Source organism: Zootoca vivipara, chromosome 11 (assembly GCF_963506605.1).
Source record: "Zootoca vivipara chromosome 11, rZooViv1.1, whole genome shotgun sequence".
Lineage (NCBI taxonomy): Eukaryota > Metazoa > Chordata > Lepidosauria > Squamata > Lacertidae > Zootoca > Zootoca vivipara.
The window spans coordinates 13,375,876-13,617,956 of record NC_083286.1 but is presented as its reverse complement, the minus strand read 5'-3'; the positions used below and the strand labels follow the sequence as shown (position 1 = coordinate 13,617,956).

The 242,081-nt window shown below is 43.0% G+C and overlaps 2 protein-coding genes across 4 annotated transcripts; both read left to right on the top strand.

Moving 5' to 3' along the window:
• Positions 1-89,473: 89,473 nt before the first annotated feature.
• ADAMTS19 (ADAM metallopeptidase with thrombospondin type 1 motif 19) lies at positions 89,474-209,548 on the top strand. Of its 3 annotated transcripts, none has more exons than XM_035099895.2 (23): positions 89,474-90,003; positions 94,695-95,299; positions 116,130-116,271; positions 119,996-120,168; positions 120,914-120,997; positions 122,369-122,526; positions 131,757-131,800; positions 144,787-144,892; positions 153,748-153,888; positions 155,370-155,520; positions 157,724-157,825; positions 160,244-160,374; positions 162,712-162,884; positions 165,482-165,609; positions 166,832-166,952; positions 171,160-171,240; positions 185,969-186,126; positions 187,956-188,109; positions 189,252-189,387; positions 190,483-190,687; positions 191,750-191,902; positions 206,072-206,249; positions 207,558-209,548. In XM_035099895.2, exons 1-23 carry the CDS (start codon positions 89,919-89,921, stop codon positions 207,707-207,709), a joined length of 3,561 nt encoding a protein of 1,186 aa, XP_034955786.2. In that variant the 5' UTR covers positions 89,474-89,918; the 3' UTR covers positions 207,710-209,548. The 3 variants fall into 3 exon arrangements, with proteins under 3 accessions (XP_034955786.2, XP_034955785.2, XP_060136109.1); XM_035099894.2 differs by having other exon boundaries at positions 116,130-116,295; XM_060280126.1 differs by lacking the exon at positions 153,748-153,888 and having other exon boundaries at positions 116,130-116,295.
• An 83-nt stretch (positions 209,549-209,631) lies between these two features.
• MINAR2 (membrane integral NOTCH2 associated receptor 2) lies at positions 209,632-225,935 on the top strand. The gene is made up of 3 exons (XM_035099720.2): positions 209,632-210,879; positions 224,240-224,485; positions 225,756-225,935. The coding sequence occupies exons 1-3, from the start codon at positions 210,715-210,717 to the stop codon at positions 225,933-225,935; spliced, it is 591 nt and encodes a 196-aa protein (XP_034955611.1). The 5' UTR covers positions 209,632-210,714.
• The last annotated feature ends 16,146 nt before the right edge of the window (positions 225,936-242,081 follow it).

Below are 242,081 nucleotides of genomic sequence, written 5' to 3'. Positions count from 1 at the left end.
AGAAAGAAGTGATTCAAGCAAAACTTGATCGAAACCACCAAATTTCACGTACCTTGGTTTACGACTATAATCCGTTCTGGAGGTCAGTTCGTAAACCAAAAACAGGTTGTAACCCAAGGTGCCTTTCGGCAATGGGGCCTAAAAAAAAAAAAGTTGTTTGTAATCCCCCCCAAAATTGGTCATAATCCAAAATGGTCGTAAAGTAGGCTGTTCGCAAACCAAGGTACCACTGTATAAGTCATTTTAAAGCATTCCATGTATAAATCAGTTCCTTCTTCATCCCTAATCTGGATACAGAATGCAATGCACATGCCAGCTCCCAGCACAGTTGATAATCACCATCATCATCATCATCATCATCATCATCCACACGACGCTGGTGAGCTTCCTGGACGCTTGGACAATTTCTATATAGAGTGGCTTCTTTCAGATGCTAACTCTAATGTGACAGCAAAGGTAGCCAAGTTCTGTGCTAGAGCCATAAAAATCTGAGCCGACCTAGTTAGTAGTGCCCCAAAATTTCAGGACAGAGCCAAAGATGATCCATTGCTACCATTTCCTGTACCCCCCAAGTAGTGCTACCTTCTTTTATCTAATAATTTTTATAATGGTTAAAATGGTTTATATTTATTGCTTATATTTTAGATTGTATTTTGGATTGTTTTATGTATATATGTATATGCTGGTCGAGAACCGTAACAATACACTAAACTAAACTAATAATAATAATAATAATAATAATAATAATAATAATAATAATATATCCATCCATCCCTCCCCAGCCCCTCTGGGTTGCTACATCGTCCATGATGTGTAATGCAGGTAGGTGGGGGGAGGTTACAGATCTGTGTTTTATATCTTCTCTTAGTTCATATCATGTGATGAGTAGTAAAGACAACACTTCAGATTGGTTTCATTTAGGAAACGTCATTTAGGAAAAAATTCATTTAGGAAAGATCAGTTGTGCCGGAATGTGAATTTTGCAGACCCGTCCGGCAGTGTGAAATACTGCAGAAATTAGGACAAGGATTATTTCTGAGGGCGAGTGGACCAAAGGGTAAATTTAGACCTCGGTCACATTCCAAATCACTCTTGCAATTACTATATTACAATCCATTTCAATTCCCCACCCCCACCCCACTCTAATAGCCTATTAGTGAAACAAAATGAAAACAATTCCTTCCAGCAGCACCTTAAAGACCAACTAAGTTTTTTTATTTTGGTATGAGCTTTTGTGTGCCTATTAATGCCTATTAGTGACTTATCTTCCTTGGCTTGAAGCAGCTACCCTGGAGAAAGGCACGTTGCAAATTTCATAAATAAGAATAATAAATAACATGCCTTCAATCTCAAACCTAGAGAGCAAAACTCCAGCGGGTCATTTCCATTTCTTTAAAAAAGGAAGAAAAACAAACTGTTAGTGGCTGTGCGCAAAAATTGTTGCAAGACAATCCCATGGAAGCAAGGGCCTCTGAATTTCAGAAATTTGTTACCTATGTGGTTATTTGAACAATATGTTCATGCAGACATGACTCATTGGTGTGCTCCTGTTTCTTGACATTATAATATGAGAAGCAAGCCTAAGACTCTTATCTCTTGCTCCTTTACACATCTGCTGCTGGGTCTCATCTTTATGCTTTGTGCTGTTGGCCATCTAATATTTATTAACGGAAGCAAGGAAAAATTGCAAGATCTTTTACACATGTGCTGGTTGAAGTCTCGTCTTTTACACTTTCTGCAAGTTGGTCATCTAATTTTAATGAAGGGAAGTAGGGAAAGTTCACATTTCGGATTCTATTTCATTTTTCAACTTTAGTTCCCTCTTCATTGATCATTTATTTCCCCATATGTGAACATGTTCTTCTTTCAAAGGAGCATTTGCATTTGCTAATTATAAAATGTCAGATGCTGTGCTTGTCAGCTACTATATAGATATTTAAAGTTATAATTAGCATTGTTTCATAATGAGAATGTTATGTCGAAATGATTTATTTGTACTGTGTTCCATACATGTGAGTGATAATTTGTGAGAGTTAAGTTATTCCTTCTCTCCTGACCTCATGGTAGTTTCCTTAGTCTGCCCTGCACTGTGAGATAGAACAGTCCTTGCTTCTTCTGACCTGTTGCGGGAGACTTTCAGACTGTGGTAGGACTGGGACACTGTGTTCTACAGATATAAATCCATTTCTTTATTGCACTACTCATCTAGACACCATGGAATGGCCTGAATACATTTACTCTTCCAGAAATGTGTTTCCCATGCATGGTTACTTGTTGCATGCAACACATTGTAGCATGAAACTAGAATTTGAAATGAACCACTATTGCCCATCTTTAGGTCTGGAAAGTTATGGTTTGTTCTTTTTTAAAAATTGAATTGTTTCCTACTTTTTTTTTTAAGTATTCCAGACTCAACTTTCTATTCAAATCCTTCCTTCTCCATTTTTCCCCAATTCATGTAGGAAGAATTTTTTTTAAAAAATTGAATCCAAAACTTTGCTCTTCATCTTTTGCCTCACAAAATTCAAGAGAAAACAAGCAGTAACGCAGCTGTGAGAAAAGCGTCCACCTCCATCCCTTGTCATTTCCATATGGGTTTTGACAGGACCCAGAAATTGTGGCAGCTTTCGAGAAACCATGATTGCTTAAACCCAGGAGAGGCTGATCCACTAGGCCTCCCAAGGAGAATGTCAAGCATTTTCTTAAAAAAGAAGAATCTCCTCAAAATCTCAAAACCACACACTCTTTACTGTGCCACACACACTTCATACTTCTGTGTGAATTCAGAGAATGCCCTCTGGAATAGAGTTACAATTACAAGCCAGCTTCTTTCTTACTTACTACTATCATCGGATATAGATTGGGCTCCACCTTATCCTGCAGAGAACTAGTAGGCTTCTTACTGACTGCAGCACGATTAGCAAAAACTCAACAAGGGGACCTCTTGGAATAAGATGCTTCACCAGGAGAAAAAAATCCTGTTGAAAACCTTCTCCCATCATTTGTCCTGCTTGTACTTCATAATGAATATTATGTTTGCAGGCAGTAACATTTCTGCACAGGACTGAAAATCTACAGAATCCAGATGGTCTGATGTACAAGAATGTCCTACTGCTAGAGGAATGAGCCATATCATTTCATGTTAGAGCTGGAGCTCTGGACTGTGTTCATTCATACATGCCAGCCAAGGGACAAAATGAAGAACTGAACAGAAAGTACACAATGTATGTAACGTATGTGAAGTGATAGATTAGGTCATTCTTAGCACTGAAAACTTTCATATGGCCTTGACAGTCTCTTGGCTTACTGACATTCATCAATCCAAACCCAAGCATGGCAGCAGAATACAATCTGAAGCTACTTGCCTCACTCATCATTGTCCATTAAAAACCCCAAAGAGCAATCCTGTTTCTTTGTCATCCAGCTAGTGGAAAACTAATTCCAATGAAGGAATGAAATAGCAAGTATGCTGCTAAAGCATTTGTCAAGATGCAAATTTCCGATGAATTGAATAGTGACAAATTAACAATCAACTACTCTCAAAAAATGAAATAGTAAAACAGGCTACTAAAAGAAGCTGTGTCTGAGAACACAGGAAATCTCCACATCAAAATCAGTGTGTTTGGGAAGAGGAGGAGAGAGGAAAGAGTCTTGGGCACAACACTCATTTCTGGCTTCAGTATATAATAATTTATGAATATTGCACTAGAATCAGTTCAATTTCTGAGCAGCCCTTGGTTTAAGTGTTGGAATTATAGCAGTAAACATAATTTAGAAAATATATCTATTACAGTCGTACCTTGGTTGACAAATGCCTTGTGACTCAAATGTTTTGGCTCCAGAACGCCGCGAATCCAGAAGTGAGTGTTCCGGTTTGCAAACGTTCTTTGGAACCTGAACATCTGGTGCGGCTTCTGATTGGCTGCAGGAACTTCCTGCAGGCAATTGGAAGCTGCACCTTGGTTCCCGAATGTTTTGGAAGTAGAATGGACTTCTGGAACAGATTCCGTTCAGCTTCCGAGGTACGACTGTATTTTTATGTTTGAAAAAACAAGGCCCTCTGAAATATGATAAGGATGCTGGTGCTTTGATAAACCTCCAAGTAAAACTGACATTCAAAAGCTTTTGGAATGGAGTCTATTTTGCAACAGAGCTGGAGACCAAAGACTTAGACCCTGCAGAAGGATTTATATTTGGAATAAACATATTTCTATACACCTGGAGGCTTCCTCCATCTTTTTTAGCACGTGGTTTGGCTTCTCTTCTTCAAGCAATTAATTAGACTGAATAAAGGCATTGCATGCTCCATGGAAAAGACCATCAGAAACTCCTTTAGGATATTCAGTTTCTTGAGCAACGGCACCAAAGCGAGAATAAATAGTAGACTTTGGCCATCTAAGGGCAAACAACTAATCCAAGCATGCCTCTTCCTTCTTTTGCAGCCAAGATAGACATGGTTTGCTTTGTTTAAAAAGTTAAGCTAGCCAAACTTTAAAATGCTAGTCAAGATGGGCAAATTTAATTGCAAAGGCAATGAAGCTATGATGCTCTTTCCTGTTCCCAATTGAGCATGACCATGTGGAGGACAGGAGCTGATTGAAGAATGGAGCACCCTGCAAATGGCTACATTTATTTGGGAACTGGCAATGCCACTATAGGTTCATTCAGCCTGGAACTCCTTGGCCGAATCAGCGCTCAATTTGCTTGTGTGTGGACCTGCAATTTAAATTATGAAGCCAAGCACACATTGGGTATGTTTGTGCGTATCGGTGTGGCGAACAAGCTGTGATTTCTTCTGCATTGTTGCATCTGTCTTCATCCCATGGGTGCTAATGTGTAACTGGAACAGGAACACTATAGATGATGAAAAGTACTCTTTTCAGTGTATAACTTTTCACAGAAGGAGCAATATTTCTTAAACAATGACCACACATGTTGACTCTGTTATAATGGTATGCTGTTTTGGCAGTGCTGCCATTTTAAACAAAATTAAATGCAAATTAGTGGCTTTGTCTTAACTCTGGACGTTTGTATAACCTTAGGTAAGAATGGTGGTAATACAACAGGCCAAGAAAGATCGATTAGCAAAATCCAAGCCGTGAAGCCATCGGTGGCCCAACACCCTTCTGATATGTAAAGGTAAAGGGGCCCCTGACCATCAGGTCCAGTCGTGTCCAACTCTGGGGTTGTGGCGCTCATCTCGCTCTATAGGCTGAGGGAGCCGGCGTTTGTCCGCAGACAGCTTCCAGGTCATGTGGCCAGCATGACAAAGCTGCTTCTGGCGAACCAGAGCAGCGGATGGAAACGCCGTTTACCTTCCCGCCCTATTTATCTACTTACACTTTGATGTGCTTTCAAACTGTGTACGAAATCCAAATAACCTTGAACTAGATTTCAAGTAACAATTATTTAAAAGAAAAGCAGATAGTATAGATAACAGATGTAACATTCATCTTAAAAAGAGAAACCTTTTTTTCTACTTAAGATCTTGTTTTTAAACAAACACAAGCATTGATCTCTTTGCACAGACACATTACTGAAAAAGCAATTTCAATAGCACAGCTTGTTTCTGTAACTCCCAAGTCAGGGTGTTTACATCATCTGGGCTGACATAATCTCACCACAAGCACACATTACCTCCTAACTTTATCTCTGTTTCACCCCCTCTTCTTCCTTCAGTCCCAGTTAAGCACAGGGAAATGTCTGAAACACAAGGACGACAGAGGAAGCTCACAAAAGACAGATCCAGTCACTCTTGGTCATGAATCAGTGACTCCTAGATCAAGTAAACCTTAAAAATATTTTGGTGACTACTTTCTACTGCTGTCTCCCTTGAAGAAAGCTGAATTTTATTCTAAGAGGTGGTGATAGCTGGTGGTAAATTGGGCTTATTGCTACCACGAATTGATTTTATATTATGAAGGCTTCTCATCCCATCTGACCAGGTTTAATAAAATGTGGTTGAACTAGATGCCTAACCCACCCAACCCTGTAACAGCAATTTCTCACCTCTTCATCCAATATGCACCAACCATCAGCATAAACAGGAGATTTTGTACATTTTTTGCATGTACAATTTTGTAAACAATAAAAATAGGAAGAAATGCTTGCTTTGCCCTATAAGCTAGGGCTGCCATACGTCTGGATTTTCCTGGACATTACTGGGATTTCAAAAACGGAATTGTTGCTCAGAGGGATTTTCCAAAAGGCAGTGCTTTGTCCTGGATCTTAGGCAAGTCAACCAAAAATATTGCATAGTTATTTTGGTGTTTTTGTAAGAAAAAGCTTAACAATTTTGGGGTCTTTCTGAACTTTCAGGGTGTCATTTTTTTAAACATTTTTGAAATATGGCAACCCTATTGTAAGCAAGACTTTAAAACGGATTGGGCTAATATAACCATAAATGACTATTCTTTCCAATATCTCTGAGAAGTATTTTTCCCTTTTTTGTGCATCATTAGATGCGTTCTGGTATGTATGTGTGTGTGTGTGTGTGTGTGTGTGTGTGTATATATATATATATATATATATATATATATATATATATATATAGTTTTGTACACTATGCTTTCATATTCTCCAAGATTTCTGTGCATTTACTTGAAGGAATGGAGAATGAGCATGAACTGATAATGGAAGCTTGTTATTTCAACCAAACCCTTCTCTTCTTGAAGGTTATGTGTATCGGCCAAGAATATTTCATTTTTGTGGGGTTTTTTTTTTTTGGTAATATGTATATACAAAATTTAAGAGCATTTATTGATAATCAAGACATACACATTCCAACTACAGCAGATTTTTTCATGGTACTTCCAGTTCCTGCCAAGTTAACCTGCATTATTCTGTCAATACAAAACAAGATTCCCTTTAGCACATTTTCCTTAACATCAGACATTTTTGCGCAACTGCTTATTTAAATATTGTTGCAAGCTTGGGGCACCAGAGTCTGTGGGCGCGAGTTACCTGTAATTCCTGAAACTGGTAAAAGTAAGCATTACTTTCGATGAAAGATTTGACTAAAACTGTGCCAAACACTGCTGGATTAAGATTAGGATATTGGGGTTTCTAATTTGCAGGACCCAACCCATATAAATAAGAGACCAATAAGACTAGTTTAGGCAGGCCCGTCCTAGCCATAGAGGCTAGTGGCGCGGAGAACCACGGCGCCGGGTGCTGGAGGGCGCTGGAAGGGCGCCAAGTGAGTGCAGGGTTCCGGCGATCTGGCCAGGACTGCGCTCCTTCTCCGAGGACTCCGCGCTGCGCCTCCTTCTCGTTTCCCCAGCGCTGGGTTCTGCTCAGTTGAGCTTCGCCACCAGCGCGCGCACAGCACCCAAACAGCTCTTGCTGGTCCCACGGTGCGTGTGCAGGTGGCAAAGCTTGACTGAGCGGAACCCAGCGCTGGGGAAATGAGAAGGAGGCGCAGCGCGGAGTCCTCGAAGGTGGCCTCCCGCTGCTGCCGCAGTCCGCTTGGCACTCCCGGGCCGTTGGAGAGGCTCTGGAGGGGGGCGCTGGAGGGACCTAGCGCCAGGGCGCTGAATGGGCTTAAGACGGCCCTGAGTTTAGGGTCAAAACAGGCCACAACTTTATTGAATACAGATGAAAGAGATTTGGCTTGGGCATGGGGCAATCTAAATACTTCCAGCCTGCCTGCTGGAAGTGATGCATGGTTAATCCAGGCAGGGGTTTTTAAGATTTACATCAAATAGGGTGACCCCCCACAGGGACCACTGTCTGGGGGAGTGCCTTTGGCCCTGGCCCCGCCTGGGCACTTGGACATGCCCCCCCCGGATCCCTTTAAGGGGATATCCAAGCATTTGGAGGGGCAGGCAGAGACGACAACCTCCCCTCCATCCAAAACAAAGGATTGTCCCAATGCTTAACTGGGCTTTCTGGCTTTCTTCACAAGTCAGTGGTGGTCCTTGAAAGGGCCTGTGTTACCCTTTCTTTCTGTTCAAATCCCCTCTCTTCATGGATCTGCCCTCCTTAAGCTTATATCAGAATCTTTGGGGCTTTGTATTATTTTAATATGTCATGGCCAGAACTATCTACAGGAAATTGAGCCATCGACTATATGGCATGATTTTATCTACCAGTCCTTTTATGTACGCTCTCTCTCTCTCTCTCTCAATGTCATAAAACCCTAAATTCACAGTGCTGCAATATAAGATACTGTGTTCATATGAGAATGCAGACATCCTCTGTAATGCTTCATTAACTCCAGATGATATGGAGCAAAATAAAAGCAACCATGATTTGGCCAATAATGCATAATTTCTTATTTTTCCTTATTTCTTGGAAATGACATTGAAGCTTTCTATCTATATACATTTCTTCATAAAAAGTAGGTTCTTCTGATCCTGCTCCCGTTCAGCTCATATGATTCCACCACCACTCCTTTGTTAATGGGTTTAAGAAGAGTCCAAGCAAGATCAAATGAAGAGCAGTCTGAAGTGTTTTTCCTATCTTTCTAGACAAATTTTATTTAATCCAAAATATTTTAAGGACAGTGGTTGCTTCTAATGATATTCCCTATTCTAAAGATATGCACACACAGCTCAAAAGAGGGTAGGGAGGCCTTAATGAAGTCCACAAGCTCCTCCTCATTTTAGTCTTCTAAAAACAATACTTAGAGGACTGGTACAAAAAGATTGGACTGTGCCCTCTCTGCTCTCCAATGATGGGCAGACCAAAAGCAAAGGCTGGCAGAATGACAAATATGACTCTCCATGGCCTGGGCCACACACTATGGGTGCCCAGCATTGGCACACGGCTGCATTTCTCCGATGAAAATAGGGACATCTTATTCCATATCTGCTAATATTTCTCCGATGAACGGTGACTGTCCCTGGAAAACAGGGGGACTTGGAGGGTCCGGACTCTTTGTACCTTTGTACAGCTGGATACATTTCAGCTCTACAAATTCAGAGATTTCTGCAGACAGGAACACATCCATATATCTCTCTCACCATCCAAGAAAAGAAGAGGAGTTAACATAGTTCAAGGATACAGTGCAGCGGGTGGCGCTGTGGGTTAAACCACAGAGCCTAGGGCTTGCCGATCAGAAGGTTGGCGGTTCGAATCCCCGCAACGGGTGAGCTCCCGTTGCTCGGTACCTGCTCCTGCCAACCTAGAAGTTCGAAAGCACGTCAAAAGTGCAAGTAGATTAATAGGTACCGCTACAGCGGGAAGGTAAACAGCGTTTCCGTGTGTTGCTCTGGTTCACCAGAAGTGGCTTTGTCATGCTGGCCACATGACCTGGAAGCTATACGCCGGCTCCCTCGGCCAATAACGCGAGATGAGTGCCGCAACCCCAGAGTCGGTCACGACTGGACCTAATGGTCAGGGGTCCCTTTACCTTTTTTTACAGTGCAGCCAGGCCAAAACATCAAAAGAGGGCCCATAGAAAGATCAGTGAGGGGTGCAGACTGTGGCAGCCCTACACTTTAGAACCCCAAACTACTATTTTCAGCGCCAGCTAAAAACGTTTTTGTTTAGACAAGTCTACGCAGATATGGAGAATGTTGATTTGTATTTTAATATTTCATTCTTTCTTTCAGTTTCACACTAATTTTATTTTTATTTTTTGAATGTTTTAAATTGTTGTTTTCGGCTGTTTTTACCAACAATTTTACTGTTTTATTCTTTTGGAAAACAGCTCTGAGGTTTGTTTGTTTTTTACAATCAAGCAGTACTGTATATGCATTTGATGAAATAAATAAATAAATAACTGGTGATCTGATGCTCCCCCAAATTCTGAATGAACACATAATTTGCATCATGTATTAAGAGTACAGGATTTGTGTACAGGAAATCAATTCGCAGGAATTAAAGTATGCTTTTTCAGTTGAGATATATAGATGGTCTGTTTGGAACACTCCATAGCTAAAACAAGGGTGAAGAATTAATAACTCTTTCCTTCTACTGTGATAGCACATGCTCAGAGACTCCCACATTTTACAACAGACTATTTAATAGTGAACAGCTTATTTCACTTTGTGAGTTCTATTCTTGAAAAGCTCCCCCTTACAATTTATGTAAGTAGTGCAGAACTTGGTTCATAAGCTTGAAAACTAAAGAGCCACATAATGGTTTCCACATGATATTGCATAAACTTCTTTCATATGTTTTCGATTTAAAGGATTATAAAACAGAAAACAAAAAAAAATCAGTATATTTTCTTTTCAGAAACAGAAAATTTCAAAGGTTCTGGATGAGAATGAATTTGTGTTAATTAGATGTCCAACTCTTGGAAGTGATTTCTCTAAAACAGCCTCCCATTCTTTTATCTTTCTGACTTACAAGTTGTTTCCATTCTCTTGTCAGCACCGTTTTTATTTCCCAGGGCACTTTGGGGATATTATGTCAGCACTCCTTGACCTCATGGAGTGAAGCTGAAAATGCTGAATTAAGAGTGTTTTCATTTCAAAATATAACCTTCCCTACCAGGCAAGATCCTTTCGTGCATGGCAAGGTGACAGTGGTTCGAGTAATACAGCATCTGAATAATTTTGCAAATGTGTGAAATAGCAACAGATTGTGAATTATTTGCTCTCATCGGTGCACAAATAGAATTTCATTGCCTCTGAAACCAACAAGGGCTAGTTGTTTAAAGGCAACAAGACGCTAAAATTCTGGTGCTAAATGTTTCTCAGTGGAACACCAGTGGAAGATCCTGTTGTTGTTGTTTTTTACAAAAAAAGGTAAAGGACCCCTGGACGGTTAAGTCCAGTCAAAGGCAACTATGGAGTTGCAGCGCTCATCTCGCTTTCAGGCCAAGGGAGCCGGTGTTTGTCCACAGACAGCTTTCTGGGTCATGTGGCCAGCATGACTGAACTGCTTCTGGTGCAACAGGACACCGTGGCAGAAACCAGAGCACACAGAAACGCCGTTTACCTTCCCACCACAGCGGTACCTATTTATCTACTTGCACTGGCATGCTTTCAAACTGCTAGGTTGGCAGGAGCTGGGACAGAGCGACAGGAACTCACCCCGTTGCATGGATTCAAACTGCTGACCTTCCAATCGGCAAGACCAAGAGGCTCAGTGGTTTAGAACACAGCGCTATCCGCTCCCTGGAAGATCCTGTACAACTGACATGCTAGCATGGTTTGCGATGATGTGTTGATGCAGTAATTGGCATGTCTCATCCTACCACTGCTTGATGGCACAGTCTGTTAGACTGATCCTGTTGGACTGTTTCAACACCTGTATGTATTGTTTCCTGGTCACCTCGCTCCAATTTTCCTACGACGCAGCTTCAGTTCCTGTACTATGATTCTCTTCCTACTTATCTCCTAAACTCCATTCTCCCTCACGCTCCTCATTTTTATAGCTTGGGGTGTTTGGGTCCAGAGTATTTGAGTGGAGCAGGTATCAAGCATATCACTTCAACTGAAGCTGCACAACTCTGGTGTCAATCTGCAATTGCTTCATTTTCAGGCTAGGGTGAAATAGCATAGCATCACAAAATTCAGAGAAGTACAAATTCCACACAGAATAGCTGCATTTCAGATCACTTAATTTTTTCCAGGAAGTGCAGGTTGGATAGACTCGCATGAAAATGCAAAGTGAACTGAATTTCTCTTCCATCCCTAGCCTGAGCTGATTCGCACCTCCAACAAAAGAATTAATATTTTGTCATGGGGGAAAGGAAGGGGTGTGAATTAATAACATGTCTTATACCGCCCCCACCCTTTCCCTTTCCCTCTTTGATTCTCTGTGGGTTTCCTGTTGTTTAATTTTTAATTTAAAAGTGCCGGCAGGATGTTTGGCATTGTTTTGTAGAATCTGACATGCTTTCTCTCCTTTTTGTCTTTGCGTGTACACAAATGGTATGTGGTTGTGGTAAGTAAAGAGAGAATGGATTTATCAGGGGTGCAAAATTCATCAGGCCAAAGTATGCAAGCTGAATGCATACTTATGTTTAGTAGGCTATATCTTGTTGAATATATACATATCAACCTGTTACTCACAAGGAAATGAAAAAAACCACGGAAATAAATAATCGAACTGAGTTGCAACCTCAGTACAAGAGTTTGCCATTTTAATGCCCATTTTCTGAGGTTTAGAGCAGTCTTTCCTATCATCTACAAGGGTATTTCAGTGATAACAGCAGTAAAATCAGTTTCTTTTGGTTACATAATTTTTGCGTTCCTTTTAATGACAAAGCTACACTTTGCATTTATTCTATTGCTGGCGGGAACAAAGAAATCACTGCAAATACGGAGTTTTCTCAAGTATGTTGATTATAGTTATGCCACAATACTGGCCTCTCCAAAGTGGAACACTTGAATCTGTATTTTAAATATAATACCAATATTTTGTCTCCAAAAGCACTTTTTGACATTAAGTTCCCATTTACAGAACTTGGTAGTAGAACATTGATCATACTGGATCTCAGACTCTAACAAGTGTCAGTTGAAGAAGGGTTTTGTTAAAGTATGCAATGTGTTAACAGAGATGGTAGTAATAATGTATGAAGTGTAATATACACACGGCATGTTTTCCAGCTGTTTGGCTTCAGAGTCACTCTCAGTGCAGTGAAAGAAAGAAAAAGAGTGTTTGGATAATGTAGCTAAAAGTGAAGGAATCCATTGGTCACTCTTTTGGAACCAGTGTGGAGAACTCACTTAGGCACAGGCTGTCCTGAGTTCTGCAAACATAAACCAATGTGTGATATGTGTGAGCAATTCCTGGGACTGCATTTGAGGAATGCTGAAGAATCCCTGTGATTGTTATGTAGTACTGTAGAGAGCTATGTCCTAGAGCTGAGACACAAAGTTTCCTGACCTTTTCAAGTTTTCTCTTCTTCTTCTTCTTCTTCTTCTTCTTCTTCTTCTTCTTCTTCTTCTTCTTCTTCTTCTTCTTCTTCTTCTTTTTTAAAAAAATTATTATTATTTTTCAGATTAAACGTTTACAGTCACATATCGAACATAGATTAAAAAAAACAACGAGATTCCAAGGAATCTCCTGGACTTCCATCCTTCCCTTTGTGGGTCCTATTATTAATCATTTCCTCCTGCATCTTTTATAATGATCCAAATCTTTTACATCTTCATTGTATCCAGAATTCACCATTAAATTACAAGTGGTATTCCAATTCTACTAATGATTTTAACTGTTTATAATGGTCTTTAAGATAAGTTTAAAAAATTTCTCATTCCTTATTAAAATTATGGTCTTCCTGATTCTTTTGGTCGTTTTAGCCATTTTTGGCATAATCCATCAGTTTGATCTGCCATTCTTCTCTGGTAGGGACTTTATCTTCTTTCCATCTCTGGGCCAATAACATTCGCACAGCCGTGGTTGCATACATAAATAGTCTTTCCTGATCCCTTTGGATTTTGGCACCTAGAATTCCTAAATGGAAGGCTTTGGCATTGTGGTGGTGTTTTTTTTAGAAAAGATTATTTTAAACATTTTTTTTCAACTCATAATTATCATTTCCCAAAGTTCTTTTACTACTTTACATTTCCACCACATATGATAAAAGGTGCCTTTTCATGTTTTCTCATGCCGTCAGTTATTACTAATGCCAACAGAGACCAGCAACTTACTCAGTTATGGCCCATTATGAATGCTATGCATGCTTCTAATGCGGACTTCAAAAATAGAAATGCCATATATATAAAGGCTTTGTGTGGTTGTTGTTGTTTTTTAATCAAATATTACAGTACATTGACATATTTTTTATCTAAGAGGGGAAAGTAACTTGGGATTTCAGGGATGGAATCTGGGACATTAACTACATACAACATGTACTCAGTAGGGGCATTACTTGTGGGGGCTGAGGCTTTGTCAGCCCTCCCAATGTCTGCTCCTCCCCCATCTTGAGGGGGCAGAGGAGACCTGGTGGGATGTCACTCAGGCCATGTGGCATCTCTGGACGTGGTATGACCTGGGCTGACCAATGTGGCCTGGCACACAAATTTCACATCAGAAGGCACACACAGCCCTCGCAGTATTGGGCATGACTCTGAGCCTGTGCTTGTGACATCTTTATTGTTTGACTGCTGATCTAACAGCTCTTTAAAAAGGCTCAGCAACAGGAAGTTAGGCTCAGCAAAGGCTCAGTAACAGGAAGTTAGGAAGCGTAGTGGCTACGCAACAGGAAGTTAGGCTCAGCAACAGGAAGTTAGGAAGCGCAGTGGCTACGCAACAGGAAGTTAGGCTCAGCAACAGGAAGTTAGGAAGCGTAGTGGCTACAGCCACTTCAGGGTGAGACAATCTGGTTCAGATTGCAGTATGGTGATGGTGACAACCAGCTGAAAGTGTGAATTGGCATATAAATGATGTAACAAGACTTTTACACTGTTTGTGCTTCGTGGTGAAAGCATTTGGGGTTTGCATCAGGCAGCAAAATGTGTTGGACCAGCACTGCAAGTAAACACCAAGGTTTGCATACTTCCAGTAGCTGCCAATGAGACTCATCAGAAAAAAAAATCAGGTTAGCTGGAGTTGGAAGAGGAAAAAGGAACTACCCTGAGGGTAGAACTCATACAACGTGTACAAAGTCTGGAACAGTAGCTTGCTTTCCCAGTTCAAATAAATAATAGGTAGGCTTTGGCTAGAGGGATATCTGAGAGAAGGACCTAAGTAAACACTGGCAAAACTACTGGGATAAAAGGAGTTCACATTCCAGATTTTACATTCCAGAATGTGGTTCAGATCTCTGCTGTAGGTTGAGCTGGTGAAGACCCTAGTAAACAATGGGACCCAGCAGTTACTTTTACTAAGTTCAATGAAAATGATGAGCTCTGCCTTGATACTGGTCATGGACTGTAATACTGTAAAATGACTATACTGATGAGCTCTGAATGGGACAACTTAGCATGTTTGATGGCGAACCACCTAACAGTGTAAAACAAACTGCAGCCAATTGCATGCAATAAAACCTCATTCCGAGCGAATATGCTGCAGCTTTAGGGTCAAACTAGATGAGCAGGATAACTGTGCATAGGTATGTGTAAGAACATGTTTGCTGCCTTCCATATATAAAGCAGGGGGGGTGGTCTATTACCTACACAAAAGAGGAGGGAGCACATTGAAGGGGAAAGAAACCTGACCCCATTTCCTATCTTACCACCAGTAAGATATGGTGATATTTCCCTCCTTGCAGCAACCCTCACGGAAATCTTCTCTGTCTACACCAGTTAGTCTAAGGGGGAAAGCTCTCATTTCCATCAATGAGAACTTTGTGTTTAGGGCTAACAGTAGTACTTGGGGGAGGATTATGGGGCGGGGGCAGGGAGTGGAATTGAAGCTCTGGAGCGAAGAGTTAAACTTCACCTTCCTGTGTGCTGCTGTTGATGAAATTTGCTCCCTGTGTCCATTGTTTCTAATGGCGCCACCTCTAGTTTTGAACCGGACACATAGCAATTAACACTTAATGGTATCTGATAGAAGACTTACCATAAATTTAATATTTTACATAAACTTCATTCACGTAACCAGTTCTTTTTTTGGTTTTGAAAGCAATCTTCAAAGTCACGGGTCAGCTTTTGAAACCCAAATGGGAAAGGTGAAATGCAAGGTCAGATTTCAACATAGACAATTTTGCTTTCTGAAAATTAGAAAATTATTCAGACAGCAGAATTTTGCAGGGGGGGGGGTGGGAAGAGAAACCATGCTTATGTTCTAAAGCGAACGAAGAATGAGGTGGAACTTAGTTACATGTGCCTGGGATCTGTTTTATTATTTTCCTAACAGTGTGTGTCTATGTGCTGGGACAGCTTGCCAACCTTATAGCTCTTTATTTTCCAGCTACATTGAATTTGAAATGGAAGGCTGGAGAGCTGGAACAGCCGTGATGACATCACCATGTAACAATAATGTGAAATAATGTGTACCAAAGCACATAAATAAGGAGGCAACGAGTTTTAGTCTCCATTCTCCACTATAAACTTTGAAGCTAACGAGGCTCTCGGTGGTTTGACAAGGGGACATTTATTTACTGTTTGCCTTAGAAAAAAACAAACCCTGGAGTTTTATCTGAATTTGAATCTTTAACGGAGAGGGAAAGAATTATGCATTAAAACGGGGTCAGTGACCATACGAACAACAGAGCGAAAACATCTGTTCGGGAGGCGAACTCCATATGGGCCATTGTCAGTGGGGGAGTCAGCTTAGGGCCCATGATTCAATAATTGGCCATGGATGCTTAGTAAAAACTTGTCAATGTGCCGGGAAACAATGATTTATCAATGACTGGGGTGCTAGCTGTGTGTGTGGACTAGACAAGGCTGTCTAGGCCACACCAGAGAAGAGAAGTGTTTCAAAGGGCCTTTCTAAAGCAGCGCCCTGGTAATCCGGGGTTTAGGTGCCACTGTAAATCCCTTTTTTGCTTATTGGTTCCCCACATCCTGCAAATTCCTGGTAGCCTCTGTTTTGGTAGTAGAAAACATCCAGCAGGGAAGCCCTGTATTCTTGCCTTGCTGCTAAAGCCCAAGGATGATAGAAAACAGCTTCACTCCTCTTGTTCTTTCAGCTAAAGAGCTTGGGCTATGTCTGGGTTTTGGAAAGTTAGCCTGCTTTATTCACTTCCCCATGCCAAAGGCAATAGTAAGAGAAAAAGCAAACGCTTTAAAATTGAAATTTGCAATGCCCAGGTTGTATACACATGATTCATTCAAAGCACTTTTACAACATACATCTTCCCCCGTTGAGTCCTGGGAACTGTAGTTTTGGGAACTGTAGCTCTGTGAGGGGTAAATGACGGTTCACAGGATTCTTTGGGGAGGAGTGATGAATGGTGAGTTTGCAGCCCCAGTCTCTCTCCTGGTTCACTCAAGATTAATGGTGTTCCAAGTAAAAGATCTCTTACTCTCCTAGGTATGCAGAACGTTTTTTGGGACTGAAAGTGGAATCTAACAGGGGCCATCTCTGCATACCCTCCACCAAGATGAAAATAGGGACATTTCTCACTCCACCCCCCAACTGACCCTCCTTGCCTCCCCATTTTTTGGTCCTTCCCCTTTTTGCCACCACTATATCAATGGGACACAGCACACACACCCTTCACCATCCTGAGAAAACCCCTTTTTATTTTTTTTATTGAGTTTATTTACAATGCACACACACACTCTTGTAAAACTGCACAATCAAAAGAAAAACAATAAAAAACACAAAGGAATACAAATAATCCATAGTAACGTACAAATACTTATACAAAACAGATAGTGAGTGATATATATATATATATACTATCCTGAGAAAAACCATTGATCCCAATTTTATTTTGGCGCTGTGGTCTAAACCACTGAGCCTCTTGGGCTTGCCGATCAGAAGGTTGGCAGTTCGAATCCCCATGACGGGGTGAGCTCCCATTGCTTGGTCTCAGCTCCTGTCAACCTAGCAGTTCGAAAGCACACCAAAAAGTGCAAGTAGATAAATAGGTACCACTGCGGCGGGAAGGTAGACAGCGTTTCTGTGTGCTGCTCTGGTTTTGGTGTTCCGTTGCACCAGAAGCAGCTTAGTCATGCTGGCCACATGACCCGGAAAAACTGTTTGTGGACAAACACTGGCTCCCTCGGCCTGTAGAGTGAGATGAGCGCCGCAACCCCAGAATCATCTGCAACTGGGCTTAACCGTCAGGGGTCATTTACCCTTACCTTTAGATTTACAAAAAGAAGAAGAAAACCCCCCAATAAATAAATTTTAGAAATGGGCGAGATTAGACGTGGACACACAAAGCATTCTTTTAAAAAAAGCAAGACTCATTGCACACCACCCTGCTCCCCCTTTCTTCCTGTCCCTGGTGGCCCTGCCCTCCGCCTGCCCCTAAGAGCTGGCGCATCATGTGGGGTTTGGTCTCAGCAGCGGCAGCCTTTCCTCCTCCTTGCCTGCTCTCCAGCAGCTGCTACGAGCTGCTCACAGGAAGTAGCCGGCAGCAGCGGCTATGGAGAGGCCACGAAGAAGAAACGGGGTGCTCCCTCACAGCCCGCCACTGCCGCAGTCTCTCAGGACAAGTGCCCTCTCACCCAACCTCCTTGAGCTTGGCAGTGGTACCACTGGTGGGGAAAATTGGGCCATTCTGGAATCAAATCAGAAGCCGGGATGGCTTTCATAATTCCAGGACTGTCCCTGGGAAATGGGGACACTTGGAGGGTACCAGAGGCCAAATTGGGCGGCCATTTTCTTTGTGCTGTTGTGCTAGTGAGCGTTTTGAGGAGCCAGTGAGAAACGTGTATCCAAATGAGGGTTCAGTAATTGATTAATTTCTGAGAGGATTCCCGCATGGTGGTTTTTTTTTAAAAAAAACAACTTCTTTCTCCTTCTCCAACTTCCAAACAGGACGGTGCTCCACTGTAAATTCTCACAGGCATTTGCAGCCTATACCCTCCTGACCTGCTTACAATTTTGCCCACACCTTGTGTGCCATTTTGACTACTCAGCAGGCCTGCTGAGATGAATGCTCTCCCCTGCTCAGTTTCAGGATTCTGTGTGAAAATTTGTGGAGTATTTTTTTTTAAAAAAAGACTTTCAACGGGCTTTGATGAGTGTTTGGCGGTACATATCTCCTAGTGTTAGTGTATCACACCATTGCAATAAGTTATATTCAAGAATCTGTTATGAAAACCACTCAAATCCATCAGATAAATACTGTTCAGTTCTCTAAACAACCATGTGAATAAGAACATGTGGTGTTGAGATAATGCACCGCCTGCAACAACTATAAGTCCTATCAGTATGAAAAATGTCACCAGTCATTTATAGTAATAGTAGATTTATTGTTAAACTTCTTCCCCCCCCCCACATTATAGATTTATATTAAAAGTTCACGAAGACTTGGCTTTAGGATGCAGATAACATTTGCAAACCATGTTCAGCTGTTAATTTAGCACTGTGGTTTTGTGTTCATGAATATACTAACAGCTGGTGTTCAGTATTTAATATGCCTGATCCAAATGTCCCCTGAAATCAGTGGGAGCCTTTCTGTGATTTCACAGATCAAGCCCTCTGGGCCTATCCAAGCAATGTTGCACAGAGTCTTTCACAGGAAGGGTAAGCAGCCGGCAGACTTATCACGATAAGATAGAAAAGGTATATTTAAGGAAGAACTCAGACCCTTCAAGTGTCACTATTTTCCAGGGATGTCTCTGATTTAGAGAAGCCACCTCAGTTTCTGATTTGGTCCCCAGAGTGCCTGGGGCAACCCAGTAAGATGTGTGGGGTATAATAAAAAATTATCATTATGGAATGGGGCGTCCCTGTCTGGAGGATGGATGGCGGCTAACAGATTGAGGTTGAATACTGACAAGACAGAAGTACTGTTTTGGGGGACAGGGAGCGGGCGGGTGTGGGGGACTCCCTGGTCCTGCATGGGATAACTGTGCCCTTGAAGGACCAGGTGCGCAGCCTGGGAGTCATTTTGGACTCACAGCTGTCCATGGAGGCACCGGTTAATTCTGTGTCCAGGGCGGCTGTCTACCAGCTCCATCTGGTACACAGGCTGAGACCCTACCTGCCCGCAGACTGTCTCACCAGAGTGGTGCATGCTCTAGTTATCTCCCGCTTGGACTACTGCAATGCGCTGTACGTGGGGCTACCTTTGAAGGTGACCCGGAAACTATAGTTAATCCAGAATGCGGCAGCTAGACTGGTGACTGAGAGCAGCCACCGAGACCACATAAGACCGGTCCTAAGAGACCTACATTGGCTCCCAGTACGTTTCCGAGCACAATTCAAAGTGTTGGTGATGACCTTTAAAGCCCTAAACGGCCCTGGTCCTATATACCTGAAGGAGCGTCTCCACCCCCATTGAGATCCAGCACTGAGGGCCTTCTGGCGGTTCCCTCACTGCAAGAAGCAAAGCTACAGGGAACCAGGCAGAGGGCCTTTTCGGTAGTGGTGCCTGCCCTGTGGAACGTCCTTCCATCAGAGGTCAAGGAGATAAACAACTACCTGACATTTAGAAAACACCTAAAGGCATCCCTGTTTAGGGAAGTTTTAAATCTGTGATATTTTAATGTATTTTGGTATTTGTTGGAAGCCGCCCAGAGTGGTGGGGGAAACCCAGCCAGATGGGTGGGGTATAAATAAATAAATAAATAAATAAATAGATAGATAAATAATAATATTTTCATCGAATAAATGTTGTAGGGTATGAGAACTTACGCCCGCCCCCGCCCCCCAAATGTGAATATATTGGGCCTTTGGGTCTCCTACTGCAAAAAAAAAAAAAAAATTAGGAAAAGGACTGATTTGTATGATTTCATTCTTTAAGCTGTGTAGGTATAGCATAACATAAGACATCATTGTTATTGGATACGTTTTCTGAAAGTATATCCAGAAACCTTTCCGCTACTGAGATTCTGTCAGTTTCAGGAACAACAATGCAAAGTGAAGGCATGCACAATTATTTTTGATGCGGCCGGGGTGGGGGTGGGGTGTCATAATATCACAATGTGTAAGGCAGGCAATGTGAAAAACCTCTCAAAGTGCTCTGTGAACTTTTGAAACACATTTTGCATGTGTGCTGATGGAGTATGTGACTTTCTTTTTTAAGCATACCTAGAAATAGTAGCTGGTGGTACTGGCAGTAACTGCCAAAAATGCAAATTCCGTTTTCAGAGATGTAATTCCTACATGGAGCTCAGAAACCGGGATAGAGAAGTGGGAATGTTTACAAAATGTTACTGAGTGCAGTATTCCTTTTCAGGGTTCCAGATTTCCTTTTCATGGTTCCATTTTTTCCAGGGTTCCATGCCCCCTTCTATGATATTCCATTCCATTCAGTGGGCATTCAGTGCCCACTGAGCATGCTCAGTCCTCACCGGACAGTTTTTTTGCCCCTCACTTTTAGCATTTCTTTTTCTAAAGACTTTAAAATCTGTTTTGGACCAGGATAACTATCTCCCAGTGGTCGGGTTTTTATCTATCATTGTTGGGGATAGGAAATAAGCTCCTTAAAAGTGTTCAATAATACAGCACATTGTAGAAGAGTCGTTGAATTTTGTGTTAACTGCCATCTACTACAATTTGCAAGCATGCATGTTCCCAGATGCCCAGTCCAGTGCATTTTATTAACATTAGTATCCATTGTTTGGTGAGAATATTGGTCTGCCAAGACTGGGAATGCTAAATTATAGAGCAACATAATACTTTGGAAGATTTTAAGGACAAGAATTAAGTTTGAAATGTTCCTATTCAGTACCAACTGCCTTTTTGATAGAATGCTACGTACTGATTTGAGAACAGTGAGTGTATATTGTCTCTGGGTTAGAATTTGTGAGAAATGTTCCAAGCCCCCCCTTTTTTTTACTAAGTTCTATGAAAATTTCTCATGTAAGTTTGTGAAATATCTATTTGGCTGCCATCAGAAAATGTCAGTGTCACCTTGCACTGTCCAACATCTTATGCAATTACTGAACTGGAGCCGAGGTATGGCTCGGGGGGAAATCAGTGAAGCAGTTTTTGGCTGACATCTTTATGCAAGTGCCTTTGAACCTGGTTCCTTTCGATAACCACGAAGTGCAAATAAATTTATAAGAAGAGAAGAAGAAGAGTTTGGATTTGATATCCCGCTTTATCACTACCCAAAGGAGTCTCAAAGCGGCTAACAATCTCCTTTCCCCTCCTTCCCCACAACAGACACCCTGTGAGGTGGGTGGGGCTGAGAGACTTCAAAGAAGTGTGACTAGCCCAAAGTCACTCAGCAGCTGCATGTGGAGGAGCGGAGACACGAACCCGGTTCCCCCGATTACGAGTCTACTGCTCTTAACCACTACACCACACTGGCACACATAACATCTCAACAGGGCAATAATAGAATCATCGAGTTGGAAGAGACCACAAGGGCCATCCAGTCCAACCCCCTGCCAAGCAGGAAACACCATCAAAGCATTCTTGACATATGGCTGTCAAGGACAATGTTCTTGCATATATTGAAAAATATGTTGGGCTTTTTGTTTGACCAATTTGCACTTTACCAGTGTCTCCTCGGAGGCATTCCTCATCTCAAAATGGCACCTCCTTCTGGCCAGCATTAGAAAAAGTCAACACCAGCCTTCTGCAGCATCTCCAGGGGCAGGGACCACCCCACCAACCCTGCCTAACACAGGGATAGCTTGGCTGAACTCCATAAGACCCCGACTTTTGGCAATGACTTGCCTCCTTTCATCCTTCCCTTCCTGCTCTAGACCGTCTTTCTTTTGGTTGTTCTGTGTGATTTCTCTGTAACTGCTCCCTCTCTGTGTCTTCTCTCTGCCACATTATCAGAGACCTGGGGGGCAGGGAGACATTTAGCAACTGAGTGGGGCAGGAAGAAGAAATGCTCAGGGCAGTCTGCACCCATGCCATGCGGTCAGTGGACTAGGGGGGGGACTAGGCTAAATCCTTAAATGGTCTCCTTCCCAAAGCCCAGGAAGCCTCTGCCCAGCTTAGCAAGGGAGGTGCAATGTTATGATGGGTCCAAGAACCCTCCTGCCATCTTCCCAAAGGAAGGAGGCAGGAGGGCTCTAGTGGTTGCTGGAGGCCTGGCACCTCCTTCCCAAAGCCCGGGAAGCTTCTGCCTGGCTTAGGGAGGGAGGCACAATGCTCATGCGCGCAATACCCCCCATTACATCTCCCTTGCAAGCTGACGCCTCTAGCCCTAACTGTTCCCTTATTAAAAATTTCAACGCGTGCCACAGATCTGCATCTACCCTCCTGAGCAAATCCAAACTGCACATTGCCGGTTTCAGCAATTCAATCCATGCCTGCAATCGACAGAATGGCAAGTCTCCGTCAGAATGATCTGCACCCCTCAGTGGAAAGGGTGGGCTTGTCAGATCAGTGAGCTGCAGATTTGTAGCCTCTCTGGGTCTATCTAAGAGGCACATGGCTTGCCTGGGGCCTGAAAACAGAGGTGCAACCTCATCACCAGGAAAGTTAAGGAGCGAGTGGGGGCCATGGGGTTTCCTGGGCACAAAGTTACACTGACCTTCATCTTGTATGCCAGCTGTCATGGCATTATGAATGGTTGCCCCAGAAATGGCTGTGTATGTGGTATTTTGGAATCACGTGCTAGTATCACTGCATGTGTGATCTGCTGAGGTTGGTTGTGTTGGAGACCAAGCTCACTGGTTATGTAATCATTGTCAGTACCCCATATCTACTTGGCAGTCGGCACTTTGCACCTCTTTCTGCTACTTATTTGCTTGCCTTTATGGGCATTGCCCTATGGCCTAGGGCCATCTGCAATCACCTCACCTCCATTCTGTTGCATTTCACCAGCAGAATTTGCTTATAAATGTCAGCTAATTATATTTATCCAGCTGATAGTTCTGATCAGCATACCCTCCAACATTTCTCTGGTGAAAATAGGGATGTCCCCATTCCATAATGATAATTTTTACTATTTATACCCCACACATCTGACTGGGTTGCCCCAGCCACTCTGGGCGGCTTCCAACATATATAAAAACATAATTGAACATTAAGAAAACTTCCCTATACAGGATTGCCTTCAGACGGCTCGGGGGTTGGATAACTCCACACCCTCCAACATTTCTCTGATGAAAATAGGGACATCCTAAGGAAAATGGGACATTCCAGCATCAAATCAGAAACTGGGACGGCTTCTCTAAATCCCTGGAAAATAGGGACACTTGGAGGGTCTGGATCAGTCAACATTCCAATGGGAGTCTCCTTGTTTGCACCCTTTTGTATATTGCACTGTATTCAAGCCTGCAGGGGAGAGGAGAAAATGCAGCCCCCGTGTACCTCCACTTCTACATTCTACAATGGGCAATAGTAAGACTGGCATTGCTTTGGCTTCTTAATTGTGCTGTAATATATTCTGCTTGTAAACCTGTTTGTTCCTCTCTCTCTGTCTCATTCCATCTGCTCCTTGCCCCATCACATCCACATAAATCCTGGTCCTAGGGATGCGGGTGGCGCTGTGGTCTAAACCACTGAGCCTCTTGGGCCTGCTGATCAGAAGGTTGGCAGTTCGAATCCCCACAATGGGGTGAGTTCCTGTTGCTGTGTCCCAGCTCCTGCCTACCTAGCAGTTCGAAAGCAAGTAGAAGTGCAAGTAGATAAATTGGTACTGCTGTGGCAGGAAGGTAAATGGCATTTCTGTGCACTCTGGTTTCCGCCATGGTGTCCCGTTGCGCCAGAAGTGGTTTATTCATGCTGGCCACATGACCCGGAAAGCTGTCTGTGGACAAATGCTGGCTCCCTCGGCCTGAAAGCGAGATGAGTGCCGCAATCGCCTTTGACTGGACTTAACCGCCCATGGGTCCTGGACCCTAACCTTTTACCTAAACCCTGATCCTCTCACTAGTACAGACCCTAGCCTGCAAGCGACTCCGTTTCTAGACTAAGTCTCTTGCTCAAGTTCAAGTTTATTACAGCCATAGGCCCATATCTACGTAACAATACAGCATTCATCATACAACTAACAAAACAATTTGATGTATTTAAAGGAGCAAACAAATTAAATAAAATTGAGATTAAGATTAATTCAATTAAAACAGCCAAATAGTCTCTTGCTCTGAATATGCTGTAACGTTCCATTTCACTCAGGCCTAAATCCTGCCAAAACTCACACCACCTCCCTGCATGCTTGGCTGGCTATAGCCAATATTGACACAAAGCTGTTCCCTGAAAAAAGGTTGCATTTTATCATTTCCTGGCTAATGGCCGCCTCTGTGCTTTCCACTCCGTCCCCAAGATCTTTGAGATAGGAAATGCTCTGTAGAAATGCTGGAGGCTAATGAAGGTGTTATGTACTGAGCTGAATCATAGAACAATAGGATCCAGAATCAGCAGTCTGATTGGTCCTCAGGAGCCACCCAATCCAACTCCAGGTGGAAGTGAATCCGCAACCTGATTGGCCTGCAGGAGCAGCCAATCATGTGGCTGGCAGAAGTGAATCTGCAACCTGATTGGCCTGCAGGAGCAGCCAATCAGGCTGCTGGCAGAAGTCAATCCACAAACTGATTGGCCCACAGGTGTAGCCCTGAAGTAGCCAATCACGCAAAGCCCATTGTGTAAATAATGTATATAAGCAGATGGTTTTTGGGGAAAGGGCATTATTCTCTTCTTCTCCTTGATGACTACGAGCTGAATAAAGAGCATGAAATTCACTCTCGACTCCGAGTATATTTCAGAAGGTCACCATCTCAAGAATGTAGGTGAGAAACTATTTCCAACACCAAACCGCTTTAGCAGTTTGCTCAGAGGTGCATACCAAGTGGACCACTGTTCCATTTGGGGAATTGGTTCCCAATTCCATACGAAAATCCATGTAGAGATATTGGGTTCTCCATTCCTCTTAACAGGAACCTCAAGCAAGTTAGCAGCCAAATAAATAAAATATAAAGTATGTGATTAATGGCTATCCCTTCAATAAACACAAGCTGACAGATTGGCTTCAAACATGTGTGTAGTTTGTTGGCAAACGCCTGCTGTCCATTTAGTTTTTAAGAGTATAATTAAAGGGCATATTGTAAATAACTTTTATAATACTAGTAGTATGGGTCATGCTAGTATCCCCCTCCCCACACACCAGCAGCTTCATTTAAACTAAAAAATGTAAAATAAAAATCAAACTATTTCACAAATTTCCGTCTTTGCCAAAAAATGTATCTTAAAATGTGTTAACCATTTGACTGTATGCTTTACTGTGAATTGCTGTCTGTCTTTGGTTAAGAGCCGGGTCACTGGAGCCAAAATGTTGAAAGAACACAATTTATTATTTTGGTTTTATTTAGTGAAATATTCATTTTTAGGAAGCGGGAGGTGGGAGCGTTAAAGGGAACTGTGGGGAGGAGTCTTCAGAGCGGGCACAGCAGAATGGACAGTCAATGCCCTGTAAGCAATGCCGTGCAATCAGGAAATAACAGATATTAAATTCAAAGCAGCCATTCGTGCCTTCAGACTCTCCAAGAATGCTAGTACAAATCCAGCTGGCATTTCAGGTAGGTTCTCCAGCCACATCTGCCTGATGCATTTGGCCAAGCCAGCTCTCTCTCTCTCTCTCTCTCTCTCTCTCTCTCTCTCTCTCTCTCTCTTAAAAACACACACACACAAACCCCAAATGCTTAGAAAAGTACCATTCATTTATTTTAGGATTTGAAAGAAGAGATGATCTACCACGTGGCAACAGTTCCCTGAATCCACTCCTTCCCCCAAAGTTTTGCAGCTGAGAGCCATGGCTGTCATGCTTCATATTAATTGCTGGATGTACAACCATATTTCCATTACAGGTTTGCAATCTCTTCATTGTCTGGGGAGTTGGGGTGGGGAAATGGCAAGCTACTGTGCTGACTTTCTGAGATGAAGAGCTTTTCCTGGAGAGTTCAGGCATTCGCTACCACTTTGGTCCAACACCCTTAGGCCTCCCACTATAGGGCAAGTACTTTATATTATTATCAGTCATGGGGGGGGGGGGCTAGAAAACAGGCTGTATTTTTGAGAGGCACAGATAATGTCCTCATCTGTGGATTTATGCTGCTTAAGTCTGTGTCCCTCTTTCCCCACTCTTTATTATTTGCCCGTGGCATATTTTTGCATCAATTTCTTCTTCAGGTTTTGCATGCTCAACAAAAGCCAGGGGATAAGTGTTGGGGAGGATAAATGTTGTTGTTGTTGTTGTTGTTGTATTCTTAACACATCCTTAGGAAAGAGTAGGTCAGAGGCTCCCTACCCACAACATCAATTTTGTCATGTTGGCACCTGGGTCTGTCCCAATGAGAAATTGCAATGAGAGCTATTCTTTTATAGCCTTTTTATAGTGTTTTCTAGGTCAGTATAGATCCAGCATTTTGCAGCATTAGCTTCAGGTTTGGTAAAATCTATCAAACCATACCCATAGGAAGGAAGAAAATAAGTTCCATAGTCATTTGTCAGATTGGTTGTGTGTTGATGAACTATTCAGTGTTTAAAAGTTTTTAAATTTTATTTGTAAGTGACAGAACACAAGGCAATCTCTAGGAAACACATAATCAGATAAAAATCGTGACAGATTATGTCAATCAAAATTACGCATCTGAAACTATTTCAGACTATCTGAAGCTGTAGGAAATGAAATAGATGGATAACAAAACTAATTCACTGGCTGAACTACTGGCAGGGACAGACTACTCTTTATGCTAGGCTGTATCCAGATATTTGATTTTGGAACCTTGGATACACTGTATTCCTAAACAATACTCCACACTTTCTTACTGTAGCTTTACATAAGTGTATTCTGTTCTTCTAGAAATATACATCAGTACAAAAGCTGTAACAATGGCTAGAAAATGCTTTCCTGTAGCTCATTAGAGCTATGCTGTCACAATCACATTTTTTTTTTACACTGCCACCAAACTCAAGACTAGCTGTCTCCACTGAAACCATTTTAACCAGAGAGGTAAGCATCTCTCCCTTAGGACATCTTGGAGTCATAGGTAAAACAGGCATAGGTCTCTGCACACCTTTGTCATTTCCAACTGTATCTTCATTTTGCCATAATAATGTCAAACGATTTTCAGAAGACGGAATACTCTTCGTCAGAGCAAGATCTAAATAACCCAAAAGCAAAGAGGAAAGACATTACTAAGCAGATATTTTCTCTCTCCCTCCCCCATGGGAGTGAGATTGTATTAAGTGACCGGATCCCAGGCATTTTTGCCCACCCTGCAGCTTGAGAAACTGAGAGGAACCAAGAATGAGAGATTTGCCCTCCACACCACCACTACTGTGGCTCCCCTTCTAAAACAGAGGTAGCAGCAAAGATCTGGAAAGAAGAGCGAGCTGGAGATGAACCAGTTACACTTGGATAGAATAATTCCCGTGCAGTGTGAAATTGTTGATCTTTTAGCAAACATGCATAACTTATCCTTACGGTTAGTCCATCTCGCCAACTAAAGCTGGGCACCAGCGTTGCCCAAATGGTGTGATGTTTTGCTCGACTTCTGGCAGCTCTGCCTTTCACAACGGAATTGTTCCCCTGGGAATGTCAAAATTACTGTGCTGGACAAGCTGGTGAAGGAAGAAGGGAGGAAACGGTTACTACTTCCCCAGCCTGTTCACTTGCTGGGGTGGAATTCCTGGTCACCTATGGCGACCAAGTGAGTAATTAAAGAGGTGGTTGTACAAAAGTTGTTGTAATATAACCATGCTGCTTCTGTGTGTTTTAAATTTCCTGGGTCCCCGGAGACTCTTACTTTGAGCAGTGCCAGATTACTGCTGCTCTGCATAGTATTCAGCCAGACACTTTGTAGGATTCTGTAGAATTAAGAGGACTATCTGAACTTGCGCTTTCTCTCTCTCTCTGACCACTACTTTATGCCTTTGTCTGTGCAGGCAGAACAGGGGAGGTGGTGTATGGTTCAAAATGGTTCGTGCCCCCAGAACATAGTTCAACTAAGGTTTCCTATATCCTTTAATCCAGCGCAACTACAGATGTTGCATGAGGTCATTTGGAGTGAGACGGAGATCTAAGGTATCAGCAAAATGCTGTACAGGAACAGCGTGGGCTGGAAATGCTCAAGTAGGGAATACAGAGCAAGCCCTGTCCATCAGGGAGGTGACCGAGACTAACTCAGGACAGGCAACAGTTGTTTGACGAAAGGAGACGCGGAACAAATGGTTGACTGGCAAAAAGAAAAGGGGGGGAAGTGGACAAATACCCTCGCACTTTTGATGCTAAAGTAATGACTGCATTAGAAAGCAACTTGATCAAATAAAACAAGAAGAATGTTATGAAGCTATAACTGTCTTCCTTTGGGCCTGTGCAACATCAAGAACACCACCAGCTCTCAATAAAGGAGTAATAAACAAATACAAGGGTGTATGGAAGGAACAATCCAAAAAAAGGCAGGTCCAAGATAGCAAAGCTTTTATTCTTCTGTACAAGCTGTACTAATGCAGAAGTATATCCCATAAGAGAGTATGCAATTAATTATGTAGCGCATTGATCTAATCTTTGAAAGGATTAGAATGAGGATTTGAGGAGATCCTTCAGTACTGGAACGTGGCGAATGTACCGTGGTTCAAAGCCCACGGCTGAGTAATGGTATCATCTCCATTTAATTGCTGAAGAAGGAAAAAGAGAAAATGAACCCATTTAGGATGGTTTTCACATGTTAATGTTGCTGCCATATGGAAAGCATGAAAACATACAAGCAAACAAAAATCATGAAGCTGCATGGAGTCAAGCATGCATGATTGTACGGCAATTTATGTACAGTGGTACCTTGGTTCTCAAACTTAGTCCGTTCTGGAAGTCCATTCCAAAACCAAAGCGTTCCAAAACTGAGGCGTGCTTTCCCATAGAAAGTAATGCAAAATGGATTAATCCGTCCCAGACTTTTAAAAACAACCCCCAGCAATTTAACATGAATTTTACTATCTAATGAGACCATTGATTCACAAAATGAAAGCAATAATCAATGTACTGTACTATAAAATAAATAAGATAGTACTGTAGATGATAAAAAAGAAAATTAGTTTTATTTTCTTACCTGCACTGATGATCGTCATTGTTTATCCATTTCAGCGGACACAGTCAATCAATCAATCAGTAGCTGAACTGGGTTCCACACAGTCACAAAAACAAATTAACCGAAAAAGCCTCAAAAACAAAAATGCAAAATATAAATAGCAAAAACAAAAGCGCCAAACATAATACGTTCTGGAAGTCCGTTTCACTTCTGAAATGTTCGAAAACCAAGGCGCAGCTTCTGATTGGTGCAGCCACCCCGGAAACAATAGCTGACAGCTGCATCAGACATTCGGCTTCCAAAAAACGTTCAAAAACCAGAACACTTAGTTCCGGGTTTTCGGCGTTTTTAGTACCAAGGCATTTGAGAACCAAGGTACCACTGTAGTACTCTTGTGCTTATTTCTATCTGGAAGTACCAGTAGTGATGGGATGAATTTGGCTACAATAATAAAAGCTCCCTCCGTTTTGAAATTCACACCTGTACTGACATCAGGCAGGTGTCTTCGCCGTATTCCTTTTGGTGCCTGCCAAATATATTTTTGTTTGGACGAGCCTACCCAGACCTGCACAATGCAGACATGTGTTTTTAGTTTATTGGTGGTGTTAATTTTTTAAATATTTTAAATAGTTGTTTATAACTGTTTTGTAAGCAATGCTCTTAGTGGTGTGAAAATTTTATTATGTGGGCCTACAAATATAATAACAATAACAATAGCAATAACAATTTATTATTTGTACCCCGCCCATCCGGCTGGGTTTCCCCAGCCACTCTGGGCGGCTTCCAACAAAGATTAAAATACATTAAAATGTCACACATTAAAAACTTCCCTAAACAGGGCTGCCTTCAGATGTTTTCTAAATGTCTGGTAGTTGTTTATCTCTTTCACCTCTGATGGGAGGGCATTCCACAGGGCGGGCGCCACTACCGAGAAGCCCCTCTGCCTGGTTCCCTGTAGCTTTGCTTCTCGCAGTGAGGGAACCGCCAGAAGGCCCTCGGCGCTGGAACTCAGTGGCAGAATGATGGGGGTGGAGACGCTCCTTCAGGTATACTGGACCGAAGCTGTTAAGGGCTTTAAAGGTCAGAACCAACACTTTGAATTGTGCTTAGAAACGTACTGGGAGCCAATGTAGGTCTTTCAGGACCGGTGTTATATGGTCTCGGCGGCCTCTCCCAGTCACCAGTCTAGCTGCCGCATTCTGGATTAGTTGTAGTTTCCGGGTCACCTTCAAAGGTAGCCCCACTTAGAGCGCATTGCAGTAGTCCAAGCGGGAGATAACTAGAGCATGCACCACTCTGGCGAGGCAGTCTGTGGGCAGGTAGAGTCTCAGCCTGCATACCAGATGGAGCTGGTAGACAGCTGCCCTGGATACAGAATTGACCTGAGCCTCCATGGACAGCTGGGAGTCTAAAATGACTCCCAGGCTGCGCACCTGGTCTTTCAGGGGCACAGTTACCCCATTCAGGACCAGGGAGTCCTCCACACCCGCCTGCCCCCTGTCCCCCCAAAACAGTACTTCTGTCTTGTCAGGATTCAGCCTCTATCCATTAGCCACCATCCATCCTCCAACCGCCTCCAGGCACTCACACAGGGCCTTCACCACCTTCACTGTTTCTGATTTGAAAGAGAGGTAGAGCTGGGTATCATCCGCATATTGATGAACACCCAGCCTAAACCCCCAAGTGAGGGCCCAGGGGTCTTAACACTCATCCCCCACCACCACTTTCTGGACATGGCCCAGGAGGAAGGAGCAGAATCACTGTATAACAGTGCCCCCAGCTCCCAGCTCCTCTAGACGGTCCAGAAGGATGTTATGGTCAATTGTATAAAAGGCCGCTGAGAGATCCAGCAGAATTAGGAAACAGCTCTCACCTTTGTCCCTAGCCCACTGCAGATCATCAACCAGTGCAACCAAGGAAGTTTCAATCCCATGATGAGGCTTGAATCATGATGGGAAGGGATCCAAATGTTCCACATCCTCCAGGCGTGCCTGGAGTTGTTCAGCAACCATCTGCTCAATCACCTTGCCCAAGAATGAAAGATTTGAGACTGTACGATAGTTGGCCACATTGGCTGGGTCTAAATATGTTTTTTTAAGAAGCGGTTTAATGACCGCCTCTTTCATCGGGTCTGGGAATGCTGCCTCACATAGGGAAGCATTCACCACCCCACAGATCCTATCGCTCAGCCCTTCCTGGCTTGCTTTTATTAGCCAGGATGAGCAAGGATCAAGCAGACAAGTGGTTGGTTTCATGCGTCCAAGCAGCCTCGGGGTTAACGGATTGAAATTGATTCTATGCAGCTTGACCAGACAGAGCTCCAGCACTCTCCTGCCCCAGCCCTGCTTCCACGATGGTGTCTACCTCCTTCTGAATCTGAGCGACTTCATCTGCAAAAAAACTTTGCGAAATCATTGCAGGAGATCTTGGGGTCTTTACAAGGCCTCCATGGTAAAGGTGGTTCCGTTAAATTGCGAACCACCTGAAAGAGTCTCCTGCTACTATTTTCTGCAGGTGCAATAGAGGCGGTGAAGAAAGTATTTTTTGCCATCGCCATCACCATTTGGTAGGCTCGGCGTTGAGCTCTAGCCTGTGTCCAGTCAGATTCAGAGTGAGTTTTCCACCACTGGCGCTCTAGCCGTCTCAGAGATTATTTCATCATCCTCAGCTCCGGAGAAAACCATCGGGCTGTCCGGGCTCTATGCAACCGGAGAGGGTGATTCGGAGCCAGACAGTCAATAGCCCTGGTTAACTCCATATTCCAACGGGTCATTCCAATGGTCCGAGGCCTCAGTGTCCGAGGCCTCAGTGTCAGGAGTCCTTTATAGCTGTGAGTGTGAGGGCCTGGGCCCCGCCCCCTGGGCCAGCTGGAAAAGGCCTTGGAAGGGAGCAGGCCCTGCAGTCCTCACCACAGCCCAATGGTCCCGATGGTACAAACAAGCTAGAATTTTTTTCTGCCAGCTGCCAGAAGACAGCATGATGGAGTTTACTTCATACCTGGGTCTGTGTGTTTGGGTAGAAAATACCCAAATACCCAAAAAGTATTTTCTATAGTTAAGTTTTTTACCTCTATCTTCAGTATAATTTATTTTCTTTTATTGCTATTGCTAGTTGCTGATGCAAATAAAGATTCTTCTGTTTCTGACTTGATGATTGCTAGGGTCCCTTTTCATATTAACATCACTGTGCCCTTAGGACAAGCAATGGGAAGAAGTGGTGGTATGCTCTGAACCCACATGGTTCCTCTTTACTTAGACATTACCAGTACTGTGTGTGGGATCTAGCCACAGCGACACAGTTTCCATGCCAGTTTGGTAACACAATCACAGTAAAAACCACCCCTTTAGAAACCAAAATGGGAAACCCAATTTCTGGATCAAATGTGTGCTGTCACACCATGAAAATTAAGATACCATTTGGATATAAAAATGTGGCCATAAAATATGGGATCTCAAAAGGAATAGGGAAGGAGAAAGCAGGGAAAGAGTGGGATTCCTTTGAGATATATTTAAAAAATAAGGTAGAAAAAGCGAATCTTATGGCAGATTTATGAAGGGCGAGGAAATTAATGAAAAAAGAGGAATTGGAAATAAGCATGCATCAATCAAGAATGGAAGGAATCAATATATAGGAATGGCTGGAAGTAGGAGAGGGTGGGAGGGCAGGGATAGAGGACTCTAACCTTAAGAAAAGGATAATAGGGGAAATTCGGGTATGAAAGAGAGAATGAATGTAAGAGTTTGTAAATAATTTTAACAATTTAATTTATGGTTATGTTTATGTTCTTTATGATTTAATTTATGATTACAATTATGTTCATAATGATTCTTATTCTTATTCTTGGTATATGTATGATTTTGTTTTGTTTATCTGTTTTTGTTCTTTTTGAAGTTTTGTTACTGTTTGTTATGATTTGAACTTTTTCATTTACTTTTTGGTGTGATTGTGTGTGTATTTTTAATTTGCAAATCAATAAAGTTTATTTTTTTAAAAAAAAAGAAAAAGAAAGAAAATTAAGATACCATTTAATGCAGTTTCTGGTAAGCTACCTGTGCACACTCTGAACAGTCTCAGCCTCTTTCCAGTTGTTAAGAAAGCATGTCATTTGTTTGGGGCAGGCATTGTCTTTAAAGCACTGCAGCTGGCAAGTTTGATACGAAGACTATTAATGTGAGGAATACACAGATAAGCCATGGAACACCAAGCCCCTTCCTTACAATTAGTACTTAACTCAATTTCTTTGGCCTTGATGCTGCCAAGCAAAACATAAAACCTATTTATTTAGCGTGCTTGGCTTAGTCCTTTGGCGAAAGTCTCTTGCAGCAAAGCAAAAGTGCACAATTAAATGCACATCATACTAATGTGATCCACTAGAAGGGATATTCTTCATGGGAGCCACGTTCTTTCTTTCTCTCAATGACATGTATACATTTCTTTCACTAAGCACTGCACTAAAATTATATGTGGAGTAGGATGCAAACCCTAATTTAAATTAAGATATGTTGAAGAACGTGCTCACTAGATGTTTAATATAGTGGGGGGGGGGGAATAACCCAAATACCTGTATTATATTGTTACTGACCTGACTATAATCCTAAGAAAATAAATTCTCTTTTCCCCTTGGAATACTTTACTTCTTTGAAAAGCAGGCAGGATTAAAGCTGTCTGCTAAAATAAATAGTTGTTGCTTTGATGACCCCAGAATGTGAAAGATACAAAAGGAAATGAAGGCTGCAATCCTATGCACGCATACTTGGGAAGTTGCCCCACTGAAATCAATGGTGCTTAATTTTGAGTAAACATGCATTAGATTGGACTGGGAACAGGAAGGTATTTCCAGTACATTTCAATTTCACAAGTCTTCATCCATGGCTTGTATGAGCCTATCATATAAAGCTCAGCCCAAGAACAGTTCATAGTTTATTTTGAGCAGATGACACACTGAGCCAAACCATGGCTTAGCTTATGGCAGCACCGATGCAGGAAGACCAGAGCAGGAGTAAAGCAGCTGTGATCTCCCCTCCAGAATGTGCATACTCATGCAGTCATGCTAAGACATAGTTTGGTGTGATGTTTTGTGCAAATCAGCTCATTGTGGTCAATGGTTAAGGAGATTACTAATTGATCACATGCTTCCATTGGCTGTGAATTTGTTTTCCTTGTTTCTCAAAGAAATACTCTGCCGATTGTTAACCCTGGGTAATTTTCTATAAAATGCATGCTTAAAGGGTTTGAAGATTTACCTTGATGCCTCCATGCACAGAGTGCTGTTAGCAAAGTAAGATTGTGACAAAATGTTGGTGGCACATATCCCCTCATGCAATTTTAGTCTATCCCAACACCCCACGGTATTCACAAGTGTCTTCAGTTCCTTAGTAAGCTACTGACAGCAGCGGTTGCATGGCAAACCCTCCCGAGATGTTAAGGAATAAAGATACATGAGACCAGTATTTTAGGTTAATGGGCTAAGAAGGCCACAACTTTATTGGTTGCAGAATGTGAGTGGTATTGGCTTAGGCATTGGAAACTAACTGACTATATCTGACTCCTGCCCGTCTGCAGGAAGTCTTAGAAGGGTTAATCACCGGTAGGGGGAGCCTTGCTGATGCACATCAACTAGGAACCCCCAGGGTCACCGCTAGGGGTCGTGCCATGGCCCTAGCCCCCCCATCTGGGGCTTCGGACAGAGACCACGCCCCTCAGATTCCTTTAACGGAATACCCTTGAATTAGGAGGGGTAGGTGATGGCCACTACCTCCCCTCACCTCCAACTGAGTACTCCAATGCCTAACCACCAAACCTTACAAAGTTGTGACAGTTTGCTACGAGGTAAGTGAAAAACCAAATGGCTGGTGCCAATTTGCAAAGTGGGAAAAATTCCTACCGGCCCCTTCAATAGGTGACCAACTGCGGTCCATAGCAAGGTCAAGAGATAAAGAGCCTAACCTTAGGGAGGGAGGGAGGGAGAACTGCGCGAGCAGGAAGCAAAAGGGGGCAAGTCCTCAACCATGGAGAATTTACATAGCACAAGCCACGCCCCTGGACTGACCACATTGGTCGGTCCAAGGGATGATGGTGCCGGGGTTATCCTGCCCCGTGCGCGTGGGTCGGGCTTGTGCCCAGCCCACAACGTCACCTCCCCGGGAACAGAAAATGGCTTTTTAGGGCAAAAGGACCATATGATAAGAGTGTGATCTTAGACCTCTATTTAAAAGGTATTAACATCTAAAATTAGAAAGCAGAGTGCATAATTTGTGAACCATGTGTGTACTCTTCCATGAATCCTCAGAATCCCAGCTCTCACTTGTTTGTGGCTAATTTCTCACAGGTGTGTTTGCATACGCGCTGGCCTAGGTTTATGATGTGAATCTCGGTCTAGGAGAAATTTCCAAACCCTGCTTCAGTGCATTAAAAGAAGTGTTGCAGAGAAACTTGCCAGCTGCTGCTAAGTACAAAATCTTACAGTAGTCTTTATCATATAGATGTTCAAGATGTGGACAAAATCTACATCACAAACATGATCTAATCAGGCCGAACGCTGATCTCTGGCGGGTCTGAGCATGATTTTCTGGTTAATTTATAGACTCAGCATGGTAACACTGCAGGCGTTTGTGACGGGTCAAGAAATGGCAATTGCATTCACCAAAGATTGCTTGCAGGAATCATTATAATGAGCAAGGGGAGAGAACTTCATACATCTGTATATATTAACTAGTTCAACCTTTGCCAACCTGGTGGCCTGCAGATGTTTTGGACAGCGGTTGGCTGGGGAGGTGCACCACCACAAACCTGGCTTCCAGGGATGGTGTGGGAGCTGGGGAGGTTGGTGGTGAGGTTGAAGTTCTTGAGACACACCAGTAAGAGTGCTGGGTTGGCTCAGTCCCTGCACCTGAACAACCTCAACCTCATCTCTCTCCTCTCCCACCCCTGCTCTGCACTGGGGGGCCAGATCCACAGCACCACCCCTGCCCTGCTGGGTGGGGCTGTAGTAAAAAACACCTGGCGGGCAGCAGGTTGGCAGAGTCTGCCGTAGTTTAAATCAAGTGATAAAGGATTCCTGTGGTCCAGATTGGTTAGGTGCCCTTGTCTGTTTGTGTTTCTGCTGAGGCATTGCTATGTCTGGAAATCCCTGAAATGATTTCGGAATGGAGATGTCCACCCAGCCAGATCTATCAGATCTGTGAAGGAAAAAACGGGGGTGGCAACTGGCCACGGCACAGATTTAATATAGCAATCCTGTAGGAAATTCATTCCAATATAGGCACTCTAAAAGCAGTCCTCATTATAAATTATATTTATAATTAAGCAAGCGAAGACTGAACCTCTGGGAACAAAATAGCATTTGCTAATAAATTATCTTTTACATCATTTTATAAACACTACTTAAATCTAGCAGGTCAATCATAGCAACTCTTGGCTGTTTTTCTTACAAGCCACATTTCTGCTCATGGGATTTTATTTTGTCCTTTTTGGTGAGAATTCGCTCTGCAGTTTTCCGGAAACAGAACTAAGGAGGATCCGAAGAATACATTTCTCCCGATTCCTTTGCATAGTTCTGTCTCTTGCAGGCTACAGCTGACAATGAATCACACACACAATCCTGGTTGGATCCAGACACATTTAGGTTCCAGGTATCCTTCTGTATGCTTAGCCTGCGAATGAGATTATGTCTACCCTTTTATGCTGTTAGCTATGTTGGCTTCCAGAATGGTACCCCCAGGTGGCATGGTGAAACTACAAATCAAATGCAAGCGTTTGACCATCCCTTTTAATGAACTACAAGGATAAACATGGATTGGCCAAAACTGGAGAGGGCATCAGAGTATGGTCACCCCACTGCTTTTGTTCTCTTGCATGACACCAACATGGTGCGGTGATCAGCGTATTTTTTGGCCAAATTACGTTGCAAAAACTAAGGTGTGCAGTAGATTTGATGGCACATTTACATCCACCAGCAAATACTTTTTTGGGATTTCAAGGTTCTGAAAATTGAGGTGTGCACAGACATAACGTTTTACAAGGACAGGATGAAACAATACGGACAGAATAATTCCCACACACGGGAAGAACAAGGATATAGTTTGAGTGCCTCACATTTAATGTGACAATATGAATAGAAGTTATAAATATTGCAGCTGTTGTATAAGGGATTATGATGTTGACTGGAATGCAGTTGAAACCAATAAGATTTTGGAACGCAGAAATAAAGAAAACCATAAGTTCTAGCATATGGGGGGCCCACCTTATCTAAATTATATAATTCAGTATTCAAATGATTGATATTAGTAATTGTATTTTAAATTGGCTTTGTTATAATGAGGCTATCATTGGAATATAATTGGAAAATTCATAAAAATTATTTTAAAAACATGAAAATTGAGGTGCACATTAGATTCGATGGTGCTTTAGACTCAAGTACAGTAGTACCTCTACTTACGAATAACTCTACTTATGAATGTTTCTACTTACGAATGGAGCTCCGTCCGCCATCTTGGATGCGATTTAGATAGGATTTTTTTTCTACTTACGAATTTTTTCTCCCAATGCATTCCTATGGGATTCAACTTACACTTTTTTTCTACTTACAAATGTGCGTTTGGAACGCATTAATTTCGTAAGTAGAGGTACCACTGTAAATACAGTACATACTCTGACTAAGGCTGGAGAGACCTCACACAGCCATGAAGCTCACAGAGCGATCTTGGGCCATTCACACTAACGTAGCCTGGCCTACCCCACAGGGTTGTTGCGAGGATACAACGCAGAGTGGGGGGGGTGTCGCTCTGTACGCCATCTGGACCTCCCTGGAGGAAATGTGAGCTCTAAATGTGATCAGTAAATGAACTTCTGGCATGGCAGTTAAAGGTTCAATCATGCCATGTTTTTGCCAGTGTTGTCAGGCAGTGATGGGAAAGCTTCATCTGTTTAATTTCTGCCTATCACACTCCTTGTTAAAGGCGCAGGGGGAATTTCCAGGAAAAGGTGATAACCCCAAAGCCAGCTTCAAAAGGCACTTAAAAACAAAACAAAACTGCAGCAGACTCGGCATATCAGAGGAAACAACTGTTAGCATACACTTTGTCCATCGTTTTACTTTGCATGTATTTCCAATGGCCTATAGGTCTTGGCTCTTGCCCTAGTTTTTCTTCAATAGTATCTGCAAAATGGTAATTCTGATCTGGGGCAGGAGAGTTTCTCTCTGATCCCTAGCCAAAAAAGACAAATAAGCTTAAACATGTTGTCAGACTTATCACATAGCATGTACGGCTGCAGGGCAGATTACAGACTGATTAGAGCAATACTAGGTGAGACTGAAGAGAAACTGTAGGCGCATCAACAAAAACTGTTTCTAAAAAGTCTCCACTGCTCTCCTCAAGATTTATTCGTAAGGATTTGCAGACAACTCACTCCACAATGGATGAGTTACCTTCGACCATTAGCAAAGAGTAATATACCGTAACAATTCACTGAGCCGATGAATGAATCACTTTGAGAATTTATGTCAGGTCTAATTTGTACATGGGGGGTGGGGGGGGACTTGTATCAAACACAACTCAGTCGGTAGAGCATGACATGCCCTCTAATATTTCTCCAATGAAAATAGGGACGTCCCGTTCCATAATGATAAATTTACAATTTATACCCCACACATCTTACTGGGTTGCCCCAGCCACTCTGGGCAGCTTCCAACATATATAAAGAAATAAAGAAACACATTAAACATTAAGAAAACTTCCACATACAGGATTGCCTTCAGATGGCTCAGGGGGCCGGATAACTCCATACCCTCCAACATTTCTCCAAGGAAAATCCTAAGGAAAAGTGGGACATTCTGGGATCAAATCAGAAACTGAGACTGCTTCTCTAAATCAGGGACGTCCCTGGAAATTAGGGACACTTGGAGAATCTGGCATGCGACTCTTAATCTCATGGTTGTGGGTTCCAGCCCTCGTGGTCCCTTCCAACTCTACAATTCTTTGATTCTATGACCACATTCAATTTGAGCCTATCCACCACATTTCTCAGTGTTTGCAGATGCACGCAGCTTCTCCTCAACCCACTACAAATATTTGCGACCTCCACACACAGCAGATATGATTGGTGCACAAATGTTAGTCGGAAAAAAACCAGTTGCATCCTCCAGTTCAGCAAGGGGCAAACCGTTAGTGAACTAAATCTGCCACCATCCCTGACTGTCGGCCCTGCCGACTGAGCTGTAATTCGGCAACATCTGGAAGGCCAAAGGTTAGCTATCTCTGTTCTAATGAAACCATTTCTCCTGGCTGCAAGAGAAAACAGAGCAAGGGGAAGGAACTCGGAGTGAAGTGGACGCAGGGAGACGAAGCCATCGCTCTGCATGTTGCCAACAACAATTTAAGGTTGTTGTTTTTTTAATCAATGTAAATAAAACAGTTGGTTGTTTTCTTTAGGAAAAAAAGCCCTGACTTGAAAATAAAATGGAAGACTCCAGATATGATGCACTGCTCTTGGCATGGTTCAGCTTCTAAACGTCTCCAGCTCAGGACAGACTGATTAAAGCTCTATCTGTACTCCTTGTGGTGGAATCGAACCCCGGCCAAACCAATGTGGTTGGCCTTGGCTCCCAAAGCACACAGACGAGACAGGGTTCGGGTGAATCTGGCTCTGAAATGCCACTTAAGTTACATAAACACAATTCTTAAAATTAAAACCTTTTTATTCATATGGCTTTCAACTGCTCTTAGCATCGGAGCGGATTATTGGCCTGATTATGTAGGTGGCTCTGTGTGTAAATAAAGTGATTCTTGTCACTTTGCAAGTTTTAGGCATATATTATGGGCAAATTGTTTTTGCAGCATTTGAGCGGTAGCCATGTTTTGGCCAAAGAACTCATTGCCCCCCACAGTTTGGCTAGTTGCTCTCAACAGTTTTGTATATGCTTACTCCTGTACCAGGCTGTCATACCCTCCAACATTTCTTCGATGAAAATAGGGATGTCCCATTCCATAATGATAATTTTACTATTTATATCCCACACATCTGACTGGGTTGCCCCAGCCATTCTGGGTAGCTTCCAACATATCTATATATATTAAAATGTAGGCATTGCATGCGCAGAGGTCACAGCCTTTCTCCGTATCCGCTGAACCGTAATGTAACAAATTTGGCCACAACGTTCCATGCCCATCAGTGAGGGATCTGGCATAATTTTTTTTCCCCAAAAAGAAAACCTTTCATACCTAAAATAAGGATTAAACACAAAAAGTGGCACCCAAATTAGACGTCACCAGCAGAAGCTCTGAAGACTCCAGCAGCATCCAATAGAAAGGCAGATTGCCCACTGCTGCCTCGAAAGCTGCGCCACCAGATGACACCACAAAATTCCACAGCAACCAACTGAAACAGGCCTTTTGCAGCAACAAGGCCCAACATTGCCAAGTGGAGGTAGGGGCCTGCCTGGGGGTGGGGGTGGGGGGCGAATAGGGGGCAGGGATAGGTAATGGGTCAGAACAGGGTGGGGGGAGACACAGGAATGAAACCTGCCCTCTCCACAGTATCTCGCCTCGGCTTTGCAAACTAGGTAGAGTGGATTTAGGGACCTGCCTGGGTGGGGGATGGGGGGGGTGAATAGGCCACAGCATAGAATCAACTTAATATGGGCCTTTTACAGTGCCGTGCCTTTGGGTAGAATAAATGTTATTTCATATAACACACGTGGGTAGGGGAGTCAGGGTTGGGACAGGGCATAATTTTACAGAACACGCGCATTGGGGAAATGATTGTGTGCAAAATGAACGGGTTACAGGGATAATTGGGGGGGGGTGGATGGAGGAGAGGGGGAAATCATAGGGATAAGCCAGGGGTTGGGGGAAGAGGGGGCATAATAGGTCATGGATCAGGACAGAGTTGGGGGATTCACAGGGATGAGGGAGGGGGATGAGGGGGCAATCACAGGGATACATCATGGATCAGCACAGGGTAGGGGAAATCACACAAATAACCCACAGCAACGCGTGGCATGGCCAGCTAGTACTGTATAAAAACACAATAAAACATTAAACATTAAAAAGCACCTTCCCTATACAGGATTGCCTTCAGATGGCTCAGAGGTTGGATAATTCCATACCCTCCAGCATTTCTCCATTGAAAATAGGGACATCCCAAGGAAAAGCAGGACATTCCAGGATGAATTCAGAAACTGGGACAGCTCTCTAAATTAGGGATGAGCCTGGAAAATAGGGACGCTTGGAGGGTCTGGGCTGTATGATTTACTTTGCATGAATAACTCAGATGTTATTGCTATGCCAGCAGCTAAATGCTAATGCACTTGTTCTCTGACACAGTATCTGGAAAGAGCATATTTAAATAAGGACTGCTCAAGTGTAGTATAGGGTCATTAATTTCTTGCATAATACTCTTTTCTTGAATTTAACCACTCCGCTGCTCTGGTTTGCCAGAAGCTGCTTTGTCATGCTGGCCACATGACCTGGAAGCTGTACGCTGGCTCCCTCCGCCAATAAAGCGAGATGAGCACCGCAACCCCAGAATCGGTCACGACTGGACCTAATGGTCAGGGGTCCTTTTACCTTTACCTTTTTAACAGCCAAGAGTGCCAACTTGAATAAAATATTGGGGGAGCCCAGGTAAGCCCAGCCCCACATACTTGATCACAAGTCAGTGTTTCTACACCATTTGAATGGCAATGCCCATCAACTGGGGGTTGCCCCCTCAAATATTTTATGGGGGTGGGGGGCAAAGGGACCTCGACCTCTAGGAGTTGGCTTCTATGGTAACAGCAGAAAAATAAATTAATTACATGGGGCTGAATTAGATGAAGTGTAGTGCGCTCTTGATTCAACATTCCAGCTACCTCATAGCCAATGTTAGTTGAGTATGATTTTGAAAAAACCCAACTTTTTAAAAGTTTGACATTTCACTTCATATTAATCCCTGGTTACCCTCAATGACCACCCTCTACTGACTTTTATCAGGGAGCAGGAAAAAGGAAGAATGAAAACACAGCAAACTAAAGTCATAGAATTCAACAAATGCAACTCAAGACGACGCTTCAAAGCTATCCTCTCATTTAACAATGGATACTAATAACTTGGCGGGGGCGGGGAGACTGTTTCCGTGCATACATGTAAATCTGCCACTGATTTTGGTTGTCCTTTCTTGCACCTTTTACAGTTCTACAATATTCATTTCAAGGTGGGGCAACTAGAACTCTCTATAGCATTCTAAACACAGTTGCACCATCGCGTTGCATAACATAATGCCATTATAACAACAAAAAGCCCCCCCATACAATTTCTAGTAAATCTTAGCACAGAATTTGCTTTCTCTCCTCCCCCCCCGTTTCACACTGAGTTGATGTTCTCTGATTTAACCAACATGATCCCAAGAACTGACAAATGAACATAAGAAGTGGACTAGAATAGCCAAACAGTGTTGGGGAGTGTGACCTTGGTTTGTGTTCTTCTCTATCTGTTTCTTTCATGTGCTCAGATATTTTCCCTGAAGAGATTTGGTGGGAGTGGAAAGCAAAAACAGTCAACTCTTATCTACAGTCAACTCTTATCTACAGTCAACTATCTGAAGAAGTGTGCATGCACACGAAAGCTCATACCAATGCATAGCTGCCAAGTTTTCCCTTTTCTCGCGAGGAAGCCTATTCAGCATAAGGGAAAATCCCTTTAAAAAAGGGATAACTTGGCAGCTATGTACCAATGACAAACTTAGTTGGGACTCTAAGGTGCTACTGGGAGGAATTTTTCTATTTTTATTTTGAGTCAACTCTTAAGGCGCTGCTGCTTTATTCATTTCATTTACTTCCGAGTATTTATACCCTGCCTATTAACTGAAATCCTCAAAATGGCTTACAGTATTTGTAAAAACCCAATAAAACAGGCAATGAGACAATCACCACTGCAGCTGGGCATGGGCGTATATAGGTTAGGCCAGGCACCCCCAAACTTTGGCCCTCCAGATGTTTTGGACTACAATTCCCATCTTCCCTGACTACTGGTCCTGTTAGCTAGGGATCATGGGAGTTGTAGGCCAAAACATCTGGAGGGCCGCAGTTTGGGGATGCCTGGGTTAGGCTATTGTTCTCTGATGTTCCAACAAATGCCGTCTCCTGCCTAGAACTGACTGCTGAAGCAGCCAGATGTTAGTCCCACACAGGCCAGGACTTACTCACTGGGTAGCTGCTGCTGCTATCTCTTGCAGCCCCTAGCTCTGGTGGCAGATGTAGGAGATGTTGGGAGAGCGAAGATGTTACATGCCACGATATCCTTTTTAGAGGACAGTGAATATTCTTCCCACAAACGTTAAAATAAATTGCATGGATTTTTCAATGCATATTTTTTCTTGCCTATAAGATAACCAGAATTTGCCCTCTCCCTGACCTTTCTGACAAAATTCTCACCACCGCTCTAGTCACTCCTTATCTTGCCGGTTGCAGTTACCTCTTTTATAATGTTCATAAATCTTTGTTATCTTAATTTGAAAGGCTCCAGAGGGATGTGCCCAGCTATTTTCCTTCTAGTTAATATGGCCAGATCGGCACGATCTTACAGAACATTCTCTAACTTTCTTGCATATCAGCCTTCCAATCCACCTCTAAATGGCCCTTCTGGCTTTAAAAATGTTCCGTAGATTTCATCCAGTTCACTGCTTTCAACTTATCTCCACTAAGTCATCAGTGCACCTGCTAACTTGGCTCTCCCAGCTTCCTTCTCTCCTGCTGCCATTATCTCAATCTTCCTCCGTCCTTTCATCCACATGGAACACCTCTTAACTGGCCCCCAGGGAATGAGCAGCTTACCATTTCTCCCAACACAGAGCCCCTAATTGGCAGACAAACAAGGAAGTGCTGCCACTGGCTTTAAGGGGCGAACACAATAGATTGCAATTTCATTCAAATCCCTTGCAGTCAACTGAGACTCTACATTAGGGCTAATGTTGAGTTGAAATTGATTTAGCCAGCAGGTCATGTGCAACAGCTGTGCTGAAAACAATATGGAAATTGTTTAGGTGCCACTGATAACTACAGCTGTGAAGCTCAAGTTGCACTAAAGCTGGAAAATTTGACAAAAGGAAAGGACTTCACTGCTGACCAGGCGAGCTCCTATCATCTATACAAGGTATGGCCAATCTAGAGCTTTCAGAGGTCTGTTTTGTCCTGTTTAAAAGTAGAAGGTTTACTCATAATTCAAATAAAACGGGGAAGATTATACTGGTGGAGACCCATAGGCATCTTCCTTTGTTTTATTTTAATATTTTTATCGATTTGGTTTTTTAACAAATGCCCTGAAAATCTAGCAAAAAGGAAGAAAACAAAGAATAAAAAATATAGCTCATAAAGTTTCACAGTCTGGAAGGAAAAAAGTACAAAGATACAGCACAGCTCCAAAGGGATAATAAAGCCTTAGCCTATACCAGGCACGTCCAACTCCCAAGCGAGTGTGATCTACTCACAGGATAAAAAGATTGGCTGTAATTGTCATTGCCAGGAGTTGTTGAGCTTTTTTGGGGGGGGAAGGGTTGGCAAAAGTTGTTGATTGTGATCAACCTGTTGGACATGTCTGGTTCCCTTTGCAGATAGTGGGCAGTTTATTTTGTGCATATTTCTGTACGATAAACCAGCCTCGTATAACCACCATGCTTCTGTCTAATTAATGCATGAAGGGGTTAATGTCATAGAATAAGATGTCCTGCCAGGTTTTGCCTACATCATTTCCCCTCAGCTTGACAGGAAATTGGTAACCAAGCTTTAGTCTACATGTGATGAAAAGTGATGAGCTATGAGTTGCTCCCTCCAGCCACATGGCTTTAACCAGCATCCCCCCCCCCGCCTTTTTAAAACAAGAATGGAGTCTGAAACCAGCATTTTCCTATATCAACAGTTTACCATTTTGTAACCAAGCTATGACTTACTGCAACTTTCCTGACTGTTGTGTGGAAAAGCACATGAACCTGACCTTTGGAGAGCTTATAAGTAAACCATTTTATAAATTACCAAACACATGGCCTTCTTCTATGTTAGAGGAAGTGGGAAACATTGGAAGGAGATTTTAAAGTGAAACACAGTACTTTGGAATTGACTGGAAAGGGCATATGTTATAGGGTCTACAGCAGGGGTCAGCAAACTTTTTCAGCAGGGGGCCGGTCCACTGTCCCTCAGACCTTATGTGGGGGGTGGACTATATTTTTTTTAAAAATATGAATGAAATTCTATGCCCCACAAATAGCCCAGAGATGCATTTTAAATATAAGGACACATTCCACTCATGTAAAAACACCAGGCAGGCCCCACAAATAATCCAGAGATGCATTTTAAATAAAAGGACACGTTCTACTCATGTAAAAACATGCTGATTCCCGGACCGTCCGTGGGCCGGATTTAGAAGGCGACTGGGCCGCATCCGGCCCCCGGGCCTTAGTTTGGGGACCCCTGGTCTACAGCCTATATATTGACACATTGCTGAATGTTTTTCTATGTTAAATCTCTGCTGGGGTTCTCTCAACAGAGTACTTGCCCCAAACTTAAGTCTTGGCAGCCAAGGATTTTGAACAATAAGTTTCAGTAAGGTGGAGCTCTTACTATTAGGGTAGATTAAAAACAACAACAACTCCATGAAAAGTCTTAGGTTTTTAAAGCAGAATGTAAATGAAATTTTGAATGTTGAACTCAGTTTTAATTAATGTCTCTTTAAAAAAGAACACTGATTAAAATGAATTTTGGAGGTAATGCAAACGATCATAGTAGGTTTATACGTATAGGGTTTTTGTGTGTGGAAAAAATAAATCATGAACATCCATTAAGCAGATTGAGATAAAGGCTACTCTTGAATTTACACTCACCCTGTTCTCCTGGCACAGATTGCCACCATGGTAAATCGCTTCCGAGTGGGAGCGGGTTGCGGTCTCGCCGCCAGACCTACCCCCACCTCAGCGCTGGGGTGGGACTGCGTCCTGCCGCGTCATGCTGAGGGGGCCTGGTCCGCCCCACCACGCAGTGAGTGGCCAATCGGGCGGCTCGGGGGCGTGGCCAGGGCAATTAAACCCCGGCGTGATGCTGAATCGCCCCTTTCAGCCTCGCGCCGTGGATCTAGCAGCTTCAGACTCCTCACATCCACCCACATGGCGCCAGCCTGTATCAGGATCTCCGGAATAGCACTGCATGGGCTACCCTGTTAGAAGAACTGACTACCCTGTCTGAGGAAATAGGAGTCTCACTAGCAGCTGAGAAGACTGAGGGCCCTACCACAACACTGACGTACTTGGGCATCCAACTGGATACGGTCCCCCAAACATCTCGCTTGCCAGTTGAGAAACTATCAGTCCTTAAGGCTGTCATTTCCCAATTACTTCCCCTTAGAAAGGTAACACCTAGACAGATTCAATCCTTGTTGGGGCACTTGAATTTTGCCTGCCAGGTGGTCGCCCCTGGACATCCATTTTGTTTACACTTGGCTAGGTCCTTGCTTTCCTCATTCCAACTGCCGCAACACCAAATGCGAAGGAATGGGAGTCCTTATGATCCTACCAAAAACACCTTCTAGTAAATGTACTATAGTTCTTTATTCCACCACAGAATTGCTAATAAAAATTTGCCCCTTAGAATGCCACCTGCCAAACAGTAGCAGGGTTATAGTCACTCAGTGTACAGGCATGGAGGTCGACAAATATTTATTCCAACCCTAATTTTTACATTGTTAAAGTTAAAGTTCAGTATATGCAAGACTAAATGTTATCAGATTGAAATGGATCTAGATAATCAGTGCTTAGCGTGTACAGAATGGCAGGCATAGCCTAAGTGATAATATACTCGTTTTTGTAGGCTGACAAAACTAAGGAAGCAAAAATAATTATGTAGTGTCAGTGGCGGAGGAACCCTCTCCAGCACCTGGGGCGGCGCAGCCCATAAGGACTGTGCATGTGTGGCATTCTGGGCGTGCGCACTCCGTACGGGCTGCTGCTCTCACGCGGTGACTGTACGGGCATCCTGAGCTTGTTTGGACGTTCTAGCAGGGGAGCGCAGCTATCGTATACCCTTGAGCGAAGAACGGCACACTCCTTCTATCTGGGATGGTCATCCTCTTCCACCGAGTGCGCAGCTTCGGGAGGGACGCACATGGAGCGGTGAGGGAGGAAGGCGACACCTGCCTAGCCAGCCCGATCAGCCGAATCAACCCTGGCGATCAATGGGGTGACAGATGTCGCAGCCAGATCGCCCTCACATCCGACATCCTGTAGGGAGTGTGCATGTGCGGCAGCCCATACAGACTGCATTTGCGGTGACCATACGGGATGCCGCACATGCGCAGTTGTTACGGGCTGCCGCTCTTGTGGGCTGTCCATACGGCCACCATGCGCAAAAGTGGCAGCCCGTATGGACGCCGTGCCCTCGGCCGCTCTACAGCTGGGGGGAGGCAGGGACCATCTTGTCACCCCTCCCAGAGTGGCACCCGGGGCGGCCCGCTCCCTCCATCCCCCTTCCTACACCACTGTGGGGTGTATGTAATGTGCCTGAGCAAAGATCTTAGGTTATGTTCCTGGATTGTATACATGGTCTATTAGATGAAAACCAATATACTTTCATTGTTATAGCAGCCAGGTGTATACCAGTAAAATATATGAATTTCAGGTGGGAAAACCTATTTGAAGCCTCCTTGAAAGGACCACTCATTTCCACGCCCCAACTAATTACTGGGGTGCCATTAACTTTCTTGTCTATGTATTCTTTGGCTGGGGTCACATGCAACAGAGGTTTCGTACAATAATATACATACATGAACGAAGAATAAACGTTTACAATTTCAAATAAGCACTTTAAATGGATTCATTGAGGTTTCAGGAAATAGCCTGGTGAAACAGATTTAAAAAATTGATGGTGGTGCTGGTGTAATCACAACAACTTTGTAATCTAACATTCTCATATAATTGAAATGGTTTATAATCCTCATCTGAACTGGTGGGGTTGGGGTGGTGGGGAGGGAATCCCCAGAACAACAAAACGAAACAGGTCCTGTGGATCTGCCCTGATTGATCCCTCAGCTTGGTCTTGTGAATGTGCCCGATCTCATGCCTCAATTTAGCAGTCATGCAAAATGTGATGGCACCAACATGACTAGTGTGACGCTAGTGTACTTAATTTTATCCACTGTGACAAATAGGTAACGGATTATGTCCATTTACCAGCACCAAATCAGGACTTTGTGTGTGCTCATGTATTATATTAAATCTGGAATTGCAAGAAGTAATTCTCATTACAGTGGTACCTCGGTTCACGATGTTAATCCATTCCAGAAGTCCGTTCTTTTAAACCGAAACCGTTCTTAAACCGAGGCCTGCTTTTCCTAATGAGGCCTCCCGCCACCAGTGCCCTTCCACCATTCGGCTTCCGTTCATAGACCGAGGTAAAGTTCTCAAACCAAGACACTCTTTCCAGTTTTGCGGAGATTGTGAACCAAATCGTTCTTAAACCGGACTGTTCTTAAACCAAGGTACCACTGTATTTGTAAACTCTCTAGCTCTATTATTTTTCTGTGCATGGTTTTAATAACATTTTTTTGTAAACTCTTCACCTATGTTGTTTTGTGTTTTTAACAACACAATCCCTGCTGTTATTAACATCAGTGTAGAAACTCTCGTACGATTCGATTTAAAGTTGCATCGTAAATGCCTAATTTGAAGCCTTAAAGATGCGACAGTTCAGGAAAGTCTGCTTATGAAACACCCAGGTTATTCATCAAGATAAAAAAAAAACCAACCCCCATCATATATCATTTAAAAAAAGAACAGCTAGTAGAAAGTAATGGTGAGGAGGAAAAACAGAAAACAGGGACACGTCTGGAATATTTCAAAGACTTAGCAAGTGACAGATGAGTGCTGTAGTAGTAAGAAAGAGTCATGGAAGGTGGTGTTTTTTTTTTAATGGGAATGGAAGTCCTGTATATCTAGAGGACAAACTTCAAATACATTTTGGATGACAGCTTTAGTAATTGGCTCTACTCTTGTGCATTGTTCAATTTCCTTTAAAGTACAGCAAGGTCACATTAACCTATAACTCTTGCGTCAGACACTACTGCATGCAACAAAGCTTAGTGTTCCACGATTGCTTGCGTCCAGCTTATTCTCTCTGTATGTCCAGCCCTTAATGAATATTCTTGAAAGTGTGTCTTTCTAATTTCAATAGACCTTACAGAGAGGCTCCCTTAAGTTTTAGAGATGCCTGAGGAATTGATTCTCTGCAAATTCAGAAATGAAACTGACCTGATCCACTCCTCCCAGGCAGATCAGAGAGAAGCTGTTTGCTAACAACCAAATTGCCGTTCACTTCTCAGCTTTTTTTTTTTAAGTATCAAAATCTGTTTTAATATGTGTATTTTGACAGGAAATGTTGCATCTTGGTGGAGTCTGGCGTTTCCTATTGCTTTCCCAGCTTGTCGGCATCCATATCAAATTGTGGTGGCATCCAGTTTAGTGGTGGAATATGCGTTCGTTGAGGAGTAAAGGTGGTGAGGGCAGGGAAGTTGAGCCTAAAACGGGGGTGGGCTCTTGTTTGGAAGCATGGTTTCTTCTGGAAAGGGTGGGATGTTTGAAACTGTGGAATGAGTGACTGTGTCAGTTAGCCACCAATAAGGCTTCCTGAACTTCAGCCAAGTGGCCCCAAAATTTACTGTATATTATATTATATTCATTTATTATTCAATAATTTTTAATACCACCTTTCAAGAATAAAAATCTTTCCAAGGTTGATGTAAGATGCAACATACTACAACAGATGTAAAAAACACACGCACCACAATTCCATATTATTAAAACTAGGACCCAGTACCAAAACTTAGCATTTAGGGCAGGGGTTGTTTAAGTGATGGCTCCTGCTTTTCATGCCTCCTGTGATTCTTTCCCACCCTGCCCCAAGGGACCACAGAAGGTTACAATGTATTTTCAACCCAGTTTTTGTTGACAACATCTCGGTTAAATAGAGTAGAATTTTAAGATAGGTTGGAAATTTAAAGCTGCTGTTATAAATGCAAAACATATTCAGTCAAGATTTTTCAAAGCAACAGCACACACGCAGCTATACTCTTTAAAACCTTACAAAGAAATGCAAAATTCAATTGATCACTAACCTGAAACATGTAATATGAAAAGATTAAGAGTGTGTGCTCTGCAAATGGATCTGATTTTGCTTTCTAGAGATGCTTGATTATAAGAGTCTAGAATATAAATGGCTATGAAAGTTCACATGGGGGACGGGTGGGTCTGAGAAAAGTACTTTGGTGACTGTATGCCAGAAAGTTCAAGTTGGCGGTTTTGAAGTCAGATGCAGAGAGAAAGCTGTGAGTTGGCTGAAAGTGAAGAGCTTTAGGGATTCGGGACCTCTCTCTGAGGATTTTATGTGTGCTCTGTGTCACAAATCACAATGCCCCTTTGCGTCCATGATGCTTTGCTAGTGTATCTGTAAGGAAAGCAAAGGTTCCCAATATTTAATAATACCCCATCCATCTGGCTGGATTTCCCCAGCCACTCTGGGTGGCTCCCAACAGAATATTAACAACAACAACAACGCTTTAAAACTTCAAACATTAAAAAACTTCCCTTCAGGTGTCTTCTAAAAGTCAGATAGTTGTTTATTTCCTTGACATCTGATGGGAGGGCGTTCCACAAGGCGGGCACCACTACCCGCCTTGGTTCCCTGTAACCTCACTTCTCGCAGTGAGGGAACCGCCAGAAGGCCCTCGGAGCTGGACCTCAGAGTCCGGGCTGAACAAATGTAATGTCTCCATTGCATTCATATTCTCTATCTGTCTATCTGTTTTGCCTTTAGCTCTTGCACCTTCTGAACAAAGCCAGAGAGAGACTTACCTGCCATACAGATTCCTTTTTTTCCAATTTTAATATTTACTTCTCACACACTTCTTCCAAAGGCCGCAGAATGGCACAGTTGAGGATTATCCCATTTTATAAGTACAACAGCCCTGTGATGGAGGCTGAGATGGTAAGCTGTCCAAAGACACCTGCTGAACCCAGGTTTCCCCACCTCAAGTACAGCACTGTTTACATTGTACCAGACTGGCTCTCATTTATCTGTAAAGCGGCCATGATCTCTCTGATTTTGGTTTCTTTTTGTACATATGTCATTATTATTATTATTATTATTATTATTATTATTATTATTATTTTATAAATATTTTTATTGATTTTCTAAAAAGTGAACATAGAAAAAATACAGAAGAAAAAAGAAAAACATTTATAAACATTAAAAGAAAATAATAGTAAAAATAAAATACATCCAAACTTATTCACATTTAGGGAATCATATTCTTATACATTAACAATATAGTGCCCCTTGACTAAATTTTGGTTCCCTTTACACAATTGACTTCCTCCTTCCCCCCCTTCCATGTTTCTATTTATAACTAATATGGCACTCTCTAATTCATTTCTTGATTCTTCATTCTAATTCACTCATTACCAATACTATTCCAGTCCTATTTTTAAACGCAAACATAAGATAATTAAAAATCTTTTTAGCATCTGAAATCTATAATATCTATGTAACATACAATCATTTCCCTCCCTTACTTCACTTCTCGCCTCTTCAGCCTCTTGTACTTCCCCCTCCCTTATTATCCTTCTTTAACCTTATAATTCTTCTCCAAATACACCTTAAACTTCTTCCAGTCTTCTTCCACCATCTCCTCTCTCCGGTCTCGGAGTCTCCCAGTAAGTTCAGACAGTTCCATGAACTTTATGGTACATATTTCATTATTGACATGTGAAGGGATGCAGGTGGCGCTGTGGTCCAAAACACTGAGCCTCTTGTGCTTGCTGATCAGAAGGTTGGTGGTTTGAATCCCTGCAACCAGGTGAGCTCCCATGGCTCTGTCCCAGCTCCTGCTGACCTAGCAGTTCGAAAGCATGCCAGTGCAAGTAGATAAATAGGTACCACTGTGGTGGGAAGGTAAACGGCTTTTCCGTGCACTCTGGTTTCCGCCATGGTGTCCTGTTGCACCAGAAGTGGTTCAGTCTTGCTGGCCACATGACCCGGAAAGCTGTCTGTGGACAAACGCCGGCTCCCTCGGCCTGAAAGTGAGATGAGCGCCCCATCCCCAGGGTCGCCTTTGACTGGACTTAACTGTCCAGGGGTCCTTTACCTTTTTATCTTTAATGCTCCCCCATCATAAATGCAAGACAGCACATTGACATGCTGCCATCTGTTGAGGTCATTCCCCTAATCTACTGACTTGAACCTCCCATTTCAATTGCTCTTTTAACCGTTTTAATTGTTCTGTTGTCTTAATGGGCTTGTTTAATTGTACATTTTTATTGTGAACCAACCATAATTGTGCGTAACTATACTTTTTATGATCAGTTTCATATTGGTAAACCGCTTAGAAGCCACTCTGGCAATTAAGCATTATTTAAACAAAATTAATCGTAGATTCTATACATTCAAACATATTTAGAAGTGGTACAGAGAACGTGAGTGATATGCAGATATAATAAATAAATGTCTCAGTTATTCCTTGAATTTTACAGGCTAACAAAAAAAGCAAGTGATTGGCAGGTACACATGTAGCAAAAACTTGAAGCACAGCAGTAAATCGCCCAGCAAAGGGTAGAATAACTACCTCCTTCCCATTGGAAAGAGCAAATGCAGATGCAATTACTTTGCGCCTGTGATCGTGATGGGAACAGAAATATGCAGACCAGCAAATGCAAAACATTTGCTAACAGCATCAGATGCTACATTATAAATTATCTAGACTTTCTATAATCTATGGCTTGGAGGCAATTAAATGAGGCAGACAAACATTTGGCCATAGTATTCCGATCCAAGGCTGTGCGTGCACATGTTTTTACTTTCTGTGACTGTGAATAGAGAAAATTAAATTAAAATTAAATTAGATCTGACAGTAGCCTCATTTTGTTGGGAATAGAATCTCCAGCAGGGTCTGTGTGGTCCAGAAAGAAGAGATTTTAAGCATTTTCCAGAATTCCCTAATCCTGATTAGATGCTGCATGTCCTTAAAATTACTTCCACTTCCTGGAACTTCTTGGGGATCCTGTTTTATTTCCTTTCATATGTGTTGCTCTTTGAAAGGATACAGCATAACAAAAACAAAAGCAGTATCATGGATTTCTGTATTTTAATATTTTGTTGGAAGCCACCCAGAGTGGCTGGGAGAACCCGGCCAGATGGGCGGGGTATAAATAATAAATTATTATTATTATTATTATTATTATTATTATTATTATTAGTGGTCAGTGCAGCCAATCAGAAATATGCCTCACAGCTCACTCCCCCCCCCCCAATTGATACATAACACGGCGATAAAGGGAGGCTTTTAATGTTTAATCAATTATTTTATTTTATTTTATTTTTCTGTTGGAAGCTGCCCAGAGTGGCTGGGGAAACCCGGCCAGATGGGCGGGGTATAAATGATAAATTATTATTGTTGTTGTTGTTGTTGTTGTTGTTGTTGTTGTTGTTGTAATAATAAAAAGGTAAAGGACCCCTGGATGGTTAAATCCAGTCAAAGGTGCTCATCTCGCTTTCAAAGGGTATTCTGTTAAAGGAATCCAGGGACTCAATGGTTTGGTCAACCCTGAGAGGGGTTGTGCCCATGCCTGAGTCCAGGGGGACATCTGGGTGGTGGACATAGCATGTCCCCGGCTTTCCGCCATTCTAGGTGTTCACCCTAGGCTGACCTATGGTAGTGCCCTGGGTCAGCGCTACCTGCAACGGTGCAGGGAGCTAGTTGAACCAGAGCCTATGCAACCACTCACCTGTAATCAATAAATTTGTGGCCTGAATTCTGCCAAAAACCAAACCAAAATTTGAGTCTTGTCTGAATTTATTTATGGGGGAGGTTTGAAGGTCTAAACCAGTGTTTCCCAACCAGTGTGCCTCCAGATGTTTTGGGACTACAACTCCCATCATTCCTGACCACTGGTCTTGCTAGCTAGGGATGATGGGAGTTGTAGTCCCAAAACATCTGGAGGCACACTGGTTGGGAAACACTGGTCTAAACACACAACTTTTTATCTACTTCCACTGACATGCTTTCGAACTGCTAGGTCAGCAGGAGCTGGGACAGAGCAACGGGAGCTCACCCCATTGCGGGGATTCGAACCGCCAACCTTCTGATCGGCAAGCCCAAGAGGCTCAGTGGTATAGACCACAGCGCCACCCACGTCGCTGGGGGAGCATTACATAACATTGGTGGCACCAATGAAAAAGCCCTCTTCTGTGTTACCACAAGCCAATAATCATTTCGTGGAAAGATGTTAACTTGTAGTTCCTGAAACCACTATCCAGGCCTATCTGGACTTATAGTGAGAAAAGCCACTCAGTATAGAAAGAAGGAATGGGACTTCGATGATATTTAAGGCTACCTGGCAACATTCCTCGAATTTTCCCTTACCTTCCCATACCCAGATTCTTCAGAGATGAAAAAGAAGCAACCATTGCCTACCAGCTGAAACCAGATACCTGTGCAATTATCATTTGACAGGGTAAATCTGAGGTGTGCACAATTTCTTAAATGGAAATGGCATCCTCCCCCTAATATACCACTTACGAAGTGCCACTGAATCACGGAGGCAAAAGAAACCCTAGAAAAGGTGCTCAATTTCTTCAGTTTAATCTGATCAGTGAGCTGGGTCTTTTTGGTGCGGAGCTTTTTACCACTCGACCAAAGTGATATGAGAGCTGAGCTTAGCATTCAGAATTGCCGATGCTACTATTTAAAACCACATCAAGGTTGCTAGGTGCCGAATGCAAATGAGAAGAAAGAAAGAAAAATAGGTCATGCTTATGCACATTAGGGGGAAAAAGGAAAGCAGGAGGAGAATCAGTCAGGACTGGCAACATGGGTCGCCTAATGAAAACATTTTCCTTTGTGTACCCTTCCCTGGTCACCTTGATCCTTAGGAGAGAGGTTCTTGGTAGCACCATATTCCCTTGAGGGTTATCCAAAGTCTGCTAAGAACAGGGTCTTTAGTGTGGTGACGCCTGCCTTTTGAAATGTGCTTCCAATGAACATCAGACAGGCATCCACCCTATGGCATTTAGGCACCCGCTTAAATCTGATCTGTGATGTATTTTGGATCTGTCAGGGGTGACAACTTGAATAAAATATTTTGGGGCCCAGGTAAGCCCCGCCCTGCATAACTGACCACAAGACGCACTGCACACCCCCCATTTGAATTATTGTTAATTTTATGCTGTCTGCTGCCACAATATTTACCTTACCATTAGTGATTGCGATAGTACTCCCACCTCTTTTTCAATTATTTTACACTGTTTTTACTTTTTAACCGCCACCTTTTTCTTTCTCCGTGGTGTCCTCTGCCAACCGCCTCCTGTACCTCAGTGAAGATCCAACTATGAATTGCAATTTTAAATTTCCCATAGTGCCCCAACCTTTAAGGCTCCCATAATCTCGCAAGGCAGCACTTAAGCCAGAAACTCCAGGGTATTGTGGGAAATTTAACATGTCATCTTTGCCTGCTGTCCGGCAAGGGAAGTGCAGGCAGACAGCTGGCCAGTGGACCCTGTTTGGATACTGGGGTTTTGGCAGCTGGCTGAGGATGTTGGGTGGTGATGCCGGCCCCGAAATGGAGGCAAGGAATGCAGTGCAATATCATGTAATGGAGCAGAACCAAAATTCATTGGCATGAAAGTGGTGCTGAAGAACAAAAGAATGTGTAATGGGACGGAGAGAGAAAATATTAAGAGCATAGAAGGCAGCATAATACTGATCCCTGAGGAATTCTTGCAGAAAGTGGAGCAGATGAAGAACTATTGAAATAAGCCTTAAAGGATTGATGGTATGACTGAAACCATGGCAATGGTATACCTGGAAAAACTAGGAGAACTAAAGAAAGGAGGAGGGGAGAGAAAGTGGTTAACTGTATCAAAGGGTAATGAAAGATTCAAAAGAAGTAGAACAGAGTTGACTGTACTACTCTTAGGTTTTTCTGCAAGATTAAGATGGATGAAAACATTGGTCACGGAAGCCTCTGTTGCATGAAAAGAGTGAAAAGCAGTTTGGAAGTGATCGAGAAGAGGGCTGGTAGAAAAGGGGGTGTGTGGAGCTGAAGATTTGTTTTTAAGAAAAGGAGTTGCAGGGGCAGACTTAAAGGAAGAAGGTAAAGAAATGTTGTGCCCTTCATATAAGAGCAGACGCTTTGAGAGAACAAGTGCATACTTGAATATTCTCGCCCAAAATCTCACTGCAAATAGAAAATCAGCATATCAGAGAGCCTTCCACAGGCAGGGGATTTGTGGCATGGAAGAACATTGAAAGACATGGTTCCCTCACTCAGAAATGCTGCTGGACAGTGACCACTCCAATATCTCATTTATTAAAAATAAATCTTTCCATAAAGGGAATTTGCATTAACTCACTCACACAATCTGTTACAAAGGATGGAAATACCACATAAGTTTTATAGCAATTGCATATTTGCTGTGATTTCAGAAAACCCAGAATCATAAAGTCTGGAAGTTGCATTCCAGGTCATCATGTGTCCAGCCACCTGCACTATGGCAGGATTCCTTTGACTTAAATTATTTCTGACACTGTTGATCTAGCCTCTCCCCAAAAGCCTCCAGAGAACTTCCTAGACAACTTGTTCTATTGCTCAGCTGTTCTTACAGTTTTTCCTAATATTCAGTCACAATTCAGGCTGCTATTCTTGAGTTTTCCTCAGTGGCAATGGAGAACAGCTGCTCCCTCCCTCTTTTTTTTAAGTATTCAAGTTTTGTTTATTTTATTAATTCAAAACTGCTAGCGTTTTCCTCCTTTGGCTGAAACACGTAGCTGCCATCAAAACAGAACCCACATGTTCTGTTCTCTTCCTTTTCTCTGCCAGGTTTAGTTTGACTCACCTTTTGTCATCCTGACGTCACAACACAGTGCACTCTCCCACCAGCGCCAGCCAATAAGGTGAGGAGGAATAGTGAGTGGTGTTGTGATGTCAGAACATGACAAAGATGTAAGTAAAACAGAATGTAGGAAAGGAAAGGATGGAGACATTCTGCTTCCTCCCTTTTTTTTTGGTGACAGCTGTGGTACTTTGCATAACATTTATGAGCTCTGACATCCAATTCCGTGAAGAGGACCATTAGGAAAAACACATTAACAACGTATTCATATGATGGCTGACTCATGAAGGGAAGGCTTTTTTTCCAGGATAGACTCTTGGGCCTTTTTGGCTAAGATCAAGTGTGATGATATTTCTGCAGTCACAGAATCCCAGTATTATGAATGGCTCAACCGCACACATAAGAAGTACATTATTTCTGCCATGAAATATGGAATTCTCATGTAGCTGTTATGTGCAACATTACAGGATTAATGTAAAGGGTCCACCTGTCCTTTTCAGAGGTATAGTGGTTTCTGGGGTTGTGCGGGGTTGAAGACCTGTTACTATTTCTGCTGCAGGGACCCATGTCTATAGGGAAGTTTTTAACGTTTGATGTTTTATTGTGCTTTTAATAATCTGTTGGGAGCCACCCAGAGGAGCTGGGGAAACCCAGCCAGATGGGCAGGGTATGTATGTATGTATGTATGTATGTATGTATGTATGTATAAATAAATAAATAAATAATTATAGTGCCCTAAAGCCACCCAAATAACACGAAAGACGAACTTTTTAGCTACTGAGAAGTCTACTCATCATTTGTGCTAATTGCAGCCAATCAGTGAAAAGAAGTGAGTCTGCCACTGAGGACTGGCTCATGGGATCACTCTGGAAAAAATGGGCAAAACGAAGACAGGAATTGTTGTACTGTATGCTCCCAAGCCGAGCATTTAGGAACGCTGAAAAAACAAGGTTCTTCACTTTCCAAGAAAATTGTGTGCAAGTTTCGCTATCTATCGTGGAACTTCAAGGAAAACACAACCTGAGTGGCTCCACAAGGACATACTAGAGAACTTAGTACGTGTGTGTGTGCGCGCGCGCGCTGCTGGAACTCACAATGAACACATCCTTCCTTCTCTTATAATGGCAATGGCGCCCACCTGAGAGGTGCCGGAACCACGTTCCAGCTGACAACACACCAAATCACTTGCAATGCCCATGCACTTGCACAGAAAATAGATTTGCTGAAAGACAACAACCCGCGATCTGCACTGAGCATTGCAATGCATCCCCAATTATTCTTGTGTATTTATAAGATTATTATACAATCTTAGGTTGTATAGTCTAATAAGGGGGTGTGGCTGTCAGGGCAGATGGCTGTGACAATGATGAAGGCACCTTGCACTTCTGAATTTGCCACTATCCTGTTGGCCGTTGCCCAGTGTTCACTATCTACATTAGAAATAGATACTTAGTCCATTCCTTATGGCTACCCAAGACAGTGGTCCTCACCTTTAGTAGGTATTCTGGACAAATTTTCCACAATAAGACACACTATTCTTCTCCCCCACCTCACTACTTCCTTAAATGTGTTCCCTGGAAGTACCAAAAAGCAAAACAAATGGGAATAAGGTATGTTTAGTATGTATAGCAGGGGGCATTGCTCTTGAGCAGGCATCCCCAAACTGCGGTCCTCCAGATGTTTTGGCCTACAACTCCCATGATCCCTAGCTAACAGGACCAGTGGTCGGGGAAGATGGGAATTGTAGTCCAAAACATATGGAGGGCCGAAGTTTGGGGATGCCTGCTCTTGAGGCTGCACAAGTGGCTGAGCAAGCAGATACATTTTAGTTATAAACAAAGACATGCAGAACCCAACTGCGCTTTTAGCTGGCCATTATGTCTCACATGGAAGCCTATTATAGTTAAGAATTCCACAAAGAGTCAACTGATGGGCAAACTACACATTACACAAGGTAGCTGTTATTTGATCAGAACAACAGAGGGCGCTTCCAGATGACCCATTCTGATTTGTTAGAAAGGAGATTGGACTACATGCGACTGGATGCCATCTAAACAGAGTGATAGCTTGTGACCCCCCAGATACAGCTTCAGTAATTGGATTGGGAAGTTTACCCACAGAGTAAACCTGAAGGATGAGTCTGACCTCCCAGAGTGCAGGTTGAAAGACCCAGCCTTCCCGGGGATTCCCTTGTCCACAGGGCCGTCTTAAGCATATCGGGCGCCATGGTGCGATGATCACTCCGGCGCCCCCCCGCCCCGTTTCTCACCACAGCTGTCTGGCGGGCACAGCCGCGCGGCGCCCCCTGGCGCCCTACGCCCCCAGGCTTGCCTTAGAGCCGGCCCTGCTTGTCCAAATGTGTCCTCCAAAACCCGTATAACACCTGTCCCAGCCCGTTTGTGTAAATGTTTATAGATTGTATATGAGTTTTCTTCATCTGGAATAGGGCTGTGTGCAAACTCCTAGAATTTGGTGAGTTGTGTCCTGCTTTCCCAGTAACCAGTAGTAGTAGGAACCAGTAGAATGCACACAGGTTCCATACTTTAAAATCTCCCTGCATGTGTAAGTTATCATGTCAAGGACAGGAATCCTAACTTAGACTTTTCTTTGATTTGCATGCTTTCTATGAGCATCAGTACATTTCCGATGGAATATTTCTGAATGTGTATACCTGGGTGCTTAGTATTTCTGACTGTGCAGCTCTATCCAATCAAGATTGCTCATTGTCTGGGTTGGTATAATTCAGAATTCATTTTGGCTTTGTGACAATGGTATTAGACCTTCCCTGCTGTTAGGAGAGTCTATGGCTGGGACATAGCTGATACAAGGCAGAGATGATTTCCAGTGCAATTTGGATTTCTGGCACAAATGACTCTTTGCCATAAATGTATGTTTTCCATCCAAAATCCTTCACCACGTGCCCTAATCTTCTTGAAATTTTGCCCAATATATTATGAGCTCAAGCTACTATTTCTTTCCTTTGAACAAGCCAATAATATAAATGCAAGAGCAAATGGTAGGAACCTCAATGGAAAACACATATCTGTTTCACTTGTATTATTAGTTGCCAGGTGGGAATAAACAGATTTTTGCCTATTTGAAGAGCTCATTAGCTTTTTGGAAGAAAAAACGCTAAAGCAAATAGAAACTTTTTAACTCTGAAAATCTTCTGAGGCTTGAAAGCAGAGGTTTCATTTAATACTTTTCTGAGAGCCTCAACTAACCTTGGCTAGGACAAAGCACTGTGAGATGTTCTTCAACCCACACAGGCTTAGATGCTTACTGTTATTTTGAAGTGTATCCATCAGGGTCTGTGTCCAAGCTACAGAAGGGTGTTGGTTTGGAAAGCAAACACATGAAATTCAACTTGATGAACTCTCTATTAGATCATTCCAGTCCCCTGTGCTTCCTTGCCGTTTTCTATTGTCCACCAAGTAAATCTGACAACTGAAGTGCCTTCCTCGGTCAAGTTCTTGCCCACATTTCAGTCTGGAAATGCAATAACAGAGTGGTGTATGTTGCTAGCAAAATGCCCATCATTATGGGGAGAAGTGAAGAGCCATAGCCCATATTTTGCAGGAATTGGGGGGGGGGGACAACAGTGTGTGCAGGAGCAGATTTTGCCCTAACACAACAATTCTCCATCTGCATTTATCTACTTTTCCCCCATCCCATACGCACATGAAACAAAAGAAGGATCTTTTTTATGATTTTGAGACATAATACATATATTTATTTCTATACCTATGGAGATACCATTCTGCTTAAATTCTTGGTACAGTATTAAAGAAATCGAGAATGAACTGCATTCACAGGCTCAAGCAGTTAAGTTTAAAGGCAAAGATTTTCTCTCTAAATATAGCACATGCAAGCTTGGAAGTGCTGTTGAATTCATTCAAATTTCCAGACATGTAAACATTGCAGCCATATGCATTATGTAGACATATATAAAAAACCTGATGGCAGTACAGTATGACAGAAATCCCACTTGCAAATTACTTTAAAAGGTCATTAACAATGATTGCCGGCATAAGCTAAATTTACAGCTGGGTCCCGTGCTTGTTTACTCAAAGGTAATGGGACTTACTCCCAAGTACCGTAAGTTTGCATAATATTGCAACCTAAAGAAAACTTTAAAAGCTGTGGGTGAAAATTGTAATATTCTCCAGTTTTGTTATAGAGAGAACACATTAATTGGACCATATTGATTTTTAGCATATCCCCTCTTTTTGAATAGGAAAATGTGTTAATAGCATTTGTGACACTGTGCAGGAAATATTCCTGCAGCAGTAACCTTAAGCACACAAACTAGGAAATAAACCACATTGAATCCAGTGGGATGTTAGTCTGAGTAAACATGATTTGGATCACGTTGCGGGCAATTTCACTTGCTAATAGGTGCACAACTTAGAATCTTAAGTTTGCAACTGCTTTCTGTGTGTTGTTATATTCATTGGTGCTCTAGAGACATTCTCTATACCAGGCACATCCAACAGATAGATCATGATCTACCGGTAGATCAGTGGACGTCTGTGGTAGATCACTGGTAGATCAGTGGCTCCCCCCAAAGAAGCTGAACAACTTTGGCTCCCCTAAAAAAAAAGCTCAGCATTTTGGCCCTTCACCCCTCCCTCCCCAAATGGGCCTTCCCTTCTCCCTAAAAGAAGCTCAACAAGTTTGACCTGAACCTAGTAGATCACTGCCAGTCTTTAACTCTGTGAGTAGATCGCAGTCTCTTGGGAGTTGGCCACCCCTGTCTATACTAGCACTGTGCAGCAGATATTTTTCTCTCTTAGTTGTGTACGTGAAAGTTCTCTAATAGTCTATGACTTTTGAGGAAGAATGCTAGTGTTGGGAGATGGAGCACCTGGAATGTTCCTGTAGTTGCTGCGAAACTGGATGCAGATTTATTTATTTTTACACCGGGGAGTTGAATTCCATCAGGAAAACACGGTTCAGAACTGGCTAGGAAGTCTTCCCAAGGATTCACTCATTCGATGGTTATGAGGGCTGGCTTCAGGACTGGAGGGGTCTTGTGCAAAGTACACTCTAATGGGCTCATATCATTTGGGTCCAGAGTAGGGTTGCCGTATTTCAAGAAGTAAAAATCCGGACACAAAAAGTTGTTGAGTGTTTTTTTTTGGAAGTTTCAAAAACCTGGACATTTTGCTGACATCCTGAAATTCCATCGTTTATTTATCCCAGAGTGCTGCTGACACTGCATCACACTGGGGCATTGTGGGAAATTAAAATGGTTGCCCTGGTTTTTTTAAAAAAAGATATTCAAGAATGCTAAAAATATCCTTAATCCCACATATCACAACAGCACTGAGATGTTTAAAGGTTGTTTTTAAAGGAAATGTGCAGAAATGCAATGCTCTGATTTCCAGTGATCTTTCTGTCTTGAAACGTTGTTTTTTTTTGGGGGGGGGGTTAATTATTAAGTTACAGAATTTTGAAACAAAATAAAATAACAGAGAATGTAAACTGCACCCATTCCAGAGAGAAAAAGAGTAATACACAATCAAGGGTGGAATGTCTATAACTCTCCACTTACATCAGTTCTCAGTTCATCAGATATGTTTTAAAAATTAGAGTTACAAAAGTCAATGTTGAGTATAGTCATCTTTAACTGGAGTACTCTTTATGACCCTCCCTTGAAGCTAATCTCCACTCCTACCCTCCATAGTCATTAATCATAACCCTGTGATCACTGTGTGTATCCAGAGGGAATGTCATTCCTTCGTGGAAAACATAGCTTAATATTTCTCATATAAACAAAGCCAGATTGTGTTTGATTATTCCGTTGTGGCATCTTTGCACTCATAGTTATAGTAACAAATTTGCGTTGAATTTGGACCTTTTTATATGCATTCTATATTTTGCCATTGGAATGACATCTACACAAAGCGTATCTAAAAATAAGTTTAAATAAAATTACTGGAGTTCTGTATCCTCTCTTTCTGTCTCTCAGAACTGCTACAGAATGCAGCTAACGTTAATATAGTTGTCCACTGTGGTAATGTTTGCCGATCCAGTATTATTTAGGCTTTAAGCACATTTCTAGAATACATGAGTTCCCAGACTAGGTCATTTGTTTCTCAGTGATATATATGTCCTCAATGTAATGAGGCAAGAGTCTATTGCAGTGGTACCTTGGTTATAGAGCAGCTTAGTTTATGAACAACTTGGAAATAGAACGCTGCAAACCTGGAAGTAGGTGTTCTGGTTTGTGAACTTTGCCTTGGAAGCGGAACACGTTTCCTTTCGAGTGTGTTCTGTTTGTAAATTAAGCTTTTGCTGCTAATCAGAGGTTTCCTGTTGAGTCTGTCGGCTGTTGAGTCCCGCGCACCCATGCAACACAGAGGTGATATTTGGAGCTTTTGTTTTTGCTATTTTTTTGCGTTTAGGTTTGTGTGGCTTTTTCGTTTTTTTGACTGTGACTTCTTCGTTTTACGGGACTGACTTGTGACTGTGGCTTGTTACTCCGTTTTTGTGGCTGTGGCTTGTGACTTCGTTTTTGTGACTTGTTTTTGTGACTGTGTGGAACCCAGTTCAACTACTGATTGATTGATTGATTGTGTGTGTGACTGTGGAAATGGATAAAAGCCCCCACCCCTTCAAATAATGCCCATCATCAGTTCACATAAGAAAAAAAATAATTTTGAATTTTATCATCTACAATACTGTTGTATTTATTTAATAGTACAGTACATTGATTATTGCATTCATTTTATGGATCAATGGTCTCATTAGATAGTAAAATTAATGTTAAATGGCTGTTTTAGGGGTTGTTTTTAAAAGACTGGAACGGATTAATCCATTTTGCATTACTTTCTATGGGCAGCAATTTTAGATGGCTTCGGAGCGTAGTGGTTGTGGAGCTTCTCTTGAAGCGTGTCCCACGGCATTGCCTGGACTGCTAGAGGCGCGACCAACGCTCGGGCCATCTCAAACACCTTGGGTCCACAGAGGCTGAGGAAGAGGTCTCGCTTACGTTCTTCTGACCCTGCTGTCAGCTCGTTTGCCTGGAGGTAGCAGTCGAACCGAGAGAGGTATGAGTCCCATGATTCAGAAGGTGGGGCAAACGGCGGTAGAGGCATGAATGAAGCCATGGTTCCGATGCCGACGTGGAGGGCGATGGATGGACACAGTGCTCTAGCCAAAACGGTTCTGTTCAGTGATTCAGCTCAGTGATTCTGCTCAGTGAGTGTCCAAATCTGGCTGTGCTCTGATGTCCATTGATCCCATCCTAGTCGCCAGTGTTAAATAAGCACCCAGTTATTTAAAAGACTATGTTCGTCGGACATGTAACGCTGCCTGATAAATAGAACGTGTGTAAAAATGAAACCAATATGCTTATGTGCCTAACTGAAACCAATACAAGTATTGCTGTATGTAATGGAACCACTATGACTGTAACTAATGCCTTATCTCGGTGGGGAGGGGTGTTATGTATTGAAGTTCTCACCCTGGCCAGCAGGGGTATAGTGTATAGCATAGCTGCCAAGTTATCCCTTTTTTAAAGGGATTTTCCCTTATGCTGAATAGGCTTCCTCGCGAGAAAAGGGAAAACTTGGCAGCTATGGTGTATAGAGTTTTCACTCAGGTCCACATCAGTTAATCTACTCATGTAAAAACACCAGGCAGGCCCCACAAATAACCCAGAGATGTATTTTAAATAAAAGGACACATTCTACTCATGTAGAAACACGCTGATTCCCAGACCGTCTGTGGGCCGGATTGAGAAGGCGATTTGGCCGGATCCGGCCCCCGGGCTTTAGTTTGCCTACCCATGCATTAGATGCTTAGACACTGGGAAAGGATTTGAAAATGAAGAGGCAGTTAAATGTCAGTTTCATTGTATTGCGGCGGGGGGGGGGGGGGGGAGAAACAATCCCTCTGCTGGAATGGTTCTTTTGAATCTGGGATACAGCAGTAACGTATAATTTAATGTAATATGTCAGAGCAAGAGAAAATGTGATGTATGAGACTATATTCATGGTTTCCTTAGCCTGATGTGTGAGATCAGATGCTTGCTTTAGTTCAAATATTTTCCTTTATGTATTAGACAATCTTAGCAGCCAAATATCCGACGGTTCAAAAGGTTTCCTTGATGCACACCACGAAAGAGGGCATGGCCCAGTATTCTTGCGACAGGAGCTGCTCACTGGTTTATGTGAAAGTAGTGGGTGATTTTCATTTCACAGCAGACAGATGTTTGCATCATAAAACCACCAACTCAGCTGGCAGTGATTGATACCCATGTTGGCTAGGTCGCTGCAGAAATGCCGGAGAAAGAATGGATAAGTTTCCTGTACTCGATCCTTGATAGGATTTTTTCTCTGCGTCACATCTGACATGTGTTAGCCTCTGTGCTCATGCTATACCTGTTGCAACGGTAAAAGGCCTAGAGCCCTTTGAAGTCAATGGTAGCCTTGCCATCGATTTCAAAGGCGTTTGGACCTCCGGCCCTCAAGTACCCATCAAAAGGAAGTATATTCATGAAAACTTTTTCTTAGGCGAAAATTGAGTTGCTATCTTTTCAGACACACCAACAGTGCTGGCTGCCCTGTCCTTTCCCCCCATCTGGGTTTTATCTAGGCCAGGCTTCAAATGCAACAGTTTACGAAGCCCAAAAACAATGCTACACATTGAGCTTTTGTGTCCTTTCTGGCCGAAATCCAGTAATTTGTTATGGTAATTGATTGAAAGGAAGAATGGGCAGCTCTTGCAAACACCCTTCTCTCCCCCCCCCCATTAAAGCTGTCCAGCTGGATTGTTCCTGGTATCTCACAGCTGGAATCCTCTGTTCAAACTTTTCAAATCAAAAAATGCAAACCTCTCTCCTCCTCGGAAACTACCAAATATATTGCATACACGGCTGCCGTTGAGAGTTTACATGGATACTGTTTCACCAGTTTACCTAAATGTGATAAATGTCAGGATTAATTACAATCAAGATAGAAAAGAAAGCGCCAGGGAAATATTTCTGAAAAGCAGAATGGCTTTAATAAGGAAAAAAATGAATGCGGGTCTTTCTCTGAGGGAAAATAATATCGCTTTTAATTTAAACAAGCAGTAATTTTGAAAATAACAAGGTTATGATTTTCTCCTTTCAGGCAATAGGCTCTGAAAGGAACTTTCAGGAGTATGTGAAATGCAGGAATTTTCACCTTTGGAGAATATTTCAGTTACTGGCATAAGTTTGAGGAGGGGCAAACTTGAGTGCAAACTGAACATGGTGGTTGTATACTGATTTACCGAAGGAATTTTAGCTTTAAAAGAGCCAGAAGCTTTCAGCTGAAAACCTAAAATACATATTTTATTGATTACTATTTCTTGTTTCATTGTATGAAGTGCTCTACAAATTCTGCTCTTTCCTCTAAATAGCCACGTAGGTCATTCTCTCACAGCCTAAGGCCATTAACTGAGCTTCATGACTGACTGGGGATTTTGTATCATGGTTTCTCAACATTAAAGCCCCACCTTATCCACTTGAGGAACTGGGAGCAGTCTGTGCCTCTATAAAGATAATAAATCACTTTGTGTGGTTAAGCTGCTTGAGGAAGAAGAGAAGTCCTCACCACTTAAAATGTATTAAAGGCCTTCAGATGTAGATTTTTTTGGTGAGTAATCTTTAGCCATGTGCTCCTTGAATTGGCTTCTTCTTTTGCATCTCCTGTTCTCTGCTTGCCTTTGTGTTCCCTTCATTTGGACTAGGCTTCCATTTTCTAAACAAATGGTGTTTTCCAATCACTATTAATAATAATACCACCCTTCATCCAAAGATTCCAGAGTGGGTTACAATAATAATAATAATAATAATAATAATAATAATAATAATAATAATAATACAAAATGAGAACCCAAAATACATAACAAAAACTAAAAACAAACCATAACAAAAACTAAAAACTAACCGCTAGCCATTCTCCCATAAACACATTTAAAAGACCATACATTGTTTAATCAGACAAAGTCCTGGTTATAGAAAAACCTTTTCGCCTGGAGCCTAATAGTCTCCTTGACTCTGCTCATTAACCATGCTGGCATCCTTTCCTGATGTGTGCTATATAGTGCAGCTGAGCTTTGATCATTCTGGTTTTGAACAATACCTAAGTGTTCTGGAGAGATTTGACCCTCATCACTTTCTGTTTCAACTTCCTTTTTAACAGTCCCCTAAGTTTGGGGGATAGGGACCCAGGTGGCGCTGTGGTTAAACCACTGAGCCTAGGGCTTGCTGATCAGAAGGTCGGCGGTTCGAATCCCTGTGACGGGGTGAGCTCCCGTTGCTTGGTCCCAGCTCCTGCCAACCTAGCAGTTCGAAAGCACGTCAAAATGCAAGTAGATAAATAGGAACCGCTATAGCGGGAAGGTAAACGGCGTTTCCATGTGCCGCTCTGGTTTGCCAGAAGCGGCTTTGTCATGCTGGCCACATGACCTGGAAGCTATACGCCGGCTCCCTCGGCCAATAATGCGAGATGAACGCGCAACCCCAGAGTCGGTCACGACTGGACCTAATGGTCAGGGGTCCCTTTACCTTTAAGTTTGGGGGAGATTTTGAAGTTAAATGTGATTGTGTTGGCCTTTCTTGGCAATTGCCCACTTACACATATGTTGAATTTAATAGCAGTATGTTCCTTGTTTCTAACTGGTTCAGCCACACTTACATCTCACAGCAGGTATAGGCACCACTTAAGATTAAGTATGATGGGTCACCAACCCCCTGCTTGGTTTCATGACCACAGTCCTTTAGGAACTTTCTCCTTGTCATTAATATAATAGGCATATATCCAGTCTATGTAAAGATAACTGAAGTCATATTACTACAGCACTTCCTCCTTTGGCTATCTCATTGATTTCATTCTCCATCTCAAAGTCACCTTAGCCTAGGCATTTTGGGCATGGGCACAACTGTACAGCCCCAGCACTCAATTACTCTTTGGACCTTGTATCACCACTCTCGGAGGAGCACGCAGTTGGTTTAAAAGTTGCTTTGTCACATTTTTATTTTTAAATGCCAACAGTCTTGTTCCATCCTGGTCCAAGGGAATACTTCACAAATGAACAGACTTGGCTTGTTCCACAGTGAACAAATCCAAATTCCTTCTCCTGATGCCAGCATCTCAACCATGCATTGAGACTACTCAGCTATGCCTACAGGGAAAGTCAGCTTAAACTACAGTGGTACATTGGAAGTCGAACGCAATCCGTTCCGGAAGTCTGTTCAATTTCCAAAACATTTGGAAACCAAAGCGCGGCTTCCAACTGGCTGCAGGAAGCTCCAAACAGGCAAGGCACCATGCAGTGTGTATGCCCACCTGTGTCACAAATGATTGGATCACCCACTGCCAGGATCTTCCTGCCCCCTGGAAGAGCATCATCAGCACAAGAGGATAACTGCTCATCCCCCAAGTAATGGGTCCCTTCTGAGGCAGCTCTTCCTTCCTCCTCAGACAACTTCCTCCTCTGCAACCCCTTCGACAATGGGGGAGCAGGACACAGCTGTGACATCCTCAAATCCACCATCCTCTCTGCTTCTCCAGGTCAGCCCCCTGGCTTCAAGGGAATGAACTCTTTTCCCGAAGGCCACAAGCACCTTGCACCAAGCACTCCCTCTGCACACATAACTTTTTTCCAGTCGACAAACAGTTACAGATGTGCAGGATAGCCCCCACACCTCTGCTGGCTTTCTACCTGCATACTTTTTATTATTATTTATTGGGTTAGTTTCCTTGGGAGCTTGAGATTTGTTAGGTCACCAAATCCTTTGTCTCTTGCTGTATGTTAGGGCTGTGCTGAATGTGCACATTTTCGGTTAGAGAACAGCTTTCAGTGGGGTCAAAATGCCTCCCACTTGCTTTCCCTTGCTCGTGGCCTTTGCCAGTGTTCAATCCCTGTTTCACTACCTGGCAATTCCTTTGGTCTTCTTAGTTAGTTAGTTACTGATTTCAGTGGGACCAGGGAACCCCATCTTCAGCCAAGGTTTCTATCTTAATTTCCAACCAGTGACATATTTGCTTATTTGTTAATACTTCTTTTTATTTGAATGATGTGCTTTCAGTGACTGGAGTTAATGCTTAATGACATCACCGGGGCCCACCCCCTTTGACATCATTGAAGCCCATGCCCTATTACATTACTAGGGGCCGCCTTAGTTCTCAGATTTGGGCCCCAAAGTTTCAGGGTCTGGGTTGCTCCTCACCAGGCAAACCCTTGCTATTAACCATACTCGGTTATACCATTCTTCCTTAGTAATCCCCTCAAAATACTTCTAATTCTTTGTAATAATCATATTATGTTAACCGATTACTTGGTCTCTACTTCTTCCTCAGGACCATCCCGTTTTCCCAGACGTGCTTCAGTTGCTATTGGTGACACTGCTTTACAATCTGGTTAATTTCTGTAAATACCATTTCACAAAATTTTGACCCTGGCTGGCACTCCAACGAAAGGTGGAAGTACATACCTTTATACTTTTTGCATTGCCAGAACTGGGATAAAACATTTTTCTTTATGTAGGGCGGTTTTATTGAGGTATAGTGCCAAGAGTCTTCATAGACAATAGAGGTGTAACCACCCTGTGTTTCCTTGGATAAGAGCATGTCTGTTGTATTCTATACATGTAACCAAATCTCTTTTTTTTTTAAATGTTTTTTATTTATTTCATTTTTGCTAATTTTTCAGGTGTCTGATACCACCTATATATCATTTTGAAAATATTTTCTCGCAAATTGTAGCACGCGGTAAATTTTATATCTTTTTTCCATAGCCTTTCCCACTGGTCTACAAATATATTGTGGCCCAGATCTTGTGCCCATTTTATCATGGATGGCTTAGTTTGTTCTTCCTTTAACTCCCATTCCAGCAATAAATCGTAAGTACGTGAAATCAGTTTTTTATCATTTTCTATCAATTCTTTTTCAAATTTAGACTTCTCTTTTGCAATTCCCAATTTTTTGTCTTCTATGAATTTCTGATTAACTTGAAAATATTGCAGCCAACTCGTAAAGTATTTTTTGGTCTCCTCGTAGCTTTTTAATCTAAATCCATTTTGTATAACCTCCAATAAGTCATGGTAGGTGGCAATCTTTTCTTCCATATTTAATTTTTTAACCGTAATCACATTTATTAAGGATGTCCACAAGGGTATCTTAGGTTCTAATATACTTTTATATTTTGCCCAAATTAAATACAATGATTTCCTAATTAAATGATTTAAAAAGCCCCTGTGCGCTTTAACTTTCCCATAAATCAAATATGAGTGCCAGCCGAATCTATTTTCTACTCCCTCAAGGTCTAGAATCTCTGGTTTTTCTAAAGTTATCCATTCTTTCAGCCAGACGAGTCCAGCTGCTGCATGGTATAGTTCCAAATTAGGGAGTGAAAATCCCCCCCTCTCTTTTTTATCTGTTAGCAGCTGGTATTTAATTCTTGGCTTTTTGTTATTCCATACAAATTTCGTTAAGTCTCTCCTCCACTCGTCAAAGCATTTTATTCCTCCCAAAATTGGTATTGTTTGGAACAAATACATCAATTTCGGGAGTATATTCATTTTCACTACAGATATTCTGCCCCAGAGGGAGAGTTTCAATTTACTCCATTGTTCCATCCCTTTTTTAATTTCACTCCATGTTTTTTTATAATTGTTTTCATATAAATTTAGACTTTTTGCCGTCATCCAAATACCTAAGTACTTGACTTTCTTTTTAAGTTCTAATCCTGTTATCTGTTTCAACTCTTCTCTTTCTTTTTTGTCCATATTTTTAGTTAATAATGTTGTTTTTTTATAATTTATTTTAAGTCCTGCCACCTTCCCATATTCCTTTATGATTTCTATTACTTTTGGGATGCTTTCTTTTGGATCTTGAGTTGTCACCACTATATCGTCCGCGAAGGCACGAACTTTATATTCTCTTTTCCCTATCTTTATTCCTTTTATTCCATTTTCACTTCTAATTTTATTCAGCAACACCTCCAATACCAGAATGTACAACAATGGGGAGAGTGGACAGCCTTGCCTTGTACCTTTCTCTATCCCAAAATTATCTGTAACACCTCCATTTATTATTAATCTTGCCCTCTGTTGTTGATAAACTGCTCCTATGGCCTTCTGCATTTTCTCTTGTATCCCAATTTGACTTATTTGCTTTTTAAGGAATTCCCAGGAGACATTATCAAATGCCTTTTCGGCATCAAGCATTAGTAATGCTGCTTTTTTATCGATCTTAAATTCCAAATATTCTAATATATCTATTATATTTCTAGTATTATTAAATATCTGCCTCCCTGGCAGAAATCCTGTTTGGTCGGGGTGTATTATTTCTTTAAGTATATGTTTTAATCTCTGAGCTATTACCCCCGCAAATAACTTATAGTCACTGTTCAAAAGGGATATGGGTCTATAATTTGCCATTAGTTCTTGATCCTCCTCTCCTTTTGGGAGCAGTGTAATATAGGCCTCCTTCCATGTTTCTGGTATTGCGCCTTTTTCTAAGGCTTGATTCATTATTTCTTTTAGGGGATTCAGGAGTATGTTTTCCATTTTTTTATAATATTCCATGGGGAGTCCGTCCGTCCCTGGCGATTTCCCTGTTTTGCTTTTTCTCATTACTTCTTTTATCTCTTCTATTGTGATTGGTTTCTCTATTTCCTTAGCTTTTTCCTTAATATTAATATTCAAATGATGTTTCTCTAAGTATCTATTTATATCCTCTCCATTATCTTCATTTTTCTTATATAATTTTTCATAATATTTCACAAATTTTTTCATTATTGTCTGAGGATTATCTATTATTTTCTCCCCTTCTCTTATTCTATTTATGGTTTTTTTACTTTCCTTCTTCTTTAATTGCCAGGCTAGATATTTACTTGGTTTGTTTGCGAACTCAAAGTTGTTTTGTTTCCACATTTTATATTTCCAATCAATCTCTTGTTCTATTTTATTTTTATATTCTGCTTTCAATAGTCCAATTTCCCTTTTTAATTTCCCACTTTTAGGGTTTTTATTCAGGTTTTTCTCTTTTTTCTCTAGCTCTTCTAATATTTTCTTTTTCTCTTTCTCCCTTTTATTTTTCAACATGGCGTTCTGCTTAATAAAATAACCTCTAATTACCGCTTTGCTGGTGTCCCATATAACTTTCGTATCGACATTCCCATCATTGTTTAATTTAAAAAATTCTCTTAATGTTTCTTTAGCTCCTTCTATTATCTGCTCATCGAAAAGTAGTGAGTCGTTTAGTTTCCATCTTTTCATACCTGTTTTCCACTCAGTTCCCAGACATAAAAATATTGAGTTATGGTCAGATAAAGTTCTAGTTTGTATTTTAATTTCTTGTACTCTTCTCATCATTTCTGCCGATACCCATATAGCATCAATCCTACTTGCCATATTTTTCGAGTTAGAGAAATACGTATAATCTTCTTCCATTTCATTTTTAAATCTCCAAGCGTCTATCATATCCATATTTTTTACCAAATTGAAAAATGTTTGTGGTAGTCTCCCCTTTTTACTTTCTCTCCCTTTTCCTGTTTTATCTTTTTTTGGATCACACACTCCGTTTAGGTCCCCCATAAGAATCATTTTCCCTTCAACATATTCCATCATTTTAGCCTCAACTCTCCTAAAAAATTCTGTTTTCTTATCATTTGGCGCATATATCCCCATTATATGTATTATTTCCCCTAAATGCTTTATTTTTATCATTACCATTCTGCCTTCTCGGTCTGCATATAGTAGTTCCGGCTCCAGTTCTTCTCTTGCATAAATTACTACACCCCTCTTTTTTTTCCCATCGGCTGCTATAAATTCCTTTCCTAATTTGGGGTCTATTAATAGTCTTTCATGTTCTTTCTTAATATGGGTTTCTTGCAAACAGATGATGTCTAATTTTTGTTTAATCAATACCTGTCTAATTTTATTCCTTTTCTTTTTTCCATTTAAACCATTCACATTCCACGTGATTAATTTAAGATTCATTTTATTTATTTCAATACACGATACCTTTGACAAAAAGAAACGAAAAAAAAAAACTAGAAAAAGGGAAAAATTTGAATATTATAAAAAATAGCTTTCTCTTATGTTTATTTATCTTCCCATTTTATTCAAAGGGTCTTCAGCTGTCCTAATCACTATCTGAATCTATATTCTCCTCTATCTCATTTTGGGCTTCTTTCTCTACTTGATCTTTATCTCCTCCTAACTGCGATTTATATCTTCGGTAAAAAATATCTGCGTCTTCAGGTGTCCCAAACCTTCTTTTCCTCCCCTTATAGGTGAAGGTAAGCCCTTCAGGATATTCCCATTTAAAATGTATAGATTTAGCTTTTAACGCCTTTGTCAAGAAATGGTATTTATCCCTTTTTTTTAAAATGCGTGGTGGTATCTCTTTCAACACAAATACACTTTCTCCATCAATTTTTAGATTATCTCCCCTTCCCTTTCTCAACATTTTACTTTTTAATTTGGTTGTATGGAGTGTTATTATACAATCCCCTGGCCAATTATTTTCTTTGGCCTTCTTTGAGTTTACTCTGAACAATGTCTCTATCTCTTCCATCACTTCCTCTTCTCCCATTTGTAACCACTCCGCTATTCCTTTAACTATTTTCGACTGTAAATTCTCTTCTGACGATTCTGGGACCCCCCTCAACCTGAGAGTACGTTCCTTAGCCTGCATTTGTAGCAGAGCCATCGCATCCCAAGTGGCTTCTTGTTTAATTTTAAATTCATCTCTTTCTTTTTTGGCTTGTTCACACTCTTTTTTACATTCTTTAATTTCTTTATAGGCCTTTTTGAGCAATTCCTCCATCTGTATTAATTTTTCCTTGTTTTCCTGTGCTGCCTTACTCACTTCTTTACTCTCTTCATCTATCTCCTTAACCTGTTCCTTTAATTCTTTTATTGATTTTGTGTTTTCCTCTACTTTACCGTTCATTTTATCCAATTTTTCATCTAATCCTTTCATTTTGTCGTTCACCTCCATTTTCATTGCTCCAAAGTCTTTTCTCATTTCCAAAATATCCCCCTTCAAGCTCAGGATCAGTTCTCTCATGTCCATCTCTATATCGGCTCCTGAACCCCTTCTTGGTTGTTGGTTCAATAAGATGTTTGAATTGGCTTTTTTCCCTGCCATCCTCCCAGAAAAAAAAAGAGAGTTCTTTTTCCAATCCTCAATTTGGCCACCGGGAGCGATTCTCTCTCAGGTCAAATAGTCCTATTGTTAAACTATTACCGCTGGTTCAGAGTTCTCTTCAGTTCTTTATTTTTTCTTTGCTGTTCTGCTGTTGTCCTCTGGTGTCGCTGTTTCCTCTCCCTTTGTTCCTTTTCCTCCACTTATTCCTTCTTTAGCGATGTCTTTCTTAATTAGTGTTTCCTCTAATTTAGCAGTCACCACCCCTTTCGGTCCCACGCTACTCCATCTTTGTCTCAGGTATCGCTTTTTATTTTAAGTCATTGAATTTAAAATCTCATTTTTGCAAGTCTCAAGATATTGTCCTGGAATGGGTAAGTCTTTTTTTTCTCTCCACCCTTTCCGCGTTCTCTTTACTGGGTTATTTTCACGGGGTTTTTCGCACTCCAGCTGCTGTTTCCTCTCCTTTCCTTCCCCCTTTCCCCTCCTTTTTCAAACAAAGGCAACAACAAAGTCCTTTTTCAACTCTCCCTTTGCAGGTTTTTTCCTAATATAGCTCTTCTTCATGTAACCGAAACCTTTCACTTTTTGCGGTTTACATGTAACCAAATCTCAGAGGGTTCCAGTGGAAAAGTAGAATTGATTGGAAAACAGACAGTTAAGTCAGGAATTTGGGAATATTGAAAGACACTGAAATCAAATTGTTTTTATTTTGGCCTCAAACTCTGCAGGAATTAGGTCCGTATTTAGCTATAAAAATACCATGCAATTCTAAAAGAAAACGGTTCCATCAATTTCTACAGTAGCAGAAAAGGTAACCTGATCTGAGTCAGAAACAAAACAGGGGGTGAGCTAGGTAGGCATTTAAGCTTATACAAATGTTTTTGTCAGGTTTTTGGCATAGTTTTATTTTTCTTACAATCTAAAGTTGTATAGCTATTTATTTATTTATTATTTTAAAAGCCCTGTTGCAGATACTGAAGCAGTTCTTTAAGAAGGAATAGTTTAATATGAAACATCTGTTAAGATTATCAGATTGCAGGAAACTATTGCTTTGACTTGTAATTTGGGGTGCTATTTTACTTATATTTAAACTTATACACTACTTTACCACTCCCTTAAAATAGTTTACTTTTTTTTAAAAAATATTTTATTGGTTTTATATCAAATGCAAAAAGACAAAAGAATACAAAAAATTAAGAAAGAAAAAGGGAAAAAAGAAAAACCAAAAAATACCAAATACTTATTCACATTTGAGCAAACATAACAACAAACTTTAGTTTACTTAACAATATATTGCTCAAGTAAAATTTCTTCACTCTATTGACCTCCTCCTTCCCCCCTTCCACGTTTCTATTTATAACCAATTTAGCACTCTCTTATTCTTAAATCCATTCTTCTTCTAAATTACTCATTATAAATATTATTCTTGATCCAATTTTACCATAGATTTCCAATATTTCAAAATATCATTTGGATCTAGAAATCATAATACCTATTTTACATTTAATCTTATTTCATCCTTCATATATCTAAATGCTTCTTCAACCTCCTTATACTTCCACTTCCTTTATTGTCCATTTTTAACCTTATATTTCTTCTCCAAATAAATCTTAAATTTCTTCCAATCTTCTTCCACCGACTCCTCTCCCCGGTCTCGGATTCTCCCAGTCAGTTCAGACAGTTCCATGAATTCTATCAGCTTCATCTGCCAGTCGTCCACTGTAGGTATATCTTCGGATTTCCAGTTCCTTGCTAATACAATCTTAGCTGCTGCTGTGGCATACAGAAAAAAAGTAACATCTTTCTTTGGCAATTCTTTCCTTGTGATTCCAAGTAAAAAGGCTTCTGGTTTCTTAACAAACGTGTTTTTGAACACTTTCTTCAACTCATTATAAATCTTATCCCAGAAGCTCTTTACTCGGGGACAAGTCCACCACATTGAAAGGTCCCTTCCGATTCTTTACATTTCCAGCATGTATTATCCTTTTTGTGATATATCCTCGCCAGTTTCACTGGCGTAAGATACCATCTATACATCATCTTATACAAATTTTCTTTTAACACATTGTTGTTGTTGTTGTTTAGTCATTTAGTCGTGTCCGACTCTTCGTGACCCCATGGACCATAGCACGCCAGGCACTCCTGTCTTGCACTGCCTCCCGCAGTTTGGTCAAACTCATGTTCGTAGCTTCGAGAACACTGTCCAACCATCTCGTCCTCTGTCGTCCCCTTCTCCTAGTGCCCTCAATCTTTCCCAACATCAGGGTCTTTTCCAAGGATTCTTCTCTTCTCATGAGGTGGCCAAAGTATTGTAGCCTCAGCTTCATGATCTGTCCTTCCAGTGAGCACTCAGGGCTGATTTCCTTAAGAATGGATAGGTTTGATCTTCTTGCAGTCCATGGGACTCTCAAGAGTCTCCTCCAGCACCATAATTCAAAAGCATCAATTCTTCGGCGATCAACCTTCTTTATGGTCCAGCTCTCACTTCCATACATCGCTACTGGGAAAACCATAGCTTTAACTATACGGACCTTTGTCGGCAAGGTGATGTCTCTGCTTTTTAAGACGCTGTCTAGGTTTGTCATTGCTTTTCTCCCAAGAAGCAGGCGTCTTTTAATTTCGTGACTGCTGTCACCATCTGCAGTGATCAAGGAACCCACATGAAAGTAAAACCTCTCACTGCCTCCATTTCTTCCCCTTCTATTTGCCAGGAGGTGATGGGACCAGTGGCCATGATCTTGGTTTTTTTGATGTTGAGCTTCAGACCATATTTTGCGCTCTCCTCTTTCACCCTCATTAAAAGGTTCTTTAATTCCTCCTCACTTTCTGCCATCAATGTTGTGTCATCTGCATATCTGAGGTTGTTGATATTTCTTCCGGCAATCTTAATTCCGGCTTGGGATTCATCTAGTCCAGCCTTTCGCATGATGAATTCTGCATATGTTAAATAAGCAGGGAGACAATATACAACCTTATCGTACTCTTTAACACATTACAGGCAGTAAACTTCATATTACTTTTCCATAACCTTTCCCAATCTTCCATCATAATATTGTGTCTTAAATCTTTTGCCCACTCAATCATTACTGATTTTGTTTGTTCATCTTTAGTGTGCCACTCCAACAATAAATTACACATTCTTGAGAGATTTTTAAGTTTTGGCTCTATCAATTCTGTTTCCAGTTTTGATTTTTCGCTTTGAAAACCAATTTTCTTATCCATTTTATACATTTCATTTATCTGATAATATTGTAACCAATCACTCAATTGATTTTTCAACTGATCATATGATTTTATCTTGATCTGATCATTTTCTTCTATCAATATATCCTTATATGTCAACCACTTGGCCTCCATATTCAACTTTTTATTTACTTTTGCCTCTAGAGGTGAAATCCACCTGGGTGTTTTCCTTTCTAAAAGATCTTTGTATCTGGCCCAAACATTAAACAGTGATTTCCTTATAATATGGCATTTAAAACCTCTATGAACTTTGACCTTATCATACCATAAATAAGCATGCCAATCCTTAAAATAGTTTACAATCAAGAATAAAAACACCTAAAATCAGTTAAATACAATCCATGCTGTTCAAACAAATAGAATTAAACTGATTGTTGTTGTTATTTAGTCTTTTAGTCGTGTCCAACTCTTCGTGACCCCATGGACCAGAGCACGCTAGGCACTCCTGTCTTCCACTGCCTCCCGCAGTTTGATCAGACTCATGTTGGTAGCTTCGAGAACACTATCCAACCATCTCGTGCTCTGTTGTCCCCTACTCCTTGTGCCCTCAATCTTTCCCAACATCAGGGTCTTTTCCAGGGAGTCTTCTCTTCTCATAAGGTGGCCAAAGTATTGGAGCCTCAGCTTCAGGATCTGTCCTTCCAGTGAGCATTAAACTGATAACAGGGATCAAAACAAACAAATAAGGAATCCCCAAAGACCTGATGTCAGAAGAAAGTGTTCACTTTTTATCATTTGTTTTTGTTAACAATTTATATCTTACTATATAATAAAAATGTTACTATATAATAAAAATGTAAGTGTGTCACCATGCAGCTCCCATTGGGGGAGTTGGAATCACTCTCCAGGAACTGGGATTTGTATGAAGTCAGAGTGGAGTAAAGGAGCATAAGAGAAAGAAGTCTGCACAATGGCCTTGGGATGGGAGCTGGAATGGAAGGACACAGAGATCAGAAAGTGGTGGGAGAGGTCTGAACAGATTGGGAAGGGAGGGTTGTTGTTCTTGTGTTGTTGTTTTTTAAAAGCAAAACCTCTAACAATGAGAAATAGCAGAGATGGGTACAGCACAGAAGCTAACACCAATAAGATGCCACAACAGTTCCATTCCCAACTCTCTTCTTGCTGCATTGAAACCTTGTTTTAAAACACCACTTTCTCCCTCAGTCTCCTCCTCCACCTGCTCTAGTCAAACCTCTATATAAAAGCTCATACCAATGACAAACTTAGTTGGTCTCTAAGGTGCTGATGGAAGGATTTTTTTGTTTTGTTTCGACTACGTCAGACCAACACAGCTACCTACCTGTAACTAGAACTCTATAATCCTGTTTGTGCCTCCATCCCTGCTTGCTCTACTTAAATGTCTGCTATTGTTTAACACCACCATGTTGCTGTCAATGTTCCTCCACACATACTTCCTCCAATCGAAATTGGAGGTTTGGTAACAGAGCAGAGGAACTCGCTCAGATGTTAGTCTCATCAATGATAGCAGCATGTCATGTCTACAAAAGAAGTGCTGTAAGTTAAGACACACTCGCCAATATTACTGGAGAGCCCTAGGTCACTGTCCCGCCCCATTCAAGAGAGGTGAAAATTTCAACTCAGTCTGCAGCCAATCATGGCATACCACCAGGAGGAAGCAAGACCCAACAAGAGAATACAAAACCCAAGAAGACTTGGAAATGACTTTGTCTTCTCAGCTCCCCTAACTACCTGCTCTGCCTCAGGACTCCACAGTGTTTTGCATGGATTGGGCCTGAAACGGTCAATTTTTAAAATATGGTGGAAGCTGGCTATCATTCTGATAGGGCAAGTAGTTCAGCCCACTATTGCCAACAGTCCCATATGCAACATCCAAGGTCATAAGGTCCAGGAGTAGGTTGTGCAGTCCAAGCCAGGTAAGAGGTCAAGTTCTAAAAGCAGCAGCTGAAGTTCAGATGGGACAGGATCAAGGAGATGAATTCAGGGCAGGCGAGAAATAAAGTTCCAAAATTGTGAGAGTCAGCCAGGAAGTGTCTTCTCCAGGTTCCTCCAGGAGGAATCTGAAGTTGGGACCTTACTCAGCATGGATGAACAGGGATTGATCATTGAGAACAGCTATTTGTTTTATTTCCACCCCACCTAAAAAGCACATCCTGACAATGCAGCTTGCATTTTTTTTAAAGCAAAGCAATTGAATAAAACTTTAATAAGTACAGAATATGAGAACTGACTACTCATTGGGAAAAGGGCTAGTTTTGAAACCTAGGTGGTTTGAAGAACAGAATTGTGTGTGTGCAAGGCTTTGTGGTGGAACGAAACATATCTACCACACTTCAGAATGTATGTTTTTCTTTACTCATAAAAACTTAATATAAGCCACCAGTGGAAAATATTTTTACTACTCTAGGTATTATTGGTCCAGGATATTGTGCATTTGTTAGACTGGTTATGGAACTCGTGCCTCACTTGCTTAGTTTTCACATTATATTTCAGGTGGTGGAAAAGAAAGGATAATGCATTCTTCCCCACATCCCAAAATGTGGAGATTTTGAAGAAAATATGCAGAAATGATGGCTCTTTATAGGAGCAGTTTGAGAAAACCAGTGCTTATGTTCCTTTAGGGGAATCATTCTGATTTGTGATTATACTACTTAGCTTGCAACACTTTCCATCTTCAAGAGCCCTTTGCTAACATTAACTAATTAATCTAGAGCACTAATGCCTGTTAGCACCCTGTTAATTGACGCTTCCTAACTTTGGATCTACATAATTACAGTTTACTCTTGTCAACCTGGGCCTTTCTAGCTGATGCTCAATCTTTCATCTAATTGAAGTCTATCTTCTGTGCCTTCATTCTTACCTAGCTCCATGTAGCCAGAGGGCAGAGATTTTAAGGCAGAAACAGGAACTTCTTGATGTGGAGCCAACAAACCAAATTGTTTCCATTTTGCCCCAAGTTGAAAAATGCTACCAGAGACTTAGGCTGTGCACACCCGCTTGATTATTCGGCAACCGGTGTGCTCTCACTGCTGGTTTGAAAAGCACCGTTTGGAGAATAGACAATCTATATCTATCCTGTTTTTTTCTTATGCATTTTGATCTGTTTCCCCCCCAAACAAGCTTTGATCCGAATTGCGGTGGGGTGGGGAGGAATGCCCTAGCTACATTTTAAGCCACTACGGTCAGACCTTGGTTCTTAAATGCCTTTGTACTCATACATTTTGGCTTCCAAACGCCGCAAACCCAGAAGTAAGTGTTCCGGTTTGTGAACATTTTTTGGAAGCCGAATGTCTGATGCGGCTTCCGCTTGACTGCAGGATACTCCTGCAGCCAATTAGAAGCCGTGCTGTGGTTTTCGAATGGTTTCGGGAGTCGAACGGACTCCCGGAACGGCTTAAGTTTGAGAACCAAGGTAATGTATACAGCTTTAGAAATAATTTATAGAAATGCGCAGCTTAGTTAGTTAAAGCATGGTGCTGATAATGCCAAGGTCAGAGGTTTGATCGCCGTACAGCTGCATATTGCTGCATTACAGGGAATTGGACTCGATGATCCAAGGTGTCTCTTCCAACTTTTTGGTTCTATCGTACCTCTTCCTCCTCTTTGCAGAGTGATGGCAAAATCCTATGGCATGCAATGTAACAGCACTTTAAGTTGGCTTACTGTACGACTCCATTTAATTAAAGATGCCCTTACTCCAGTCGCTAATTTTGGGCTTCTCCTTATATTACTTCTTAGTGAAGATACGCACATGGAAAAGACACACTAAACATCATCTGAAGCATTTCCCTTCCCAATACAGAAGTGTTTGGGGGAGGAGGGCAGAATCAGCTCATTTGCAAGACTCCGCAAAGGAGAAGTGAGGCAAATACTTCACCTGTGTACCGTTTGTATTCAATGTGACCTATGTTTTGAACTCAGGTGCGTGTACATGAGTACAGCAGTAATTTAATACAAAGTTTGGACAATTGAAAGGTGGTGCAATTGGTTCAACAAAGGAAGCTGCCTAAAAATAATACAAGGCATTTATATTTTCTTTGATCAGACAGACATTTATTAACTGCTAGCAGGAATATTTTTATTTTAGTGACATGTTTTAATTTTATAGAAAATGTTTTAAGATCATTTATCAAACTTGTTTTGTCAGTGCTGGCAGAAATACTAACCTCAGGCAGGTTTCTACAGTTAGAACGTTTTATTTCAACCTTCTCACCTGCCCTCCTCAGGGTAGTTCTTACTGGGGAAGTTAATTTCACTCTTGCAATTATACCATTTCCCATTAAATAGCTACACCGATTATGCACTTGATAATTTATGCTTTTGAGCTGAAGAACAATAACCATCTTGGAAGCAAGAATCGAGCCCCTCAGTCAGGATTTCATTTATTTAACAAGATTTATACAATGCTTTGCTTAACAACAACAACAACAACAACAACAACAACAACAGCACCCAACCCTCTAAGAGGTTTGTATAAAACGATATAAAATAGTCATATGAAAATAGCGATAAAATCAAACAACAGTAACAAAAAATAGAAAATACAGCAGTATTAAAACAAACAAAGAGGGAACAGACTGAGAGGAGAATGTGTCAGAAGCTGAAGAGGCAACAGGGTATAGTGAGCAGGAAGAGGCTGTGGCAGAGAGCACTCCAGACTCAAAGTCAGGAGAGGAGGGGGGCCAGGAGACAGAGATGAGGCAGGCTGCTGAGGAATCTAGGGAGTCTTCCCCTCCTGCTACGACCAGTTCCCGTCCCCCCTGGTCTCCCAGAACATACAGAGAAATAAACAGGGTGGAGCAATGATAGACAAGACAATGGAGACTTAGGTTGCTGTGGAAGGACCTGGAAGGAGAGCCTTAGAGAGCAGTGGGAAAGGGGGAGACCTTCTATCCTGCAACTGTTTCATTGGGGCAAGACCTAATGGGAAGGGTTGCTGTGACCACTATGACCGAGCTGTTTTGATTCTTTGAATAACGAGTTAATTTCATGGACACCAGTGGGTTTTTTTGTTTTTTTTTACTGCTGACCTACTCCTGGCTCTGGCTCCTGAGACAGAGCCTTTCCGATGCTAGCTACAGAATGACTTACCCATGTGGTCAATTGGATGGAGTCCTTTGCCTCCTGTAAATATTAATTGGTAGTTTTCTACGCAACAGCCACCTTTCAAAAACCAGATTCTGGGCTTTGTTAGGGGGATGAACTAACCGCTCTACTCAATTAACGAGTTAAAATAAGGAGAAGCATGTTAATAGCTAGTGAGAGGGACAATCCAAGAATTCAGCTGAGACCTCTTGTGCAAAAACTTGTAACTTTTTAATGGGAATAACTTTTGGCTCACTGATGTGAACGGAGTCAAAGGTCCACCATTCACAGATATTTGACTATACAGTAGGAGGCTGGAGGTATCATAAAAGAAACAGTACTCCCAATTCAAGGGAACAAAAGTAGTGTGCTGTCAGTGTGTGTGCATGCCCCCCCCCTTTTAACTCACATCTACCACCCACAAAGATCTAGATTAACTTCACAGTATGACTTTGGGAAATGGCTTATAGGTTATTTACAAAGAGAAAATCCCACTGTGTTATTTAAACTTCATTGCACAAGCCTCAGAGCCTTGTAATAGGGTCACACTACCGTGAGGTTTAACACTGCATATTTACAGTTGCAGGACCATGAAACAGAAATGCAACCACTTTAGAAATGAAGCATTAAGCTCATGATAGTTTTGACAGCCACTGTACCTTCCCCCACAGGTTTTTAGGAGTCCACTGCTGAATTTAGCTATAACTGTCTGATTTGCTCTAAAGCAAGTTCCACTAAAGAAAACTTCTTGAAGTGGTCTTGAATGCATACACTTTGTATAAGCCTCTACTTTGAGCATGTTAGTAGCAGTATAGTATTACAGTCTAAACTGAGTTAGCTGGCAATGAGATTAACTGTTCAGATCGACGGAAAGAGAGCGCACATTTCTATAGAATGAAGAAACAATTCTACTTTCAAAAGGATAACAAATGCTTTCTATTTACATTTGCCCAAATTCTTAAAAAGCATGCAGTTCAACTTGAATTTTGCATGGCTTATTTATTCCCAAGGTTTTCTAGGAACCAGAAGGCATGCACTTCTGTTTCTAATCTGAGCAGACATATGATATGTTGTCCTAAAGTAGCAAGAATAATTCAAACAGGCAAAATTTCTTCTATTGATCTGGCATACTTTCGCTATATTTTGACACTGTGAAACCAATATATCTTAATGCTAACTAACTCTCAAGGGGCATACAACATATGCTCAAGTAATTAACAACAAAAGTACTGTAGTCAGTGGGGATGGAAAAAATAATAATTTTAAAAACGGAATCTCATGTAAACAGATGATACTAGATCCAAATTGTGCTTATTCATACTCATTCATATTCATACAAAAACAAGATATTGAGATGTATAAAGTTAGTCTTGTTGGTATTACTATGGGCATTATTAAAGACTGTTGCTGTTTTTTGATGGAATTCAGTTGTATACTGGCAAATTCAGGTTGCGCGTTTAGACATTTAAACCTCCCCCTATAAATAAATTCAGAGAAGACTCAAATTTTGGTTTGGTTTTTGGCAGAATTGAGACCACAACTTTATTGATTACAGCAAGTGAGTGGTTGCATAGCTTCTGGTTCGAATAGCTCCCTGCACCGTTGCAGGAAGCGCTGACCCAGGGCACCAGCATAGGTCAGCCTAGGGTGAACACCCAGGTAGGCGGAAAGCCGGGGACATGCTGTGTCCACCACCCAGATGTCCCCCTGGACTCAGGCATGGGCACAACCCCTCTCAGGTTGACCAAATCATTGAGTCCCTGGATTCCTTTAACTGAATACCCTTCACATAGGGATGGCGAGAGCGTTCCCCCATCCCTGTCACCTGACCCAGAGCCTATCCGCAACCTTGCAAGTTGCTACGCAGCAGGCGAAACCCAAGTGGCACCAGCCAATCAGCCAAGTGGGAAAAATTCCTGCCGTGCCCCTGTCCCAACGACAGATGACACACGACTGCATAGCAAGGTCAAGCGTGCAAGCCCTAAAAGTAGGGAGAGTTGGGCGGGTGTTCCGATGCACACACCAAAAGAGGAAGCTCTGAGTCACATGCAGGGGCATATTCATACTTATTCATACTGGCTGTGCCAAAAAGATACTGAGATGTATGAAGTTAGGCTTGTTGGTATTACTATGGGTGCTATTACAGACTGTTGCTGTTTTTGGATGGAATTCAGTTGTATACTGGCAAATTCAGGTTGTGCAATTAAAGTTCATCTGGAGCTGTTGTGCAACAATCTTGCTGGGCTTTTTCTGACAAGCAAAGTGACAGTAAAGTGTGGGATAACATTTGCTCGATGCAATGTTGTCTAACCTCTCAGGAAGAAGATTTGTGAGTTCACAAATGCCCGTCAATAATCTCTTTAGCATTTAGTTTACACAGCATCGAGTAACTTCCTGCAGGACATGAGTGAATATATCAAAAAGCAGGGTGTAACGCAGGTACATTAGCTGCACTTGCAAAGGCACCTTGAGATGTTGAAAGCAAGGGAGGCCTTAATCAATCCTCTGTACATGCAAAATGAATGCACACAAGTACAGGTGGGAGGTTGTTTTTTTAGAGAGGGATTGAGTGGGAGCTCTTGCTGGACGCAGGTTGAAATGAAGTTTCAAAGGGAAAAAGAAACAATAGCAAGAGTCTCTGCTTTTGCTGTGTATATCGTGTTTATGAATGTCACCAGAGTTTGTCATGACTCAGGACACTGTTTTCCTCCTTCCCCCAGCTTTTACAAATACAAAGCTGTGCTATCTTGCTATTTCTTTTGAGACAAATACTTTTGAGACAAAACCCAGCAATAATGTTGCAGTTTTGATGGGCCTGTTAAGTACCAGTAAGCAAGACCCTTCCCGTCCTATCACTGTTTTGATTTAAAATTACTAGACATTGTATATAAATAAAATGCACCCACAATCTAAATATTTTTTTAAAAAAAATATGTATAGAATGTGGGGAATTCTCATTCCCTGTCACTGATCAGAGCAAAAAACCAACAACAACCCATTGTGACTCACCACCTCTCTGAATTCATTTTTTAATTAGAGTGACAACTGTCAGCATCCCTATCGGCCAGTGGGATGCTATGGTCAGCTTCTTTGTTAAAAACTAATGAAGTCAGTGGGAGCCCTGTTTAATAACATCCATTCCTCAAAAGAAAACTTAGATTAATTCCTTTGTATTTTTATACCTGCTGTTAAAACAATAAAATAGGAAACATGAAATGAAATTTAATTCACGAAAACGTGGCGGCGTTTCAGTTGAAAAACACACACATTACTGTCTGGAACATCCTTCTCACATTCTGATCTGGAGGTTTACCTATTCTCAGTAGAAACCCTATTAGTAGCTCTAAAGCCATGAATAAGACAAACCTTGATGGATCTGTGAGCTACTTTGCACAGGCCTGTTCACCTTTGTGAAGATTTGCCTCAACATATGACTTGCTTGTGCAAAAAGTAACAATTTAAATGGAAGGCATTCTTCAGTTATGCCCGACCTCAATTTAGAAGGCTCTTCTGGGATATCTCTGTATGGTTTCTTTCTTGTATGCATTCCCATTACCAGCTGTTTTTTTGGGCGGGCTGATTTTATGATTTTATAAAGCAGAGCCAAGCGTTCTTTTCGGAGAATACTTTTGTCTTGGAGCCAGGGGCTGAGGGAATGAAAGGTTTCATGTAACTGTGCCCCTTTCACTGTTTTTGCAGGAACTGTTTTGCAGCACGGTTTTGCCTGTTCCTGTGGGGTGGGATTAGCATTCAGCACAACTCACACTGCCCACGGCCGCTTGGTTCTTGTGAGGGCCTCCCTCTAAAGGCTTAGGGCTGGTTTTTTAAAAGCAAACCCTATAGCCTGCTGCCAGGTGTATGGCTATAGGGTTGCAGCCTTAGGAAGAAAAGTGGAGGAGACAAAGTGTCACTTCCCAGTCTTATTAAGACTATGCATATTATCAAAGGGTTGCCATATTTCAAAAACTTTGCTTTTTTGGGCCAAAGTTGTTGAAGGAAATTCGCCAAAAACTAAACTTCCGACATGGGTTGCCATGCGTCCGGATTTTCCTAGACCTTTCAACGATTTCCACCTGGACACTGTATCTGCTTGCCTTATTCCAGACATACGGCAGCCCTATATCATTATCATTGTCTTAGTTGCAAGGACTTTCCTTGCAGTTGCCCTTTAAAAATTATTATTATTATTATAAAGGTGATGATATTTAATTATGTCTGGGGAAATGCATTAAGGTATCCCCCCCCACTTAATGAATATTGTTTAGAGCTATTATGCTTGATATAACACATCCTTGCTGTGTATTTTAAGTGGTTCTTGAACATGGAGATCAGAGGCTGAGCCTCAAGCAACATTTTACATCTTGGTGCCTAAACATGTATTTTTTAAAAAATATTCTTATTACTTTAATTAGGAGCAAGGTTGGGTATTTATTTGTCAACCCTTTTTAATACCTTTTATGATATATTTTTGTAATAATAAATTACTAGCCATCTAAACTAGCCATCCATGTCTCCCTTTGAAAGTGCAATAACTGCCTTTAATATAGAAATCAGTTAAACAGAACAAGGTTGTGTGTGTGCGTGTTTTAAATCTGATCTAGATATCACCAGCCACTTAATCATTTCTAGACTCAGGGAGGCCGAGTCATATATGGTTTCCACAAAGAGTCAAAATACACCCTGGACAAGACAAGTTTATATATATATATATATATATATATATATATATATATATATATATATATATATAAACAGTGCTTCCTCTCTGTATGTATAGCCATAAAAATGTATTGTAGTAGAATGTAAAGGGATTCTTTACATCAAGGTGGTGGAGCACAATTTTATGCATGCTTTATAGGAAGCAGGCCCCACTTTGTTTAATGGAAGATACTCCCCATGTAAACATATATATGTACTTCATTAGCATGAACCAAAGTTTATTCGTATACATTTGCATGCAGGTGTAGGCCCTATTCATGTGACCTATGTGTGCACTGCAAAGGAGAACAGATCACTTGACCAGGTCCAGTCATGCACAAATGCATATGTATAGGTTTATGTAAAAAATGGACCTAGTGTAAAAAGGTAAAGGTAAAGGACCCCTGGATGGTGAAGTCCAGTCAAATTCAACTATGGGGTGTGGTGCTCATCTCGCTTTCAGGCAGACAGCTTTTCTGGGTTGTGTGGTCAGCAGGACTGAATGCAACAGAACACCATGATGGAAGCCAGAGCACATGGAAATGCTGTTTACCTTCCCACCGCAGCGGTAGGTACCCATTTATCTACTTGCACCAGCGTGCTTTCGAACTGCAAGGCTAGCAGAAGCTGGGACAGAGCTGGGAGCTCACCCTGTTGCATGGATTCGAACTGGTGACCTTCCGATCAGCAAGCCCAAGAGGCTCAGCAAGCCTGAGAAGATCAGCAAACCCAAGAGGCTCCCTTTTTTCTGTATCCCCCTCTCCACCCCCTTGAGAGAATACTGCATGCATGCAAGCATTGTTGATAAGGAACAGGAGCTGTGGACGCAACAGAGGTTTTTTTGGGGGGGGGGCTTTGCCACACCATCCTAGCACGCACACATGTGTATCAGCGCCAGGGTGCCAAGGTTGCTGCTCCGCTTCTCCGGGTGGCAGGCATGCGAAGCCTCCTGCATCCAATCATCCCGTTATCTTGGTTCCTTCCAAGGGAAAGGGGGGAGAATCATGAGATGCTTTTGCCCCCGCGCTTTGACTTCTGCAGCAGTTACGAAAAACACATACGTCCCTGTGGAGATGGAAGTACCGAATCGGTGGCGCATGCCCTTCTGGCTTGCACTCTGTTTTAAAGACTTGAGGAATGAGATTATCACCCCTCTTTTATTGTCCATTCCGGGTCACCCAGCCACTGCCACAGTGTCCTTTCTCTTGGCACATCAAGATGAGCAGGTGACAGCAAAGGTTGCAAGGTTTTTAGCTGGGGCAATCAGAATAAGATCCACTATTTGACTATTGATTCAAAACCGTAAAATGTATTTTATATCAGGGGTGGCCAACTTCCAAGAGACTGCGATCTACTCACAGAGTTAAAAACTGGCAGTGATCTACACCCTTTTTGGGGGTTCAGGTCAAAGTTGTTAAGTTGTTGTTTTTTAGGAAGGAAAGCCCTGTTTTGGGGGGGTTCAAGTAAACGTTGTTGAGCTTCTTTAGGGAAGAGGAAAGTGACATTGAGCCTTCTTTTAGGAAGGAAAGCCCTGTCTGGTGGTTCAGGTCGTTTTAGGGGTGCAGGGCAAAGATGTTGAGCTTTTTTTAGGGGAGCCAAAGTTTTTTAGCTTCTTTGGGGGGAGCCACTGATCTACCGGTGATCTACCGCAGACGTCCAGTGATCTACTGGTAGATCACGATCTACCTGTTGGACATGCCTGTTTTATATGATTGACTTTTTATTTCTGTTCTTTGTACTGTACAGTATGTCATATTGTTGTTTTATTGCTATGGCCAATGGCGCAAATAAGGATTCATTCATTCATTCATTCTGCAGCAGTGTCCACTAAACGCCCCCCCCTACTTTCTTTGGCGGGACCCACCGCAGACCTACCTGCCCCGCGGTCCGCGAACGCACGTGCGCGAAAGAGGCGGGGCCGGCATGCAAATCGGAGCGCCGCCCGTAGCCAATCGGCGGCAGGCGAGCGCCCGGAGTTCGGGGGAGCCCGCGCGTCGGTTTCAGTCCTCCGCCCACTTGCCACCCAGGGAGAGCTCTCTCCGCGGCTCGCCGGAGGTGCGGATCGGGCCGGGGGTGGGCGGGCGCGCGCGGGACCGGGCGCGCGCTTTGTGCGGGCGTGTGCGGTGACACCACCTCTCCGCTGCTGCCGCTGCCGCTCGGGCTCCTTTTCTTTTTTGCCGCCTTTCTGCAAAGCAGGTCACCCCCAGCGCCTCCTCCTGGGAACCGGAGCGCGCTGCTGCTGCTGCTGCTGCTCCGCTTTAGCCGCCGCGGAGCTGCTGCTGCTGCTGCTAAGCCCGCGCTCTCTCTCTCATTTTCCCTCCGGCTTGGCCAGCTCCACGTCGGGGCGCGAAGAAGCCCTCGGAGGCGATCGGCGGCCAAGCGCTCTCCAAAAACGAAACAAAACGAAAAGAAAAACACCCGCCACCGGGAGACGAGGGAGGTGATCCGGTCACTTCTCCTCCGTGGATGGAGGAGAGACGAGGGATGCGACTGAGCCGTCTTTGTTGCCTCTTTTATCAGCTGTGCTTCCTGTCAAATGGGATCGCTTCAGGTAATTTCAGCATTTTCTCTCTCTCTCTTCTAGGGTTGCCATATTTCAAAAAGTTAAACAAAAACAAAGCAGGACTCCCCGAAAGTTGTGGAGCTTTTTTAGGAAGACCCCAAAATATTGAGGCAAAAAAATGTGGCTTGCCTAAGATCCAGGACAAACCCCCGCGTTTCGGACCCCCCCCCCCGTAATTTTTGAAATCCCGGTAGTGGCCGGGGAAATCCGAACATATGCCAGCCCTACTCTCTCCCCACCCCCCAGCCCAGCACGCCTTCTCAATTTTCTTCTTTTCAAATCTTGTCTGTTTAATAAACGGACACACTTATTCTTTCCAGAGGTGTCCAAATGCTGGACTGGGCGGAGAAAGGGACAGGGAGCCGTGGGGCACGAAGTAGGTGTGTGGATAGATTTGCCAGCTCTGCTAGATAAAAGATCTGGATTTGAGGATCCTGGGCGAGCGCAAACTTCTGCACAGGAAGATTCTCGTGTTGCACCAATATCTCTGTGAGTTATCGGGCTCCAGGTTGCCTGGAATGCCTTGGCCCGTCCCCTCACCAAATGCACAGCGCCAGGTGTGGATGTGAAGAATACAGCACTCTGCACATGTTCAGAGTCGGACAGCTCTCCAGTCAGCCATGCAAACGCTTTCTCATTGTTGGCAGTATAAGACTGAAAGTTAAGCCGCCACTCAAATTAAGTGCTTCCTTTACTAGCATGTATGAAACAGGAGGGAATTCATTCTCTGCCTTCTTTGCAGAGATGCACTCTCTGATACACACCCTAAGACAGTATCTTGGTTTGGCATAGTTTACGAGAATGTGTCCTCCTACAAACGTTTTTCCAAAATGTGTCTTATATAACATTCAAACTGTGAGCTTTCATTCCCTAGGAGGGATCTATGTGTTCTCATTACCTAGAAGGAGATCTGTGAAGTTTAGGTCTCTAGACACTGTGCTGCAAAAGAACACATTAAAAAGTAGAAACGATATATATGTTCGTGGTTTATACCATATACTGTATTTTCACACAATGCATGCAACATACAGTATTTGGCAATTGCAACTGGCCAAGTTAATTCCTATCTCTTCCTCTGTCCCAATGCCTCCTTAACTCTCTCTGGGTTCAAAAGGCAGAACACATATTCCCCTGAGACAAGAGCACGCTTTATTGTCTTTCTCTCATATGGATCAACTCCAAGCATTAATGGTCAACATTTAATAAATTGAGTTACTTCTGTAGCATTGTTTCCTTTGATGAACAAGACTAGGTAGTCAGTTGCAAGGAAACTCTGTTTCTCTGTACAGTACATTGCCTGCTTCACCTAAGCTAACTGCAGAATGCTTCACAGCTATTTCCTGTGCAGCGAGGTCTGTTGTTTTGTAAGGCTTTTGCATGAGTAGAAGAACATGCCAGATAGCACTTTCCTTATTGTGTGTAAAAAAATATCCATATTGTAGAGGAGCCCGGGGGCGGACTGCTGAGCGTTGAATCTGGCTTGTTCCTGTATAGTAATTTTGCTGTACTCCGGACTTCTAGAATACGGCACATGCCACTATGTGAAATGTGAGAAGACTTGACGAATCGCGTTCTGCACCTCTTTGTACGGTGTCCAGTTTGTATTCTGTTTCTGTAAGATGTGAATAATAACCATGTGTTAACACCTGAAATGCAATAGTGTCAGAAGTGATGGAGGGGGGCTGTGGAATACATGTGGAAGTTTCCCAGTTCAACCCCTAACATCTCCAGGTAGGGCTGAGAGAGGCTCATACCGATTCCCAGTGTCATTCTTACGATGTAATGGTTAGTATTATAAGCGGGGCCAGCGACAAAATGTCTCTTGAGACCGATGTATGCCAACAACAACAATGCCCGCAACAAAATGTTGTGATATATAGTCGTACCTTTGATCTTGAACGCCTTGGTTCCTGAACATATTGGCTCCCAAACAATCAAAACCTGGAAGTGAGTGTTCCGGTTTTCAAACGATTTTGGGAAGCCGAACGTTTGATGGGGCTTCCATGGCTTCTGACTGGCTGCAGGAGCTTCCTGCAGCCAATCAGAAGCTGCGCTTTGGTTTTTGAACGTTTTGGAAGTTGAATGGACTTCCGGAACGGATTCCATTTGACTTCCAAGGTACGGCTGAATTTCCAACCCACCGGGATCCATCCCTGGGAAAGAACTTTTTCCTCTCCCTTCAACCACAGTCTCCATCCTACTTCCAGTTTCTGTTTTTCCTCCAACAGTAGAAAAGCCCTGGAAGATGCAGATCCGTCTGAAGGTTTTTTCTTTCTTTCATTTTTTTTAAAGAAAGAACTTTTTTTAAATTGACATTTTCTTTTAAGCTACAAATGTATATACTTCTGCACATCCCCCAGGTATTAAATTACCACAACTTTCTTTTCAGGTGGCCCAGTTCCAAACCGTACTGATAGCACTTAACCACCCAGGTTCATAATTAGAGGAAATTATTATCATCGTGCTGCAGACGGGGAGAAGTGACTGAGAGAAGGTGGCCTGCCTGAGGCCACCTAGTGAGTTTGTGAGAGAAGCAAAATCAGACACTACTCCACACCCCCTTGAAATATTAAACAGAACTATTAAAATGGATAATATATCACCCCTATTTAATGCCTTATAATTTGAAAAGAAGCTTTGGGTTATATTTAGTTTAAAAATGATGCAGTTTATACTTCGAGAGGAAGTATATACAACATGGGGCTCTTCTATTCATTCTGTCAGTGCAAGCATTTAACTTGCCTGATGGAATGATCTCCCCTCTCTTCCCCCTGCTTGATCTGGGGGTTCTCAAGACCCCCCCCCCAGATTGGGGGGAGGAAAGGAGGGAAAGTCCACTCTGCTAGCAGGACCCGTGCTGGCTTCTGCTAGCGCACCTACTTAGTTGAATCTGGTCCTTTATTTTTTAAAACATGCAACAGTCTTCAACACAGGTATGAATTTAAGCATTTTCACCCTTCTTTAACATAGGTGATATATCATCTCGGATCTTGCACAGCCTAGCACAGGGAGAGAAAAAACACAGCATTCAAATCCAACTCTATTTGTGTCACTGTTTTGGCCAAGGATGGAGAACCTTTGGTCCTCCAGATGTTGTAAGACTCCAGCTTGTTGTATGAATTACCATGCATTTGTAAAAACTTGGTCATCTAGTGTGGCAGCACCTTCACTTTAAAACTCTCTGCCTGTTGTATTCTTTTTGGTGCTTGCTAAAAACTTTTAACGTTTAGACGAGCCTAAACAGATGCTTAGAAAGTTGTGGATTTCAATCGGTTTTAGTATTTTTACTTTTTGTACGGTTTTAATGATTGCTGTAGTTTTTTCTCGATTTTATTGTTTTGCTTTTTTGTAAACCACTTTGAGGTTTGTTTGCAAAAACACTAATAATAATGATGATGATAATTTATTTGTACCCCACCCATCTGACTGGGTTGCCCCAGCCACTCTGGACAGCTTCCAGCATATATAAACTCCCATCATTCTGGACCATTATGTCATTATGTTGACTGGGGTTGATGGGAAGTCCGCTTACCTTATTTGGTGGCCAGCGTTGCAGCCGGGCCCTTTATCACCTGGCCGAGGGCTGGAGACTGGTGCACTCCTTGCCGTTGCCTCCCCATGCTGTTGGCACTGGGCAGGGTGCTGCTCAAGGAGCGGGCTTCACTAACCATTCACCACCGTTGAGGGGCGTGTCCACAGGGAATTTAAACTCCAATGCAGCCGTCCTCTTGCATCCTTCACATTGGGTAAGCCCTTGTTTAGATGGAGGGGAGGTTGTAGCCTCCGCCTGCCCCTCCTCATTAAGGGTATCCTGCTAAAGGTATCTGGGTGTGTGGATTCTGTCCAATGCCCGGACGTGGGCCAGGGACATGCCACACCCCAACGGGGACCCCTTGGGGTGCTCCTATTTGATGTAAGTCTTAGGGTTCACCCTATCAGTGGTTTACCCTTAGTTGGACTCCCAGCAGACGGGTGGGAGTCGAGATATAGTCTGGCTTCACCCAATGCCTAAGCCAAACTGCTCACATCTGTAACCAATAAAGGTAAAGGTAAAGGGACCATTAGGTCCAGTCGTGACCGACTCTGGGGTTGCGCACTAATCTCGCATTATTGGCCAAGGGAGCCGGTGTATAGCTTCCAGGTCATGTGGCCAGCATGACAAAGCCACTTCTGGCGAACCAGAGCAGCACACGGAAATGCCGTTTACCTTCCCGCTGTAGTGGTTCCTATTTATCTACTTGCATTTTGATGTGCTTTCGAACTGCTAGGTTGGCAGGAGCTGGGACCAAGCAACGGGAGCTCACCCCATCACAGGGATTTGAACCACTGACCTTCTGATCAGCAAGCCCTAGGCTCAGTGGTTTAGCCCACAGCACCACCTGGGTCCCTTGTAACCAATAAAGTTGTGGCCTATTTGAATCCATAAACCCAAATCTGCTTGTTTGTGTGTTTTATTTATCCACCAGGGGAACGTGGGTCACGGGGCCTTGGTATGCAATTGGAGACTAATAGAATATGGATAGCTAGCTCTTCCCCACCCCAAGTGTAGTTGAAGCATTGAAATGAAACTGACATATCTTAAGTCTGGCTCCAGTATTGATCTATCATTTGTGACAACTGTTAAAGTTAGGGAGCGGTTCCGGCATTAAACCTCAGCCTATCTTTCCCCCCCTGTGCAGGTCTGCAACCTTTGGGAGACTCCGAGGAGTGGGAGATTGTCTACCCGGCACTATGGAGCAGGGGCCAGCAGGAACCCAATGGAGGCAGCGGTGCAGGAGGCAGCTGCAGCACTGATGGAAACTGTGGGAACAATAGCAGCAATCTTAGTGCAACCTCTGCATCCACTCAGGTGGTGGGCAGCTCTCGCGAGGTCCGCTCAGTTCCTTCCTCATCTGACAGGCAGCTGCAGCCAGTAGGGGAGACCTCAGAGGACGAGGTCTCCGAGGATGAATATGAGTCTCAGGAGTTCTATCACTGGTCTCCTCTTCCTCAGGGATCTAACGCTACTTCTCAGCTGCCCCCTCCCTCGCCTCTGTCGCCTTCTTCAGAGGACGGGGACGAGGTGCTGCTGAGAATACCAGCTTTTGCTCAGGAGCTCTACCTGCTGCTCAAGAGGGACAGCCGCTTCCTGGCTCCAGGCTTTGCAGTGGAAGAACGACTGATGAGTGAGAGGAGGAGTCTCCCGAACTCTGCCCAGACCCAGACAGAGAGATCGTGTTACTACAGCGGGTCTGTGCTCCATTACCCAGGCTCCTTTGCTTCCTTCAGCACTTGTGGTGGTTTGGTAAGGCTTGTAATCGTAGCATTCTCCCATTCCTGTATGTTTTTTGGGGTGCTTTCTTTCACCACCTCTTGTATTTTCTCTTTCTTTTGGGAAAAGGTTACTCTTTGTGCTGTCCTTTACTCATCCCCATGGTTTTACCTGGCTTGCCAGGTAAGGGTTACCCTGTAACCCATCTGTAGTCAGTGCTCCTCTGGGGGCGAAGTCAAACCGCTCCATTAACAGCACCGAAGCGGCCTCCCCACGGCGCAAGCCTGGGCAAAGTGAATGGAAGTCCTGGGCTGCCCAGATGAGAAGACCTACTTCTTGGCCTCGCTGATGTGGTCCAAAGGAAAGCAGAGCAATACGTTTGGCACCAGATTGGCTGCAGAAGTTGCCAGGAGGAGACATACAAGATGCCGCCTGTCAGGGTTTTTGCGACTACTCTTGAGTAACGACCCTCCACATGCTTGTCTTTCAGGAACTTTTATTGGTGCACATAATTTACAGTGAATTGAGCTGCTGGTTTCATGTCTCATCAGTCCGATTCAGAATCCGGCACTGCCCCTTTTCGCGACCTTGACCAACATAAGAGTCGCGGGACAGCTAACCTCCTCCCCTTTCTCCTCCTCCTTAATTCTGGTATCGGGGGGGGGGGAGGTCTCCGACCCTTCTGAGTCCCCTCCTCTCTTTCCCCCTCCCTCTCTTCCTGCCTGAGGAGCAGTGGCTCTTGGATGTTGGCAGAGCTCTGGCACTCCCTCTCCGTCTCCTGACTTTCCCCTTCTGACCCTTCCCTTTCATTACTGCTGGGAGATGGGCTGCTCCTGATGAGAGGGGGCTGTTCCCTATAAGCCCTCCCCCTTACACTGCCCAACCACCTTAGGGACTCCACTCCGGATTTGTGTAGTGTTTACTCCTTAGCCCTTTCTTCTACCGAATATATCCCACAAAGCAGCAGCAGAGGTTTAGGATCAGAGTTTTCCTTCTCTTAGAAGGGCGACCCCGTCTGCCCCTCATTTCTCTCTACAGCCTTCTTGACCGTTGGACCCCTTAGACTTGTCTGCTCAATCTGCTGGAGCCTGTCTTTGCATACAGGGGAAGTCTCTAACTCACTTAGAGTTTAAGACTATCAGCTACCCTTACCTGATTTAGCTGGCCAGCCAAAGATTGTTTTCCAGAGTGTGGCTGTTGCCGCATCCTGATAGCAGGTGAGAGCTGAATGCAGGGTGGGGGGTCCAAAGATAGACAAACTACCCCAGAAGGATCACAACACGTCCCCCACCAGAGCTACTACCCCTCCCCTAACACCTCATACACCCCATTGTTGGACTGCAACTCCAACATTGGCCATTAACCCGGAGGGCTGCTAATCTCCTTGCAGCTGTTTTGGATAAGGTGAATGAAGGAGCATACAAGCCTAAGACTCATGAACATTACACTAAACTATGGCTTAGTGTTGTGTTTGAACCAGGGCAATGAGTGGCCTGGCGTTTCTCTGATCACATTCATGCATAAATTGTTCATTTGTTTAAAATAATTTATAGACAAAGTCGCCTTGTTGTAAAACAAGGTGAGTTACAGAATAAAACGTATACAATAAAATAACGATAACAAATGCAAACGTATATCCAAAGTCAAGTAGAGCTGGTGCTAAGGATCAGGGCCCAAAAATGTGCTAATATTCTGCTCGGTATACAATAACACTCATTGTGGATCACCTAATTTTTAATTTGCCTAGGGTAGCAAACAACCCCCACCCCAGTAACAGAGGCTGCTGTAGCAACATGTAGGGACGATTTGGGCAGTGTTTATTTTCATTTTTTCTGAAGCTTTGCCAGAATCTTGGTTTATCGCGAACTCTTGTTAAACAAACCCATGGTTTGTTAAACGTTCCCCATGTTGAAGTTGGCTTGTTTTGTTTGGCATTTGTGATATGATCCCTGGTCCAAACAACCAAGCTGAGATGAAGGGAACAAGCTCAGGGAGGAGGAGAGGGGAAGGGGGAGCATGCAAGCTCAAGGCTTTGCTTCAGCTCATTACAGCTCATGCACAGAGTTGTAAACCATGGCTTGGCTTTATGTGCAGGTGAGGCCATTGATGCCTTTGCTTGGACCCTGCTGGACTTGAAACAATCTTTGAATGTATCAACAGTTCCCTGAAGACTGCAGTTAACTACTGGTAGAAGTTCAGCAGATTTTATCCTGGATTGTACCAGCTAGAAATCGGAATTAGACCCAGCGACAACCGCAATGGTTTCTGCAATGAACAGAAGTCCCAGGATATTTCAGGGTGGGTGGAGAGAGTACGGGCAGCTGGGATGATGTAAAATCCTGGAATGATTTAAAGCAAAGCAATTATTCTTTTCCTTTAGCCTTTTATTAATGCGCATGCCTGTGCGGAACCATATAGAAGAAGGACAGGGGTGTTGTTGACAGTGGCCCTGAGGCTGCAGAGAGCCAGTGGCATCTCAAATGAGCATATCCTGCTCTTTGTGGTTGGCTGGCTGTAATCTGTGGAACAGCGCTACAGCTATGAAGACATCGTTGGCTTCCATTCCAAAATCTGATTTCAACCGAAGAACATTGAAAATAGCTTGCCAGCTTTTTTTTTTTTTTGGTGAGGACTAGAGTTAGTTTAGTTTACTGCTGTTAAAACTTGCGGATTTGCCAGGTTGGATAGCATTTTAAAGTGAAATTGGGTGAAAAAGTTGAGGTTTAAGCAGCAGTTCAGTTTGCTTGGTTAGACTCAAACTGTTGGGTTTGGGGAAAATGGCATTTAACTGATACTGAAAAGTAGTTGCTTAAACTAAAGTGTAGGTTTTAAGAATTTGCATGTTGGGTGTCTCAATTTTTCCGGTGTTTTGGTACAATGCGGACTATGGATGAATAGTCAAAACCAAATACTTTTTTTGTACAGCGTATTGTTCCTTGTTCTGATAGGTGTCAACATACTTACATGTGTTTATATAGTGGGGATCTAGGGAATTTTTGCTACTTATATTTTTCCTTTTCTCTCCCCAAGTCCACCAACAAGGTATACACACACATATATATGGTAAAATTGGCCCAGCCAAAGGCAGATGGTTCTGTTTGCTTACAATTGCATATTACACTGTCTATCCTATAGGTGAATCATCACATGCTAATAGCCTATAGCTTGTTTAAGCGCTTGATTCTTCTTTTCAAAACAGCACAAGCAGACTCTAATTTTCACTTGGACTATATTAGGCAGCTTTTTCTACACAATTATATATCTTTTTTTTTTTTTGCTGCTGATGGTATTGTATGGGAGATTGTCCTGATCTACAGGATGAGTTGCTATAGTCACAGCTTGCCTGCCATATGGTGATAGCTGTTGTTTGATTTGAAAACTTGATCTCACTTTGCTCACTTCAAGCCTTTGTCTTTCCCTCCTATAAACTCCTAAACATCTTCCTGGTAAGGGTGGGAATGGGAACATGCAGATCAAGCAAATGTAAGCGACATTTATTTATCGAAAACAGGGTCCCCAAACTAAGGCCCGGGGGCCGGATGCGGCCCAATCGCCTTCTAAATCCGGCCCGGGAATCAGCATGTTTTTACATGAGTAGAATGTGTCCTTTTATTTAAAATGCATCTCTGGGTTATTTGTGGGGCATAGGAATTCGTTCATTCCCCCCCCCCCAAAAAAAATAGTCCGGCCCCCCACAAGGTCTGAGGCCCCCTGCTGAAAAAGTTTGCTGACCCCTGATCTAAAATGTCAGAAAGTACCAGTTTGAGTATACATTTTCTCTAGATATTGATCATAAAATAGTGTGCTATTTTATGTGCAAAAAACCTGATGGGACTGAAAACTGGACTTTAAAAAAGAGCTTTATCCACTGAAATGGTAAACATTGACCATGACCAATCTGAGTCAGTCATGTATCTAGAAGTTTATGCTCATTTTTATACACACATTTTCTTTCTTATTCCCTCCCCAACATCAATGGAAATCCTTCCCAATTCAAGATTAGTTGTTTTTAATTGCAAATTGCTTCATCTTAGAAGAATAAATTATGGCATGGCATTTCGACAAACTTGTGTGGTATTTTGGGTTTTTAAACAAATTACAAGGAGAAAGTTTGTTCATAAGGGCATGAAGCTGATTGGGGATAATCTTTCTCACTGAAAGGTCAGAGAGTTCAAAAGGCTTTTCTTTGTTTATCTTAATTTATCGCTTGTTTGAATTGTGGATAGATATGTTCAAACAGGCACTATCAGATTTACCATCAGCAGAAATGGTCTAGGTGGGAGGACATCAATGGAAATGTCAAATGGAAATGAAACAGATTTGGTTTATCACATAACTCAGGGGACAGCTCTGAAGGTATGATGTGATGGAGACCTGAACTTCAACTACTGGTTAATATGAATCTTAAGAGCTGAATGGATTTAATGCAGGTACTGCCAGCACTACTGACAAATATGCAAATGCAATTGCACCAAGACAATTTTCCACCAATGGCACCAATGTTTATTTCTTTATTATGAGTATATAGCAACAGCATTTAATTGTGCTGGTACAAGAACTGGTCAGAATGTACAGATCATGTGCAAAGGTTTACAATAAAAAGACCAATGGGGTAAAGGGAGGGGAGGGTGGAGACACAAGACTGGAATAGAGAAATACTGGGTTTCCCCCCCCCCCCAACTATTTTGCAAACTACATGGAGAGAATGATATATAGAAATGCTTGGCATAATAAAAATCCATTCAGTAGTTTCTAAGAAGAACCCAAAGCTCCATGGAAGAGTAGTGATAAAAGTTCTTGGTTCAATTATTGGCACCTTTAACAAAAATAATCTGGGCTGATAATGATTTCTGCTTGAGGCTTTGGGGAATTAGTTCCAGGTAGATGGGCTCTAGTGATCTTACTTGTTAGAAAGCAGGTCCTTGTGTCTTCATGTGCTCATGGATACAGGAGCGTGGAGGTGGTTTAGGAGAAATGTATCTGTGAAACAAGAAAGATCGAGTAAGGGTTCAGAGAGAACTAAGAGAGAACTGAAGCTAGACCACTGACTTTTGGCCAGACTTATCTAGTACCTTTCTAGACCTATTAAGCCCACAGAATAAAGAGACAGCAGAGTAGCTTTGAGTTTCAAATAGGCAACAATTCAATTGATCCTTTAAGTTTAGGGGATCTTCAGTTGTCACATAGTCTAACAGAGGCATCCCCAAACTTCGGCCCTCCAGATGTTTTGTACTACATTTCCAATCTTCCCCGACCACTGGTCCTGTTAGTTAGTTGTAGGCCAAAACATCTGGAGGGCCGCAGTTTGGGGGTGCCTGGCCTAACATAATCACCTCCCTCCTCCTCCTATGGATGCCCTATCATGTAGAAGAGCTTTCCTTCTCAAACTTTTTTTTCTGGGTGAACCTCATTAGTTTGGGACCATTGGATGAACTTTTTCCTGCTCATGGTCTTCACAAGTGCCAATATGAGCCTGTCTATATCACCTCCCCACAAGGCCTCACAATAAGGTGAATTCCAGGTGGAAGACCTGCCCTTGTCTCCTCTAGCCTCATGGCCTTGAAAGGGACAGGTCTGATGAGGTTTCCCTTCATTTTAGCACGTGACTCAGGGAGCTCATTTTTCTTCTCCTGAACTTCCACTGTACAAAGCCAACCTATCGTGCACTGACAGCCACCCAGCAGCCAAACTCACAATCAGGTCAGTGTGGTGCTGATGAAAAACAAAAAAACACAGAACCCTTCTAGCCATGTAGCCAGCAGGGAAGGAAGCTAGATCCACAATATGTCCTGGGCAGACCGGGCAGTTGCTGAGGCCAAAGGAAGGAAAGTAGAGACTTTGGGAAAGGACCGAAGTCTTCACCCCTTCTGCACTCAACTGCATGCAGCCAGTCTGGTCTCGCGGACTGGGAGTGGCAGAAATCACCGGCAGTCTATTGCTACCGTTGTTCAACTTCTATGAAGAGTTCCTTAGGGAAGGGGAAGCCCTCAAAGGAGTCGTGGTCTGTTTGGTTCAAGACCACAGGGAGTGTAAGGATGTCTTTTCCATGCTGTATAGCTTCTCCCATCATAAGGGCCACCTTACTGTAAAAGCAAGGCTCTCTGGTTTCCGTTTGGAATAATACAGTCCATAATTACTGGCTGCAACCAGACAGCCTTAATCTGCTTCCTGGTAAATCTAACATTGGAGGTCAGAAGACTGTTTCACTCTAATTTTAGGATTAACTGGTGTTTTGGACTGGACTCCTGTAAGCAAGAATAACTATGCAGGTTTAATACGTTGGGCTGATCCACACAAGCAGTTAGTAGGGCATTCTCCAAATCATAGCCTTTCCCTCCCTCAATCTGGATTTTCTCATAGCAGGGCTCTTTACAGTATCCCTGGTATGAGAGAATCTGGATGTGGATAGCCAAGCAAATGGAGGCACAGAAAGCTATAAAAGATAGTATGGATTAACCCCAAGTGTAACATCTTAGTGACTGTTATGTTTTTGTAAGCTAGTTCAACAAACGCTTGCAAGAAAGGCTGTGTTCCAGGTTTATAACATAGCAAGCATATTCATCCCATACTAGCTTGTACAGTTTTTATCTGGAAGCTGCACGATAAGCTAGACTAAAATCCTTTACCCAGTAAATGCTATTAAATGCTTCTCATAGAGTTGTGTTATAACCACCACCACCTTCCCTGAAAAGTGGCCACTCTGCTGGTTATACAGTCACTGTACCTGGGCAGGCAGTTTATATCAAGAAGTCCTTTTTTTTGCAGCTTCTAGGAATAGATAGCTGCTTGTTCTCCAAAGCTCAAATGTGCAGATGGCTCTGCTTGAGTTGAATCGTATTGGTGTCCCCAGCACAGCAACAGCGTAATAAGGGAGGAAAGACCTCTATATCCTGGTTTCTGCACAAACATTTTGTAGTTCATATCCATAATCTGAAGAAGTCTAGATGGTGAGTCTGGAAAAATTCCACTGACAAATCTGAGAAGATGTTTAGAATCATTAAAGTGGGCAGCCAGTTCACTCTCTGAATCATTAAAGTGGGTAGCCAACTCACTAATCGTAACCAGATTATGCCTGAATTGAGGTGGAATAATTGCTCTGCTAAATCTCTGTGAAAATAGCAGTTTGCTCTTTTTTGCTTTTGCTAGCTTGATCTCCAAGTAACCAAGATGTTCTACAAAGCATCATTCCTTAATGGATATGGAATGTGAACTATTACATGAAAAACCATTTAAAATCTAAAATTAGTTTTTTTAAATCATGCCAGGTTACTTGGAACCCATTCTTTGCTTTGCTGTTTAATTAAATAACATTACAATTCTGCATACACTTACTTGGGAGTAAGCCCCAGTGCACTCAATAAGACCTACTTCTGAGTATGATACATGGGATTGTACTTTAAGTACTAAATTAATTCCTTTATTTGAATGCTTTACAGGCTATCCAAAACATTCCCATGAATTGTATTAAAGGTTAAGGTAAAGGGACCCCTGACCATTAGGTCCAGTCATGACCGACTCTGGGGTTGCGGCACTCATCTCGCATTATTGGCTGAGGGAGCCGGCGTATAGCTTCCAGGTCATGTGGTCAGCATGACAAAGCCACTTCTGGCAAACCAGAGCAGCACATGGAAACGCCGTTTACCTTCCCGCCAGAGTGGTACCTATTTATCTACTTGCACTTTGACGTGCTTTCGAACTGCTAGGTTGGCAGGAGCTGGGACCAAGCAACGGGAGCTCACCCCTTCACAGGGATTCGAACCGCCGACCTTCTGATCAGCAAGCCCTAGGCTCAGTGGTTTAACCACAGCGCCACCTGGGTCCTAATTAAAGGTTAGAAATGCCATTCATACACGCACATCCAAGAAGTGGCACATGCACTAGTCAGTTCTTCAGACTGTTTCTCTGTTTTGAGGCTCCTATGCATCAAACCATCTTTGAATTTTAGCACTTTAATGCCTACTAAAATATTGTTCAAAAGCAATTTGCACTGATTTTGAATATTCAGCTGGAAGAAAACCTATTACAGAGTAAAGAAGTGAAAAATCCAATTGTATATTCCATATATAACTTAGCTGTCTTGTGAAATAGATGGGGAAGCCTGCTGTTTCTTAAGTTTATAGAAATGCTGGTGGAGAGGAAAGAACTTGAATATTGTTTCCCAAAATAGTATATTCATATATATGAAGGATACTGTTTCTCTTTCACAGCCTTTAAGTTGCAGATGCCACATCCCTTTCATGTTAGTTGACTTAGAAAGTTTTTGTGTGTGGGTGGGTATATGCTGTGTATTATACAATGTTTTTCTTGGGTCCACCGATACAAAGGTCAAAAATTATTTTCTGAATGAGTTTTATATCCAGAAATGTAGAAATGTGCCCCAAGCCAACGCTAAGTGACTTCATTTTTTGAATGTGACTATCTTCCAACAATTGCATGTGCTTATTTAATTACCTCAGCTGTGCTACCTTGGACTCTCACCAGATCTTCAAAGCAGAGCTGGGTCAACTCAGGCCAGCACTAGTTGGATGGGGCACCTCATGGAAGAAGCCAGGTATTGCAGCTGTAGTTACTCAGCAAATGACACTCTTTGAGAACCGTTGCGCAGCTTCAGCGGCAGAATGCAAAACTACATGTGCTGCCTACATCTAATATTTAAAATGGCTATTCACCCTTCATTCCACAAGCTTGTCCTTAAGACTGAGAGCAATTGGCTTCTACTTACATTGCCATGATGTAACATGTGCACTGTTTATGAAAAATTGCCAGTCCAGCTGGCTTTCTGAAGATAAAAAGAATGCTGTGACAATCACTCTGAAACTGAAGGGGAAGAGTCTTTTCCTTTCTTTCTGTATCTATTTTATTGTTATTTCGATTAGTTTTCAAAACTTGATTGTGTATATCCTATGTTTTTTAATTGTTACCAAACGTCAGGGAAAATAATGTAAAGTTGTCATTGCTCTAGTTATTAGGCTAAATAATTTCTGTATTTAAATGCTCATGAGCACATTTGTTTGACAAGCCTATCTTAAGACCATCTATTGATCTGTTCCTATCAATCTGAAGTTGAGATGGCTAGATCTAAATTCTGAAAGGGTTGCAGTACCTTACAAATAATGCTTCCTCGTGCTGCCAGCGAGGCTGAAAGCCCATTGTAGGGAATGGGTTTCAAATGAATTATTTTTGCTTCAGCCGGAACACATCCCATTCATAGAATCATAGAGTTGGAAGAGACCACAAGTGCCATCCAGTCCAACCCCCTGCCAAGCAGGAAACACCATCAAAGCATTCCTGACAGAAGACTGTCAAGCCTCCGCTTAAAGACCTCCAAAGAAGGAGACTCCACCACACTCCTTGGTAGCAAATTCCACTGCTGAACAGCTCTTACCGTCAGGAAGCTCCTCCTAATGTCTAGGTGGAATCTTCTCTCTTGCAGTTTGAATCCATTGCTCCGTGTCTGCTTCTCTGGAGCAGCAGAAAACAACCTTTCTCCCTCCTCTATATGGCATCCTTTTATATATTTGAACATGGCTATCATATTACCCTTTAACCTTCTTTTCTCCAGGCTAAACATACCCAGCTTTCTAAGCCGTTCCTCATAAGGCATTGTTTCCAGGCCTTTGACCATTTTGGTTGCCCTCTTCTGGACACGTTCCAGCTTGTCAGTATCCTTCTTGAACTGTGGTGCCCAGAACTGGACACAGTACTCCAGGTGAGGTCTGACCAGAGCAGAATACAGTGGTGCTATTACTTCCCTAGATCTAGATGCTATACTCCTATTGATGCAGCCCAGAATTGCATTGGCTTTTTTAGCTGCTGCATCACACTGTTGACTCATGTCAAGTTTGTGGTCTACCAAGACTCCTGTGAATGGAGCTGCCTCCCTGGGAGCGCCTCTCATGAATGGGCGTGTTTACTTCTGTTAATGCATTTCACTGAGACCTTAGCAAAGATTAAGCAGTGACAGGAACCTCAGTGATGTGCTGTTTCTCTGTCAGCCCTGCATGCAAGAGCAAATGGGCCGACAGCTGTAGCATTCTGTTTACATTGAAAGTTTGGCAATACAGTGGAACCTCAGTTGTCAAACATAATCCGTTCCGGAAGACCGTTCGACTTCCGAATCGTTCGACAACCGAGGCGCAATGGGCGGTTTGCAATTTCAATGACGAAAATGGAGAAATGCGCCTCGGAAGCCGTTCAACTTCCAAAGCACGTTAAAAAATAGTAGCATTCACTTCAGGGTTTTTGGCATTCGAGTTCCGAATTGTTTGGCTTCCAAGACGCTCGAAAACCGAGGTTCTACTGTAAAATGTCTTTGAATTTTAAAAATCAGTTTAAGAAGGTGGCATTCACCTAAAAAATCCCATCAGCAGAAGTCCTGTGCAAAAACTTCCATTTGTACAATGTGCCCCCCCCCCCGCTCGCTCCTTGAAATTGAGTTTGGGGGTTGGGGGGTTGGAGGTGGTTATTGCAATGACTCCCAGAACAACACTATTTGGGTGTTAGAACAATAAAAATATTTCTAAAAAGATCCTTCATTGTCAAGGAGCATAACATTATAGTTTTGTTCATGCAATATTGCAGAATTTATATCCGATTAAATATCGGGCAATTATGGAATGAAGGATTTCTATTAGGTTTTTTTCTACGCACATGCAAGTGTGCTAAGCAGTATCACTTGCTTGAAGATTAATAGCCCAGAACTTTCCAGAAACAAGAGCTGGCAGTTATCGGGCAGAACTGTGATTTTCTATAAGATGGAAAATAAATGTCTGTGCTCAAAGTTGGGTAAATATTCATAGTTCGCATAACAATAAAATATACAAGACCAATTTTGTCATTTATAATGCTTGATAGTTAAAGTGAGATTTTTTTTGCCTCCGATTTGTTATTTCATCCAATGCATTCAGGTTTAAGAGGTTTTGAGTGTATACTGTAGAGCTGAGTGTATAGAATTATCACAATCTAAATGATTCCGATAAATTCCAGTCTAATTACAAAATCAGATGGTGTCTTCACGAGAAAAAATAATGCAAGGCCCATAAGGGCATACATCTAAGGGAGAAAATATTAAATGTCAATTTTGCAAAATAGACATGCAGTTCTGTTTAATACCAAAGCTCCAGCTTGTTGGAATAAATGTTGTGTATTTTTGGTTTGAAGTAAGAGTTCATGGATTTCTGCATCATAAATCAAGGAGCAAGGGCATGATATATTTACTGTATCATGCTTTTTTGAATATATATTGGCTACAGCAGATTTTGGCTTTCAACTATGAAAACAGCAGTTTAATATATTACATCTTTAAAACTATTTTCCACCATCATAATATCATATATATTCTGATTTGAAACATGAAAAGAAATACTATTCATAATAATTAATGTGCATAAAACAAATTGCTTGTTGCAACTGGCATAAAATTCAAAATCACTGTTGAGATATATAATCAGCTCTTTTATATGAGTGTTAAATTACACTACTGTTCAAGAGGTGGTGGGGGCTTGCTTCTAGGCATAGGCACTTGAAATGTTTTGCATGTGTTTGTATGGATGCGTAACTTACGGTTGGGAGTTACAGTTCCCTGCAGAAGTGACTTTCATTTAGGAATCTGGCAATATGCAACATTGGTGTTAGAAATGCTTTTGCAGGTCCAGGTGTTGTTCTTCCCAGTCCCCAACCCAGGTAAATAAAAGACCACTAAGACAGGTTGGGATCAAAACAGGCCACAACTTTATTGAATACAGGTGAAAGAGGTGTGGCTTGGGCATGGGGCAAATGAAAATACTTCTGGCCCGCCAACCGGAAGTGATGCGTGGTCAATCCAGGTGGGAGTTCCTAAGACTTACATCAAACAGGGTGACCCCTGCAGGGACCGCTGTCTGGGGGTCCTGGCCCCGTGGACATGACCACTCCCCCTTTAACGGGATACCCTAGTGTTTGGAGGGGCTGAGGCTAAATGCCACTTCATCATTACATTGTCCCTTATGCATTCATTATTGGGGTGGTGGGGAACACATGGCACGCTGAGATACATCTCTGTAATATTTGAATGGTCAGGTGTGAGCATGTTCTTATGAAATATTTGTATAGGGAATGCAAGATGGGTGGCTGAGTAGTGAATTGAAGGTTCCCAGGATGTGGTTTTTGTTTCCTCCTTTCCCCTACCCATTTCTGCACTTTTCATTCTGAGATCTGGCAGCTGAATGTATGAAAAAGAGCTCCATTGTGTGAGATGCAACATCTAGTGACATGAAAGCTCTGTCGATGGTGTTATATGCGGTGCTATTTTTCTAGAAAAAGAGGTGCTGGAACTCACCACGCCCTTGTTCTCAAAGAACAGCGGCGTCTTTCAAGCGTGGCGTCAGGAGTGGAACTTGGTGGGCAGAAGTTGGTTTGGGGTCAGCTTCCAGATGAATGTTTTTTGAATTCTCACCGAGAAAACTGAAAAAAATATTGGGTTTTTGTTTTCTTTAGCCTCTGCCCACACAAAACATTAAAAACAGGTTCTGGGCCAAGCATCTGTAGACGTAACTAATAAGTTTAAACACTCTGACACAAGGTACTTTACATGCATTGTTTGTTTGTTTGCTCCATCATTCCTAATGAGATGGTATTGACCCCCAAGGCTACATGGGTAAAAACATTACATCTTCACTAAATTAAGGTGGGAGGCCCCTGAAATACACATGGCAATTCAAACCTCATCAAAGTTGAGGACTACCTAGAACATGGAATTGTAGAAAACAGACACAAACACGTTACACATTTTTTTCAGTCCTGTAGGAGCATATTTCATTGATGAAGGCTTGAGATATGCAGTAAATATAATAATTATTATTTTAGTCTTTATTTAGAAGGAGCTACTAAATGAGAACAGTCTTTCACAAAACATGGCTCCAGAATTTTAAAACGTTAGCTTGTGATTAAGCTGTTTGAATACAAGTTGAAATTACCATATATACACTTGTAAGTTTGTTGGTAATGTTGCATGAGATCAGTTTATTACAAATTGCTTAAAATGCCAATTATAGTGAAAAACCTCTGTGATCTCAGATCTTTTGAGAACAGATCCCATAGGAAGAGGAAACTGATGTAGTTTTTCCACTGAATGAATATAAGAGACTTCATTTCTTGCTTGTATGAAGTACCTTGAGTTTTAAGAGATCTACATATAGGGAGAAAAAACACATTTCTTTTGTGAATATTTACAAGATACCATTTCAAGTTCGTTCTTTATACAGTGGCACCTCTGGTTACGAACTTAATTTGTCTGGGAGGTCCGTTCTTAACCTGAAACCGTTCTTAACCTGAGGTATCACTTTAACTAATCGGGCCTCCCGCACCACCGGCGCGCAATTTCTGTTCTCATCCTGAAGTAAAGTTCTTAACCTGAGGTACTACTTCCAGGTTAGTGGAGTCTGTAACCCGAAGTGTTTGTAACGTGAGGTACCACTGTATTCCGTTTAGGTCTATAATTTCATTTTGTCCTTCATAGTCCTTTTATGCCTATAAAATAATAATACACCCCTTGCTTGTCAAAATGACCTCAAAACAGTCTATGAGTACAAAAATTGACAATGAAGCATTCACTTATGAAGCTTTATAAAGGCTTGAAAAACACTGAGTTGAACTGTTAATCAATGTATGAACATTGTATTCCATGTAACTGCTATGCAGAATTTATTGCTTCAGCATATTGAGATTAATTAATAGCCTTCTTCTGCACCCTGCCTGAAGAAATTAGATTGGTGCTGAGCAAGTTAAAAATCATTTATTTGGTCTGTCTTAATTATTCTTTCACAAGGATATAGTGCAGTGATTGTGGTGGAAAGGCTCACAATCACACCCTGTGCTTCAGTCTTCCCATTTGATCAACGTCACCTTCAGTGTCCATAGCATAATTCATATATATTCAACTATAGATATTTGATGATGCAGGAGGCTCACCTACCTGCAATTTATCCAGTTCATCACAGGCTGACAGGTGATTCTAGAGGGTAGCCAGCCTGGACCGTTATAGTAAAAAGCAACAGTGAGTCTTGTGGCAGTTTTAACAGATTTATTGTGGTATAAGCTTTCCTTATCCAGAATCCAGTTTTCTGCATCTGTTTAAGTAGGATCTAGTTTTTCAACCCTTGTACTTGCTAATAAATCTCTTGGTTTTTAAAGATGCCACAAGGTTCTTTCGGGTTTTTCATCTTCCTAGGGCAGTCACGTTCTCCTCTGCAATGCATGTACAGTACTTTTTTTAAATGCACGTCCAGATTAACTGTATCGCTTTCTGAAACTTCGAAAATGGTGCTCCTGGTAATTGTATCTTCCAAATCCTCCCTAAGTGAATCCTGTGTTGTCACTACATTGAATTCTGTTGCCTCAGACTGGAACACACCCAGATGCACACCTCAGGAGTAAAAGAGAAAGAAAAGCAGTATATAAATCTGTCATGCTTTCTGCAGGCTAGAATGCTATATATGGGGTAACAATTGTTTCTGAATGTCATTTTGCAGGGCAAAGCCAAGTTCTTAACTATGAAGTTTAGCTTACGTCATATTTAATTATTTCCGTGTAGCCTCCAGTACTTGGGAATGATACACAGGATGCGGTAGTAATTATTACCTCAATGTGATATATGGTCCAAATGTGCTACGCTCTTTTTTTTTGTATATGACTTATCAGGGGCTTGCATAGATCCGAGATGAGCTTTGGGATTCTGCATGCTGGGTTTCTTCCAGTCTCTCAACATGGTTTTGTTAACACAAATTTTCAATGGCACCCCTGAGTAATTGCTGGCAAGAAAGTATACAGCCGAGCCTACTTAAAAATAAACTGTTTAAGAAATAGTCCTGTGAAAAGAATAACATTTTCTGCAAATGAGCTTTAACTTACATTAAATTAAAGTTAAGCTTTCTTGAAAAGAATGGATGATTTCAAAGGAGTTAGCTGTAAAAAGAAAGAATTGACACAGAATAAAAGCACAGTGCAGAAAATTACTAAACTTTCTAGGGTCTAAATCAGGGGTCAGCAAACTTTTTCAGCAGGGGGCCGGTCCACTGTCCCTCAGACCTTGGGGGGGGGCGGACTATATTTTGAAAAAAATATATGAACAAATTCCTATGCCCCACAAATAACCCAGAGATGCATTTTAAATAAAAGGACACATTCTACTCATGTAAAAACACCAGGCAGGCCCCACAAATAACCCAGAGATGCATTTTAAATAAAAGGACACATTCTACTCATGTAAAAGCATGCTGATTCCCGGACCATTCGCGGGCCGGATTTAGAAAGTGATTGGGCCGCATCCGGCCCCCGGGCCTTAGCTTGGGGGACTCCTGGTCTAAATAAAAGTATAGCATGCATAGTTTAAATAGGGCTTGTTGTGAGCATCAAATGCAGCTTTAGTCAAAAATCTCTAACATGGTTCTCAATATGCAAGTTGTTTCAGTGGTTCATCTGTGCTGAAGGTGTCAGTGGGATTCCTTGACTCCTGGGTTAAAAAATCCTAGTGTCCTTCAAGCTTCCCCTGCAAGCCATTAATTCTAACATAGTCTTCATTGTATCATTGACTTCATTGCAAGAATTATAAGAATATTTTGAACAAAGCAATTTCAAGTGGATCATACCTTCTTCAGGAGCCTTTTGCTACTCTGTTCCCTTTCTATCTCCCATTTTGCCTCCGCCTTTCCTGATTCTGACTTTGCTTCTTCTAAGGTTTGTTTCCAAGCCCGCATATTGAAACTGGTTTGTAAATGGATCCAATGTGTCAACAGTTCTGATCATTAAGATGTTTCTCTTCCTTAATTTATAACTAGTATCTTGTAAAGTTACAGGTAGGTAGCCGTGTTGCTCTGACGTAGTCGAAACAAAATTGAAAAATTCCTTCCAGCAGCACCTTAGAGACCAACTAAGTTTGTCATTGGTATGAGCTTTGATGTGCATGCACACTTCTTCAGATACACTGAAACAGAAGTCACCAGATCCTTATGTATAGTCAGAGGGTGGGGGTGGGGGTATTACTCAGAAGGGTGGTGGGAATGGGTGATTGGCTGATAGGTGTGGTGAAGCTGTTGACGACTGCAATTGGTCTTACAGGAAAAAGCAAGGGGTGAGATGGCTAAAGATAGCTTTATCATGTATAATGAGATAAGAATCCAATGTCATTATTCAGACCTGGTCTCTCCATGGTTTTAAGCTTGGTAATAAGTTGCACTTCAGCAACTTCTCTTTCCAGTCTATTTCTGAAATTCTACTTTGAGATCTTGTATAGAATGTCCTGGGAGATTGAAGTGTTCTCCTACTGGTTTCTCTGACTTGTGATTCCTGTATCTTGTAAACTTTGACTTGACCTTGCATTTGGCACTGCCTAGCAAAGTGCTCAGCCCAGCCCAGCTTCATGCAGCCTCACAGTTTAGGGGAATCAGAACAATAAAACAATGAGATAAAACAATAAATTAAAACAAGAAAACGAAGCACTAAAAGGAGTTAAGAAGTAAAACAGAAGAGGGGATAAAAAAGTGCTAAGGGTTGGTTATATAGCAGAAACTTGCCTTAGCGCTCAAAACCCTGCTTCAAGCATTCGGCAGCCATCTTTCCTAATCTTAACATTGTTGTCACAAACGTCACGTGATAGCTGTTTGAGGCAGGGGTTATAATGTGAAGAGTGGATCTTCCTGTGGATTTCCCCCATTGCAGGGAGAATTTCTGTGCCCTCATCTGCTGTTGCAAGGAATGTTTTGTGGCATTGAGAATCTCCATGAGATGAATTAGTCCACATGCTCAGCTGGTTTACACAGTCAGCCATCACACTGAGCAACTGTACGCAGAAGGCCTTTCAAGTAACAGCATGTGTTCTTTGTATCGCATAGTGAACTTGTTCAGCACGGACTTGGGATGGATCTGCGTCTCTGGAAACTTGTGTTGTGCAACTAGCTGAAAAATCCCCCAGTACTTTTTAAGGAGGGAGTTAACATGGATGAGAGACAGGACGTTTTCTTCATCCAACAAATTTAGAAAAGCCATCAGCAGGTGGACAGAGAACTTTAAGAAAAATATGTTGTGCAGATCCAGCACAGCAAGTATGTCAGGAAGTACAGTTAATCAAAGACAGAGATTACTGGCTACCATTTGGGTATCATTTCTCTATCTGTCCAAAAATGAAGATAGTTGATGACAGAGGGCTGTACTCAGAACAGAATGATTGACTCTTTTATTTATCTAATCGTAGCTGGCCGCGTCTTGACTATTTCATCGGTGTGCTTGGTTTTTCTGCATGCTGTTTGTCTCGTGGGTATTCTGTTTGATCATGATCTCATGATACACAGACCACTTTTGATAACCGCTGCCAACTTTGTGGGCAGAGACAAAAAAGTAAAAACAGGGACAAAAATATGGATGGCAAATGTGCCACAAAACTTTACAGATCTTTTAAAAAGAGAGTACAGTCGTACCTTGGTTGTCGAACGGAATCCGTTCTGGAAGTCCGTTCGACTTCCAAAAACGTTCTACAACCAAGGCACAGCTTCCGATTGGCTGCAGGAGCTTCCTGCACACAATTGGAAGCTGCGTAAGCCATGTCAGATGTTCTGCTTCCAAAGAACGTTCGCAAACTGGAACACTCACTTCTGGGTTTGCGGCATTCGGGAGCCAAACCGTTCGACCCCCAATGTGTTCGGCTTCCAAGGTACAACTGTATGTGAAAAGTAAAACCCACACAGGACTCTTTAAGAGTGGGCTATGTTATCTCAGTTACAATTAACACGTCATATAATTTCTAATACCCCAGAATTCACTAGTTATGGTTGAATTGAAAAACTGTAATTTGGGAGGTGTTCCCTTTTCTCCCATATATGTTAGAAAATCTGTATGTATATGCTTATACAATGACAGCAAAGTAGCTTACTTCTTTTTGAAAGATTATGATAGTAATGTAGCCATCTCACACACACATAGAAGGGGTTCACAAAAGGGTGCAGGACCCACATGGAAGCCATTTCAAACACTTCCACAGCATAACAAACCCAACTAGCTGCTGTACACCTGGGCTAGGGTGGAAATGAAATTCAGGTCAGGATTTTGACTTTGATGCAAGATTGGACCCAGTACCTGTCATTCTGGAGTTTGGAAGTCTATACACATTTGGTGCAAGCTGCCACTGTGGCGCATGATGTGATTTAAGGCCCATCAAGTGGTCGTCAACAAATGGCCTGTCTTGTATAAACACACACACAGCCTCTCTCTTATCTCCAATGACAACTCATTAGATGGTGTAACTCATGAGAAAATACTTCAAAGTATGATTCTATAAACCTGTTTCTTATCTTCATTGATATATTGCCAGATGTTGTGTTTCACTAAAGCAATAAAAAGTTACTTTTCTTTGTCCGTTAATGAGATTCTTGTAAAAACACAGAGGCATGCTCCTGATATAAAATGAGCAGTCTCCTTTTAAGTTTGTTGTTGTTTATCTTCTTTTTTTAAAAAAGTACTCAGTGCTTTACAATTACATCATTCACCCTCTCAATGACCCCATGAGGTAGCTTAGGCCTAACCTACAGTGGTTTGTACAAGGCCACCCAGTGAGCTTAACAACTGAGCAGTGGCTTGGATGTGACAATCCCACCCCATCCCTATTTGTTCAGAACTAAGTCTATTGAGTTCAGTGGAACGTACTCCTAGGCAAGTCTCTATAGGATCACAGGTACTGAATCTGTATGTGATCAGTATGCCGATGACACTCAACTCTACTTCTTGGTAATACCTGAATCAGGTGAGGCCGTGTGAGTCTTGGGCCACTGCCTGTGGTTGGTGATGGGATGGAGGAGGGTCAATAAACTGAAGCTGAATCTTGGTGAGACAGAATAGTTCCCAACTTCAGGAAACTGGAAGGTTAGATATGTAGCTTAGGAGTACTCTTAGATCTGATACTGTCACTGGAGACACAGGTATCCTAAGTCCTTTTTTCTAGCTTTGACTGGTATGCCAGCTACAGACATTCCTGGACAAGGTTAGCTGAACCACAGTGGTGCTATCTAGACTACTGCAGTGCACTCTATGTGGGGCTGGTCTTGAGATTGGTTTGGAGATTGCAGCTGGCACAGGATGCTGTGGAATGATGTTTCCCTGGACAGGTATATCAGCATATTGTACTGGTGCTGAAACCTCTGCCCTGGCTGCCAGTACACTACCAACATAAGATTAAGATATTACTTTTAGTGTACAAAGCCATAAACTGTCTAGGACAAGGTTACATTGCTGCTGCCATGAGTGTTGGAAGGAAGACCGCTCCCTGCTATCATATCTCCTATCGGTCTCATCTTTTCCAAGCTAAACATACCCAGCTCCCTCAGTTGTTCCTCATAAGGCTTGATTTCCAGATCCTTGATCATCTTGGTTACCCTCCTCTCCACAAGTCCCAGCTTGTCAATATCCTTATTCAATTGTGGTGCCCAGAACGGGACACAATATTCCAGGTGTGGTCTGACAAAGGCAGAATAGAGTGGTACTGTTACTTCTGCATCACACTGTTGACTCATGTTACTTCTATTACTGCTGCAACATAATGTTGACTCATGCTAAGCTTGTAGTCTACTAAGAACCCTAGGTCCTTTCCAATTGTGCTACTGGCAAGCTAGGTGTCCCCATCTCCAATCTGTTAATGTCACCTTGAATCCAGATTCTGTCTTCAGTGGTATTGGCTATCCTTCCCAGTTTGGTGTCATCTGAAAATTTGATGAGCATCCCCTCAGTTCCTTCGTCCAAGTTGTTTATAAATACATCGAACAACAACAGGCCAAAGACAGAACCTTGTGGCACTCCACTTGCCGCTTCCCCCCCCCCCCCAGGATGAAGAAGAACCATTAATGAGCATTCTTTGGGTTCGGTCACTTCAACCATCTGGAAAAGCCCTCCAGATGGTTTCTATGATTGTTTGTTTGTATGCAGACTAAAGCAGATTAATGTCATCGGTACTTTAAAACACTGTTCCCTCTGTAATCAGGCAGGCACCCACAATCCTGATATTTTGCTGCTTGCTGAAATTTATGTTTCTCCCCCTTTTATGTCCCCCCCTTTTTTTTACAGAAATTAATTCGATTGAATGTAGGTAATTCTGTATTTTATCATGCTGTAATTTTATGATGTTTCAATTGTACATTGCCATACATCTATAAATAATACAAATAAACTCTGCCTGCTCCACACCCGTCAGCATCTGCTCCCTGAGGTGGTTGCCTCATTCTGCCCAGTGATAGGACTGGCCTAGATTTGGATTCCCAGCATGTGTACTTGCAGCAGAAAAAGCTTGCAATGTGTTTCCCCAAGACAGAGATGATTTCCATGTAGAAGGAATAATAATATTTGAAGCAGCCTTTAGGTGTGTTTTTCCCGACCAGAAGTATTTTATTAATAACTATCCTTCATTTTAATAAACAAAGACATAAATGATAACGTGGAATGTTGTAAGACGAGTGTATAGATTGTGCTGAACATATTTAAACGACCTCTTGGGTCCTCTAAAGCAAGTTTTGAGAAATCTAAATATTTCACTGTGCATCTGCTGCTGGCACATAGCCACCCACCCACATTAAGTCAAAGTAAATGACATTTATTTTAGCGTTTGGAAAGAAAGAGGCTAACGGAACAGGATTTGGCACCTAAGTTGCGCTGCTGGAACTGCCTCCAAAATACCATGGTTTGGAATTATTGTACTGATGTAGCTTACAGCTCACCATCACAAGGATTTTTCTGGCTGTTTCAGGAAGTGTTAAAGCATTAAGGGTCTATTTGAAATTTATTTTGTATATGTGGCATGATGAAGCCTCGTTAAATAACACACCATATCTGTTGCTTTTGTTTCCCCCTGCAGATGGGTTTTTTGCAGCTGAATGACGACTTCATATTTATTGAACCACTCAATCACACTTTGGCTGTGACAGGTCACGCACATCGGGTCTACAGGCGTAAAAGGTCCATACCTGAAAAAGCCACTGAAAAGCCTGCTTCTCATAGTCAGTACTGTGGTGTTATTACTGGTAATGTAATCCCTGTTAACCTATTTAATGCAGTAGGCACATACTGTAGAAACCAATATCTTTTTCTTAATCTCTAGTCACTACTCTGGTTAAAAAAAAGAAAAGGTAAAGGACCCCTGACAGTTAAGTCCAGTCGCGATCAACTCTAGGGTTGTGGCGCTCATCTCGCTTTACTGGCCGAGGGAGCCGGCATTTGTCCGCATACAGTTTTTCCGGGTCATGTGGCCAGCATGAGTAAGCCGCTTCTGGCGAACCAGAGCAGTGCACGGAGACACCGTTTACCTTCCCGCTGGAGCGGTACCTATTTATCTACTCGCACTTTGATGTGCTTTCGAACTGCTAGGTTGGCTGGAGCTGGGACCGAGCAATGGGAGCTCACCCCATCGCTGGGATTCGAACTGCCAACCTTCCAATCGGCAAGCCCAAGGCTCAGTGGTTTAGACCACAGTGCCACCCACGTCCCTACTACTCTGGTTACCTGAGTACTCCTATTTTAAATGACAAATAGCCCTATTCCATGGTTGTTAAGTTGTAGAAAGCGTCATTGATTTCAGTGGTCTATCGTTTGGATTGTCCCATTAAACACAATATTACTTGGAGTTTCACTGAAATTAGTGAGACTTGCTTCCAAGTACATGGAGCCTCAGTCTCTGTTTAAAATCAGTGGACAGAAACTCCTTTACTTGGAAATAAATTTAACTGAAGACAGTTTCCAAGTAAATGTGTTTAGAATTGGTATGCCAGGATTCTAACAGGACAAGTCACAAATCAACCTGCCAACTCACTTTTTGGATAGGATCACACTCTTCTGCAATGAAAACTGATTCCCTTTTTGTCTCTGTTCTGATCTGTGTCTTCTTCATTGTGGTTCTCAAATGTTGTGCTTAAGATAAACTGCTCTAGAGCCAAGCTCACTGCATCAAAATACAGTTCTTGCAAAACTGATAGTGCCTTGAGGGTTTTCAGTTTGTTTCCAGGTTAATTAAGCTTATTTTGTTAATTAGTTTAGGGCTTGTTATTTAGCTGTTAATCCACTTCCTTGAATTAGACTGGATTAAACATCTGCATATATTTGAATTTGCACATGACAAGGAACTTTAGTGTTTCCCATTCATACCAGTAGGCATTCCATTTTGTATTGTCCCTTCCTTCAAATTTGTTGATACTGTTATGCCACTTAAGTACTGACAGGGCTTTGTCTCTTTATTTTATTTTTTAAAATCCTCGCCCAGGGAGTGTGCAAAAACACACAGTCAGGCAATTGTAAGTTTGTGCAATTTTTGAGTTGTTGTGCACATTTGAGGGATCAAAAGAGTATGGCTCACTCTTGCACTTACTAACACACCGGAAAAGAAACTGGAGCAATTGCAAATTTTCAGCATAAAATTCATCCCCCTTCAACATATCTTGCATAGAATTTTTTTAAAATGCTTCTCTGATTTTCTAGTTTTGTGCAATACTGCAAGATCAAAAGGTAAAATATGTCTCAGAAGAGGAGCATACCAGAAACAGTTATGAGCATACCTGCCAAGTCCGGCATAGACTTGGTGTCGCTATGGGCACCAAAAATGGCCGACGACACCGGAAGTCACGTCTACGCACTTCCGGACATGCGTAGACACGGCTTTCGAAGCCGGCACCTGCCATTTTCAGTGCCCGTAGATGGGCAAATCAGAAAAAAATGGCCGCCGGCAGGAAAATGTAAGGGAGAATAATGGGAGACGAAGAGATACAGGGGACCTCCGGGAAACGGTATGAAAAAACGGGGGTTTCCTGGGGAAAACGGGGTACTTGGCAGCTATGGTTATGAGATTAGCGGGGAAAGAAATGAAAGCATTGAGGAAATTGTGGGCATGGAAAGGGAAGTACGGTAGCAGAAGTGACACTTAATCTACCCATCCAAAAACACCCCCACCCAAATAATCTGTGACCCTTAGTGGAGCAGTTTGGATCCCGATCCCACCCCAATCTGTCTGTGGAACCTCACCTTTAGCAGTTTAAAAACATTTATTTTACCCTTTCATTCTTTTGCCCAAAGCAAATTAATAATAATAATAATAATAATAATAATAATAATAATAATATATTATTTGTACCCCGCCCATCTGGCTGAGTCTCCCCAGCTTCCATCTTTCCATGTGTTTAGCTCGTAATAACATCGTTAGGAGCTATCATTGTTTTTGGTTATTTTGTGTGTGTGTTTTAAGGACTCCCACACACAGACCCTTTTTTGTTTTCTTCCTCATCTGTGCGGTCTGTCCTGCAGTTCCTCCGAAGGCATTGGTTGCATTTAGGAGGCTCTTCAGCATTCTAGGATTCCTACTGAGAGACCAAAGGGAAGTAGTGCAATTTTAAACAGAAAATGTTGCTGGAACCAGTCATCTCTTGAAATGGAAGAAGGCTATTAAATGTGACAGTTGTATACATAATGGCCTTTTTGTTGTAAATTAAAAAATAAAATTAAAACCCAGCGCAAAGTACTCAGAAACACCAGCATTAATAGACTTGCAGAAGGGATGGAGTGAAAGTATTTTCACTAACATTTTATCATATAGGGATATTTCCTCTAGTTTTTAAGCATCCCCCCCCCCCCCCGCAAGCAAGCTTAACTACTGAACTGTGATTCTTTTATATCAGCAAGTTGAAGGCGGGAAGGGGGGAGATGCCATATTGTTTTATTAGCATTCTCCATCCCTATCCTGAACAGTTTTTAAGTTATTCTCCATAAATGTTTCTTGCCAGTTTCTAGGAAAGCAATTTTGATTATTTTATTGCATTTCATGACTAAGAAAAATAAAGCTGAGATTGGAAATACTTACTATTCCTATTTTGGAATTGAAATTATAATTTAGTGTGTACTTGCAACACGAGAATCCGCCTCCCATGTTTTTCATTTAACTTCATAGGTGCCGTAGAAATACATTTTAGGGAGCTGTGATTGATTCACAGAGCTGAAGTTGAATTAATGATAAAAAAATATACGTGCAGCTTCTGAATTTTGAGCTTGTGGACGCATGTTGCCTCTAAATCTGCAGTATGTTCCTGCTTTTACAGCAAAAAAATATTAAGTGAACTATATGTGGCTCATTAGTCTTAGTTCAGGGGAATCTGCTATAGAGCAGTTAGCAGCATTAAAAACCAGGGAAATGTGAAGCAGCATAAACCCATCAAATGCTCTGCAACTTGTGTTAAGCAATTAATTGATTGTTGAGGCCAGCCGGTCATCTGTTGGACACATGAGCATGACTAGAATGAGCAGACATGCCAGTTGCTCTAAAACAGGCTTCCTCAAACTCGGCCCTCCAGCTGTTTTCAGACTACAATTCCCATCATCCCTGACCACTGGTCCTGCTAGCTAGGGACCATGGCAGTTGTAGGCCAAAAACATCTGGAGGGCTGAGTTTGAGGAAGCCTGCTCTAAAAGTTTACAGCAGGAAGTATAACGTTATATTCATTGGCATTGTATAATCCATGGTTGGTAAATATTTCATTTATAAGTTGATAAGAGGTTTGAACAAAAGCCATAAAACATGTATCCAGTGAAACATTTTTTTGCTAAAAATGGCTAGGATGTCATCATGGAGCATATATTGGATGCAGAAGAACCCCAGCATATCCAGACGGAGCCCTCGTCCATTGGCATAACTCAGTATAAAGCATCTTTATGCGATCATTTGTTTACCACTTGTTTCTGTTGCAGAAAAAAGGATACCCAAGAACCAAAAAGGAACAGAAAGCGGACGAGGAAAAAGATATTCCTATAAATTACCTCAAGAATATAATGTGGAGACTGTAGTTGTTGCAGATCCGGCTATGATTTCCTATCACGGCGCAGATGCAGCTAGACGATTTATCCTAACAATTCTAAATATGGTAGGGAATGTTGAGACTTTCTGTAAAGATGATACGCTGGGTGATCACCAACTAAGTCATACCCATTGCAAACTATGAATGTAAGTTAATGGATGCCATTTATCCCAGCTGGTCTACTCTACTGCCAATTTAAATTAGCTAGAAGTTCAGTAAACGCAGAACATAGCTTAATTGTAATAAGTCATTAGGATTGGAAGGTGGGGTTCTAGTGTGGGTCAGAGTCTTGATTAGTACTCTTATGAAGGCACAGGATTTGACCCAACTTAAGCTCTCATCTCCAGTGCAGACTCAACTTTTTTGGCCCTTTTTGTTAGGCTTCCATAGATGTCTTGTGAGACATAGCAGTGTCACTTTTCCCCCCAGCCTAGCATTATTACATTAGTACACTATGATATTCCTTGAACATTCAGTGAAAAAATATTAAGGAGTCAACAGTATGTTCCACTCTCACTTATATAACATTCTCTGTGTGCTTGGATGTGAACATGAGTTTCTAATTCCATCAAGGAAAGTTGATCTCTGTGTGCAAATGAAGATGAGCTCTCTGCCCCCCCCCCCAAAAAAAACAGATGATGAAGTTGTTCTGAACATGGAGTTGATGTTTGTGTATTGCCCAGACTCAATTGCTATATGAAATTGTTGTATAATTGTTGTATAAAACACTCGGAACTCATCAGACCGCCAAAGTAGATTTGTGATTTTAATTTTACAATTCTGAAATAGTATTTTAATCCATTTGTTTTAGGTGTTCAATCTTTTCCAACACAAGAGCCTTGGGATTCAAGTGAACCTTCGAGTGACTAAGCTTGTTTTGCTTCATGAGACTCCAGTAAGAAAGTACTGCATTTACCTTTTCCATGCATTCTTATAATTATTATTTAGAATAGACATCTGTACAGATAAAGGACATGCACTCTTAAATTATAAGGTTGGGTGGAAATGATAAGGGAGGACACAGTTTGGTGAAGCTTTCTCAAGCAGTGAAAAACACCTCTCCACTTTTAGTGGAGGTGCTCAAAAGGGAAGGGGGCAGCTCCTTCTAGCCGTTCTGTCTGGTGACACACTAAATTATCCCCTGCTTAGCAGCAGGGAGTTGTGCCTTGTGCCTAGTTATTGGTACTTACTACAAATTATGTTTGGAAACCACCATTCATAGAATCATAGAATTGTGGTTGGAACCCTGTGGTTGGAACTCTGTGCAATGCAGGAGTCTCATGCTCTACCTACAGAGCTATGTGTGCCATCAATCACGAGCACAAAGCTTTCACCTGAGTAGGGTTCCTCGGCTATTTCAATGTCATGAGCGGCTTCAAATGCACAGTGGGGATTGGTAAAGTAATGTGAGGAAGAGAGTGAGGTGTTCCTTTGTTGGAACAAACACAATTTCAGCATGGCTGTACAAAACAACATGAGTATATTATTTTTAGGTTAATGTTAAGCAAAGATGCAATTACGGTAGATCCATACCTGCCAAGTTCCTGCCGGAAAAAGAAGGGATTGGACTGGAAGTAGCAGACCGGAAGTAGTGCTGCCGCCATTTTGGAACTGGGCGGAGCATGCTCAGAAGCGACTTTTGATGCTGCTCTGCCCAGTTCCAAAATGGCCGGAAGTCGCGCTGCAGCCATTTTGGAACTGGGCAGAGCAGCATCAAAAGTCGCTTCTGAGCATGCTCTGCCCAGTTCCAAAATGGCCGCCGCGCCAGAAAACGTTTCTGCGCATGTCCAGAGACTCCAGACATGCGCAGAAGGAGCGTCCCCCAGCCGGTAAGTAAACCGGCAAAAAACAAAAAAATGTTTCCCGGGGAATAAGGGAGACTTGGCAGCTATGGTAGATCTCTGAAGCTGTTTGAAGGTGTATAGAACATTTTGTGTATGTGTCTTTTAAGTTACAAATATGTAATTCAGCTCAAACAGCTCTGTAAACAGTATGATTCTATTTATCCAAATTCCCTGACGCAAACAAAAATATTTAGAGAATCTAAAGTTTAGATGAGTCAGACTTTTAATTATGCATGTTTGTAGTCAACTGGAAGGGGAAACATTATGGTGGTTATGATGAAATATTCGAATATTTATTGAACGACAAAATTCTCTGTTATATGTTTTTAGAAGTCTTTTAAAAAAACATACACACCCTTTTGCTTTAAAATGCCATGTAGATACATATGTTACAGCAAATGAAAAAACATTACACCTTTTAGGCTGACATGTATATTGGACATCATGGTGAAAAAATGCTGGAGAGTTTCTGCAAATGGCAACATGAAGAATTTGGTAAGAAAAATGACATCCATTTAGAGATGTCAACAAGCTGGAGTGAAGATGTGTCACCGGTAGACGCAGCCATATTAATCACGAGGTAAGTTGCAAGTTTTTATTCCTTTTGTTAATGGCTGTGAATCTCATGCAGCATTTTGAGTTGATCGGTGATGGAAATCCCCAAAATGAAGCAAACAGGGGGGATAAAGAAAGGCATCAGATTCAGGAATGAAAGGGGGCGGGAAACACCTCAAAAGATAAACAGAAGACCACTTATTGCCCACAGTGTTTAGTGTTACCCTTTCTCAGGTGTGACGGAGAACTAAAACGTATTCTACACTATCCCATTTTTGTTTTGCTTTAAAAGAAAGAACTGACTTAGATATTTAGATGCCTGCAGTAGTTGTAGTAGTAGTTATATGGTCTCTGACTGTTTATGTGACGAGCATTAAAAGGAAAAAAGGCTTGCAGAATCAGGAAGGAACATCTCAAAGGACAGAGCAGAAGCATTCCAGCATTCCTAACATAAGTGTTTGGTGCAGGGCCTCCTGGCAGGAAACTGTGGCCATTCTTTTGCACCCGACTTCTTAATTCAGGGGTAGGCAACCTAAGGCCCGGGTGCCGGATGTAGCCCAATCGCCTTCTCAATCCGGCCCATGGACGGTTCAGGAATCAACATGTTTTTACATGAGTAGAATGTGTCCTTTTATTTAAAATGCATCTCTGGGGTATTTGTGGGGCCTGCCTGGTGTTTTTAAATGAGTAGAATGTGTGCTTTTTTTTTAAAAAAAAATGCATCTCTGGGTTATTTGTGGGCCATAGGAATTCGTTCTTTTTTCTGAGGGACGGTGGACCGGCCCACGGCTGAAAAAGGTTACTGACCCCTGTCTTAATTCAATCACCATCGCTCTTTCCCGCACTTGAGGGGAATCAATTCCCCCCACTTATCTTTCTTCTCTGCACAGCCAGTTAACTGGTTCCGGATGACAATTTGTTTTGGGGCCATTTGATTTACTTACATTATACACCAGGGGTGGGGAACCCAAGGCCATCCAAATGTTATTGGGTCCCACCTCCCACCAGCCAGCATGTTCAGTGGTCAAGGATAACATGAGTCAGCAACATCTGGTAGGTCTTAAGTTCCCCATCTCTTTTGTACAAAGATCTGAGGATGAACTATTTTGACTTCAGCCTATTTGAACTTTCAATGCGGTGTGTCTCAAAGTTCATTTGAACTCTTCACTTTGGCAGCAATTTCTGCCAGCCTCTCTCATTCCCATGGTAGTGAAAGAAGAGTAGCATATGGCAATGAAACTATGATATGCACAGGTTCTTGATTCATGTTGGCTTGCTTGCTGTGGGCATGAAATGCTGTGGTAAATTAATAGAGAATCTCAGAATTCATATTTTAAAAAACCCTGTTTAAATAAGTGTTCTTACAAGGAGCTCCATAGTGTTCAAAATGGTATTGTAGTATGGTATGCTTATTCCCTCCTAGTTTTTATATCATTCATTATTATTTGATATACAGATTGCTGTGTCTTTAAAGACTGCGTAATTACCATTATGGGCACGCTGGGATAATGCAATGTGCTCTTAGGATCCTTACTGCTAAGAAATGTTTTATGATAAAGAATAGAGCATAGACAAGCAATTCTTCCGCCACCACTGGCTAAGTGGAGAAATTAGCCATCAGGCATAAAAACTGCAGAAGAAACTAATAAGGTCCATGCTGTTTGGAAAGAATGTTGCTTGGGCAGTTGACCACCCCCCAGAAATCTGATGCCTGTAAGGACTTAATCTCCATGAATCCCTCACAGAAAGGAAGCAGTAGTGGCACTGGTTTTGTTGATGCAAGTATCACAGCTGGCATTTTGTTGTTGTTGTTTAGTCGTGTCCGACTCTTCGTGACCCCATGGACCAGAGCATGCCAGGCACTCCTGTCTTCCACTGCCTACCACAATTTGGTCAGACTCATGTTGGTAGCTTCGAGAACACTGTCCAACCATCTCGTCCTCTTGTCGTCCCCTTCTCCTTGTGCCCTCAATCTTTCCCAGCATCAGTCAGGGTCTTTTCCAGGGAGTCTTCTCTTCTCGTGAGGTGGCCAAAGTATTGGAGCCTCAGCTTAGGACTCTCAGTATGCCAGGCAAATTGCTGGAAAGAAAAATATGTGTGCACTGACCCCATTTGTCCTTCTCCCTCCACTTGGTCCAGGTACTCAGTGGGCACTCAGACTGAGTAGAATGAGCAAGGCAGATGGGGATACAGTGGTACCTCGGGTTACAGACGCTTCAGGTTACAGACTCCGCTAACCCAGAAATAGTACCTCGGGTTGCGAACTTTGCCCCAGGGTGAGAACGGAAATAACACAGTGGCAGCGGGAGGTCCCATTAGCTAAAGTGGTACCTCAGGTTAAGAACAGTTTCAGGTTAAAAATAGACCTCCAGAACGAATTAAGTTCTTAACCCGAGGTACCACTGTATAAGAAATGCATGCAGGCATCTTATTTCCTGTAAGTTTGCTCTGTTGAATGCATATATAAATGCCCATACATATACTCAGGGCAGTCTCGAGCAGGTTGCGCGCCCTGGTGCTGAGGGGCGGAGATTGCGCCCCCACCCTTGCAGGGCGCAGCATGGCTTCCGCGCGGCTTTGCTGCGCAGCGCCCAGCCTACCAGCCTGGCACCCTGGCACCCCGCGCCACCGGGACTCTACCTAGAGCCGGCCCTGCATATACTTGCCTATACATATAGTTCTTCCCTATAGGAAACCCTCAACCTGTTGTATGGCTCAAAAAGAAATACTGGTATCTCAGTCCCAAATATATCAGCTGAACTCAGGAATCCATGCTTAGATTTTTAATTAGCGAGCTGTTATGGGTTCCAAGACTTCTCCTTAAGTTCTTCATTTGAGGGTAGCTCAACTTAGCAGGTTACTCGAGACACCTATTTGGGCTAGAACACTGGATTTTTCTGTAGGAGGAAATACATTGACAGGAACCCTTGAACATTAAAAATAATAAAGTCTGGAGATGGTTCTAAGTAGAGCTACCCAAAGATGCAAACCTTTTGGTAGAAAGTATGGGGAATATATATTTAAAGCCCTAGTCACCGTGTCCTAAATACTCAAAAATAAATAAATAACACTAGACACTTCCACATATGGCAATGGTATGCTCTCCAGATAACCATACAGATAAGCTCTCATTCTATTTCATGGCAGCAAAGCAGAGCTCACAAGTAATGATGATGTTAATAGTGAAGAAAGAATAAAGAAAGCCTAATACCATTGCAGCCTTGAGGTTGTAAACCTAACCCCCTAACTAGGAAGTAAGTCCAACGAAGAAGCATGCATATGATGTTCTGTGAATCAATGGTTTTATGAAGCATGGAAGTTTCTCATCCTTCAGAAGCCCTCACATAAAATTAAAGGAAAAAAGGGCCATTTTAAACACGAATATCTCCTTCTATCCTGGACTCTTTGCCTAACTGACATAGAAATGAACTTTTCTTTTGTATTTATATATGGAACCTTCATTTTAAATCTAGAGTTATGACACATCGTATCTGGGCTGAGCAGAAAGATGTAGTTCTGGAAGATTTAATATTAAGTACACGTGAGATTTTCCTGTACCATCCTTCCCTGCCATATTTCATTGTCATTTGCTATGGATCTGACCCTTTCCATACCTGCCTCTTTTATATGTTTCTTTGAAGAGATTCCTGTATAATAGCAGGCTTTATATGGAGCAGCTGACGATTTAGGCTTTGCACTGCCCTAAGGACCTCTTCTACCTCTGTATTTAATAGGTTTTAGTTTATGAGTAAAGTATAATTTATGGAAATGACAGACTAGCAGTTGCCCATTCTTGCTTCAGATTCTTTTCTGCCATTAGTCACCTCATTTAAGCTTCAGAAAACTGCCGTAAATCTATTAAAAGTTAGTTTTTGCTCCCACTTGAAGGACTATTCTCCCCTCTATAAGCTTGGTAAATCATTTGCAAATTATGCTTGCTTGACCTGATAATAGAAGATACCAAAGTATCCCTTATTGTGACTTCCACATGGAATATGCAGTACAGTTCTAGACAAATCTTTCTTCTTTGGCGGTCACTCGTAGCTGAGTAAGATTGTCTTCCATAAACAGTAACACGGTTTTAACAGTGGGTCCGTAAGTGACTGTGGAGGCCAATTCTGGATCCACACGCCCTTCCACAGTGGGGACATAGGTTTCCGAGTGGGAGTTGCCGACGGTGTGGTTTTGCCAAGCGTGTCTTCCTCTTAGCACGTTTCTCCCTTTCATCCTGAGTTGAGTGTCTTCAAAGTCCATGACACCTTTGGTAAAGGTTGTTATCCAATTGGAGTGCTCGCAGGCCAGTGTTCCCCAGTTGTTGGTGTTTATACTACATTTTTAAAGATTTGCCTTGAGACAGTCTTTGAACCTCTTTTGTGGACCACCGGCATAACGCTTTCCATTTTTAAGTTCAGAATAGAGTAGTTGCTTTGGAAGACGATAATCAGGCATCTGCACAACATGACCAGTCCAACGAAGTTGATGTTGAAGAATCATCGCTTCAACACTGGTGATCTTTGCTTCTTCCAGTACACTGGCATTAGTTCGCCTTCCTTCCTAGGTGATGTGTAAAAAAAATTTGGAGGCACCGTTGGGGGGTTAGAGATCCCTAGTTGGTTACTCAATGAGATGGGAGTACAGAATACAGTTCCGCAGCGCTCTTTGTAAGTTGAAGTCTTCGGTTGTCGAAGCGCCCATTCTGCGCATGTGCAAAGCGCGATTTTGCATTTCTGCGCATGCGCCGACCACGCACGCCGCTTCTGCGCAGGCATAGAATGCACACGCGGCGAAAAGACTTCCGGGTTTGTCGACTTTGGAAGTTGAAACCTTTGGAAGTTGAGTCGTTCGGATGTCGAGGTACCACTGTAACATGTTATTTCAGCTTACCTTTACAGACTTCCCCAACCTGGTGACCTTCAGGGGTTTTGGACTACAACTTGCATCATCCCTGACTATTGGCCATGCTTCCTGGGGTTGGTGGAAGTTGAGGAAGGCTCATTTATTATCACAATGCTGAACTGCGAGCATGTGTGTTGATACTTGTGCTGAGTGATGACAGTTGTTTCAGAGCTCGATTCAGTCCTCAAGCCCTATAGGCTTGCAAAGAAAAAGGGAAAGAAAAAGAAAGCATTTGGAGCATAAAGATCCACTCACAGGAAGACAATAAAATCTGAAAGCTCAGATGTTACTTCAATGCTGAGCTTGGCTTACTCCCATCTTTAATTTCAGGGACTGGGAACAACTGATAGAACCGATCTCTTTTGGAAGGAGAGGGAGAGGGGAAATGCTTCAGATTGTAGGCCGGCTTCCTTCTTCACAGACACATTTACTGATAAGAAAATCACCCGGCCTGCCATGAAGAGCCATTGCTTGTAAGCTTCCCACAAAAGGCGGGAGGCTAGAAATTGAGGGGCTGGCATTGGGGGGAAGAAGGGAAGAAGATTTTGGATGAGAGGAGCTCTGTGAAACTGAGTGGGGAAACAGAGGGGAGGGAATCTAGAAGAGAAGAAGAAGAGTTTGGATTTGATATCCCGCTTTATCACTACCCGAAGGAGTCTCAAAGTGGCTAACAATCTCCTTTCCCCTCCTCCCCCACAACAGACACCCTGTGAGGTGGGTGGGGCTGAGAGACTTCAGAGAAGTGTGACTAGCCCAAGATCACCCAGCAGCTGCATGTGGAGGAGCGGAGACGCGAACCCGGTCCCCCAGATTACAAGTCTACCGCTCTTAACCACTACACCACACTGAATCTAACGTTAATCAAGTTTGAGGGGAAACAGGACACAGACTGTAAGGCAAATCTGGCCATATACCGCATATAAGACGACTGGGCGTATAAGACGACCCCCAACTTTTCCAGTTTGGGATATACCCACCGTATAAGAAATACGACCCGGCGTATAAGACAACCCCTGACTTTTGAGAAGATTCTTCTGGGTTAAAAAAAATATGTACTGGGAATATACAGTAAATAATGTGCATGCCTTTATATACCTCTTGCAGGAACATACTTATGAATGGTTTCATTTACATCTTTAAATTAAATGTGCATTTAAATGTGTTTTTTAGCCTTTCCAGTACATTTTGTACCATTGGCCCACTAAGATTTTGCTAATTAATAATAAAGTGCTAATTAATAATAAAGTCACTTAAATAATTTGAAAAACGATTGCTAGAGCAACGCTGCAACCCATGCTGTAGATTCAGTTGCTACATGATGATCCTCCTGCAACTTCCCTATGTAGAAATGAGGACACAAATAAATAATGAATTGTTTATAGGTGTATCTGGAGTATCATAAACTTTTACTGGGCAGCCTAGTCTCCAAGGAATACAGTTCTTATTCTTGGAAATTAGGGAATGTTTTACATTTGTCTCATTGCACAGGATGCAATTGTACTTCACTGTTGCCAAGACTAAAGAGTTCTATTTCCCCAAACTCTCATAATTAAACTTTTGGAAATTTGCTTCAACCAGGATAGAAATCAGCTGAATGAAAGCATCTCAGCCCACATATACTCTTCTTATTAGGCTGTGCATATACAAATCTCGATTTTATTTTTGACAAAGTACAACTTCCATGCTATTGTGCCTTTTTATATTTAACATTTGTTCTCCTCTTTCTCATTCTTTAAACAGATATTAACCTTAAGAGCAGTTATGCAACTGCGTTCATAACACCCACAGGCTTTCCCCCCTCCAGATTCACAAACATTAAACCCTATGTCTAACTGCTAATATGTTTGCATCGGCCTTAACACATAATCCATCTCTTGTACTGCAAATACTGGCATATTGTAATCCAGTATAGCTAACTTGCAGCCTATGCGATTCAACTTGTGTACATTCAGCTTTACATTTTTGGCAGATTTTTTAAAAAGAAAAGAAATGTGTTTGTGAAAAAAAGACTTTGTCAATCTTAATATTGAACCCAATGTGCTTTGACTATGGTGGAATCTACACACATATAAAATAAGTTGTGAAAATGCTTTTTTTAAAAAAGTTTGGAAAAATATATTGAATTGGCCATAGCTCACCATTGCCATCTAGTGTCACATTTGTATAATGCACTTTACAACACACTTGAAACATTTTATTTGCAGCAGTATAGCTGAGTCCTATTTGCAATTTTGGCTGTAGGTGCTATTCCTGGAATGTAAGGTAAAGGTAAAGGGACCCCTGACCATTAGGTCCAGTCGTGACCGACTCTGGGGTTGCGCGCTCATCTCGTGTTATTGGCCCAGGGAGCCGGCCAATAGCTTCCAGGTCATGTGGCCAGCATGACAAAGCCACTTCTGGCAAACCAGAGCAGCACATGGAAACGCCGTTTACCTTCCCGCTGTAGTGGTTCCTATTTATCTACTTGCATTTTGACGTGCTTTCGAACTGCTAGGTGGGCAGGAGCTGGGACCAAGCACCGGGAGCTCACCCCGCCACAGGGTTCTGATCAGCAAGCCCTAGGCTCAGTGGTTTAAGCACAGCGCCACCTGGGTCCCAATTCCTGGAATGTAACCCCAGCATAAATTGAGAGTCATCTGAATGTTGAGATTTAGCACAGGTGTTAGAAACAGGGAACCCTTTCATATTTAATTGTATACTTTCTTTTCATAACCTCTTTTTTATTATTGCAGAACAGTGTTTCTCCAACTTGGGTCTTCAGCTGATTTTGGACTACAACTCCCATCATCTCTAGCTAGCAAGACCTGTGGTCAGAGATGATGGAAATTGTAGTCTGAAAACAGCTGGAGACCCAAGTTTGGGAAACACTGTTGTAGAGTCATGTTGTTTGGGGCTTAAATGCAAGAAGATGATCCCATTAGGGAGAATACTCCAGTCTGAAATATTTCTGTGACTGTAATCTTTTAAAAATGAATGATAAACTAAGTGACCTGAAAACAGCACAGTTGGACTGGGGATAGGGGCAACTTACACCCCCCTGTGGTGTCTTCCCTAATTCCCCTGCTTGAGTATACCAGGGTTCTCAACACATCAAGGAAACAATGGAAAGTAGATCTCTTTCCCCTCCTGTCCCCGGAGATGGGGTAAGGAAGTGCTGCTTTATTTATTGCACTTGTACCCAACTAGGGTAGCAGCAATAATTACATTGCTTAGTGTCTTAAATTACGGTAATTGTGTGGCAATGTCCCTCCTTCCCCGTGAAATAAAGACACAAGACACAAGAATTAAGTTATAATTGGGTGGTTAAGGCCACAACTTTATTGATTACGGATGTTGAGCGGTATTGGCTTAGGCGTTGGAACCTATCAGACTATATCCGACTCCAACCCGTGTGTTGAAGTCCGTGAGAAGTTAACCACCAGTAATGAGTCCAGTGATGTACATCTACCGGAACCTGATGACGTAACCTGCCCCTCCTTCATCTTATTGTTATGCAAATTTCCAACGCCTAACCGCCAAACCAAAGTTGTGACGAATTGCTATGAGGTAGGTGAAAAATCCATCTCGGCTAGCCCAAGTGGGAAAAATCCTACCCGGCGAAAAGAGGCAGAGTTCCCGCCTGCAGGGAGCTTTAAACTGCTGAGCCCCACCCCCAGCCAACCTTATTGGTCGGCCCGGGGGTGACGTAGGCGGGAACCTTCCATCGCACAGGGGCTGAGATCGCAGGCCCTACGCAATGGTTCAGTCGGGAAGCCCACAACCCCACCTCCGTTGCAGGCGCGGAAATGGCTTTCTCTCAGTACCATTTCTGACACTTGGAACAGTGTTAGGGCTCATCTATATTTTCACTTGCAAAAATCTGATTTTCCCCACTGAATTGAAACTTGGTTGAGCAACCGGGGATGGCTAATGTCACATTGCAGATCATTTAGACCTTGCAAAACTGGTTTTTTTTTTTTGGTGGAAAGGTTAAATCCAGCTTAAATTGGACACACTGGCTTGCACATTAATGCTGAGAACAGTGCATGCATGAACAGCGCTGATCTCAGTATAAGTACCCATGTATATAAGTACTCTTTAGGCTTAGTTTCAGTAGGGGATGAAAAATCTGACAAATATGTGAATTTCAGATGATTAAGGAAGATAACTAATCAACCTGATGCCACATACACTTTAAATGGGAAATAAATTGTAGATTTAAGGTTGAAGTGTCAATTGATAATTTCAGGATTTCCTTCACATGCTCTTTTTTGAAATAGAGGAGCCTTGTCATTTATTAAGCTGTTAAAATTTGCATAGATGAGCACCTGACAGCACAATTTTCTTAAGGCTTTGTCTTCTTTTCCCTCCCAATTTTAGGAAGGATTTCTGTGTACATAAAGATGAACCGTGTGATACTGTTGGTAAGTGAAACAAACAAACAAACAAACAAACAAACAAATAACAACAATGCCTTTAAAATACAGGGAGATGTGGAAGCTTGATTATAATATGTGGGGATGAATGCTTATAGGCAGTTAAAATGCAAAAGCCCATCATAATGATGACGTGTTTTGTACTCTAGCAAGTTGACCAAGGCTAAGCATTTTGACATTGGTGCAACTTAATTATATACTGCTCCATTGTTTTCAGTGACTAGTTGGGACTAACCTAGGGTATCGTCACTCATTGCTTAGCTCACATGTTCTGATGAATTGGGGTGGATTGATTTAAATCAAGAAAAGTTGCACATTAAATCATTGATTTAAATCAAGTTCCACATTTTGAAATAGATATTTTCATTGATATGCATATTCAGAACCTTAGACGAAACTGCATTAGTTTAGACCTTTATCTTCATATTATTATTATTTTCATTTCAATCAAAAAGGGTTCTCAATTCAATGTCCAAAGAATAACTACAGTTATTAAGCATTATGTATTTGGAATGTGTTTTTCCCCCAGTCGATCTGTAGGATATATAATATGTGATAAAAGATATGGTGCCTTTTAATGCACTTGATGTAAGTTATTACTTGTGTTCCATAAATTCAGAACAAGACCTTGATTTTAGGAAGCACTAGAGGTGACAAACAGAAAAAAATCATTAAGGGTACCAGTTTTGGGTGAATTAAAGCTACATACTGGTCTTCATACAGAAACATATTCGTGGAATCCTAGAACTGTCAATTTCAGGAGGTCTTAATGACATTGCCTGGGTTCGAAACAAGAGTGCAGTTGGCGCTGTGCAGCCAAAGGGGTTTTGCCAATATTAATCACATGGCAGCTTCTTATGCCACATGGCAAATGCCCTGAAACTGAGGAGAGTTTCAAAAGGAGTCTGTTATATGGCATGTGGGTCTACTTGTCAAAGTGGGGAAGGAAACTGGGCATATCTTAACGGTCCTCTGGATCACAACCATTTAGTCCATTCATGTACATTGAAGGAAGATTTCTGCACGCTTTGGGAAGGGCAGTAATGAAAGTATCCAACAAGTCATGTTAAAAGTTTGGTTGGGAGTTGGTTGCAGTTTCGTTGGACTTCTTGATCTTGTCCATGGGTAGGCAGACTAAGGCCAAATGGCCTTCTAAGTCCGGCCGTGGACGGTCCAGGAATCAGCGTGTTTTTACATGAGTAGAATGTGTGCTTTTATTTAAAATGCATCCCTGGGTTATTTGTGGGGCATAGGAATTCGTTCTCTCTCCCCCCCCCCCCCCGCAAAAATATAATCCGGCCCCCCACAAGGTCTGAGGGACAGTGGACCGGCCCCCTGCTGAAAAAGTTTGCTGACCCCTGACCTTGTCTGTACTGTATTTTTTTTTAAAAAAAAGAATGAGCAATGCTCTCCATTGCATTGATATACTTTTAAGTATAAATGATGACTATGTCAACGGTGATATGAATGTTATTATTTTGAAAGCAAGAATTGCAAGAAGAAAGATTACAAAATGCTAATCTAAATTGTTAACATAAAGTATATTGGGGCATAATCTGGTATCACAACTGCTGTAGTCCCATTGGTTTAAGATTACGGTTACTTCAGATCAGTACCTGTGATTTTCCTTTTCTGAGAATGTGACAGATCAATAGTTAAAAGTGGAAGGTTGAACTTGGAATTTAAATAGATCACTTGTAAGGATTAGACAGAAGGCAAACAAGCACGAAGTAACAAATCTTCTCCCAGTGTATTTATAGGGCAACTGAGATAGGACATTCCAGGAATTTTTAACATGTTGTAAATTGCGGTGCTAGTTAGAAAGTTAAATGAAAAATGCTGAAGTAATATCAAGAGAACAATTTATGGCTGTTAAAAGTTTACAAAAATTGAAGCATGATATGCAATCTTATCCACAGGAAGGAGTAAGCATTAATATTAACCTGAATGTACTCAAATGTTTCACTAAGAAGTTGTCTAAGTCTCTTTGATGTCAATAAGTGTGTTCATGAAAGTAGCTTGCACATCTAAAATGTTAGTTAGGAAAGGCTTATACATATTTCTTTCCAAGAAAATCCCATTGAGAGCTAGGCATGTGATTAACTTCTCATTGGAACCAATAATCTTTAAAAGTGCTTTGGTTTGCTTGGGTTGTGTCTATATTGTGCTAACTTACTAGGCTGGTAGACCAATATATATCCATTTCACTTCCCCTCAGACAGCTTATTATATATGTTCCTAAACAGGCAAGGTAATAGTTTCCTCCAATTTAGGTGCAATTGGAATGTACCTAAAATCTGGCCACATTGGCACATCATGGTATGCCATAAACCAGGCATCCCCAAACTTCGGCCCTCCAGATGTTTTGGACTACAATTCCCATCATCCCTGACCACTGGTCCTGTTAGCTAGGGATCATGGGAATTGTAGGCCAAAACATCTGGAGGGCCGCAGTTTGGGGATGTCTGCCATAAACCATAGTTTATGTGCATGAGCATATTGCATCTGGTCTGATTCTTCCCACTTCTCCCTGCTTGTACTAGAAGGAAGCAAACCACAGGCTTTGCATTATGTCAGTACGATGTATCATTTGTTTTGCTTCCAACAAACCATGATCTGTAGCCAAGGCTTACTGAGTATAGTTCGTTGGAGCAAAACAAACCACAGTTCCTGGTTTGGATGCAGCAAATTGGAACCGCACTGTGAGGAAATAGCTCCCATCCTACTGGCAATGTGTGTGTGCAAGGTATTTCTAGTATCAGCTAATATTATACAATACTAAAAATGACATCATAGTAGAGCCTAGTCACAGAATAGAAGGAAGAGATATCGGAAGAGAAAATACTGTATTTTTCTGTGTATAAGACAATTTTTTCCCTTAATTTTTTGAGCAAATAAATGAGTGGGGGGGGTCATCTTATACACGGTTTTTGGTGGGGCGATCAACAACTTCGAGGGTAATCAACAACTCTGGCAACCCAAAAATATTGGTTTCTTAATTTTGGGTTAAAAGAAGTAGGGGTCGTTTTATACATGGGGGCGTCATGTACATGGGAAAATACGATAGTTCCTATTAATATACCATTGTTTATGGTAGCCAAAAGTGTTATGTAGGTGAATTAATATAAGCAAAAAAACTTGAACTAAAGAAGATCATTCATGCGAAATCACCTGCTCACCCAAAACATTGCTCTAAATTCATTTGCCAGTGAAACTATTCTGATGAATTAATGACAAACATTTGATGCTGCATTCCTGCTCTAACTATTTACTGGGCTAAGCCTCAGTAAACAATGGGTTAAAAAGGTAAAGGTAAAGGACCCCTGACAATTAAGTCCAGCCGCGAACGATTCTGGGGTTGCGGCACTCATCTCGCTTTACTGGCCGAGGGAGGCGACGTTTTTGTCCACAGACAGTTTTTCCGAGTCATGTGGCCAGCATGACTAAGCCACTTCTGGTGAAACCAGAGCAGCGCACGGAAACGCCATTTACCTTCCCGCTGGAGCAGTACCTATTTATCTACTTGCACTTTGACGTGCTTTTGAACTGCTAGGTTGGCAGAAGCTGGTACCAAATAACGGGAGCTCACCCCGTCGCGGGGATTCGAACTGCCGACCTTCCTATCGACAAGCCCTAGGCTCAGTGGTTTAGACCACAGCGCCACCCGCGTCCCCTAAACAATGGGACTTACTGCCAAGCAGACAGGTTGCACTCTCAGTGAATTTATTAGACTTGCCACTCATATGCTACTGTGCAGGACAGTTTATTTACAAGTCTTGGCTCTAGGAATTATAAAATAGGATGTTTTGCACTGAACAAATTAAATATACTGGACTGGTGGTTAGACACATTTTTCCAGGGTTTTTATAGACTCGGATACATTGTTCCAATATGTGCAGTGAGGTGGGTAAAATAATTTATTGTGTCTCACTCCAGACTTGAGATTTAGCCTGGCTTCATATAAGATGAAAAAATGGAGGTACACTCTTCAGACTCACGTATGAATTAAGAAGCAGCATCATATAAATTGTGAATTGCGGTATTTGTGACTGTCTCAGAGAGGAGACACACATAGGACTTGATTCTGGAGTTTATGTCCTAGTAAATTCCTGTCCTTCCCTTTTGTTTGTTTATTTATTTCTAAGATCTGACACATCACAAGCTAAGCACAGGTATTCATGGTGAATAATGATAAACAGCGGCTGCATTCTCAGCATGTTTTAATTTCTCTTCATAGTGGCTACTCTATCTAGATGCTGAGCTAAACTCTCCCTCGATATGTGAGTGATGCTAAATACCATTATAAACCAGGATGTGATGGCTGTAGCCATTCTATATTGCGAAACTCCCCTGTGCTGAGAAGAGCGCAAGCTTTTCAAAATCAGTTCCAATAAAACAAATACATCTATGTATTCAGAATAATTTGTCCTTTACTCGGTAAAGGAGTCTCTGGCTTCTGTTATAGGTGCATCAAAATCCATGCCATCGTGACTTGAACTGGATAATGTGCTTGTGATGTGTTCTTTGACTCAGCCCATCCCCTGGAAAAAACTGTAGTCAAAGGAACTATATTTTTGGTAGTGGGAAAGAAAAAACTGAGAGAACACAGAGCAATACTGGCACGTAAGCCAGTTCTAAAGCACGCTCTTAGAAGAGCAAATCAGTGTTCACAAAATGGTTGCGAGCTCTTTCCAGCTGGAGCATTTAAGCACCACAAATGACCATCGTTTGTGCTCCTCTCCTTTTTAAGTGAAATGGCCAAATTGCCTTTACTATTGCTCCAAAAACCTAACCGAGCGTGTGAGAGAACATGAATACATATTCCTGGATCTTATTACCTAGAAGGATAGGCAATGGAAAAGGGCACAGACTGTCACTCTGAAAAACAAAACTTGCCATTATTTCTAGTTGCCATGTGTTGTTGTAAAATAAATGTCTAAAGAAGTCTTCTGCTTCCCCCATACCTGCCAAGTTCGGGACGTAAAGATCCGGGATCGGCAGCGCGCGCATGACCGGAAGTTGCGTGACGCAACTTCCGGTGGCGCTTCGCCCTTCTATGGGCACCAGAAAATGGCGGCGCCAGTGCCAGAAGTTGCTTCCGCGCATGACCGGAAACACGTAAAGCGACTTCCGGAGTGTTTGCTAGATGGAGTGTTTGTTGGTCTGACTCAGCATAAGGCAGTTTCCTGTGTTCCTATGGAAGACTAGACAGGAAGGCGTGTTTAGGCCCAGGCTAATTCCTAAGGGTGCTCTTAAGGGCTGGTTCTCAAGTGACAGAAGAATCCTGGGAATGCAGGTTACAAATAGAGGTGTTGCATGTCACCATATCCAAGCTTCCATTAAGCTGAAATTTGCGTATTTTTGTGTAAAAACAAGCACACTTTAGATGATGTCCAACTCTGAGGACCTTCCCTGCCAGAAGTAAAGCTATAGGGAACCAGGCAGAGGGCCTTCTCGACAGTGGGGCCCACCCTGTGAAACACCCTCCCATCAGATGTCAAGGAGATAAAGAACTACACAACTTTTATAAGACATCTGAAGGGAGCCTTGTATTGGGAAGTTTTGTATGTTTGGTTTTATATTTGTTGCAAGCCGCCTAGAGTGGCTGGGATGGCCCAGCCAGATGGGTGGGGTATAAATAATAAATTTATTATTATTATTATTATTATTATTATTATTATTATTATTATTATTATTACTTGTAGCCCATATGTTTTGGAGGCACTAAGTGAAGACTGTTCCCTGACATTTTCAATTCACATTGGCTTTATTCACATCATTAAACAAAAAATAAGAAGCTGCCGTAGATATGTAGACTGGGGCTGCCATCTAGGAATTGCTAGACTGCAAACCCAGCCAGCATAGCCAGTCATCAGGGATATCTGGAAGGTATTTAGATACAAGTTTTTTTTACTAGCCGCATATTTTATATCAGGATAGAATAGCATTTTCAGTGGTGACACTTTGATTGTGCAACTTTCTCCCAAATGTAGTTAGATTGGCCTCTTCTCTAATGTTTTTTAGATAAGACAGTTGAGACATTTTTTTCCTGCTAAACTTTTAAGTGTTTTTTTTTAAAATCTTGCTAGGGATTGTTTCTTTGTTCTCCAATTTTTGCCTGGAGGACCGTGTTTTAGGGGCAGAAGATGGTGTCTATACATACATACGGTATATAACTTTGCCAGTGTAGTTTAATTCTCCCTCCGATTCCAGTGCTTGGCTGTTCGTCCTTAGGATTATTCTACATTAAAGTGTTGCTATTTTTATTTATTCATAGGGATCTATATACTGCTTGATATTTCAAAGCTCTCTTATCTCTTCATTGTTGTATGTATGTTACAGGTAGGTAACTGTGTTGGTCTGAGTCGAAACAAAATTTAAAAAAAATTAAGTTTTTATTTTGGTATGAGCTTTCGTGTGCATGCATAAAAACCTAGTTGGTCTTTAAGGTGCTACTGAAGGAATTTTTTTATTTTGTTGTATGTATGGTCACTGATACATCTTTTAAGTGACAAATGAGTCGTCAGTGGTCCCCAGCCCCAGGCAGCAGTCTTCTACAGAGCCCTTTCAAAAGTACCACATATTATTTATACTTTTTAAGCGACAACAGCGCAGAAAGCTTTTTATCTCTCCCTCCTTTCCTCTTTCACTAATGGGAAACACTTGATGTGCTGAAAGAAAATGAATATTAGTTTCTTAGAAATAGAGCTGCAAGTCAAAGTTAATTTCCCCCAAGTCGTGCTCCGAAGTATGTGTGTTTGAAAAACACTTGTATATAGTCAAAGAAAATAGAAACACATGACCATAATATAGATCATATTTGCTATTTCAGTGGCTTAACGTACTGCAAACAACTGAAGCCTTATGCTGTGCTCAACATAATAAAATTCACATTCAAAGACATTGTAAGGACGCAAAACACGCAAAAGATTATTTTTCTTGCAAAGTAAATGTGATAAATTCTAGTAACCTTTGTAAGTACTGCTTTTCAGTATTGATGCATGTAATTTTAAGGAGTGTGAATTTTACTTTAAACATATCATATAATAGCTTTATATAGCTCGGTGGGAGGACTATGTACACCACCTCGAGCTCCTTGGAGGAATAAATAAAATAAATTGAGGGGTTTTTTTGACAAATAAAAATGCTTTCAGACTTCGTGAAATCAACCCTTCACTCAGTATGGATGTCATTAGGCACAATTTAATGCCATCTAAACATTTTGCCTATCAAATGACTGATTGGTTAGTCCTGAAGAACTTCCTGCAGTGGCATAGCAGCATGTGTTTTGGCATAAAAGTCTCACCTCCCACCTCCACACAGTTGCGGGCCCAGGCTCAGTGAGCCCAAGGCCACCAGGGCTGGGGCACGTGAAGCAGTAAAATGATATGACAACATTTCAGGATCAAAATGGCCACATCTTTATTGATTACAGATGTAAGCAGGGGTTTGGCATAGGTAATGGGCGATGGCACTGTGGTCTAAACCACTGAGCCTAGGGCTTGCCAATCAGAAGGTCGGCAGTTCGAATCCCCACGATGGGGTGAGCTCCCATTGGTCAGTCCTTGTTCCTACCAACCTAGCAGTTCCTACCAACCTAGCAGTTCCCGCTCTGGCGGGAAAGTAAATGGCGTTTCCGTGCGCTGCTCTGATTTGCCAGAAGCGGCTTAGTCTTGCTGGCCACATGACCCGGAAAAACTGTCGGCGGACAAACGCCGTCTCCCTAGGCCAGTAAAGAGAGATGAGCACCGCAACCCCAGAGTTGTCTGCAACTGGACCTAACAGTCAGGGGTCCCTTTACCTTTACCTTTACTGGGCGTTTGTATCCTGCATCGGCCAGGGTCAATCCTGGGTTAAGGATCTTCCCATGAAACGCATCAAAGAGAGGAATCCCTCCAGGATGCCATTTGGGGAGTTCTGTGGCCTGGTCGACCCCGTCTGGCGATTCAGGCAGAAGCCTTCCTCCTAGCTCCTCCCCACCCTTGTTTTAGACCAGGCATGGCCAAACTTTGTCCTCCAGCTTTTTTGGAACTACAGTTCCAATCATCCCTGATTACTGGTCCTGTTAGCTAGGGATGATGGGAGTTGTAGTCCCAAAACAGCTGGAGAGCCAAGTTTGGCCATGCCTGTTTTAGACTAAGGAACAAACCCAATGCCTTTTTTCCCCACCAGCAAGTTGTGACAGTTGCTATGAGGTAGGCAAAAAACAAACAAACCCCAGACTGGCCCAATTTGTCTGCAGGCAAGTTCCTCCCGGCCCCCTATTATTATTATTATTATTATTATTATTATTATTATTATTATTATTATTATTTGAATTTATATTTATATTATTTATTGAATTTAATTAATTCCACAGCAAGGTCATGCACATGCATTTAAGTTTTAAGGTTTTTAGTAGATTTTGTCAGGAATGTGAAGCAATTTTTCACTTTAAAAAACCCCCCAAACTAAACAGAACGTAGTATAAATGTAGGCACTGACAAAAAATAATAATTAGAGCATATCTGTGAGGTTGTTCTCGGCCATTGTATTATCAGGCTATAATACATGGTCTGATGACTACTTTTGATTATGAAAGTACTTTACAAACCTAAGTCATGGGCTTGTATATGATTCTACATTTATTCTTGTGATTAGATCCAATTCTCAGGTTTCGTTGCTTATTGGTGAATTTTTTCTTCATGCATTAAAGTTGCAATCTTATGCATTCCGTTTGCTTTGAGAGTTACAGTGGTACTGTGGTTCTCAAACGCCTTGGTACTCAAACAACTTGGAACCCAAACACTGCAAACCCGGAAGTAAGTGTTCAGTTTTGTGAACCTTTTTCAGAAGTCGAACGTGCTCCGTTTTGAGTGCCACACTTCCGTTTTGAGTGTTATGCTGAGGCCTCTGTGTGTTTTTGCTATTCATTTTGTGTTTTTGTTTTGCTTTTGTGACTGTGTGGAACCCAGTTCAGCTACTGATTGATTGTGTGACTGCAGTACAGTACATTGTTTTTTTGCTTTCATTTTATGGATCAATGGTCTCATTGGATAGTAAAGTTCATGTTAAATTGCTGTTTTAGGGGTTGTTTTTAAAAATCTGGAACGGATTAAATCCATTTTGCATTGCTTTCTATGGGAAAGCACGCCTTGGTTTGGGAACGCTTTGGTTTTAGAACAGACTTCCGGAACGGATTAAGTTTGAGAACCAAGATACCACTGTCCTTCTGAGTAAACTTGAATAAGATCCAGTTCATATCTTTAGCTGGAGGCTTAGCCATTACAGAAGATCAGTTGTTCAGCTCCACACACCCCCATCATGGATTTAACCTTGAAACCATTCCAGCTGTGCTAATAAGCCACAGGAAGAAGTAGAGGACACACACACACACACACACAAACACACACACACACCCCTTTCTCTTACCTAATGTTGGAATGACTAAGCCCAGCTGAAGCCAGTTTCTCTTTCTTAACACATGAAATTAATAACGAAGGACAAGACTTGAAACTAGTTCACACCTGGTAGTTGACTGATTTGCATTCAGTAGCTACTGTTTGATGTGGCTTTCAAGCACAAGGTCAGCTATGTTTAATAAGAAATGAAATAATAAAGAACACTGATTTTATATGTTTTGCTTGCAACATGCTTCCAGATAAGTCCTATCTTCCAAAACAGTGAGTAAGGAAATTTTAAATATGGGAAACATCCCGCAGATTTTATCCTAACATGAAATGTTTGGCATCTAATAATAAGCAGTGATCTTATGCAGTGGCAGAATGAAGAGTTTCTGGTCTACACAAATATATAGGTGAGTGCACTTGGTCAAAAATGGAATTGAAAAAAACCAGACACAAAAAAATTCTAAACTAATTAAAAAATATGGCTCAGATAGAAAATAAAATAGGAGGACTTGCAGTCTCACTTTCCAAAGTGAATGCAACTTTATGTCATAGCTGCCAAGTTTTCCCTTTTCTCGCGAGGAAGCCTATTCAGCATAAGGGAATTTCCCTTAAAAAAAGGGAGAACTTGGCAGCTATGCTTTATGTTATAGTGAAGGGAATGGCTGCAAAAGTGCCCCTTGTCATGCTATGATGAGTTATCTTGCTGCTAAGAGAATATGGAAACCACAACAGAGCCTGAAAATATTGTCTCTTGGGTGGCTGTGCTTTAAGTATAGATTTTTTGTAAGGATGTGTGTTTAGCTGATCATTGATATGTTATATCATTTATATATCAATTGTTAGATTTTGTGTTTTGTGCATTATGAATTTCTAAAACATGTTCTGAGTGTCTTGTTAGCCACCTCTGGCATTTTATTAGAAAAGGTGGGGTGTAAAGTGGTTTGAATCGGCAGGGAATCTCTAGCCATCCAGATGTTGTTGAGCTGCAGTACCAGGTCCCCTAACACTCTTTTGAACAAACAAACAGCCTTGCATCTCGGGTGGGAATAGTTTTGAGATATATATCTCATTAGTGTACCCTAAGTTCAAAGGAAAACTTTCTAAAGTAAAATTGATTTTTCCTCTTTATTGCTAGGAACTTTTTCAAAAAATGTTTTCACTGAGAATACAGCTTAGTAAGTTTCCTATTGTATTTCCTCCAGAATGCCTCTACAGGGACGCGGGTGGCGCTGTGGGTTAAACCACAGAGCCTAGGGTTTGCCAATTGGAAGGTTGGCGGTTCAAATCCCCACGATGGGGTGAGCACCCGTTGTTCGGTTCCAGCTCCTGCCCACCTAGCAGTTCAAAAGCACGTCAAGTACAAGTAGATAAACAGGTACCGCTCCAGCGGGAAGGTAAACGGCATTTCCGTGCGCTGCTCTGGTTTGCCAGAAGCGGCTTAGTCATGCTGGCCACATGACCCGGAAGCTGTCTGCGGACAAACACCGGCTCCCTCGGCCTATAGAGTGAGATGAGCGTGCAACCCCAGAGTTGTCCGCGACTGGACCTAATGGTCAGGGGTACCTTTACCTTATGCCTCTACAAGAAGGCACAATTGTTAACTGCTCTGAAAGGTTGTTGTTGTTTAGTCGTGTCCGACTCTTCGTGACCCCATGGACCAGAGCACGCCAGGCACTCCTGTCTTGCACTGCCTCCCGCAGTTTGGTCAAACTCATGTTTGTAGCTTCGAGAACACTGTCCAACCATCTCGTCCTCTGTCGCCCCCTTCTCCTAGTGCCCTCAATCTTTCCCAACCTCAGGGTCTTTTCCAGGGAGTCTTCTCTTCTCATGAGGTGGCCAAAGTATTGGAGCCTTAGCTTCACGATCTGTCCTTCCAGTGAGCACTCAGGGCTGATTTCCTTAAGAATGGAAATAAAAACCACAAATGTAAAAAAGTGTACATGTGGGTTTTTTAAAGGTTTTTTTTTTTTGTCAGTATATCATCTGACCATACTCAGGGCTACTGTGCTTGAGACAGAACAATGGAGGCATTGTAGGAGAGGTTCCTCTGTGTGCTGATAGACATACTAAAACATTTGGACCATGTTACGAATGGTTTTTCCTGCTCATTTTAAATGAGGTGCTAACTTGGGAGAGCAATGTAAGACCTTTGCCCCTCTTACTCCAGCTTCCTACTCAGTGCTGTGTGTGATACACATGATGGAAAAGGAAAAGGAAAAGCTGAGCACAGCCAGGGAATCCTCCATTCTCCTAAACTTTTAATACCGCTAATAATTTTGTTGCAACCAGAATGTGGCCGGCTTGTGTAGCACATTGCTTTTTCGGGAGGGGGGGGGGGACCCTTAAACTCAGTTCAGCTGAAACAGTTTAGGAATTGAGCAATCTGTTTCTTACCTTATGGAAGCATTAGAGATGTATGTGTGTGTGTTAGAACCTCTGCTGCTTTGCATTCCTTTCCCCTACTTTTTGCCTAATTTAGCTTCCCAGTGGATGACAGAAAGTTATACTGAGGAGATATTGGTTCATTCAGCGATGAAGCTGAGTCATCTTTCACCTGTCACTAATCTCACTGTAACTTACCTACCAGGGTTGCTATAAAGCAGGCATGGCCAAACTTGGTCCTCCAGATGTTTTGGGACCACAATTCCCATCATCCCTGATCACTGGTCCTGTTAGCTAGGGATGATGGGAGTTGTAGTCCCAAAACATATGGAGGGCCAAGTTTGGCCATGCCTGCTATAAGGGTTGCTTCTTTGTGTGCCTCCTCAAGAGGTCTGGAGGGTGTTAACACGAGAACAGGGCCTTCCCTGCAGTGGCTCCCCATCTATGCAACACTCTGCCCAGAGAGGTTTGCCTGGCACCTTCATTATACACCTTTAGGCGCCAGGCAAAAATGTTCCTTTTTAACCAGGCCTTTGGTTGATTTGATTGACATCCTATGCCCTTTTAAAATGTTTTTTTTAGGGGTGGGGGTGGGGGGGTTATTGAGTTGTTTTTATTTTGATTCTGTATTTTTTGGTTTTAGATTTTGATTTTGTTCTGTGAACTACCTTAAGACCTCTGGGTATAAGGCGGTATATACATTCAATTAATAATAAATAAATAAATAATAATAAAAGATTGGGAGGTCATAGGCAAAACTATACAGTCTCCTTGGGGGAAGACCTCTGTGGTGGCTCCTGGCTATGAAATGAGGTCCCCATAGAGGGTTACCTGATGCTAATAATAATAATAATAATAATAAATTTATTATTTCTACCCCGCCCGTCTGGCTGGGTTTCCCCAGTCTGGGCGGCTTTCAATGGAACATTAAAAACAGAATAAAACTTCAGACCTTAAAATCTTCTTTATGTCATCTGGGTACTTTTGAGTGGGAAAGATCAGATTCAGTACATCAGGTCATTCATTGCACACATTACAGCTGTCCTTTTGTAGCATGTTGCCTTTTGTAAAAGCCACGACATCATGTTTGCAGGTTTGCAACATACTGGAAAACAGTATTATTCTCATATAGCACGTGTGAAACACTGTAAGTGAATAAAAATAAGAAGTGTAGTGATTACTTGTGATCCTTGTATTTTCTAGGTATAGCGTATCTGAATGGGATGTGCAGTGAAAAGCGGAAATGTATTATTGCAGAGGATAATGGCTTGAATCTCGCCTTTACTATTGCCCATGAGATGGGTCACAAGTAAGTAGATAAAACAAGCATTATTCAACTTTATGTTGGCATTCCAAGTTAACACTGTTAGTCTGAAAAAGGAGATTTGGTATTCATGTGTACATTTAAATAAATTTACCATTCTTCCCTATATTTGATTTTGTTCTGTGAACTGCCCTGAAACCTCCGGGTATAGGGTGATATATTATTATTAATAATAATAACACCATGGCTGATTTTCTTTTGATTTTTTAAAAAAATCTAATTATCATAGAATTGTAGAGTTGGAAGGGACCCAAGGGTCATCTAGTCCAACCCCCTGCAATGCAGGAACCTCAACTAGATCATAGATGACAGATGACCATCCAACCTCTGCTTAATAACCTTGAAGGAAGGAGAATCCACTACATATGAAAGTACTTGGCTGGTGTTGGATATATTCAGTAAATAGTTTTGAGATGATTTGGGTTCAACAACTGGAATTAAACAAGTAAATAAACGGAAGGCAAGTGAAATTTCAGTTGACATGTGATTTGGGAATGTTTGAAGTATTTAGCTGCTGGTTAGGAGAGCGAAAAAAGCAATCAATTTAATTGTAAAGCAGACAATATTTTTGAATTTCTGGAACTGGAAGCTACACTTAGGTGTTTTCTAGGCATATGTGAAATTTCCAAACCCACATGCACCTAGTTTAGGGGGACAAAGGGGGATGCTCACATTGGCTCATCTAGTGCAGGTATGGCCAAACTTGGCTCTCCAGCTGTTTTGGGACTACAGTTCCCATCATCCCTGACCACTGGTCCTGTTAGCTAGAGATGATGGGAGATGTAGTCCCAAAACAGCTGGAGGGCCAAGTTTGGCCATGCCTGATCTAGTGGGTTGCCAGAAAAGGTGCTTAACCCCCAGCCAAAGATTTTCATCTACAATTGCCTCCTCATCATTCTCCCTCCAACTCCTATTGTCAAATAACCTTTTAAGGCATTGGTTTTCAAATTACATTCTTGAGATACATCAACGGGCTTCTGAAGAAGATTGCTCTGGTGAAAGCCAAATTACAAGATCTCTCTCTCTCTCTCTCTCTCTCTCTCTCTCTCTCTCTCTCTCTCTCTCTCTCTGTGTGTGTGTGTGTGTGTGTGTGTGAGAGAGAGAGAGAGAGAGAGAGAGAGAGAGAGAGAGAGAATGTCGGGCTGTCAATGAAGGCTTACCAAAGGGTTTGCGTGATGAGGCTACCAGAAATCCCCCTTAAATAACTCACAACACACACATTATTTTAGGTTTGGGTTTTTGACATTATTTTGGCCACAACTTTATTTAAATACAATTTAATTTTGAGTGTTGGCTTAGGCTTTTGGTTAATCCATCTGTTCCCTTATTGGGTCAGGACCATTTCCATCTGTCCCGCTTGGGACAGGACCAGCTCCGACTTCCCTATGCATATAGGGAAGTCAAGTAAACACCCCATGGGAGAGGAGGTAGCTGTGCCCAGGCATTCCCCCCCTCAACCAGGAATGTCCCCCAAGGCTCGTGCTCTATAATGGCCCCTCAGCCCCGCCTATGGCGGGGATGAATTGACTAGAGCCCCAGGATTCTTTAACGGAATACTTCTATGAGGAGCAATATTAAGTGGGGGGGGGTAGGCATCTCGAAGCCATACCCCTCCTCCAACCAAATTTATTAACCAAAGCCTAACCGCCAACCTAACAAGTTGTGACAATTTGCTAAGCAGTAGGCAAAAACCAAGTGGCAACAGCCAATCAGCCAAATGGCAAAATTCCTACTGGGCCCCTTCAACAGGCGACCCCATGAAAGGCAATGTCCGGCTAAAACCTTCAGAAACAGCGGCGGGTCGGAGGGAGATTCAAACACTTGCAAGAGTGAGGCAAAACCGAAAGACTCTGAATATATAAAGGGGGCCAACCTGCCAATCAAATGTTGTGACATGCAACAACAACCACACCCCCTATCTATCATTCAGCTCTGGCTTAGCCCAACCCCCACCCAAACCCTCAGGAATTTCTTCCTAGCCCTTCCGCAATCCTCATGATCTCTTATTAGATAACGAGCTTTGTCTGGTCCCGACTGTTTCTTTTGTCTGAGATTCTACATGTGTGCATGCTGCGTCCAACACCCACCCTTTGCTCTGTGGATAGTTGCAGCTGATGACACTTGTATCTGTGCTCTCTAGTCAGCAAGCATGCAGTTGTGTGCTATTGGCTATGGCACCCCAACTTCTTCATAGCCATGAATTGCTCCACTCCTACTAGACAGGGTTTCAGGATTTGGCCTGCGAAACCTTTTGTTTTAGAACAATGCCAATCGGCCGGTGTCACTCTGATGATTCTACACTGTCTGCCCATTTCCCTGCTTGCGTGCCGAGGTACCAAGACTTCCCACCAAATAATTTCACACATCACACGGAAATTAAGTTTTGGTTTTTGGCATTAATTTTGGCCACAACTTTATTTAAATACAACTGAATGTGAGTGGTTGCTTAGGCATTGGTTCCCATGCCATCAGTCCCCCGCCTGGGACAGATCTGACTCCCCAGCGAACTGGGGATGTCAGGATAGGTAAGCACCCTCTGAGAGAGGCTGGGGCAAGGCACCACGCCCTATGACCTCTCCCCCAGGTGCTCCCCAAGGCTCATGCACGGTCCTAGCCCCTTGCGGGGGTACGGACAAACATGTTGAGCCCCAGGATTCCTTTAACGGAATACCCCTAAAGGCAGCAGCAATTTTGAGGGGCAGGCCCAGCGAAATCCTTACCCTTCCACCATCCAATTCGAACCAATGCCTAACCGCCAACCTTACAAGTTGTGACAGTTTGCTATGTAGTAGGCAGAATCCACCTGGCACCAGCCAATCAGCCAGATGGCAAAATTCCTACTAGGCCCCCGAATACGAACGGCCCCGTGACAGGCACAGCAATGTCAAGCACAGCAAAAAAAACCTAAATATAGGGAGGGAGGGAGGGAGGGAGATCTGTTTGCAAGCACCCAAAAGCGAAAGCGCAACCTGCTTGCACCCTTTTAAAGGCTGTGGCTGTCAATCAAAATTAGCAACATAACATTCTCCCCAGCAACAATCCCCCAGTGGCCATCCCAACTGACCTGCCCCTACTGACCAGGGAAGGCCTTGTTAACCCTTCCGCAACCCATGCTCTCCTTAAGGGGAGAACCTGCTTTGTGATCAGCATCTTTGAAATACAGTACAAAGCATGCCAATGGCATTCCTTTCAGGCTATCATTGTTACATTCACCCACCCACAACAGACTATGGAAGCAACTGCCCCCATCCCCAGCAAACACACACCTCATTCTTTCTTTCAGATACTGTTGTGCACTCTGCCTTTCTACTGTCTCCAGAAGTCCTGTTATTATACTAACTTTGGGGCGGGTAGGGGATCGCATTAGCTTTATAGCCGTTATTATTGCCCAAGCATTTTGAGAGCAGTGAGTGTTACAGAATCGAAAGTGGAGCACCAGCAAATAAAACAGAGCAATAAGGCGACAGACCAGCCAAACCACAATTCACCCAACAACCCTAAAAGTGTACATTGGAGATGGATAAGCGGTAACGCTCCAGATTTATAGATTTATTTTTATTCACAGATATCCTGCGCAAGTGAACACCAACTTTCCTCAAGCTTAGGAAAGATATTTGAGATGAAAATTTAGTATCCAAGAGAGAATTAGAAGAGAAGTAGGGCAAAGATGGAAAAGAGATTAATAAGAGGAATATTCTTGCTATTGCAATTCAGCTTTAAATCATGATAAGAGATTTCCCCTAATATGTTTGTTTGTTTATTCATACACTGCCCTTCCTCTGGGGATCACAGGTCCCGAAGGCAGAGCTCCTCTGTGCTGGAAAGCCTGCTTCTGCTGCCAATGGATTGCAGGATTGCACCCCAGAGCAATGAATTGTTTATCTAAAGACCTGAATTGCTGCAATGACCAAGAACAGAAAAGCATCCACAGTTGGATGTTCTTACAGATACCTTCTTTTTCGGTCATCACTCGTAGCCGAGTAAGATTGTCTTCCATGAATATGGTCTTAAAGGTGTGTCCGTAAGTGACTGCGGAGGCCAATTCTGGATACTCGTGCCATCGGAATAGAGCCTCACTGCAAACTGTGCATTGATCAGTGTGCACTGATCTCCACACATAGAATAAATTAATGCACAGGCGTCTTCCAAAAACCCATCCAGAATTGACAGATACTTGCAGTGCAACTCTGTGCATGTCTACTCAGATAACAGCCCCACTGTGTTCATGTGAGATACAGATTGGTCCGTTGAATGTGGTAACCTCAGTGAAAACAACATTCATGTGCTAGAGCTGCTTGGCCAGGAATGGAACAATAAGAGCCCTTTAGTTATACCGTTAGTTAGCTGTTTGGGATCAGATGAAAATTCCAAACTGGCTTTTAAAGTCATCCTTACAGAGAGTGCATTGCAATAGTCAATCCATGATATTACTGAGGAATAAATATTGGCCCAGGTGTAAACAAAACAACAACAAGGTGTAAATGGGAGAAAAATGTACCCTTAGCTATTGCAATCGCAACCTAGTCATTCAGGAACATTGCTAGAACCCAACAGCATACTCACCTGGCACACCTGATTCTACAAGGGACCCTGACCCCATCTAGAACCAATATAGAGTTCTGAACTAAACAACAACAACAACAACAACAACAACAACAACAACAACAACAACAACATATTTATATCCTGCCCATCTAACTGGGTTTCCCCAGCCACTCTGAATAAAAGTACATTGTAAATACATATAACACAGACAATTACCTTTTGGAATTATGTAAATGGGGGCCGCGTGCTCCTTGTACAGTTTCTCCATAATTTTTTAGTGAGTCATGTAGGCCTCTCCAGCCTGCCCCAAATATTCACACATTTGATTCTGACAAATGACACAATGGCATACAAGACAACTGGGATTCACTAGTATTTTCCACTTTCATTGACCTTTTGAACAGATGTTTTTAACTTTGGGGTAGTTTAAGTCTTCTCCATTAAACAACTAAGCTGCTGCTTATAATAAGATTCTGGCTCTTCAGCTTCTGCTTTCCTTTCTGTTAAATTTAATTGGTACTTTTTGCAAGCAATATTATTTGGCAGTAAATAGGTCTTCTATAGCTGCACGGCAAGGTTTCTGTGTTTTGGTATCTATGTGAAAGTGCAGACCATTCTTATGCATGTCTGCCCAAAATAAATCCCCATTGATTTCAGTGGACCTGACTCACAGGCCTGTATGTGTAAAATTGTGGTCTTAATTTTTGTTTTGGTGATGATCCACTTTATTGAGTGCAAAATGTATCAGAAAGGCAAGCAGCAATCCAACAGTTGTCATCAATATCATACCATAATTTCTTCACACACAAATGTACTACTATTACACTAGTGCAGGCATCCCCAAACTGCAGCCCTCCAGATGTTTTGGCTTACAACTCCCATGATCCCTAGCTAAGAGGGCCAGTGGTCAGGGATGATGGGAATTGTAGTCCAAAACATCTGGAGGGCCGAAGTTTGGGGATGCCTGGGCTAGTGGGAATCACTGTCTTGAGTTTGTCAGGAAGAACTCTTACGACAATTCGAAAAACGCTTACTTGCAAATGTGGATTAAAAGTCCTATTTTGGCACCACCATGCAATAGGGGGTTTGGGGTTTTTGTTTCCACTATCACTCCCTAGGAAACCCTCAGAGCCTCAGAATGGTTCCTTACTCCATTTTGAATCCATAAAGTATAGTTACTTTTTAAACGTATGCTGTTATTATGATGGTTGATGTTGTCAAATAAAAACTTGCCTCTTGTTGTCTGGCAGCATGGCTTGATTGAAGTTAGTAGGGATAGAAGTTAGTAGGGATAGAAAATGGGACCCAGGTGGCTCTGTGGGTTAAACCACTGAGCCTAGGGCTTGCTGATCAGAAGGTCAGCGGTTCGAATCCCTGTGGCGGGGTGAGCTCCCGTTGCTCGGTCCCAGCTCCTGCCAACCTAGCAGTTTGAAAGCACATCAAAATGCAAGTAGATAAATAGGAACCGCTACAGCGGGAAGGTAAACGGCGTTTCCGTGTGCTGCTCTGGTTCGCCAGAAGTGGCTTTGTCATGCTGGCCACATGATCTGGAAGCTGTACGCTGGCTCCCTCGGCCAATAACGCGACCTAATGGTCAGGGGTCCCTTTACCTTTAGGGATAGAAAATACTGTAGTATCTGCTGGGAGTAAAGGAACAGACTGCAAAACACAGAGAGACAAACAAAACCTAGGCTACAGTCTCGATGCAACCAGTCATTAATATACCTGTATCATCACAGAAATAATAAATTTGTTGTGCAAGATTTCGTTCGGCTTCCATTTTGCCTGGATTATTGGCTGACAGGAGTGTGTTAGTTGAGCTGTCAGTTCAGGATGTTTTAAAGTAAGGATGGCTGGCAAGAAAAGCTCTTTGACAGATGGAAACTGCTTTGCACTGCAGGAGGGAAAGTGCAGAATTCACATACTTTGGATTTAGGCCAGATGGCTACAATTGTTGGTGTGAGGTGGAGGAGAGAGAGAGAGAAGGATTTGCATTACGGTGTAGTCTTAGTAGCTACGGTGCTTCCCTAAAATTAGTTTATCTGATTTGTGCAACTTGAGAAACCCAGAACATACAATCCTTATTTGCAGCCTTAGCTGTGCTGTTAATCTAGTTGGTTTTTCAACCTCACATCTCTCCGATCTTCCTTCTTTCTCTCCACCAAACAGTTATAAGGAGTCAGCCTTCAGAAGTGGTATTTCTGAATCTTTCAAGCTTTGAAATGGTGAATATTAGGATGGATAGACAGTTGTTTATTTAATAAGTGTGTGTGTGTGGAGCGAATAACATATATTTTATCAATGCTTCCCTGAGGAAAAGATGCTTGTTAGAGTCATTGAGCATTAAATGCATTGTGTGAGAGGGAATTATTGTGTTTATTATGTATTTTGTGGTTTTTAAATTGTCATTTTATGTTGTGAACTGCCCTGAGATGGATATATACAAATTTAATAAAACAAACAAACAAATAAATAAATCATTTCACTTCCATATCACTTTCATTTAAAAAACAAACAAAAAACCTGAAAGTGGTTTACAACCTACATTAAAATGTCAAATCCAGAATAAAACATTACAAAAGAAAGTCAGGTATAAGTTATACACTCAAAACAACATAATTAGCAAGAAACTCAAATATGTCTTAAAGATTTCAAAATAAAACATTACAAAGTAGGTCACTACAGAATGCAAATTTAACACAGCAAAGTTAAAAATAAATACCTTATGAATATAAAATGCATATTTAAAACAGTGTATTGGCAAGAGAGTAAAGTATTATCATAAGCATAGAACATATATCTGCTGTTGTTGCTGCCAGTCCTGCCAATGGTGGTTCATGGAGGGCGATGGCTGTGGAGCCTCAGGCTGATGACCTTGGTTTGCACTTGGTAAGAAGACCCAGCCAATTTGGTCTTGGGCCTCTTCAGCAGCCTCAGTTTTTGTAGCTGGAGTCAGTCAGGTGGGGAAAGGCTTGCAAGGCAGGGAGCAACATTAGCAGTTGTGAAATTTATTCGGATCTCAAAGACGTCTATAAAATTTGAGCAGCCTAACTTCTGAGCAGACCTGCAACCAACAGTCTTGTTGAGCTTGCTTCATGAAGGCTGCAATCCTAACCACATATCGGGTCCTCCCTCCACGTGTTGCGGTGTGACCTGGCAACCAGAACCTGTGTTGTGGGTGGGAATGTTTGGATGGCCACAACACCCTATTGGAGGTCCCTCGATGCTGGGTGCAATTAGACCAATGGAACGCCAACAAAAATTGTATCGAGGGACCTCTATTTAAGCTGATGCACGTGTTCCTGAGCTTCATCTTTTGGGCCAGTGCATCAGAAAACCCTCCTAGCTCTCCCTATATTTAGGGCTTGCACACATGACCTTGCTATGCCGTCGTGTGTCGTCTGTCATTGGAACAGGGGCACGGCAGGAATTTTCCCCACTTGGCTGATTGGCTGGTGCCATTTAGGTTTCGCCTGCCGTGTAGCAAATCGTCACAACTTGTAAGGTTGCGGATAGGCTCTGGTTCAGGTGATAGGGGTGGCGGAGCGGTCTGTCCATCCCTATGTGATGGGTATTCCGTTAAAGGAATCCAGGGACTCATTGGTTGGTCAACCCTGAGAGGGGTTGTGCCCTGAGCCGGAGTCCAGGGAGACATCTGGCTGGTGGACTGGCTTGACCCCGCTTTCCACTGTGCCGGGTGTTTCACCCAAGGTTGTGTGTGTGCCCTGGGTCAGTGCTACCTGCAACGGTGCAGGGAGCTAGTCGAACCAGAGCCTATGCAACCACTCACTTGATTGTAATCAATAAAGTTGTGGCCTAAATTCTGTAAAAAACTAAACCAAAAATTTGAGTCTTGTCTGAATTTATTTGGGGATGGTTAAAGGGTCTACACACACAACTGAAGTCCTGTTCAATTTAGTGAGCTTCCCATGGGGATTGCAGTCTTAACTAGCAGCAAGTTTCATGAAACTTGGTGGGACTAACTTTTGAGTAAGATGTACTAAACTTCTGAATAACTTTGAACAACTAGCGTGTTGCCACCAGTGTGTGTGTGTGTGTGTGTGAGAGAGAGAGAGAGAGAGAGAGAGAGACACACAGAGAGAGATTAAATATGGATTATAAGTCATATTGGTTTTTAAAGAGAAATATTATGTACATATGAATATCGCTTACTGGGAAGTATGTCTATTTCGAAAGTGGGGTGAAAGCTACTGCCTTTCTATGAGCAGTTTAAAAACTATTTATATATTTCCCTCTTAAAATAAGCTCTACTTTCAATACTTTCACATTTTTAGCATGGGAATAAATCATGACAATGACCACCCATCTTGTGCAGATGGTCTCCATATCATGTCTGGAGAATGGATCAAAGGGCAGAATCTTGGAGATGTTTCATGGTCCCGGTGCAGCAGGGAAGATCTGGAAAGATTTCTCAGGTAATTCATTCAAGAAGTGGAATTGCTTAATGTCAGCTTTTACATCTATTCATTTATTTTCTTTGATGGCTATAAATTTCAGACATGTCAAGTTTTCAGCACCCTGTAGCAGCTTCTGTGTCATGTTCAAAAGGTACTGTTGAACAGTTTTAAAAGTGTGGTATCTCAACTTTCAGTATTATTGGAATTATCCAGCAATAGAACATGAGAGTTAATTGAAGGAAGAGGGTAGAAATAATTTTAAAAGGTTTGTTCACCTATGTTTGGAGCAAGAGGAAGAAGCCTTGTGGTCTCTTCCAACTCTATGATTCTATGATTCTATGATACTAAGCATGTAGGAGGTCCCTTGTGTGGAGAAGATGGAGAAATGCTGTTGGGTGACAGGGAGAAGGTGGAACTGTTCAACACCTACTTTTCACAGGTTGGATCGCCACCTGTCAGGCATGATGTGGTTGAGATTGCAGGGATTTGGACTAAATGACCCTAGGAGTGCCTTCCAACTCTACAATTCTATGATTTTACAATAAAGGTTCTTATGTTCAAGATGGGACGCGGGTGGCGCTGTGGTCTAAACCACTGGGCCTCTTGGGCTTGCCAATCAGAAGGTTGGTGGTTCGAATCCCTGTGACGGGGTGAGCTCCCGTCACTCTGTCCCAGCTCCTGCCAACCTAGCAGTTCGAAAGCACACCAGAGCAAGTAGATAAATAGATACTGCTGCGGTGGGAAGTTAAATAGTGTTTCCATGTGCTCTGGCTTCTGTCACAGTGTCCCGTTGCTCCAGAAGCGGTTTAGTCATGCTGGCCACATGACCCGGAAAGCTGTTTGTGGACAAATGCTGGCTCCCTCGGCCTGAAGGTGAAACGAGCACTGCAACCCCAGAGTCGCCTTTGACTGGACTTAACCGTCTGGGGATCCTTTACCTTTACCTTATGTTCAAAGACACATCTGTTCAAAATGGGGCAGAGCAATTGCATTCAGTGTTCATTTTTGGAATATTAGAGAGCAAGCTATTGGTCTAATCCAGCAAAGAAGGCCCACAAAATACTGTTCATGAATTCTCTGGCAGGAGTCTGGATCCAACAATGAGGCCTGCCCATGTGTTTGGGTTGGATTAGGGACTGTGCAAAAAAAAAAAAAAGGAATTAAATGCAGGTGTGCACCTGGCTTAATTTATGTATCTTTACAAGGGAAATTTCTTCCATTAGATTTTGTTTGTTTCATTTTTACCCCCGCCCCCCAATTTCTATTGAATAACTGGTTAATTTGAAACAAGATGTGAATCATGCAAGGTCACAATTTGTTAGTTCAACCTTTACACTAATTTAAAACCTCAGCATTTCACTGAATGAAACAAAACGGTTCTCTAAGCGTTCACTTTAAGATGTATAATCCCTTCTTTGTAGTGTGTGCATGTTTTATGTCAGTACAATAACCAGCCTCTATTACTATTCACCAACTTCTAAACCTCTTTATACTGCCAGGTCAAAGGCCAGTAACTGTTTGCTACAGACAAATCCCCAGAGCCTTAACTCTGTGATTATTCCTTCAAAACTGCCAGGGATGACCTACACTGCTGATGAACAGTGTCAAATTCTCTTTGGACCAACGGCCTCTTTCTGCCAAGAAATGCAGGTAACAATGATGGCACATTTTAATTTATCCACCAACTAGTACATCCATTGTTTTGGCTTTTTGTGTTCCATAACAATGAGGGATTGAAAAATAAGAAATATAGGGTGTTTCCAAAATGTTTACTCTTACTAGCTACCCAAAGCCACCTCAAATTGTTCCCATCCTGCTTTGCATTTGTCAGTATATAAAGGTCAGGTGTTTTGTGGCAAGAAGATTGCTGTATATTCCTAAGGTGAAGCAGATTTGACACTTTCCTTCACCCCCTTCCAAATTCTGCTGTTTTTTTTAGAAAAACAAGGGTGCTATAACTGAGCAAGAATTTCTGTCACTGAGGAGAAAAAAATCCTGGTTTTTGGATAAGACCCAGAGTGAGATTGTAGAGGAAATATATTAAGAGCTTTATCCAATATCACAGTCGATTTTACAGGCAACGTCAGGACAGAAGGATAAAGTTAGAAGGATCAAAATACACAGAAAGAGCAATAATAAGTACCTGGACATCTCTAGCAGTTATCTCTGAATATAAACCTATCTGCATATATTGCTTAAGATATACGGAAGCAGTGAGTATTGATATATTCCTGGCTGGCCGGCCCCAAAAGCATATTCGGGGCAAACGGTAACCCACACAAGAGTTTGCCCTTCAGCTATTCGTTGGGCTGCAGCTACCTCAAATTTTGAAATCAGTGAAGAAATAGATTTCAGCTGATTTTTTGTCAGCGAGAGTGAATGAGGCCAACCTATTTCTTGATTTGAGGAGAAAGAACTTGGCTGATGTTCCAGCCAATTAAGTGTGACCCATGAGGACCTCATCCATCTCTAGCTCTTAAGCCTAAACTCGGATTTCCAGGAGCTATTTGAGTTACCAGAATGCTAGCTAATTACCATAACCATGCCTGAACCCTTGGGATGAGTGGAATTAGGATGGCAGAAGATGGATAGAGAAACCAATGCATTTTTTTAAATTTACATGAGCTCGTTGGGAATTCCTTCCTCATTTTGAATTGTGATCTACAGCAACCATGACTTGAGTGCACTGGAAACAGATTTTATTCTGTGACCAAAGAATAGTTTTTATTTATATCCATGCTTGGCAGGGTTTGATCACATTCTGTTTATTGCCTTTAAAAGCAGCCACTTCCTTGTGAAATAGACAAAGCACTTTTGGCCAGGCAGGCGCATTATATTCATTATTCTGTGAACTGCCCTGGGACCCCTGGGTATAGGGCCAGTATATAAATAATAATAATAATAATAATAATAATAATAATAAATAAATAAATAAATAATAATGTAACCAATGAGAGCAGCAAAATAACCACACTGTACAATGGTGATGAGAGAAAATAAGGCTCTTTTTGGGGAGCCCCGTATACTATACCATGCTGATCCTATCCAGTGCCATTTCCACCCTCATACAAACAGTGCTCTCCCGCCTAACAAAGGAAAGCCATAATTTCACTGAGGGAAAGGCGGGGGGGGAGGGGGGGAAACCCCCAACAAGTACCAATTGGGTTGAGATCCTTTCCGGCCCTGTCAACCAGCGACCCCAAATTGCTCAGTGAAGGCTCTAACCTGAGGGCAGGAGGGCAGGAGCTCTAGGGGAGGCAGCCTAATATAGGCATCCCCTCCCCTCTTCAGCAAGGGCTCATGGGGGAAATCTGCCCCCCATGAGCCCATCACACAGAGTGGATACTGGGCAAAACCTTGCCCAGGATTTCGCTGCAATCTATGGGCCACAGCAGGGACGCAGGTGGCGCTGTGGGTTAAACCACAGAGCCTAGGGCTTGCTGATCAGAAGGTCGGCGGTTTGAATCCCTGTGACGGGGTGAGCTCCCGTTGCTCGGTCCCAGCTCCTGCCAACCTAGCAGTTCGAAAGCACGTTAAAGTGCAAGTAGATAAATAGGTACCGCTACATTGGGAAGGTAAACGGCGTTTCCGTGCACTGCTCTGGTTCGCCAGAAGCAGCTTTGTCATGCTGGCCACATGACCTGGAAGCTGTACGCCGGCTCCCTCGGCCAATAATGCGAGATGAGCGCACAACCCCAGAGTCGGTCACGACTGGACCTAATGGTCAGGGGTCCCTTTACCTTTACCTTTATGGGCCACAGCAGTGTCGGGCAAAGGCATCCCGTGCTTATTGGGCAGGGAACGGGACTTAAATACTAACCTTTACATTCTTAGTGTCTGTTTTCCTCCCCAGCATGTTATTTGCACTGGATTATGGTGCAAGGTGGAAGGGGAGAAGGAATGCAAAACTAAGCTGGACCCACCAATGGATGGAACTGATTGTGACACTGGAAAGGTACTTTGCAACCTTACTCTAAGGAAGTCACATTTGTGTATCAGCTGTTTGGTTTGTTGTTTTGCAGTTTTTTTTCTTGACCTTAATTCTGGAGTGTAAAACCCACCAATTGGATTCTGAAGCAAAAAAAAAATGCTTTCTTTGCTTTTAAATGACGTGCAAATGGCAGAGTGGGCATCATCTTTGAAGAGAATTTCATTTCTGTATAGATAGTGGCTGTTTAAATAGTACTTACCAACGGCAGGTTTGAAAGGTGCTTGAATAAATCTGAAGCCCAATTAATTGAGTCAACCTTTAGTTGATTAAAAAGTTTTTAAGTTTCATTTTCTCTAACAAATCAATTGATTTAAATATTGAAGCCATCACTGATATACAATGGGACTCTATTATCTTTCCCAGTAATTCTTTGGCCTATGATGAAATGTGTAAGACGAGAACTTCAGGATCACACATTTATTAGGCTGTAAGAAATAGGTTGTCTTTCCCCCCCTGTGCATGCAATGTATTACTCTTTCTGTATTCCTGACCCAATTTCAAGTCCTTCTGCATGTGTATTATGCATGGCAATTTCATACAACTATATTTTATAATAGAATAAAAATACTTCTTTATGGTCACGCTGCAGGATAAAAACTGGCACCTCATTTTCTCATTCCATTATGAAGCACATCCAGTACTTGAAACCGAGATCCCTTTTTCAGAAGGAAAATGCAACTGAATGAAATAAATAGTATTGCGCGAAATCCAAAACTATTAAAATCAATGGGAAAGTCGTTGGTCACATTTATCTGACAAACTGGCTCCCTTATTTCTGGGTTACTGTAATCCGTTCAGTTGCTTCTGGTCCCAAAGCCTCACCCCAGAATATTATAAATCCTTGTAACGTATCTGTCTGATGGATTTTGCACTTGTATGTCTTTTAATACAAAGATGTTAAAAAACTTACGTTCCCAAATGCTTCTCAAGTGCCTATTAAGAATTCCCAAAGCACCGTATTATTCGTCCGGAATTATTGTCCTGGTTTATTGTAACAGTAGCATAAAAATAACTCTTTAATGGGAAATATTCATGAGTCTTGCACAAGCTGTGCATGCTTTTGACTATGTGCAGTCATAAGAAAATCCATATATATTTTCAGTGGGAACGAAAGGTCAGGCAGGCACATAGATTTAAATTGAAGCAATTGCAAGTAAGGTGTCTGCTTTTTCTCTGTGCTTGTCCAAGCTGGAGTGACCGAGATTGCTAAGTATACCTACTTTGGTCAGTGTAACCCCCACTCCTGGGCAATGTGCTTGGTTTCTGCCCAAACTCACTTTCCTTGCAGAGGCTTAAAATGGCTGCAATTAGGTAGCTAGGCAAGTTGACAGGGCCCAATGGCAGAGGAAGCCTTCCTGGCAACACCAGAGGCCAACAGGAAGGTGTGTTCCTGTCATGCAATGTGTTACGGCATTCCCATATATATTGCAGCCATGATGTCCCCACAATGTATTACATCGGGCATCCCAAAACTGCGGCCCTCCAGATGTTGCCTACAACTCCCATGATCCCTAGCTAACGGGACCAGTGGTCGGGGAAGATGGGAATTGTAGTCCAAAACATCTGGAGGGCCGAAGTTTGGGGATGCCTGTATTACATGGACCTCAACTTCTAAGATAACCAGGTCAAGTTAGGCTAAGCCCTACCTACATATTATGTAACTCCTTCTAAAATGCTGCATTTCTAAATATAGTATTTTAGATTGTGCTTCTGGAAAATATTTTTGTACATTTATTTTCACAAATATACACATTTCTGTGTGCACTTTCCCATTACCATGAAACCTTTGTATGGACCCCCTCCCCCCAAAAAAACCAACTACACAAATTCAGTGTGGATTTGAAAAACAGCTGTATTTGGGTTTGCATATTGGTTTGGGAAATGCGAACTCAGTTGGTTTGTAGTAAAATGTGAACTGTAGAAATTTCTCCCCCAACTCTCATTGTCCTATTACTACTTGATTAACAGGAAGCACAGTCCTTCTACACCAATGGGGGGAAACGAGGCTTCCAAAAAGAAAATGTGAAAGTCCCTTTGAGTACTGAATGCCCAGTCTTCAGGAATATGGTAGCTTTGTCAATAGGCATGAATTGTTACAGGATTTATCCAAATGAGGTAGAAGGGGAGTGAGGTGTGCATTATGTATTCCAATGTTAGCCTTGCACTCCCGTCAAAAATTTCCTTTTTGGTTCTGGTTTTCCTTCTAAGTAGTGAGCTGAGACTACAGAGAGCTGTTGCATGTATATGCCGACAGGTGCTGGATCAGAGCTAAAATTGTTACCCTTTCGATGTGGCATATTGTTTGAACAGAATTATTGCAATGAATTATTGCTAATGTGCCCCACATACATACATTAATCTGAAAATTGACTTTTTAAATAGTGGTGCAAGGCTGGAGAATGTACCAGTAGGACATCATTCGCTGGACGCATGGAGGGCGAATGGAGCGCATGGACCACTTGCAGCAGAACCTGCAACACTGGAGTCAGCAGCCGACAGCGTAGATGCTCAGGGTAGATAACAACAGCTGTAGCTTATATTTTTTTGCCCTTGCAATATTGTTTACTAATACAGCTGTACCAACCTGGTTGTGCACAGATGCACTACATCTTGGCAAGTCTTCTTTATTTGTCGAAACTATTTCTAGCCTCTCCTTCATCACAAGTCATCCCAGGTTAGGATACAATAAGCAGTTAAAAGCCATAACACGGGGCTTACGGTTACAAAGAGTCTTCTAAGTGTGTTCAGCAGAATGTGCTTAGAAGTCCTTTTTTACTTCCATGCTAAATGCATGAATGTTGGAGGTCGAGGGGCTGCACCCAGGGGACATTGAGGTGGGGGACAGCTTGTTCCCCCCCAGACCCCAACACAAATCAGGCTGAACTAATTAACGTGGTTAATGAATGAAACCAAACCCTGTCTATTTAGCCCTATCCCTTCAATTCTCCAATTGTAATTCTGTGTCTTGTTCACAACAGAGTACAGTGGTACCTCTACTTACGAATTTAATGTGTTCCGAACGCACATTTGTAAGTCAAAAAAATTTGTAAGTCGAATCCCATAGGAATGCATTGGGAGAAAAAATTCGTAAGTCAAAGCAACCCTATCTAAAAATTCGTAAGTAGAAAAAAATCCTATCTAAACCGCATCCAAGATGGCAGACAGCGCTCCGTTCGTAAGTAGAAACATTCGTAAGCAGAGTTATTCGTAAGTAGAGGTACCACTGTATAAAAAAGAGGACTGTAACCACAGAGCTTGTATACACAGTAGCCCTAATCCGGCTATGCACTATGGAAACTGTGGCCCAGATTCAACCGACCCAAGAGGAAGCCAGAGTAGGGGATCTAACTCATGCAACAGGGCTTCCCCCTCCAATCGCTGCAGCTCCCCCAAATCTGCTCTGGAGGGTCAGAAGAATCCCCAGAACATTGCACAGAGGGAGGAGAGCTGGGGTTGTTCCATAATAATAATGATAATAATAATAATAGATTTATTATTTATACCCCGCCCATCGGTTGGGTTTCCTCAGCCACTCTGGCTGGCTCCCAACAGAATAATAATAATAATAATAATAATAATAATAATAATAATAAAGCAGCAATAAAACATCAAACATTAAAAACTTCCCTAAACAGGGCTTCCTTCAGATGTCTTCTAAAAGTCAGATAGTTGTTTATTTTCTTGACATCTGATGGGAGGGCGTTCCATAGGGCGGGTGCCACTACCGAGAATGTGCTCTGCCTGGTTCCCTGTAGCTTCACTTCTCGCAGTGAGGGAACCACCAGAAGGCCCTCGAAGCTGGACCTCAGTGTCCAGGCTGAACAATGGGGGGTGGAGACGCTCCTTCAGATATACGGCTCTGAGGCGGTTTAAGGCTTTAAAGGTCAGCACCAACACTTTGAATTATGCTCAGAAACGTACTGGGAGCCATCTGGCAAGCAGAAAAGCTTATGCAGACAAAATGATCAGAAGAACGTAATATTGAATTCCCCCCATGAGCTATGAAAGCTGTCATAGAATCATAGAATTGTAGTGTTGGGAGGGATCCCAAGAGTCATCTCATCCAACCCCCTGCAATGCAGGAATCTCAGCTAAAGCATCCATGACAGATGGCCATCCAACCTCTGCTTAAAAAGCTCCAAGGAAGGAGACTCCACAAGCTGCCAAGGGAGACCTTTCCACTGCCGAACAACTCTTACAGTCTGAAAGTTCTTCCTGATGTTTAGTCAGAATCTCCTTTCTTGTAACTTGAAGCCATTGGTTTGAGTCCTACCATCCAGAGCAGGAGAAAGCAAGCTTGTTCGCTCTTCCATGTGATATTTGAGATATTCCTTGAGATATTGGACGATGGCTATCATATCTCCCCTGTCTCCTTTTCTCCAAGATAAACATACCCAGCTCCTTCAACCTTTCCTCATAAGGCTTGGTTTCCAGACCTTTGATCATCTTGGTTACACTTCTCTGCCACAAGTCCTTTTACTGCATATGCAGGGACTCCAAATGTAACACTCTTCTCTCTCTTATAATCTGTGATGGAAGGAGGAAGGCTTGCCTATCCTGAATGGTTTCACTCAGCTCTAGTATGGGACAATAATGTTCCTGCAGAAGATGACCTCGAGACTGTTGCCATTTGAGCCTGCCATTAGTTACTGTCTAGATTTCCCGTTCGCCTTGAGTACCTTTAACTGCTGCTTAAAGGCAAGCCTTTAACTGATTAGAGATAATCGCTGACATTCTCTCTGACTACTGTACAAAGAACAACGAGGAAAAAAGCAATCTGTTCCTGTTGTATAAGGTCGTCAAAATATCCCCTGCAAACAAGTTTACTATTTTGGTTTTGTCTTCCCTAGTCCAGCTCATGAAGCGGGGGAATGCCATGGTTCCAGGATACAGTATAAAATATGTGAGAATCCCTCTTGTCCCCCTGGAGTGCTTGCATTCAGAGACTGGCAATGTCAGGTCTTCAGTGTAAGGGCATCATATCAGAAACATATCCACCAGTGGCAGGCTGTTATTGATGAAGGTAAGCCTAACTCACATTTCTGCTGCTAGCATTGTGCTGATATGTGTTATGCTACTGCAGGTGATTCACACATTAGCAAAAGAAAGAAAGAAAGAAAGAAAGCAAGAAAGAAAGAAAGCAAGAAAGCAAGCAAGAAAGAAAGCAACCTTTTTTAAAAAAAATAAACATCTTTATTGAAAGTTCAAAAAGTACATAATTACATGTGCACTCAACATGGTGAGTTGAGTGACAAAAACAAAACAAAAGTGGAACTTGCGTGGAAAGGAAAAGAAAGGGGGGAGGGGGAAAACCCCAAACTTTATACTTTACAAGGTTGCTATTGTACTTCACCAGATCTTAACCTATTACAGTATTTGTAAGAATGGATTCCAAAATACCATTGAAAGAAAGTGCAGGATTTGAACCCCAAATACCTCAAATAGTCAGGAGGACTCATGCTTTGCTATAGGCTTTTTTGTGTGTCAATGGATTATGCTATGCAAATTCCATTAATTATTATGTGATTTAATAGAAAATAGTGTCCTATTGATACATGTCTGATTGTGAATATATACCATTCACTTTATACCTCCTGCATTTTCAAAAGATGGGTTAGGCTCTCATCACTCAGTTCTTTTGGGTGTGCCAATTCTACACAAATGCCCCGACAGAGTTCACACTCCTGGAGAAGAAAAGATCACTGGATTACAGTATCAACAACTTTTGTCCCTTTAATGAAGGGCCAAAGGGATGTGTGGATGAAGCGGATTTCTTTTATTTGATGCGAATATTATTCAGACAGAGTATCAAATGTGGATGTTTAGGAAACAAAAGTTTTAGTTATGAGGTCAAGAAAATAACTTTTAATCCTTTTGTATTTGAGGTGGATTGAATAAGCCTTAAACACATGCCAGGGACATGTCCCCACTGAGCAGGGTATCTGGCAGCCCTCAAATCACTTCTGGAGAGCTGTCACTTGTTCTGCAGTTTGCAGAAGGTAAAAAAAAAAAAGATTCAAAATTCTATTGAGCAGCAAGGAGAGACGAGTGCTTCTTAACTTCAGCAAACTGCAGCACAAATTAAAGAGTTGACCTTTCCTCCCAAACTTCTGCTCGTGAAAGAGCACTGAGGGACCGAGAGGGTCTTCTCTAATTTGTGCTGAGGTTTGGAGAGAAGAAGATACAGCAGCTGCTCAAAAGAAACTTTTATTACCTTCTGCAGGCTATTGGAGAGCATGCTTGCCTTCCCACAAATTCCATTGTACATACCAGAGAACACTTGAGGTATCCTCAGCCACCATTAATATATGGCTTGGAAGCCAAGCCAACATTTGTGCATCTCCAACAGAGGAGTCCCTTGATTTGTTTTCATTTGGGAAGAGTCCCTCACTGAAAATTACTCTCTCTTTATGTCTCAAACCATCCATTCTCTTAGCAGGAGACCAAGGAATATGCCCTTCGTTAGTAGGTCTGCTTGGAAGGAGAGCTTTCCTTGTGCTTAACCTACTGAAATGAGAGGGAGTTTGCGATCTTGTGTAACTCTCATTCATTTTAATACTGCATGTCTCGAACCCTCTTCAGGTGTTCTGCGTCAGAGTTAAGTAAACATGCAATAGAGAAGAGGATGTAGCTCTGCCCCTTCCATTGCCATTTTCCCATTCCCAGTGAAAGGTTGGTGGGCTGGGTTGATGGCTCCTCCCATTGGCGGAAGACAGGAAGCAACTTTTGGGACGCAGGCATAACCTTAGTTATAAGCAACCAACTTGCCTCTTTTTGCTCCTGCTGTTACTTCTCTTCAGGCCTATTTAAAAATGTTTTCCCCTCTCTTCTTCCATACTCTTCTTCTTTTCCCTGTGCCTATCCTCTAGCCTAGGGTTTCCCAAACTTGGGTCTCCAGCTGCTTTTGGAATACATTTCCCATTATCCCTGGTCCTGCTAGCTAGGGTTGATGGGAATTGTAGTCCAAAAACAGCTGGACACCTAAGTTTGGGAAACCCTGCTCTAGCTTCTAGGCACCTTCCCCTGATTCGCTCTGATCCTTCCCCTCCTCTGTTCTCTCTAACCCCTGCTCTCCCCTTTCTTCTCTGGATTGCTTCGATGAAGGGACATCTTTCAAAGAAATGCCAGCACTGATCCTCCATCGGATGAGGAGGACAGGGAAAGCTCAGTCATACAGCACTAAGGCTACCCAGTTCTGCGTTGCCCAGGTTGCTGTCCGCCTTCAGCCAGTGGGAAAAGCCAATAGGAAAAGCCCTTTCATTGGAGAATTGAACCCTATCCTTCAGGTGGGGTGCCAATTGTACTTTCCCATCACTGCCTATGTCTTGGAGATCAAAGTACTGTTTTCCCAGGGTTCTAAAACACACAGGAACATCCACAAGTCCAGGAGACTCATTTCTTCCAATATCATGGTAGGGGTGAAGTTTTTATGCTTGCCCCCCACCACTGCCTTCCTTGCATGTTGGCCTAACTCTGGTGTAAAACGCTTGAAGAGGTGTCCATAATTCCCATCTGGAATATAGCAGAAATGTAGCTTGGTATCGCAACCAGTACAAGCAGAATTTTGTGTCTATGAAATGAAGTTTATCAAGCTAACCTGGTTTCCACTTACTTGAACAGAAAAACCTTGTGCATTATTTTGCTCTCCAAATGGAAAAGACCAGCCTATACTAGTCACTGAGAAAGTGATGGATGGAACTCCATGCGGTCATCAGGAACTGGATATATGTGCAAATGGCAGATGTCAGGTCAATCAACATTCAGAAGCCAAATTTTCATATCTATTTATTGTGCAGTATTTCTTGAACATTTGGATCCCTGAATCCTGCTTTTAAACTTTAGTCTGCCTTTGTGGGATGGCGGTGGTGGGGGCAATTTAGTACTTGCCATATGCCTTCTTTCTGCATCTGTGTAGCAGAACTTCCTAGAACTAAAGCTGACATTAGTGCTTATAGACCCTCCTTGTGATGGGGGACTTGTTCCTCATCTGCATACCTTGAAGGGAGAAACATCCTGTTATGCCCTCTTCTCTTTCAACCACATCACCAGCATGATGAAAGACTTTCTCTGCTGAGCTTTTATTCTGCAGTAAAGTAAAAGACCTTTGAAAGTCTTGTAGGTTGCTAAATAGGTACCGCTGCGGCGGGGAGGTAAATGGCGTTTCCGTGCGCTCTGGTTTCACGTTGTGCCAGAAGCAGTTTAGTCAATGCTGGCCACATGACCCAGAAAGCTGTCTGCGGACAAACGCTGGCTCCCTTGGCATGAAGTGAGATGAGCGCCGCAACCCCATAGTCGCCTTTAACTGGGCTTAACTGTCCAGGAGTCCTTTCCCTTCTATGCCCACTTACCAGGGAGTAAGCTTCATTGAAAATGGAACTTACTTGTGAGCAAAATGTATAGGGTTTCAGTGTTAATCTCTTACAATCAGGGGTTTTCAGTTCCTTTAATTGCTTCCTTTAGGATTATTTTTTATTTTACGTGAATCTCTCTTTCCCTTCCCCATTGACTTTGCTTAGGAATCAAAGAATCATAGAATTGTAGAGCTGGAAGGGACCATGAGAGCCATCTAGTCCAACCCCCTGCAATGCAGGAATCCTTTGCCCAACGTGGGGCTCAAACCCATGAGCCTGAGATTAAGAGTCTCGTGCTCTACCAACTGAGCTATCCTGTAGAGGAATGCAAGATGGATAGGGGCACTTAGCAACCACCGGGGGAGGGAGGGGAGTCCAGAAGAAGAAAGCAAAGACGCCCCCCCCACCCCACCCCAACCCAGTCCTTCTCAACTGCTATTTAACAAAAAAGTGGGGAGGGGCAAGCATATAAAGGCCAGACACACCATTAAGTTCATGTCTATTTTGGCCGTCAGAGTAAATTCCTTATGTTGTAATATTAATACTTGCAAGCTACATTGAGAGCTGCATAGTGAAGCCTTCCGTGAAAAATGTCATTATACTTCCTTTTCACTTCCAGAAGTTTGGTTGTGATGGCATTCTGGGATCTTTGGCGTGGGAAGATCACTGTGGCATCTGCAACGGAGATGGGAAATCGTGCAGAGTTGTTAAAGGAGATTTTAATCATACTCGGGGAGCAGGTAAAGAAAACCCCAACCTTTTAAATTTAATGCTTCTTACAGAAATTTGTAAATGTAATGAGCACTCTGCATTAAATAAATCGATTAGTACCTTTTCATATTTTATGTTGATTAAATGGTAGCATTCCATTCATGATAAGCAGGTATGGGCAAGAAAACGCTTTCCTTATACCCAGGTTCAGACTTATTACTGCTGAGATTAGGAACAGATGGGAACAAGTATTTAGTAAACCCCACTGCCTACTTTTTGATACATGATACCTGGGTTTATTTACCATAGTTGAACATAAACATTTATCTGGATTAGCAGCTCTCCAATACTCAAACATTAAATGAAGGAAAGAAAAGGGAGCAAATATCCAAAGATTCAATATATATTGAATTCAGTATATATACTTAACATGACCCCCCCCCCAAATGAAATAGCTGAGAAGCTTAAAAGTTGTCCAGATTCTGATGTGTGTTACTTTGCAGAAGAGCCAACATTTTTAATTTGAATTTTTTAATTTTGCATTATGGATGCAATCGTTTGCTCAGTGTGAGGCCATCTGAGGCGCCTCAGGATACAGCACAAGTAACATTCTGCTGGCGTGGTTGGAGGTTTGCTGCCAGAATGACACCTAGGCCCTTGGAAGTCACCCATCAGGCCACCCAGGGCATGAAAAATAGGATGTATCAAATATCCTACCATAATTATTTACAAAAATTAGTCCACTTCTTCCAGAAATCAAGAATTTTTGCTCTTTTCTGTGCAAAATGCAAGTGATAAGTTTAATTGATTTCACTATTTCTCATATCTAGCCCAAGCGCCAGCCATCAGCCTATATTTTTGAAACAGTGGGGCTATAATTTAGGCGTCTTCAAAATTGTTAAATTTCAATATTCAGCATAAGTCAGCAAGTATTTTTAAAAACTGAATTAGAAGCCAAGACGTTTCAAAAGCAGTAAACATCACAATCTATACCAAATCAAACAGGGCTTCAGAAAAGAAAATTAAAGACATGCTTTGAGTCTTCAGGTGTGGTTGTGTCCTAGGATGGAGATAATCTAGGAAAAGGGAGGCAAAATCACAAATTACCCTGAAGGTCTAAGTCAGAAGACAGAAAGTTGGAGAGATTGGATATTGAAATCATATTTATAGAGATTTTAAACTGACCAATAAAACACTGGCAAAAATAAATATCCATAAGGAAATCTGTTTAAATCTTTCCAGTTACATGGCTGAGTACTTGTTGAAAGGAAAATGTTTTCCTGTTTTAATAACTAACGTAAACCACAGAAATGCCTTCTAATGTAGACCCCAGATTTTAAGCATGTTTGCCATAATCTGACTTCACAAACGCAAAAGGGATTGTGTATGAACACCCGGGCCTTTTCTCTCCGTTTTAACACAGTAGCCAGTCCTTATGAAGCGCTCCCTCTTCCTTGAGTTTCAGAAATAGCTTGCTGGGTAGATCCATGTGCATATTTCTCAATGGAAACAACTTTAAAGGCTGTAAAAACACTGACTACAATCCTATGCCTACACGGATACAAATCCCATTCATTTCTTCAAGAATTATGTGTGCATAACTCTACGGACGTCTGCAACCACAGTGCTTATCTGTGGTCTTAATGATAAAGCACTATTTGTTTTTCTTGAATCAGTGTCATTGCTGTGGTTTCTGCCCAAAGAAATGTTTGAAGGAATGTCTTGCTCTCTTGTGTTCATTCAACTGTAGATCACTGTATAGACATATAACACACATGCCTTATATTTGTTTATTTTGGATAGGGTTCTTCAGAATTTTATTCAGAATTTGCCAAGTCATTTCTGATGAGTCTGGAAGGAAATCTGGGAGTCCCATTTCCTTGCCCCCCCCCCCACAGTGGGGAAAAGTAAACGCTGGAAGTTTATTTCTGAAACATACTGTTTATGTAGGAATGTTGGTTTGATCCCAGCAGGCATCTTCTTATATTCTTACATTCTTAATATTAAAGGCACAGGGGTATTATGTAATCTCATTGACACATTAGATGTGTGTGGCCTGATCTTGTAGGGAATTAGAATCTATGAATGAGTCTCACTGCAGATTACGACATTTGTGGATGAGATCGGTGAGCACATTATCTGCGAGTCTCTTGGATGCTACCCATTTATAGTTACAGGAAACATTGTTTAATTGAAATAAAATAAAAGAAGATATCCGGCATAGGGCTCTTACTTGTTACTGAATCTTAAATAAATACACACACATACTATGTGCAGTTTAGGGTAATTTTTTTTAGTAGAAAAGGGAAATGTAAAAAGAAGGACACTATATTATCAGCAGACATTAACAAATTTGGGTGAGAGAGATACAAGATAGAGATGTCAAACAATGATGCTATGTTGTTGCTGTTTGTTTTACTTCTGGGTTGTGGTGGCCTCTGACTATACAGTGTGTATGTACATTGTTGAAAGGGAATAATATGCTGAAAGAATATTATTTCATGAGCAATGTGAAGAAGGCCATTAGGGAATTTTAATTATTGATGTCTCTGGAAATGCAAGTATTCTGGGAGATTTGTGGAAATGCAGTGGGATTTAAACAAGCAATTAAAGTTTCACGCCACCACAATCCAACTCCATACGGCAGGCATGAGCTAAGAGGTAGAGTTTTGCCGGGGTGGGGCAGCGTCAGAGAAAGGACAAAAACACACTGGGTTGAACCAGGCGACAACCATTTTATTTATGGTATTCATGAACTTTGCATCGTGTGAGAAGGAATCGTCCAGCATTGCTTACAACTTGCCTGTTAACAGTGGAACCGCCAAGATGGCCTTCTGGCTAATCCGGAAGGCAGAAGTCAACAAACGACAATAACTGGTTAAGCACTTCCACCAACTTGGAAGTACAGTGGTACTTTGGTTCTCAAACGCTTTGGCACTCAAACAACTTGGAACCCAAACAGTGCAAACCGGTAAGTGTTCTGGTTTGTGAATTTTTTCGGAAGCCGAACGTGCTCCGTTTTGAGTGCCACACTTCCGTTTTGAGTGTTACGCTGAGGTCTGTCTGTTTTTGCTATTTATTTTGCATTTTTGTATTCGCTGCTCTTTTGTTTTGTTTTTTGTTTTTTTTTACTTTGTGGAACCCAGTTCAGCTACTGACTGCAGTACATTGTTTATTGTTTTCATTTTATGGATCAATGGTCTCTTTAGAGAGTAAAATTCATGTTAAATTGCTCTTTTAGAGGTTGTTTTTAAAAGCCTGGAATGGATTGATCCATTTTGCATTATGTACTTTCTATGGCAGACATAGGCAAACACGGCCCTCCAGATGTTTTCGGACTACAACTCCCATCATCCCTAGGCAACAGGACCAGTGGTCAGGGATGGTGGGAAATGTAGTCCCAAAGCATCTGGAGGGCCGAGTTTGCCTATGCCTGTTCTATGGGAAAGTGTGCCTTGGTTTTGGAATGCTTTGGGTTTGGAACACACTTCTGGAATGGATTAAGTTTGAGAACCAAGGTACCACTGTGTGGCTGGCCACCAGATTATTGTCGTTGTGACTAATCTATGAGCTGAATGCCCTGCAGTCCCTATGGTATCTATTCAGATCAGGCTGTTACTGATGCTCCAGACACAGACCAGAAAGAAAACCAGTCCATTGTCAGTGCTCTTTGAGTCGTAGAGTGGGGTGTTTTCAGCTGCTGGGCACAATTGGCTACAGGCCTCCATCCAAGCAGCCGCCAGGTGTGTTGTCATAGTAATTCTCATGTCCTGTCTCCCCAGCACTGGAACCAAGGGAATACCTGGAACAAAGGGATACTGGAAGCGTAACTTGAAGAAGACAATTGGCAAATTCATAAAAGCAGATTCATGAGAATATTTCATGCAGGGTGAAGGTTCCCCACCTATGTTTTCTGGCTCCATGGAGTCAGCACCGACAACAACCCTTTCAGCATCTCTGCTTGACCCAGGAACTATCCAACTCAAGGGAGATTCAATAAATTAATATTGGCTGATTCAATAAGAAGGCAACAGTGCCAAGCACACAGTAAAAAATAAATATCTAGCTTCCAGAGGGTCAGTCCAGAGACACTGACAGAATGAGAGGCAAAGGGATTCTAAAACATCATAAACAAGAAGAGGAAATCAGACATGAACACTATTGTATTTCTTTAAAACAAATCTTTTGTGTTTGTTGATTACGAGCATCACATGGAATATTTCATCTTGTAATTAGGTTATGTGGAAGCATTGGTGATACCTGCAGGGGCAAGAAGAATCAAAGTTGTGGAAGAAAAACCGGCTCACAGCTACTTGGGTGAGTTGTGTTTTGTCCATAATTGTAATATGTACTTGACAAAAAAGATAGCAAACTTTATTCCTTTTTTTAAAAAAAATTATTCTCCATAGATTCAAAACAGAAACTGTGAGTGTGGAATACACTCCAGTTCAAATGTCACACTAGGGTCACTAAATAGCTTTAGGCAAGTAATTACTTTCCGGATGGGGAACCTTTGGCCTTGCAGATAATGTCGGTCTCCTATTCGCCCCAGTCAAGCTGTCGTCCACAAGGTCCACAAGGAGGTAGACCTTCTCTCTCCCATGTCCATTTTCTTTATTGAAAACCCAAAATCAAAGAAATTAAATCCAAATGAACAAAGTGCAGGTAAAAGATTTTCAGAAGAAAGAAATGTTTAAAAATTAAATCCAATGAACGAAAGATAAAAACAGCATGTTTTTTTCATTGCACATCCTAAACGGTGGTTCTCAAGTTTACTTAGTTGTTGTTGTTTGCAAGCTGTTATCAGTTTGTTTGACAATTTTGTAATAATTGATTTAAAAAACTATAATCTTAAAATATATTTTAATTGATACAAGTATCAAAACATACAACTCTGTAAAACCAATAGGTTCTCCCCCCCCCTAAACAAAGGGTTCTGAATTGCTTTGGAAAATGTGGAAACAATGAAGACTCCGAGAGGCCTGCTGTCCCTTATAATCTATCAAAGGATAAATTCTATTTTGGAAGAGAAAAATTGGCAGTCAGAGTCCAAGCTTCAGGTTTAGTTGTAAGTGCTAACGCAATAGGTACAACTGACAGCAACTGAAAGCACATTTTGGAAAATAGCCAGATTTAGGAGTATTAGGGGTTGTCATGCTCAATTGATATTTGCTTATGCCTTGTGGAACTATTTAGAGGAATCTAAATTTGCCAAAGCAGTAGACTGAAAACTGAAAGGTGATATGAGGCAGTTACTCCTTTTTTAGTCACGAAAGCTACAAATCTGTGGACCATTACTTAGCCACAAGCACCCTTGAAATCAGCAGAGCTTTCTTGCAAATAAGTATACACGGAATCAATTTGCAAGTCTAATAACCGGCATTAAAATTATACTTTCTGAGGTAGTTGGAATTATTAAAATATTCTCTTTAACATAAGAAATTTGAATGAGTGTATTTAGCCTATTTTGCATTCTCTCTCTCTCTCTCTCTCTCTCTCTCTCTCTCTCTCTCACACACACACACACACACACACACACAGGAACTGATGCAATTAGAGGCTGGATTTCTAAGGATTTGGAAATCCAGTTTGGGTGTGACCCTGGACCTTTTTTCGAGCTTGAGTGCCCAGGTAGAAATAGTGGCCAAGGGCATTTTCACATACCTGAGGTTGCTGCTTTAACAACTTCTTGTTTTTAACTTGTATAAAACACCTCAAAATCCTTGATTATTTGGTGACCTAGAAATGCTGTAAATAAAATAAACTGCATCCATTCCTTGGAATGTCAGATCTGGTCATAATGACATAACGATACCTTAGTTACATCTTGAATGGATTACTCTTAGTGCTGTCTGTGGGACCGCCTTGAAAAGTGTTCCGAAACTTGAGCTGGTCCAGAACGCTGCAGCTAGACTGTTATCAAGAGCGTGTGACTTCTCTGTTACAAGAGAAGTGCTGGCTGCCAACTGGGTTTAATTGAAAATGTTGGTTCATAAAGCCCCAAATTAGTGGAGATCAGATTGTGATATAAACCTGAGGCTTGAAGATTTTCACGAGAGCTCCTCTACTAGCCAGCCAACAGAATTTTCTGGTGTGGATGTGCTTTACAGTATATGGATGGAACCCCTCACTCCGCCCAGTAAAACTATTAACAAGAACTTGCCCAGGAACCTGAGTACAAGGCAAAAGCATGTCCCTGAAAAATGCAACGCCAATTCTTTCATCCTTTTCCTGCTGCAAGCCAGTTCCGATCATCCACTGCACAGAATGCAGGTGAATTAATGTCTCCACATTGCCTCCAAATTAATCCCTCTAAAATGAATAGCAAGATTACCCCCATAAATGAGGGGCACATGCTTTGGCTGCCACCTTTCTGCTTCTCCCAGCAGTGGTTGCATCTGTAGCTTCAGAGAATGGATGATTGCACAGCGAAGTTGATTGTTTAGATCTTTAAACCTCCCGCTATAAATAAATTCAGACAAGACTCAAATTTTGGTTTGGTTTTTGGCAGAATTTAGGCCACAACTTTATTGATTACATCTGGTGAGTGGTTGCATAGGCTCTGGTTTGACTAGCTCCCTGCACCATTGCAGGTAGCGCTGACCCAGGGCACCAGCATAGGTCAGCCTAGGGTGAACACCTGGAATGGCGGAAAGCTGTGTCCACCACTCAGATGTCCCCCTGGACTCAGGCACAGGCACAGCCCCTCTCAGGGTTGACCATTGAGTCTCTGGATTCCTTTAACAGAATACCCTTCACATAGGGATGGCGAGAGCATTCCCCCATCCCTATCACCTGAACCAGAGCCTATCCGCAACCTTATAAGTTGTGACAATTTGCTATGCGACAGGCAAAACCTAAGTGGCACCAGCCAATCAGCCAAGTGGGGAAAATACCTGCCGTGCCCCTGTCCCAATGACAGACGACGGCATAGCAAGGTCAAGCACAAAAAAAGCCTTAAAAGTAGGGAGAGGTGGGTGGGTGTTCCGATGCACTGACCAAAAGAGGAAGCTCTGAGTCACGTGTATGGGCATATATTGGTCCCTTGATCGGTTTGGCTAGCATCCCATTGGCCTGATTAAACCCAGCATCAAGGGACCTACCAATAGGGTGTTGTGGCTATCCAATCGTACCCACCCACAACACAGGGTTTGGTTGCCAGGTCACACTGCAACACACTCTTTAAGGGAGGACACGATCTGCAGGAAGAGATATAGGAGCAGAGAGCGCTGCAGAAATGCTTGCCACGAGCAACTTTTCAGTACCTTTGGGAGCACAATAACATTTGGAAAGGTTGCTCTGCAGCAATTTAACCGGAGACAGTGATACAATGTGCAACAGACCCATTTTATAAACATTGAAATTCTGCTGCCACTGCCAAAATATTTCTGTGGGGAGGAGCTTTGAGGGCCACAGAAAAAAATCTCCAGGGCTCTTATATGGGGCATGTTTTAGCCCTCACCCACCCCAAGCCAGTAAAATAACCACTTTGACAAAACAGTTTGGTAACCCTGTTTATAGGAAGGACCTAGCAGTAAGACACAAGAGAGGGCCTTCTTGGTTACAGCTCCTAAGCTTGCAACTGCCTCCTCAAGCAGAGCAAATTTAGTCACCCCTGTGCTAGTCTAGCAGTACAGAAAAGCCCAGTGTAGACATATTTTTTGCCTGTTGAGGCACTGTGTCAGCGGTGTTGGTTTTCAGCATTTTTGTTAGCTGCTGCTTTCATACTGTAATTTTTATCTGGTCTAGCTGTTTTTATTTTGTAATTGTGTACTTTTGCCACTTAATTGCGGAAAGGTGCCGTAGAGACTTACTAGATAATTTTTATTTATTTTTTGCAGTTGGCCTACATGTGAGACACACACCAATGGAAAGTACAGTGGTACCTCGAGTTACAAACACTTCAGGTTACAAACTCTGCTAACCCGGAAGAGTTACCTCGAGTTGAGAACTTTGCCCCAGGATGAGAATGGAAATTGTGTGCCGGCAGCGCAGCGGCAGCAAGAGGCCCCATTAGCGAAAGCACACCTCTAGTTAAGAACAGTTTCAGGTTAAGAACAGACCTCCGGAACAAATTAAGTTTGTAACTAGAGGTACCACTGTAATAGCCATAGCTGCCAAGTCTCCCGTTTTCCCCGGGAAATCCCCGTTTTTCCAGCTGTTCCTAGCTGAAAAACCAGATTTTTTTTGTTTCCCCCCGGTTTATTCTGGCGTGGCGGCCATTTTGGAACTAGGCGGAGCATGCTCAGAAGCGACTTTTGATGCTGCTCTGCCCAGTTCCAAAATGGCTGCAGTGCGACTTCTGGTGCGGCAGCCATTTTGGAACTGGGCAGAGCAGTATCAAAAGTCACTTATGAGCATGCTCCGCCCAGTTCCAAAATGGCGGCAGCGCTACTTCCGGTCTGCTATTTCCGGCCTGGTCCCTTATTTCTCTGACAGCAACTTGGCAGGTATGTGTAATGGCATCATAAGAAAGTGGCTCTGACATCACTGAGAGGCAGTTAGTCCATGCAGCCAGTGACTCTAAACTCATGTCTCAATTTTTTTTCACTCCACAAGGTAGTACCTTAAAAAAGGTTGGTTGGTTTTTAAAAAAGGTAAAGCATGTGTGAGGGACAGGGGATATCGCGAAGTCCCTCCCCTCCTGAGTTCAAGCCAATCCCCGAGCACAGGGGAAAGCAGAGAGAGTTCCGATTCCAGTGGGGAAGCAGGAAGTCGTGTCCGAGGCTCAGGCAAGGTAGAGGAGCCAGGGTCCCAGGTGGGACAGGAAGGGGCGAATAAGGGGGGGAGACCCATCCCCCCAACTCCGGAATTACGCAGAAAGAGGAGGGGAAAGAGGATGGGTCTGCCAAAGCTTTTGTGTTGGAGAAAGACGCGCCAAAAGCCATTAGGAGGTTCTGAAACCGACTGACCACATCACTCCGTGTAAATAGCAATGACTTCAACACTGTAAATACGCAGCACCAATAAAAGAATAAAATGCAGAGCTGCGTAGCGTCGTTACTCTGAAGTAGTCCACTCCGGCCACTGTGACAGCAACCTCCTAATCCTTTTTGGGCTACTTTGGAGTTGCCGGGATGAGCGTGTCAGAGGCGGAGAGATGGCGGCAGATCGCGGAGCAAGCCCAGCAAGAACTGCAGCAGCTGTCGCTGCAGGCGCAGGGGGAATTGAAGGCAGCTAAAGAAGAGACTAAGAAGGTCCAGGACGACCGGCTACAACTTGCGGAACAGGTGAGAGCGCTACAGGAAAGAGAGCAGGAATTAAGGGCGGTGGCGGTAGACCTCCAAAACAAGCTGGATGCAGAGAAAAACAAGGCGGGAGGGGCACCCCAAGTCCAAGTGCTGCCAGGAAGGAGAGCCGGGACGCTAGTAAGCAAGTTCAATGGAGACCCGAAGGAATATCAGGGCTTTGAGACTGAGATTGTGTATGCTCTTGAGCTGCACCACGATGAGTTCCCTGATGATGAGCACAGGGTAGCGTTTATTGTGGAGCACCTTACCGGGGCAGCCAGGGAGTGGCTAAGACCGTTAATCGCAACAAAGAATCCTTGCATGAAGAATGTCAAACTATTTCTAGAAGGTTTGAAAACGATGTATTCGTCCGATAGTCATATGGACCAGACTAAGGAGGAACTTCATAATTTACGCCAAGGAAATATGACAGTTCGCGCGTATTGGGCGAAATTCACCATGCTGGTGCACAGATTGGGGTGGGAACTAGAGTCACCCCCAATGCAAGCGGCGTTCTACTTGGGGTTGCATGAGGAGGTGAAGGATGAGCTCTCGAGAGGTCCAAAGCCCAGTAATATGGATCAGCTGAGCAAAGCGGCTCTGGCGGTGGGGGTGAGACAGGAATCCCGGTGGAGCGACAAGCAAGCAACGCGCGCAAAGCGGGCTTGGTTCCCACGGTCGCAGGAGAAGCCACTCCCCCAACAACCCTTTCAAGCCACGCCTGGGGCCAGTCAGGACCAGGAACCCATGCAGATTGATAGCGCGCGCGCGCGCGCGCGGGCTTTTCAAACCCCAGCGGCGCCAAGACGCAAGGAGGGAAGGGGTGGGAATTGCTTTCTCTGCAACTCCCCCCAGCATCGCGTCAGAGACTGCCCACATCGCAGGGAGTGGCAAGGAAAGGCGGGAACGGTTGTGCCCTCCCCCACTGACGCAGCACCACAGCAGGGAAACGGGAAAGCCTGGCTGCAGGAGACAAGGGGCAGCAGCCAGGCACAGTCCGCAGACAACAGCCCCAGCCCACCCACCCGCACAGAGAGGAGCAGAGCCAGCCCACCCCTCCCAGAGCAGGAGTGGTTCTAGAAGTGACGCTCACGCTCCCAAATGGCTATCCCCTGACGGTCCTCGCCCTAATTGACAGTGGTGCCTCAGCCAACTTCTTCTCGAGAAACTTTGCAGAAGAGCACCAGATCCAGCTCCTGCAGCTGGATTTTCCCCTGCACGTGGCAACCATTGACGGCAGAGAGCTGCTGGGAGGGGCCATCACTCATCAAACCCCCCCCCATGAGAATGACGGTGGGAAGGCACTCAGAGACACTGGCATTCAACGTCACAACCATCTCAGACCCCCCCATCGTCTTGGGCATGAGCTGGCTGGCGCGCCATGACCCCTCCATCAGTTGGCACCAGAGATGCATCACTTTTGGATCGGACTTTTGCCTGGAACATTGCATGCAGCACCAACCAGGGGAGGGGCCTCCCATAGCCACGGTGGCCACCATGCACGTCAAAGGGGGTGAGGCGATACCCAAGCCGTACTGGGACCTGCAGGAGGTCTTCAGCGAAGCGGAGTCCGACCACCTACCCCCACACAGGCCTTTTGACTGCCAGATCAACCTGGTGCCAGGGGCAACTATACCCCCAGCCAAGCTGTACGCCATGTCAGACCAGGAACTGGAGGATCTGCGCGCTTTCATCGACAAGAACCTCAAGCGGGGGTTCATCAGAGAAAGCAAGGCAGCAGGGGGCAGCCCGGTCTTCTGGGTGGACAAGAAAGACACGCAACAGCGCCGTCTGGTGGTGGATTTTAGACGGCTGAATTCAGTGACAGAGCCAGTGGCTTTCCCCATGCCCAGAGTGGATGATCTCCTGACAGCGGCACGCAGGGGCAAGATTTTCACCAAGCTAGACCTGAGGGAGGCGTACAACTTGATCAGGATCCGGGAAGGCGATGAATGGAAAACCACGATGTTCACGCCTCTGGGCTCTTTTGAATATCTGGTGATGCCCTTCGGGTTGCAAGGGGGCTCAGCATGCTTCCAGGCCTTCATGCACCACGTCCTGGGGTCCCTCCTCTTCAGGAAATGCTTGGTCTTCCTGGATGACATCCTTATCTATTCCGATGACCCAGTGCAGCATGTGAAAGATGTCAGGGAGGTGTTGCAGCGCCTGAAGGAGAACCACCTGTATGTGAAGCTGGAGAAGTGCAAGTTTCACACCAAGGAGGTGGACTTCCTGGGCTACAAGCTGTCAGACAAGGGGCTGGCGATGGACAAGGACAAGGTGCAGGCCATCCTGGACTGGCACAGCCCCAGGACGCGCAAAGATGCCCAACGCCTCCTAGGCTTCGCCAACTTCTACAGGAAGTTCATCAAGAACTTCTCTCGCGTTACGGCTCCCATCACTGACTGCCTGAGAGGCAAGCAGAAGTTCAGGTGGACACCAGAGGCGCAAGCAGCGTTCGAAAGCCTCAAGAGGGTGTTCGCCTCAGACCAGAACCTGTTCCACGTGGTTCAGGACGCGCCCCTACGCGTGGAGACAGATGCTTCTGATAAAGCTGTGGGCGCCATTTTGTTGCAACTGGATGCCAACAGAGAGTGGAGACCCTGTGCCTTCTTCTCCAGGAAGTTGACCCAGCCAGAGCGAAACTACACGGTGTTTGATCGGGAACTTCTTGCGATCCACGCTGCGTTCCAGCACTGGAGACACTTCCTGGTGGGCGCCAAGCACCCCATCCAGGTGTGCACAGACCACAAGAACCTGGAGTTCTGGAGAACTGCCAGGGTGCTCAACCAGCGGCAGATACGGTGGGCAGAGTTCTTCTCGAACTTCAACTTCTCCATACACTACATCCCGGGAGAGCAGAATGTCAGGGCGGATGCCCTCTCCCGCAAGCCAGAGTACATGGAGGAGGAGGCGCCACCGGCACCCAGGCACATTTCCCCCCCGTCAGCATGGTCCTGCGGAGCAGCAGTGGTGAGCGAGGCAGAACTCACAGCACTGACGGCAGCGGATGAATTTGCCAACCGCATCTTCAGAGAACTGAGAGGGGGGGGAGCAGGCAAAAGACTTTGCAGAACGCAGGGGGCTGCTTTTCTACAAGGGTGCACTGTACCTGCCCACCACCCAGCTTAGACGTACGGTCCTCAAGCAGATGCACGACAACCCAACGGCGGGTCATTTTGGGAGGGACAAAACCACTCACCTAGTCATGAGACACTTCTGGTGGCCAGGGGTGCGGGAAGATGTTCGAGACTATGTAAGGGGCTGTGACACCTGCCAGCGGGCAAAGGTGGTCAGAGCAGCGCCAGCAGGATTGCTGGAGCCCTTAGCCACGCCACACAGGCCGTGGGAAGTGGTGTCCATGGACTTCATCACAGATCTGCCTTCTTCCAGGGGCAAGACCGCAGTGTTGGTGGTGGTGGACCTCATGTCCAAAATGTGCCACTTTATACCGTGTGCCAGGGCGGTCTCTGCAGAAGAGACAGCCAAACTGTTTGTGGATCACGTATTCAGACTGCATGGATTACCTTTAAGGGTTATTTCGGATCGTGGCCGCCAATTTGTTTCCAGGTTCTGGCGGCGGCTCATGAACCTCCTGCAGGTGGAGGTCAGCTTGTCGACGGCTAGACACCCGCAGACCAATGGACAGGCGGAGAGGGTCAACGCCATTCTGCAGCAGTACCTGAGATGCTACGTCAGCCAGCGGCAAACGGACTGGGTGGATCGCCTGCCACTGGCAGAATTTGCCTACAACAATGCGGTGCACGTCTCCACAGGGGTGTCGCCCTTTAAGGCCAATTACGGGCGTGACCTCAGATCTTTCCCAGAGAGGGAGGGGGAGGAGGAGGAGGGCCCACAGGCTGAGGATTGGGCAGAGGAACTGGAGACGGTGCACCAGCAGCTCAGAGAACACTTGGAGAGAGCCAAGGAAGCGTACAAGAGGGGGGCAGATCGCCACAGGCGACCGGGGGAGGTCATTAGGGTGGGGGACAAAGTTTGGTTGTCCTCGGAGGGCCTTCCCATCAGAGGGCGATGCAAAAAGCTGGCGCCCAGAAGGTTGGGCCCCTTCACGGTCACGCAACAGGTCAACCCGGTGGCATACAGGCTGGCACTGCCAGAGGACATGAGGGTGCACCCAGTGTTTCATAGATCGCTGCTGTCGCCGTACAGGGAAAGCAGCAGGCTCCGAGACAGCGAACAAACCCCTGAGGGAGGGGGGGAGAGGGAAGGCAGGGAGCAACTCAATGAGGCCACGGCCATCCTGGATTCAAGGTGGGGGGTGGGGGGACTGGAGTACCTCATGGCATGGGAGGATGCTCCACCGTCCCAGAATGAATGGGTCCCAGCCACTCAGATACAGGAGGAATTCCTGGTAGAAGAATTTCACGCCCTCTTTCCCCATAGACCCAAGCCCTGGCACATGGAAAGGGAGGGGGAAGGGGAGGAAGCACGGGAGAGCAGTTCACCATGGCGCTGGGAAGCGGAGTTTGAGGAACCAGAGGATGAGGTATGGGTGTCACCGAGATCCACCCAGTCAGAGGAAGGAGCAGATTGGCAGAACATTTTTACCCCCACCAGCTCTGACGCCACGGACTTTTTGGGATTCCCGTCCTCCCAGGCGGAAGGGGGGGGCTTGCAGGACTGGGGGGAGGTGTTCACACCAACGGGCTCGGAAAGCACTGAGTTCTTAGGCTTCCAGTCGTCGCCGACACCTGGGGGGGACCTGGGGAGGGGTGAAGGAGAGCTTGGGAGGGGGGTGGATGTGAGGGACAGGGGATATCGCGAAGTCCCTCCCCTCCTGAGTTCAAGCCAATCCCCGAGCACAGGGGAAAGCAGAGAGAGTTCCGATTCCAGTGGGGAAGCAGGAAGTCGTGTCCGAGGCTCAGGCAAGGTAGAGGAGCCAGGGTCCCAGGTGGGACAGGAAGGGGCGAATAAGGGGGGGAGACCCATCCCCCCAACTCCGGAATTACGCAGAAAGAGGAGGGGAAAGAGGATGGGTCTGCCAAAGCTTTTGTGTTGGAGAAAGACGCGCCAAAAGCCATTAGGAGGTTCTGAAACCGACTGACCACATCACTCCGTGTAAATAGCAATGACTTCAACACTGTAAATACGCAGCACCAATAAAAGAATAAAATGCAGAGCTGCGTAGCGTCGTTACTCTGAAGTAGTCCACTCCGGCCACTGTGACAGCATGACTTTCTCTAGTCGTCCTCAACTTGAGGCCTTAAGAGATATTTTGGACTGCAACTCCCAACAACCATGGCCAGCGGTCAGGAATTATGGAAATTGAAGTCCAAAACATCTCAAGATCACCAGGTAGGGGGAACTTGCCTTGAAGCAGCTGAATTTCATGATGATGGCTTCCAGGATAAAAGTCAGCTAAGCAGCTACAAAGAGATGACGCTAGACTTAGTGTCCCAATACGGACTGCAAGGCCAGCTAGAATTTTACCTTTCGCACAACTGTGTGTAGATTGCTTTGGTTTGATCACATCCAATGTTTTCTTTTCCTGGAGTTGAAAAGTATTTGCTTTGAACGTTTTAAAAATGAGGTATCCCCTTTACAACTTTTTTGGATATAATGCACATGCCCATTTTCTCCTTCAAAACCAGAGCATACTTTTAGCAGGCCTCATTATGCAATTGACAAACCGAAGGGTTCAGGAAGATTTTGAGATGCATTGCCCATTTCCCTGAAATGAAGCTGTTTTCATATAATAACTACCAGACTTTTAGAGGACATCTGAAGGTAGCCATGTTTAGGGAAGCTTTTAATCTTTAAGAAATTAGTGTATTCTAATATTTCTCTTGGAAGCTGCCCAGAGTGGCTGGGGAAACCCAGCCAGATGGGTGGGGTATAAATAAATTATTATTACTATTATTATTAATAATAATGACCCACCTGTACAGACTGTGAAGGCTTTGAATGTGGACACTGTTTATGTCAAGATAGTGTTGGCTTGTCTGCTGTGAGGGAATGAACTTGGCATTGTATAATTCAAGGGTTTGGGTATATGCAATTTTTGTGTATATACAGAATCCTTAGAGCTGTTTCCACATAAGATGCAACTGTACTGTATCTGATAGGCTAGCTACACTTCCTAAAATATCCAAAGATGCCTGTACCAAAGATGTCTGTCCATTGGGTGGAGAATAATCTTTCTACTTTTAATCACTGGTCAGGTAGAAAACTTTAAAATGTTGAGATATTACAGCAGAGAAAGAAACCTCTTAGAACTGTAACATTACTGGATGCTGCAAGGATGTTTTAGGAATTTTGTGCTATTGAGATTCATTGTACTGTGCCTTAGTGGCATGCGTGATTGTTGGATAATGTAGTTGTGTTGCTGCCAGTTGATGGTGCTATTGCCATTGTTTCCCATAGAAACATAACAAAACAGTACAAATATGGATAGGACGGCAGTTGATTGCCAGGAATGACTCATGTTAACATACAACTTTATGAAGAGATTTGGGCAAGGACTGAGCAGTTAAGGCACTTTCACATCACGAATGCCAAGCATGGAATTTCAGTGAGAAAGAATGTTTCGGGCAGTCTTGTCCAGAGAATGACATCAAGTCTCTTTGACTTCATATATCTGATTAAGGGGCCTGAGGCATTCAAGATTCACGTTACAGAGAGAGAGAGAGAGAGAGAGAGAGAGAGAGAGAGAGAGAGAGAATGAAGAATTATATATCAGCAATGACAAAGTTGCGTATCCCTCAGTTCCTTGAAGTGTATCTAAGTTGACCTCATTGAATGCTTTTGGGGATTGATTGGGCCTGGGAGAGGAAAGAGTTGGCCAAAAAAAGTTATTCCTGGCAGGAAAGATCAAATTAATGTCCATTTGCAAAGGCCACAGTTAAAAATGTCTAGAAATGTAAGTGCTAACATTTAGCACTTCGCGAGAATAGATGAGGTATTTTGCACATGTACTAACCACACAAACAAATGATACAAATGAGCATCATGATCAAAAGGGTTCTTAAGAGCTTTGTGAGCTTTCAAATCCTGCAGGTTATTTATCGGATTATTTTCACACGTGTGAAAGTAAGACTTCTAACAGTGTTCATCATGTTGAGTGCTGGAAGTCTGGGTGTACTGCTTTGAGCACAAAGGTGATGAGAAACAGACCATGTTAATTGGGATAATTGCTATTTGCCCAAGATATATGGGTTGAAAGGCTGTGGAACAAGTTTAATAGTTCTAGGTCCCCTCCCCCCTTATATCTGAAGAACATATCTAATGGGACAGAACAACTTCCACCAAGTGTAGGGTTTTGTTTCTGACAGCAGCTATCCACCTGTCTCTGGGAGGCTGACATCAGAGCACAACTGTCCCCAGTCTCATAATAATCATTTCCATTTGCTTATCCTTTGCTTCTGGGTACATTACTCTGACGCACAGAGCACCCACCAGCTTTGTTCCTATGCTCCAATAATACTGAGGTTAGATTACTGCAGTCCATTGCCCATGGGGCTGCTCTTGAAGACTGTCCAGAAATTAAAGCTAGTGCAAAATTCATCAACCAGACTCATAACAAGGAGCCTGCAATCCAAATATATAACACTTATTCTAGCCTGGGTGCGCTGCTTCTGATATATTTCTGGGCACAATTCAGAGGGTTGGTTTTGCTCTGTAAATATTTACATAGCTTGGGACCCCAGTAGTTTACATTTGAACCTGCCTGGCCTGTTAGGTCATCATTGGAAGCCCTCCTGTTACTACAAGAGAGAGGACCCTTTTCAGTAGTAACTCGGACTCCCTTGTATAGAATTTCTCTCCAAGGAAGTTTGCCTGGTACCAACATTGTTATTCTTTCAGCGCTGGACCAAACTTCTTTCCCCACTCCTAGGCATTGAATTGTTAACTTTCTCCCCTGTTGCTTGATGGTTTTTGTTAGTTTGACATCCAAATGGTGATCATACTGATGAAGTTGGGGGAAGATGTGGCGAATTGTTGGGAATTATATGATAAGCTACCAGAACTCCAAATTCAGTTATTAGTCTTTATTAGCCACTTTATACCACAGAGGTCTCAAGGTGACTTACGACAAATATAAAGAGTAAAATACAGAAAAGTAATAAGAACTAATCACGTACTATGAGTTTATCTAATCTATATATTGTTGGATTTATGAAAGTGAACCTTCTAACACCACTTGTCAGAGCTGGTATACAGTGTTCACAAACATTCCAACAGCTCAGGGAACCAAGTTTCCAGACAGTTTCCAGCTCAACGTCTGGGAAGGAAGAAAAAGTTGTCAGTTTGCCTGGGACTGATACCTCACACATGTCCTTGGGACAGGAGTAGCTTTGTGGGACAGGCTGAAGTCCAAGGAGCTAGGGAAGCAAAGGGCCACCGTGCTTGGCCAAAATGAGCAGAGCAGGCCATGGACTAAGAATCAGAAAACTGATGGATGAGTCAGTGGAATGGAAAGAGATTGAGGGGGGAAAGACAAAGAAGTCGGAGAGTTTACAAAAGGAAAATCTAAAGAGCAAGGAAGGAATTGGACAGCCAAGGGAGGCAGGCTCGGAACTGTGAGCCAGGGATTTTCATGTGGCTGTGATATCAAGACAGCTTGATACAAGTTATTATAACTTGTGAGAGTTGCATTGAAGGGAAATTACAGTACAGTATGTTACTTGTGGAGGACAGAAAACAACTGACTTGAGAGGAGAACAAGGACTATCACCGTTATGTCCTGGATGGGGCCACCCCACCTGCCGTCCAGTGTAATCTGCTCAACCACTACCACCAATGACCCTCTCATATCTCTCATGCTCCATCCACCCTCTTTTCCCAGCCTGATGGCCCAGTTGACCGCCACAGCTGTAGAGATAACCATGAACCCTTCTGTGGGGCATACTTTGGGGGCATGCTATTGAAAGAGGATCTGGGAGCGCTGGCTTTGCAAAGGCCTCACAGCACAGATTACATGTTTGTGATTGGTGTAGCCTAAAAAGCTCTGCAAAATGAAGCCCATTCCCTTGATGGAAAGATGTATTCATTGTAGCTTCTGTTGGAGTTTTGTGACCTGTGGTCGTAGTAAGAAGATAATGAGGTGCAGGATGAGGTGAATGCAGGAAGCTGAGGGTTGTAACCAACTAACTACCACTCAAAGTAGACCCACTGAAATTAATGGGCATGACTAATTTGGGTCCATTAATGTTAATGGCTTTGCTCTTACCGTAGTAGAATACAACCCTGAGCTTTATCATAGATTGGAACAAATAAGCCAACTTTAGGCTTCTTAAGGTTTTCCCCCCAAATCCATGTAAGCCACTTGCCATCACCACATCTTTTTTAAGTTAGTAATTTCAAAGCTCTAGTACTTTTATCAATAGCTTGTGTTCAAAGCACATTTTAAGATCCAGCTACATTGGCACGTGAAGTTCATAGAGGGCAGTAATGTGATTCTATTGCATCTTCTTAGTTGCTGTTGTAATTATTTTTAAAATACCATGTTCTAGTGCATTCATGTAGCACAAACAATGAATCCACAATGTATAGTTTGCACTATCCATATTGCATGATTATGAACTAAATCCTGCAGCCCTTTATCTCAACCACTCACTATTTTATTGAACCCTGTCCTAAATATGGAAAAAATTTAGGCGATTCTAAATATATGGCTTTTATCATTTATCCCAACTGGAAAACAGATAGAATGTTTTCTTGCTCAGATTTCTTTATTATGCTTATTACTCATAAATAGCTTTGTAACTGAACCAGCGTAGGAAAAAAAAAATTCTCATAGAACAACTGGAAAATGAACCATTTTCTTCTATACTGTTTCCCAATGTTATCTGCAGCTCTCCGAGATGCCGGCAAACAGTCTATTAATAGTGACTGGAAGATAGAACATTCTGGAACATTCAACATTGCTGGTACCACTGTTCATTACGTTAGGAGAGGTCTGTGGGAAAAAATCTCAGCCAAAGGTCCAACCACATCACCTTTGCATTTATTGGTATGGATGACCATTTAAAAACTATTTTATACTTTAATAAATCCTAAGACATTGCCTCTAAATGCATGTATATGAATACACTAGGGATTGATGGATAAGTCTATTTCTGGTCCATATGGATTTCATTTGTATTCATTGGTTAGTCTGTTCCATCCTGTTTCTAATCTGCGATGGTGATGATAATGATTTTAAAATCTGTATGAAAATTCGTATTTGACTGTTGTATCCCAGTGTATGCATTTCTAAACGAATTTAATGCTAAAGTGTAAATTTTTACACATTTTCGTTCATTTTAGTCCACAAAATTCAGAGAAATGTTAAATTCAGGGAATAATTATGTAGATTAGGTTGGTTTACTTAAAAATGAAGACCAAACAAAATTCCCTTCCATCCCTGGCAGGCAAACACACACGATTTTTTTTGCAGTGAAGTATGGCAATAATCTCTTCAATTGGAGAGATTTGTCAAAGTCATACATATCTATAGTCAGTGTGGGGATTTCTACATAACCTGGACCATTAACTGAAGAATAAACAAGCTGATATCAATTCAAAATTGCTAGCACAAAGGAGCTGGATTGTTTAGGAACATATTATGAATTATAAAACGTTTCCTTCACAACTGCAGATATGCTCAAACCCTGGCAGTGGATAAAAGCTGTTTCTATCTTCTTGTGCTCAAAGAATTTGCAGAAGTACAGAACACATTTGCAAATAACTATTTCCTTTTGAATACATCTTCCTTTATTTTGCTGGAGGGAGCTAATCTTTCCAAGTAATTGTCCTTCCTTTCAGTGAATGTGAGCCCCCCCCCCCCCCCGGAGAGATGTTTGTGCCTATAATCTTGGTTATGGTGATAATCACTGGCTAAACTGGAAGTAGCTTTCCTTATAACAACACTGTGTTGACCAGTATTTGGGTCTAGAAAGAGTGTGTAGTCACGAAGCGAAATTATTCTGTGATTCAAATTTATGATGAAAAATGTATTTCTAAAAATAGAAGCTTACTTGAAGTTTTAAGCCCTTGGGGCAGGAGTAACCACAATACACTTAACGCTATATTATTGCAGTTTTAAAATGACTATTGCAGATAGAATCACTATGACTAAAGTTCTCCTGACATCTTAATGCTGGGTGATGTCTCTTTAGTTCAGTAAGTCTACTCTAAGTATGGCTTAGCTGGATATTGCCCACTTCTTGTAGTACCTACTTGCTAACAAAGTCTTGTCAGCTTGCTTTTGAGTTGCTGGTTTTAACAGTGGATGGTGAGTATATGCAGATAATGCTCCGTCGTCTTCCAGAAAATTCTGTTGGTGACCATGGAAATTATTATAGGGAAATATCCCTCGATCTTAGCCACCATCTCCTGTTACAGTGATCAGGCTGATATATATTACTTACATGAAATGTTCTGTAAGAATAGCCTTTTTCAGAGGTTGCCTGCATCCACAGGCAAAATTTAGCACTGCATGTATAAGCCTCCGATTTTCCCTATGAGAGTTGCCTCAAATGACTTCTGTGAATGTCAGAATGTCAGTCAGATGCAAGCCACTGCTGCATTTCTTCATATTAACAGATGAAGCCACCTTGTACTGATTCAGACCATGGATCTGTCTATCCCAGTACTGTTGGTTGCTGCTGCCAATCGCTCTCAAGAGCATCAGGAGAAGGATCTCTTAAGCTGACTGCGATGGGGCATTGAACATGGAAAGGATGCATGCAAAGGATGTGCCCTGCCACAGAGCTTTACCTCTCTCCTCTCAAATGTAGAAATATCATCATTCTCCAGTGTGATATCGAGACACCCCCTTTTTTATTCTGTATATTGCAGGTTCTGCTTTTTCAAGATCAGAATTATGGGCTACACTATGAATACACCATTCCTTTGGACCCTCTGCCTGAGAATCAGAGCTCCAAAGGGTCTGAGCCACTTTTTATGTGGACACACTCAGGTTGGGAGGACTGCGATGCTGTATGCGGAGGAGGTAATGATTCTCTAAAATCTGTGGTAGAAGCAAAAGATTCAGTGGGTTGTGTGAAGATATGGTGTTGGTGCCGATGTGATAGGGCTGCCATTACAGTATTGCCATTCGGACAATATCGTGTCCTGGAAAGTTCAAAATATTTTGCTCATCTTTTGATTTTCTTTTTTTAAAAAAACACTGTTAGATGATACAGGCAGAGTTGTTTACTTAGAAATATATTTTTGGAGGATGTTTTTTTTTTAAGCTTCGCAAAAATGCTAGTTCTTGACCTAAAATTCTAGATGAGCTCCATCCTCTCTAAAACATGCATGGAACTTCATGGATAAGCATTTGACACTCATTTCTAGGACACAGAATGCTTTTCGTGTGTACGGGCAAATGTACAGGTTGCCCCCCACCCCCAATGGAACACTAAGCCCAAAATATGGATTAACCCATGCTTTCTGGAGAGAGATTGCAGCTGTTTTGTTCTTGGTCAGCTTGGGACAGCAGCTAAAGTCAAGGTTTGGCTTAGAGTACCATCCATGTCATTCATTGTGATAGCACACACCTCGTTCCCTGTGCCCAAGAGGTCTTTCTGGGTTGTGTTTTTCAGAGGACAGTGTCTCGTGCTGCACGACAGATGCAGTTTTGAAACTGAAGGGGTGGTCAAAAGCAATTTCTGATATGACAAGAGAACCTGCTGTTCAAAAGAAGGAGTGCAGGAAGTGGTTCTTTGGCCAGCATTTTTAATCCAAGCAGCTGCCTGAGAGACCATTTTTAAAATAAAAGTGCCAGAGTTTGTCCTGCCTTAAGGTCCCAAGAATCCTCAGAACCCCAAGTCGCCTCTTCTGCTTACGAGAGGGGCCCTTACTTGCAAAATCTGACTCAGTGCCAGATTACCAAATAGGCCCCACGCCTTTTCGGGGCCCCGCAACAACATCAAAATAACATTGATTTGATCTTGAAAGAAAATTACAATCCTTTCCCTCGCCACTTCCTTCTTCCAGCTGGGACCTGCTCCTAACTCAGCCACACGCCAACCTGCTTCAAGGATTGGGCAGGCCGCTGGGCAGGTCCAGGGGGCTGCACAAAGTGCATCCACTTCTCCCCACGCACAGCTTTCCTTTAGTTCCACAAACGTCCCTTTTGTGTCTTACCAGGAGAAAGAAAGACAACCGTATCCTGCACAAAGATCATGAATAAGAATATCAGTTTTGTGGACAGCAAGAAATGCAAATACTTAACGAAACCTGAGCCACAGCTCCGAAGGTGCAATGAGCAGCCATGCCAGACAAGGTGATAGTGAGTCATTATTTCATGAATGTTTTAGTTCATACTTATGCTCAGAAAGTGCCCGTTTCTCACCCAGCGTCCCAGGTGAAGTGAAAGAATGTCCCAAGGCATCTGCAATAACTCAAAAGATATCTGAGCTATCCTCTCCTTTGGCTCTAAGAGGGAATGCCTGGCATATCACCCATACATCCAGCCTACCGAGCAATTTCGTGTAGGTCCTGAAGCCCCCCTCCCCGGGCAATGATTTTTGATTTCTTTTTCCTGTTGGCACTCCAAGACCTTCAACAATGGCACCAAACCAGAGGCACTGGCGGAGGAAGACAGGTGCAGGGGATGCGGGCCACCCCAGGTGTGATCCATGAGGGGGGTGACATCACCGTGACATCCCCCCACTTGCTGCACGGGCAGCACCCCGGACGCTTGCCGCGCAGGAAGCAAGCCGCTAGTGATGCTACTGCCGCAGGCGACTAGTGGCTAGGGACACTCACTGTGTGGGTGGCTAGCCCTGCCCTGCGCCGCTCTGGGAGCTGGGGAAGGTAGAACCAGAGGGAGAAGGGTTCCTTTCGCAAATGTAAAAAGAGCCTTTGTTTTGCTCCCCCAGGGCTGTTCTGGGGTAGGAGGAGTGCTGTGTGTGTTCGTGCAAGTTGCTGAGTTTGTACCTCCTCTCCGTGTGCTATCAATGCCACCTACTGTGCTGTCCCAGAGAGTTCCCAGCCCTTTCAGAGCAGTTTTTCAAGGGATACAATGAGTTGCAGGGAAGAGGAAGAATCGTCCCGCCCCCCCCCCTGCATCCATTCAGAGCATCTGCTTGACCTGTGTCTTGCTCCAAAGGAGCCCTTTGTTTGCAGAAGAGTATTCTGAAATCAACCTTTTGGTTCTTAGTTGCTGTAAACAGTATTGGATCAAAGCGTGCAATACCAGAAAGAAGACTGTAATCTGAAAGTTAAGATGCCGTTGCCTCAAAAGTGAGGGCCGCTGCCTTGATGGCCCTCAAAAAGCACTTGCGTTGGTTTTATCACTGAGATCAATTTAAAATGTGTCTTAAACCTCACTAGAAAATATTTCAAGGAGTAATCGTGCTCTGACCTGCATTTATAGATGGATGATGACAGAATGGACCCCATGCTCAAGGACATGTGGGAAGGGGACGCAGAACAGACAAGTCGCCTGCACTCAGCAGCTTCGAAACGGGACTTTGACCAGAGCCCGAGAGAGAGACTGTCTTGGCCCCAAACCCCCTTCGGCACAGCGCTGTGAAGGCCAAGACTGCATGACAGTGTGGGAGGCTGGCGTATGGTCCGAGGTGGAGTATATGCATTGTTTTTCTGTGCATTGTTTTTCTGTTCATTTGTATTACCTACATTCAAGGAGGACACAAAAGTTCAGTTTGTAATTTATCGGAGAATGCTGCAGAATTTTGCATATGCAAGTATGAGAACGAATTAACTCCTTATGTCTAATTTGGGCTAGTTGCAAATGTATATTTCTCTCACATATGCACATGCTGTGCCCAGTGCTATTTTTGTAGAAAAAGAGGTGCTGGAACTCACCAGGAATGCCTCCCTTGTTCTCTTAGAATGGCAATGGCGCACACCTGAAAGGTGCCGGAACTGAGTTCTGGCAAGTTCCAGCTGAAAAAGTGTCCTGTCTGCACCAGTTACAGTTAAGAACAGATACATCACATCTGCAATGTCTATTTTCAAGCAAACTGTTCCCCTAAATAGATGAGGCTAGCTAGCCCCAGACCAGCCCCCCTCCAAAATTTGGCACTGTAAAATTGGGCTCGGGGAGCAAATAGGAGCATTGCATATTAACTGCATTTATTGTCTGAATCCTTCCACATTTTCTTGTATCTGCACTTTGCCCATTCAATTTCATTTTAATGATTGCCATTTATTAGGCAGAAGAAACAGAGAGCTATAGATCTCTGTAGGGAGGCAAGTGGTGCTGTGGTGTAAACCACTGAGCGTTGGGCTTGCCTATCAGGAGGTCAGCAGTTTGAATCCCCATGTCGGGGTGAGCCCCCGTTGCTCGGTCCCAGCTCCTGCCAAACTAGCAGTTCGAAAGCACGTCAAAGTGCAAGTAGATAAATAGGTACCACTCCAGCGGGAAGGTAAATGGCGTTTCCGTGCGCTGCTCTGGTTTCGCCAGAACCGGCTTAGTCATGCTGACCACATGGCCCGGAAAAACTGTCTGCGGACAAACATCGGCTCCCTCAGCCAGTAAAGTGAGATGAGTGCCGCAACCCCAGAGTCGTTCATGACTGGACTTAAGTTTCAGGGGTCCTTTACCTTTTTATAGATCTCTGTGCAAAATGCCATGATGTGTATTGTGTGTGTGCATCATTTTAAACACCTTTCTACAGTGCTCTGTAAAATGTGGAAAGGGAGTACGCCATCGGACCGTAAGGTGCACCAATCCTCGAAAGAAGTGTGTTTTGTCTACAAGGCCTAGAGAAGCTGAAGACTGTGAAGACTATTCCAAATGCTACGTCTGGAGAATGGGAGACTGGTCTAAGGTACAACATGCTTCGTACTAGCGCTAGGATGTTGTATTTACTAGCCACTGTCAAATATGCTACAGTACTTATCCAATGAAGGACAAGACCAGTGCAGACTGAACAGAACCATGTGATAAAGTTGTCACAAGGCAGATAATAGATCAGGGGTGGCTAATATGTGGCCTTTCAGATATTGTTGAACTCCATTTCCCATCAGCCCCCCCCCAAGCCCCTCTCCCTCTGGCAGTGTTTTAACTGTGACCTTATAGCCCACCAAAGTCCAGAGTCAGATCCTGAACTTCACTAAGTCTTCCGGACAGACTTCCAAACTCGTCCGCACCACTTCTTGTTGATATTCAAAGAATGCCGGTTTGCATTGCATGTCGTTTTCTATATGCTCTTTTCTAAAATCTTTGTTTGCTTCACTGCTCTTTTGTATGTAAAGATTTGCCCTTTTGAAAGAGAGTGAAATTAGGAATTTTCCAGACGTAGCTGGAATATTGCAGGGTCTGGGTGGATATGGCTAAAATGTCCGGGGAAATCCAGATTTTCGCTTTTTGAAATATGGCAACCCTAGTGAAATCTTCTTGCAGATCACATAACAATTTAAATTGGGTGTGTGTGTGTCATTTGTAGGTTTCTAACCAGAAGCATTTTATAGTCAGTGACCCCCGGCAGTGCGATCCTGGTGGGGTGCCATTGCGGCTGCCCCCCTGCCCGCGCTGGGTGCCACGTCCCCAGGTGACACGCCACACCCCCGGGACGCGCACCTGCCCCACCCCCGCCTGCTCTCCACCACTGTTTATAGTCACCTTTGCAGTTACACTGCTGTCATTTGTGAACTTGATTAAAGCAAGCATCTCGTGCGGCTGTAACGAAAATGAGCAGACCTGTGTGAATATTCAGCTGAATTGTGTATTGCACAGTTGAGATTTTCAATGCTTTATATAGCAAAGCAGTATGCATTTTAAATTTCTTGGCAGGGAACTGAGTTCAGCTTTGACTACACTCGCATTTCCTATCTTTTTCTCTCCGTGACTAAACTATCCCACCCTCAGACTATATTACCATGCTGCTGCAGCTTACATAGTAATATAGCTTCAATTAGAAAAAAGAAATTGAATACCCATATCATTGCTCACTGCTGATTGTCTGTGATACAGAATAATTAGTGCAGCCTTCCATCACCCTGGGGTTTGCTGTTTTCGCTCTTTGGGATTTTTTCCACTGGACATTGATAGGAAGCTGTTCTTTTGAGAAATGCCAAGTTCTTGTCAAACGGGTGCCAAAATGCAGCTTGGGAAACGCAAATGTCACTTGTCACATGTTGCGACAGGAAGCTTAATCGGATACCATTTGGCTTTCTGTTTAGGGTGCACTTCTAAAGCATCCCTTTAACTTTGAACTTAGAGGATTGGTAAAATAAAAGACAATGTGAAAAGTTGAGCATAAGACAAGCAAAGGTATAAAAAGGGATTTTAAAATGTTTCAGAAAAATAAAAGGTTATAGGTTTCTATTGTTCAGCATTTCAGCGGAACAGACCCAGATCAAAGGGATGCTAAACTTGTTCCTCAAGCTCAATGTATCACGTCAGGTTCTCTGAAACTTTAGCATTATATACCCAGGTCTTTAATAGATGCTACCGTAGTAGCAAACAAAGTGGCTCTAAGTGGTAAAGTGCTGGCAACTAAGTCAGTCTGTGTTGTGTGCCTGTCATGGTGACGTCAGTGTGGGATCTAGGGAAAAGCAAAGCAAGCTTTTTTAATTGTCTTGGGTTAGCATTCATTGTAGCAAGTGGCCCTCTGTGGGGGTACAATTTGCACACAATAAATCGGATTTTCTTAGGCAAAAGGAGCTTGGTGGTAGAAAGAACTGGAAGGAGCTCAGAGTTAGGATGCTTTTCATATTCATGAGGACAAGTATCGGAGGGCTTTTTAAAATAAAAATAAAAATGGGCATACCAATGTGAGCTGCGTCGACTGGCAGAATCAAGTTCATCAATATTCAGTTAAGAGGCTATGCAGAGAGACTAGAAGTGAGGAGGCTGGAGGCACTGTGACTCTCTGTGCTTATGTTGACCCTGTCATAATGCTGTATCACCCCTTGTCCCTAGGGATAGAGGAGAACTGCAGTTTGGTTAGGATTTTAATGTGAACCTGCGTCATTTTCATTTTCTGAAACCCAGCTTTCATTTGAAATTTGCACTTTCCCCACTTTTGCAATACCAGCTGGGCAGCCAAATAATGTGAACAAAAATGTGTTCGCTGGCAGAAAGTGCAGCAAAATGCATCTATTAGGGGAAATTACATAAACCATGTACAGTCGTACCTCGGGTTACGAACACCTCGGTTTGCAAACAGTTCGGATTACGAACTGCGCAAACCCGGAAGTGTTCTCGCCGCGCGCGGGGTCTGCGCATGCGCAAAATGGCGCTTCGGGTCGTGTTCGGTTTACGAACTATTCGGGTTACGAACTGCGATCCGGAACGGATCGCGTTCGTAACCCGAGGTATTACTGTATTATATCCAATGAAAATCCTTGCAGAAATGTGTATATTAGGCAAAATTACATAGTGTATATTAGGGCAGGGGGGAGAGAAATGTGCACTAAAATGCTAATGGAGTTTTCGCCATGAAGAGTTTTCGTTTTGTTTTTTGCAAACTGATGGAGATGGGGGGAAATGAGATACAGAGAGAAAAGGGAATGGATGGGTTCCTCCAGCCTGCCTGCTGTTTGCAGCTGTATGTAACAGATCTGCATGTGCAACTAGCAAGGGTTGAAAATATGGTGGCAGTAGCAGTGAGGAGATCCAGTTACCGATTTTGATATGTGAATAGTTTTAGCGATTCGTATCCAAGACTCAAACTGTTACTGTTTCATCCCCCTTTGTAGCATACAGGTAATGAGTAGCAGAAGGAATTGTTATTAGAATCTGAAAGCTGACACAGTAGACTTCCTATTAAAATCAGGCAGGCATTTTCGTTCTACTGATCTCAGTGCCTTCCAAAATATTACTTGTTTCAGCATGCCAACCCAGATGGTAATTTTGTTATACATGCTTGTTTTATATCACATTGATTCCCCCCACTATTTTTATTATGTCTACTTGTTTTTTTTTCAAGTTTGTTGACTTCATCAGAATTTTTTGATAAGCAGGGATTGAAACTCCCGTTGTTCCAGGCACATTGTGCGACAGGGAATTTCATTAGCGCGAGCCGTTTCTGAGCTCTGGGCGTAGTACTGCGCCTAAGATTTCAGATTAAAACTGCAGAGTGGAAGGAAAGGAGGACCTTTTTCTGCCTCCCCACTTCCAGCTACTCTCTGGAAGACTGGAGAAGAGACCCTCTTAAGGATATTAGGGGGGTGGGTAGCAGAAGGACTAGACCCTGTGAAAAATGAACATAACATTTTAGCTGCAATTCATTCATTTTCAGCTTTGTATTCTTTTTATAAAAAAAGGTGTGCCTAGACATTCCGTTGTTGCGCCCATAACCTAGGTTTAAGGTGCCATTTAGCTCCCAGCTTTCACATCTCAGTTTCTAACACTGTTCATAAGTACTATTTTAGTAAACTGCTGAGAGATTTGTTTATTTATTGAACAGTCTATATAAAATATGTTAAATAAATAAAAGGTGACATGATTTTTTTATTAAAAAAATATGACTAGTAGCCTGCTATATACATTTTTTCAACATAAATAGCTGCATTCTACTCCTAACCAGGTTTACTCAGGCTGTCTACACATTCCTGTTAACTCTGCACCCAGTGTGCTGCCACCATTGTTTTGGGAAGTAAACACAATGTTAGCCACAACCAGGGTGGATTTGATTTAAATCAAATCGATCTAAATCACGATTAAAATCAGTAGTCAGTAAGACTTGATTTAAATCATTTTTTAAAAAAGAAAGACTCATTCTTGCTGGTATAATCTTAATATTTACAACCAGATGAAGGTTTCATTTTTGGAATAATAAATTTTCAAAGTAGTTTTTACAGTTATATCAAAAATTACTGATTTGGGTATACTATTAGAAATGCATAGACACATAATTATGACATCATTGTGAGGTTTAATAACTTAACTGTTTATATTTGGACAACTTTTCTGCTGTACGTCCTTAATAACAATATTTAAACAATTTATTTAACTAAAACAATAACATTATAGCATATGCATCCATGTTTGTAAACTGATGTGGTTAAACGGTTTTTTTAAAAAAACAGATTGAGTTTTACCACACATGAAAAACTTAAAACAAATTCTTATTTCCTGATGAATAGCCTTTGGACTATGATGTAACTTAAATAGAAAAACTTATCTTTAGAAAGATTTTTCCTCCAAAACATTTTATTTTAAAAATCTGATTTAAATTTTTAAAAAAATCTGATTTAATTTTTTTTTAAAATCTGATTTTTATCCACCCGGGGCTACAACCCACCTCTGTCCTGTGCCTGTCCCTTCATTTCTTATGAAAAAATTGTGTTTTGACATCTTCCCTACCCCCCCCCCAACCAACTTCCATCTGAATTGAGATAAAGAATAATCTGGCTGCATTTTAAATCAGCAATGTGGACACAGCCTCAGAGTCAGGTTCTGTCAACTTAAGTGAGACTTCCTAGAAAGCATTTGTAGTGCTAAAAGCAGTCATTCCTGAGCAATGGTAACTTGCTTACCAGTTGGTGAAAAAGTGTGCATATCCTTAAGAAGTTAGCTGCATTTCCTTGCTTTTTGTGTGTTTTGTGAAGTTCCCCCTTTGCAACGGTACTGTACTTTTAGTGTGTGCCAGATCCCTGAGGCTAGTGTCAAAGGAGAATGCTGAGCCTATGAGACGAAATGCGTCCTGACACTATACAGTCGCCTGGGGAGACGCACTGAACAAGCAGTGTGGTCTAGAGAGAGCCATTAGCGTAAGGAACTCTGAAAACAAAGCTGTCAGTGCAAGAGGATTGCTGAAGTTTAAATTGCTCCTTTGTTTCCTTACCTTAGTAAAGGAGGAAGGGGGTCACCAAGTGAAATCCCTGCAAAAAATAAAACGAGAGAACAAATGCATTTTCTTATTCCCTAATCGAAGAATTCTTAGAGGCCGTTGTACTGTTCTTACCTATCACACACACAACTAAGGCAAAAAATTAGGGAAAGTGGAAATATGGCTCGTTTATCATAACTATTAGCTAGGTTCTCGAGGTTTTAGAAACACATGGTGTCACACACACACATACGCTGCCACAGTTTCTAGGGGAGTGTAGTTCAACTTGGGTGAAATTTGTGATTGCCTGTCCATCCTTGTTTCTTGTAGGCTACATCGTTGTCTATTGTTTCCTGCAAAGAATTTCAAAGCAATTTCACAATACAATGAAAGCATATATAAAAACTATTTCAAATCCAGTATACTGGGATAAAAATGTCCACTTAGAAGGCTTGTTGAAAGAGGAAAGTCCTCAACAGATGCTGAAAAGACAGTTGAGATGGTGGCTATCGGATCTGTAACCTGGGGTGGCCCTATAGAAAAGGCCTGGTTCTAACATTGTGTGGGATGGGCTTCCTGATAATTCCCTCTCCTGTAGAGTGCTGTGATTGGCTGAGTAGATGAGACAATCCTTTAGGTGTCTTGAAGCCAAGCTTTGAGTATAGGCAATTTAAACACAGATCTCTCACATTTAACTTGCCGATATCAACTTTATTTGCTTGGCAGCTAGTCAGTTGATATCATACAAATTAAATGCACAGAAGGCAGAGAGCTTAAAAGCTCTTTCAGGACTCGGAAAACCTGGTGCAGAACCTCTCTGCCTTGCTTATTGGGCTCTGGAGACTATGTGAGATCTTGGATGGTCTCACTTCTCAGGGTAAGACCCATCCAATGGCCCGGCTCTGGAAGTTAAGAATTTTGGTGGTTTTGAATATATGTCATTTCGGCTTAAGCACAATTCCTGGAACGTAACCCCCCACCCCACTCCCGGTTAAGTTGCAAGTGATCCGTATGTGAAATAGCTGCAAATGAGTTTTTTTTAAAGAATGAGAATAAAGTGGAGCATGTAGATTATCTAAAATAGACTTGAGATGGGGAGGGGGACCAGAATTGCATGATATATGTAGAGGTAGCCACAATGAATTCTAGTGTCTTTTAAATTCTAGATATCATGTAAATGAAATGAAGGCTTTCAAGAGTGAGAAGGCAAACTCTGAAAGCAATTCTGGCATTTGTTCTCCATGGCATACCACATTGCACAGGTAACAGACAAGATACACTGAGTTTTGTCACAGCGATTGTCTCTTTAAATGCAACACTTTGTTGCAAACTCAGCCTGCTCCATGTGAGATGTAGCAGGACTATTCATTCAGAAGAGATCCTGCTTCTCCAGTCATCACACCCATTGCAGCTGTCTGGAGACCAAAACACCTTACTATTGTGCAACAAAATATTTACACCGTAAGGCGAGATTGACTGAGTGAAAAATATGCAAGGCTCTCCCCACTGTGTACGTGAGAATGCCGAGTGAGAACCTATTTAAATAATGGCTACCTGTATCTGGTGTTAGTCTCTCATAGGACACAGGTTGCCCACTCATACCATTAGAGTGGCAGGGACTGAATGCAGGGCTAAAAACTAGGGTGAATGCAATGTTGGGAGAGAAGGCACACTACTTTGCATGCGGCCTGTTGGCTTTCCCCTTTTTAAAATCTATCTCTCACCATTGCCTGTGATGGGAGTGCCATTGGCAGCAATACAGTTTCCCTCTAGGTAAGCTCTCCCATCAATTCCCTTAACCACCAAATTATTATTATTATTATTATTATTATTATTATTTATTTTTACTCCGCCCATCTGGTTGACTCGGACGCAGCATCATTTCAGGTAGTGCAATTTTTCTAGAAAAAGAGGTGCTGCGAACGCCTCCCTCGTTCTCTTATAATGGCAATGGTGCCCACCGGAGAGGTGCTGGAACTGAGTTCTGGCTGGGGGGGGAGCCCTGATGGGGGGCAGACATGACAGTAGTGAGATGACATTTTTAAGTGCTTAAAAACTGAATCTGTCCCTCCCACTACAATGCTGCAAAAAGTAAGTGTCCGGTTTTGACACTCCTGCCCCTAGTTTACAGTCCACAAATGGAAACTGAATATTCAAGCAGGTTATTATTATTATTATTTACCTTTAAAAAAATCTAGCTTAATATCACTTAAGTTTCAAGTCCAGGCTTCTTCTTTCAGGCTGCCTAGAGGCTGCTAGCCAATATAGTATACCTTTCATTTTCCAAACAAACCTGTCATTCCTTAAAATTGACATTGACACCAATGATTGAACTCTGGAGTCCTGATCTAACTGGAAATGATTGTATAATCAGTATAGACATGTTTCCAGTCAAGCAGAAAGTTCTTTTCTAAGTGAGTGCTGTTCATGTCAATTTGAAGACATGTCTGATGATACAGTTCAAACAAATTTATCCTAAATTGGATATTTTCCGTGGAAAAATCAGATGTTCTTTATTTTGTAATTTCCCATCCTTTGAGAAATAATCGTCTACCTTTTCCCCCTTACAGATATTTATTGTTTGAACTCATCTGCCTTTTAAACAACTTATTTTATTTTTTAAAAAAACTAGAACACAATGTGGTTTCTTCTACTAAAACCTGCCAAGATAAACATCTTGGGTAGGCCGGCTGGCTATTTGCTATGTCATCTTATGAATAAATTAGCTGTTATTGGTTTGGGGGCTGGTGGCAAGTTACGAGCTTAAAACAAGGCAGCTGCTTATGCATTTAAAAGTGCTCCAATCTTGCTTGGAATCTGGTTGGCCACTGTGAGAACAGGATGCTGGACTAGATGGCCATTGGCCTATCTAGCATGGCTCTTCTTCTGTTTCTTATCGTGAGGCACAACCTGATACCACCTTTCTCACTCACTGGATCATCACAAGGGCCGACACTGATGCCGAAATCCAGCATCGCCTGAGCTCTGCGAGTGCAGCTTTCTCCCGACTGAAGTGCAGAGTGTTTGAGGACTGGGACATTCACAGGAAAACCAAAATGCTTTTTTACAAAGCTATTCTACTACCAACCTTACTGTATGCTTGTGAAACATGGACCACTTCTAAACGCCATCTCCAACTCCTCAAAAGATTCCATCAACAGTGTCTCCGGAAATTTTTACACATCACCTGGGAAGAAAGGCGAATTCATACCAGTGTACTGGAAGAAGCAAAGGTCACCAGTGCCGAAGCGACGATTTTTCAACATCAATTTCGTTGGGCTGGTCATGTTGTTCAGATGCCTGATGATCATCTTCCAAAGCAACTACTCTATTCCACACTTAAAAATTGAAAGCATAATGCTGGTGGTCAACAAAAGAGGTTTAAAGAATCTCTCAAGGCAATTTTTTTTATAAAAAAAGTATAAACACCAACAATTGGGAAACACTGGCCTGCAAGCGCTCCAATTAGAGAACAGCCTTTACCAAAAGTGTCATGGGCTTTGAAGACACTCGAACTCAGGACAAAAGGGAGAAATGTGCTAAGAGGAAGGTACGCTTGGCAAATCTACACTATGATCAACTCCTGCCCATAAACCAATGTCCCCACTGTGGAAGGACATGTGGATCCAGAATTGGCCTCCCTGGTCACTTACGGACTCATTGTTAAAACCGTGTTCAATCTTACTTGGCTACGAGTGATCGCCAAAGAAGAAGAAGAAGAATTCCAATGTCCTGACCATTTGTGATAATGTGCAGTCCGCACAAAACCATCTAAAACAAATTACTCCCCTCCCAATGAATGCAGGGAACTGTATTTTGTTATGAGTGCTAGGAATGGTAGCTCTGCGAGGGGTGAACTACAGTTCCCAGGCTTCTTTGGAGGGAGCCATTCACTTTAAATGTCCTTTAAATGTATGGTAAGGATGCACTGACACAAAGGGACAGCTCATCCCCTTGCCTCGTAACTATGACTTAGCACAGGCACCCCCAAACTCGGCCCTCCAGCTGTTTTGGGACTACAACTCCCATCATCCCTAGCTAGCAGGACCAGTGGTCAGGGATGATGGGAGTTGTAGTCCTAAAACAGCTGGAGGGCAGAGTTTGGGGATGGCTGACCTAGCATCATACCCAGCAGTCTCAATGCTCAAGGCTCAAGGCTGGATCACGGGAAAAGCTAATGGAAGGGGCTAGTATTAGCTGGAATTTCCCATTCCATCCAGTGACCCCCTGAAAAAATTCTCCCAGGCTTCAGTGACCCTTTTTACTGTGGTGGGCTGCTGTCTGGGGGAGGCTGAGGAGGAATCTCCAAAGTACTCCGATCATGAAGTACTGAAGTCTGTTTTAACAAGTTGCCGCTGAGGATGTTTCTCAAGAGGCTGATCAGAATAAGATATAGTGTCCCGTCTTGAAGCAAGGAAACAGCTGGTAGAGTGTGTTCAAAGAGGCATCTAGCTGCTTTAATGGAGTTACAATCAGAAACGAGCATGCTGTTCATGGGCGTAGGCAGGGGGGCAGGAGGGGGCAATTGCCCCCCCTAGAAGCAGGGCCACTGGCCAGCCTGCCCCACTGCCCGCCCGGTGCCGTCTCCCTTCTCCCTGGCTGGCTGTGGGGCGGGCGGCGGGAAAGCACCAGAGCCGCGCAAAGCGTTTGGCTGGCTTTCCCTCCCTCCGCCCCACAGCCAGCAAGGGAGAAGGGAGACGTCCCTTCTAGCCGGCTGGCTGTGGGGCGGGCGGAGGGAAAGCCAGGCAACCGCTTTGCGCGGCTCTGGGGCTTTCCCTCCACCTGCCCCAGCGATTGCAGAGGGGGAGGAGGGGATCGGAGCAGCCCGATTTCGGGCTGATCCTGGCTCCCCCTCGTCCCTTCCGATCGTGGAGGGGGAGGAGGGAGTCGGAGCAGCCCGATTTCGGGCTGATCCTGGCTCCCCCTCGTCCCTTCCGATCGTGGAGGGGGAGGAGGGAGTCGGAGCAGCCCGATTTCGGGCTGATCCTGGCTCCCCCTCGTCCCTTCCTATCACGGAGGGGGAGGAGGGAGTCGGAGCAGCCCGATTTCGGGCTGATCCTGGCTCCCCCTCGTCCCTTCCTATCGCGGAGGGGGAGGAGGGAGTCGGAGCAGCCCGATTTCGGGCTGATCCTGGCTCCCCCTCGTCCCTTCCTATCACGGAGGGGGAGGAGGGAGTCGGAGCAGCCCGATTTCGGGCTGATCCTGGCTCCCCCTCGTCCCTTCCGATCGTGGAGGGGGAGGAGGGAGTCAGAGCAGCCCGATTTCGGGCTGATCCTGGCTCCCCCTCGTCCCTTCCTATCGCGGAGGGGGAGGAGGGAGTCGGAGCAGCCCGATTTCGGGCTGCTCCGATGTGGCCCCGCCCCCGCCCCCGCCCCTTGGCCCCGCCCCTTGCTCCCCGCCCCTTGCCCCCCCTGATTTTCATCCTGGCTACGCCCCTGATGCTGTTGAAAGCTAATCATAGTGGTGAAGTATTTGCAAGGAGGGCTTACTTCATTTGGTGTGCCTGTGACATCAGATTTCAGAGAAATTATATTTCTGAATGGAATTTGGGAGAATTAGAAACAGCTTGAAAAAGAAAATTCGGTTCCAAGTGTAAGCATAGTAAGTTGGAAGTTAAGTCCAGTGGAATCCAAGGGGATTTTTGCATTAAAAAATATTTTCGGAGAAGGCTATAGACAATCACAATGAGTACAAAGGTTGCTATAGGAGACCCTTAAAGCGTTTTTAAATTCAAGGAGATGTTATATAGGTGTGAAAAGTGGTTTCGCGGAATGGTGTGAAGCAATATCAGTTCCTAGTTGGTTTATAATAAAACTAACATTGCAAGTCACGGTGCAACTTAAGAAGACTAGGAGGAAATTGGAATGCAATATAGGCAAGCATCTTAAAATGAAGTTAATATTCTACAGTTTTAAAAAAATCAGTTTAAGAGAAAAGCAAAGGCTCCTATAAATTCATTCATGTTTCAGAAACATGGAAAGTATTAGTCAAGGCTTTGAGTTGTGTGACATGTTAGCAATAATCGTGTTGAATCATTGTGCTTCTTTTATGTGTCCCCCCCTTCATCCGAGGAGCTCAGGGCAACACAGCTAGATTCCCCACCCTCACCCCCTGTTTATCCTTGCAGCAGCCCTATGAGTTACAGGAGGCAAAAAGTGACTGGTTCACAGTTATCTGTAGTTATCTACAGATAACTTGAAACTATTGTCAACAAAAGCTGGTTGGATGTGTCCGGAATTGGGGGCAGAGAAGGGAAGCTTTTGTGCTTCCAATTTTTAACTGCTATAACTCTGCCATTTTTATCCAATTTCCCTGAAATTCAGACAGCTCGTTCCCATATGCAGTAGAATATGGAATAGATATTTTGGGTGGTTTCAACACAAAATGCAGCACACCTCTGATATTGAAGTAGCCACTCCAGTTTTATTTAGTGGCAGCACAGCATACCTTTTTAAAATCCTCTTTTTTAAAAAATAGAGAGAGAGAAATATAGAATCAAACTCTCACCTTTTCAGAGGCATTAAAGAGAAAACCTCCCTGATGATGGAAGCATTGTATCCACATAGTAGAAAATGCACTTCTCACTGAAATACTTGTTCTCTGCATGAAGGGATGGGATTCTTTTTAAAGGTGAGGCAACATTTTGTGATCTGTTCTTGAAGGGAACTCAAAAAAAGGGAAGGAAGATTGATAGATGGATGGATGTACACATTTTGGCACTGAGATAAAAACTTAGAAAGAGATTATTTCGGCAATAACTCCAGGGAGTTGTTAGCAATACAGTATGTGGGAGGCACTCACTCTGCAGCCCACATAAATTCTTTCCTCTCCCCCTTATCATCGCAATCTGCTCCGTGGCTCCATCCTGCCTGCTGGTGTCTTGCCTTTGAACATATCAGAGTACAGAAGCCTGGACAAACTCAAAATATATTTTAAAAAAACCTGTTTTATAGGCTGGTTGGGGCCAGCAAGCATACCACCACATCAGGCATTGTCTTTTTAAAGCCATCCTTTGTCTGGCCAGTCAGTAACCTCGCAGTTTTCATTTAAGGTGCTGTTGTGGTTTGTGTTCAGGAGGCCTTTGGTAGGATCCAGCAAAGCCGTTCTTGTGTTCGTTTGTCTTCTGTGTAATAACTCTAGAACAAGTGATTTCTGCATTGCAACCCGAGTAATCATTTGTTCTTGGAAGAAGTTGTCCAAGTCTATGTTGTTAACACTGTTACAGATTGGCACTTCCAATTGCAGATTTTTATCAAGCTCGGCAGTGATTGCCTATTATCTTGGCTGAGGTTCGGAGTTTAAATGCTGCTCTCTGCCAGTGACAATTTTTCCCTTAATTTACTTCGTACTGAGGCCAGCTGGAAGTGGCTTGTAGCATTACAGCACCTTCCTCAGCTGTTGGTCTAGGGATTCAGCTTCAAAATATATGTCTCTCGCAGGCAGAGGAAAGGGAGAATTTAGGGTGAGAGTTGCGGGTGCCAAGTTGAAAGATAATTTGATATAGTGTTTACAGTTCAGTTACTTAAATTATGTGGAAGAGAGACTCAAAATAGATCACGGCTGCTTTTGCAGGAAAATACCACCCATCATTCTTTCCTTAATGGCTTTCAAGTACCTTCATCCAGAAATCATTTTTGTAGTCTTTGACAAGAATGTTCTGCTTGAGTTGCTGCTTGAACAGTTTAACAGCACCTTTAGGGCCGCATTCAAAATGCAGAGATTAACAGAAAATCTGGCTGCCTATTAGAACATTTTGTTTATGCTTAATAGTTTTTGTCCAGGAATTCGTGCTAATCAGTTACAGGCAGAAGCAACACATATCATTTGTGCGTACAAAAATATCTTTTCGCCAGCGGTTAAACATGAAAATGAACTGATTTACTAAGATCACTTCATTTTCTACCTACAAACAAAGTCAGTGTTTGTCTAGGTTTCTGCTCATAAGGCTGCTGCATGCATGGAAGAAAAGGCATTTCTGGTTCCCTTAGTTCAAGTACCAGTGGCTGCCACACACTAGAGCAGGCATCCCCAAACTTCGGCCTTCCAGATGTTTTGGACTACAATTCCCATAATCCCTGACCACTGGTCCTGTTAGCTAGGGATCATGGGAGTTGTAGGCCAAAACATCTGGAGGGCCGCAGTTTGGGGATGCCTGCACTAGAGCATACAGAGATTCTGACCTTCCAGAAATGCTATAAAAGCCACCCATTTGCTGCTATATTGTCTTGGTTGCAACCAGCAGACAATGGAGGACAAGCAACAATATTATTTTCTGATATCAGCCTCAGGCTCATGCATTCCTCATTACCTTCTCTTTCTCTGATGAGTTCATAGGGAAGAGATTGGAAGCACCCACTTTCTAGTTTAAATTTACCAGCGTTCATCTGATTGATTTAAACTATGGTTTGTTGAAAGAAGCCAGGATCATAAACCATGATCCGATCCTGTATTCTTTCAATAAAAAAAATGATTTGATCAAAGTTTGGCCTTTTTAGAGCTAACAGACTGCAATTAGATAAAAATAGGAAGTTTCCTGTCCTTGAGTACAGTCATACCTCCGGTTGTGAAAGTGATCCGCAACCTGCAGCGTTTGTAGCCTGAAGCGCCGCGTCTGTGCATGCGCGTGACGTCATTTTGTGCTTCTGCACATGCGTGAGCACCGGAACCCGGAAGTAACCCATTCTGGTACTTCCACATTCGGTGTGGTCCACAACCCGAAAACGCACAACCTGCAGCGTTTGTAACCCGAGGTATGACTGTATTTTACTCTAGCCACACAATATATAAGGACAATGCTTTTTAGAGCTCTTTCCAACTGTTTCTTACAGGTGAGCTTCAGCTGCCTAGGAACTTTTCACTCTCAGCTTTAACTGCTAGGCATGTCTTTATCAGAGATACAGAAGAAACTAAGCCAGCCTCCTGCCATAGAAAGAATATAGTATTGGGGACGACAAATAAACCATATCCAATGCTATGCCATATATCAGAATAGATCCTTAAAGGTTCTGGGAGTACAATTTACATGCCTTGAAAACACCTATTTGGGAGAAGAATGTACTCCATGTAAGATGGTGCAAAATGAAACTTTATTTTCTCGTTTTTTAAAAACCAGACATTGAGTCTATTGTAACACCAGTCATTGGATAAGATTTTGTTCCATGGGCGAAAATGTGCAACCCACCCACCCCCGCTTACATGTTTCTCTTACCTTCATTGCAGTGCTCCATCACCTGTGGCAAAGGAATGCAGTCACGAGTCATCCAGTGCATGCACAAGATCACAGGAAGACACGGCAACGAGTGTTTCTCCTCTGAAAAGCCTGCAGCATATAGACCCTGCCACCTGCAGCCCTGCAACGAAAAGATCAATGTGAACACAATTACATCTCCTAGGTTAGGTAAGCAGTTGCAAGGTCATATTGGGGGGTGACTATTCTTTGTCTTGTCACATTCACATGCGTGTCATGCTTCCCCAACTCTCCCAAGATCAAAATCGTGGTGCCGCTGCTCATCCTGTGGGTGGGGAACATTAGAGCTGTGTTCCAGATCCTCATGATCTGGAACCCAGAGGACCCCAGAGGACCTGTGGAGCTCCATCTGTGTGAGTGGTTGGAGCCATTTGGGGGGTTGCCTAGGACACAGGCAGGGAGTCTGCACATCGTGGGGCTTCAGTGGGAGAGAATTCTATGTTATAATGTGTTATCTTTTAATACGTAAGGGTCCCTGTGTGCTAGCTGGCATCTGGTTTTACACTGTGAGAGCAGGATGCTGGACTAGATGGGTCTTTAGCAGGGCTGGGCAATATATCGTCCAACACAGGTTTGAAGTCCATATCATGATATTGGTTTCATAATTTTTGGCCTGGCAATATATTGCGTGTGTGTGTGTGTGTGTGTGTGTGTGTGTGTGTGTGATGCAAAATTCACAATGTGGGAAAACCCGTGAAGCCAGCTCATGTCTCTACATAGCTCCGTCCTTATTTCAGACATGGTGATATATCAATGCATCACAAATGTTTAGCTCATGGGTAGGCAAACTAAGGCCTGGGGGCCGGATCCGGCCCAATCGCCTTCTAAATCCAGCCGGCGGACAGTCCAGGAGTAGCGTGTTTTTACATGCGTAGACTGTGTCCTTTTATTTAAAATGCATCTCTGGGTTATTTGTGGGGCCTGCCTGGTGTTTTTATTTGAGTAGAATGTGTGCTTTTATTTAAAATGCATTTCTGGGTTATTTGTGGGGCATAGGAATTCGTTCATATATTTTTTCCCAAAATATAGTCCGCCCCCCCCCATAAGGTGTGAGGGACAGTGGAGTGGCCCCCTGCTGAAAAAGTTTGCTGAGCTTGGTTTAGCTGGTGATAATATCACGATATTGAAAAACAGATATCACTTAGTTTTTAGTCTGATTTGGCCCTGTTTTTATACTCCTGTGTCAAAGGGTGCTAACTCCCTAGTAAATTGCAACCTTTTGTCCCTAAGTGCCAAAGCGTTACCCCCCCCTTTGCTTCTATAAGACCACCTTGTTAGGTGTGTTTCATTCCCAAGTCGCTTTGTTGTTGTTGTTGTTGTTGTTGTTTTGCTGCCTGTACGTAAGAGGCTTCCTGCGCTATGTATCCACCATAAGTTTCACACCATAGAAATGCAATTCAGAGCCGTTGACACACACACCTGCATTGATTCCCCTTTTGGTTTTGTGTCGTTTCACAGCTGCCTTAACGTTCAAGTGCCTTGGAGACCAGTGGCCTGTATACTGCAGAGTCATACGAGAGAAGAACCTCTGCCAAGACATGAGATGGTACCAGCGTTGCTGTGAGACGTGCAGGGACTTTTATGCTCAGAAAATTCAGCAAAGGAGTTGACCTCTGGCAGGCAGACTGGCTGGGTAGCTCTCAGCTCTTCACAGTCACACTATTTATAAACACACACAAGAGCACGCTTTTTCAGACCAAATATTACATATTACAAATTACATATAATTTAATCAAATTAATTTATTTTTGCCTGCCAATACATTTTTATTTTTTATTTTGGTTAAACAGCTTTTTGTTTGTTTTGTTTTATGCTCAGAGTTTCCATAATTAATTTTATATGAATTATTTTGGATACATTTATCAGATTTTTTTTAAATTACTATTTTAAATGTTTATATTCAGTAGGCTAATATGTCTTTTTTTTCCCCACCACCAACCTCCAAAAGACAAAGAATTAGCACAATACTGTGCATTGTTTAGTGCGCTAGTCCTGCTCACTTGCAGTTAATGGGACCTAGACACACTGTCCGCTGCATTGTGCAAAGTAATAAGTCATCATGTTACCCTGATTTTTTTGATTTTTTTAGGTTAATAGTTTTGCTGTGTATGGAAATGAGATCCTATTTAGTGTAAAAATTTTCTTATGCTTTGTGTCAGATTGACTTCAGAAATTTTGGCAACAGGTTCTGGGGTGAGTTTATCTAACAGCATTGAACAGGTTATATTACAGAATGTATTGGAAAAATCAATTCTTGTTTTATTAAGGGCTGAACCAGACTTTCAGAACTGTCCCAATATTTATTTGCATGTGACATTGGGCCCAGAACATCTATTGACATAGCTACAGCTTCCCAGTACAGTGGTGCCTTGACTTGCGAATTTAATCCGTTCTGAAGGTACCTTCGTAAGTCGAAAAATTCATAAGTCGAAAAACGCCATTGGAAACGCGATTTCCCAAAGGAATGCATTGAAAACGGGAAAAATCGTAAGTTGAAGCAACCCTATCTAAAACCGCCGCGGTTTTTTTCTGGATGTCGAGACATTCGTAAGCGCGCGGCCATTGCCCCCATTCGTAAGTCGAAAAATTCGGTTGTCGAGTCGTTCGTAAGTCGAGGTACCACTGTATTAATTTTCATGATCACAGCAGCCCATTTTCAACAAACGTAATCGTAAGAATCAGTTCCACAAAGTTGTAGGCAGATTCCTCTAAGCGGGCATGGGAAACCTGCGGTCCCACAGATATAGCCGAACTATAGCTCCTAATGTCCCTGAATTTTTGTGGTGCTAACCTGGGGCTGATGGAGTCTTACAACACCTGGAGGGTCGTGGGTTCTTGATTCCTACCACAGATCACTAGTGGCCCAGCGTGACACCTCACGTTTCTCCATGCCCTTAAAAACATACTGTAAGAAATGATCTACTGTAACTTAGAAACTTTTTATAAACAAAAATAGACAAAATGACAAAGTAGGGATTTTAACCATGTGTATGAACATATACTTGAACACAAGTATTGAATCAATTAAACACTGTAAAGATTAACACTGAATCTCGGTTGCACTGTTTGATGTAGTGTAGAGAAACATCGTTCTAGAGTTTGTAACATCCTATGAAAGAAATCTGTACTGTTTTTAAACGTGTCATTTGATCTCAAGGCTTTTCAACAAAAGATCCACGCCTAGCTCTCGGTGCTCATGTGGTTTGCACATGGAGAGAAACCTAATGTTTAACATGAATTGGGCTAAATTTTCAGGTTGTTTTTTTAAAAAAAAAAAAGTTTTAGAAGATAATTTTGTGATAAACTTCTTTGTTTTTTTAAAAAAGATTTTTATAAAGATAGTTTTGCAATTTTGTGAAATGTGAACAAGGCAACTTACATTTTCCTTATGAGAAAATTTTGTACGTGAGTCACGTGATTTTTACATCTTCAATAAATATATATGTATATAAACTCCATTTATATATATCTTCCCTCCCCCCCCAAAAAAAACCTTATAATGTTGGTCGATTTCTGTTGAAAATAAAATATGAAATGGAGAAAACCAAATATGTGAAGGTGGACCACTCTATCCATCTAGCGCAGTATTGTTTCTGCCAGGGGGGATACGCCACCGTGGTGCTCCCATGTCATTGGACTTAAACTTCCAACAGTCCTAGCCAACATGGCCAATGTAAACCCAACAGTTTCCGGAGCACCGGTCTTCAAAGAAATGTTATGAGGATAAATTCTAAATTGCCATTTATTAGTCAGTACCTGTTCCCCCCTGCAAAGGGGGAGGTTTTAAGTCCTGTTTTATTTTTGTGGAATGTAACCACTTTCACAGCTGCCAGACACTCACTCAGGCTACATTTTTAGCAAGTTGTCCACTACACAATTTCTTTTCTGATCCATCACACTGCCAGCTCAGACCTCGTAAGTGTATAGGGGATATTAAGGTCTTCCTACCACAACGTGCAGTGCTGTATTTCATGCCAGTGATCACCTTGTGACAGTTACAGGTAGGTAGCCGTGTTGGTCTGAGTTGAAGCAAAATAGAAAAATTCCTTTCGTGTGCATGCACACAAGGTATCTGAAGAAGTGTGCATGCACACGAAAGCTCATACCAAAATAAAAACTTAGTTGGTCTTTAAGGTGCTACTGAAGGAATTTTTCTATTCACCTTGTGACAGTCAAGAGTGTTTTCAATAGACTTCTGAAATGCTGCAGTAGCAAATAAAGTTGGGATTAGTTTTTTAAGCTACATTTTACATTGCAAGCTCTGGTGTCATTTTTATGCATACTTGCTTCAGAAATCCCCACTTCTGCAACTTTTGCTGCACTCAGACATCTCGGGCATCCAGTAACTGATTGTCACATTTAATGGACACATTTAGAGCCTTCCTTTCACTTCAGACCAGCTCTTGAAAACATCGGCTAATCCAGTTTAAAGGGACCCGCCGTGTTGCTCATTTTCATGTGCAGACAATAGGAAATGTATCTGCCTGAACATCAGTCAGCTCCAGTTTCAGGTAGGAGAAAGGCAATATCCTTGTTCACTTAATTAATTATAGAAGAAGTTGGGAGCTGCTCCGGGGAAGAGCAACTTGCTTTCACCAATATGTGACAGAGAAACATGGATCTCTCTGCACTGCCAAACAACAACCACCCCGATAAATTCCTGCAGCTAGACGTGAAATCCTTAGCAAAAACCTCCATCTTTTTACAAACCTGGCTAGCAAGTTTTCCAGACACGCATTTTCCTGAGCAACAGCAATGGCACAACAGAGTCTATTCACAGGTAAGTAGCCAGAGCACCAGACTCACCTCTGCTAATTCAGTAGTTTGTTGTTGTACCTATTACAGACAACTTCACTGGACTGTGAAGCCCTATATCCCATATTGGCAACATCCCTGACTTAGCTTTGCTCCTGTGCTTTAAGACTAAGTGGTTTGATATTTTAAATTCATTTTTGCTGGCATGATAGTTACATGTTTTTGGTAGATATTGTCATAACTGGAGGGTTTCACAGTTAAACCAAACAACCTAAAGCAGGGGTGCCCAAACTTTTTTCAAAGAGGGCCAGATTTGATGAAGTTAGGGCTGACCAAAGTTGTTGAGCTTTTTAAAGGATTTAACCCCAAAGTTGCTGAGCTTTTAAGGATTTAACCCCAGGACATATACTGCCACGGGGGCCGGATTAAATCGATCAGCGGGCCAGGCCCCCAAAACAGACTTTGGACATGCCTGACCTAAAGGAAGCAAATCTAAGGGGGCAGGGGGGGGGAAATACAGCTTTAAAAATGAAAGCTGGCCACTGTTGATCAGTTGGTACCACTTCAATACAATCACCAGTCCTCTTCCCTATATGCTGTTTATCGAGCATTCATCCTGAATTACTTGCACAGATTTGCAAGGATATTGGCAGATTATTGAACAGTCATCTTGTTGGCTTGCAGGAAGCTCATACAATGTCAGGTCAAGCAATTGTTACCCAAACTTTTTCCCTTGCAGTTCCCCATCACTTTTCATATAGCCGAAAATCCAACTGGGGGCATGTGGGCATGCAAATGTGTTATGCAACTTTAGACGCTAGCTCAGCTTATCTTGCTTGTGTCATAAGGACACTTGGGGCACATGTGTGGGGACCCTCAGTTCTGAGCACAGGGCTTGAGACTTCTTGCCACACAGCTCATGATGGCTGCTGAAAACGTTTGTGTGTGTCCACAGTAAGCCAAGTGTGCACACTCACCAACATTCAGCCTTCAGCATTTGCTGGTTAGTGCTATTTTCCAAGCACTTGCCAATGTGCCGAATCCTGCGTATGGCCTTCTATGCACTGGAAGCCATCTAGAAGAGACTTTAAATGCTTTCCCCACAGCAACCACATACCCTTGGTTCGCACATGTAGACAACCCTTTAATAAAATTTGGTTTTCAGCAACTGTTACACTAAAGTATTTGGATATATTTATCTCCCTTCCCCCCCTTCCCAGTGTATGTGTTTGGTACCTCATAATGCAGATCAATAAAGACTCTCAGGTTTGTCTGTCAGGGCTCAGATGGGTTTCCTTTTTTAAAATAAGCATGGTCCAACCTGGCAGAGAGAGAGAGAGAGAGAGAGAGAGAGAGAGAGAGAGAGAGTCATGGGGGGCATTAAAAGAAATCCTATATTTTAAACCTTCAGAGAGCTTTCTGGGAGAATGTCTTATTGAAATGTAAAATTAAACAGAACCACATTTCTTGATAGTCCCAAACTTACAGCCTGGTCTTATCCATGCTGACTTAAGAACGAGTCTGACTGATTTCACCAAGTTTTACTTGGGAATAATTATGTTTGAGATTGCAGCCTTAATTGTCAAACACACACACACACACACACACACACACACACACGTTTTAACGATCAAAAAATAAGGAGGAATTGCGTATGTCTTATATGTTCCAGATATCAAAATAAACATGATGTACACAAGGTGTAGAATGAATGCTTGATGAATAGCATGTTTTGTTTTAGGACTAGAGGCCTAATGAGGTTAAGGGTTAGTTAAGACCGGAATAGGAGGGGGGGGGTTGTGTTCCTTTTCAGAAGAGATGTGAATGACCTGCAGGTTCCTGAAGTCATTAAAGCCTGAAAGCAACCTAAATTCCCAGCCCTGGAATTCATTTTATTTTAACAAACACTTGCTTCTTAGGACTCGCTGCCTCCGTGCTGTGTTTGTGAGATTGTCACGACCTTTACCCAAAGATCATTCAGATTAATGTGCCCCCCCTTGCCTCTGAAAGTGCTTTCTTCTGCTTTGAAGTGTTTTCATTTATTTTCCACCAAATTCTGAGGCCGCCATGACAAGTAAGTCGGGTTTCAGACGGGTTTTTTGACTTTTAAAAAATCTGCTTTGGGGGAGTCTATTTCTTCCCCTATCATAATGGAAGGTAAAGCCTGCCCAAGCCCTGTTGGCCTTTGCACTGAAAATGTTTGCCCTACAAGAGAGAGAGCGGTCTTCCTTTTCTTTGCTAAACCACACACTTAAGACTCCCTGGCCCCGATCCAACTACACACGTGCAGCGGCAGCTGGGCTTGTGCACAAGGATGCTTGTTAGAAATACAGTAAGCCTGACAATTAGCTGTTTGGTGAGGCGCCTGCTTCAGAACATATGGCCGCTAGCTAGAGTGACTACAATTAACCTTCTCTTTTCCCTCAACACATGAAACCCATAAGAAGCAAACCCGTCTCATCATCATGCTGCAGGTGGCAAACTGAACCCGAAAGCTAGTCATTTCCCCTATGACCACCCAACAAATTCCAAGCTCAAATGAACTTGTGTCCAGCTCTCTCAGCTCCACACCACAATAGCGTTGTAATTGGAGGGTTACAGGTAGGTAGCCGTGTTGGTCTGGATCGAAGTAAAATAAAAAAATTCCTTCAGTAGCACCTTAAAGACCAACTAAGTTTTTATTTTGGTATGAGCTTTCGTGTGCATGCACACTTCTTCAGATACAGTGAAATGGAAGTTTCCAGGCACTTATGTCAGTTTGTACCTGGGCAAGTTTCTTGGTGAGGTTGATGAACTTCCATTTCATGCGGCTCAATGTGGTGCCTTCCATAGTTCTGGTTACAGGTAGGTAGCCGTGTTGGTCTGGATCGAAGTAAAATAAAAAAATTCCTTCAGTAGCACCTTAAAGACCAACTAAGTTTTTATTTTGGTATGAGCTTTCGTGTGCATGCACACTTCTTCAGATACAGTGAAATGGAAGTTTCCAGGCACTTATGTCAGTTTGTACCTGGGCAAGTTTCTTGGTGAGGTTGATGGACTTCCATTTCATGCGGCTCAATGTGGTGCCTTCCATAGTTCTGGTTACAGGTAGGTAGCCGTGTTGGTCTGGATCGAAGTAAAATAAAAAAATTCCTTCAGTAGTAATTGGAGGGTGTGAGACTCTTACTAATAAGACCATGGCTGCAGATTAATCTTAACAGATGTGATGTTCAGGCTCTTTCCTGGCAAGCAGCCAAAAAAAAATCCTAGAATCCGACCTTTGTGCTTCTAGTCTAGGCTATTCAAACCCTCCAAGTGTCCCCATTTTCCACGGACACTCCTGGATTTACAGAAGCCGTCCCAGTTCCTGATTTGATCCCAGAATGTCCCATTTTTTTCCTTACAACATCCCTATTTTCATCAGGGATATGGAGGAAGGTATGGAGTTATGCGGACCTCCCGCCCCTGAGCCAATGAGATAAGATATACAACCTTTAGAAGACACCTGAAGGCAGCCCTGTATAGGGAAAGGTTTGTTTTTTTAATGCTTAATGTTTTATTGTATTTTTATGTATGTTGGAAGGGACGCGGGTGGCGCTGTGGTCTAAACCACAGAGCCTAGGACTTGCTGATCAGAAGGTTGGCGGTTCGAATCCCTGCAATGGGGTGAGCTCCCGTTGGTCCCTGCTCCTGTGCACCTAGCAGTTCGAAACCACGTCAAAGTGCAAGTAGATAAATAGGTACTGCTCCGATGGGAAGGTAAACAGTGTTTCCGTGTGCTGTTCTGGTTCACCAGAAGTGGCTTAGTCATGCTGGCCACATGGCCCAGAAGCTGTCTGCAGACAAATGCCGGCTCCCTCGGCCTATAGAACAAGAGGAGCGGACAACCCCCGAGTCGTCCATGACTGGACCTAATGGTCAGGGGTACCTCTACCTTTACCCTTTTATGTATGTTGGAAGAGTAGCTAGGGCAGATGGATGGGGTATAAATAAAATGATTGAATAGGATATCCTTATTTTCCATAGGAGAAATATTGGAGGGTATTCTATGTCCAGGGATGGACTAGCCTATGTTTAACCAGGGGCAATTGGAAATACTATCTCGGAGCAAGGAATGGATCTGTTACAATACCAAACAAGTCCTTTGCCACAAGAAGAAGACAAGACTTAAGTAAAGCACTAAATATATGCTACAGCACTACCTAGCAGTTGGGTGTGTTGCTTATATTCTCATTGCAGTAAATTTTCCTGCAGGTTATCCCTACAGTAAAAGAGCACATTGAGCCATACCATGCAGACCGGCATGAACCGACTAAGGCAACTGAATTACCCAGCACAAATGGAAAGCCAAACTAAAGCAGCAGTCAGCGCCGTCTTAAGCGCTCCCGGCGCCCGCCGGATCCCTTCGGCGCCCTCCCACCCCGTTTCCCAGCACGGTGGGCGGGTGGGCGCAGCGCGCAGCGCGGGTGCAACAGGCGCTGCTGCGCAGAAGGCGGGCGGGCAGGCGCAGCTGCGCGGCGGACCGGTCGGCCAGCGGGTGGGCGCAGCTCGCGGCGCCCTCCTATCGGGCCGGCGCCATGGTGCCCTGCGCCACCCAGCCTGCACGTAGGGCCGGGCCTGAGTCAGGATTGCCGAAATAAGGCAGCTCTCTCTAGACAATAAGTCCCATTAAACACACAAACTTCCAGGAAAATTTGTAGGATCAGGGTGTAAGAGGGTTGTGTGTGAACCTATGGGTGCACTGCAAAAAGCAGACATGCATTGGGCTAGAGGTCGTCTGATCCTCAGGTTCCAAAAAAACAATTTCCTGCAGGCTTTCCCTTTAATGGTAAGCAATCAGAATTCCATGTGGAGGCTTTTATGATGCAAATAAACTCATAAGCTTCCTCCCTCCCTCCCTAGATTTAACCTCTGTAGTAGTCACAGTGAGGACTGGCTGTAATGCCGATCTTCTTGCAATGCTTCCACTTCCACTTGGACACATCAGGCAGTTTTACAACCTGTGGACCAAGTCACATGGCCTGGGGGGGGGGGCAATTATACTACTTTCTGACCTGTCTTTGCTTTCGGTCCACATGTACTCGTAGGTGCAGTTGCCAGAGCCACTCTACAAAGCCAAGTGTGTATACTTGAACAATGTTGTTCATGGTGATGACATAAAACGGGATCTGGATGTACATCAAAGTTCTCAGACATCACCATGCAGCTCATCAGTAAGGACCAATGGGGGAGTAAAACCATTACTGAATGTGACCTATTCACCCCCCAAAAGTGGCTGAACTGAAACTAATTTACATCTTTTAAGACAAGACCTGCCCTGCTGAATCATCTCCATGCAAGCCAGTGTTTTAACTGCAGCCAGCCAGATGCATCTGGAAGGTCACAGAAGGCCAGACATTCCTGCAACGCCAGATGCTATCCATGGCCTACGAAAATGTTTAGTTCTTCTAACAATTGCTCTCATAATTCCACAAGAAATTTCAAACTCCGGCACTAATTCATCGTGTTATGGGGCAGCCAATGTAATTCTCTTCAGATGGGGTTGGACTCCAACTTCCATCAGCCCTGGACAGAATGGTCTGTAGTCCAGGATAATAGGAATTGTAGTCCAACATCATCAGACAGGCACCACTGTGGCTACTGCCCTTTAACGGGGTGATGCCTTATACAGATCAGGCCAATTGTCTCTCTAACGCAGCACTGTTTATTTGGGCTGGGTGACACCTGGTTTTCAACATAGTGATATATCACCAGCTCAACATCGCAATATATATACCACAATGTCTGAAATAAGGATGGAGCTATGTAGAGGCATTGGTTGGGTTCACAGTTTTTCCTGCACCATGATTTTTGCCGGCGCCTGCTCATGATTATTTGGGCTGGTGGAGTTAACAGGGGCTGCAGGAACTGAGAGAAGTATTGGCTGGCTTCACGGTTTTTCCCCCATTCTGATTTTTGCATAGCACATACACACATCATGATTCGCGATATATTGCCAGGTCAAAAAATATGAAACCGATATCACGATATGGCCTTCATGGTGGTTTTCGACGATATATCAATATATAGCCTAGCCTTGCTGTCTACTTCAACTGCTACTAGTATTCAAGGGTCTCAGGACCCAGGGGTCATCCTATTACCTGCTACCTGAGATGACAAGGATTGAACTGGGGACCTTTTGTGTGCAGAACATGTGTGCAGCACATCTGTGACCTAAGAGTGTACAGTAGTACCTCGGGTTAAGAACTTAATTCATTCTGGAGGTGCGTTCTTAACCTGAAACTGTTCTTAACCAGAGGTACCACTTTAGCTAATGTAGGGCCTCCTGCTGCTGCTGCCGCCGCTGCCACTAACACTGCCACACGATTTCTGTTCTCATCCTGAAGCAAAGTTCTTAACCTGAGGTACTATTTCTGGGTTAGTGGAGTCTGTAACCTGAAGCGTCTGTAACCTGAAGCGTCTGTAACCCGAGGTACCACTGCACATTGTCTCTTAAGAGTACATTCTGATACCTGATTTTCTTCTTTTCCCCCCAGCACTTTTCCACCACACTCAGATCACATTATTTTTATGTCTTTTTCCACATCCATCACCCACCCCACCCAAAAAGCACCAGTAGTAAAATAGCCTTTTCCACATCCAGTTAGCAAGCCTGAGACATCATTAGCATCTCTGAAGAACTTTGAATACATAATAGGATGATGAAATGAAGGCGCACACGCACACGTACACACACAAAGATAAGCTATTGCAGTGGTGCCATTTCAATTAGGCTCATGAAAGCTTGAGGGGGCAAAATACAATTCACAAAAGACATGCAAGATAATCTGATCGTAGGATATGTCAGGGCTCAGAAATGGCATATGGAACCCGACAGGAGCTAAAACAGCAGCTGGCGGGCACTGCAGATCGATTCACTCTCTAGCAGTAGCCGAGGATAATTTTAGAGCTCTAAAACAGACTTGGCAACTTAGGCATGTGAAAGGGGTGTGAATGCCAGAATCCTCCTGCACAGGGTTTCTTATAGCGATTTCCTTGCAATCTCTCCGGCTTCAATCCGAAAACAGACAGCAATTATTTCCCATTTGATTACATCTTTTTTCCTGCTTTGCAAGCATGGTGTGTGTATCTGCAGCCTTTCCCTTTAATGGTGAACTATCAGAATTCCATCTGGTACGCAAGTATCTTCCCAGATATACTAGTTTATTCTTCCTATGATTGGCTCTGAGAGATGCTGCTCATTGGAAGAAGCCTCCTTTTCCTGCATGTCTTGCTTTTTAAACCATGACTTGCTCCAGGGAAAATCTTGTGGAGTGTATTCCACAAGCAGATTTTGTTTTCTGCTTTTGAAGCAAGGGGAAAGGGAATGAGGGGTTTGCTTGATGCATGATGGCACAGGATCGCAGTTCATGGTCATGGCTTCTGCTTGGAAACCGTGAACCTTGTCAGGAAGTCAACCTTTTGTGAGTTTACCCGTAGGAAAGAGGAAAAGGTGCTTTCTACGCTACTCCAGGTGCTTCGATCAGAGATCTATCAGAATCCAGATCCCTCAGTTTTCCAATTTTACCCACTTCAAGATGCACCTGTGCCAGTATCACCAACAGCAACAATTGTTTGATGCAAACTCCCAGCTGGGAATCTGTACTTGGTCCAATTATTGTCTGTTCCAATGATGAAAATATTAACCCTCACAGGAGGAGAGAGAGAGAGAAAGAAGAGAAGAGAAGAGAAGAGAAGAGAAGAGAAGAGAAGAGAAGAGAAGAGAAGAGAAGAGGGAGAAATGGTCTCCAAATATAAAGAAATATATTTACTTCAGACTGAGGATGGCATACAGAGGAAGAGGACAGTCAAGGGGGGGGGTAGAAAAAGGTCTCCCAGATTGAGAGACTGGGAGAAGAAGTAGGCTCTTAGGTGGGAGATGGGAAGGTCTACTTCTCTGTGTGTAGATAAATGATTGGATATGTATATCCTCCTTCATGGATCACTGCCTTGTTGTGTCGATGGGGCTTGAATAGCTCAGAGAAGCTATGAGCTATGCCGTGCAGGGCCACCCAAGATGGACAGGTCATAGCTGAGAGTTTCAACTAAATGTGATCCACCTGGAGAAGGAACTGGCAAACCACTCCAGTATTTTGCCAAGAAAACTCCATGGACAAAGACAACAGGCATATAAAAGTTATGACGCTGGAAGATAAGCCGCTCAGGTTGGAAGGTGTCCAACATGCTACTGAGGAAGAGCGGAGGACAAGTACAAGTCGATTCAGAGATGATGAAGCAGCTGGGCCAAAGCGGAAAGGTGATTCAGTTGCGGATATGCCTGGAAGCAAAGGGAAAGTCCAATGCTGTAAAGAAAAATATTGCATAGGAACCTGGAATGTAAGAACCATGAACCTTGGTAAGCTGGATGTGGTCAAAAATGAGATGGCAAGAATAAATATTGACATCCTGGGCATCAGTGAACTAAAATCGATGGGAATGGGCAAATTCAGTTCGGATGACCATATCTACTACTGTGGGCAAGAATCCCATAGAAGAAATGGAGTGGCCCTCACAGTCAACAAAAGAGTGGCGAAAGCTGTACGGGGTTGCAATCTCAAAAATGATAGAATGATCTCAATACGAATCCAAGGCAGACATTTTAACATCACAGTAATCCAAGTTTATGCACCAACTACCGGTGCTGAAGAAAGTGAAATTGACCAGTTCTATGGAGACTTACAACACCTTCTAGAAATGACACCAAAGAAGGATGTTCTTCTCATGATAGGGGATTGGAATGCTAAAGTAGGGAGTCAAGAGATAAAAGGAACAACTGGCAAGTTTGGCCTTGGAGTTCAAAATGAAGCAGGGCAAAGGCTAATAGAGTTCTGTCAAGAGAACAAGCTGGTCATCACAAACACTCTTTTCCAACAACACAAGAGACGACTCTACACATGGATATCACCAAATGGGCAGCATCGAAATCAGATTGATTATATTCTCTGCAGCCAAAGATGGAGAAGCTCTATACAGTCAGCAAAAACAAGACCTGGAGCTGACTGTGGCTCAGATCACCAGCTTCTTATAGCAAAATTCCAGCTTAAACTGAAGAAAATAGGGAAATCCACGGGGCCTGTAAGACACAATCTAAATCAAATCCCTTATGAATATACAGAAGTAGAAGTGAGGAACAGGTTTAAGGATTTAGATTTGGTGGACAGAGTGCCTGAAGAACTATGGATGGAGGCGTGTAACATTATACAGGAGGCAGCAACGAAAATCATCCCAATGAAAAGGAAATCCAAGAAAGCAAAGTTGCTGTCCAATGAGGCCTTACAAATAGCGGGGGAGAGAAAGCAAGCAAAATGCGAGGGAGATAGTGAAAGATACAGGAAATTGAATGCAGATTTCCAAAAAATAGCAAGGAGAGACAAGAGGGCCTTCTTAAACGAGCAATGCAAAGAAATAGAGGATAACAACAGAATGGGAAAAACCAGAGATTTGTTCAAGAAAATTGGAGATATGAAAGGAACATTTCATACAAAGATTACCATAATAAAGGACAAAAGTGGAAAGGACCTAACAGAAGCAGAAGACATCAAGAAGAGGTGGCACGAATACACAGAGGAATTACAGTGGTACCTCGGTTTGCGACCGCAATCCATTCTGCGGAGCCGGTCGCTCCCCAAATCAGTCGCTTGCCGAAGGCACGCTTCTGCACGTGCGCGAAATGCCAATATAGTGCTTCTGTGCATCCGAGTGCCGTGGAACCCGGATGTAAACACTTCCGGGTCCGTGGTGGTCGGAAACCGAAGCGGTCGCAAACGGAGGCGGTTGCAAACCGAGGTTTGACTGTATACCAGAAAGATATGGAGGTATCGTATACCCCAGGTAGTGTGTTTGCTGACCTTGAGCCAGACATCCTGGAGATTGAAGTCAAATGGGCCTTTGAAAGCACTGCAAATAACAAGGCCAGTGGAAGTGATGATATTCCAGCTGAACTATTTAAAATTTTAAAAGATGATGCTGTCAAGGTGCTACACTCAATATGCCAACAAGTTTGGAAAACTCAGTAGTGGCCAGATGATTGGAGAAGATTAGTCTACATCCCAATCCCAAAGAAGGGCAGTGCCAAAGAATGCTCCAACTACCGCACAATTGCGCTCATTTCACATGCTAGCAAGGTTATGCTTAAAATTCTACAAGGCAGGCTTAAGCAGTATGTGGACCGAGAACTCCCAGAAGTGCAAGCTGGATTTCGAAGGGGCAGAGGAACCAGAGACCAAATTGTAAACATGCGCTGGATTATGGAGAAAGCTAGAGAATTCCAGAAAAACATCTACTTCTGCGTCATTGACTACGCAAAAGCATTTGACTGTGTTGACCACAGCAAACTATGGCAAGTTCTTAAAGAAATGAGAGTGCCTGATCACCTCATCTGTCTCCTGAGAAATCTCTATGTGGGACAAGAAGCTACAGTTAGAACTGGATATGGAATAACTGATTGGTTCAAAATTGGGAAAGGAGCACGACAAGGCTGTATATTGTCTCCCTGCTTATTTAACTTATATGCAGAATTCATCATGCAAAAGGCTGGACTGGATGACTCCCAAGGTGGAATTAAGATTGCCAGAAGAAATATCAACAACCTCAGATATGCAGATGACACAACCTTCTTTGATTCTTCATTTTGTTATTCCAACATCTCTTGCAGTTCTTGCCGACTTCTAGCTACCACAACTTTGCATCTGCATATAATTGCTGGAGGAGACTCTTGAGAGTCCCATGGACTGCAAGAAGATCAAACCTATCCATTCTGAAGGAAATCAGCCCTGAGTGCTCACTGGAAGGACAGATCCTGAAGCTGAGGCGCCAATACTTTGGCCACCTCATGAGAAGAGAAGACTCCCTGGAAAAGACCCTGATGTTGGGAAAGATGGAGGGCACAAGGAGAAGGGGACGACAGAGGATGAGATAGGATGGCAGTAATGCAGTGCACATTTACCCAACAGTAAACTGTTGGGTGGTGCTGCGGTGTAAACCACTGAGCCTTGGGCTTGTTGATCGGAAGGTTGGCAGTTCAAATCCCTGTGACGGGGTGAGCTCCCATTGTTCAGTCCCAGCTCCTGCCAACTTAGCAGTTTGAAAGCACGTTAAAGTTCAAGTAGATAAATAGGTACCGCTCTGACAGGAAGGTAAATGGCGTTTCTGTGCGCTGCTCTGGTTTCTCCAGAAGCAGCTTAGTCATGCTGGCCACATGACCCGGAATAACTGTCTGTGGACAAACGTCGGCTCCCTCTGCCAGTAAAGCGAGATGAGCGCCGCAACCCCAGAGTTGTTCGCGACTGGACTTAACTGTCAGGGGTCCTTTACCTTTAAACTGATTTGAGGTCTGTCTGTTTTACAATCAGGCAGTGTATAAATTTTATGAAATTTTATGAAATGAACAGATAATAAATAAGAGCGAGTTCAGCTGCTGGGTCAGGTAGGCTACTACACAAGGAAATCCCTTTCCTTCAGACCAGAAAAGCATGCCAGCTGAAACAGTGTGCCACCCTCTCATAGGAAAGGATGGGTAAAAGCAGCAAGTGGTTCTGACAGGGATGTCTCAGCCAGCAGATTCACCTCCCTGATTTCTTTGCTGTCTTATCTCACAACTGAGAGGACAAGAGAGACAGAACAGTTGAGGCAGTCAGCCAGGGCCGGATTTAGGTCTGATGAGGCCCTAAGCTACTGAAGGTAACGGGGCCCTTTATATGTTCAGCTGTCCTTTGTCAACAACAAATTGCCGCTGTTTTTTGTGTTGAATACCAGCATGCTATTTGGTAATTTATGGACCTCATAGGTATCTAAAGCCATTTGCACATGTTGTCATGCAACCAGTCCATGCAGAATGTAGGCACCCTAAATATCAGGCAAGTCCAAAGTCCAGCCCGGGGGCCTAATCCGGCCCCTGCTGCAGTTTATTTCCTGGGGTAAAATCCTAAAAGGTGGCCAACAACTTCAACCCTAAGAAAAAGCTCAACAACTTTGGTCGGCCCTCACGCATGTTCACTTCATCAAATCTGGACCTCTTTGAAAAAAGTTTGGACACCCCTGCTATATATAGAAATGAGAAAACCAATGATATTTTAGGGAGCAGGCTGGGCTCATGACTTACATCATAGGAGCCTACACAACACAAAACAGGGTTGCTGTAGCTGTATGTAGGTTTCATTTTATTGGTATTTTTATCTTATATTTTTGAAATGTACATCCATTTTTTTTCCTCCTTTAACTTTTTTGGGGCCTCCAAGAGAGTGGGGCTCTCCGATATACGGTAGCTTGTTTAGCTTATATGTAAATCCAGCACTGCCGTCACCCCATCACTTGGCCCAGCTGGATCACCCATTGCCCCCCTTCCTGCTTCCTTAGGGCTCCTACTGTGGGTTGCTTCCCTCTTTCAATTTGGGGAAAAAAATAAATAAATCCAAAAGTATATTCTCAATCTACAGGCTACTTCAGGCAACCTGTTAATTAAGCATTCATCCTGATCTGCTTTGCACAAAGTTTTTTTGGTGGGCTTTTTGGTGAACATTAAACTATGTTTAGTGTTTATGGAGCATTTGTTCTTATTTTTACGTGGGGAGGTTGCACAGCAATGAACATCCAGCCGTATTTCTGATTTGCTTGTGGGGTATTGATATACGTTCATGTCCATCGTTTGTTCAGTCCACACTTTTCAGCAAATTTCCTCCTTACTTTCCTAACCACAAAAAAAAAAAGAAGTTTGCCTGTTTGTTTAAGGAGATTCAGTGTTCTAGAACAATAATATGCTTTAATATACTTTAACTGTGCAAAGCTAAATTCCTGGCATGGGCTTGAATCTCTGCTGCAAAATGCTGATAGTCTGGAGGAAACCCATAATTCAACTTATTAACATGTAATAACCATTGTCTTTTGTGAAATTAATGATACCTGGCTAAAGTTTTGGATTTGAACTGGGAACTTTGAATTGGCATTCCACTTCCAGGGTGAAAAGTAATAGGAACTCCCTAGCTTTGGTGATGATGAATAAGGAAATATTGCTGCCTGCTGTCAGCTTTGGCTGCATATGTAGGTAAATTGCTGCTTTAAAATAATGTGTTTTGGCATCAAGTTGCTTTGTAGTCATCTATATCTGAATTCCATGAATAATCGTTGAATCTTAGTCAATCCTTACCTCCGACCAGGTTGTTAAAGAAGTTTTCAGATTCTTATAGTAATTTGACCATATTACAAGAACAAAGAGGACTGTTCCTCTCAATAGAAGATTTTCAGAGCTATGAGGATTAGCTGATGATTACTGTAAGGGGCTTTGTTAAGCTCCAGAGGAAGTCTTTGAAATAATATGCTCTTAGGTAAATGTTGATGACAGCCTTCATCCTTTTCGTATGTGTATCTTCCAGAGAGAAAAGAAAAATTTACGTGAGCAGCCTATCGCGGAAGTGAGTGAGCCCCATCCCGCAGCGATAGATAAAGCCCTTGGAAAACACATTACACCAATCACCTTGAAATCAACCATCAAAAGAAATCCTCTTTACAGTGATGTCTTCCCTGATGATAGCTGGAAGGAAGGGAAAAAATACCCATCCTGGACTGTTCAAGACTACGACAGACATTCCTTAAACTCTAGCCTGGCTCACTATCTAAAGGTACAATTCCACAAAATCACATCTGCCCCCACAAAAAAAATTATACCGGGGTTGGTAATGTGATGCCCATAGACACCCATGCACCCATAGAGACCTTCCCTGATTCCCACATGTCCTCTCCCCCGGCTGAAATTAGACATGAAAGAAGCATTCTGTTTCAGCAAAGTCAATAGGTTGGGGTAATGCCAGCAACGCTTTCTCTGGTTTGCAAATATAATCATGGGCCCCAAAAGGTTGGCAACCCCAGAACTGGACTGTTTTATTTGTGCCTGATATACTAGATATTTAAGTACCTGGGGAAATTGGGTACCGCGCAGAGCAAAGGGAGCACTAAGCTTTAGAACTGCTTGCAGAAGCCCAGATCCTAACTTTTGGCTCTGTGAATGGAAAGCACTTCCATTCATGGAAGGAAAGTTGCACTTCTGTGAATGGAATAAGTTTCTATCGACAGTACGAAAAGCCAGGATGCAAGTCAGTGTGTTTTCATTCTTTCTAAATTGTTTATTGTTGCTCCATTAACAGGGCCGTCCCTAGGCCCGGGCTGGGTGGTGCAAGGCGCCAGGGCGCCTGGGTATCAGGGGCGCGGAAGGGGCACCGAACGCTGGTGTCTGCCTCCACGCGCCTCTGCTGTTGAGCGGCTTCAGGCAGCTCTCTGGAGGCGTGCGGGGAGCGCGAGCCTGGGGCCGCCTCTGCCGCGCCTTTGTCTCAGCTGTTGAGCGGCTTCAGGCCGCTCTCCAGAGGCACGTGGGGAGCGCTAGCCTGGGGCTGCCTGAACAGCTGAGAGGCACGGCGCAGCGGCCCCAGGCTCGTGCTCCCCGGGTGCTTCCGGAGCTTCGCACAGGGAGCGGGAGCCTGGGGCTGCCTCCTCCGTGCCTCTCAGCTCCCTATGCGCCCCTCCTGCCCGCCTCACTCACGGGGCGCGCCAGAGGGATCTTGGCACCAGGTCGCCAGATATGGTTAAGACGGCCCTGTCCATTAAGCTTCCATGCCAAAGATTCTAAAGTTTCACAAGTATGTAAATTTACATTAGTAAATCACACTGAGTCCACTGTGCACCTTTTAAGGTATGGAGGTGTGTGCCCCCCCCCCCAATCTAGCCCTCATGCTACTAAGTGGAAGTGTCTGAACTGTTGCAGGTTGAAAGCCCTTGGACACATCCGGGGTGGCCATAGTTCATTTTTCGGTAGTAGCCAAAATATATTCAACTGCATGATGATGTTTTTGTTTATTGTCTATGCACAAGATAGAAACCCAGTCAATTTTCTCGTAGGAAAACCCAAACGACCTGCAGTACTGGTTGGAAGATGTTTACACACCAGGATATGACACCCTGCTGAAAAAGAAAGAGAGAGAAAGGAAACACTCGCAATGTTGCTTCATTGCGCTGCTCCTGACATTGCTGGTTTGTGTCATCATAACAACGGTGACAGTTTGTGTTCTGTTTACCTGATACAGCCAAATTCAGCCAATAAATGTTTCTGGACAATGCTTTCCTTAAAAAAAAAAAATACTAGAAACTGAAATCTGTAGTTTTGTTTCCATCAAAGGGCTAGAAACATCCCACAGCATAGCTGGTTGTCTTTCAAAAGCTACAATGATTCCAGCATTGCAATCCATTTTTGAAATCAACAGCAAGGTACCTCTTAAATGTGATGACTTTTAGATTACACCCTGGGGGAAAACCTTCTGTGCGGAATCTGTCAAAGGCAAACGGGTCATCGATTGATTCAGTCTCCTCAGTGGTAACTCTGAATAGAGCCAACAGAATCCAATCTGTCTTGTGCCTCTAGGGCAAGGGTAGCCAACATGGTGCCCTCCAGATATTTTGGACTAGAACTGCCAATCTCTCTGATGGGACCATCATGCTGGCTGGTGGTTATGCAAGGTGTAGTCCAACAATCAGTGCAGGATTTATGTATAAGCTAAACAAGCTATAGCTAGGGCCCCACTCTCTTGGGCCCCCAAAAAATTTTAAAGGGAAACAACCTGGATGTACATTTCCAAAATATAAGATAAAAACAAATAAAATAAAACCTATTGGCTCAATAATAGCATATATCCAACACAAAAAACAACAACGACAATTTGTTGTTGATAAAGGACAGTTGGACATATAAAGGGCCCCATTACCTTCAGTAGCTTAGGGCCTCATCAAACCTAAATCCGGCCCTGCCAGTAACATCTGTCAGGCATCAGCTCAGAGCCACTTCTACTACACTTTTCCACAATGCCCAACTACTCCACCAGCATAGCAACCCACCTATATTTTTGCTCCTTAACAAATAGAATTCAGGGCCATGTTTCCTCTGAATATTGAGACTCCATCTTTAGCTAACATGGGAAATGGACATACTGTAAATAGTACCGTAAGTGAGGAATCACAGAATTGTAGAGTTGGAAGGGACCCCACCCCCCTGCAATGCAGGAATCTCCGTGACAGATGGCCACCCAACCTCTGCTTAAAAACCCAGAGATATAGCGTGGGGTGGGGGACGTGGCCCCGGATGCAAATTGGTGAGGGTGTGCAAACAGGCACCCCCACAGCAGGCTCCTTCATCGGAGGCCTGGCTTCGCACAAGGAGTTGCGCCTAAGCTGCTGTGCTTGTGCTTGGCCGCAGCTCCGCCCCATGGTCAGGAGACCAGGGGGAGAGTGGGCAGCCACCCTGGCACCCACCCTCCTCAGCAGCAGCTCCCCTGCCTGGTCACGTCTGACCCGGTGGCAGAAAACAGCCCTTCTCGGTCGTGGTGAGGTGCGCCCACAGCAGCTCCACTACCTGGTCGGGGGGCGGGGGAGAAGAAGGAGGAGAAGAAGAAGGGGGGGAGGAGGAGGAGTAGGAGTTTGGATTTGATATCCCGCTTTATCACTACCCGAAGGAGTCTCAAAGTGGCTAACATTCTCCTTTCCCTTCCTCCCCCACAACAAACACTCTGTGAGGTGAGTGAGGCTGAGAGACTTCAGAGAAGTGCGACTACCCCAAGGTCACCCAGCAGCTGCATGTGGAGGAGCGGAGACACGAACCTGGTTCACCAGATTAAGAGTCTACCACTCTTAACCACTACACCACACTGGGAGAGCAGGACGAGAGTGGGTGGCAGCTTCCTCCCTCTCAAGCCCTGGCATGTGCTCCACCACTGTAAAAAAAAACAAAAAAACCCAAGGAAGGAGTCTCTTTGGTGCCCCCCCACCTGCTGTGATCAGCTTTGCAGGGTCACCCAGAAGTTTTAACACAAGGCCTGGTGCAGGTGTGATGTGGGGAGCCACATGCAAGAGTTACTGCACACACGACTCAAATTTCTTTCCTGCAGCTCCTTCTAGACCTGGGTTCAAGCAGAATGAAGACATGCTTTGGTGTGTTTTTTTTTCTTACATGAAGATAAGAGAAGAAGAATTGGGTTGTGCTTCAGAGAATCTCTCCCTCCAAATTTCAACCCTTTTTTTTTCCTGCTTCCTGGGGCTCAGTCTCCTAGGTCACTTTAGTCTCCTCCACTACTGTCTCAGAAAGGATTCCTCCCTTAACGCCTTGCCTCACACCGCTCCCATGTCTATGGCAACTGCCACAGAAATTTATTCCCTGGTAGCACCTTGCCTGCAAACCTTAGGTGGGCATTCACTCACTGTTGTGGTCAATGGCACACACAGCAACTGAGGCACAGGGCCCCTTGCTTTCTGTGGGATAGGTCAGCCCTGCCGCTTTGCAGTGTCACCAAGGACTTAGCTAGATTGGTAAAGAAAAAGAGTTTCGTATGCAATATCACACTGACACCAGATGGCGCTGCAGAGTTCTCTTTTTGCCAACACGGTTTCTCATTATAAAGTTTACAACGCATTTTTCTGAAGCGCTTCTTTGATGTGTCTGGATCCAGCCCACGTTGTTTGCAGGACTGTTCAGCAGAATGAGCAAGAGTTCCCCCCCTCCGAATTCAGCAGCACTGGCTCGCCACATTTTTAAAGTAAGTCACATGACCATCTAAAAGACCTCCCCTCCACACTCACTAGCCACATGGTGCTGGCCACACTCAAACAAGACTACCGTTTCTGTGTATAACATGCTCTCGTGTATAAGACCTCTTTTGGGGGACTCCAAATTGAGAAAATGGGAGAGATTGCCCAGACTTGTTGAGCTTTTTTTAGGGGGGGGGGTTGCCAGAAATCGCTCAACCGCAGGACCGCCACAGCCAATCGCACGCCAAAATAAAGTGCCAATTGCCCACCCTATTGACGCAGTGGCCAAGAGCCAGCGGACATTGCCGCACCCAACAATCGCCCGGCCCACCTCTCCACTATCCGTGTATAAAATAACCTCCTCTGCTACACAAAAAATACGGTATTTAGTCTACAATCTGAAATTCTCCAACTGCAGTACAGTACATCTGTTTTCTGAATACACACAGAACCACTCTGGCCTCCCCCCCCCCCCTGTGGGACTGACCCCTGACATATTTCTGTGTTGTGTGAAAACAACCATGGTCAGGGTAATTGACTTTGTTTGCACAAGGGGACCATTCTTTAAGGGGAGCGTTGACAGGGCCCATCACACTCCAAATCCATTATCTCTGGGTGTATCATCAGGGCCTCTTGGGGCGCCTCCCGAGGAGGTGTTGCATTTTGTTTTGTCCCTCTGCTCTGACATATCAAAGCGAGCAGAGCAAAAAAATGTGGAACCGAAATGGGAATTCCATAGCAGACCCTGGAGCAGAGCCACTCACTGAAGGAGTTCGAGAATAATTTATGGTTCAATAATACGCTTAGCGTGCTATGCAAATAATGGCGCTGCTATATCTCAGACGGCAGGGTAGAAATAAGGTCTCAATCCATGCTAGACTAAAAAATAAAATACAAGACTCCAAAGTGTGCCATGGAATTTACAAGAACAATGGAGCATTAATCCCCCCCACACACAATAACTGCTTAACTAGCTCCCTACTTCCAGCCCACTTGTTTTAAAGTAGACTGCAAGCAACGTTTGAAAAAGGAAATGTATTTGTATACATTAGTGAGGTTGGTGGGTGGAGACCAAAAAGCAAAAGTTCTGTAGTTTCCAGGAAAGCAGCCAATAGCGAGCATTTCTTAACAGTGCTTCTTTCTCTGCGTTTGACAGTAGTGATGAAAATCATGGCTCCCTCCTCCCCTCCAGGGCCGCCGCCTTTAAGCTCATTAATGGCACATTTTATTTCTGCTGCTGCCATCTAGTGGAAGATGGGGAAATAGGAAAAGAAGCCACTCAACAGCTTTTCCCCTAAACTTAATCCGCATTACGATCCTGCCACCTAGCGACACAACTGAGCCTGGAGCCCACAACAGGATCAAAAGTGTTTTCTTTAATAAGGGATTCATCCAAGAAATGGGTAATTGCTTGCTCTTGTTGCTGTTCGCAAGCTTCCCTTTTTAAAACATACAGACGCAAGCTCATCAGCTCCCTGTCCTGTCCCAGGAGACCTCAACAACCTTCAGGGTGTCCTGGTTTTTACTTGTTGAAATATGTCAACCCTAAGAGTGGGGACCCTAAGAGTGAGAGATTTTACTTTCTTGGGCTCCGTGATCACTGCAGGTGGTGACAGCAGTCACTAAATTAAAAGACGCCTGCTTCTTGGGAGAAAAGCAATGACAAACCTAGACAGCATCTTAAAAAGCAGAGACATCACCTTGCCGACAAAGGTCCGTATAGTTAAAGCTATCATTTTCCCAGTAGTGATGTATGGAAGTGAGAGCTGGACCATAAAGAAGGCTGATCGCCGAAGAATTGATGCTTTTGAATTATGGTGCTGGAGGAGACTCTTGAGAGTCCCATGCAAGAGGATCCATTCTGAAGGAAATCAGCCTTGAGTGCTCACTGGAAGGACAGATCCTGAAGCTGAGGCTCCAATACTTTGGCCACCTCATGAGAAGAGAAGACTCCCTGGAAAAGACCCTGATGTTGGGAAAGATGGAGGGCACAAGGAGAAGGGGACGACAGAGGATGAGATGGTTGGACAATGTTCTCGAAGCTACCAACATGAGTCTGACCAAACTGTGGGAGGCAGTGGAAGACAGGAGTGCCTGGCGTGCTATGGTCCATGGGGTCATGAAGAGTCGGACGCGACTAAACGACTGAACAACAACAAGAGTGGGGACATCACTAGTCACATGGTGCTGGCCACTACCTGTATGCTGAGCAGCCCTGAACAGCATCAGGGCTGGCAAGCAGCTCCGGCAGCCCCTGCCAATGCCTGACCTAGAACCTTATTTGTTTAAATAAACATTTATTCATTTAAGGTGTTTCTTTATTGCTTTTAAGGCGACCTCCCAAAGCAATTTTGATTTTTTAAGAAACGAGGTAGTGGTCGTCAACAACAACAAGAAGTGCTTTTTTTCTAGAAAAAGAGGTCCCGAAACTCACCATGAATGCCTCCCTTGCTCTCTTAGAAAGGCAATGGCACTCACCTGAGAGGTGCCAGAACTGAGTTCCTGTGAGTTCCCACTGGAAAAAAGCCCTGACGATGACGACGACAACAACAACAACCCAGCAGAGGATGGAAAGCAGGAAGAGCTGGAAGGATGAATTAAAACATACCAAAGAGCCTAAACAAAGGGCAAATTTTAAAGGATGGCTTTGTTTTAGTTCTTGTATTGTTTCAGAAAATGCACATTAGGTAGATTCTCCATTAAATGTGAACTGAATTGCCTTTCTTCCCCATCTCTAATTATAGCTTCTAAACTGGCTTCAGGACAGCCCTGTGTACCAAGCATTGGTGTAGTTCAAATGTGCGGGTGTTACGGTATCGTCCATCGCTTTAAAGTACTTCAGGTGTGAGAAATAACTGATATGCCTGAGGCAAGAAGGGGGGAGTGCTATTCTAAAGCACTATTCTAAAGCCCGGCAACATTTGGTGCTATTGTGAGAGAGAAAGAGAAGGGGATGCTGTTCCCTTCTGAATATGAAAGCCATCCTGAATGAAACCTAGGGATTTTAAGGGTCTGAGACGAGAGTTTCCCACTGATAATCTGGCAACACTGATTCCCATCAGGGTCTGTTGTGGCTCATCCTGAATATATTTAGTTTATTTAGCACATTTGTTAAAATCTATTCCATGTTCTTGCCACACCAATTCTACACACCTAAAAGTAAACAGAGGGACTCCAGCTCATATAACAACAACAACAACAACAACAACAACAACAACAACAACAGGAAGCCACCCATCTGACTGGATAGCCCCAGCCACACTGGGTGGTTTCCAACAAACTAAAAGACAGGTGGAATCTACACACATATAAAAATGCTGTGAAAATGCTTTTTTAAAAAACATTTTGAAAAATACATTGAATTTGGCATAGCTCACTGTCACCATCTTGTGTCACATTTGTACATTGCACTTTACAACACATTTTAAACATTTTCTTTGCAGCTGTACAGCCAAGTCCACAGTAAGATATCAAACATTAAAACTTCCCTAAACAGGGCTGCCTTCAGATGTCTTCCAAACGTTAGGTGTTTATTTTCTTGACATCTGATGGGATGGCATTTCACAGGGAGGGCACGGCTACAAATAAGGCCCTCTGCCTGCTCCCCTGTAACTTCACTTCTTGCAATGAGGGAACCCCAAGAAGGCCCTTGGAGCTGGATCTCATTGTCTGGGGCAAATAGTGGGGGTGAAGACACTCTTTCAGGATATAGGATCTCATTGCTTCCCTTCCAACTACACTCAACCAGACTGTAATTTTCCAATTTATTTATTTTTGTAGTAATACCTTCCACGTCCAATGGAAGGGCACTGTGTGGAGCATACAAAAAAATTTGACTTGGGTATTGGGCTAAACTGCATTATTGGAGCATTAGGAGGAGTTTGGGGCTTAGATCAGGGTTATAGAACCTATGCCTCTCCAGATGTTGTTGAACTACAACTCGCATCTTCCCCGATCATTGCCCGTGATGGCTAGAGCTTGGAGTTGATGGGCATCAAGACATCAAGAAGACCAGAGACCTCCAACCCCTGGCTTTCCTTTCTCTGCTGATCTTATTCTAACTCCTTCCCTTCCCTTCCCTTCCCCTCCCAACCCAATACTGATAGTTACTAGAGAAGACCTGCAACCAAGAAGCTGTCATCTTTTACTGACTCCTGAATTTTGAGGTGTACATCTCTCCTTTCTAGAGTGATTGAAAATGGACTTTGTATGTTCCTAGAGGCTAAGGAATAAAAGGAACAGCGAGGAACGAGAGGAAGCATTGTCTCTAAACTCAGATTACCAGATTTTTTTCAATGAATCCGGGGACACTTTTCAACTTCCTACTAAATAGATGGATTTTGTCAGGGGACTGATTTGTAAAGCCGGGGACTATCCCGGGAAATGGGGACATCTGGTAACCTTACTCTAAACAGGTGACACTGTGGCTCTACCTTCCGTTTTTAAAATGAGAGGATCCTGTAAGTCAACCGCTCTGTTTTAGAGTCCTTTCCTCCAGTCCTGGGAATTATCTTTATTACATCGCATGTTCCAGAGCTGAGCTCTGGTATTAAAACAAGTTTCATAGCTCACCCCTTGGCTGAAAATCAGCCCTGGCTCAGTCACAGATCCAGATCTGGACAGCAGTGAGAACATATGTCTGCCAACATTCAGTGCTTAGGCAAAGGAGTTGGTAAGACTGGAGGAATGAATGGGCAGTGAAAGAGACATAAACCTTCTGCCTGTAACATTAATTATATGTGCCTGTTTTACAATGAAATTAGGAATCAACAGTTCTAAAATCAGGTTTGCTTATGACAGTGTAACCACCTCACAAGAAACCCCAGCCAATCTTATGGCAAGAATTCAACCCCCAGGGGTGTGTGTTGAAATAACACTCAGTGCACAACAATAAATGCATTCATTTATGAAAGCATTACAAAAGATCTATGCCCTTTTTGTTTCTCCCCAGAGATGTTCCCATGTGTGTGGAGTATTTGGTTTATTTCAACATTTAAAAATATTCTTGGCCTAGAGCCCCCAAGTAAGGGCTTTTTTATTTTGCCAAAGAGAGAAGACTCTTGCTGGAAGAAATCCCAGCTCCTAAGAGCTTTTTAATGTCAATTTGTGCTGGCTAAATTACACAAGAAGGCATGGGGACACAAGTTAATGCTTTATTGTACTCTAATGGAATGTCCAGTAACTAATCTCATGAAATATAGCAATACAGCGGCTTGAGATGTCTTCCTATTAAAATGATTCCCTACCTTTATAAATAAGAATGCCTGTGCTGAGAAAGAGGACGAGCCTAAATGGATCCAGAAAATGCCACTGCAACCACATTATTGCTTCACAAGGTGGTGCAATTACACTTTAGGCTGTGTCTATTGTTCTACTGTGAAGGGATGGTTGAGAATTTTACTCAATCTGCATTTTAAAGCAAACTGGCTTAATTTGCAGTCCCTGAACTTGTATACAAATTTGATTGCAGTCTTCTCTGAATTTTTCAATGCAGTTTTTTTAAGTGTACAAAATTTGTATTTTATAGGCAAAGGCATAATTTAGGGGGGAGGCATAGGAAAATGTTTATTTTAGAGGGGGAATACATACAAATGTGCTTTTTAGAAGAAAACACATATAATTTGAATGTGCATTTTTTAAAAGCTGCAGAAAATTGGATGTGAAACACCTAGTTTGGCTAATTAAAGAGTCTATGGCCTTTTAAACTGTGTGTGGGGGCTGTGTGTTTTTGTTTGTTACTATGTTATGTATTTTGTGTTTTTATATTACAAACTGCCCTGTGATCCTTGAAGGGCAGTACAGAATAAAGAATAATATTACTACTAACACACAAAGCAGGATGTGTCCATCCTTATCTTCTCCAAACCCACAAAACATGCAGAAAAACCTGGCATACAAGTTTGCCATCTCCAGATATCACAGGCTGTTGTGTTATTAATGTTTGCAATCTATTCTATGGGCCGGAAATGCAATCAGAACAACTGATTTCTTTAGCTGTACTTAATCAAAGTGGATGGTACTTTAGAAAATGAAACATTCATTGAAGGATGCAGAAACATTCATTGAAGGATGCAGCCCTGAACAATCTACTCAAGAGTTGCCAATGAGATACTTTTCCACAGGCATTTATTAAATTATGAATATTTACTAGGGCTGCAATCCAAACTTTAATACCAGTGACTTGGGACAGGCATTCCAGGTTTGTTGTAAAAGAAACAACAAGCAGCTATTCACAATTATTGATCCACCCACCCCCTTTTCCCCTTAAGACTAGAAAGTCTGTTCCATGCAATTTATTGTGCCTGTTCTGGATAGGGTGGCGTTCCCCTTAAATATCAGGTGCGGTATCAGAATCACAGCTACCTAAAATACCGTTGGTGATAGATTCACAGGTAGTATCAATCACAGTATCAGTCTTCACCTGATTGCTCCAAGTCATGTTCTTCCCCCCCACCCTCTCCGCTTGGCATTAATAATATGAAAGAGGAATTGGACATGCACACTCACCCACTTCCATCCCCTTCTCAGTTATCCTCAGTGAGCTAGGGGGCAACTGTCTGCAGTGGGGGAGCTTGCCTGAAAACCAGGGTTCGAAAATGAGCAAGCAGCCTACCTGTATAGAAGGAGGCTACCTGCTACAGAGAGTCGCCTTCCAACTTGTGGATGATGACGGCTAGGAATGTGATGGAGGAGCAGAGTGAGCAGGCTTGCCCACATTCCCCCCCTCTATGATTTTAACACCACAGGGAGGAACGAACCTCAGAATGGGGCCGTAATTGGTCCCCTCATGCCCTGAAAACCTGGCTTACCTGGCAGCAAGTCGGTACGTCAAGTCTCCAGCCCAGGCTCCATGTCCAAAGTCCAAACTGAAACACAGTCCCACGGAGATCTTGGAGCAGCCAAGCTGAAGTCCATCAACATGGGTAGTTGAGCAGACATAGCAGCTCAGCTCTTGCTCTGCATGCTGATTGCAGCATCTGGGCTTGATGAGGCAAATGACCCACACCTGCTCCCAGCTTACTCCAGCTGAGGAATCACACACCTCCTTCCAGAGCTAGCAAGCCCCGCCTGGCCAGCTAGTGGGCCCTTGCCTGCCTCTGCCTCTTAGGACTCAGCTATTCAGCTGCAAAGAAAACATTTCAAGTGTGTTGTTAAGTGCAATATACAAATGCGACGCTAGCTATGGCAATTTCAATGTACTGGATTTTTCAAAACATTTTTTTAAAAAAGCATTTCCGCAGTGTTTTTTTATATGTGTGTAGATTCTACCCTGGAGTGCCTTGCCCTCTCCTCCCTATGCCTCAGAGTCTGCTGTTTTCACTGAGACAGGGGCCCCTCAGGCTCTGCTGGTGGGCCCTGCTGCCCTGCTTCCTGTGCACTGATCCCCACCCCCTCATCATCCTCGGTCACCCTGTGAGTATTGCCTACAACAGGGGTAGCCAACTTCCAAGAGACTGTGATCTACTCACAGAGTTAACAACTGGCAGTGATCTACCCCCTTTTGGGAGGTTCAGGTCAAAGTTGTTGAGCTTTTTTTTAGGAAGGAAGCCCTGTTTTGGGGGGTTCATGTAAAAGTTGTTGAGCTTCTTTAGGGAAGAGGAAAACTACATTGAGCTTTTTTTTAGGAAGGAAAGCCCTGTTTTTGGTGGTTCAGGTCATTTTAGGGGTGCAGGGCAAAGATGTTGAGCTTTTTTAGGGGAGCCGAAGTTTTTTAGCTTCTTTGGGGGGGCACTGATCTACCAGTGATCTACCACAGATGTCCAGTGATCTACCGGTAGATCACAATCTACCTGTTGGACATGCCTGGTCTACAACAACCTCTTCCTCCCCATACCCAGCTTGCTCTGTGTGACACATTCCCAGCTGCACCCCTCGCCTGGATCCTCTTCCTACTCTCTGAAATCCTGCCAGTTCATGACCGCGGGTTAGGGTGCCAAAGGCTCGTTTTGTGGAATGCACTGACACACAGGGTTGTCGCTGCCAAATATTGCGGGGGGCTAGTGCACAGGAAGCTGAGCAGCGGGACCCCTGGCCAGAGCCAGAGAGGCCCCTGTCCCTATGAACACGGTGGGTCCTAAGACATAGGGAACAGCAAGCGGGGCACTCCAGGAAGCGAAGGCTGGCCAGGGATTGCAGCCTAGTTCACTTGCTCGCTAGGTTGGGAAGGAGGCATGTGATTCATCAGCTAGGGCAAGCTGAGCAGGTGAGGGTTGCGACGAAGGTCCCTTCCTTTCGTCTTATAACTTCGACCTCTCAATTATTAAAAGAACTAACAGGGATTTCTGAGGTAAATCAAACCTCCCACTTATCCCTCCAGCCTTTCTTTAAACCCTCTAGCACTCGTGGGTTTTTAAAATAAAAGAGAGTCCTCTTCCAGCATAAACGTGACCAGGTATCCTTTTAAACTCTGGGCTATAAATGAGACTATCCCTTGTGTCCTCAGTGTAAGGGGTTCAACCACTAGAAATCCCCTACTGTAAAAGCTTGCCTCTCCCCTGAAGTAACTTTGTGACACCCTGGGTCTGTCTGCCTATTTCGCCCCTTTAGTGCACCTCGAAGACACAAACTAACCATGCCACTATTGAAGGAAGTTTTGTCTTTTTAAAGAGTGTCCACACAAATGAGTTTCATGTACCTTTGCTGGAAAATAACACAGACGACTTTATGACTGGCACTTTAACGATGGAAAATTAATTGCTTAAGATCGTAATGGTTCCCCAACCTGATTTTTGAACTTTGAATTTTATTGTTATTCATGCTTTTATACTGTGTTTTATGCTGCTTTTATGTTGTATTACAATTAAGTGTTTTAAATTTGTTGTCAGCCACTCTGAGCCCTGGTTTCTGAACTGGGAATGGTGGGATATATATATATAAATATATATATTTATTATTACCATCTAAAGGGGAGAGCATGGGACTATTAATTCCAGATTCCCAAATTACCTAACTGTGCCACTGTTAATTGTACTTGGAAATCAGTTGTGGGTTAGGCTCATGTCTATTTTGTCTGCTAGCAAGTAGTCCAAAGCTAGGCTATGCCACCAAAACTCAGGGATGGCATAAGGTGTTGGAGAAAACCAAATTCTCCCTTTCCTCCTTCCAGTTAATGGATATTTTTGAAGTGCTGGAATCTGGCTTTCTTTTTTTCCCATATCATTTTTATTACCGTAGTTTTACAAAAATACTTTCCATTGCAATGTCTCCTCTTATATTACACATTTTGGCTTTTTAGGGCCCTGACTTCCTTCAAACCTTCCTTATGATTTTCTATCTTTCATTTCAATTTTCTGCATTTTCACTATTTAACCATTGCTTTAAAATCAAAAACATTAAAACGGCATACATTCCTATTCTTATCTGCAGTGGTTTTTGTACCTTTCCTTACAAAGCTTCTTGCGATCCTACCAATGTATTTGATTGAATACAATTGTCTTTCAAATAATTCACAAATTTGGTCTAGTCCTTGATGAACTTTTGGTCCCGCTGTTCTCGGATTCTTCCCGTCATTTTGGCCAGTTCTGCATACTCCATTAGTTTCAATTGCCATTCTTCCTTTGTCGGTAATTCCTCTTGTTTCCACTGGAGTGCTGGAATCTGGCTTTCGAATCATGTTTCACACTTAGACTGTATATGTCACAGAGAAATAGATAAGGAACATTGGATCTTTTTTCAGACTTCAATACTATTGTTCTACTACTTAATTCTGGCAAGAAATCCCAGAGGATGGAGATAGCTGATAACCCATTTCTTATATACTCCTGCAAGGTTAGAACCTCTTCCTCCTTTTGCTATCATGTTGTGAGTTTGGGCTGGGTGGGAATTAGTTTGTCTGATCCCTGAGCCCTTTATAATTTCTGGGGTCCTGAATCCAGCAAGGTTTTAAAATCTAATGGAGGTTTCCATTGTCCTAGCCAAGCAAGTTTCTTATTGGGATAATGGACGTAGGTGCTGCCTAAGTACCATCATTAGATTAACAAAAGAAGTTGCTCTGTGCCAGAGGAAAAATGGGTGGCTCTTCTTCCCATCCCCTGGCCATAGCTGCCAAGTCTCCCGTATTCCCCGGGAAACCCCCTTTTTTTCCAGCTGTTCCCATCCGAAAAAACGGATTTTTTTGTTTTTCCCCAGTTTATTCTGGCACAGCGGCCATTTTGGAACTGGGCGGAGCATGCTCAGAAGCGACTTTTGATGCTGCTTTGCCCAGTTCCAAAATGGCTGTAGCATGACTTCTGGTGTGGCGGCCATTTTGGAACAGGGCAGAGCAGCATCAAAAGTAGCTTCTGAGCATGCTCCGCCCAGTTCCAAAATGGCCGCAGCGCTACTTCCGGTCTGCTACTTCCGGTCCAGTCCCTTATTTCTCAGGCCGGAACTTGGCAGCTATGCACCTGGCTGGTAGGTAGAATGACAATAGCCAGGCGTTGTGTGTAAGCTGAGCTGGAAGCAAGCTGCAGGCAGAAGCTGAGAGATTTGATTATGCCACTCTTTATTTGAAGGAATCCCCAAGTGGCTTACAAACAATAAATAACAATAACATAATCAGAGAGGGAGAGAGGTGTTTGATTCCAAGGCTGTGACTATGGGAGAAGGCATTTTGGAGTGTCCGTGCTGTGAGCCCCTCCATCTTAGGCATAGGTTGTATATATGTGTAAATATATATATATATCATAAAAACACCACGGTCTCTCCTGTCCCTCTTTCCAAGAACCCAAACCCTGATAAGTGTCTGGAACCGCTGAAATCTTGCACTGCTTGGATATTGGGATGTAACAATATGTATGAAACCACAGGCTAAGAAATTGCTCTCAATTACTAACCAAGACTTATGAGGAAAGGTTGAAAGAGCTGAGTAAATTTAGCCTGGAGAAAGGGAGATTGAGAGGAGATACTGTATGACAACCATCTTCAAATATCTCAAGGGCTACCGCATGGAAGATGGAGCAAGCTTGTTTTCTCCTGCTCTGGACGGTAGGACCAATGGCTTCAAGTTACAAGAAAGGAGATTCCGACTAAACATCAGGAATAACTTTTCTGGCAGTAAGAGCTGTTCAGCAGTGGAACCATCTCCCTCGGGAGATTGTGGATTTTCCTTCCTTGGAGGTTTTTAAGCAGAGGTTGGATGGCCATCTGCCATGGATACTTTAGCTGAGATTCAGACATTGCAGAGGGTTGGAGAGATTATGCTTGGGGTCCCTTCCAGCTCTACAATTCTGTGTGTGAGTGTCTTGAGCTTCCACTTCGTCCATCCCTAAAACAATGCCAGAGGGAGAGTGAACATGGCACAGGCATGCAACATTCAGGCTCATGTGCATCTTATGCATTTTTTTTTGGATAGGCTTTACTGCATACTGTTTGTACAATCGCTGCTCAGTAATTTTAGTGCCTGGTGAGATGGAAATATTACAGTTCTCTGCCCCCTACACACCCTCCTGTTGCCCTCCAGCCTTTTCCACAGTTTCATTTGACAGTTTCATTTTATAGGAAGCATAAAACAACCTAATAAATTCAATTGCCCAAACGCTGTCTCTTTCCCCTTGCTGTCCTGAAGTCTGCAGCGCTGTTAGTATTATCCAGTGACCCTCTGTCTGCTGATTTGGAGACAGTCGTACTGGTCCAATACTTCTTCCTTCCACTGTTCCCAATCCCCAGAGGTAGTATTGTTTCCCCACTCTCTCCTATGAAAGTATAGGCAAGCACCGTTTATCTCCTGTCCCACCTCAAAGGTGCCAGTGCAAGAGTAGCATTTCCACACACACACACACACACAACATTGTCACTGCAACATTGCACATGCCCGCAGTGCCTCTAAATGCCATAGTATGCTTTTTATTTTTGGTTGGCTAACATGCTACGGGGCTGCAAGTGTTTATGCCCTCTCCTTCTTTGCTCTGCGAAACCACACAGTGGTTGGGTTTAAAAAAGGAGAGTGGCAAAGCCTCAAGCTGTTGGGAAGCCACAGCTTCTCCCCTAGAAGCTCTTTCCTCCAATTCCCTGGCATGTGTGGACCGGCTGATGTGTCTTCCTGACCCTTTCCCCGATGCCTGTGGTGACTCCATGGCTATATTCAGAAGTCCCCCGTTACTATGTTGCATGTCCCAGGACTGATCCTTGCTTTGAAAACAGGATCTGGTGTTGTCCCTTGGCCCCAATTAAACCTAAAGTAAATGCTGGCCATTTACTCATAAGGCGTATACTGTAATCATCACTACAGTCACGATCTGTTTCATAGTCAATTGTCCCTTCTGCCCAGAGAAGCATGAGATTACCTTTCCTTAAGCAGCTTCTCTTCCAGCTTCAATCCCAGGTCGAGCTGGGAAGGACTCAGAAAAATGTTGGGATACATTTCTAATGTAGATATGTGCAGAAGACAGCAGTGCATACCACCTGTGCTCCCCAAAACAGGGTTGCCACATTTCAAGAGGTAAAAATCCAGCAATCACCCATAAAGTAGTTGAGCTTGTTTTGGGCACCTGCTTACCCCCTGGCCAGCCACCAAACCCAAGCTGCCAGCACCCTTGTCACAACCCAAACCCAACCCCCCCCCCAAACAATTGCTATAAAAGGTAAAAATACCCCCAGATATAGACCCCAATTGGAGGACATGTCCGGGATTTCGTGAATGTATGGCAACCCTAAATAATTCCCACAGCGCTGTCTTGTGCCTACTCAGGAGTAAGCAACACTGAGTTCAGTGGGAGTCATTCCCAAGTGCTTTCTGAGGCCTCAATACCCATATTTTCTCTCTCTATGCTGTCAGGGAATGCAGCAGCCCTCCCTCCTTCTTTCAAGTTGGTTTTAAAAGTTGATGGAGTTGCCATATTTTAAAAAGTGAAAATCTGGACAGAAAAGTTGTTGAGCTTTTGTTTGGTTTCTTTTTGGGGGCGGCCGGGGGGGAGGAGTTAAGGTTTTTTGTTTGTTTGATTTGATTGGCCAACACCAGGGTCCCCAAACTAAGGCCCGGGGGTCGGATGCGGCCCAATCGCCTTCTAAATCCGGCCCGTGGACGGTCCAGGAATCTGCCTGGTGTTTTTACATGAGTAGAATGTGTCCTTTTATTTCAAATGCATCTCTGGTTTATTTGTGAGGCATAGGAATTAGTTCATCCCCCCCCCCAAATACAGTCCGGCCCCCCACAAGGTCTGAGGGACAGTGGACTGGCCCCCTGCTGAAAAAGTTTGCTGACCCTTGCTATTCCTTCTCACTTCTAACACATATGCAACTTTGACCTATATATTTTTGCCGGTCTACTTGCTGATGGGGCCTCCCGCTGCGCGTGCTCCTCTGGCGTGCAATTTCCGTTCACATCCTGGGGCAAAGTTTGCAACCAGGAGCACCTACTTCCGGGTTAGTGGAGTTCGTAACCAGAAGCGTTCGTAACTAGAGGTACCACTGTACATTACAGTATATGAAAAATCATAGCACACAGGTGAAAACACGGGCAGAATGAGACAAAATTGACAGTCCAAGTGACATTTGTGGGTGTTGCAAGAGTGGAGGACTAATAAAGAATGGCTATAGTTAAAATATGCAGAAATGAGAGATAATAATAAAAATGATAGTAATAATAAATTTTATTTATACCCCGCCCTCCAGGGCCAGAACCGGGCTCAGGGCAGCTAACATCAAGTATGATACATTAAAAATATAAATCAAACA

Bases quoted from the DNA above. Each gene is read 5' to 3' on its own strand.
- MINAR2 (XM_035099720.2), top strand. From the start codon at position 210,715: ATGGATCTCTCTGCACTGCCAAACAACAACCACCCCGATAAATTCCTG. The intron at 210,880-224,239 runs GTAAGTAGCCAG...TGTATCTTCCAG, and splicing joins ACAACAGAGTCTATTCACAG to AGAGAAAAGAAAAATTTACG. The intron at 224,486-225,755 runs GTACAATTCCAC...ATTTTCTCGTAG, and splicing joins GCCTGGCTCACTATCTAAAG to GAAAACCCAAACGACCTGCA.
- ADAMTS19 (XM_035099894.2), top strand. From the start codon at position 89,919: ATGGAGGAGAGACGAGGGATGCGACTGAGCCGTCTTTGTTGCCTCTTT. The intron at 95,300-116,129 runs GTAAGGCTTGTA...TTCCCCCTGCAG, and splicing joins TCAGCACTTGTGGTGGTTTG to ATGGGTTTTTTGCAGCTGAA. The intron at 190,688-191,749 runs GTGGAGTATATG...ACCTTTCTACAG, and splicing joins AGGCTGGCGTATGGTCCGAG to TGCTCTGTAAAATGTGGAAA.